This window comes from Myotis yumanensis, unplaced genomic scaffold (assembly GCF_028538775.1).
Source record: "Myotis yumanensis isolate MYYU_CA2020_CCGP unplaced genomic scaffold, mMyoYum1.0.hap1 SCAF_3, whole genome shotgun sequence".
NCBI classification, from domain to species: domain Eukaryota; kingdom Metazoa; phylum Chordata; class Mammalia; order Chiroptera; family Vespertilionidae; genus Myotis; species Myotis yumanensis.
In genome coordinates, this window is record NW_027223754.1 from 126,147,406 (window position 1) to 126,435,763 (window position 288,358).

The window sequence follows — 288,358 nt, forward strand, 5'->3', positions numbered from 1 at the left end:
CCAGGTACATGCCCCTGACTGGAATCGAACCCGGGACCCCTCAGACCGCAGGCCGACGCTCTATCCACTGAGCCAAACCGGTCTCGGCATATCCTGTTTATCTGCAATTTAAATTTAACTGTGCATCCTGTATTTTATTGGGCAATACCAGGTAGAAATATTCACACAACAGAAATCAGTAAGTTTTACAAATAATATTCTGCCTCTCAGGAGCTCCCCAGAGAGCTGGTTATTAAACATTTGCCAGCACACCACTGTACAAAGCATTAAACAAAAGAGAAAGAGTAACAGTCAAGGGGTGTAAAAAGATATACTACTTATCAAACACTAACCAAAATAAAGGTGGTAGGACTATATCCATATCAGACAAAATAGACTTTAAAAAATTACTGGAATATGCCGTGACCAGTTTGGCTCAGTGCATAGAGCATCAGCCTGTGGACTGAAGGGTCCCAGGTTCGATTCCAGTCAAGGGCATTTACCTTGATTGTGGGCACACCCCCAGTAGGGAGTGTGCAGGAGGCAGCTGATCGATGTTTCTCTCCCATTGATGTTTCTAACTCTCTATCCTTCTCCCTTCCTCTCTGTAAAAAAAATCAATAAAATATAATTTAAAAAAATTACTGGAATAAGGATAAAAACATTAATAGAAGATTAATTTCATCAAGATTTAAAAATTTGAAGTTAAATGGGCTTCATGATACAATTTTTAAACATATAAAATAAAAATTGCCAGAACTACAAAGACGATCCACAAATTCACCACCAATAATGAATTCTCAGAAAGAGAAAATAAACAAATGATCCCATTTACCATTGTAACAAAAAAATTAAAATACTTAGGAATAAACTTAACCAAGGAAGCAAATGATCTGTACTCAGAAAACTTCAGGACGTTGAAAAAAGAGATAGAAGATACAAATAAGTAGAAGAACATACCGTGTTCATGGACTGGTAGAATCAACATCATTAAAATGTCCATACTACCTAAGGCAATCTACAGATTCAATTCAATCCCTATTAAAATACCAATGGCATATTTCACAGAGCTAGAACAAATACTCCAAAAATTTATATGAAACCAAAAAATACTCCAAATAACTGCAGCAATTTTGAGAAAGAAAAACAACGTTGGAGGAATCACAATACCAGATTTCAAGTTATACTATAAAGCCACCGTAATCAAAACAGCCTGGTACTGGCACAAGGTCAATGGAACAAAACAAAGAACATAGAAATTGACCAAAGCCATTATGCTTAATTAATATTTGACAAAGGAGGCAAGAGCATACAATGGAATCAAGACAGTCTCTTCAATATACGGTGTTGGAAAAACTAGACAGATAAATGCAAAACAATGAAACTAGGCCACCAACTAACACCATATACAAGAATAAACTCAAAATGGATAAAAGACTTAAATGTAAGTCATGAAACCATAAAAATCGTAGACGAAACCTTAGGCAACAAAATCTCAGACATCTCTCATAGCAATATGTTTATAGATACATCTCCTAAAGCAAAGGAAACTAAGGAGAAAATAAACAAATGTGACTACATCAAAATAAAATGCTTCTGCACAGCAAGAGAAACCATCAACAAGATAAAGAGAGCCCACTGTATGGGAGAATATATTTTGCAATGATACATCTGATAAAGGGTTAATATCTAAAATATATAAGGAACTCATACAAGTTAACAAAAGGAAGACAAAGAATCCAATTGAAAAATGGGCAAAGAACCTAAATAGACATACAGATATCCAAGAGACATATGAAAAAATGCTCAATATCACTAATCATCCAAAAGATGCAAATCAAAATGAGTTAGTATTTTAAAATCTCATGCATACAAGGAAACTCACCAGGCCCAGACAATTTTACAGGGAGTTCTAACACATTTTCAAGGAATGGAAAATGGGGAGAATCACTCCCTGACTCATTTTCTGAAGTTGGATATAATGGTGATATCAAAACCAGACAGGTTCAGTATAAGAAATGCAATTCATAGGCTCTCTCTCTTATGGACATAGATGCCAAAATCTTAAAACAAAATATTGGCAAACAGAATACTGCCAGAAGCCGGTCCATCCTTGCTGCTTGACACAGTTGCTGCAGGGAAGAAACATCTGCACAGCATATGTTTCAAGGGACCTGGCGTATATGGCATACTGTTCTTAATATGTTTTCTCCCCTTCTTGGGGTTATGTGTTTTAACCAAGGTCACCTCTCCGAGAAAGGTTGTTTCCCCAGGTAGGGATTTTTCCCTAAAGTTAGGGAGGGAATAAAACCCCTTAACTAAGTGCCAGGTGGGTAGTTAATCACTTTAAATACAAACAATCATGCTTAAGCTACATAATCTTTACTTAGGATAATCTCCTTCAGTTACTTGCTTGTAGCCTAACAGAACAATAGAGTAGTGACTTTGGAATGGAGATAAGAAACGCCCTAACCTTTGGAATAGAATGGATAGGATTAAAATCAACTGGTATAAATACAGATGTAACAGGAGAATAAAGACAGAACCTGGCTGGAGAACCTGGCTATAGAACCTGGCTATAGAACTTCCCCATCAACTGAACGCTGTCTCCGTGTCATTCCTTCTTCGCCGACTCCATCCACACCTTTGGGAACCCCTGGACCTGCTGGGGTTGAACCCCAACATCTGACGCCCGAACAAGAAGTCAGAAGTCTGCAATTTGGAAAAGGGCCCGCACCGACCACACAGGTACCATTTAGGTCATAATGGCAGAAGAAGAAATTAATGAAGACTATCCATCAGAAATCCATGAGTATTTATCAGCATTTGAGAATTCCATAGGTGCTATAGATGACATGCTGAAGACCATGATGTCTGTTTCTAGAAATGAGTTGTTGCAGAAATTGGACCCACTTGAACAAGCAAAAGTGGATTTAGTTTCTGCTTACACATTAAATTCAATGTTTTGAGTTTATTTGGCAACTCAGGGAGTTAATCCTAAGGAACACCCAGTAAAGCAGGAATTGGAAAGAATCAGAGTGTACATGAACAGAGTCAAGGAAATAACTGACAAGAAGAATGCTGCCAAGCTGGACAAAGGTGCAGCTTCAAGATTTGTGAAAAATGCCCTCTGGGAACCAAAACCTAAAAATGCATCCAAAGTTGCCAGTAAAGGAAAAAGTAAAAAATAACCTTTTGCCTTTGATATACACATGTTCAAAAAGTACATCATTTTTATTGTTTAACACAAAATAAATGGTGATTATTTGACAATGCATGGTTTAAATATATTCCTTATTAAATTCATATATAAAATTTACATTTGAATTTGTAATGCTAAATACATTTCCCCCCAGAAAGATGAAGTTATCTTTATTAATTTTCCTATAGTGCAATGTGAGGTTTTTAACATTGTGGTATATTTTATATTTATAGTTTACCATCTCTCTTGACAGGACTCTTGTTTCCTTATATAGATCAACCTTTCAAGTACTATTTTATAAGCAACTATGAAATTTAAGTTAAATGTTCTCTGTAAACATTTGTCTTTTTTAAATGAATAATGACTTTATGAAGTCTGAAGTTATAAATACATCTGTTTTCACTATATACAAGAAAAAGTGAAATGACTTAAATGTGTGTTTTTTATGTGTAGTTACTTCATGTTTTCATGATTTTGGGAATTGCTTCTTTTGATATTTGAAGTGTGAATTTAAGACTTTAAGGTTATACTTTAACTTTTGGCACTCTGCCTATAAGTCCTATTTGAAGTAAAATATATTCTCATTAATTGTGGATGGGAAATGAAGTTGTAATTGATGGCTGAATTTGGGCACAATGGCTACATCCTATCAATAAAGGCTGTAAGTGTTGCATAGCTGACCTATTTATTTTCTTTTATGTACAGAGCATAGGACAAACCAGCAATAATACAGGTAATAAAAGAAATATGAACTGCTACCCTTGTGGCTTACCTGGGCACTTTAGCAGAGAATGTCCAAATAAAAATAATAATACTCAGGCCAGATGGCAAGCTCCTCAACAGCCTGGAAATACATCAGGGAATAATATTAATCCTCCAAAAACTGTTTGTCCCCAATGTCAGAAAGGATTCCATTGGGCAAAAGAATGTAGATCAAAATACCATAAAAATGGTCGGCCTTTAAATTCTACAAACCGCTCCCAAGGAGGTTCTATCCCAGTGATTCCCAAAGTGGGCACTACCGCGCCCCCCCCCCCCCCGCCCCGCGGGCGCTGCAGCGATCCAGGGGGGCGGTGATGGCCACAGGTGCATTTGGGGGCGATGAGTAACTGCTATAAAAATTTTTAAAAAATTAATTTCCAGGGGCTGAGTAATATTTTTTCTGGAAAGGGGGCGGTAGGCCAAATAAGTTTGGGAACCACTGTTCTATCCCATCACCTCAATTGGGAAACTTGAGAGGGGGCCAGCCCCAGGCCCCTGAAATAATAGGGGCATCAACCCTCAACCCCTCTGCAAATTTCAATCAGTCAGTGACCTCTTCAGGGCAACCCAGGCAGTGCAGGATTGGACCTCCATTCAACCACCCACGCAATACTAACCCCAGACTCGCCAGTAGCAGCCATTCCTACAGGTGTGTCTGGGCTGCTGCCTGAGGGAACTGTAGGTTTAATATTAGGATGGAGCTCCACCTTGTTACAGGGGATCTTAGTCATCCCAGGAGTTGTTGATGCAGACTACACAGGAGAAATACAGATTTTACTTTTCCCACCCACCACAACTATACAGATTCAGCCCAACCAGAGAATTGCCCAATTACTCCTGTTACCAATACATAAAATAGGGATAGCTGTTAGCCAGGAAGCCAGAGGGGCCGGAGGCTTTGGATCTAGTGATGCAGCATTTTGGATACAAGAAATCCATGTTGTGGATGGAACTGGAGAGCATTATGCTAAGTGAAACAAGCCAGTCAATGAAGGAAAAATACCACATGATCTCACTCTTTCATGGATAATTAAGACCATTACAAACTTTTGAACAATAATAGATACAGAGGCAGAGCTGCCTCAAACTGATTGTCGGACTGCAGTGGGAAGGCCAGGGAGGGCTGGGGGACAGGAGGGAGGGGTGTAAGAGATCAACCGAAGGACTTGTATGCATCCATATAACCATAACTAATGGACATAAGACACTGGGGGGTAAGGGAGGGCAGGGGCTTGTCAAGGGCCGGGGGGGGGGGGGGGGGGGGGAAGGACACTTATGTAATACCCTTTGTAATACTTTTAGCGAAAAAAAAAAAAAAGAGAATAAATCCCATTTTGCTACATCAAAAAAAAAGGAAAGAAATCCATGCTGCTAAACCTACAAAAATTTTACAAATTCAGGGAAAACCAATTGAAGGTCTATTGGATACAGGAGCAGATGTTTCCTGCATAGCAGGGAAGGATTGGCCCTCTTCGTGGCCCATGCACACCACCTCCACTTCCCTAGTAGGACTAGGCAAGGTATCTAATGTACAAAAGAGTTCTCAGATTTTAACTTGGGCTGATGAAGATCAACATTCAGGAACATTCTGTCCCTATGTAATTACTACTATCCCCTTTACATTATGGGGAAGAGATATCTTGTCTCAAATGGGAGTTCTATTATATAGCCCCAGTGATAGAGTAACATCACAGATGCTAGACACGGGATTTAATCCAGAAAAGGGATTAGGAAAAGAAAGTAATACCTCACACTCCTCGACAGGATTTATAATCAGGGCCATTGCCCTTAGGACTGCTGATCCCATAGTCTGGAAATCATCACAACCAGTATGGGTTGAGCAATGGCCCTTAACATCTGAGAAAATACCAGCAGCCTGGCAATTAATTGATCAGCAATTAGCAGAGGGACATAGAGAGCCATCAAATAGTCCCTGGAACACACCCATATTTGTAATAAAGAAATCAGGCAAGTGGAGACTTTTTCAAGACCTTAGAGCCATAAATGCCACCATGGAAGATATGGGCTCCTTACAACCTGGATTTCCCTCCCCTGTGGCAATTCCACAGGAGTATTGTGTTGTTGTTATTGACTTACAGCATTGTTTTTTCACTATACCTCTTCACCTGGCTGATTGTCAATGATTTGCATTAAGCATACCATCAGAAAACTTTAAACAGCCTTATCAGAGATATCAATGGAAGGTTCTCCCACAAGGGATGAAAAATAGTCCTTCATTATGTCAAAAGTTTGTAGATCAGGCATTGCAAGTTATTAGAAAGAAAATTTCAGATCTATATCTTATTCATTATATGGATTATATTTTACTAGCTCATAAGGATCAGGTTACTTTACAGGAAATTGTTACAAAGACCGTCCTTGCTTTAGAAGAACATGGTCTAAAAATAGCCCCAGAAAAGATTCAGACTGAACCTTCTTTTTCCTACTTAGGCAGAATATTACATACCTCTACTATCACCCATCAGCCTTTACAATTAAGAAAAGATCATTTAAACACATTAAATGATTATCAGAAACTATTAGGTGATATCAACTGGGTCAGGTCATATCTAAAAATAACCACTCTTGACTTAAAACCTCTATTTGACATTTTAAAGGGAGATTCTAACCCTAAGTCTCCCCGACAATTAACTGTTGAAGGAGAAAAGACTATAGCAAAAATAGAACAGGCCATCAATAAACAGCAACTACAGTATCTATATTATTCCAAATCTTGGACCTTAATTATTCTAGCCACTAAATATACTCCTACAGGATGCTTATGGCAGGAAGGACCATTAGAATGGATACATTTACCCGTCACTCCTAGGAAGATTGTAACATCCTATCCCTCCCTAGTGGCCACTCTCATTATCTAAGGTAGACGATGCAGTATCAAACTCTTTGGAAGAGAAGTTACTGAGATAATAATACCTTATAAAAGAGAAGAATTAGACACACTATTATAATTTGAAGAAGAGTGGCAAATAGCTATAGGTAACTTCCCAGGACAAATTTTACATCATTTGCCAAGATCACCTATATTGCAATTTCTCTCCCTACATCCGTTTATATTTCCTATTAAATGTTCAAAAGAGCCATTATCGCCCTAGCTGGCTTGGCTCAGTGGATACAGCGTCAGCCTGCGGACTGATGCGTCCCAGGTTCGATTCTAGCCAAGGGCACATGCCTGGGTTTCGGGCTCGATCCCCAGTAGGGGGTGTGCAGGAGGCAGCCGATCAATGATTCTCTCTCATCATTGATGTTTCTATCTCTCTCTCCTTCTCCCTTCCTCTCTGAAATCAGTAAAGAAATATATATATATATTTTTTAAAAAGCCATTATCACCTCCTGCCTCCTTAGTATTCACAGATGGCTCCTCTAATGGTAGGGCAGTAACAATCATTGACTCAATAACCCATGTTCAACAAACCCTAGAGACGTCAGCCCAGAGAACAGAGCTTTTCGCAGTCATTTATGCTTTTGAACAATTGCAACAGGTTCCCTTTAACTTGTACACTGACTCTCAATATAAGTTAAATTATTTCCTCATATTGAGACCGCCTCTCTCCCACAAGGAAGAACAGCCATTTTCTCTTTGTTAACTCAGCTACAAACTTACATTCACAAACGAGAAACGGCTTTCTATATTAGACATATTAGAGCTCATTCCTGCTTACCAGGACCCTTAAGCGAAGGAAATTATGAGGCGGATTTACTAACTCGCCCAGTAGTTTGACCAGCTCTAGAAGAAGCCCGGTGGTCTCATGCCATTCACCATCAAAATGCTTCTGCTCTCCATCATTATTATCGCATATTTAGAGAAGCTGCTCAAAGTATTGTGCGTGACTGCGGCCATTGTCCTACTCATTTTCCTAGCCCTGCTACTGGAGTTAATCCAAGAGGACTTAGACCCTGTGACTTATGGCAGATGGATATTACCCATGTCCCATCTTTTGGCAAACTTTGCTATGTGCATGTTTGTATTGATACCTTTTCTCATGTTATCCTTGCTTCTGCACGTACAGGAGAAGGCTTTAAAGATGTAAGTCAACATTTATTCCAATGTTTTTCCTACCTAGGAATACCAAGGGCACTTAAAACAGACAATGGGCCTGCCTATACCTCTACAGCCTTTAAAAACTTATGCTCTACATTCAGCATTGCACATACTACAGGAATGCCCTACAATCCTCAAGGCCAAGCAATAGTAGAAAGGGCTCACCAAACTTTAAAAACACAAATTAAAAAATTACAAGAAAATGAGTTTAAATATCCCTCTCCTCATCATGTTCTACAACATACTTTATTTGTAATTAATATACTAAATGTAGATTCTGAGGGAAATTCCCCGATGTACAGACATTGGAACCCTGATCTAACTAAACCTAAAGTCCTCGTCAAATGGAGAGACTTGCTTATAGGAGCCTGGAAGGGACCTGATGTACTTTTAACCTGGGGGAGAGGATATGCTTGTATATTTCCACAGGACGCAGACTCACCTGTGTGGATTCCAGACCGTCTAGTCCAACCTTATGTCTCACCACCCTCCGTCTCCACCTCACCCTCTTCCTCCCTGGTATCATCCATATTGGCCAACCCAGAGGGCACAGCTGACTCCTCCCGGGACACCGACACCACCATCAAGCTCGGCCCTGATGGACCCTTTGATCCAGCCGTTCAACATGCTGACACTTCGGGAAGCCCATTGCCAGCGACGCTGCCTGCTAGCCAGATCAACAAGGACAACCAAACCACCGACTTGGGGACAGCTGAAATCCTTGACTGAAGAGGCCAGAAACCTTCTACAAGGCTCTGTGTGCACCCATCCACTATGTTTATTGCTATGCTCACTATCATTGCTTGTCAGTCTTCTTCCGAGTCTTAAACAACCCAATCCGAGAGGTGGCCGCTGATTTACATGCGCTATCATTTAAAAAATAAAAAAGGGGGAATTTGCCGGAAGCTGGTCCATCCTTGCTGCTTGACACAGTTGCTGCAGGGAAGAAACATCTGCACAGCATATGTTTCAAGGGACCTGGCGTATATGGCATACTGTTCTTAATATGTTTGCTTCCCTTCTTAGTGCTATCTGTTTTAACCAAGGTCACCTCTCTGAGAAAGGTTGTTTTCCCAGGTGGGGAGTTTCCCCTGGAGTTAGGGATTAATAGGACTAAGGAAGAGAATAAATCAGTGAAACCCCTTAACTAAGTGCCAGGCGGGTAGTTAATCACTTTAACTGTGAACAATCACGCTTAAGCTACATAATCTTTACTTAGGATAATCTCCTTCAGTTACTTCCTTGTAGCTTGACAGAACAATATAGTAGTGACCTTAGAATGGAGATAATAAATGCCCTAACCTTTGGAATAGAATGGATAGGATTAAAATCAACTGGTATAAATACAGATGTAACAGGAGACTAAAGACAGAACCTGGCTGGAGAACCTGGCTACAGAACCTGGCTAGGCTGCTGATCAACTGAACGCTGTCTCCGTGTCATTCCTTCTTCGCCGACTTCGTCCACACCTTTGGGAACCCCAGGACCTGCTGGGGTTGGACCCCAACAGAATACCATCTATCTATCTATCTATCTATCTATCTATCTATCTATCTATCTATATATATGCCTAAGCAGCCATCTGACTGTTCAACCATTCGACCATTCAGCCAGTAGCTATGACGCACACTGTCCAGCATGGGGCAGACCCTCAATGCACAGGCATAGAAACATGGAACAGACTGACGAATCTCAGAGGGAAGGGGAGAGTGTGGGAAGAGATTCACCAAAGATGTTATATATATATATATATATATATATATATATATATATATATATATTTATTTATATGTACACTAGAGGCCCAGTGCATGGATTCATGCATCGGTGGGGTCCCTCGGCCTGGCCTGAAGGGATCAGACCAAAACTGGCAGTCCAACATCCCCTGAGGGGTCCCGGATTACAAGAGGGCACAGGCCAGGCTGAGGGACCCTAGTAATACATCGAAAAGAACATTCATCTTGGCAAAATTGAGTTGATTATAAGGATGCAGGGTTGGTTCAGCATTAGAAAATCAATAGTATGATTCACTACATCAAGATATTAGAGGCAATATAATCACCTCAACAGATACTAAAAAAATCAATAAATTCAGCAGCAATTCATGGTTTAAAAAGCAGTCTTAACCTGATAATGAGTACCTGGAAAAAATGCATAGAGAAAAACAACATATTTTAATAGTGACATATTAAAGTCATACTTTTAAAATCAAGAATAAATCAGAATGCTTGATATCACTGCTTCTATATAACATTGCAAGGGAGGTGTCCCAAAGCTAGCCATGGATAAAGAAAGAATGACAGAAAATAAAATTTAATGTTTAACACTTTGTCCTCATTCACAAAGGAAATGTCAGCATACAAAGAAAACACAAATCTATATATTGATTTATAATTGTAAATAAAATAGAGTTTAACAGGATCATTAGATTTAAGGCCAAAGTAAAAGAGTAATTAAGTTTTGACATAGCAGCTACAATCAGAAAACACAACAAAATGTATCTAGGAATAAGTTTAACCAAAGATGTGTAAGACCCTTTTGTAGTAAAGTGTAAGACTTTACTGAATGGGATTGAAGAGGCTTGAAATAAATGAAGAGAGAAATCATGTTTATGAATTGGAGGATTCAATAATTAGAAGATTTAATTCATACCAATTTCTATTAAAATCGCAACAAGATTTGTTTTTGAGGAATTTGTTAAAATATTTCTAACATTTTTATTAAGAGCAAAGGGACAAACAAAGCCAGACTAAAACAACAATCTGATATTAAGACTTACTACAAAGCTATAATGATTAAGATAATGTGTAACTATCAAGAGACAGAAAAATAGGCCAATATAACAGAATATTTCTAATATTCCACCTACTCAAATGACATATATGTTTATGTGAAAACCAGTCTGATAGAGCTGGAAATGCATAGCAATGGGAGAAAGTAGAAACTATTTAATAAATGGTATAGGTACAACTGGTTATGACTATGGAAAACAAAATTAAAATTGGATTTCTAGTTTATACCACACAGAAAATCAATTTCAGATGGATTAAAGAATAAAGTTTAAAAGACAAAGGCTTACAACTTTATGATATCTTCATGACATCAGCATTGAAAAGAATTTCTCAAACTCATAAAGGAAAATATTAATACACTTAAATGCATTAAAATTAAGACGTTTATTTAAAAATAGAGTAAAATGACAGTCACACTCTCAGAGAAGATATCTGTAAAACAGACAAAATACTAATATCCAGAATATGGAAATGAGCAAAAGACATAAATAGCAATTTCAAAGAATAAACTCAAATGTCAAATAAAATATGAAATAGTGCTCAATCTCCCTAGAAAATGCAAACTGAAACCACACTGATCCCTCTTTGACCTGGCTCTAGAGACACATCCTCCAGACCAGGAAGATTCAGACTCTCTGGGGCCCCATGAGCCATTGTCACATTGGCAAGCACTGGTAACACTGGTGTCATGTCTCAACTCAGTGAGCTTTGTAACTTACCAGTGAGCAGACAAAGATAAAATGCTACCAAAATAAGATGGGACCTGTCCCTATCATTGATTTGGTGTGGTTGGAACACTGCTAAGTTCTGGAGAAGACAAAGTAAGTAATGCAGTCAGTCACGGTGAGGACAAACCCAATTAGCAGAAGAGTTAAATAGAGAAAGGAAGCATATGTCCTGATGCTGGTGTGAGGTCACATTTAAGGTTCTTTAATTGTTGCACATATACAACAAATACAAACACACATTTAAATTCCATTTCAAAACATCTCATTGGCAAAAAATTAAAACATCTTACAGTATCAGGTGTTGGTAAGCATACAGAGCAAAGAGAATTTATTTATACTGCTGGTGGAAGTATAAATAGAAACAACCACTTTGGAAAATAATTTGATATCTAGTAAAATTATAGATGTGTATATCTTAAACCCCAGCAATCCAAGTAGAAATGAAAATTATGAAGACCATACAGTTATAGAGAGTGAAAGGTTATGAGAGTGTTTTTTTAAAAAAGCAGTGTTGAAAGATAGTCTGAGGCATATTAAAAATTGTACGCAAAAATCCATTTGAATCTGACAATGCCAAACCAAAACTCCACCCACAGAAGCTAGGAGAAAGAATTTTGCAGAGAAGGGGCAGAAGCAAAGCAAGGTAATTATTTGATTGGCTTACGCACTTGCCTTACTTGGAAAAGTGTAGTTGGTTGTTTGTGATTGGTTGCCTTAGGTTTTGATTTCTTAACCTTGAGACATTTCAGGCTTAAGTTATGGTTAGCTTAGGGAGGCTGCGAAGTCTTTAAAGTTACCTCATTGGTGGCCCCTCCTTGTTTAATTAAATTAACAATAGATAAATAAAACATTTAAATTCCTAGAATAATATTGCCTGCTTTACTGCTGTTCTATAACATTCCAGTAGGCATTCAAGTATTAGGAATCATTAACTGTACAGGCTTCAAATTTTGCCTCAACCACTTTTTGGTTTGGCACGCTATTTAATCTCTCTAAACCTCAGTGCCCTCTATCTCAGGATTATTGTGAGGAATAAATGAAATAATGTAAGAAGTTCCAAACAGTGCTAGCAAGTGCACAATACATGTTAACTACAAGGTTTCTGTTTGATTATTTTGTCCTCGCAATGAAAAGTTATAATATACAAGATAATGTAGAGCAATTTCATATCATAATGTAACTTACTTTAAAAACAATATGCAATGTTTAATAAAATATTTCTCAATATTAAAAAATTTTACTTAGGTAGTGGAGCTCCTTTCAAATCAGATGGATTCTTATCCACCAAGACAGTCCTGTATCTTATTTTAATTTTTTATTTATTTATAACCACAAGTGAATTTTGCTTTCTAACCAAACCTAGGTCTCAACAAATAGTACTTCTGCATGAAGAAGAAACTTCCTAACTATCAGATTTATCAGATTGTTTGTTTTTATAAGTAAATCCACTTTTCCCAAACTTTAGCAGTTAATAATTTCCCAAAAAAAGAGAGATAAGCCAAAACATTTGAAATACAATAAAATGAAACAAAACACAAATAGATATGGTTTTCTTTAAACTCTTGGTACAGTTATTCAAACCAACTTTCTAATCAGGGTCAGCAAATAATACACATGCTTAAAAAAAGAGAGACTTTTTAAAGTCTTTCTACATAGTGTTGAGGAGAAATAAATTTTCCGCTACTCTCCTAGGTTAGATTCTTCCTGCTGGTCAAATAATCAATTGACATGAAACAGATTAACAAGAAATAATAGCCAAGTTGAATTACATATGAATATATGGGAAGCCCACATACATGAGAGACAAAAAGTGAAAATGAGGGAAGTAGCATTCTGAACTAAGGATGAGGTAAGACACACTGGGGTTTCAGAAGAGAGAGCAGATGTTCAGTGATTAAATGTTTGCCCTACCCTATAGACAGGTCACAAAAAGTTATCTCTGATAGTAACTCCTACTATGGGCAAAGCTGAAAATCTTAATGAAGGGAGAAGTCAAAGTTTCCTGTGAGCCTGCAGGGCCTCAATTACTTTCAGCTCAAAACAATTCACATGCCAAAGTGGCACATCTCGAGGAGGCTTGTTCTGAACCCCTTCAATGGCTTGGTCTTTCCAAGTGTCTTCAACTATCCACGTCAGAACAGAAGGTATGACATATTCCTTTATTCTATTCTGCCTCACAGTATTTAAATTCACCAAGATTATAAAAATTGACAGAAATATTAATTTATCTAACAATTCTGTTAACTTATCAACTTTACTCCACTAAGTTAGTTGTCCGCTATATTAGAATTTTTTTAGTATATAAAAGGATTTAAAGGTGGTTTTTGTCATTTATTTTGTTTTTTTAATTAAATCTTTATTGTTCAGATTATTACAGTTATTCCTCTTTTTTCCCCCCATAGCTCCCCTCCACCCGGTTCCCCTCCCACACTCCGCCCTCACCCCCCCCCCCCCCCCGCCACAGTCCTCATTCATAGGTGCACGATTTTTATCCAGTCTCTTCCCGCATCCCCGACACCCCTTTCCCCCTCCAAGAATAGTCAGTCCACTCCCTTGCTATGACCCTGATTCTATTATAATCACCAGTTTATTCTGTACATCAGGTTATTTATTCACTTGATTTTTAGATTCACTTGTTGATAGATGTGTATTTGTTGTTCATAATTTGTATCTTTACCTTTTTCTTCTTCTTCCTCTTCTTAAAGGATACCTTTCAGCATTTCATATAATACTGGTTTAGTGGTGATGAACCCCTTTAGCTTTTCCTTATCTGTGAAGCTCTTTATCTGACCTTCAATTCCAAATGATAGCTTTGCTGGGTAAAGTAATCTTGGTTGTAGGTTCTTGCTATTCATCACTTTGAATATTTCTTGCCACTCCCTTCTGGCCTGCAAAGTTTCTGTTGAGAAATCAGCTGACAGTCATATGGGTACGCCCTTGTAGGTAACTGAGTTTCTTTCTCTTGCTGCTTTTAAGATTCTCTCTTTGTCTTTTGCTCTTGGCATTTTAATTATGATGTGTCTTGGTGTGGTCCTCTTTGGATTCCTTTTGTTTGGGGTTCTCTGGGCTTCCTGGACTTGGAAGTCTATTTCTTTCACCAGGTAGGGGAAGTTTTCTGTCATTATTTCTTCAAATAGGTTTTCAATATCTTGCTCTCTCTCTTCTTCTGGCACCCCTATAATTCGGATGTTGGTATGCTTGAAGCTGTCCCAGAGGCTCCTTACACTATCTTCGTATTTTTGGATTCTTTTTTCATTTTGCTTTTCCAGTTGGGTGTTTTTTGCTTCTTCATATTTCAAATCTTTGACTTGATGCTTGCGATCCTCTGGTCTGCTGCTGGGAGTCTGTATAATATTCTTTATTTCAGTCAGTGTATGCTTAATTTCTAGTTGGTCCTTTATCACAACCTCGAAGGTCTCACTAGATTTCCTGAGTGTCTCATTAAGTTTATCAGGGGTTTCTAGAAAATTCTTGAAAAACCTTAAAAGTGTGGTTTGGAACTCTATATCCAGTGGTTTGCTTTCCTCCATTTCTGTCATTTGTGTCCTGTTTCTTTGTCTCGGCATTTTTTATGCTTCGCTGTGTCGATAGCGTGGCTTTCTGTGCTAAGTGTCCTATTGTTGTGGACCAACATTTGCGAGAGTAAGACCACCAACTCCAATTAGGTCTTAAGCAGCAAGTGAGGATTTATTGAAAGCTGGCCTTCGTGCAGAGCTTGGGCGGGGCGGGGTCCCAGGGGATCAACAGTGTGGATTGAGCAATTATGGCTGCTCTCAGTCCTGCCCTCAGAGGCCCCGCTTCTCAGTGTCCCCATAATCGCTGCAAGCACCTCTTAGAGAAAGCTGCCCTCGAGTTCCAACCGATGCCAGACAGTCCAGTTTCTCCCGTATGAGTCTGGGTCCCCAGAGACTCGCCTGGAACTGGAGCTCAGAGCTTGAGACTCCCTCCCGATTGAAAAAGACTATCATGACCTCAGCCGCCAGCCCGCTCCGCATACACCACTGCACCTTTGTATTTTACTTCCACACCGCACCTCCTCTGAGTCTCGGTATGCTTTTCTCTTTCCTTCTAGTTGTAGAATTTCCACTCAGCCAGCCTTCCTGTGGTTCTGGATGATGTCCTTTCCGTCTTTTAGTTGTATTTTTGAAGTGGTTGTGCAAGGCAGCAATCTCCCGTGTTTACCTATGCCGCAATCTTGGTTTCTCCTGATTTTTGTCATTTATTTCTCATCACAAGCCTAAATTATTTATTATTAGCTTTAAATTTCATCCCACAATCATGTAACTCAATGCTAACATATGTAGAATATTTTATACTGTATTGTTTAGGGAATGAGGACAATTAAAAAGTCTGTACATGTTCAGTACATATGCACCCCACCACAGGCCTAACTACATAATACATGTCATCAACAACATAACATTTTTTTTTTTTCTGAATATTTTTTCAGTACAAATTTGTTTCTTTTTTCCTTTTCATTCATCCCCCAACCTACTCCCTTTTGGAAACCATCAGCTTGCTCTTGGTATCTATGGTTCTATTTTTGTGCATGCCTGTGGGGGGAAAAGAGGAGGATGGGAAAGGCATTGGCATGTTGCTGGGAGGGAGAGCACATGCTGGGTCCTTCATTTTGAGGGGTTTTAAAGATTGGGAATTTAGAGGTGGTCCTAGGGAAAGATCTTAATAGAATATTCATCAGATTTTCCAGGTATATCCTTTCCGGGACATGGTTTCCACTGATTGGTCAGTGCCAGGGTAGGGGGTCATTAATCATCTCAGCTGGTCCTGGCAATGCCAGACTGGTTTTGCTGCTTTCCTGGGCCTGGAGCTGAAATACAACTGAGGCCTAGATGTTATCTGTAGGAAGAAAAGATCAGTGTGTCTAAACCACATGACCAGCAATATTCCAGGGGAGGAAAGGCCACACTGTCAACTAAGTGTCAATTTTATATGTTAATCAAAATCTGTCAAATAAGATAAATTTTTAGATCCAATTTAGCCAATTAACACATAACAAACATTGTCCTTAAATATTTTTTAAAAGTATACCATGTTATTTTTTATGTAATCTTACAAATGCTGATATTAAACATATTTTAATATCATTTAGAAGTGATAACATGAGTGAGGTGATAGCGCATAGTTATCAGGTAGACTTTGCCTTTCTTAGGAAAGAAAACACTTTTCTTAAGACAATTTATATAGAGGAGGGAGTGCAGGAAGGAGGGGGAGGGGTGGGGAGAGAGAGAGAGCAAGCCTTCCTTATCTACCCAGAATATTTTTTACACAACAATAATTTAAGCATTAAAAACTATTATATCATCTCTCATTGCTCGCTCCCACTACCATCTCTGTGGTGGTAAGACATTTTCAAATTAGTATTTCACAAAGGACTATTTACTTGATCTCTGACTAAAATACTCTATATTTTCAGACTATTCTAAGCAATCTATGAACTTAAGCAATGAACTGTCTGAATTAGATCTCCTCTGGAATCTTGTACCACTAAATTTTTATCAAGTCACAAGGGGGAGATGGCAGTGTGCTGGTGTAGATTCAATACAACTCATCATTCTAACTATGGTGCCTATGGAGGCCAGGGGGCTAGCTGTCAAGACACCTCAGGAAGTTCGCTTTCATTGGTAAATCCACTGGGGTACAAGCTCTGAACCTTTGCTTTGCAGGCTCAAAACTTGAATTTTTGTCAGCACATTAAAAGTAAAGTCTTCTCTTGGCAAACTCATATAATCTAAGCTTACAGAGACTCAAATGTCATTTTATTAATTTACAATGGGCAATGAAATATTCATAGGGATTGTTATGCTTACATCAACAGAACCAGTGCATTTACTCTTTAAAGGAAAATCTACCCAGGAAGCCAATTATAATTGAAGATAGGGGTGGGTGGTGTCTGCTTTCAGAACAAGAGGAGGTAGTTGAATGATGCACCTTAGGGACAAACTTGTCATGTAGCCCAGAGTGTTTTGAGTCTGTGAAGGTCTCTTCTCTCCCGTAATAGAGTTGAGTACAAATTGAAGGACACATAGGCCATATAGCTTAGTTTGGGGGAGGGTGTAAGAGTTGAGGATGGGAAGGAATTAGACAGACAAAAGGAAGATGAATGTAGGGAATATTTCAGGCATATGAAATAGCATAGTTAATGGTCCAAAAGTAAGGGAGGGGTTGTGATGAGCCAGAAACCCGTGATTGTTCAGCATGCCTGAAGTGACAGTGTAACAAAAATAATGGAAGGAGATTACTGGTGGAGGGGTAGCTGGGGAAGAGAATGTGAAGATTTGCTAGCCACAATAAGGAATTTGGACTTCTATCCTCAAACTAATGGGGACTAGTAAAGTATTTTGTGTAAGGGGGTAATAATGTTTTAGAAAGATCACTCTGGCTGCATTGTGAAGAATTAATTGGCAACTCAGATTAGAAAAAAAATGACTTAAAAATGGGGTGACATGAGCTAGCACTTACAGGACTGGGTGATTAATTGAATATAGGCATAAATAAAAGGTGAACAAAAATGACACTCAGATTTCTAGTTTGGGCATGGGGGTGCTAGCGCTATGATACAGGAATCCAGGAGCACATAGAGAAGTGAATGAAGGATGGGCAGAATAAAAGGTAGGTTAGACATTTTGAATTAATTTGGGGGATTCCATTGGATATCAAAGTGGGTTTATTCAATAGGTTGTTAAATATTTGGGTTTTATATTTCTAAGAGAGATCCAGACTGTAAATTTGGGGGACCCCAGAAAGTAAATAATATGTAATGGAAACCTTAAGAGTGTCCGGCAAACCATTGAGAATGTATGGGAGGTAAGTAATAGTGGTCCTGTAGCTGAAAATCTAGGTGCAGTCCACTGCGTTTAACCAAATTATTAAAATCAATAAATAATAATACTAGGTCACTCTTCTGTGTACATTCTGGCACATTCCTTCCAAAGCTGAGTAGTTCTAATACTAGAAGCTTGAAGTTCAAGTTCATGATATGATTTTTTCAAACTAAGCAACTTCTTTGAAGCTATATTCAGCTAACAATTACATGAAAAAATATTCCACTGGTATCTATTAAACAGCTTTATGCTAGCCTTAGAAGTCACACAGTGACTACGCATTTGAAGCAAGTCACTGAGTCCAGCCTACTTTCAAGAGAAGGGAAATCAGATTCTACCTTTTGGTGAAAAGTGTTAGAGAATTTTCAGATCAGATTAAAATCACTACAGATTAATAAATCAACAAACAAGTGCTGGCAAGGATGTGGAGAAAAGGGAACCCTAGCACACTGTTGGTGGGAATGCAGACTAGTGCAGCTACTGTGGAAAATAGTATGGAGTTTCCTCAAAAACTTAAAAATGAGACTGCCTTTTGACCCAGCAATCCCACTTCTAGGAACATATCCTAAGAATCCTGAAACACCAATCAGAAAGAATATATCTACCCCTATGTTCATAGCAGCATTGTTTATAATAGCTGAGATCTGGAAACAGCCCAAGTGCCCATCAGTAGATGAGTGGATAGAAAAGGTGTGATACATTTACACATCGGAGTGCTATGTTGTTGTAAAAAAGAAGGAACTCTTACCTTTGACAACAGCATGAATGGGCCTGGAGAGTATTATGCTAAGCAAAATAAGCCAATCAGAGAAAGACAAATGCTATGTGATCTCACTTATGGAATCTAATGCACAAAATAAACTGATGAACAAAATAGAACCAGAAACATGGATACATGGTACAGATTGAGATACTAGAGAGGAGGTGGGTGGGGTGGATGGGATGAAAGAAAGGTAAGAGAATAGCCAAAGAATATATATGCATAGCCCATGGACACAAACAACAATGTGGTGAGGGCTCAGAGGGAGGGGAGGATGGGGTCTGGGTGGAGGTGACCAAAGTGTGTGTATATGTGTGTGGAGGGGCAATGGAGGACATCTGTAATAATGTCAATAATAAAAAAAATATATAATAAAACTCATTTACAGATAATGGCTCTCTCAATCAATAAACTCCAAATTTAATGCACATATTGCTCATTGAAAAAAAAATTTTAAATATATATTTTATTGATTTTTTTACAGAGAGGAAGGGAGAGGGATAGAGAGTTTGAAACATTGATGAGAGAGAAACATCGATCAGCTCCTCCCCCACCCCCCCCCCCACCCATGGGGATGTGCCCACAACCAAGGTACATGCCCTTGACCGGAATCGAACCCAGGACCCTTCAGTTCGCAGGCTGACGCCAAATCAGCCAGGGCAAAAAAAAATTTTTTTTTCTTTTATTTTTAAAACAAGACAAATTTATTATCTTACAGTTCTGGAGGCCAAAAGACTGAAATCAGTTTCACTAATCTGAAGTCAAGGCATCTTCAGGGACTGACCTTTCTGGATACTCAGGGGAGAATGCTTTCTTGCCTTTTCTAGCTTCTGCAGGAGGCCTGCATTCCTTGGTTCTTGGTTCCTTGCATCATTCCAACCTCTTGCTTTCATTGTCACATCTTCCACTTTCTCTTTTTGGTCAAATCTCTAGTCTTTCTTTAAAAAAAAAGTGGTAAAATATAATATCATTAAATTTACCATTTTAATCATTTTTAAGTGTACTCTTCAGTGGCATTAAGTACATTCACATGGCTGTGTAACAATCACCACCATCCATTTTCAGAACTTTTTAAATGAAAAGAATTTTAAAATGTTGATCATTATTTTTATACACTAGAGGCCTGGTGAACAAAAATTTGTGCACTGGTGGGGGTTGGGGGCGGTGTCCCTCAGCCCCACTTGTGCCCTCTCACAGTCTGGGACCCCTCGGGAGATAACGACCTGCTGGCTTAGGCCTGTTCCCGGGTGTCAGAGGGCAGGCCCAATCCCTAGGTGCAGCCCCTGTTGGGGCTCAGAGCAGGGCCGATTGGGAATTTGGGGCGTCGCCCCGTCATGCACAGAGCAGGGCGGATCAGGAGGTTGCGATGCCACCCTCAGTCACGCTCAGGTTAGGGCCAATTGGGGGGTTGGGGCACCGCCCCCTGTCACACTCAAGGCAGGGTCGATGGGGAGGTTGCGGTGCCACCCCCTGTCATGCACAGAGCAGGGCTGATCAGGGGGTTGGGGTGCTGCCCCCTGTCACACTCAGGGCAGGGCCAATGGGGAGGTTATGGCTCTACCCTGTCACACACAGAGCAAGGCCCGTGGAGGGGGGTTGGGGCACCACCCTCTATCACCCACAGAGCAGGGCCGATCAGGGGGTTGGGGCACCTTCCCCTGTCACGAACAGAGCAGGGCGGATAGGGAGGTTGTGGCCACACCCCCTGTCACACACCGAGCCTCAGGGTAATCAGGGGGTTTGGACGCTGCCCCCTGTCACACTGCTCCAGGGGCCAGGAGGCCTCGTGGCTCTGCTGATCCCAGTGCTGGGAGGCCTCGCAGCTCCACTTGACACAGGGGCAGTGAGGCCTCGCTGCTCCACTGATCCCGGTGCTGGGAGGCCTCGCTGCTCCGCTGATCCCGGGTTCAGGAGGCCTCGTGGCTCCACTGATCCCAGTGCTGGGAGGCATATTACCTTTTTACTATATAGGATAGAGGCCTGGTGCATGAGTGGGGGCCGGCTGGTTTGCCCTGAAGGGTGTCCTGGATCAGGGTGGGGGTCCCGCTTGGGTGCCTGGCCAGCCTGATTGAGGGGATGATGGCTGTTTGCAGATGGTCACACCCCCTTCAGGGTGGGGGTCCCCCCACTGGGGTGCCTGGCCAGTCTGGGTGAGGGGCTGAGGGCCGTTTTCAGGCTGGTGGGTGACTGAAGCTCCCAACATCTCCTTTTTTTCTTTTTCTTTTTTATTCTGGGATTTATTTACCTTCTATGGCTGTCACTGGAACTGAGAGCTGGCTTTAGTTCTGAGGCTCAGCTCCAGCTCTGAGACCTCAGCTGCTGAAAGCAGGTATCTGGTTTGTTTGGCTTCTATAATTGAAACACTGTTGCAACTCCAGCTCAGCCGGCTGGCTAAAAGCATGGAGTTTGTTTAGCTTCTCTAATTGCAACATTGTTTCTTAGAGTGCAAGCTCAGAGGCTGGCAGCAGCAGGCGGGGAACCTTGGCTTCCGCCGTCACTGGAGCAAGCAAGCCTCCTGTTCACTTCAGCTGCCTGGCTGCCGGCCGCCATCTTGGTTGGCAGTTAATTTGCATATCTCCCTGATTAGCCAATGGGAAGTGTGTCAGAGGTACGGTTAATTACCATGTTTGTCTATTATTAGATAGGATTTCCTTTCAGTGTGGTATAAGGAAGGAATCACAGTTTTATAGTCATGGACATGTTTCAAACTTCTGATCCTCACTGAATTCATCTATGATATTTAATGAAGAGCTGTAGACATCAAATATGACACACTCTTTGCTCTTAGCAACTTAGATGTAGTGTGTATGAACACAGAGAATCTAATTTATTTTCCAGCCTTTTTTAGAGTGAAGATAGATTGTCTCCTTTTTGACTCGAGGTCTCAACTGTTGTGTCTCTGGAGGCTGAACTTGATCTACTCACTGCATCTACAAGCTCCTTTGCTCTTTGTCTCTCCTCTTTGGGTTGGGCAGTGGAAAGTTCCAGCAAGAAATCTTGAATGTACTAGTAGGAAGGGAGTGAGGCCAGGGCATATATTTCCTTGGTACTCTCCCTTCCATGTCTAAGAATTTTCTAAATATTCCTCTAAAGATCAAAGCTCCTGTCCTTCAGCTCTTTTTCATAATTCTCTTTGGATTCTAGTTACTGCTCTCTTTTCTTGCACCTTCAGGCTCTGTCCTCAGTGGTTCTCAACTTTGTGGCCCTTTAAATACAGATCCTCATGTTGTGACCCAACCATAAAATTATTTTCATTGCTACTTCATAACTGTAATGTTGCTACTGTTATGAATCGTGATGTAAATATCTGATATGCAGGATGGTCTTAGGCGACCCCTGTGAAAGCGTCGTTTGACTGCCAAAGGGGTCGTGACCCACAGGTTGAGAACCACTGAACTAGATAGATGGTAGCTCCTGCTGTTGCTAACCTACGTGCACTTTACCATTTCTTACTGATTTTCTTAACCTTTGATCATACTTGCTTAAATAGTCCCCTCCTTTAAAATATCTTCAATTACACTTTTTCTTCTGGGCTCCTGAGCAATACTCCCCCCCCCTTTTATAAAATAAATCTTACTCTGAACCCCATTATATAAAACATAAAAATGAAGCTACATCAACTGATGCAAAGCTAAATAATGCAGGGCCTCTTCTTCCTATCCAACTTAGGGCTTGGAGGAACACATTTATAAAAACATTGGACTTAGAAAATCTAAGGAAATGCCAGCCCTGACCAATGCTCAGATGACATCTCTTTACCAGACTTGTTAAATAACTTTACCTGACCTCACAAATACACTTCAGAAGCATGTGAGGACACAGCTTCAGCTATTAGTTCAGCTTCTAGTTTTTTTTGGCTGATCTAATAATTAAATTGACATAAGACAGATTAACAGAGAAAAACAAATAAAAGTTTAATAATATGTATACCTTCCACACACACAGAAAAGACAAAAGAAGATGGTAGGGGTAGGGAGAGTCAGTTCTATGAGGTTACCAGAAAAAGCACCGTAAGCGAGGGTAAGGTTTTTCTGCAGATTTCAGTTATTGCCTTCTCTATTGATAAGAGTTTCTAGAGATTGAGTCTTTTTTCTCTTCTTGCTATAGAGAGGGGAACACCCTTATCAATAGAGATTTCCCTTTTACACGTAAATGTCTCATATGAAGGGTAACTTCTACTTGATTTTCAGAGCTTCTCCCACATACACTCCTTAAAAATAACCAGCCTAAAATTATCCTCATGCCAAAGAGGCATATTTTGGAGTGGCAAATTTTGCCCCCTCCAGTTCCATTTCTACAGTTCACACACACTGCTTTTGATCACTTGTTACATTTGGTTGGCTATTCAGCTAGCAGGTCCACAGGTTGGTCTCAGAAGACTGATAAGAATGATTTGGATTTGATTTAACATCAATTTCACTTTGATTTACTATTTTTTTATTTTTTGCCAACAGGCAATGCAAAGATAAAAAAGATGAGTTATCCTAGATCCCTATTGCCTTCCTAGTTCCAAAATGTGTGGTTTTAGAAAACCTACACAGAATGATAAGTCTACCAGGTCAGAAAGTCCTAACCATGAACTTTCTGTATATGATTAAAGGAGCCACATTGGCTCTCAAAAGTTCCATCCTATTTATCACAGACTAGAGGCCAGATGCATGAAATTTGTGCAAGAGTAGGCCTTCCTTCCCCTGGCTGCTGGCACCGGCTTCCCTCTGGCACCCGGGACCCGGGCTTCCGTCTGGCACCCAGGGCCCGGCTTTCTTCCAGCCACCAGCAGGCACCCGGGCGGGACCCAGTCTTCCCTCGAAGCCCCAGCTTCATCTGGAAGGTCATCTGGAAGAACATCTAGTCTAATTAGCATATTATGCTTTTATTATTATAGATGGAAATTTTTGTGCCATCTCTACATGATTCCATAGTCTATTTTGTACTCCACCAACTTGTGGTTTAAATGCAATAGTCTTGGCCATTGCCTATCATATATATGTTAAGAGCATTGTTTTTAATATATCTTAAGACATAACTATTATTTTGGATTTTCCCTAAATCTGACTCCAAAGAAATTCAATGGACACCTGATACTTTTCTTGAGGTTGATTAAGTCAACTAGAATATGAAAAGAACTAGTAAGGGTTTCTGGAGAATTCCTGTATCTCCCCATTTCTTTGAAGTCTTCCCCCTTTGCTTCTTCCTTTTCCTATCCTCAAGAGCTGGGGGAAAAAAATACAAACTAATACTACGGTTTGAGTAGTTGGTTAAAAGTGAATAAATAATTCAGTTAGGTTAAAAAAAAAAAAAAGATCTACTTGATGTTAAATAGCTGGTTAGTAGTCCTGTGTGAATTCCTTAGAGACCCTAAGCTATTTTTGCCTTACTTATACAGACCTATTATCTGTATTTTGCTTGTTGTGTTGTTATTTTTCATGGATTTGCTTCTAATTGCAAATGAATTATTTGGTTGCCACACAAGAAATTAACAAGAGGAAAAATGTTATGATTTATATAAGGTTGGGAATAGGTTGTTTCCTATAAATATTGAAAAAATTTGAAGAGTCAAGAAACATACATACATATCAAAAGAAAAAAGAATATCAAACCAGATGAAAAGATTGTTGGATTGCTCTCAAAATTGTTAGATTTGCACTATATCTTCACAAGTAGGAAGATATTAGTTTGAGGAACCCTGTAAAGCAACTCTTATAGAAATAATTATATATCTGTTTTAGTCAGTTTGGATGCCAATAACACAATTCCATAGAGTAGGTGGCAGGAATTTATTGCTCACAGACCTGGAGGCTGAAGCTCAGAGTGCCAGTATAGTCCAGACTTCTCGTATTCTCACATGGAGGAAGGGACTAGAGAGTGCTCTCCATTCCCTTTTACTAGTATAAAGACACTACTCCCATTCATGAAGGCCCAGCCCTCATGACCTAATCACCTCCCAAAGGTCCCACATACTAATAGTAGCACCTTTTGGAGTTAGGATTTCAATATATGAAATTTAAATGGACACAAACATTCAAACCATAGCACCTTTGTTTCGTTTTTCTTTATTCATTCCTCAACAAACATTTACTGCTAACTCTGGTTTGAGCACTGTTTTAAATATTGGGAATATAGCAGTGAACAAGAGACAAGGTCCTTGTATGCAGGCAATTACCTTCTTGTTGGGAAGACATAATTAGACAAAAAAAGTCAGAAGTCAGAGAAGTAATTTTCTCTGCTATGCAGAAAATAAAAATGGGTAATGTGATAAATTGAGGACACTTTACATTTCTTTACTTTTTACTAGAGGCCCAGTGCATGAAATTCATGCACTTGGTGGAGGGGTCCCTCATCCTGGCCTGCACCCTCTCACAGTCCAGGGAGCAGGCCTAAGCCAGCAGTCAGACATCCTTAGTGCTGCCGCAGAGACAGGAGAGGCTCCCGCCACCGCTGCTGCACTCGCCAGCAGTGAGCCCAGCTTCTGGCTGAGCGGTGCTCCGCCTGTGGGAGCACACTGACTACCAGGGGGCAGGTCCTGGGTTGAGCGTCTACCTCCTGGTGGTCAGTGTGCATCATAGTGACCAGTCATTCCGCTGTTTGGTCGATTTGCATGTTAGCCTTTTATTATATAGGATTTTTCAATTATAGCTTACATTCAATATTGTTTTGTATTAGTTTCAGGTGTACAGCATAGTGGTTAAATATTAATACTTTACAAAGTGTTCCCTCCGATATTTCAAGTATCTACCTGGCATTGTACACAGTTACTACAATATTATTGACTATATTCCCTATCGTATACTTTATACCCTCATGACTATTTTGTTATTACCAGTTTTTATTTCTATATCCCTTCATCATTTTGACCAAGTCCACAACCCCTTCCCTTCTGGTAAATATCAGACTGATCTCTGTATCTATGAGTCTGTTTCTATTTTGTTTATTTTGCGATTGGAGGCCACTTTAGAAGAGGTGATCTTTAAAGATATCTCTGAGGAGGTGACTTTTAGGTGTAGTATAAATGTCATAAAGTTAACCACAAGATCTTAAGGGAAAAACATTTCCTAAATAGGAACCAGTTGGTGCGGTGGCAGGAATAAGATTTGTGCAATTGTGGAATAAAAATTCAGGGATACCAAACCAAGGGAAGAGTGTTAAAAGTCCAAGGTAGAGAAATGGGCAGGGTCAGATAGACAGGATGCATGAGCCAGACGGGATGAGGTATTTGGATTTTATGTGCAGCTACAATCAAGGAGGATAGTGACAATATTTGTGTGTGTGTTTTAGTCCTCACCTGAGGATATTTTTCCATTGATTTTTAGAGAGAGTAGAAGAGAAAGAGAAAGACAGAGAGAAATATCAATGTGAGAGAAACACACTGATTGGTTGCCTCCTGCATGAGCTCCGACCAGGGCCCCGGGCTGGGGAGGAGCCTGCAATCGAGGTACGTGCCCTTGACTGGAATCGAACCCGGGACCCTTCGGTCCACAGGCCGACACTCTATCCACTTAGCCAAACAGGCTAGGGTGACAGTGACATTATTTGATTTGCATATTTAAAAGTTGTTCTTAGATGCTGTGTAGTGAGTGGATTATAGGGAAGCCAAAGTAAAAGCAGGGAGATCGCCCAGGAAACTATTACAGTAGTCTAGACAGGGGATGAAGGTGCCATGGACTAGGATGGTAATGAAAAGAAGTAGCAGATTTAGGGTATGATTTGGAGGTAGACCTGTCAGGATTGTCTGATGGATTGATTGGCTGGAAGGAGGGGGAGTGATGAGATAAAAAGAGAATCAAAGATAACTCTAACATTTTTTATTTGATCCAACTAAGTACCCAATAGTGGTACAAACTGAGATAGGAACACTGGCAGAGCAACAATTCTAAAGGTAAAAATGAAAGCTTTGCTTGGGCCATAAGTTTGAGATGCTCATTAGACATCCAAGAAGAAATATGAAGTAGATGGTTTGTTATGCAAGTCTGGAGATGTGGGGAGAGGTCAGCACTGAAGATAGAGATTTGGGAATCTTAGGCAAACAGATGAAATATAAAGCCAGGAATCTGGTTGAGATCACTTGTAGGCTGTTTGCAATAGATAAAATAAGGGGTCTTAGAACAGAGTGGGGGACAGTCTGACTTTAAGATACTCAGTAGACAAGATCAGGTGTGTTCAGAGTCAAAGTATATTAAAAACTCATACAACTCAACAACAAAATAATCGAATTAAAAAGTGGGCAGAGGACCTGAACAAACACTTCTCTCAAGAAGACATACAAATGTCCCTGGCAGGTGTGGCTTAGTTGGTTGAGTGTTGTCTCATGCACCAAAAGATGGCCAGTTTGATTCCCAATCAGGGCACATACCCAGGTTGTGGTTTCAATCCCCTGTTGGGGTGTTGAAAATATGCTCAACTTCACCTCCTATTAGAGAAATGAAAATAAAACTACAGTGAGATACCACCGACACTTATTAGAATAAATATTATCAATAAGACAAGTAATAACAAGTGTTGTGGAGAAAAAGGCATCCTCTTTCACTGCTGGTGGGAATGTATACTGGTACAACCACTATAGATATCAGTGAAGGTTCCTAAAAAAATTAAGAATAGAGCCCTGCTTGTGTGGCTCAGTGGCTAATCATTGACCTATAAATCAGGAGGTCACAGTTTGATTCCTGGTCAGGGCACATGCCCAGGTTGCAGGCTTGATCCCTAGTAGGCGGTGTACAGGAGGCAGCCAATCAATGATTCTCATTATTGATGTTTCTCTCCCTCTCCCTTCCTTTCTCTGAAATCAATAAAAACATATTTAAAACAATTAAGAATAGAGCTACCATATGACCCAGTAACCCCTCTTCTGGGTCTCTACCTGAAAACTTTGAAAACATTTATTTGCAAATATATATGCACCTCTGTGTTCATTGCAACATGGAAACAACTGAAGAGTCCTGCAATAAATGATTGGATAAATATGTGGTACATAAGCACAATGGAATACTACTCAGCCATAAGAAAAGCTGAAAAACTACTATTTGTGACAACCTGAGGACATGATCTTGAGAATATCATGTAAGTGTAATAAGTCAGACAGAAAAAGTCAAGAATCAGGAGAGGTATAGAGGATATACCTAAATCATAGTCACAAACCCAAACAGACAACCAAAATGAGGAAACAAAGAAACAACCCCCAAATGAAAGAACTAGCGAATTCTCCAGAAGAAGAGATAAATGAAGCAGAGATAAGAAATTTATCTGAAACAGGATTCAGAGTAATGATGTTAAAAATGCTCAACAGTATGAAAAAAGCTATAATAATTATGAAAAAAAAACAGTCTGAGATAAAGAATGATATAATACAAATAAAGAACACATTGGAAGGAATACACAGCAGATTAGGGGAAGCTGAGGATTGAATCAGTGAATTAGAAGACAGAGTAGAAAATATCACTCAATTAGAGAACCAAAAAGAAAAATCGATTTAAAAACAGGAGGATAGCTTAAGGGAGCTATGGGACAATGTGAAATGTAACAATATTAGAATAGTAGGTGTTCCAGAAAAGGCAGAAAGGGAGAAAGGAATAGAGAAGGTGTTTGAAGAAATAATAGTAGAGAACTTCCCTAACCTGGTAAAGGAAAAAGTCAGGAGGCACAGAGAATCCCAAACAAGAAGAACCCAAACAGACCCACACCCAGACACATCATAATTAAAATGCTCAAAATTAAAGACAAAGAGAGAATCTTAAAGGCAGCAAGAGAAAAGAAAACTGTTACCTACAAAAGAGTTCCCATAAGGCTGACACCAGATTTCTCATCAGAAACTCTACAGGCCAGAAGGGAATGGCATGGAGTACTCAAGGTGATGGAAAGCAAGGATCTGAGACCAAGATTACTATGTCCAGCAAGGCTATCATTCAAAATAGACGGTCAATGAAGAGCTCCCCAGACCAAAAAAAAAAAAAAAAAAAAAAAAAATGCTAAAGAAGTCCATCACCACCAAGCCAGCATTAGAAGAAATGCTAAAGGAATTGCTATAAGGGATTGCTGAGAAGAAGAAACAGAGCAAGAAACCTAGCCATACAGAATTAAAATGGCTATAAATAAGTACCTCTCAATAATAACCCTAAATATAAATGGATTAAATGCTCCAATCAAAAGGTGTAGGGTAGCTGAACGGATACAAAAACATGACTCAACTATATGCTGTCTACAAGAGACCACCTCAAAACAAAAGACAAACACAGGATGAAAGTGAAGGGATGGAAAAAAAAATTTCCATGCAAATGGAAAAGAAAAAAAAGCTAGGGTAGCAATACTCACATCCGACAAAATAGACTTTAAAAGCATCATGATAAGTGAAATAATCCAGTCAGAGAAAGAGAAACATCTTTTGATCTCACTCATTTGTGGAATATAATGAATAACATAAACTGATGAACAAAAATAGAGTCAGAGGGGAAAGAAATATACTAGAATATAATAGAAGTAATCCTGTTATTTGCAGATTTTTAATATTCCCTACAACTTTTGTGATATACTATGTTAGTATAGTTTTGGTAATATTATTATACTTAAAATCCTTTTGTTCTTGAAATATTAATGTTTATTGCATGTAATATTATATATATGTAAGATCATTTTTCTTGAATAATTGGTGTTTATTGCATGTAACATTATTATACTTAAGATCTTTTTTCTTGAAATATTGGTGTTTATTGCATGTAACATTATTATATTTAAAGTCGTTTTTCTTGAAATAAAAAAAAAAAAACTGGAAAAAAAGAAAAAGTCAAGAACCATGTGATTTCATTTACATCTTATACTAGAGGCCCAATGCATGAAATTCATGCAAGGGGCTCGGCCCTCGCAGCCCTGGCTGCCTTGGCCTCAAGGCCCCAGCTGCCTTGCCCACTGGTCGTTCCAGAAGGTTGTTCCGCCATCCGGTCTAATTAACATATTAACTCTTTATTATATAGGATAATAAAAGCCTAACATGCTAAGTGTCCAGTTGTCTGTTCAAGCAATCAAAGTGTAATATGCTAATGATATGTTAAGGGTACTCAACCACTTGCTATGATGTGCACTGACCACCGGGGGCAACAGTTGACTGATTGAACAGTCACTATGATGTGCACAGACCTCCAGGTTAGCTTGTTATTGGGGTCTGGCCGATCAGGACTGAATGAGATGGGCCAGACACACTCTGGAGCCCTTCCACAGTCCCTCCCTGGCTGGCCAACCTCCTGCATCCCTTCCTGGCCCCGAGATCATGCACCAGTGGGGGTCCCTTGGCCTGCCTCTGTCCTCTTGCAATCTGGGACCCCTTAGGGCAGTGGTTGGCAAACTGCGGCTCGTGAGCCACATGCGGCTCTTTGGCCCCTTGAGTGTGGCTCCTCCACAAAATACCACATGCGGGCGCACACGTACAGTGCGATTGAAACTTCGTGGCCTATGCGCAGAAGTCGGTATTTTGTGGAAGAGCCACACTCAAGGGGCCAAAGAGCCGCATGTGGCTCGCAAGCTGCAGTTTGCTGACCACTGCCTTAGGGGATGTTGGAGAGCCGGTTTCAGCCAGATCCCGCAGGCCAGGCCGAAGGACTCCACTGGTGCATGAATTCGTGCACTAGGCCTCTAGTGTAGGATATAAAACTGAAAGCAACAAATGAACAAACCAACAAACAAACAAAAACTCATAGACACAGACAACAATATGGTGTTTACCAGAGGGAAAGGAGAGTGTGGTGGGAGGTAGTAAAGGGTGAAGGGGTTCAAATATATGGTAATGGAAGGAGATTTGACTTTGGGTGGCAAACACACAATTCAGTATACAGAGGATATACCGTAGAATTTTACACTTGAAATCTATATAATTTTATTAACCAATGCACTCCAATAAATTTAAGAAATAAAAAGATAGACAGTAGAAAAGTTATCAAATGAGTCTGAGAAGGAATGGTCATTGAGGAGAAAAAAACAAAGTGTATTGTCAAGGAAGCCAAGAGAATAAAATAATTCAAGGAGAGGGTGGTCTACTATTTTGAGTGTAAATGAGAGTCAAAGTAAAAAACAATTAAGTTGTCACTGGATTAGGCAACATGTAGATCATTTGTGATCCTAACATGAGCAGTCTCATTGGAGTAGGTGAGAAGGTTTGACTGGAGTGGGTTAAAAAAGAAAATGTAAGGTAAAAGTGAAACAACTGTAAGTGTGAAGGCCATTTTGGTGATCTAGAGAAAGAAGACAGGAGGAGAGTGTATCAGGACTGCTGCTGGACTGTGCTGAGTTCCTCCCTGAGCTCTGTGGCTATACTGGTAATGTAAAATGAGCCCAATTGCCTCAGTTGTATATGTGCATCTCTAGTGATATTAAGCACAGAGTAGGTGGACAGTTGGGTTTGGCTTCTGCTAGATGAAAACAACAGAGGAAGAGAGAGAGGTGAAGAAGTTAAATAAACTTACAAAGGTGGGGGGATTATAAAGTTGGATCATACAAAACTAGATTTTGATGGAAATGAGGACTCTAGGGAAATGGGTGATAGTAAGAAAGTAAGAGGAGCCAATGGACTGGAGATCTTGGTGAGGTCAAAGAACTGACGGAATATTGGATAAGAGAGCTGAATGAATAGGATTTAGTGGCCAGATAGGGTAAAAGACCTGTTATATGTGGGAAGCTGCTAGATTAGTGAAGGGTATTTTTACACCTACTGCTTATTTTCTTTTGCAGTAATCAAGTTCTCTAGCCTATTATTCCAGTGATGGAGTTATCATAAATTGCAGGTGTGGACGAAAAGGAGCCGCAAGCTAACCTAACTCAGGGAAGGCCTGTGTGGTGGCCTTGCAAACTAAGAGACCTAAAGTAACCACAAAGGATGGTCTGAAATTAAAACCTTTTACTTGAAAAGCAGTTTACCAGTATAGTGGGTAGTCATGTCCTAGGCCAGTATCTTCCCTGAAAAAGATGAACTTCATCTTTACTGAACTTATTTCTTTTTGTTTAAAGCTGCTTATAATGTCACAAGCTAAGACCATCTTTACTGGAATTCTAAGATAACATACCTGTAGAATGTCAGGGTAACTTGTAACTTCTCTTTTCCCAGACTCCCAGAACACAACCAATGTGCAGGGTGCCAGGGCAGAGACCCCAAATTCCCTCATTGTTATTGTTATCTTGTTAATTGTTGACTGTTAACTATCCTATACCCACCTATGTAAAAGAAGTATGTATCTATCACTTTACTTTTTATTCAATCCTAGAGGTTTCCCCACATTGCTTTCTCCCACCTCCCTAATCTATCAGTAATGGCATTCATGTAATCTACTTACATCTCCTCTTTTGATTGTAATGTATAAAACAAGGTGAAAAACCACCATTCTCCAGAGCATTATCTCGATATGTTGAGATTCTGCTTCCTGGCAATTGTCGACAGTTTGACTCAAACTCACAAAAATTCTTTACAGATTTAGGTGTTTCTTATGTTAACACAGGGGAGCACACAGATTTTGTTTTTTTAAATATATTTTATTGGCTTTTTACAGAGAGGAAGGGAGAGGGACAGAGAGCCAGAAACATCGACAAGAGAGAAACATCGATCAGCTGCCTCCTGCACACCCCCCACTGGAGATATACCCGCAACCAAGGTACATGCCCTTGACCGGAATCGAACCTGGGACCCTTCAGTCTGCAGGCCGGCGTTCTATCCACCGAGCCAAACCGGCCAGGGCAGCACACAGATTTTTTAATAACCCAGTTGCTAAGATGAGAGTCTATTAGAAGATTCCATAGGAGAATTCCAGTAAAGATGGTCTTAGCTTGTGACATTATAAGCAGCTTTAAACAAAATTAATTTTTGAAAAACAAATAAAAAAGAGAAACAAATATCATTTTAAATGGAAAAAAGTGTTTTCTTTCTCTATTTACAATACTTTTGACACCAAATGTATGGGGTTTTATTCCACACCAAGCAATTCTCCAATTTTCTGGACACCAACTGGGTGTCCTACATTCAGTTCAATTCTGGCACTAACTACCCAGAGTTAGCACAGACTCCACGGACTAAGGTCTCAGTCCCACAAGAACACCCTCCACTTCAGACACCAGTCAAAAGTCCCAAGTTGTCACCTTTTCTCTTACCAACTGGCTATAATTTGGGGGTTCCCACAACACCATCCTCAGGTTCAATAATTTTTTATAACAGCTCAAAGAACTCAGAGAAATGCTTCACTTACTATTACCAGTTTATTATAAAGGATACAACTCAGGGACAGCTTAGAAGAGACGCATAGGGCAAGTTATGAAGCAAGGGACTCAGAGCTTCTCTTTTCTCTCCAGGCACATCATTCTCCCAGTACCTTGATGAGTTCACCAACCTGGAAGTTCTCCAAACCTCATTGTTTAGGTTTGTTGTTATTATTATTATTTTTTAATGGAAGTTCCATTACATAGGCTTAATTTATTGCCTATTGGTGATGAATTCTTCCCTCCTGTAAGTGGAGGGGGTGGGTTTGAAAATTCAAACCTTCTTTTTTAAAAATATATTTTTATTGATTTCAGAGAGGAAGGGAGATAGAAACATCAATGATGAGAGAGAATCATTGATAGGCTGCCTCCTGCATGCCCCACACTGGGGATCAAGCTGACAACCTGGGTATGGGTCCTGACCAGGAATCAAACTCTGACCTCCTGGTTCATAGGTCAATGCTCAACCACTGAGCCATGCCAGCCGGGCTGAAAATTTAAACTTTCTAATCATGCCTAGGTCTTTCTGGAGATGAACCCCAATCCTAAAGCTATCTAGGGAGCCCAGACCAGAAGTCATTCATTAGCATAAAAAAAGACACTTGTCACTCTGAGGATTTCAAGGATCTTAGAAGCTCTGGTGTCAGGAACCAGGGTCAAAGGTCAAATATTAGAATAAAAGATGCTCCTGGCACCCTAATAGTGAGGAAATTACAAAGGTTTTAGAAGCTCTGTGTCAGGAACTTGGGGCAGACACCAAATATGTATTTATTATATCACACTGTTTTATCACCTTAGTCAGTGCAAATATTTCCCATATTGTATGAAAATAATGCACCGTGTCTGAAAAGATGGAAAAGTGTGCATTTTGCTCTGTTTGCCTGGAAGTATTCAAGTGTTCTATTATCAATAGTGATTAATAATATATTAGTTGCAGGCATGACACTTTTGCTGCACTAAAGGCACACAGAAAAAATAGAACGTTTGGGATAGAAACATGTTACATCATATAATATTTTACACTTTACAAAACACTTTTACATTAACTCATTTGAGAGCAATATTTGTTTATTTGTTGCATCTTTTCGAAAGTCTATAAATACTTTCCAATAAGCAGTCTATTCATTGCTTTGTAGATTTCAGCCCCCCCCCCCCCCCTTCCCAGGTAAATTATACATTATTCCCTCCAGTTCCCTGTAAAGTCAAACCTCTTAGATTGTGAATACTAGCGGAATGGTAGGACTCTGAAGTTGTGATTTTTCACTTTAAATAATGACATCGTTCCAGTCTTAAGTCCACGTACTTGTTTTGACACGTTATCTGTGACCTTATTATTTTTTCTTAATCTATAAAGCAGACATATTAATGCCAATTCCCTTCATATATCTATTATCAGAATAGGGTTTAAACTTTCTTAGAATGGGCTAAACATGGGCTTCAGAAAGATAAAGTGCAACATGTTAGCGACATCAGTCCATTAAATAATGTTGCTATAATCCCCCTTCCCCCTCAAAAAAAAATTCCTCCAAAAAACACCCGAACTTCTCTTTGCTAACTACAATTCCCGTTTCTTCCTACCCTTTCTCCCGATTCGTTACTTTCTGAAGCAGGAAGGAAGTAGGGATAAAAAACCAGGAGTCGGTCAAGGGCACCCAAGTCGCACAGCGATTCTCTCCTTTGCTTTCACCCCGGCGCCTCCGGCAGAAATAAGAATCCAGTCCATTCTCCTCCAGGCCAGGGTCACATTGACAAGTTTACAGAACGGCCTGCGGTGCCGGAGCCTCCTCCTCCGGGCCCGGCCAGGGACCCCCACACGGGGCCCCAGGCTCCCCGCCCGCCTCCCTAGCGGGCACGTGGTGGGAGCGCGGGCGCGGCCTCGGACGGAGCCCGAGGGAGCGCTCGGCCGCCACCGTTTTTCCCGACCGCCGGAAGGAGCGGCGGCCCGGATCCTGGCACCTGTCCGTCACGCAGTCGCTCACGCCACACGGCTTCCGATTGGTGCGAGGCCTGGCCAGGCCCCTTCCAGCCCCGCCCCCCGCGGATGGACAGGCCGGGAGGGCGGGGCGTTGTCGGGCGGACCCGCCCAGCTGTCAGTTTACGGGGGCGGCCCGGCGGCGGGCGGACGCTCGCCGGCTGCCTCGTCGCTGGCTCACGCGCGCTCCCTCTCGCCGCCTGTGGGGAAATCCGGGCCGCTCCAGGGGCCGCCGCCACCGCCGCCGCCTCGTCCCGACCTCCTCCTGGGTCCCCTCCTGGCTAAGTTCCTTCCTCGCGCGCACCCTCGAGTAGGCAGTGGCCCGGCGTGGGTCCGGAGAGCCACCGCGGCGCGCCGGGCTGCTTAAACCATGTTAAGGAGGATTTTGCAGAGGGTAAGAGAGCGAAACCGTCTTCCCGGCGGCACGTGAGCGGGCGGTCCCGAGCCCGGGGCTGCGGGTGGCGCCGCCGCGCTGAGCAGCCGAGCGGGCGGCGCGGGCTCCCTCCTCCTCCTCTAGGCCCTGCCGCCCGGGAGGCGATTAGGCCGCGGTCGTCCGCCCGGGGTCAGGCCGTGGGGGCAGGGAGGGCGTCCGGGGCGGCAGCGGGCGGCAGGCCGGAGCCCGGGGCCTGGAGCCCGGTCCTCCGCGGCCCCGCTCCCCAGGCCCGGCGCCCCGCTGCGGCGCGGGGCTGTCAGTGCGAGAGGCGGCGGGCGGGAGGGTGTGGTACCGCGTTCCTCCGGATCCCAGACTGGGCGTGCGGGTGGAGTTCGTGCCTGCGGACCGCCTGCCGGGCCGGAGGTCGCCCCGCGGGAGGGCGCGGCGGCTTGCTGAGCGCGAACCCCACTCTCCGCGCCCACGGTGTCCCCCACCTTTACCCCTCGCGCACCTGCCACACAGGGCTTGGGGTTCGCATCTGGACCGTGTTGGAGGGTAGTGTGGCGAAACCCGGCCTAGCGTGGGCCCGATCCTGGTACCCACACTTACTGGCAAAGTCAGCTGAGAAAGAAGACATTACTCACTGTTGGAAACTTTTTTTTTTTTCTCCAATTAAAAATGCATTTTCTTCTCCCAGCCAGTCCCTTTTTTGTGCTCTCCAAGAATAAATCCGCAGTAAGCGTGATCCAGTGGTATACGTTTACCCCTTCACTTTCTACCAGTGCTCTCTGTATTTAAAAATCTGGAAAAAAACTTAAGATAAAAAGATTAGAGCATAGGAAAGCTGTATTGTTTAGCAATCAGTTCCTATAATGACATAAACTCTATTTCCCTAACCTATTTAGTTACTGTACTCAATTTTTGCTTGTTTTGGATGGCTTTTTGAGATTAATAGGTTGCAACAAAATGTAAATGATTCTGTAGTTGGTGCTAAACCCATGTGTTGGTTATTGTGTGAGTAGGATAACTAATTCAAAAGACAGAAGAAATTAGTGAATTTGTGATATTCACCCAATGTGCCAAAGACAGTGGAGTCAACCACTCTATACAAAGGGAGTATTCTTGTTTTGGCATAGCTTTTGTGACATCTTCAGGGCATGTGAAACTTGGTCCTATGTCAGGGGTAGAAATAGTTAACTTCTTATCTGCCACCCTTTATTGACATTTGATGATGATTTTGCATTGGTTTTGTCAGAGATTTTTTTTTTTTTAATCTTAATAAACTGGTGATTTAGGCAATAGCAAAGGTATGCCATTTGCTTTTGCCATAGGTTTTTGTGTTTAACAGTAAAGACATCTGTGCATGATTTACTTGTAGTACTTAATGATTTTCCTTTTATCAGACCCGGAGGAATGAATTACCTCATGCCTCAGATTTTTTTTGTCATGGTTCCAGAACCAAAAATTAGTTTTCCTGTGGTTTCTTTTAAAGTTTAGTTTTCAGCCCTAGCCGGTTTGGCTCAATGGATAGAGTGTCGGCCTGGGGACTGAAGGGTCTCAGGTTTGAAGAGTCCCAGGTTCGATTCCGGCCAAGGGCACATACCTGGGTTGTGGGCTCCATCCCCATGTGGAGTGTGCAGGAGACAGCCGATCAATGATTCTCTCTCATCATTGATGTTTCTCCCTCTCTTTTCCTCTCTGAAATCAATAAAAATATATTAAAAAAATAAAGTTTGGTTTTCAGAAATATGGGATGCTTTCTAGGACTCTTAATGTTGTTAAGGGTTACAGTTATATAAAGATAATTTTTAGTGTTGGTGCATATACATCAACTGTTGCATACATTTCAGATGAAACTACAAAATTGGAATTTATTCTGGTTATTGCTGAGATGTGATATGGAATTATCACATATGAATGTCAGTTGACAATTGAGTTTCTTGACCATGGCACTATTGATATTTGTGCCTGGATAATTTTTTGTTTTGGGGGGTTGTCCTTTACAGTGTAAGATGTTTAGCAGCATCCCTGGCTTCTACCCACTAAATACCAGTAGCACTCCCCAAATCCTCTTCCCCTTATGTGACAACTAAAAATACCTCCAAGACTTTACCAAATATCCCTTAGGGGCTACATTGCCCCTGGTTGAGAAACACTGTGTTAAATGTACATACTCTTTTATAGGAAAGTTTGAATTGTTTCTCACATTAATTATAAGATTAAATACTTAAATATTTTGAATTGTTTCTCACATTAATTATAAGATTAAATACTTAAATATTTTTTTAAAAATATATTTTATTGATTTTTTCACAGAGAGGAAGGGAGAGAGATAGAGAGTTAGAAACATCGATGAGAGAGAAACATCGATCAGCTGCCTCCCGCACATCTCCCACTGGGGTTGTGCCCGCAACCCAGGTACATGCCCTTGACCGGAATCGAACCTGGGACCTTTCAGTCCACAGGCCGAGGCTCTATCCACTGAGCCAAACCGGTTTCGGCCCCAGTGTACTTATATTGAGTATCAGTAAATACCAGTGATAGTCTAGGGGCTGGGAACCAGTTAAATAAGATATGGCCCCTCCATTTAGAACTCACAGCCTGCTTGTGGAAGTGGACATTTAAAAGTAGTGATTAATGTGCTACGTAATAGAAGAATGAAGAGTGCCCTGGGAGCTACTTTGTAGGAGGGTGTTGGGGCAGTCATGAAAAACTTCCGGAAGGAAGGCATATTCAAAGCTCAAAAGAGGGAAGGGCATATCTAGCAGAATGTTCAATATATGCCAAGACATGGAGTCATAAAAGGGTGGGTAATATTAGGGGGAACATGAACAATTAAGTTTAGGAAGTGAAATGATGCCCAGGGATTGGTGGGAGATGAGACTCCAGAGGTAGCTACAGACCAGGTTAGGAGAGTCCTTGAGTGCCTGTCGAAGTTCAGCTATTACCTTATAGATGGGTCAGTGTTAATGCCCAGCATTTAATAGGGGCATTTTGATAAAAGTCTTAAAGAAATCTTATGATTTTATAAATAGTTTAGAATCTAGACTATATATTTTAGTAACTCCACAGATGATATTTATTAACAAGTATAACTGAAATCTTTTTATTTATTTATTTATTTATTTATTTATTTTATTTCAGAGAGGAAAGGAGAAGGAGAGAGATAGAAATATCAATGATGAGAGAGAATCATTGATTGGCTGTCCCTTGCATGCCCCCACTGGTGATAGAGCCACAACCCAGGCATGTGCCCTGATAGGGAATCAAACAATGACCTCTTAGTACATAGGTTAATGCTCAACGGTTGAGCCATGCCAGTTGGGCTGAAATATTTAAGTTATGTAACGTAGTAACTATTTTATTTTATCCCACCCTGATAACCTTACTTCTCAGCAGAGATATTAAGATAGAAGATTTAAAAGTAAAGTTGCTGCCGAAATCAGTTTGGCTCAGTGGATAGAGTGTCGGCCTGCGGACTGAAAGGTCCCAGGTTCGATTCCCGTCAAGGGCATGTACCTGGGTTGCGGGCACATCCCCGGTGGGAGATGTGCAGGAGGCAGCTGGTCGATGTTTCTCTCTCATCGATGTTTCTAACTCTCTATCTCTCTCCCTTCCTCTCTGTGAAAAAATCAATAAAATATATTTAAAAAAAATAAAAGTAAAGTTGCTGATTTAGAGATTCTTTGAAATAGTATCAATGCTTTGACATTAGATTGCATTTCTTTAACATTGTTTTTAGATTACTTTTTTTTAACTGTTGTAATTTCCTTTTGAATAGTGCCCTTTAAATAGAATTTTTGAAAGAAGAAACAGACAATGTATAGTTATAATTCAGAGTCTTTGAACATCACCAATAAGGTCCCAGGGTACTTTATAGAAAACTTAGTGTCTGATTCCCTTCCTCCTTCTCCTCTTTCTAAAGGGTGTCTCTCTGAGGCTTGAAAAGGTTTGGAAAAAAAAAATTGAGGTCCCTCCAATATGTGTATATTGATTATTTTGCTTAATAGTCCTCTGAAGAGAAATGTGAATTTTAAGTGCTGATGGCCAGAAAGATGATCAGCATTTAGTACTTTAGGCAGTTTATAAACTTTGTTGCTTTTCTTTCTTGACTTACTGTAATTTAACATTTGTGTATTCTATGTAGTTTTACTGGTCTGTATCAATAATATTGCAAAAAGAAAAACGGTTTTAATTATTCTAGAATTGTAGAAGTAGGAAACTTTTATGGTCAACAGGTCTGTCTCTCTGATTTAAAAAATGAGAAAGTAGAAACAGAGATTCAGTGATTTATCTAAGCAACACAGTTTGATGTGAAAACAAATTTTTCCAACTCCCAATCTATTTCTCTTTTCTTGACATCTTGTCTCTCCCCCTCCCCCACTTCAAACTGGTATGGTTAGTACTATGCTAGTTACTGTGGAAGGCAGGTACTAGTATAGGAAAAAATATGAGACTTAACTTCTCACTCAATGAACTTATATGATTAAGTGCCAAAGTAAATGATATAGTGAATGAAGGCTATAGTAGTACAGAGGAGGAAAGATCAGAAATGAACCTGCATTAGTGGGAAGTCTCCTTGGAGAAAATGGGCATGAGAAAATGGGTTTTCTTTTGAAGGTGTGTGATTAGGAAAGGAAGAGAAAAGTTTCCTTCTAGGAAGGAGTTACAGTATAAGCAATGACTCAGAGATGAGAATGAGTACAGTCTTCCTGCCCACACTCCTTCTTTTGCATATTGTCTTTCAATAAACAAATATTTATGATACTTGCTATGTGCTAAATACTGGGACACAACAGTGAATAATCCACAATCCCTATCTTTAGGTAGCTTAAAACCAAGTGATTTTTAGAGAGAGAGAGATTTTTAGAGTAGAAAGAAATTGAGAGAGAAGTTTACAAAAATAGTGTTATACCTCATTTTGGAGATTTTGTTTAGCTCAGCCCTGTCCAATGTAGATGAGTCACATATATAGTTTAAAGTTGCAAGTAGCCACATTTAAAAAAAGTAAAAATAAAGAGGTGAAGTTAATTTTAAAAATATATTTCCTTTGACCTGGTATATCTAAAATATTTTAACATGTAATTAGTATATAAATTAGCAATTAGATACTTTACATTCTTTTTTGCAATAACAGCACATCTCAATTTGGACTAATCATATTTCAACTGTTCAACAGCCTCATGTAGCTGGCAGCTACTGTATTGGATAGTGCAGGTCTAGTTGACTACATATATAATTTTTAACTTTTTATTTAGAACTAATTATAAACTTATAGAGTTTCAAGAAGACAATAATACAAGGAACACTTGTATACTCTTTATCCAGATTCACCTGTTATTTAACATTTTATTCTATTTGTTTTATTATTTGCTCAGTTTTTTCTCTCTCTATCTCTGTAATTTTTTTTCTTTCTTAATCGTTTCAGGATTAGTTATGGTCCTTTACCTCTGAATACTTAAGTGAATATTAGGGTTATTTTCTTGCATAACCACAGTATAGTTATGAACTACATAAATTTACAATGATTCCATTTATTATTCATCATTTCAATTTTGTCAGTTAATCCGATAAAGTTCTTTGTAGCATTCTCCCTCTCCAGTATAGAGTCCAGTTAGGGTTAGATATTATATTTAGTTGTCATGCTTTAGCCTCTGTTAATATGGAAAATTTCCACAGCATTTCTTTGTAATTTATGACATTTGTGAAGAATACAGATTCCCCCCTTGCTTTTTTTATTTCCCCTAGAACAGTGATGGCGAACCTTGTGAGCTCGGCCTGTCAGCATTTTGAAAAACCCTAACTTAACTCTGGTGCCGTGTCACATATAGAAATTTTTTGATATTTGCAACCATAGTAAAACAAAGACTTATATTTCTGATATTTATTTTATATGTTTAAATGCCATTTAACAAAGAAAAATCAACCAAAAAAATGAGTTCGCTTGTCACCTCTGACACGCGTGTCATAGGTTCGCCATCACTGCCCTAGAATGTTCTTCATGTTGTATTTGTCTTATGTTTTCTTTCTTTCATTTTTAAAAAATATATATCTTTATTGGTTTCAGAGAGGAAAGAAGAAGGAGAGAGAGAGAAACATCAATGATGAGAGAGAATCATTGATTGGCTGCCTCCTGAACACCCTACACTGGGGATGGAGCCCAAAACCCGGGCATGTGCCCTGACTGGGAATCTAATCATGACCTTCTGGTTCATAGGTTGATGCTCAACCACTGAGCCACGCTGACCAGGCTTGTCTGATGTTTTCTTGTGATTAGATCAGAATTGTGCATTCTTGGTCAGAATGTTTCCTAGAAGATGTGTCTTTCTCAGGTTATCACATCAGAAGGCCCATGATGTCTTTCTGTCTCTCAGAGGTGATGTTAATTTTAATTACCTCGTCACAGGTCAAGCTGTAGCCCAATTTTTCAACTGGATAATAATTATTCTTTTTTCCTTTGCATCTAATAGGCAAATACATATGAGATGATACAAATATCCTGCTCCTTATCAAAATTTCCCCTAGACTTAACATCCATTATTGATTAACACCTGATTTAGTCTTCACCACAGTGATGGCAAAACGATGATTTTCCCACTTCAGCATTCCCTCTGCATTTACTAATTTGGTTCTTGGCATTCCTTCCTAGCTCTTTCCTAGTCCTAGCTTCCTTCCCTACAAGTTCTCTTCCCTCTCAGCTCCATATCTCCCACTTTCCTTTTCTATTGGTATGAACTCATAATTTTAATTTTTTTATGGTTTATATTCATCACTGTACTTAATCATTTTGATGCTCAAATTATTTCAGATTTGAACAATGGGAGCCCCTTTTTTTAAAATTAAATCTTTATTGTTCAGATTATTACAGTTGTTCCCCCTTTATCCCCCCATAGCTCCCCTCCACCCGGTTCCCACCCCACCTTCTGCCCTTACCCCCCTCACTGTCCTCATCCATAGGTGCACGATTTTTGTCCAGTCTCTTCCTGCATCCCCCACACCCTTCCCCCCACAAGAATAGTCAGTCCACTACCTTTCTATACCCCTGATTCTATTATATTCACCACTTTATTCTGTTCATCAGATTATTTATTCACTTGATTTTTAGATTCACTTGTTGATAGATGTGTATTTGTTGTTCATAATTTGTATCTTTACCTTTTTGTTCTTCTTCTTCTTCTTAAAGGATACCTTTCAGCATTTCATATAATACTGGTTTGATGGTGATGAACTCCTTTAGCTTTGTCTTATCTATGAAGCTCTTTATCTGACCTTCAATTCTGAATGATAGCTTTGCTGGGTAAAGTAATCTTGGTTGTAGGTCCTTGCTATTCATCACTTTGAATATTTCTTGCCACTCCCTTCTGGCCTGCATAGTTTCTGTTGAGAAATCAGCTGACAGTCATATGGGTATTCCCTTGTAGGTAATTGAGTTTCTTTCTCGCTGCTTTTAAGATTCTCTCTTTGTCTTTTGCTCTTGGCATTTTAATGATGATGTGTCTTGGTGTGGTCCTCTTTGGATTCCTTTTGTTTGGGGTTCTCTGCGCTTCTTGGACTTGGAAGTCTATTTCTTTCACCAGGTAGGGGAAGTTTTCTGTCATTATTTCTTCAAAGAGGTTTTCAATATCTTGCTCTCTCTCTTCTTCTGGCACCCTCATAATTCGGATGTTGGTATGCTTGAAGTTGTCCCAGAGGCTCCTTACACTATCTTCGTATTTTTGGATTCTTTTTTCATTTTGCTTTTCCGGTTGGGTGTTTTTTGCTTCTTCATATTTTAAATCTTTGACTTGATTCTTGCGATCCTCTAGTCTGCTGTTGGAACTCTGTGTAATATTCTTTATTTCAGTCAGTGTATGTTTAATTTCTAGTTGGTCCTTTTTCATAACCTCGAGGGTCTCACTAGATTTCTTGAGGGTCTCACTAAATTTATCGGCGGTTTCTAGAAAATTCTTGAAAAACCTTATAAGTGTGGTTTTGAACTCTATATCCAGTCGTTTGCTTTCCTCCATTTCTGTCATTTGTGATCTGTTTCTTTGTCTCCACATTTTGTATGCTTCCCTGTGTTGATAGAGTGGCTTACTGTGCTAGGTGTCCTATAGGGCCCAGTGGCTCAGCCTCCCCAATTACCTGAGGTGACACTCTTGGTGCACCTCTTTGTGGGCTTTGTGCACAGTCTTGTTGTAGTTAAGCCTTGATTGTTGTAGGTATCACTGGGAGGAATTGACCTCCAGGCCAATTGGCTGTGAGAATCAGTGGGAGAACTTCTGTGCTGGAGACACCCTTATGGGGCAAGACTTGCTTCAGTGGGCCTTTGGTTCTTACTGAGTCTGCCCCCTGATTGTGTCTCTTATGGATCTGAGTAGTTGTAATTTGGATGATCCCACCCTGACCACTGGGTACATTGGCTCTTGGATCTCTAAGGAGGTGCTAATTTAGCCTCTGCCTGAGGCTACCCAGCAGGAGCTATGGAGAGATCTGCAGATTCCTCTTCTTTGTTTGGGGTTTGGAGGCGCCCAGATGAGGCCCAGCTGTGAAACAATGGAAGCTGCTGTGGGGCCTTGGGCCTTCTTTTGGAAGTTCTGGATCTCTCCAACCCAGCTGCAGTTTGTTAGGTAATTTTCAGATTGCAAAGGGCCAGGCCTTTCATATGCAAAAGCCTCTGTGCACAGCTTGGGTGGGGCGGGGTCTCAGGGGATCAACAGGGCGGAGCAAGCAGCTATGGCTGCTCCTCAGTCCTACCCTAAGAGGCCCTGCATCTCAGTGTCCTGGTAATCGCTGCAAGCACCTCTGAGAGAAAGCCGCCCTCAAGTTCTGACCAATGCCAGACAGTCCGGTTTCTCCCCGTATGAGTCTGGGTCCCCAGAGACTCGCCTGGAACTCGAGTTTAGAGCAGTCGGGATCTTGAGACTCCCTCCCGATTGAAAAAGACAACCAGGTCCTCAGTTGCCAGCCCTTTCCACGTGCGCCTTTGTACCTCTGCACTTTACTTCTGCACCTCCTCTGAGTCTCAGTGTGCTTTTCTCTTTCCTTCTAGTTGTAGAATTTCCACTCAGCCAGCCTTCCTGTGGTTCTGGATGATGTCCGTTTTGTCTTTTAGTTGTATTTTTGAAGTGGTTGTGCGAGGCAGCAATTTCCGGTGTTTACCTATGCCGTTATCTTGGTTTCTCTCAGTGGGAGCACTTTTAAGATGGCTCCTGTGTCCTTTGACATGTCCTTATCATTTTTTAAAATTAAATCTTTATTATTGAAAGTATTATATACGTCCCTTTTTTCCTCCATTCACCCCTTCTAGCCCGCCCCTCCCCCTTTCACCACCCTATTGTGTGTATCCATGGGTTATGCATATAGGCAAACAAATTCTTTGGTTGATTTCTTCCCACCTACCCATCCTCCCCAGCCTTCCCTCTGAGCCTCTATAATTTTTTTTTTTTTTGAGCTGTTCCTTACTTTCTGGCATAACAAAGTATTTCAGGCTCATCCTTTATCTACCCTTTCCCAGCCCTGAAATGAACCATTTCTCTGAGGAGCCCTTTCCTTTTAGTGGGGAATGGTATTAGAGACCATTAGTGGGGTGATTTTCCTTCTTGTTTCCTTCAACACACAAATCTAACTGAAATTTTGAACTTTATTCTATAGGCATTAGGAAATCAATAAGCTTTTATTGAACAGTGAAATATATTTAGCACGGAGGGGAGGAAAAATTCTTTTCCACTTTCTTTGGGCCTTTGGGTGGGCCTAAGAATTAAACTGACATAAGACAGATTAACAGGAGAAAATCATATACATTTTTACATGTACATGAGAGCCTTCATAAGAGAATGAAGATCCAAATAAATGACCAGAACAGAAAGTGTATAGACCTTTTAGACAAAGAAATGATACATTTGTGAAGAATTGAGAAGACCAATGCTCTGGGGAAGGGGTAGTAAATGGTGAAGAAATAACTAGGAAGATAAGGATGAATTTAACAAGGTTTGTTTATATAGGTTTCTCAGCCCCAAATTCTGTCTCTGGTGATAAGGATGCCTTCTACCCTATTGGTACAGGGAGGGTACCTTTCACATGGGTGTTTTACCTTCTGCTTTCAGGAAGACAAAAGACGTTCAGAGTGTCCTTTTTGCATATGCTATTTTTTAAGTGCTTTTAGTTAAAAATAATCAATATGCCAAAGTGGCATATTTTGGGGTGATATATTCGGGTTTTCTTCAGGCACATAGTAGGTGTTAATATTTGTTGAAATGAGTATTGAAAGGAATGTTTTGGGAAGATTAATTTGCCAGTGTTACATGTGATGTATTAAAACCATAGGAGAGTATAAACAGAGATCAGATAGAAGTGATTTTAATATTTTAGGCATAATATTTTAATTATGATTTATATTAGAATGATGGCTATGTGAGCTGCAAAAAAGGTGATGAATAGGGCAGACCTTTTGAACATATTCCCCAAACATCTATTATGGGTCTACTATGTGCTGTGGACATATTGTTGAGTGAAACAGACATAAACCCCTGAGGAGCTTAGTGTCCAGAGGAGAAGAGAGGAACTGTTGAAAGAACCACATAATTATATGGTCAAATCCTTAGCTGAATGTTAGAAAGGAAAAGCACAGGGAACCCCATGAGCACACAGCAAGAAGGCCTTGATCTAAACTAAGATGCTAAGGAAGGCATCCCAGATTAGTTACACATTTAAGTTTCATTAAATTATTATTTATTTATTGAAATGAATTTTTAAAAGTAGGATTAATTTTCTCTGTATAGATTTATTTTCAGTATGTTAAGGTTAAGGAAGAGATTATCAGGGCCAGAACTAAGTTTTCTCTTCTAATCACAGGGATCTTTTGTGTGAGCTAGAGAATATAATTTAGTGGTTAAGAATGAACTTTGGAGCCATACTACCCGCGTAGTATCCACACCCCATTTACTAGCTGAGTAGCTTTTTGGCAAGTTACTTGACTTCTTTGTGTCTCATTAAAATGGTCAGAATACTAGTACCCTTCACATAGGGTTGTTGTGAGGACTAAATGAATCAATACATGTAAAGGTCTTAACAGTATCTAGCACACAGTAAGCTCTCTATAAAAGTTAGCTGCTGCTAATATTGGTATTATTGTTATTATTATACACTCTAAATTTCTTCAAGGAACACTTCTTATCACTCCCTTGTTTTAACTTTTTTTTTCCAAATCTCAATTTGTGTGTGTGTGTGTGTGTGTGTGTGTAGACATTTATTCATCACATTGAACATTTATTCTGTGCTAATTGCTATGCTGGGCTTAGGGATAAAAAAATTCTTGAGTTTTAATGGGAGAGACAGATACTTAAATAATCATTAAATAATCACAAAGATATGTGATAAATGTTAATAGAGCCACAGGAAATATTTGAGTACAAAAGAAAAAGTAATTATGTGGCAGAGGGTGAGAGAGAATTGGAGCAGAGACAGGGAATGGAGATTGTTGAAGGCCTTGCAGAAGCTGGAAGAGTGTGACAAAGGCAAGGAAGAGCAATGGAGAGAAGTTATTTTAGAGACAGGGACCAAGTAAATGCAAGAGTATTTCTGCATGGGGATAGGAATAGTTATAAGAGATGAGACTGTAAAGATATTGGATTTTATACTCTTCACAATAAGAAGCCATGGAAAGTTTTTAAGTGATCAAATTTGTAATAAGGAAAACCCTCAAAAATATTTTTCCTAGGTAATCTTTATAAAAAGTAAATCAGGTGAATGAATCACTCTTCTGTTTAAAGTCTGTTGGTGACTACTCAGTGCCCAGAGGACATGTCCAGATTCTTTACCTTGGCACACATGCACATATTGCTCTGGTCCTGTTAACTCCATTTCAGACTCATCTTCATGCATCTCTGTACATATGCTGACCTTGTTATCTTCACTAATTGCATTTCCCACAACATACCCTGTTATCTCATCAAACCTCTATAGAAGCTCTTTATTCTGCTTAGAGTGTCCTTCAGTCACTTGTCCACATTGCTCAGTTCAGTGACATTACAAGTTACTTGCTTTTTTATTTTCTTCTCTGGGCTTTTGGAATTAGACCATCATTTAGTGCTCCTCCATTACTGAGGGTGAGATCTTATGCAAAATTTCAAGCTTTCTGAGACCCAATCCATTTATTAGCAAACTGAGGATAATGTACTAGTATATCTTAGCAGTGTTGTAGAAGGATTAAATGAAATAATGTTCATGAAGTAATCACCACAGTATTCAGCATTCAATAAACATTTAGTATATAGTAGCTATTACATTGCATATGTCTAGAAATTTTATTACATTGTTTTTGTAATTTGTTTACTTGACTTCTTCCCTACTTAACTGAGCTTCTTTATGGTGGGGATTTTGTTTTTTTCTTAGTGTATAGGGCCTAACTTACTGTTTGATGCTTAATAGTTTTCAGTAATAAGTATATGTTGACTACTTGATGCCTATGTAGAGTGAATGGTTTCATTAAGGGAGAGACCAGCTAGAAAGTAATAATGTTTTAGTTCCTAAAATTGTTGCACATTAGAATCATTTGGAATCCTTTAGAAAGAAAGAAAAGATTCCCAGGTCTGTCCATTGAATCAGAATCTCTGGATCTCTGGTTGTCAGTCCCGGGGAAGATGAAGGCTAGATAGAATTCAGTCAGTGACTTTGGGGATGGAGAATAGATAGATTTTTCAAGAAAGTTAAGAAATAGAATTAATAAGAGGTAAATGCAGTACTTGCATCCTTCCACACCTGCATCAAATTATAACTAAACTACAGAATAACTGTCATTCAGAACTGCCTGAAATCTAGCTGAATTGAAGTCCTACAACTAAGGACCTACAACTAAGATTACCCAGCAAAGCTATCAGTTCGAATGGAAGGACATATAAAGAGCTTCACAGACAAGAAAAAGCTAAAAGATTTTATTACCACTAAACCAGTATTACAAGAAATGTTAGCTAAAGGGTCTTCTTTAGGAAGGAGAAGAAAATAAAATATGAACAATAAAATGATAATGAATACGTATCAACAATTAAATCTAAAAACCAAATAAATGAACAAGCAGAACAGAAACAGATTCATAGTTAACAGAACATTTTGATGGTTGCTGGATGGAAGGGGTGCTGGGGGCATGAGTGGAATGGTGATGGGATTAGGAAGTACAAATTGGTAGTTACAGAATAGTCATGGAATGTGAAGTACAGCATAAGGAATATAGTTAATATAAAAACTATGTAGGGTTTCAGAGGGTATGAGATTCATCAGGATGATCACTTAGTAAGTTACATAATGTCTAATCACTGGGGTGTACATCAGAAACTAATATAATATTGTTTGTCAAGTGTAACAAAAGTAAAACAGTGATTAAATAGTTAAAAAATAAAAGAGAATTGAAAGGACTTGTTGGTTTGTGAGTAGTTTGGGTAGCTGAGAGGATGATGGAATGGACTAAGGTAAAGAATAGAGGAGGAAGAACAGGTTTGAAGTGGAAGTGAACTAGAGATGTAGACATCCCAGGAGATGTTCACTAGGCAGGTGGAAATATAGGGCCAGCACTCAGGTGACAAATGGAGGCTGGTATGTATGAACATTGGAGAAATTTCAAGTCAGATAAGGACAGAAGTGTCCACTGAATGGAACAGTAGAGAATACAGTAGGTCCTTGGGTTACGTCGGAGATCCATTCCTAAGGCGTGATATAATGCGATTTTCGCTGTAAGTTGGAACCCACCTACATAAGCACCTACGTGACGTCACTCACATGGAGCACATACACAGCAGTAATGAAGTGAAACAGTAAAAAAAAATTTTAAAGAAAGATAACAATTCCTGACCTTTACTTGTAGTAAATAAATAATAAAAAACATAAAGCACATATGTACATACGTCGAAATGACGGAACTTTTTTTTTTTTTTATATAAATGGGAGATGGTGACATAACCACGAAACGACGTCTGAGATCTGTCTGTACCTAGTTCAATTTCAGGAGAGTCATAGGGAGGAATTATTAATTGTGAAGTAAGGAAATCAATGAAAAATATTTTAAAAATTAAAAAATATATATATGATGAACAAAAATAGATCTAGAGACAGAGAAGCATCGATCAGATGCTCAAACCTCAGAGGGAAGGTAGGGGAGGGTGGGGGTAAGGGGTAGAGATCAACCATATGCATGCATATAAACATAAGCGATGGACGCAGACAACGGGGTGAGGGTGAGGGCAGGGCTGAGAGTGTGGGGGGGGAAATGAGGGGATAAGGACACATTTGTAATACCTTAATCAATAAAATATATATATATATCTGTATTTAAATATACCATATATATTTTTATTGATTTGAGAGAGGAAGGGAGAGGGAGAGCGAGATAGGAACATCAATGATGATAGAGAATCATTGATCGGCTGCCTCCTGCACACCTCCTACTGGGGATCTAGCCCACAACTCAGGCATGTGCCCTGACCGGGAATCGAACTGTGATCTCCTGGTTCATAGGTTGATGCTCAGCCACTGAGCCACGCCGGCCGGGCAAAAATTAAAAAATATTAAAATAAGTAAAAAATAGCACAGACTACTCAAAGTAAGTAAAAAATAGCACAGGCTACTCATCTAAGAAATATGGAGGAAAGGAAACAGAAATTAAATAGTAAATGCATGAATGCAATCTGCCACCCTTGGACAATATAATAAATGCTTTTTATTTTCAAGGATCACAAATTTTACCAAATCAGTTTAAGTTGAAAGGGGAATTTATTGTGAGGTTTCAAAGTGACCAAAGAATAAGATTTGTTGTTCTCTTGGGTCTCTAGAGCAGTGGTTCTCAACCTTCCTAATGCCGCGACCCTTTAATACAATTCCTCATGTTGTGGTGACCCCCAACCATAAAATTATTTTCGTTGCTACTTCATAACTGTAATTTTGCTACTGTAAACAATATGTAATTATATATGTGTTTTCTTATGGTTTTACGCGACCCCTGTGAAAGGGTCGTTCGACCCCCAAAGGGTCGCGACCCACAGGTTGAGAACCGCTGCTCTAGAGAATGGGACCTAGAATGGTGTTAGAGGTAGCTCTTCCCTCTTTCTCACACTCAGTCATGTACCACTGGCATCTTGTGTCTGCATTTCTGCATCCATCTTCTTTGCTGCTGCTTACTCAATAAAGACCTCAAATTGGCACCCGACCACATGATCCTACTTGCTTGTCACCTACCTTTATATAACCAACTGGCCCAATGTCTCAATTCCCAAATTTTAAGAGAAGAATCTGAAATATCCTTCTCATCTTTTCTTGTTGGGTCATGCATTGGTCTCTAACTAGCCAACAGAATTGCTTCCTCAGGGTCAGGTGTTCATTGCTGGTTTAGTCATCTGAAGTTAGGAGTGGAGTGGGGGTCATATGATACAGTTGTGGCACCATGAAACTCATCTTTTACAGATCATTATAGAGATAAGCTATGTCATGGTTCTGAAACAGTAATAAGAATTATGAGTAGGTTTATTAGGTTCTAGGAATAAAGGGTTCATCAAGTTAGCTCAAAAATAGGATCATGCTGGATGCACTTAGCAATTAGAAATATGGAATTTCATGGAAATTCAAAACCAAAAATTTAATATGGAGCTAAGCCTCGGAGACATTTTTATTGAAAAGCTTTGAAAGATACAATGCAGTGCTGTTCAGGACCTCCATTACAGGGCTCTATATGTTTCTTTCTTTCTTTCTTTTTTTTGTAAAGACAGATAAATTTCTATTTTGCATTATAGAACAGTATTTTTAAACCTATTTTAAAATCTTAAACTTTTAACAAATATTGTAAACCATGTAAACAAATTATTCAAACTTTTCAGAAATCCATTGTACTATCTAATCCCAAAGACTTGACATTCTATGTAAATCCACAAAAGCAAAGTGAATTTCAAATTCCAACACAGAATAATTATTTTAAATATTTTTCTTTCACTTCTTCATTATTAGATGCAGCGTACTATACTTAGAGGGCGGGGGGGGGGGGGGAAAGGACACTTATGTAATACCCTTTGTAATACTTTAAGCGAAAAATTTTAAAAAAAAAAAAGTAGGAAAAAAAGATGTTACCAATTAAAATATTTTAAGTCAACAAAAAAAAAAAAAAAAAGAAATTTATATAGGATTTTACCATGAAATACCAATTGCATTATTGTTTTGCAGCAAAAGCAAATAAACAAAACAACATTGATGTTCTTCTAGTTTATCACACTAGTGTCCACTTGCTTTGTGTGGAAAGATTGCCTGGATTTATTTAAAAGCATTATAATTTCCCTAAGGTGGGGGAATATGCATCTTGAGCTTGGTGAAATGTTTTTGAAACATGACCAATAAAATAAAATGTATAAGTTTAAAAAAATATATTTTTTATTGATTTTTTACAGAGAGGAAGAGAAGAGGGATAGAGAGTTAGAAACATCGATGAGAGAGAAACATCGATTCAGCTGCCTCCTGCACACTCCCTACTGGGTATGTGCCCGCAACCAAGGTACATACCCTTGACTGGAATCGAACCTGGGACCCTTGAGTCCGTAGGCCGACGCTCTATCCACTGAGCCAAACTGGTCAGGGCAAATGTATAAGTTTTAAAAAGGAAGAACTATTTGTATATGCATGTTACTTAGAAATATGGAGGTAAATACTAAAACACCATAAAGTGGAAGCATCAAGGAGGAATTTGGGTCTGCTATAATAATAAAATAATATATTTCTGGTTATAAAAATAAATCATGTGCGTCATGAAAATTTGAAAGGTTCAGAAATGGAAAATTGAGAAGCATGGGGCTGTAGCATAGTGGATGGTTTAATGTTAAGAGTACAAGTTTTGAAGTCAGGTGGAATTCTAGCTCTGTGCATTATTACACTTGTGATCTTAGTTAAAAACTTGTTTAGCTTCTTTAACTTTATTTTTTTCCCTTTTGGCTAAATGGGAACAATCCTTTTGACTTTATTCAAAGGATTATTGCGAGGATTAAATGATGTAAATAGAGTGCTTGGTGTTGTGCCTGTCATAAAGGTTATATGTTAGCTATTATTATTATTATTAATAGAAAGATAAAATATTTTTTATATTTTAGATAAAAGATATTTTTGATATTTTGATATTAAAGATAAAAGTTGACTTTTCCTTAACTGAATTTTCTTATGTGCATGATTTCAAAATGGTAATGATCTAGGGAAAGTTGATATTCTGAGATTTCCAATAAGATTTATGCCTCAGGGTTATTTTGGTTTTAAGTTTTGAGTACTATAAAGATACCACAGCAAGTAAAGAAATCATTAAATATAGAATCAAAAGCCTGAGTTCAGGTTCTGCCTCTGCTCTAATATGATCTTAGGTAAACAATTGAGTTTCTCTTGGCTTGGCTTTCTTTCTGTCCAATGAGGGCATCACCTAGTGATTTCTAAAGTACTCTTCAGGGTAAAAGTGTTAGTTGAAAACCAAGGAAGTACCAGGATTTTGAGTTTGAAGATCATTTGCAACCCCTAAGTAGCATTTTAGGTGTGTTATGTAACAGATCTTTAACCCTATTTTCTAGCATCTTTGCTGAGAAAAAACAGTGTCTTCAGGAAGCAAGCATTCAGTGATAAAATTTGATAATTCATGTAAAGTGACTATCACAGCATCTGGTACCTACTAGGCTTTATAAGATAGTAGGTCTCCTTTTCTACAAAGATCTCTCTCCACCTAGTGTGTAGCCCTTTATGGGTATCTCAAATGCAAGTAAGGTATGTTCATTGTAGTGGATGCTTTGGTGTGCACCTAGATCCCCCTTCAGGGTAGAGGAACACTCTCTTAGCTGCCTGGAATCATGGCTGCCAAAGGCTCATAAGGGTATCCTTCTCTGGGACTTGCCCTTATAGAAGGAAGCTGCCTCACTCAAGATTATATCCCCTTTCGAGAAGCAGTCTGCCCTTAATCACTTGTTGATGTGGGGTATACAAAACATTACCATTCCCTTTCTTTGATTAGGGACTTCTGGGAAAGGTCATCCTAGCTTTAGGACTCAGCTGAGGCTCCTGTTAAAACTATGTTACTGATCAGTACTGTTCTGTTTCTGCCTGAGCCCAGTCATACTTCTCCTGTGTTCACACAGATGTTCTTCAGAGCATACCTCAATAAATCTTCTGCTTGCAGATTTCAGTCTTAGGGTTTGTTTTCTTGGGAACCTGAATTACAGGTCATCTGCTTTGGATAGTTTTTTTGTGTCATAAAAGATGATTATATTCAGGATGAATGTTGTGTTCTACTTCTTTGAAACTGGTATTCTACATATCTTTTATAATAGGAATCCATGGCCAGTAGATAAGAATTTCTGTTAGATTCTACAGTGCTAAGTAAAATGCCTTCAAGTGTATTTGCTAGGATTTTGAACATGGCCCATAGATGCTTTGCTTAGGAAATTTTATTATCAGCACCTTTCCCAGTTCCCTCAAGTGATTTTCAGACTTAAAAAATGAAAAGTGGCCTCTCAAAACTAGACTATGAACCCTTATTTTGGTATTTTTTTGTGTCTGTCTATTCATATTTGTTGAATCAAAATATCCAGTACTCTAAAATTGTTTAAAATATGTAAATCAATATTAATTATATGTTAGATATTTTAAAATTTTTCTTTTCTTTTACTTAATATTGAGTTAGTTGTATGATGTCTGTAAACCCAATTTAGTTACTATATCTATAATTAGTTTTACTAAATTTATCTATGATTAGTTTTAATAGTCTTGGTTGGTCTCTTACTGACTTGGTTGCTTTTTTTTTTTTTTTAAACTGGGCTGCTTTTGAGAGGTAAATTACTTTTGTGTAACTATTAATAACCAAATAAGTTTTAGAGTTTTGAAAGTATCCATAAGAAAGCTAAGCAAATACAGATTGGAAGTATATTTAGGGCCCAAATGAATCACGGAATGAGAATTTTAGAGCTTTAAGGACCATGATCTTGTCCTGTCCCTGTAATTTATCAATGAACAAGCTGAAATTAGAGAAATTGTGTCTTTATTAGTATCAGAGGGATGATTTAGAAACATTTTAGACAGTAGTATTCTCTCTAGATTATTGAGTTGGGACCTGGGAAACCTAAGTTTTAATTGCAACTCTACCATTAGATAGCAGAGTAATGTCAAGTAAGCCAGTTATACTTTCTAGGGGTTAGTTTCTTCATCTCTGAAGTTATACAGTTGTAACATTATTTCTGAGATGCTTGATTTTTTATTTGCTTTCTAGCTTTTAAATTTTGATTCTAGGTCTTTTCTTGGAGAGATTTACTTAATAGGTGTCTTCTTGAGAGTATATCTACCAAATTCCAGGCACTGATTCAAACATTTTATTCTATTTAAAAAATTTTTTTTAATTGATTTCAGAAAGGAAGGGAGAGGGAGAGAGAGAGAGAAACATCAGTGATGAAAGAGAATCATTGATTGGCTGCCTTCTGCATGCCTCCTACTGGGGATCGAGCCTGTAACCCCAGCATATGCCCTTGACCGGAACGGAACCCGGGACCCTTCAGTCTGCAGGCCGATGCTCTATCCACTGAGCCAAACCGGTTAGGGCTAATTCAAACATTTTACAAATTCTATTTTATTTCATCCTCACAACAATTCTGTGAAGCTGACATTATTAGTTCCACTTTACAAATGGGAATTTGGTAAGCTTAGAGGGGTTAAGTAAATTTACAAAGCTTCTAAGTGGGTAAACTGGAAGTTGAATTCAGGTTTTTCTTTTTTTAAAATATATTTTTGATTTCAGACAGGAAGGGAGAGGGTGAGAGCGAGATAGAAACATCAATGTTGAGAAAGAATCATTGATCGACTGCCTCCTGCATGCCCCCCACTAGGGATTGAGCCTGCAACCCAGGAATGTGCCTTGACTGGGAATTGAACCATGACCTCCTGGTTCATGTGTCGACTCTCAACCACTAAGCCATGCAGACCAGGTGAATTCAGGTCTTTGTGACTCCAATTTCTAAATTCTGAATCACTGTTCCTATATTTAGGTGGACTTTTGTTTTTGGAATACTTGACAGGCCCTGCTGAAAACAAGAGCCAGTTGCATTTAGATAGGTATATGCTTCTAAACCCCTTCTCTGGCATAGTGTGGTATGGTGTGTCAGTAAGTTAGGCAGGAAAGACTTAGGATGCAGAAGTATATTGTGTACTTGTGGTGAGAGATTTTGGACAGAGCTGGAATCAGATGCAATAGGGGGATAGCTTTTAGCAGCCATTTTGAAAGACAAATTGAATAAGGATCACACTCAATTTAGCATTAATAATTTAATAACATAGGTGACTATATTTGCTTGATCATTAAAGTTGTAGATGACTAGATTATGTGGAATTTCTCACATTTCAGAAAATAGGAATTGTTCTTAGCTGAAAGCTGATATAAATGAATTAGAGTTAAATGTATATTTGTAATGAAGCTTACTATTGTACATGGTTTTATGATGGATAGAAAAGCATCTGTGGAATTATATGGTTCTATAATTTTTCTAGGTCAAGGTCATAATATTGTAAGTCTTTAAGAAGAAAGTGGAGAAATGAGAAGGAACTCTTGAGGACAAAAATGAAGTTAGCAAAAATGAGTTATGAGACAAAATTAAAGGTGTTAGAATTATAATGGAGATTGGGATGAAGAGTATTAGTGACTGTTTTCAAGGTTGAAGATTTAGAACAAGCAGGAAAGGGCTTAAATTTTATATGAAGTTTGAGGCTGACATCTAGTTCAGATTAGAACAGAAGGCGTAAAACAAAAAGTGGAAGGTTCTTTCTCCAATAATTATTTCTAATAGTTTCTTGTGTACTTTTCCACATTTTTTGATGTATATATTCACTAACATTATCTATATATATAAAGAGGTAATATGCTAATTGGTTCTAACGGTATCCCAATCACGACCGGTCAACAAGGTGAGCGGGGGTGTGGGGCCGCAGGGCAGGACCCCGGGTCGCGTACTTTCATCCTGCCCAGGCAGACATCCCGTGGCCCCACAGCCAAATCCAGAAGCAGACCCAGGGTTTACTAAACTTTACTGGAGCTGTCCCCCACACCCCCACCCCCAGCCCCAGGACCACGCTGCCCGGAGCTGGGCGCCTCCTGACAGGCGGGAACCCCTGGAGAGCCTAGTGAGGTGGGGGTGGCAGGGAGCCATGGAAGGGCTGGGTGGCCGGAGCCAAGTTCTAAGGGGTCTGAGGAGAGCACCTGACAGGAGCCTGGACTGCAAAGAAGGAAGAAGAACCGGCCACGGGGAGCTCTTCCAGTCCCCCTGCACAGACACCCTACCCCAGACCCCGTACCCTTGGGGGGATGGGGAGGCTGACAGTACTGGGAGAAGACCCAGCCTCAGGGGTAGCTACAGCCCACACCTCCAACTCCCGATCTCTTCCCCCGCCACCCCCGCCAGAGGCACCCACAACAATAGCATGCCAGCGACTATCCATCAGCGCCCCGAGGCACCCGGGGCCCGTGGCCTGCCGCTGCCAGGCCCTCCTGCTGGGGCCGGGCATGCTGCTCCTCCCTACAACTCCAGACCAGGGTGGAGGCAGGCCTGAGTGGCCCCCCAAGGTCAGACCCGTCCCCCCCAACCTCCACCCCAGACAGCAGCAGCACTGTCTCTGCAGCAGAAGCACACTGAACCTCATCTGGGGCCGCACCTAAATCCTTCCTCCTAGCCTGCCTGGCCCTGCCTTGGCCCAGCCCACCCCACTCTAGGAGATTGGAGCCCCGCCCTGAGCAACCACCTTTAAAGAATGGTGCCAAGCGTGGAGGTTTGACAGTTACTCCCCCTTCAGCCTCGCTGTCCCCCCTAGCACCTCCTACCAACCCCCCTGCCACCTCTACAGGGCTGCTGGTCAGAGTCTGCCCCTCCAAGGCCTGCCAAACCCTCTGCAAAGCTCCCATAGCTACAGTCCCAGGAAACAATCATGCCCTCCTCCCCTAATCAGCACCTGCTACCTGTGAGGGTACCCGTGGGCAGGTGGGGGTGATCAGGCCAGCGGCGGGGGGAGCAGTTGGGGGTGACCAGGTCAGCGGGGAGGGCAGTTGGGGGCAAGCAGGCCAGCAGGGGGCAGTTGGGGGCTAGCAGGCCAGAGGGGGGGGGGGCAGTTGGAGGCAAGCAGGCTGGTGGAGGGGCAGTTGGGGGCGAGCAGGTCAGCAGTGGGGGGCAGTTGGGGGCTATCAGGCCAGCAGGTAGAGTGGTTAGTGGCAATCAGGCAGGAAGGCAGGTGAGCAGTTAGGAGCCAGTGGTCCCAGATTGCGAGAGGGATGTGGGATTGGGCCTAAACTGGCAGTCGGACATCCCCCGGGGAGTCCAGATTGGAGAGGGTGCAGGCCAGGCTGAGGGACATCCCCCCCCCCCCCCCCCCCCGTGCACAAATTTCATGCACCGGGCCACTAGTACAAATATAATCATACTCTTCATATAAATTTGAATTTTTTCACTTAATATAGTTTGGAGATCTTTTAGAATTAGCACTTTCAGACCTACCTCTTATTGTTTATTTTTAACTAGAGGCCCAGTGCATGAAATTTTGTGCACTGGGGGCGGGGGTGTCCCTTAGCCCAGCCTGCGCCCTCTTGCAGTCCAGTACCCCTTGCTCCTACTGCTCTCCTACAGCAGAGGCAGGAGAGTCTCCCACCACCACTGCTGCGCTCGCCAGCAGTGAGCCCAGCTTCTGGCTGACCCCTACTCTCCCTGTGGGAGTGCAGTGACCACCAGGGGGTAGTTCCTGTGTTTAGTGTCTGCCCCCTGGTGGTCAGTGCACTTCATAGTGACCGGTCATTCTGCCATTTGGTTGATTTGCATATTAGCCTTTTATTGTATAGGATAACAACATTATATTCAATTGTGTGTATTATAAACATTTAACTAACCTCCTATTGAAGGACATTTAGTTTGTTGCCAGTTTTGCTATTATAAACAAGACTGCAATAAACATGCTTGTACATATATCAGAGGCCCGGTGCACGAAATTCGTGCACTGGGGCGGGGGTTGTTCCTTGCCCAGCCTGTACCCTCTCCAATCTGGGACCTCTTGGGGGATGTCTGACTGCCAGTTTAGGCCTGATCCCTGAGGGTGCAGGCCAGGCTGAGGGATACCTCCCCCCCATGCACAAAATTTCATGCAGTCGGACATCCCTCTCACAATCCGGGACCGCTGGCTCCTAACCACTTGCCTGCCTGCCTGCTTGATTGCCCCTAACTGCTTCTGCCTGCCAGCCTGATCACCCCCTAACTGCTCGCTTGCCGGCCTGATTAACACCTAACTGCTCTCCTGCCCCCCAATTGCCCCCAACAGCCCTCTCCTGCCAGCCTGATGGCCCCTAACTGCCCTCCCCTGCAGGCCTGGTCCCCCCCAACTGCCCTCTCCTGCTGGTCTGATCTTGCCTCCAACTGCCCTTCCCTGCTGGCCTTATCGCCCCTAACTGCCTCTGCCTGCCTGATCACCCCTAACTGCCCTTCCCTGCTGGCCTGATTTTGCCCCCAATTCCCCACCTCTGTTGGCCAATTTGGTTCTGATTTGTTGGTTTGTATGCCAGTCAGCGTCAAAAGCTTCACCTCCTAGGCAGCCATTGGCTCCTCACAGTTCACCCGGATTTGGTTCTGATTGGTCGGTTTCTATGCCAGTCAGTGTCAAAAGCTCTGCCTCTTAGGCAGCCATTAGCTCCTCACAGTTGACCCAGATTTGGTTCTGCTTGGTCAGTTCCTATGCCAGTCAGTGTCTAAAGCTCCACATCCTAGGCAGCCATTGGCTCCTCACACTTCACCCAGATTTGGTTCTGATTGGTTGGTTTCTATGCCAGTCAGTTTCTCTGGGCCTATCAATGGGGCCTGATCAGAAAGGTGGGGCTGATCAGCAGCCCTGGTGGAGCCCTGGAGAGAAATGGAGGCGTGGCTGCTGAAGAGAAAGAGAGCGGCAAGTGCTGATCAACAGCTGCTACAGAGGCTACAGATCAGACCCTGCTTCTCTCTTCAGGCCTCACTTCAGGCTTGATTCGCAGCCCCCTCAGCAGTCAGTGGTGGGTCACTGCACCTGCAGCTGCAGCAGTAATGCTTGGTTGCCATGGCAACCCAGCGCTGACTGCAGGACTGACTTCCAGCTGGTCAAACCTCCGGTCGTTACAGATCCAGGGTTTTTACATATTAGGATAGATGGTACTTTTGTGAATTTATCCACTGGGTAATCACTTAGCAATGAGCCAGAGAGTTTGTACATATTTTGTATTTAGTTATACTCCCACTAACAATGTAAGCCTTTTTTAAAGAATGAAAGCTACTATGTGTTGGTTAAATTCAGTTGGACACTTTTATTGTGTCCTTACTAGGAATTGTGGTGAATATCTCAATAGGGTTATTATCCTCAAAAAAGGTTTGAAGATATGACATTGCATCTACTGTATGTAATTATAGCTATTGCTGTATAACAAACCACCCCTAAACTTTGGTTTGGCTTAAAACAGTGATCACCAACTGGTGGTCCGCAGACCACTGGTGGTCCGTGAGGTCTGAAAGGTTGGCGATCGCTGGTTTAAGGAAACCTTTAGAGCAGCGCTCTCCAACCAGTTGTCTGTGGACCACTGGTGGTCCGTGAGGTCTGAAAGGTTAGCGACTGCTGGCTTAAAACAACCACATTTTATTTGCTCTAGATTCTATAGATCAACAATTTGTACTAAGCTTAGCTGAGTAGTTCTTTTGCTGCTCTCTCTTGGAGTTCTCATATAGCTGGACTTACCTGTTGGTTTGATTGAGATGGGTAGTCTAAGTGGCCTCATTCAGATTGCAGATTATATTCATTGGGCCACACATGTCCAAGGCTAGCCTTGGCTTATGTTAAATGGCAGGAGAATTTCCAGCAATAAGAGGGCAAATCCCATTGTGAAAGCACTTTGTCAAGTCTCTGTTTTTATCTCATTTGCTACTCCACCATCAACCAGGGTAAGGGAGTATGGCCAGTCTAGAGTCCATGTGGGAGAAGACTAAACAAGAGCATTTATTGAGGGCTATCACTGTAACAATCTACAGTAGACACTACTTTCTTTTTCCTTGTATTATAAGTACACTAGAGGCCCGGTGCATGGAAATTCATGCACTGGAGGGGGGCGTCCCTCAGCCCAGCCTGTCCCCTCTCACAGTCCAGAAGACCTCAGGGGCGGGAGGCGACCCGGCAATCGGGAAGGCAATGCCCCATCACACCTCTGTTGCTGCCACTACTGGCAGCGCAAGCCTCAGCCGGCCCTGTTACCTGGGCCTCAGGGGGCCCTGGGTGGCTGTGCAGCCAACATCCGAGGCTTGCCTGGCCTTGGGCCGGCCCTGGGCGGTTGGGGGGCTGAGGGGTCTGGGGGACTCTGGAGGCAGGCGTGCGGAGCGGCCAGGCCCGCTGCCCTAGTGGGGCTGAGGGGACTGGGTGCCGCCATCTTTGAGGGTGGGCCAGCAATTAGCATATTCCCTCCTTATTGGCTGTGGGTGCTGCCATCTTTGAGGGCGGAGCAGTCAATTAGTATATTCCCTCCTTATTGGCTGTGGCGCCGCCATCTTTGTGATGTTGTGAGGGTCAATTAGCATAGTCCTTCTTTATTAGATATGATGTTACAAGAAAAGTATAAATAAGAGATAAAAGAATTTAAAGGACAGAAAGATTTATCTGAAGGAGGGAGATTCAGGGAAGGTTTTATGTCATTTAAGTTGGAAACTGATGTTATCAAATGTTATAAAATGGTGATTTTCTAAAGTTTTTATTCTTTCTTGTATAGATTGACATTTTTCTGTAAAGAACTTTCCAACATCAACCATGGCTGTTTGGTTACCATGAATTTCAGTGCATACTGGAAAGTCAGGATGAATGCTTAATTCTTTTCATTTAATTACTAATTTTCAGAATAAGAGTTGTTATACTACTCTAGTAGTGATCAACAGGTTTTATTTGTTTTTTGACCTTTTCCTTGAGAAAAGAGAACTTAAGGATTTTTTTAATATACTATTTTTATGAATTCATGGGTTTATAGATATTTAGTGGCTTTCAGTCATTGGAGGTCAATGTGAATTTTGATTTGCAGATTGTCCTAGCTTTAGCTAGTAGAAGTGCCTCCAAAGTGACTTGTCATTTTGACAGGACCCTATTAATTTTTGATAGCTTCTTTGCTTTTTGGCACACCATGTCCTACGTTTATCTTGTAAAAATTCTCCTCTATGCCTGGAATCAGCCATTTCTTCAAAACTTTTAAGTGACAAGAATCAAGTAAATATATTTTAAAATACATATTTAAAGATATATAAAAGCAAACAAAATGAGTTCAAATATAAGATTATAAAATGGTTTTTACTTCTTTGATTTTGTATTTTAATCTTTTTTATCTTATAGTGGATTTCTTGGTTTGTAACATTAGCATAATTAATTTTTCTAACTATATATATATAAAATAGCTTTAAAATAACAATATTAACATTACTAGTAATAAGTTACTAAATGTTTTTTTACTTTTTTTAGCCTTTTTTTTTTTTCCTTATACTATATCTCACTAAGGTTATGTAGTCAAAACGCTGTGTTCTTAAATTACTTGAGATATTTATTTTCTGTGTGGCTATACCATCAACTTGAGATTCAGTTGGCTTTTAAAATTTAAAGCCATTTTTAAATTGTGATATAAAATTTACCATTTTACCTCTTTAAAGAATACAAATCAGTGGCATTAAGCACATTTATATTGTGCCACTGTGACACTGTCTGTCTCTAGGCTGTTTTCTTCCCCTTCCCCTCCCCCTCCCCTCTTCCTCCCTTCTTTCTCCTCCTCCTCTTTCCTCACCTTAGGATATTTTGCTTTCTTTTTTTAAAATATATTTTTATTGGTTTCAGAGAAGAAGGGAGAGGGGGAGAGAGAGAGAGAGATAGAAACACCAACGATGAGAAAGGATCATTGATCCGCTGCCTCCTGCATGCCACCTACTGGGGATCCAGTGGGCAACCCGGGCATGTGCCCTTGACCGGAATCAAACCTGGGACCCTTCAGTCTACAGGCCGACGCTCTATCCACTGAGCCAAACCAGCCAGGGCATCTTTTTTGTTTTTTTTTAATCTTCACCCAAGGATATTTTTCCACTGATTTTTAGAGAGTGTAAAAAAGAGGGAAAGACAGAGAGAAACATCTATGTGAGAGGGACACATCAATTGGTTGCTTCCTGCATGAGCCCTAACAAGGGCCTGGGCTGGGGAGGTGCCTGCAACTGAAGTATGTGCCCTTGACCAAAATTGAACCCGGGACCTTTTGGTCTGCGGGCTAATGCTCTATCCACTGAGCCAAACCAGCTAAGACAGTTTTCTTCTTTTTTGAAAATATTTATTTATTGATTTGAGAGACAGAGAGGAAGAGAGAGAACCATCTATTTGTTGTTCTAGTCCAGGGGTGGGCAAACTTTTTGACTCAAGGGCCACAATGGGTTCTTAAACTGGACCGGAGGGCCGGAACAAAAGCATGGATGGAGTGTTTGTGTGAACTAATATAAATTCAAAGTAAACATCATTACATAAAAGGGTACGGTCTTTTTTTTTTTTTTAGTTTTATTCATTTCAAACGGGCCGGATCTGGCCTGCGGGCCATAGTTTGCCCACGGCTGTAGTCATTTATGCATTTATTGGTTGATTTTTGTATGTGCCCTGACCAGAGATGGAACCCACAACCTTGGTGTATCCAGAAGATGCTCTAACCAATTGAGCACCTGACCAGGGCCTCCAGAGTATTTTCATCATCCCAAACTGAAACTGTAACGTTAAACTGTAACTCACAATTCTTCCTTCCCCCTAGCTTCTGGTAACCACTATTCTATTTTTTATCTTTATGAATTTGATTATTCTAAGTACCTCATATAGGTGGAGTTTTATACATATTGGTCCTTTTGTGTCTGGCTTCTTTCATGTGGCATAATGCTTCTTGGTTCATCCATGTTGTAGCATGTGTTAGAATTTCATTTCTTTTAAAGGCTGAATAATATTCCATTATATGTATATACCACATTTTGTTTATTCGCCCATCAGCAGACATTTGGGTGGTTTTCAATTTTAGCTATGGTGAATAATGCTGCTATGAAAATTGGTGTACAAATATTTATTCCTGTTAGATTTTAACTGACATTTTTAATAAATGAGGGTTATTATTAACTAAGTTAGAGAACATAGAAAATAAAAGCTTTTCCCTTGGGACAGTAAAAGGTGATAAATGAAGGGTTTGATTTTGGATATGATTTATTTCAGGTGCTTTGGGAAACCAATTAGGAAGCAATTGGAAATGTGGGTGTAGAGGTGTAGGATGCTAAAGTAGGTTAGGTGAGAGATGATGGTACTTTGAACTAAGATAGTGGCAAAGGAGATGGAGAAAGGATAGATTCAGAATTTATGTAGGTGATTGAATTAATGTGATCTTTGGATGTGAAGGTTAAGGAAGAGAGGTGATATTTTGGATTTAGGCAAGATGGGTGTGAGGTGTTTCTATACTTTGAGATAGAGATTGCAGATGGGTGAAAGGTTTCTGAGAAATGATAATGAATTTGGTTTTGAATAAGCTAACTTTGAGGTGCTTTCAAGGCAATTCAGGTGGAGATATTTAGCAGGACAGGAAAGTAGGCATTTGAAGTTCAGCAGAGATCTGGATTAGAATTAGAGTTTCATTATTGTCAGCATTGGGGGATAATTAAAATTAAGGGAATAAATGTGATCACCTAGAAAGAGTATATGATAAGCTAAGTGGTCAAGCATGAAAACTTGCAGGGAATCCTGGGATGCTTTCCATGAAATTTAAAAAAAAAAAAAATTTCCCCCCATGAAGTAGTTCTTGTCATTTACAAATATACATTCTCACTTTATTTGTTATGTGGTAAGTTCTTAGTTTTCAGTAGTGGAAACGGGGTAGTGAGGGCCTTAAAAAGTTTTTGATTATCCATTTATAGTACAAGGTCTGCATATATAGTATATGGTTTTTCAGACTTTTTGAAAATTTGTGAAAATCTTTCTAATTGGCTTTTAGAGTGGGCTGAGGATGAAATAGAACAGCGGTTCTCAACCTGTGGGTCACAACCCGTTTGGGGGTCGAACGACCCTTTCACAGGGTTGCCTAAGACCATTGGAAAATACATATTTAATTATATATATCGTTTTTGAGATTAATCACTATGCTTTAATTATGTTTAATTTGTAACAATGAAATTGGGGGTCACCACAACATGAGGAACTGTATTAAAGGGTCGCAGCATTAGGAAAGTTGAGAACCACTGAAATAGAATAACAAAATCAGTGCTGAAAGTTACATTTTATAAGACACTAGGGGCCCAGTGCACAAATTCATGCACCTTGAAAGGAACTGTGGACCGCGAGGCTGTGGTAGGCACAGGGGTGGGTCTCAGCCCATTCTCCGCGCCCCCGCTTGGCCCCTCCCGCCGTGGCCCCCCTCCCTGGTCCCCTGTCTGCCGGCAACCCCACTTCTGCTGGCGCTGGCCCCGCTCGAATCTGCTAATGGTGCACAGCGATTGGGGCTGGCACCAGCATTGGGTGTGAGCGCCGCTGCTGCCTTGATCGCCCCTCAGGAGCAGGAAGAGGTGGAGAAGCCCTCATGGGTGATCAGGGCCGGCAGCTGCCGCTTGCACCTGCTGATGGTGCTGAGTGATTGGGACCAGTGCTGGGCACCGGTAGTGGGTGCGAGCGGCAGCTCCGGCACCAGCTGTGGTGGAAGTGGGGCTGGCGCTGGCAGTGGGTGCGAGCAGTGGCTCTGGCACCGGCAATGGGTGTGAGTGGGGCCAGCGCTGGCAGTGGGTGTGAGCAAAGAATTTTCAGTAACCATCAGAGGCTCACCCCAATGACAGTGACTGGTGCCTGCCTTGGTCTGGTGACCCCACTCACCTGCTCCACCATCCCACCTCGGCCAACGCCCGCCATGTTCCGCACACGCCCCCTGGTGGTCAGTGCACATCATAGCAACCAGTTGTTTGGTTGTTCTGCCATTCGGTCTATTTGCATATCAGCCTTTTATTATATAGCAGTGATGGTGAACCTTTTGAGCTCGGCGTGTCAGCATTTTGAAAAACCCTAACTTAACTCTGGTGCCGTGTCACATATAGAAATTTTTTGATATTTGCAACCATAGTAAAACAAAGATTTATATTTTTGATATTTATTTTATACTAGAGGCCCGGTGCACAAAAATTTGTGCACTCGGCGGGGGGGGGGGGTGGGGGGGGTCCCACAGCCTGGCCTGTGCCCTCTCACAGTCTGGGACCCCTTGGGAGATAACGACCTGCTGGCTTAGGCCCGCTCCTGGGTGGCAGAGGGCAGGCCCAATCCCTAAGTGCAGCCCCTGGTCAGGTTCAGAGCAGGGCTGATTGGGGAGTTGGGGCGCCGCTCCATCATGCACAAAGCAGGGCGGATCGGGAGGTTGCAATGCCACCCTCAGTCACGCTCAGGATAGACTGATTGGGGGGTTGGGGCACCGCCCCCTGTTACACTCAAGGCAGGGTCAATGGGGAGGTTGCGGCGCCACCCCCTGTCACGCACAGAGCAGGGCCGATCAGGGGGTTGGGGCGCTGCCCCCTGTCACTCACAGAGCAGGGCCAATCAGGGGGTTGGGGCGCTGCTCCCTGTCACTCACAGAGCAGGGCCGATAGGGGAGCTGGGGCATCGCCCCCTGTCACACACACAGAGCAGGGCGGATCAAGGGGTTGGGGCGCTGCACCCTGTCACACTCAGAGCAGGGCCAATGGGGAGGTTATGGCTCTACCCCGTTACACACAGAGCAAGGCCCGTGGAGGGGGGTTGGGGCACCACCCTCTATCACCCACAGAGCAGGGCCGATCAGGGGGTTGGGGCACCACCACTGTCACACTCGGGGCAGGGCCGATGGAGAGGTTATGGTTCTACCCTGTCACACACAGAGCAGGGCCCGTGGGGGTGGGGGGTTGGTGCACTGCACCCTGTCACACACAGAGCAGGGCCGATCAGGGAGTTGGTGTGCTGCACCCTGTCACACACAGAGCTGCAGGGCAATCGAGGGATTGGGGAGCTCCCCCCTATTAGGCACAGAGCAGGGCTGATCAGGGGGTTTGGGCGCTGCCCCGTCACGCTGATCCCAGTGCCAGGAGCCTTGCTGCTCCGCTGATCCCGGTGCCGGGAGGCATATTACCCTTTTACTATATAGGATAGAGGCCTGGTGCATGGGTAGGGGCTGGCTGGTTTGCCCTGAAGGGTGTCCTGGATCAGGGTGGGGGTCCCCACTGGGGTGCCTGGCCAGCCTAGCTGAGGAGCTGAGGGCTGTTTTCCCGCTGGCAGTTGACTAAAAGCTCCCAACAGCTCCTTGTTTTCTTTTTTTTTTTTTTTTATTCTGGGCCAGCTTTAGCTCTGAGGCCTCGCTGCTGAAAACATCGATACAATGTTGCGGTCCAGGGCTGACTGAAAGCCAGTTTTGTTTAGCTTCTTATTTGCAACATAGTAATAGTTGCTTAGAGTTGCAGTTGAGAGTCCGGCAAGTGAGGCGGGGAACGTTGGAGTCTTCAGTTCCTGGAGGAAGCAAACCTCCCTGCTCACTTCAGTGCATGGCTGCCGGCCGCCATCTTGGCTGACAGTTAATTTGCATAAGGATACGCTGATTAGCCAATGGGAAGGGTAGCGGTCGTACGCCAATTACCATGTTTCTCTTTTATTAGTGTAGATATTTAAATGCCATTTAACAAAGAAAAATCAACCAAAAAAAAATGAGTTCGCGTGTCACCTCTGACATGCGTGTCATAGGTTCGCCATCACTGTTATATAGGATCATTATAAATGTCTTATAAATCTCCAAATTTTGAGGTAGTATGTCATTTAATTTGTAATACTGGTTTCAGAAATAATTTTGCTAAGAATGAAGTGTGTACTATTCAACAACAATTTTTTTTCAAAGAATTTTGCAAAGCGAAAATTTATTTTTAGTTAACTCATATTTTCCTGGAAATTAATTCATTATTAACTCTGGCTGGTGTGCCTTGTTTGCTATCTAGTTTCAGCTGGAGTGGTATGGGTTGTACATTTGCTTATTGAGCATTTATTATGGCTCTTCTGTGTGCAAAGACTATTCTGGTTATCATTTTAGTGAGCTTTAGTGCTTTGAAGGTAGATAAAATTTAGAGATGAGGTTCTTTATCTTTAGTAGCAATTAGGTTGTGAAACTGATTTGAGTAATTTTCCCAATGAAATTTTTGCTCTTTTCTTTCTTGATCTTGTCTAGAATGAAGTCATATGTAGAGTGGGGGATGAGGAGAGATGTTGAGAATTTAGAAGCTCTCACTCAGCATATCACCAAATATTAGAAAAAACTTGATATTCCTCTCTATATTTGTTCTTTATATGCTATTAGATGTTTGTTTTAGTTTCTGTTTTTCCCCCCTCTATTATTAGATACTAGAGGCCCGGTGCATGAAATTTGTGTATGGGGGGGCGTGTCCCCCAGCCCAGCCTGCACCCTCTCCAATCTGGGACCCCTTGGGGGATGTCTGACTGCCCGTTTAGGCCCGATCCCATAGGCAGTCGGACATCCCTCTCATAATCCAGGGCTGCTGGCTCCCAACTGCTCGCCTGCCTGCCTGCCTGATTGACCCTAACAGCTTCTGCCTGCCAGCCTGATCACCCCCTAACCACTCTCCTGCCAGCCTGATGGATGCTTAACTGCTCCCCTGCTGGCCCGGTTACCCCCAACTGCCCTCCCCTTCTGGCCCAGTTTCCCCCAACTGCCTTCCTCTGCTGGCCCGGTCGCCTCCAATTGCCCTCCCCTGCTGGCCTGGTTGCCCCTAACTGCCCTCCCCTGCAGGCCTGGTCCCCCCAACTGCCCTCCCTCTGCTGCAGGCCCCGTTGTCCCTAACTGCTCTCCCCTACTGGCCTGTTCGCCCACAACTGCCCTCCCCTGCTGGCCATCTTGTGGCTGTGGGCACCGCCATCTTTGAGGGCGTGGCAGTCAATTAGCATATTTCCTCCTTATTGGCTGTGGGTGCCGCCATCTTTGCAATGGCGTGAGGGTCAATTAGCATATTCCCTCTTTATTAGATAGGATAGTGATTGAATTGCAAGACACAGCTATTGGTTGCTTTGGATTACAACAGTGCAATTGTAGATTACTTAATTGTATTCATTATACAACTAATCTGAATAAGTAAATTATGTATTTCAAAGAAACTTCATATTGTTAAAACTTCTGTGATAGGTGCGGTAAAAAATGATGTTTTTGTTTGCTTTTTTTTTTTTTTTTTTTGCCCAGTAAGGTGCTGTTCTTCCTTCAAAAGCTTGTATTTAATTTTTTTTCAAATCCTCACACAAGGATATTTTTTCCACTTTCAGAGAGAATAGAAGGAAGGAAGGGAGAGAAGATAGGGAGGGTGGGGAGAAGGGCGATAGAGAGAGAGGAGAGAGAGAGAGAGAAACGTTGATGTGAGAGAGTCACATTGATTGGTTTCCTCCCTCACATTCTCTGATCAGGGTGGGGATCGAAGCAACCCAGGTATGTGCATTTACCCTGTGTGTGGGCTTATGCTCTAATCACTGAGAAACACTGAACAGCGCAATTTGATTTTTTTAACTTTAATTTCTTTATTGGTTAAGGTATTACAAGTATGTCCTCATCCCCCCCATTTACCCCCAACCTCCCTCCCCCCCCACTCATGCTTTCATCCCCCTATTGTTCATGTTCATTGGTTTGGCTTATATGCACGCATACAAGTCCTTTGGTTGATCTCTTCCCCTTCCCCCACCCTCCCCTACTTTCCCTCTGGGGATTGATAGTCTGATCACTGTTTCTCTGTCTTTGGAACTGTCCCTGTTCATCAGTCTATGTTGTTCTCTATATTCCACAAATGAGTGAGATCATGTGGTATTTATCTTTCTCTGGCTTATTTCACTTAGCATAATGCTCTCCAGTTCCATCCATGCTGTTTCAAATGGCAAGAGTTCCTTCTTTTTTACCGCAGTGTAGTATTCCATTGTGCAGATGTACCATAGTTTTTTAATCCATTCATCTGCTGATGGGCACTTAGGCTGTTTCCAAATCTTAGCTATGGTGAATTGTGCTGCTATGAACATAGGGGTGTATAAATCTTTTCTGATTGGTGTTTCTGGTTTCTTGGGATATATTCCTAGAAGTGGGATCATTGGGTCAAATGGGAGTTCCATTTTTAGTTTTTTGAGGAAACTCCATACTGTTCTCCACAGTGGCTGCACCAGTCTGCATTCCCACCAGCAGTGCACAAGTATTCCTTTTTCTCCACATCCTCTCCAGCACTTGTCGTTTGTTAATTTGTTGATGATAGCCATTCTGACAGGTGTGAGATGGTACCTCATTGTTGTTTTGATTTGCATCTCTCGGATGATTAGTGACTTTGAGCATGTTTTCATATGTCTTTCGGCCTTTTGTATGTCTTCTTTCGAAAAGTGTCTATCTAGGTCCGTTGCCCATTTTTTGATTGGATTGTTTATCTTCCTATTGTTAAGTTGCATGAGTTCCCTGTAAATGTTGGAGATTAAACCCTTATCGGTGATATCATTGGCAAATATGTTCTCCTGTGCAGTGGGCCTTCTTGTTGTTTTGTTGATGGTTTCCTTTGTTGTGCAAAAACTTTTTATTTTGATGTAGTCCCATTTGTTTATTTTCTCTTTAGTTTCCATTGCCCAAGGAGCAGTATCAGAGAAGAAATTCCTTCGGCATATGTTTGCAGTTTCACTGCCTGTGGATTCCTCTAGTATTTTCATGGTTTCCCGTCTTACGTTTAAGTCTTTTATCCTTTTTGAGTTTATTTTTGTGTGTGGTGTGAGTTGGTGGTCTAGTTTCATCTTTTTGCATGTATCTGTCCAATTTTCCCAACACCATTTATTGAAGAGACTGTCTTGACTCCATTGTATGCTCTTGCCTCCTTTGTTGAATATTAATGGGCATAGTGGTTTGGGTTGATTTCTGGGATCTCTATTCTATTCCATTGATCTATATGTCTGTTCTTGTGCCAGTACCAAGCTGTTTTAAGAACAGTGGCTTTGTAATACAGCTTGATATCTGGTATTGAGATCCCACCTACTTTGTTCTTCTTTCTAAGGATTGCTGCAGCTATTCAGGTCTTTTTTTATAACAGATGAATTTTTGGAACATTCGTTCTAGATCTGAAATATGCCGTTGGTAATTTGATGGGGATTGCATTGAATCTATAGATTGCTTTGGGTAGTATGGATATTTTGATGATGTTGATTCTACTAATCCATGAGCACGGTATGTTCCTCCATCTGTTTATGTCTTCCTCTATCTCTTTTTTCAGTGTCCTATAGTTTTTCACATATAAGTCTTTTACCTCCTTAGTTAAGTTTATTCCTAGATATCTTAATTTTTTTGGTGCGATGGTAAATGGGATTGCTTTTTTAGTCTCACTTTCTGTAAGTTCACTATTGGTATAAAGAAATGCCATAGATTTATTGGCATTAATTTTGTATCCTGCTACATTGCCGAATTCATTTATTAAGTCTAATAATTTTTTGATGGAGTCTTTAGGGTTCTCTATGTACAGTATCATGTCATCTGCAAATAAGGACAGTTTTACTTCTTCTTTTCCAATTTGAATGCCTTTTATTTCTTCTTCTTGTCTGATCACAATGGTTAGAACTTCCAATACTATGTTGAACAGGAGTGGGGAGAGGGGGCATCCCTGTCTTGTTTCTGTTCTTAGGGGAAATGGTTTTAGTTTTTGCCCATTGATTATGATGTTGGCTATGGGTTTGCCATATATGGCTTTTATTATGTTGAGGTATGATCCTTCTATTCCTACCTTGCTGAGAGTTTTTATCAAGAGAGGGTGTTGGATTTTGTCAAATGCTTTTTCCACATTAATTGATATGACTATGTGGTTTTTAATCTTTCAATTTGTTTATGTGATGTATTACGTTTATTGATTTGCGGATATTGTACCATCCTTGCATCCCTGGGATAAATCCTACTTGGTCATGGTGTATGATCTTTCTAATGTACTGCTGGATCCGATTTGCTAGAATTTTGTTGAGGATTTTGGCATCTATGTTCATGAGGGATATTGGCCTGTAATTCTCTTTCATTGTGTTGTCTTTATCTGGTTTTGGTATTAGGGTGATGCTGGCTTCATAGAATGAGCTTGGAAGTATACCTTCCTCTTGAATTTTTTGGAATAGTCTGAGGAGGATAGGTTTTAGTTCTTCCTTGAATGTTTGGTAAAACTCCCCTGTGAAGCCATCTGGCCCCAGACTTTTGTTTGCTGGAAGTTTTTTGATGACTGCTTCAATTTCTTCCATAGTTATTGGCCTATTGAGATTTTTGGATTCTTCCTGATTAAGTTTTGGAAGATTGTATTTTTCTAGGAATATGTCCATTTCCTCCAGGTTGTCTAGTTTGTTGGAGTAGAGTTGTTCATAGTATTTTTTAACAATCCTTTGTATTTCTGTGGGGTCTGTTGTTATTTCTCCTCTTTCATTTCTGATTTTGTTTATTTGGGTCCTCTCTCTTTGTTTCTTGGTGAGCCTGGCTAGAGGTTCATCAATCTTGTTTATCCTTTCAAAGAACCAGCTCTTGGTTTTGTTGATCTTTTGTATTGTTTTTTTTTGGTCTCTATGTCGTTTATTTCCGCTCTGATCTTTATTATTTCCTTCCTTCTGCTTACACTGGGCTTTTCTTGTTGCTCTCTTTCTAGCTCGTTGAGTTGTAGAGTTAGGTAATTTATTCTCATTGTTTCTTGTTTCTTGCAGTAGGCTTGTAAAGCTATGAACTTTCCTCTCAAGACTGCTTTCGCTGTGTCCCATAGGTTTTGGATTGTTGTGTTTTCATTGTCGTTTGTTGCCATGATGTTTTTTAATTTCTTCTTTGATCTCTCTGGTAACCCAGTTATTGTTTAATAGCATGCTATATAGTCTTCATGTGTTTGATTTTTTTGGATTGTTTTTATTGTAGTTGATTTCCAGTTTTATGACATTGTGATCTGAGAAGATGCTTGATATTATTTCTATCTTCTTGAATTTAAAAAGACTTTGCCTGTGACCCAATATATGGTCTGTCTTTGAAAATGACCCATGTGCACTTGAGAAGAATGTATATTCTGTGGCTTTGGGGTGAAATGCTCTGAAGATGTCAATTAATTCCATCTGATCTAGTGAGTCATGTAGGATTGATGTTTCTTTGCTGATTTTTTGTTCAGAGGATTTGTCCAATGATGATAGTGGGGTATTAAAGTCCCCTACTATGATTGTATTGCTGTCAATCTCTCCCTTGATCTCCTCCAGAAGTTTTCTTATGTATTTGGGTGCTCCTATATTGGGTGCGTATATGTTTACCAGAGTTATTTCTTCTTGTTGGATTGCTCTCTTTAGTATTATGAAGTGGCCTTCCTTATCTCTTTTTATGTCCTTCACTTTGAGATCTAATTTGTCAGATATAAGTGTTGCTACCCCAGCTTTTTTTTCATTTTAATTCGCCTGAAAAACCCTTTTCCATCCCTTCACCATCAGTCTGTGTGCGTCTTTTTTTCTGAGGTGGGTTTCCTGTAGACAGCAGATATATGGGTCATGTTTTCTTATCCACTCAGTTACCCTATGTCTTTTGATTGGGGCATTTAATCCATTTACATTTAAAGTTATTATTGATAGATACTTGTTTGTTGCCATTTTTGTTCTTTACCCCTGTGTTCCTTCTTCACTTCCTATTTTTCTTTTTACAGCAGACCCTTTAGCATTTCTTGCATTGCTGGTTTGGTGATAATAAACTCCTGTAGTCCTTTTTTGTCTGTGAAGTTCCTGATTTCACCCTCAATTTTGATTGATAGCCTTGCTGGGTACAGTATTCTTGGATTCAGACCCTTTCTTTGCATGACTTTGTATATTTCATTCCATTCCCTTCTTTCCTGATGTGTTTCTGTTGAGAAATCAGTCGCTAGTCTGATGGGGGATCCTTTGTAGGTTACTTTCTGTCTCTCTCTGGCTGCTTTTAAGATTCTTTCTTTGATCGGAAACTGAAGATGGCGGCGTAGGTAAACACCGGAGACCGCTGCCGCAAACAACCATTTCAAAAATACAACTAAAAGACTGAACGGACATCACCCAGAACCACAGGAAGGCTGGCTGAAGAGAGACTCTACAACTAGAAGGAAAGAGAACAACAAATCGAGGCTCAGAGGCGGCGCAGTGTGGAAAATACAAAGGTACCGAGGTGCGCGCGCAAAGCGGGCTGGTGGCTGAGGGCGCGGTTGTCGTTTTCTGTCGGGAGTGAGTCTCAGACTCTGGGCTCCAGATCCGGGCGAGTCTCTAGGGACCCAGACTCAAACGGGAGAAGCGGGATTATCCGGCATCAGTTGGAACCTGAGGGCAGCTTTCTCTCCGAAGTTTGCAGCGGCTGCCGGGGTTCTGAGAAGCAGAGCCTCTGGGAATGGGACTGAGCGTGGCCATAACTGCTCCCTCCGCCCGCCCTGTTGAGCCCGCCCCGCCCAAACCCTGCGCACAGCCATTTGCCGGATCACCTCAGGCAAAGGCTGGATTAGCGCCTCCCCAGAAGGCAGACGTTTTCCATACAGCTGATTCCTATAGCCAGTCGGCCTGGTGGTCAAACCCCTCTAGTGTTAACTACAACAATTAAGGCTTGGCTAGAACAAGACTGCGCACAGAGACCACAAGGGGGTGCACCAAGAAAGCATAAAAGATGCGGAGACAAAAAAACATGACAGAAATGGAGGATATGGAGCTAAGAATCGCAATTTTGAGGGCTTGCCATAAATTTGTGCAGAACCTCACGAAAACTAATGAGACCCTCGATGCTACGATAAAGAAATTAGAAAGTAAGCATACACGGACTGAAATAAAGAATATTATACCCAATAGCAGACCAGAGGAGCACAATAATCAAACCAAAGATTCGACAAAAAACACCCAATTGGAAAAGCAAAATGAAAAAAGAATCCGAAAGTGTGAAGATAGTGTAAGGAGCCTCTGGGACAACTTTAAGCGGTCTAATATCAGAATTATTGGAGTGCCAGAAGATGAGAGACAGCAAGATATTGAAAACCTATTTCAAGAAATAATGGCAGAAAACTTCCCCCATCTGGAGAAAGAAATGGACTTACAGGTCCAAGAAGCGCAGAGAACCCCAAACAAAAGGAATCCAAAGAGGACCACACCAAGACACATCATCATTAAAATGCCAAGAGCAAAAGACAAAGAGAAAATCTTAAAAGCAGCAAGAGAAAGAGGCTCAATTACCTACAAGGGAATACCATACGACTGTCAGCTGATTTCTCAACAGAAACTTTGCAGGCCAGAAGGGAATGGCAAGAAATATTCAAAGTGCTGAATACCAAGAACCTACAACCAAGATTACTTTATCCAGCAAAGCTATCATTCAGAATTGAAGGTCAGATAAAGAGCTTCACAGATAAGGAAAAGCTAAAGGAGTTCATCACCGCCAAACCAGTATTATATGAAATGCTGAAAGGTATCCTTTAAGAAGAGGAAGAAGAAGAAAAAGGTAAAGATACAAATTATGAACAACAAACATGCATCTATCAACAAATGAATCTAAGAATCAAGTGAATAAATAACCTGATGTACAGAATGAACTGGTGATTATAATAGAATCAGGGACATAGAAAGGGAATAGACTGACTATTCTTGGGGGGAAAAGGGGTGTGGGAGATGCGGGAAGTGACTGGACAAAAATCATGCACCTATGGATGAACACAGTGAGTGGGGAGTGAGGGTGGAGGGTGGGGTGGGAGCTGGAAGGAGGGGAGTTATGGGGGAAAAAAAAGAGGAACAATTGTAATAATCTGAACAATAAAGATTTAATTAAAAAAAAAAGATTCTTTCTTTATTGTTGGTGTTTGCCAATTTAATTATAATGTGCCTTGGCGTCGGTCTTTTGGGGTTCATTTTGTTTGGGACTCTGTGAGCCTCTTGTATTTGTGTGAGTTTTTTCTTCCCTATATCAGGGAAGTTTTCTGTCATTATTTTTTCAAACAGGTTTTCTATTCCTTGCTTAGTTTCCTCTCCCTCTGGCACCCCTATTATGCATATGTTGTTTCGTTTTGTGTTTTCCCAAAGTTCTCTTAGGCTCTCCTCCTGCTTTTTAATTTTTTTTTCTAGAAGCTGCTCTGCTTGGGTATTTTTTCCTATCTTGTCTTCTAGCTCACTGATGCAGTCCTCTGCTTCTTCTTGTCTACTATTGATGCTTTCTATTGAATTCTTTATAGCAGTAATGTCATTTTTCATTTCTTCTTGGTTCTTCTTCATTTCCTCTTGGTTCTTACACATATTGTTGAATTTGTCTTCCATTCTTTTCATCCACCTTATGACCATTTCTCTGAATTCTTTCTCTGACAGGTTGCTTGCCTCCATTGCCTCCATTTCGTTTACTTCCTTTTCTGGTAATGCCTGTTTTTCTTTCATATGCCGGCTGTTTCTTTGTCTCCTCATGATCTCTCTTCTCCAGGTGTTTGGTTATGTAGTTCTTGCTCTGCTGCATTGATTTAAAGGCACAAAACACAACACAACAAGGCACAACGCACAAGGCACTGAACACAAATGTATTCACGATACTAATAACCCTAAATAAAGGTGACCACCAGAGCAAAGAGAATTAGGGGATAAGGAAGAAAGAATAAAAAAAGAAAAAAGATAAAAAGAAAGAAAAAAAAAAGGAGTGCAAAAATGAAATTGGTAAAAGGAAAAAAATTAAGAGAGAAAAGAAAGGGAAGGAAATAGAAGAGGGGAAGAAACTGTTTATATGGGGAGAAAATTCCAATAGAACAGCCACTAATCCCAACACATTCTAGCAACAGATCACTGGGGATGAATGCAATCTACAAACAACAACCAATATCAAGCGAGGTGAAGGAAAACAGAAGCAAAAAAAATAACCGGAAAAAACCACACAACTGAAAAAGCAAAAGCAAAAACAAAACAATCTCACAAACAAGCATAAAAACCCCCAATATATTCAACAATCAAGAAAACAACAACAAAACAACAGAGAGAAAAAAAATTTGAATAATGAAGAAAGATAAGAGAGAGGTGTATATGGATTTAGAGCAGGGGATTGGAAATTAGATATATAAGTAGGGTGAAATTTAAACGGGGTAAAAAGAAGGAATAGGGAAAATCTAAAAACAGGAATAGGGTAAGAGAAAGAGGACAACAAAAGGGGAAAAGTGAGGGAGAGAGTTTTGGCATAAAGGTAAAGTTGAGGTAGAGTAAAATGATGCTAAAGGAAAGATGAAACTAGAATGTAGAACACTAATCCCAAAATAAAGAGAAAATAAAATGACACTTAAAAAAAAGGTAAAATTGTAGTAGTAATAATACTGGTAAAAAATAAAAATGTAGTAATTAAAAGTAAAATCAGGTGATGAAAAAAGAAAAAAAATAGTTTCTTAATTAAAAGGTGAAAAGAAGAAAAAATAAATAAAAAAATAAAAATGTGCAGTAGTGAAGGCCCTTCACTTCTTCTACTCTTCTGTCTGGCACGCCTTAGTCCTGTCACGTATTCAGGAGAGTGTTGAAGTTCCCTGCAATACACTGTTCCTCCGTGTTGTAAACCACAGTCCTGATTTTAAAGCAGGCAGTATTTGTTTCCCAGACTGCCTTTATTTGTGTTTACAGAAGAGACAGTTTGTGGCTCAGTCCCTGGGTGGTAGTGTTTCTGGATTGACCTCCGAGGCTATAAGTCCTCTCTAGCCATTAGTTAGGTTTTGTTTACCCTATTGCATTAATACTGGTTTGGGGGAGTCAACTGCCCAGAGCTGGTTCTTTGATCTTTACTCCCTGCTCTGTTTCCCAGGTTCCACAAAAACAGCTTTCCCCTGCAGTGTCTGTGAGTGACTCCAGTTGGGCAATCCTATGTATTGGGTTTAATAATCAAATGCAACGGTTTAAGGGGGAGAGAGAGGGAAAAAAAAAAGTGCCTGAGAAAGTGTGTGAATTCGCAACCCTCTACCGTCTAGCTCTGTGCGCAGTCTCTTCCGCACATCCTCTCTCTCCTGGCACTAAGCAGCCAGCACACTGGCAAAATCCGAGGCTGCCTTTTTGCATCCAGTCCAGCTATGGGCTTATTTTTAGAGTTCCCTTCTGCCAGCAGCCCTGTGAGGACCCTTCCACACTCGCGGATCACGCTGGCCCCAACAGCCGCGGACTTTGTGGGGCACAAACTACCCCCGAGCGCGTTCCTCTCTCCAACCTGAATTGCAAACCGCACCTTTAGGCGAAATCTGACCTTTCCGTGAGGAGAAGCAGGGCTCCTCTGAGTCCACGTATTCACGCTGGTTGAGATCCGGTGTTTCTGGGATAGTAGCTAATCCCTGCATGCTGTGGTTGCAGGATTTCTGGATGTATACACTTCCAATAACAGCCACTCAAGGTGGCTCGGTCTCCGTGGCTGCGCCGGCGTTCTGGGAGAGATTTCAGCAGCACTGGAGGCTGCCCGGTTAGGGGAGCCGGATCCGGTTAGGGGAGCCCGATCCGGCAGTCTCCAACAGTCCCCTTTCTCCGGGAGTCCTCTGCCTTTCCTGGCTGGAAACTGTCTCCCAGCTGAATCTATTCTGCCTATTCGTGCTGGATGTTACTCGTTTCAGCTGCTTACCCTATCTGCTCCGGGAGAAGGCACGGGACACATCCATCTATACCGCCGCCATTTTCCCTTCTTCACAATTTGATTTTTTGATAGCAGTGTTTACAGAGATTAATGCTGCTTTATATCAATCATATAGTTGTTGATAGTATGAATCTTTATATATTACCAGCAATCTAGGGTAGCTTATCTGTTGCAGATATTTCCTTATTTGGTTGAAGTAAATACCTGAAATAATTCTTGGGCTTATTTAGGTCTGTTTAATAGGATTATTTTAGGCAAATTGCAAAAGGGTCTTGTTTTGGTGGTGATAATAGTATAATTACAGAATGTGTGTTGAGGCAAATGTGTAGTGAATTGATCTAGATCTTGGGTGCTTGAAGTACATCTCAGTGAAGATGTCCAGTAGAGAAGCACTATAAGTTAGTAATTAAAAGCCAGACAGCCTGAGCTAAACGTTTTTCTCCATTTATTAGCCATGTGAATTTGGGCAAGTTTCTTAGACTCTACCTTGGTTCTCTCTTGTGTAAACTGGGAATGATAGTATATACTATAATTTTTTTTTTTATAAGGATTATTGAGTCAGTCCTTGTGCTCTGAATCTGTCTTTTTTTGCTCAGTGTTTTAATAGATCTACAGTTCCTTTAAGGTAACTCCTAGGTATTAATGAATGATAAAGTTAGATGATAAAGGTTGAAGGGGAGAAAAAAACTCTAGCCTTACAAACTATATCTTTGATGATGGAATATCAAGTATTGGAGACAGATTGGTAATGGTTGATATGGATGGTAGGTTGCTGGGTGACTAGATAATATAAACTGTGTTGGTCTTTTTAGCACCCCCTCAAGTCATTGTAGGTTAGTTGGTGCATTTGAGAGAGCAATGCAGAAGGAATCAGATCAGTATTTTAGTTCTGCTTCTTTCTGATTTTTGTTCAGTACAATCTTAAGAAATTTTTTAGCTCAAGCATGGCAAACTTAAAGGCTAACACAGGGCCAAATAAACAAGGTTTAAGTTTATATGGGCCGCAAAAAAACAAAAAATTCAATTTTCACAGAAACATAGGTTTATTTCGATAGAGACATGCTGAATACAAAGGGCTAAAATAAATGAGTAATAGTTAACATAAAGTAATAGAACATTTTAATAAAAATTAATATTTTTTCTTGAACATTAACTTACCAGACACTGAATAACTACACAAATTAATAAGCATAACACACGTAAACCTATTTTTTTTTGTCCTCCAAATGCGAGATATTTCCTGTTGTGCACACCAAACAAGTCTGTACAAGACCAATGACGTGGCAATCGGCTGCTAGAATATTCACTGCTAGTATTAGTGGAGAGAAATGGTGCGCTTGCATGTAAGGCACGTAAGAGAAATGAATGCAACACGATTATAGTAATCAGTTATTAGTGAACGTTGTAGTTTGTTATTAATTATGTATAACAGGATATTGTAAAAATTAAGTTATGAAATTTTTATTAAAACGTTCTTACATACCGTTATATTGGTTGGGCCACAAAACTATTTGTTGTGGGCTGCGAGTTTGACATGCTTGCTTTAGCTGCTTTGAATCTGTTTTCTTATTGATAGAGATGACATTTCTCCTACCTCTCATAGAGATGTCATTGTAATTAATAAGATGTTCTGAAAGTGAGTTGAAACTATAGACCACTGTAGCCAAAAGTAAAATTTTTATTTAAAAAGACTAAAAATGAGATAATACATAAAGAGATCTTAATACAGTATTAGGTGCAGTCAGTTTTCAATAAAGAATAGCTGCTAGTACTGTTCATTATTATTGAGGACACATCTATTTATGTGTTAGCCTAGACCTGATTACTATTTAGGTTATTAAATAGTTTATGAATATATTGTTAATATCTGCTTTGATCCCACCCACTTCTGTTTATGTTTCAGACTCCTGGGAGAGTTGGCTCTCAAGGCTCTGATTTAGATTCATCAGCAACTCCTATTAACACAGTGGATGTCAATAATGAAAGCTCTTCAGAGGTATGAAAAATAATAATTTGGCAATAAAAGTCAATATTATTTAAGGGAAAATAGCAAATATTTGGAGTAATGAGTAGTAATTAAAGGTTTCTTGGGAAAAGTTATTATAGGTTTTTCTTACAAAGGAATGCAACCTTTGAATCATACTTATAGACATATACTGCTACTTAGTTGTGAGAATGAAAAATAATATTGTGAATATCTCTTCAATGCTAATGTCATCTCAACTTAAAGACATAAAATTAGTTTATAAAGAATTCTTGGTTAATAAGTATCTATGTGTTTGTACTGTCATGAACTGCTGAGCTAATGAAAAATTAAGTTATCTTTAAAATTTATAGATTATTTTCTGTCTTCGTAAGAACTTTTATTTTATCTTTGATAGCTTATTAAAATTAACAGAAAAAATGTCTAAAAAAGAAATAACTTACATTTTTGAGAAACCAACCTTAGTAGCTGCTTTATTACAATTATCTTTTAAAACAAACAATATTTGCACGTTATAGAGAATGAAGAAAGGAAAGAGAAGAACATAAACCCATAATGCTGTTCCTAAGAGATCTATACACATTCTGCTCTGATAGGTTTTGTTAGTTGACCCTTTCTGGATGCAATGGTACCACCCACCTAGTCCCCTTTTCTTCGTTCTCCCCTTCTCCTCTTGGTTAATGAGTCTCTCTCATGTGTTTTTGGATATATTTCTCTCTCTAACCATGTCTCTGTTTTTTTCTCTCTCTCTGACCATCTGTCTCTTTATCCATTTGTCTTCATGTACCGTATATGTATCTGTAATAATAAAAGTGTAATATGCTAATTAGACCAGATACCTGAACGACCTTCCGGACGAAGCTGGGGCTGCAAGGGCTGAGCCTCTTGCACGAATTTTGTGCATCGGGCCTATAGTATTTACTATAATATGTTACAAGATTGCGAGAGCAAGAAGAAAAATATCAGATAAACTTTATTAAGAACAAGTTTAAGGAAACGTCTTAAAAAAAACCCTCCAAACTGTGTTCATGATATGGTGAGCTTAAAGTGCCCAGCTATAATCCTGGAAAGAAATCTATTTATAATTGATGCCCATCCAGTGTGACTCAGTGGTTGAGCTTCATTCTATGACATGGTGGTAGGGAACTGAAATCCACTACTCAGGTATAACAAGCAAGCCCTGCCCTGTTTCTTATGGAAAAGAGGGTTGTTTGGCTAGAGGACATTATCTGCAAGAGCAGAGTGGGGAGGGGAACTTGCAGTTAGGCCATTTGAAACCCCTCCTTTTCATCACTTGTCAAAGCAGCACATAATATTGGGCCTTAATTTTAGGCCTTATACCTCAGTCAGATATATGTGATGTGGATATTTTTTCTGAGTCCATGGCTTGCTTTTCATTTTGTTAATGGTGTTTTCAAGGAGAAGTTTTTAATTTACAGGAAGTCCAATTTGTCAGCCTTTTCTTTTATGGTTAATGCTTTCTGGGTCCTCCTATAATTTTTTTTTTTTTTTTTTAACACCACAAGATTGCAAAGACTCTCCTATGCTTTCCTCTGACTTAAAAATAAATCATTTTAGGGTGTACATGTAAATCTGATTTATTTAAAATTCTTGTGTATGATGTGAGATAGTGGTTGATGTTTATTTTTTCCACATGGATATGTAAACCACGTTTTTCCATATCGTTATTTCAGTATTATTTGTTGAAAATGTTACCTTTTCCCATTAAATTACTTTTACTTTTTGAGAAATCAATTGACCTTATATATGTGGCTGTATTCTTATGTTCTTAATTCTGTTTCATTGATATTTATGTATATACTAGAGGCCTGGTGCACAAAAATTTGTGCACTTGGGGTGGGTGTCCCTCAGCCCTGCCTATGTCCTCTCGAAGTCTGGGACCCCTTGGGGGATGACCACCTGCTGGCTTAGGCCCGCTCCCTGGGGGATCCGGCCCAAGCTGGCAGTCAGACATCCCTATGGCAGCCCGGGAGCCCTCGGGGGATGTACACTTGCCAGCAGGGAGCAGGCCTAAGCTGCAGTCTGACATCCTTAGTGCTGCTGAGGAGGCGGGAGAGGCTCCCACCACCACTGCTGTACTGGCAGCCGTCAGCCTGGCTTGTGGCTGAGCAGAGCTCCCCCTGTGGGAGTGCACTGACCACCAAGGGGCAGCTCCTGCATTGCGTGTCTGCCCCCTGGTGGTCAGTGTGTGTCATAGTGAGCAGTCATTCCCAGTTGTTCTGCTGCTAGGGTCAGTTTGCATATTACCCTTTTATTATATAGGATAGAGGCCTGGTGCATGGGTGGGGGCTGGCTGGTTTGCCCTGAAGGGTGTCCCAGATCAGGGTGGGGGTCCCGCTGGGTTGCCTGGCCAGCCTGGGTGAGGGGCTGATGGGTGTTTGCAGGCTGGTCACACCCCTTCAGGGTGGGGGTCCTCACTGGTCTCCCTGGCCAGCCTGGGTGAGGGGCTGATGGCTGTTTGCAGATGGCCACACCCCCTTCAGGGTGGGGGTCCCCACTGGGGTGCCTGGCCAGCCTGGGTGAGGGACTGAGGGCCGTTTTCAGGCTGGTCAAACCCCCCCGGGGACGAAAGCTCCCAGCCTCTCTTTTTTTTCTTTTTTTATTCTGGGATTTATTTACCTTCTATAATTGAAACTTTGTTGCTTTGAGTGGATCTCAGAGCCTGCTGCGGCAGGCGGGAAGCCTGGTTTCCTCCATCATTGGGGCAACCAAGTCTCCTGCTTGCTTCAGCTCCGTGGCTTCTGGCTGCCATCTTGGTTGGGTTAATTTGCATATAGTCACTCTGATTGGCTGGTGGGCGTGGCTTAAGGCATAGCAAAGGTATAGTCAATTTGCATATTTGTATTTTATTTGTTTAGTTGTATATTTAAGTCAATATTGTCTTGATTACTGTAGTTTCATAGTTAGTCTTCAAATTAGATAGTTTAAGTTTCCCAATTTTGTCCTTTTCTAGTTTGTTTTCACTCTTATGTAATAGGTTCTTTGTATTTCTTTATAAATTTGAGAAAACTTCTACTAGGATTTTGATTAGGATTATATATAACCTACAGTTAATTTGGGAAAGAGAAGCCATCTTAATATTGAATATTCTAATTCTTGCACATGATATAATTCAATTTCTTTAATTTCATTCAGCCATATTTTGTAGTTTTCAATGTAAAAGTGTTATATATTTTATTAAATTTATTAATTGGTAATTTTCATTTTTTTATGTTAGTGTAAATAGTATTGCTTCTAATTTTATTTTCCACTCGTGTGTTTCTATAATGTAGAAATACAATTGACTTTTGTATGCCTATCTTTTATTTTACAATCTCACTAAATTAATTTATTCATTCCAACAGGTTTTTTTGGTAGTTATATTAGGGTTTTCTAAAGAGAAGCAGAACCAGTAGGTTCATATATGTGTTCTCAGCACCTTAGCGTAATGGATGGAGCACAGTAATCATTCTCAGTAAATATTTTTTTTAAAGGAATTTTGACTTCAACTGCATTCTTTTCTTTTTTTAAATATATTTTTATTGATTTCAGAGAGGAAGGGAGAGGAAGAAAGAGAGAAAAACATCAGTGATGAGAGGGAATCATTGATTGGCTGCCTCCTGCATGTCTGACTGAGCCCACAACCAAGGCATATGCTCTTGACCAGAATCAAACCCAGGACCCTTCAGTCTGCGGGCTGATGCTCTATCCACTGAGCCAAACTGGCTAAGGCAGTAAATATTTTTTGAATGAACAGTTGAGTAATTTTATGTGAAAATTTACAGTGAAGAAACTAGAAAGGCATAAAGCTGTGATAGCAAAAAAAAAAAAAAAAATGCTTTGATGCCTTCTTTTAAAGAACTATTACTTTGTAGTTCTAGCACTTGGGACTGTGGTTGCCTGAAAGACATCCCTTTCATTATTTAAAACAGCAACAACAACAACAACAAAACCCCCCAAAACCCCCCAAAATTGAATTCATGTTCCTCACTTTCATCTCCTAGCTAATCTCCTTTAAGGGTTGTTAACAAGAGGAACAATGACATTAATGATAGCCAACATTTATTAATGTTTTCTTTGTTACAGGTGCTATGATAAGCATTTTATATGTATTATGTCATTTAATTTTCAGGAAACACATATGAAATGGTTTATTATTATCTCATTTAACAGATGAGGAAATTGAAGGCCCTAAAATCTACTAAGAGTAGTGTGAATCCATGATTCAAACCCAAGCTTAGCTGTTAACTGCTACCCTGTCTTTCCTTCCAACTTTGGAATCTTGTTTGCAGTCTTCCTTTACTTTTGTCCTAAGTGGCATTAGTGGTTTAAGGAACATTCTCATCTCTCAGTTCTTAATGTTATCAATTCCAATGCTCTTTATTATCTTTTTTCTAGCTACTCAAGCCGCCGCAGTACCTTCTCTAGCTTATTATCAAGCAGAATAATTTTACCTGAAATGTTAAAATCTTATCCATCATTTCTTTTTTTAAAAAAATACTTTTATTGATTTCAGAGAGGAAAGGAGAGGGAGACAAAGATGGAAATATCAATGATGAAAGAGAATCATTGATTGGCTGCCTCCTGTACGCCCCCAACTGGGGATGGAGCCCACAACCCAGGCATGTGCCCTTGACCCTAATCAAACTCAGGACCCTTCAGTCTGCAAGCCAACCCACTATCCACTGAGCCAAATTGGCTAGGGCTTATTCTTCATTTCTTACCATAAGTACCTGTCTTCTCAAAATCTTCATCATATTTTCACTACTTAACTTTGGCCTTGCTGAATATTTCAGATTTTAATTTCCTCTCTTTTCTTCTAGTCTTTAACCTTTCCAGGCTTTATTTTCTTTCCTTTCTAACCATACATTTAATGACAATTGGTATTAGGGAACACTTACAATGTCTCAGGCACTGTACTAAGCATTTTATGTACTACTCAATAATTGTAGAGAATAGTTACTAGTATTCGCCCCCTTTTATAGATGAGAAAACTGGCAGCAAGTAAAGAAAACTGAGCTCATATAGTCAGCATAGGTTGAGATTCAAATCCACATCTATTTTTGACGCCCAAACTCATGACATTATAACTTTTATAACCTTTTGTCCTTCACCACTGTCTTCATTTTGTTTACTTTTCCCAATACTATTAATTCCTCCATTTTCTTGTCCTTCTTCTGTTCCTATCAGACAAAAATCCTAAACCATAGCTCAGTGTATCAGTACACATTTTAAAATACAGATGTTGTGAGGTATAAGAAATTTGGAAGATTGTTTTAAAATGATATTATTTGCCTCAGAAAAGTAGAATGAAGGGTCACCTACTGGGAATTATGGATGTGGGCAAGAAAGGGATTTCAGGCTAGAGGAATATGATGAAGACTAAAAATTGCTTTCATTATAAGACATTTTGTTTAATATATTGTATCACATAAAGGTATTTATTATAACTACTCAATATCTCTTGATCTAAAATAAAAGGTAACTTGCTAATACTAGCTCTCAGATAAATAAGGATTAAGTGTCATAAACAAAAAAACATTAATTCAACTAATAATAAGTAACTTTATTTATGTATTTATTTTTAAGCAACTTTATTATAATAAAAAATAAATAAATGAAAATTTAGAGCATAAAATGGGAACTAATTTTAGAAGTCCTACTTTTAAAGAAGTGTAGATCTTCCACCTTTTGTGCCATTAGTACCTGTAAATTTTCTTTACATATTCTAAAAGAGATAATACTAATTATTTTCCTGTTATGTCTATCTTTTATTGTTTGTATTTTGTTTTATAAAACTTTTTATGTATATCCTCCTAAAAGTTGTTATTTCACAGGGTTTCATCTGTCCGTTATGTATGAAAAGATGTATAACTGCTATTGATTTGTCGGAGCATTACCAGAAAGTGCACGCTGAAAATGAAACAAGAGGACAGGAACTTCTTAATGACTCCAGTGTTACTGTGGGTCCTGCATATTTTGTTTTAGCAGCTTGGTTATGGGTTGCTCAGAATAGCTTTGTTTTTCCTTGCCTTGGTGTCGCTTAACTTTTTATGCTACATGGGAATATGGATTGCTTTAATTATGCATGCCCTAAAGAAAGTTCAATAATAAAAAGAGGCTCCTGGGAAGTTGGCTTGGTTTCTCTTACTGGGTGCAGCTGTCTTTTTGTGAGTCTAAACAAATATACAAGTTAAGTTATTATCTTTGTATAAATTTTGTCATAAAATTTGAAATATGATGTGGATAATATTTTATTTCAACATTGCAAGCTATATCTTTATTACATAGTTAATGTTCTAATGAATGTATTAAAATTTTTTAGCTTAAAACACTTTAGTCTTAATAGAAAAAGGAATTTACATGTGAGCTGTTACTGTCTTTTTTTCAAAATAAATTTATTGGATTTTTTTTAGAGTGGGGAAGGGGGCCAGAGGAAGGGATGGGAGGGAGAAACATCCACGTGAGAGAAAAACATCCATCAGTTGCTTCTGGCATGTGCCCTGACCAGACTGGGGTTTGAACCCCCAACCTGGGTATGTGCCCTGATTGGGAATCAAACCCACTACCTTTGGGTGTAGAGGAGGATGCTTCAACCGAGCCACACTGGCCAGGGTGAGCTGTGACTCTCTTTATTTGGAAAATATATAGCAGAGCCTGAATCTACCCTGACCTGAGGGAGATGCCAGATTTCACACTCATTAACAGTGGATCACTGAAATGTTTTTCAGTAGTGTGTGGGGTGGTGCATATCTAAAGCTGGGAATAGGATCCAGTGAGGGGAAGGAAATGTCCTTGAAAAAGTTTCTCAGATGATCCTGATATCCAATACAATAAAAGCCTAATGTGCTAAGTGTCCGGTCAGCTGTTCAACCAATCAAAGTATAATATGCTAATGATATGCTAAGGCCGCTCAACTGCTTGCTATGATGTGCACTGACCACCAGAGGAAGATCCTCCGACCAGAAGTTTAGCTTGCTGCTGGGGCCCGGCTGATTGAGAATGGGCTGGACGTGTCCTGGAGCCCTCCCGTAATCTCTCCCTGGCTGACCAACCTTCTGTGTCTCTCCCTGGCCCTGATTGTGCCCTGGTGGGGTCCCTTGGCCTGGCCTGGCCTGTGCTCTCTTGCAATTGGGACCCCTCAGGGGATGTCAGAGAGCAGGTTTCAGCCTGATCCCGCAGGCCAGGCCGAGGGACCCCACTGGTGCACAAATTTGTGCATTGGGCCTCTAGTATATTATATATTTCTTTTGAAAATTACTGTGTCCTAAAAAAAGAGAAACATAACTTTTTTTACTTGCTTTGTTTATAAATCTCACAAAAGAATGAATTTTTTATACTATGAAAGACAAAAAATCAGACTTTTTTTGTGAGGCAATTTTATATATATGGAAATGATCTTGCCAAACATTCACTTATTTAACATATTAATAGAGTACCTCTTAGTTGCCAGGTATTTTGGTAGGTAAAGGAGACAAAAAGGTAAGATATGATTTCCACCCCAGGAAGTTTCTATGATAGATTTTATTTCCAAAAAGAGTGCAATGGTTATTTCAACTTGAGAGGACCTAGAAAAACTTCCACCTGGGAACAATTAAACCAGACATTCTCTAGGGTGATGGGAAAAATAGTACATATAGAAGGACATCAGTTAAATTAGTTGAAGCATTGTGAATAAAGATAGAGGCCTAACACATTCTTGGAACTCTGCTTGGCATTTTACCAGTTGTCTTCCTTCCAGAATGATTGGGTTAACTATTCTTCTTTATGTCGAAATCATAAGGGACAATCTCACCTACCTGTCACTTAGATAAGAACTTTCCTTTTAATTCAAAGAACATTTGGTATATCAGGGGTACCATAAGTATCAAGTTAAGTTCTTAGCTATAATGAATCTGAAAAAGGATTACAGATAAGTGAAATATGAGAGTAAGAAATTTATTAAGGAATTTATTGTTTTTAATCTTGAGTAAACTTTGTAGAGATTGGTTAGTATTTTTGTGTTTTTTGTTTTTTTTTTAAGTTGGTGAGAATTTGGAATGCTTAACGGAAATAATTGTAGCTGGCTATTTTATTGTTTTATTGTTTGGTAAAGTACTTTTGGGGAAGTACCACAATCCCCTTAAAAATAGTTTAGAAAAAATAAAGGTAGAGTCTCTTAATGTCCAGAATTAGTATCACAAAGTCCTTGAACTAAAGATCATGCACACTGTTCATGGGGTATCACTTAGACACTCATTCTGTGCTTATTTTACTTTTATTTTAAATGAGTGATGTGGTTTTAATAAACTTTTCCTTAATCTTAACCCTTCCTAACCATGGCAGACTCGCATATCAGGTTAGAAATAGCATGCAAACGATTTTCATAAATGATGGTTGAAAGACAAGACCGGGTGTAGGAAAAACTGTAAAATGTAGGTATAGAAATTTAAATAGTCTTGCCATAATTAAGGTGTATAACACCCAAATCAGTGATTTATAAGTTATGCCTTTGAGGCACCAAGCAAAGATATAATATTATCTATTTAAGAAGGTGAGGAAGTATATGCATTTTAGAAAGATGTATTTCTATCGGTAATGTTTCAAAATTGGAATTTTATTTAGTTATTTTAAAAAATATATTTTTATTGATTTCAGAGAGGAAGAGAGAGAGAGAGAGAGAGAGAAAGAGAAGAGAAAGAGAGAAACATCAATGTTGAGAGAGAATTATTGATTGGCTACTGCCTGCATGCCCTCTACTAGGGATTGAGGCCACATCCTGGGCATGTGCCCTAACCAGGAATTGAACCATTACCTCTTGGTTCTTAAGTTGACGCTCAACCACTGAGCCATGCTGGCTAGGCTGGAGTTTTGTTTAAACATGCAAGCTCTAATCACATGGAAAATTCACATAGTTGGAATATTTTTAAAAGTAAATATATATTACTGAATTTCTAAAATTTCTCTACAGGGATGAATTAGTTCTTTCTGAACTATTAACCTGGTAATATTTAGAAAATTTAAGAATGTATGGCATACTTTAATGTAATCTTCTCTTTACCTGCTTTCTGGCATACTAGGTTCCTAGAGCCAAAAGTTGGAAGTAGAGACAATAGTCAAAAAGCCAAAATTTTGAAAACTAAAGTTGGGATGTGAGTTCTCTGAGGAACACTCTAATTCTATATATTAGCAGAAGTTGAGACAAAAAAGAGATAAGACAGCTGAGTATTATAGGGGTTCATGTGCTGTTACACTAATGGCATGCCAACTAGTAGGTATAACAATTATTAGAAGTTATAAGAATGCCAAATTAAGCACAATGCAGAGCCATTATGAAACATGGTGGTAGATAAGAGATGGTTTTGAAGAAAGAGCATAACACTAGCTAGATTAACACACAAACAGAATGTTCATTCATTAAAAAGATAGTGCTGAGTACCAAATATCTCTGGGCCTAATGGCATTATTCTGATGTCCAAAGGCACATCCTCAGTACTACTGTCTTTGCTAATTTCAGGAGTTTTATAGGGGGTCACTGCATGCATTCACCTGTTGTGCCCATCATTCACTCTGGCTCTGTGACCAGAACATCTGTTTCCCAAACACAGCATGACTCTATTTTATACCTCTTTCTGCATCTTTGTTCATGCTCCTCCACTTCCTTAGGATGCCTTTCTTTTACTTCTCACAAGTAAATATTACTCATTTTTTAGTACCTAATTTCAATGTCAAAAATCTATCTATCTATCTTTATTTTTTATAAAGCAAGAACTGCTGCCATGGGCAGAGTTGGATATTTCTTTCCCTGTGTTTATGTAGTACTTCATATATACTTGTGTTATAGCATTTTCTGGTAATGTATGTCTATGTTTCATATAGATCTTCCCAATACTCAGTGAGCCTTGATTCTGTCACGTAATGCACATAAATGATGTGAAAATATGGTATTTTTGCATAATATCCAACAAAGGAGCAGCATTTTTATTTATTTATTTTTAGTTTTTACATGTTCAGAGTACTTATTGCTTAGCTCAGTTTTTCCCTTAGAAGGTTTGATAATCTATAAGGTGTTAATTGTGTCCATTGTTTTTTTTTTTAACCAAATTTTGTTCAAAATTCTACATTAGCCATTAGGGAAACATAGATGTGTTTGTGTATTAAGTGAATGTAGAAACTTGACAAGCTAATGAGGATAGTGCTGGAGGAAAAAGTAGTATATGTGAAGGCACAAAAATGTAAAGTACTATGGTGTGTTGAGGGAAACATAGGTACTTTAGTATTTTTGAAGCATGTTGTATATAGAGTTAGAGATGTCAAAAGAGCATTGGGAGACTAGTCATGCAGGATTACATATGCCATAACCATGTAATAATTTGGGGGTTATGTATAAATTTTTTATATTCTATGGGACTGTATATTAATTTTAGGCTTTTGCAGTATTAATCTTAGGTTAGCAAGGAGACTTACTTCTCAACCATTGTAGATACTCTGGTAATTATGAGTTATCTAATAAAAGAGAAACATGCAAATTAACTGTACCTCTGCTACACTCACAAGCCATGCCCACTAGCCAATCAGGACCGACTATGCAAATAAACCCAACCAAGATGGCTGCAGCCATGGAGCTGGAGCAAACAGGAGGCTTGGGTTGCCCCTGGCGATGGAGGAATCCAAGCTTCCCACTTGCCCTGGCCGGCCTTGAGCTCTGCTCAAGGCTACAGAGTTTCAATTATAAAAGCTAAATAAATCCCAGATACCTGCTTCCAGCAGTTGTGGCCTCTGCTCAAGGAGGGTCTGGGAGCCTGGGTTGCCAGGGACCATGGCCAGCCTGCAAACAGCCATCAGCCCCTCACCCAGGCTGGCCAGGTACCCCAGCGGGGAGCCCCACCTTGAAGGGTGTGTGGCCAGCCTGAAAATGGCCCTCAGCCCCTCACCCAGGCTGGCCACACCCCCATGGGGTGAGGGTCCCTGCTGGGGGGCTTGGCCAGCCTGCAAGCAGCCATCAACCCCTCACCCAGGCTGGCCAGGCACCCTAGTGGGGAACTCCACCCTTAAGGGGGTATGGCCAGCCTGCAAACAGCCCTCATCCCCTCACCTAGGTTGGCCACACCCTCATGGGGTGAGGGTCCCCACTGGGGGGCTTGGCCAGCCTGGGAACAGCCATCAGCCCCTCACCCAGGCTGGCCACACCCTCATGGGGTGAGGGTCCCTGCTGGGGGGCTTGGCCAGCTTGTAAACACCCATCAGTCCCTCACCAAGGCTGGCCAGGCACCCCAGCGGGACCCCCCATCCTGAAGGGGGTATGGCCAGGCACCCCAGCGGGACCTCCCATCCTGAATGGGATGTGGCCAGCCTAAACACAGCCCAAAGCCCCTCACCAAGGCTGGCCAGGCACCCCAGCAGGCCCCTCCATCCTGAAGGGGGTGTGGCCAGCCTAAACACAACCCTCAGCCCCTCACCCAGGCTGGCCAGGCACCCCAGCAGGGAACCCCACCCTGAAGGGGGTGTGTCCAGCCTGAAAACAGTCCTCAGCCTCTCACCCAGGCTGGCCACGCCCCCCCCCCCCACGAGGACCCTCACCCCATGGGGGTGTGGCCAGCCTGCAAACAACCACAGGCCCCTTTCCCAGGCTGCCTCACGCCCCAAGGGAACTGCCACCCTGATCCGGGACACCCTTCAGGGCAAACCAGCTAGCCCCCACATGTGCACCAGGCCTCTATCTATACTAATAAAAGGGTAATATGCTAATTAGACTGGGAGACCTTCCAGGAGACCTTCCGGGCGTTCTTCTGGACAAAGCCATGGTGGCAGGGCTGAGGTAGAAGCAGTTAGAGGCCAAGAGGGGAGGGCAGTTGTGGGTGACCAGGCTGGTGGGGGGTGGAGCTGTTGGGGGTAAGCAGACTAGCAGGGGGGGCAGTTGGGGGCAAGCAGGCCATCAGTGGGGGTCAGTTGGAGGTGATCAGGACAGCGGTGGGGGGCAGTTTGGAGTGAGCAGGCCAGCAGGGGGGCAGTTGGGGGTGATCAGGCTGGCGGGGGCGGGCATTTGGGGGCAAGCAGGCTGGCAGGCAGAGTGGTTAGGGGCAATCAGGCAGGCAGGTGAGCAGTTAGGAGCCAGCAGTCCTGGATTGCGAGAGGGATGTCCGACTGCTGGTTTAGGCCCGATCCCTGTAAACCGCAGTAGGGCATCCTTCGAGGGGTATCAGATTGGAGAGGGTGCAGGCCGGGCTGAGGAACACCCCCTCCTCTGTGCACAAATTTTGTGCACTGGGCCACTAGTATATTATATTACCCTTTTCCTCATTCAGTGATAAGAATGCTTCATGTTCTTAATTTTATTGTTTTCATTCCTATGAAGTACATTGGAGCAGAGATTTTACTAATGGGGATATCTAGAGAGAGGGAGAATATAATAATATAACTTTCTCAACTAGTCTTCTAGATTAGAATTAATTTTTTCAGATTAGAATTGTATACTCTAGCCATTAATTTATTCAACCTAAAAGATGGTTGTAAGGACTTTCTTTATATTTTGCAAACTTCAACCAGAATAGATAGTGATATACCTTTGTATAAAACCAGAATTTGGGATTAATATCATAAATTATAATTTATTTAATGGCACCATTATGTGAATAAGACACTGGACTATATTTTGTTATATACATATATATATACATATATATATATATGTATACACACACACACACACACACACATTTATTTTGCAATATTAAATACTATTTTGAAATCTTTTTCTTACTTTTTCTATAGGGTTTCATATGTCCCCAGTGTATGAAATCTCTTGGATCTGCTGATGAACTTTTCAAACACTATCAGGCAGTTCATGATGCTGGTAATGATTCCGGTCATGGGGGAGAGGCTAATCTTGCTCTGAAGAGGTAGGTATAGTATCATAGTTTTGAAATGCAATATCATTGTATAATCTTAAACAATTAGTTTGTGAAAATAGTATTTTTATATTATTTAATTTAAATCTGTCTTCCTTTATTATGGCCTCCCTCCTTTACTGTTATAATCTATTCTGTCCTTGACTAGCAATTATCTATACCAGCATCTACAGCATGGTACAGAAGTTATGTTTTTAATGAAGGTTATGTTACCAAAAGAAGGTTAAATTATATTTAGCATATTCTATTTAATAAAGAATGATATGCTTTGTTTAGAAGATTTTATAGCACGTTGTTAAAATAATAAATTTAGTCAAGAATTATTTAAAAAAAATTTTTTTTATAATTATCAATACAGCAGTAAGCACACACATACATATACATTCTGCTTCTTGGCAATTTTGCCTGCCCATTTTAAGAATTAAATTAAACTAAAATAGAATTACTTAAAACAGTATTCAACAATATAACTGCTTTTCTTTTGCTGTTGGTAAGAACTCTTGTCTTATACCCCCATAAAGAAAATAGCTTGATTTCATTCTATTTGTAAAATAATTTTTCTTCATGCTTTTCTTAAAAAAAAAAAAAGATGCCTCTTGCTTAATCTGCTATAACACAAAGGATACCACATAAAGGAAAAACATTATGATCACGTAACTGTGGTTGATAATGTAGAACTATAAAATATGACTGTTTTAACTTATTAAAATGTCTGGGAAAACCACTGCTTTTGGGAAGTATGAATCTTACCTTTACCTGCTGGTAATGCTGTTCAGTATTTTTATGTGTGAGCTAATAATTTTGGGTACATTTCTTTGGTCATTTGTTAAGAAATAGATATAAAATATGTACTTAAAGCACATTATAAATTTTTAAAGCCTTTTATTGATTTTTGGAGAGAGAGGAAGGGAGCGGAGAGAGAGAGAGAGAGAGCAAAGCATTGATGTGACAGAGAAACATTGATCTGTTGCCTCCCGCCTCGACCGGTGATTGAATATACAACCTAGGTATGTGCCCTGACTGGGAATCAAACTCACAACCTTTTGATGTATGGGAAGAAGCTCTAACCAACTGAGCCACCCAGGTAGGGCCACATTATAAATATTTTTATATTTGATATCAATTTAACAGAGTTGCTTTTTTAGCTATGACTTAGTGCTCAGTATATGAACTTTCAACATAAAAGTATCCACAGTTTATCCTCATTTTTGCTTCTTAACTTTCATTCAACTTTTAACTCATCAAGCCCTGGATTTTGCCCTACCATTCTCCTGAAACTGCTCCTTCAAAGACCAAGAGTATCCTGGATTATTTTCAGTTCTTATTGTGCAAGCGGAATACATTTTTCTTTACCTTCCTAGGTTCTTTTGCCTGGTCTAATAATTATTAAATTGACTTGAGACAGATTAACAAGAGAAAATAACCAAATTTAATTACCTATATACACAAGAGAGTTAGATATTCCACATATGTAAGAGATTCATAGATAGAAAGTAAAATGAGGTATGTATGACATTCTGAGCTACAAATGAGATAAGGTGCCTTACGGTTTCAGAGCGGGGGGAAGGTCATTCCCAGGATGAAAAGAGCAGATGTTGAATAATTAGAAGTTGCCCTGCCCTAGGTTCTAAAACGTTATTTTTGGTGATAACTCTTACTCTTATTGTGGCAAGGCCTCAATTTAAATTTTTTAAAGGAAAGCTAAAGTTTCTCTTGAGCCCGTAGGACCTCCATTGCCTTCAGCTCAAAGTAATCCCCATGCAAAAGTAGCACTTCTTGGGGAGGTCTGTTCTGAACCCCTCCAGAATGTTGACTTCTGTTTTGGTTCTCTATAACCTTGTAAAATTCACCCAAAATTTAGTGATTTAAAATTATAAAGTTTATTACTATGATTCTGTACGTTGACTGGATGGTTCTTCTGCTTTAAGTGATGTAGATTGGGGTGCTGGGAAGCCCAAAAGATCCAAAATGGCCATGAATTCATTGCTGGAAGTTGATGTGGGCTGCTGGTTAAAAGCTGAGCTGGAGCTATATGTCAGGGGCCTTAGTTCTTCTTATGGGCTTCTTCATGTGGCTGCTTGGATTTATAGACCAGCAGTTGTGTTCTGAGAAAGAGCATTCCAAGAGGCAATAACCAGAAGCTGCCAATTTTCTTCAGGCCTGGATTCAGAAGTGTCAGGGCCTCACTTATCCCACATTCTATTGGTCAGAGTAGCCACAGGATTACTCTGGAATCTGAAGGCCAGCTCAGGTTTAAGAGGCTAAGAAGTAAACTCTGTGAATGGAGAAACAGCTTCTGCAAATATGAAGGGAAGAATTTGATGGCAGCCATCTTTGTAACTATCTACCATAATCTCTGCAAAATTTGGCTTTGCTGACATCCCAATGTGATTATTTTCCTTGCTCTGTTTTGTGAGCTCTTCTTGCTCTATATCCACATTGTGACTTCCTCCTAAACTACCGAATTTTTCCGTGGATAAGATGCCCTTATGTATAAGATGCCCCCTCACTTTTCCAACCCAAAATTAAGAAATCAGTATTTTAAACATAAAGCAGAAAACTTTTTTATTTAGTAATTACCACAGGAAATGTTTACATACCAGTATGTAAACATTATGCAGCATATCACTTTATTTAGCATATCACTTTATTCAGCCTCTGTTGCATCACTGCTCTCTTCTTCATTGCTATTAGTTCCAGACATATCAATTTCTTCAACTTCTATTGTATCACTGCTGTCTTCTGAGTCACTGTCTATATATGTGAGATCATCCTCATAAATTGGTGGCATTTCATCAGCTAACTTTGTTCGCATTCTCATGGCCAACCCTTCTCTCCTCATGAAATTGAAGCACAATTTTGCCTTTCCTATAAAATCAACAATGTTCATTTTGCTTGCAAGTATTTTTGCCTGACTTTGAATAAGCTTGATTGATACACATAAGCCACCCTGGCACTGCTCCATAATCCACGTCTTAAGCCTCTGCTCCAATTTTGTCTATTTTGCTGGTTATTCTCTTAAGGCCTTCTTTTTTTGGTATCTTAAGGAATTGTTCTTCCTATTTTCTCCACTGTCTGATTATACACTCAGTGGGAGGAGGTCCAAATTGTCTCTGCAGCTCTATTTCCATGCTCTTTTGTATAGCTGATTACATTCAGTTAGAATTTTGCAGAGTAAGACAATCACTTACCGGTATTTAGTATCTTGTTATTTTTTGACATCTTTATGGACTCAGAATGCTCTGGTCCCTGTTTGCATCTGTGCATTCTCCACCTCCACCTCCAATTATAGCATCAGCTGACGTCAGTAACAATAAGGCTTGTGATTGGAGGAAGCCGTTTGACAAGGTGTGGGCAGCTACGCACCTGCGGGACTCCCTCCTGGGCTGACTTCTGTGTATAAGATGCCCTTGATTTTCAGTATTAATGGTTTTAGAAAAAAGTAGCGTCTTATACACAGAAAAATACAGGACATCTCCAACCTAGAGTTATTTCTCAAAATGCCTACTAAGTATCTTCTCTTAGACCAGCAGTTTTCAACTTGTGGGTCGAGACCCCTTTGGCGGTCGAATGACCCTTTCACAGGGGTCGCCTAAGACCATCCTGCATATCAGATATTTACATTATGATTCATAACAGTAGCAACATTGCAGTTATGAAGTAGCAACGAAAATAATTTTATGGTTGGGTCACACCATGAGGAACTATATTTAAAGGGCCAGAAGGTTGAGAACCACTGTAACATCTCCTATTTACATTTTTTAAACAGGGTTCATTAGTATTTCCTTTTATACGTACTCATTATTTACTTTTTCTGGTAAATGGCAACATTATCTTTCCACCCAGTTAGTTTCTAAAACCAGAAAGTTGGATTTGCTTATTTTTACACACCTGCCTCGGCTTCCCTATCTGATCTGTCATAAAGTCTATTTAATTCTGTCTCCATTAGGGGTATTAGACTTATTGGGGTGATCACTTTATAAGATATATAAATGTCTAATCACTATACTATAAATCTGAAACTAATATAATATTGTATGTCAACTGTAATTGAAAAATTGAAAAAACAATCTGTTTCCTTAACAGCTTTCATAACCTTTTCCATCTTCAGTGCTACAGTTTTAGGCTTCATCATCTCTCACTCAAAAATATGTTTTTCAGTATTTATAGTTAACTTTCTGCCTTTACTCTTGTACCGCTCCAATGAACTCTATATTACTTCCAGGGTAATAATCTTAAAATGCTAATTTGATTGCTGTTTATCTAAGTAGTAACTTTCACTAGTTTCTCATTGCTTCTGGAATAGTTAGTACATCCTTTCCCAGGTTTATCTCTTACTATATCTACTCTTCTCATTTTTATACATCTTTCCAGTTTCTAATATCTACATCCTGCCCCTCACTAACACAGTGGATTACATGTGACCATGGACATTTGTCTTTTAGATCAAAAGCCCATATGATTTGGGTGGGTCATGAAAACTTTTGCTTCAAAGCTCTCAATCAGTTTACATGTGAATTCTATTAACACTAGTCACATATTTGAAACCTGATGCATTAGTACTTTTTTGGGGACCAGATTTTTAAAATGTATGTACAGATAGCATATACCGAGTGCAAAATTCAAATGATTCAAAAAGTGATTTGGTAAAAATGGAATCCTTGTCACATCTTCCTCTAGCCTCTTACTGTTTATTAGTTTTTGCATATACCTTCAGAATAGTCTATACATATATATGCATATGCTTACATCTGTGTACATATAAAATATGTAAATATCTGTAATTACATAAAAGAGCAGTTTGACAATGTCCTGCACTTTTTATTTCTCTGTGTATGTTATGAATTGTTTTATATCAGTGCAGGTAAAGCTGTTTCATTCTTCTTAATGATAGCTAGGAATTTTATCATTCTCCTATTGATGAGCAGTTAGGGTATTTCCAGTGTTTTGCAATTACAAACAATGTGATATATGTCCTTGTGAATGTATCGTTTGTATATGTTTGAGTATATTTGTAAAGCAGCAATTTTCAACCTTTTTTATCTCATAGCATGCATGAAGTAATTACTAAAATTCTGCGGCACACACACAAATATATTTTTTTGCCAATCTGACAAAAATAGGTATAATTTTGATTAATTCACATCAGATGGCTATTATTGTGTTGGCTGTTGTCTTTTTTTTTTTACAATCTAGGGGAAAAAAAGGTCAGTTATTAAATGTAAAAATTCTTGTAGCATACTGGTTGAAAATCACACCTGTAAGGGAAATTTCTAGAAGTGGAATTTTTGGACAATGTTTCCCATTAAAATTTTAATAGATGTTGCCAATTGTCTTTTGTAAATATCTTAAGTTATGCATTTCAGAATATTTTTTATTGTAGGCAAATTACTTTCACAAAATTATTAAAGTGGCCTTTTAAAAAAGATTAATTGAAGTGAACCAACCAAGCTAGAGGTTCAATTGGAATTATTTTCCTTAGAATTTCATTAATTTTTAAAAATATTTTTATTGATTTCAGAGGGAAAGGGAGAGGGAGAGAGAGATAGAAACATCAATGATGAGAGAGAATCATTGATCGGCTGCCTCCTGCACATCCCCTATGGGGGATCGAGCCCACAATGTGGGCATGTGCCCTAACTGGGAATAGAAACGGCAACCTCCTGGTGCATGGATCCATGCTCAACCACTGAGCCACACAAACCGGGCTTCATTAATTTTTTTTAATCTTTATTGTTGAAAGTATTTAGATGTCCCCCCCTTTTATCCCATTGACCCCTTCTAGCCCACTCATGCCCCTTCCCCAAGCCTTCACTACACTATTGTCTGTGTCCATGGGTTATGCATATACACATACAAGTTCTTTGGTTAATCTCTTCCCATCCATTCACCCATCCCGACCTTCCCTCCGAGATTTGACATTTAAGTATGGTTTTATTATTTCCTTTCTTCTTCCTTCTAGTTTATACATAGAGTTGGAAGATACTAAATAGATTACTAAATAGTTTTTATTTTTATCATAGAGCTAGTGATAGTCTATTACTCTTCTTTACATGTTCATTTTCCCCATTAGACTGAACAACTTGAGAGTTTGGAAAAGGCAACAAATATCTGTTGAGTAATGAATTCCTTACATATGAATGTCTATGAAAGGTAGAGGACTTATTTCTCCATCTTTTACATTTCTCTTAGTTGGCAATTTCCTTCCCCCGCCCCCTACTATTAACCCTATTTCACAGATCAAGCTGATTCTTTTTATTCCCTATCTCTGCCCTCATTCTAGATCAGAATTCTCCCACCAATATGTTTCATCATCTTTTACCTTGCTAACAGTGCTTGTGCTGTGTGGACTTGATCTTCTCATTAGAAATGATCCTGTTCTCCTATTCCCTTTATACTAAAATCAATTCATTTGAGGATTCCTAATGAACTCATTTCAATTCTTGTGTCTTCTACCATGGCAACCATTAATAGTGGCAAGGAACAAGGAGAGTTCCTTTTTTGCTATTTACAATCCAACAATGGATGATACGTCCAAACATCCAGAAGGGTGATACCAAAAGTATTTTATCATGGAATCTCTCCTGCATTAGGGACAAGAATGGTCTTTGGCTTACCATTCTTTGTCATACTGACTCTTAGGTGAGGATAACAATGTGAGAAGGTTCCAGAGCAAAGAGCATATCAGTCAGTGTTGCTAGAGTAAGTGAATGAGGGGGAGAGAGATAAAGCAAGGACTAGATGGTGCAGATTTTATAGTCCTTGTTAATGAGTTTAGATTTTATACTAACTGCAATAGGAAAACATTGATTCTTATTGTTGGTAAATTAATGGGAGATATCTTGTTTCTGGCTTAGCCACTTGGATTTCAGTTATATCATTCTTTCCATGATAAAGTATTTTTCCATGTACAAACAATGAACTTTAGGAATAAAATTATTTTCCTTAGGGTTTTATATATATGCCACTATACATAAAATTTATGAGTTTTTATTTTTTTAAATTGAGAGAACTAGAATATTAATATACAGACACTAGCCATGATTTGTTAAGAGAGTAGTTTGTTCATGGAAGAACATTATTAATTCTCCCTCCCTCCCTAATATGTTTAGAGATGATGTAACACTACTTAGACAAGAGGTCCAAGACCTACAGGCTTCACTTAAGGTAAGAATATAAATTATTATATTAGTTTATTTTCAGTGTTTCAGATAGTAAATCTTTTAAAATTTGCTAATTAAAAATCTTTTTTTTTTCCCTTTTAGGAAGAAAAATGGTACTCAGAAGAATTAAAGAAAGAATTAGAAAAATTTCAAGGGCTGCAGCAGCAAGTAATTGTTTTTAAATGCTTGAAGTGTGTTTATTAGTTGATTATTGTCATTGTTGAAAATTAAGCATAGCACTTTTTTTATAAGCAAGTGGTTTGATATAAACAATTTACTAATTTGTTTCCTGTGTTTAATAACCTACAGTGTATACCTTTTGTAATTCTAATGAATGCAAACAAGTATATGGGAATCTAAGAGGTAACTTCTTAAAGTTGCGCCATTAAAAATCAGTTACCTGTGGATTTTTTTTAATATTAGGCTACATTATTGTATTCTAACAATGTACCAAAATGGTTAAAAAATGTAGGTTCAAACAGTAGTGAAACTCTTCAAAGCATTTGTGATTGTGACAAGTTGGAAATGACTAAAATGTCTTTTGGTAGGGAAAGAACTGTTATTAACTGTTATAGTGAAAGTTGTTTGAAAACGTGGGAGAACTTGTATTACTGTTAGGTTTCAAAAAACAGAATAAAATATTTATATATATGTGTGCATATACATAAACACATGTAAATATTATATGACTTTACATAAAAATAATATATAGAAAAACATATAGCCTTTTATTATATAGGATTGGTGATCCCTTTGAACATTATCTTAGCATATTGTGACTCTCAGTCTTTTTGCCTTTTAATTTTTTTCACCAAAAATTGTCATTTGGACTAGAAAAGACAAAAACAAATAAGTGGACAACACAATATCAGTCTTTTTACTATTCAGCCTCTATAACTGAGATTGTATTAAAGAAGTATTTTTATAATCTAAAATATTTATAGATTACTCATCTGTTACATGGATGCTAAAAAGAACTAATCAAACATGGGCTGAATTATCTTAGAGAGGAAGTTGTTAATTACATTTTAGATGACTATTTTACATTTAATAAATTAATTCTCTACAGTGCAAGGTGTAAATTGACCTGTTAGGGGATTTACTTTTGTGGGGAAATGTATTTGAAATATTGATGATTCTTAGCAATCATAATGTCCAAATCAATGGATGGAAAAAGAATCAGATATACTATGAGATGCTTTATTAAACAAACTCTATCGTATGTGTATAATTCTTTAGACTATGACAATAATGACAAGGAAATATATTATTTTGTTCCTAATGCATGTGATAAATTAAACCTTATAGAATATGTTCTTTATTTCTGCTTTTAAAAATGATTTATGATCCTGAATTAAAAATTTATGCTTTTAAAGCCAAATTTTTTAGTAATGATAGTTCCATGGCATATTTATCTAACGTAAATTTTCAAATATTATAGTACTGAATCTTGCCTGCTGAATTACTTGATTTACAATTGTATTATATTTATTTATTAATTGGAATAATTTATATTTATTACTGAATTTATGGAATTTAAGATGCAATCTATTGCAAGACACATACTACGGTAATTTCTTACAGGTCAACATAAAAACATTCTTAGAACCAGTGAGTGACAGTTAATTATTATGCCACTGTGCCTAGTATTATTACCTTAGAGATCTGGAAGAATGTGAGCAGGTCAAAATTTAATTTTCATCAGTATGTTCTTACTTTCCTGACTGAATGTGGCTTTCAGAGATTTTTTTTTAAGCATTGGCAATTGTAACAGTATTATTTTCTTTTTAAATTAATTTGTTTATGTCTTTTGTTTTCATTGAGGTGTCTAAACCTGATGGATTGGTGGCTGATTCATCAGCAGGTAACTTTACTTAAAGCAGATATTTCGTTTCTCTTTTTTCTCATCCTTTTTTATTTTTTCTTATGTCTGCTATATGAATTTTGTTTTGTGGTTATATTTTAATTGCTCGAAAATAGTGAAGATAATAGTAATAGACCTGTGAACTTTATAATTAAACAATTTAGTAAAAAATCTTAGTATTTTCTTAGTTCATTATATTCTGAAGTTAAAAACTTCTGGAATATTACATCAATCAATATGGTTATTTAATAAAAAGTTAAATCTATTAATCAAAGAGTGATGTACTCTTTTTCTCTTAAAAGAAAATGATGAAACTAGCATCTTTGTAACTGACTATAACTGGAGGAGTGCTCAGTGAATAATCAAAATTATTTTTGAGGTTTTCTTCTGTATTTAATTTCCCTTTGAAATCTCTTTTCTTTATGAGAATGAAATATTAGCAATTGCCTGCATATTTTTAATTGATTATTTTACTGAAGATCTTGATTTTTTTCCTTAAACCATTTCTCATTTCATTTCACATTATTACAAATTTTATCAGAGAAGCAGAATATATTCCTTTTTAGTCAGTTGACAGATATAGAAAAATAACTATGAAATATGAAATCAAAATAATTTTTAAGCAAGTATTTGTAGATTATTTGGGTGTGATGCTAAATAGTTCTTTCATTTATTTTACATATTTATAAACTATGACTTGTGTCTTAAATGAGACAGATATGCTTAATTCTTAAAATATGAAGATACTGGTAATTGGTAATAGACATGTTAATTGTCTTTACTGCAATGATTATGGTATAAGTAATTAAAATTTAGCAACTGTAATTAACATTATATGTGAGTAAATACTATACTTTTCTGTAGAACTTCACTCTTTGGAGCAACAATTAGAAGAAGCTCAAACAGAAAATTTTAATATTAAACAAATGAAAGACTTATTTGAACAGAAAGCAGCACAACTTGCCACTGAAATTGCAGGTAAATTGATTAAGAATTTTTTAACTAACACATCAGTTTCATTTCCTTTTGTCATAATACATCCTAGAAATAAACATTGTATTTTAGTGATAAAGTATTTATTATGACTATGGTGGTGATTATTGGAATTTAATAACAGAATTACTATATAAATTATTTTGTTTGTCGTCCCACCTACTTCCTTCAGAGGACTTATTTTCTCTATAAAATTCTTCTTGAATTTTAGAGAAGATTAATTTTCTTTTGGGGTATCTTAAAGGTTAACAAATAACATTTTGAAAATGTTAAATAACATAGTATAAATTTAACCTTTGGTTATACTATCAGTTACATATATTATTATTTTTTTAACTACATGCTTTAAGGTTAACTATTATATGTGATTAAATATACACTAAAATTCTATTTAGTAGAATACTTATATATGCAAAAACTTTTTATTATTTTAAGTTTGTTATTTAATGTAATCAGCAGTATACTTTTATTACATATTTATGGTTATCTAAGGACAGTGGATTTAAATTAAGTAATATATAGATATTACAGGAATTTATAAAACTGTTCTTCCTTAGAATTAATGTCATGAAACTAATATATATATATATTTAACTGTCTTTAATTAGATATAAAGTCAAAATATGATGAAGAAAGGAGTCTTCGAGAAGCTGCTGAACAAAAAGCGTCACATCTGACAGAAGAATTAAACAAAGAGGGAACTATAATTCAAGACCTAAAGACTGAACTGGTAATTTACAAACCATTTATTAGCGTATACCTTTATAATCTTCTAAATTCAAAATGAAATACCTGTTCTGATGAAAAATATTTAAAAGTAGCTTGAGTACGGTAAAATGGAAGAAATAAAAAAATTCCCGATAGTTCTTCTACCTCTTTCCTATATTCTAGATATGATTTTTTAAATCAAAATGGAATTTTATGATACATAATTTATTACCTTTAACATTTTTGTTGTTTCTATCATAATATCATCTTTTTTGTATTTTCCATATCTGCATATCTCTGATCCTGACCTTCCCTTGCTCTTTAGTTTTATAAATCCACCTACTTTTAGGATATTTCTAGTTGCATTTCTAGCTTTCATTTCAAATTCAATAAGTATGTATAGCCCATGGACACAGATAGTAGTGTGGTGAAGGCCTGGAGTGGGGCAGGAACGGGGTGGCGGGGGCCAATGGGAGAAAATTGAGAACATCTGTAATACTCTCAACAATAAAGATAAATAAAAAAAATTCAATAAGTATAACATCAAGTCCTCATATTCCTCCTAACTATATTTCTGTCTTTGGTATTGTACATCTTCACCATTCTTCCTTAGGCTTAACAACCTTGGATCTGTTCTTGACTCCTTTCTGTTCTTTATTTAGCACTCAGTAACTATGTGAATGAATGAATCAACTATATTCAGTCTGTAACAAATCCTAATTATGCTTAAATCTGCTCCTTCATTTTTATAAGATAGAAAATGAAGGAATGTAAACATTTGTCAAGTGATTGTTATCAACGAGTGTAGTTTGTAAAGGCAAAGAAAGCAAATAAAGAAATGCAGATAATTGTGAATTTGGTATTTTGCACCTTGAGTGGTAATGCTATTAAAGAAGAGAAGAGTCTTGCTGTGGGGAAGAAATCAGTGTTTGATGTTTGGAGTTCAGTAATTGATATTGAAGATTGTTTTCATTTTGATTTCTTTGTAGTAGAATCATTGAAAATGTTTATAATTTTAGTTTTTCACTGTAATTTCTAATTAACATGTGTTGTTGCTTCGCAGCTTCAAAGACCTGGTGTAGAAGATGTTGCTGTGCTAAAGAAAGAACTGGTCCAAGTTCAGACACTAATGGATAACATGACCTTGGAACGTGAGAGAGAATCTGAAAAACTCAAAGATGAGTGCAAAAAATTACAAGCAGATTATGCTAACTCAGAGGTAATGAAGTTCAGTGTACTTAAATGTGATTGACATTAACTTGTTTATACTGTTAAAAGAAGCCAGGATTTGAGATTTTTCTGAGTGACCTATCAAAACAGTATTTCATTTCTTTAATTTTCTCTGAGTAATATTGGTATATAGTCAATATGGTCCAAGAGTCACTATTTTGTCTCTGCTTTTTGTAGCTAGGCATTTGGAGAAGAATGTTTGCATAAAAGTGTAATGTGCAATTTAATAAATGATGTATATTGTGTAGAGATGATATTTAAAGTTAAATTTGCTCCTGGCTAGTCAGTAAGTGGTAATTGAGTTTATTTCAATTAGGTAGGGGTAAAGAAGCATTTCTGAGAAGTAATATACAACTCTTACTAGATGGTGTAGAGGTTCATATTTCTTCATAAGTCAGCCATTCCATTGAGTTGACATTCATTTCCATGTAATTTATATGCACTGGATCCAGTTCTCCTCAGGAATTAATCCTCTTTTCCTCATGAGATATTCGAAGGCTGTACATATTTACTCTGAGTTTTTTCTCTTCCAGGATAAACATTCTCAGTTCCTTCTATCATTTCTCAAACATGACATGACCTTGGCCTGTAAATCCCTTACATAGTTATGTCAGCATGTGATAAGCTCTAGGATATATAACAAATGTATTTGTGTAAAAATACCAGCCTTTATCCTATAAGAGATATTGTTATGAATACTATTATTTGTAGTTCTTAAGCTCTCTTTTGTGATGTGGACCTCAGTTTTTTATATTTTCAGTTTAAAAGTAAAGTTATAGTGACCTTTCAATTTGTATCTCTGTCTTAGAGTTTTTAAGCTGGTGATCTGAAAGCTATTCTATTCATATTTAGTAATATATTGAGCTATGGATTTTAAATATTGATAATCCATGCCATTTTTTACTTCTTCCTATATCTTATCAATGGGGGATGGGGAAAGTCTACAACACGCATAGGCATATGAGGCTTTCTATGAGCCTTAACACTTCAGAGTTTAAAGTTTAAGAATTTTAGGGCCAGAATTCCCAAAAGTGATCTTTGTAGTCCAATAACACATAATCTCACAGTTTTTCCAGCAGTTTCAGGGATTTCATGAACTTATTGAAGACAGTTAAAAGCTCCTAATGTGTAATCAAGGAGAGGCTGAATCAAAGACATCTCATGAGGAAAATCCCATTTAGATAATGCTGGAGTAGAAATACTTGAACCTGAGTGAATCTAGTCATTTACTTCTGTGCTTCAAGAAGAATTACTTTTCATTAAATCTGCCTGTCTACTAGTATTTCTCAAATTAAAAAAAAAATTTACTCTGTTTTAATGAAAAGTTCCCTTAATGTTATTTGAAATTTCAAAAACAAAAGCAATGGAGTGACTAAAATTGAATCACAGTAATGGCAGTTTCAGAATATGTCTATTTAAAGTGCAATCCTCCTTGACCTTTTCCAGCTGAGAATTATGGTGTTATAGTTTTTATATCAGTAGAATTTGAACAAAGAGAAGAAATATCTATATACTTACTTGCATTTTGGGAAAAATACACATGGGAAAATACTTTTGAGTAATATTTTATTTAAGAATTACTCTAAGTTTAGCCCTGACTGTTGTGGCTCAGTTAGTTGAGTGTCAGCCCATGTACCAAAGGCCTTCTGGTCAAGACAAATGCCCAGGTTATGGATTCAATTGCCTGTCAGAGCACGTGCAGGAGGCAACTGAAAGATGTTTCTCTCTCACATTGGTGTTTCTTTATCTCTAAAGTAAAAACATTAAAAAGAAGAAGAAAAAAGAATTACTCTAAGTTTAATATGAAGATTTTTTTAAAATTTATATTTTTATTCATGTAGATTAAAGTATCTTTATATGTAATGAGAAGAGGTTCTTTCAAGTTTTCATAAAAAAAAGCTTGTGTTTTGAAGTAAATTTTAAAATAAAGGGATTTATTCCTGCTGAATAATTGGTGATTTAATATTTTATTATATTATTACTAAAACATAGATAATATTTACTCCCTTCTTACTTAATTAATACATATATAGTGATTGAGACCTCATTATTTTTGAAATATTTTGAACAACTTTAGTAAAAGGTAGCATAAGAAAATAATATTATTAGAAACTGACTCTTACTTTTTGAGTACCACTAGTTTTGGATACTATGCTAGGCATTTTAAATATGTAGTCCCATTTGTTTCTTTTAACCCTGTGAATTAAGTACTATTTTAAATTTGTTTTATATATGTGAGGAATCTGAGACTCAATGAGATTATATGACCTTTTCAAGGCCATGCACCTAATATTAAGAAGCCAGCATTAGAACTCAAGTCTTACCCAAAGCCTGTGTTCTTTCTGTGTCATGCTATCTTCTATTTTAGGTGATCTGATGATTTGCCTTAAAAGTAAATTTGTGCTGTTAAACTTGACCCTAATACTTATTGTTATGACTTTTTGTATTTTGCCATATTGTATGTTGTAATATTTATATTAAGTATAGCTTAACATTTATTTTGAGTTGTGTCTCATACATTTATATGAAAAAAAATACTGTCTAAATATTCCATCTCATCTATTTGTTTATAACTGCATTTGTTTTTAGCTTCTGCCTGCTCTTTAAATATATGGCATTTATTTTATTAATTTATTAACATTTAATTCTATTTATTCTTAGTTAAGTGTGTTGGTAAATTATAGCACTTAAGGAACTTAATCGAAAAAAATTTCATTTTATATATTAACTATTTTACTGAACCTAAAAATTAGCATGAAAAACAAAACACATTAAAAGGAAATAAAGAAGCTAAAAAATGCAATGATTTATTCCTAGTTGAGGCTGAAGATATATAACTTGGTGTGCATTGTTAATAGGTCCTTATGTTTCATTACTTTCATTAAATATATACATTACGCATTTATTGACAGTTTTAGGTCTAGATATTTTAAATGGCATATAAATTACTCATTCTAGAAAATTTGAAAGTACTTTATAAATACTAATTAACTATTTTATAGATCAGAAATTGAGGATTTAAAGCTTTAAAAGTGTTATTTCTAAGGACCTACATTATTGAAGATATTAAAGTTGTAATTAACTTATATTTAATGTGGTCTTTAATGGAAACTATTTTTTAAGAATTTTATTTCTATTCCAAATTAACTCATTTGAATTTCAGTTTTAAAAGCTAACATGCCGAAACCGGTTTGGCTCAGTGGATAGAGCGTTGGCCTGCGGACTGAAAGGTCCCAGGTTAGATTCCGGTCAAGGGCATGTACTTGGGTTACGGCCACATCCCCAGTGGGAGATGTGCAGGAGACAGCTGGTCGATGTTTCTCTCTCATCGATGTTTCTAACTCTCTATCTCTCTCCCTTCCTCTCTGTAAAAAAATCAATAAAATATATTTAAAAAATAAAATAAAATAAAAGCTAACATGTTGCTAAAGATATGGAATAAGTATGATTATTTTCAGTATAGTTATTAAAAAAGTATTTATTTTTTAAAAGTATGCTAATATAAGAGATCAGATTTAGCAGTATGTTTTGACATTTTTATTGTGTGTTAAATGTGTACTTTTGTCAGTCCTGTTTTCCACCTTTCATCCATCATTTTATTATTATTTTTTCTGCTTTCTAATGGAGATGCTTAAACTTGAGGTAATGTGTTTTTGGAAGACTTTTAATATTAGTAATACTTTTAATATAGCATCTTTATCATCATATGGCATTTTTGTGTTTTAAGGCAATCTCAGAACTTCAAAGATATGCTCATTTTTGTTTTTTTAATCATACACGTTTTTAGCCATCTTTAAGTGATTATTTTACTAAGTAAGAGTAGTAGACTATTAGGACAATAATTATAATTCTAAACTACCAGCAGGATGTTTGCTTGAAATATCTTTTCTTAATTATTTTGAATGAAAGTTCAAAGTTGAATTCAATGACATGGCTTCAAGGAATATGAATTATTTATAGATCTAATATATGGTTTCCATGGAACAAATATCTGACAACTCCTTGGAGATAGAATCACTCATTCTTTTAGAGAGAATTTTTTAAATGCCTAAGTAGCAGCATTTAGGAGTGGGAATATAACGGTGAGTAAGACAGTGCTGCCTCTCATAAAGCTTATTGTATTCCTTCGTAGAAGCTGAACAATATATAAGTAAACAAATTATGGTAGAAAGTCAGTTAATGCTAAGCACTGTAAAGACAAATAAAGAAGTGTGGAGCTGACAATAATGTGGGACAATTTTAGATAGAATGATCAGGAAGGTTTCCTCAAGGAGCATATGTGTGAGAAGAATGAAGTAAGCAGGAATCAGGAAACAGGAAGAGTCAGTGCAAGTGCTAAAGCCTTCAAGGCACAGGTGAGCTTGGCCTGTTAAATAGAGAGGAAAGGGCCCTAGTTGAGTGGCTTGGTTGGAGTATTGTCTGTATACCAAAAAGTTTTGGGTTCGATTCCCAGTTGCAGCTACTGATCCAGGTTTCTCTTCCTTTCTCTTCCTTTCTCTCTAAAATCAATAAATATATTCTCATCAGGGGAGAATAAAAAATGAAATAGGGAAGAAAGGTAGTGTGGCTAGAACAAAGAGCCTTTTTTGTTTGAATTTCATCATAGTGATACCACACATTCTGGAGGGGTTTCCAAAGGAGTAGTATAAAAGATCTTTCGGCATTTTTATCACAATAAATTAGTAGCCTAACTTTTCTTCCTTGAAGTTGAAAGTACTTATTTATAATCTATGATGTAGGTAACTGCTGATGTGTTTAGTAAGAAAAAATTTTAAAGTTTGTCTTATTCATATTATAAAGTTTACATATGAATAAAGAGTAAAAATTATAATTTTAGGAATGTGAAAAATAAAGTAAATCCAATAAGTAATATTAGAAACACAAAGTTCTTTTGTTAATGTCATAGAAAACCATACTTAAAAAGCAGTTCTTAGTCTTTCTAAAGAGAAAGCTTTAATGCTTAAAACTTTCATGTATAGGAAGTTTATATTATTTTTTAATGATCCATTGCTTTAAAAATAAAAATGACTTTTCATTAAAAAAGTTAAAATGTATTAAAGCAAAACCATGTTCAGCTCTTATACCTGATCATAGAGTGATCCAGCTTAATGAAACTATATATAACTTCCATTGGATAACTTCTTTGGACAAATACTTACCATTACAGTAAATAAGATGATCCACCATATTTCAAGGTGACTCTGCGTTTTATATCTGCATTCAACATGCTTTTAAAATAAAAAGAAAAGGCTGTTACAGAAATTGGGAGAAAATGGAGACATGACTTGCATATGTTCTTCAAATTCAGGAGGGTTAATGTACAGTTTCAAAGCCAGTAAATTCAAGTTTGCAGTTTCATGCATGCTTCAAATGCATAAAGTAGGATGGAATTTTTTATTTCATGTATTATTAAATAAATGTACATTTTGGATAAATTTTAAAAATTATTTTTAGGCAAATTAAATGTGGGCTGGCAATAGGATGGTAGGATAAAGAACCAAGTTGAAACTTCTAAGGATTATTTCAATTTTACAACAACAGTGACAAAAATCTATATAATCTTAAAGCCTTTGGATGCTTCCATTTATTTTTTAATTACCTGTTTGCTCTATTTTTTTTTAGGCCACAATAAGCCAGCTAAGGAGTGAACTTGCCAAAGGGCCCCAGGAAGTTGCTGTGTATGTGCAAGAATTACAAAAACTTCAAAGTTCTGTTAATGAATTAACACAAAAAAATCAGGTGAGAATTTTAAAACTACATATAGTAGGGAATTGATTTTATGTATCTTAAATTTTAATCCTTTATATTTTATTATATATGGGCACAGTACAATGTGATATATTCTGTATATTATTTTAGTGTTTTGCAGTCAATTTCCAGAACTCATCATCTTTTTATTTTATTTTAAATCTTTATTGTTGAGAGTATTACAGATATCTCCCTTTTATTCTCCCATTGCCCCCCTCCACCCGGTTGCCACCCAACCCCAGGACTTCACCACCCTACTGTCTGTGTCCATAGGTAAGATCTTTGGTTAATCTCTTCCTGCCTCCCCACCTCCCTTCCCTCTGAGATTTGTCAGTCTGTTCCATGCTTTCTTGCCTCTGGTTCGATTTTATTCACCAGTTTATTTTGTTCATTAGATTTTTTGATTTTTAGATTCAATTATTGATGGATATATATTTGTTGCTATTTTACTGTTAATATTTTTGGTATCTTCTTCCTCTTCTTAAAGAATACCCTTCAACATTTCATGTACTACTGGTTTGGTGTTGATGAGCTACTTTAGCTTTTTCTTGTTTGTGAAGCTCTTTATCTGACCATCAGTTATAACTGAGAGCTTTGCTGGGTAGAATAATCTTGGTTGTAGGTCCTTGCTATTCATCACTTTGACTATTTCTTGCCACTCCCTTCTGGCCTGCAAAGTTTCTCTTGAGAAATCAGCTGACATTCATATGGGTGCTCCCTTGTAGGTAACTACCTGCTTTTCTCGTGCTGCTTTTAAGGTTCTCTCTTTGTCTTTAACCCTTGGCATTTTAATTATGATGTGTCTTGATGTGGGCCTCTTTGGGTTCCTTTTTTGTGTGACTTTCTGTGCTTCCTGGACTTGTAAGTCTATTTCTTTTACCAGGTAGGGGAAGTTTTCTATTATTATTTCTTCAAGTAGGTTTTCAATATTTTACTCTCTTTCTTCTCCTTCTGGTATCCCCAAGATGCTAATGTTGGTATGCTTGAAGTTGTCCCAGAAACTCCTTATACTATCTTCATATTTTTGGGTTCTTATTTCTGTTTGCTCTTCTGATTGGGTGTTTTTGCTTCCTCATATTCCAAATTGCTGATTTGAGTCTCAGAATCCTCCACTCTACTGTTGAATCCCTGTAAATTATTCTTTATTTCAGTTAGTGTATGCTTAGTTTCTAAGTGGTCCTTTTTTATGTCTTTAACATTCTCACTAAGATCCTTGAAAATCTCATGAAGATCCCCGAGTAACCTTATAACCGTGGTTTTGAACTCTGTATCCAGTAGTTTGCTTGCTTCCATTTCTTTCATGTGTGACATGTTTCTTTGTCTATGCATTTTGGCTGCCTCCCCGAGTTTGTTTCTGTGTATTAGGTAGAACTGCTATGTGTCCTGGAATTGGTAGAGTGGCCTTGTGTAGTATTGGGGGCCCAGTAGGGCCCAGTGGCTTAGCCTCCCCAGTCACCTGAGCTGGGCACTCTAGGGGCCCTCCTATGTGGGCTGTGTGCACAGTCTTGTAGTTGAGCCTTGACTGCCTTTGGCATCACTGGTAGGAATTAAACTCTAGGCCGATTGTCTGTGAGGACCAGCTGAGTCTACAGTGGGAGAGCTACTATGCAGGAAACACCCCTATGGAGCAGGACTTGCTTCAGTGGGGCTTTGGTTCTCATTGAGTCTTCCCCTTGAGTGTGTCACTTGTTAATGTTAGAGTTGTAATCTGCTGTAGTCTGAAGCTGTCCACCAGGAGTATTGGCTCTAGGGCCTCCAGGGAGGTACAAAGTCAGCCATTGCCTGGGACCACTTGGCAGGAACTACAGAGGGATCTGCAGATGGCTGCTATTTGTATTGGGCTTGGAGGTGCCCATGTGAAGCCCAGCTATGAAGCAAGGCAGGCTGTGCTAGTGCCAGGTCTTGGGCCTTTTATTGATAGGTTTGGGGCATGCTGTCATCATCTGCAGCTTGTTTGAGAGATTTTAGCAAAATCTGAAGCCTGAGCGAGGATAGACCATTCATATAGAAAAGCTGCTGTAAACAGCTTGGGTGGGGCTGAAAATTGGATGGGACAGGGTCTCAGGGAATCCCCAGGGCAGAGCCAAAAGTGTACTTCAGACTAATGGTGACTCAGATATGTCTGCCAGTCAGCCCTGTGACAGGAAAGGTCCCAGCATAGGATTAATGACCCATCTGAGTACCCCCATTTGGGAGAAAGCCACCCCTGAGTTTCTGCCCTGATGCTAGACAATCCAGTTCCTCCCCATATGTGTCTTGGTCTCCCAAAGCTGCTGGGTGCTGGGAGTCTAAGTAAGTTCCTTTGCCAGCCCTTTAAATGGAACACCTGAGTCTCCAGCAGCCTCCGTGTCAGCCATAATCCCCACTGGTTTTTACAGCCTGTGTTATAGGAACTTCTCTTCCCAGCTCTGGAACCCTGGGCTGGGGGTCTAGTGTGGGGCTGGGACTCCTAGCTCTTCAAGGGTAGCCTCCACAGAGATGATCTCCCTCCCAATTAAAAAAATGGCACACGTGGGTCTCAGACCAACCTGTTCTGGGCCTCTGCCCCTCCTACCAGTCTCACTGTGATTTCTTCTTTGCTTCTCTAGTTGTAGGACTTGCATTCAGCCAGCTTTCAGGTGGTTCTGAATGATGGTTGTTCTGTATTTTAGTTATACATTTGATGTCATTGTGGGTACTGTGAGTACAGGCCTTTACCTGCGCCATCATTTTGTACTCTCTCCAGAATTCACCATATTGCAAAGCTGAAACTCTATACTAATTAAACAACTCCCCATTCACTGCCACTCCTTGCATCACCATTCTTTCTATATCTATGAATTTACTATTTTAAGTAACTGTTAAGTCTAGTCATATAGTATTTGTCCTTTTGTGCCTGGCTTATTTCACATAAGCATAATGACCTCAAGGTTTTTCTATGTTGTAACGTGTCAGAATTTCCTTGTTTTTCAATGCTGAATAATATTCCATTATATGTATATATCATATCTCTTCATCTGTTGATGGATATTTAGATTGCTATAGTCTTTTGGTATTGTGAATAGTATCAAAAGAACATGGGTATATAAATATCTCTGTAAGACTCAGTTTTTAATTATTTTGGGTATATAAACAAAAGCAGAATTTCTGGATCATATAATAATTCTGTTTTCAATATTTTGAGGCAATCACCATCAACAGTACATAACAATTCTCATAAGTGCGCAAGGATGCTCCACATTTTTGTCAACATTTCTCTCTCTCTCTCTCTCTCTTTCTCTCTCTCTCTCTCTCTCTCTCTCTCTCTCTCGTTTATAGTCACCATCCTAATGGGTATAAGGTGGTATTTCATCATGGTTGATTTGCATTTCTTTGATGGTTAGGATGTTGAGCATCTTTTCATGTGCTTTTTGGCCATATAATGTTAATTGGGTTGTTTGTTTTGTTGAGTTGTATGAGTTTTTTATATGTTTTTGGTATTAACCTGTTTTCAGATCTATGATTTGCAAATATTTTCTCATATATATTTTTAAAATACATTTTTATTTATTTCAGAGAGAGGAAAGGAGAGAGAGATAGAAACATTAATGATGAGAGAGAATCATTGATCAGCTGCCTTCTGCACACCCCCTATTGGGGATTGAGCCTGCAACTTGGCACATGCCCTTCCTGGGAATCGAACTGTGTCCTGGTCTCTCTAATTTCTTAGGTTGCCTTTTCATTCTGTTGTATCTTTTTGTTAAAGAAAAAACACTTCTCCTGTATATTTTCTTTACTGTTAATACTCTGACATCATATGTGTGGACGTTCCACACATTAGCAGTTCTATGGCACAAGTGGGTGTCCTACAATTTACCTTAGTTCTGAAACTCCTTATGTGGAGATATCATCAGATGGTATACATTAAGACCATGACACTCCCCTTCACACGTCAGTTGGAAGTTTATCTTGTTACCTATAATTATGATCAATTGGCTATAAATGGGAGTTTCCACAGCCCTCTTCTGGGATTCAATGAATTTTCTAGAGTGACTCACAGAAGTCAGGAAAACATTTTACTTACTAGATTTCTGATTTATCATAAAGGAATATAACTCAAGAACAGTCAGATGGAAGAGATCCGCAGGGCAAGTTTTGTGGGAAAGGGTGCAGAGCTCTCATGTCTCCCTGTTTTTTCTCAGATTCTTGTTCACCAACCAGAATCTCTCCAAACCCTGTCCTTTGGGTTTTTAGGAAGGCTTCATTATCTAGGCGTGATTGATTAAATCATTGGCCTTTGATGATTAATTTAGCCTCCAGCCCCTCTCCTTGAGGTGGGGAATGTCCAGACCCAGGGTCACATTAGACCCTTGAAATCATTTGGTCTGGCCCTGCCATGGCATTAGGGATAAAGTAATTAAATGTTTGACCATATATAGCCAGCTAATTTTTAAGTTGACAGTTTTGTATGGCCTGCAAATGATGTTATAAATACCAAGTGGCTCTTGACAGAAAAAAGGTTGCCCAGCCCTGCCTTAGGGGCTTTCTAAATAAATTGCCTCATTAACATAAACTCATAGGTGGTTGAAAGGGGTTTATTATGAATAAAAAAATACATCTTTATTGTTTTATTGTTCTTATCTTAACATAGAAGATTCCAAGGGTTTTAGGAGTCTGTTCCAGAAATGGGGATGAAGACCAAATGTGTATTTCTTATTATAAATCACAATATCACACCTTTGATGCAAAAAAACCTTTTAATTTGATGTAATTCATCTATTTTTACTTTTTTTATCTGTGCTTTTGGTTTTATATCCAAGTAATCATTGCCAAATCTAGTGTTACCAAGCTTTGTTGTAACTACTACAGCTTTTAATGAGTTTTGAAATCAGGAAGTGTGAGACCTTCAGTTTTGTTTTTTATTTTGTATTTTGTACTTTCCTCCCATTACTTTTTTGGTGGTGGTGGAATAACGGGTTATTAAACCCTTATATTCAAAGTTAAGATGAATTTGTTGACTTTACTATTAGCTTAGACTTAATATTTTTGTGAAATATAACAAGGGAAAAATCAAGATAGAAAAGAACGTGATAGAAGGGAAAAAATAATTGGCTTCCTTAGAGAAGCCAGAGGCCTGAGTCTACAGGACCCAAGCAGGGCTGTTGAGGACAGTACACTGTGGACATAACTCATTTATAGTGTCTCTAGGAATAGGAGCTGGCGCAGTTGCATGTAACACACATAATCGGCTATAAATATTAACTCTCTTGCCAACAGCTAGGTGAATTAACTTGGGAGCAGGTCCTCCAACTGAAACAGGACAACAAATGGGTTGGGGCTGCCTATCACTACTTGTGTTATGCCCAGATTTCAGATCCCCAAGAAACCACTCCAGAGAGCCAGCCAGGTCCGATGCAAAAGCATAAGAGTCTTTATTCGAGCTAGCTCGTGCTCCCTGTCCACCACACTCACTGACACAGCGGCAGGAGGCAGAGTGAGAGAGCTTTGTGGGGAGAGGAGTTTTATAGGGGGAGGAGAGAGGACTATGGGCCCTGCCGATTGGCCAGGCGCAAGTTGGTGTCTTGTTACACAGGATGTGGTCATATCTATGGCGTGCACTTCCCTTGATTATCATTGGTTAGTTTAAAGAAATCCTAGGTGTGGCTAGCAGAGGCTTGGGCTTCCGGGAAGAAGCTCCTTGCTGAGCACATGGCTGCTGCCCAAAAATGGAGGATTTGGGGCAAGATGGAGGGCGTAGCCCTCGCCCTGTCACTTGAACCAATTAAGCAGAGACAGGGTCGAATCATGTATGAGGGATGAAGTAATTAAATGTTTGACCAAATATAGCAAGCTAATTTTTAAGTTGACATTTTTGTATGGCCTGCAAATGATGTTATAAATACCAAATGGCTCTTGACAGAAAAAAGGTTGCCCAGCCCTGCCTTAAGGGCTTTCTAAAAAAAATTGGAGTATTTATTCTAATAATGCGGGCAATATGGGAGAGCAGATCATCCATGAAAGTCTGCTCTGCACCCCCTCATAAGCCAGCTGTTTATATGGGGTAGAAGGACAAAGATTACATGGGGAAGTAGGCAAAAGGGATAAGAATGGGTATAATGGTTACAGATTACAGGCAATGTGGGCTGGGGGTTGGGGCTGGGGATTACAAAGGGCCCAGCGAGGTTGTTAATCTTTCCAAGAAAATGAAACCATAATGTGGTGGTAGGTTGAATTGCAAAATCAAAGAATGGAGTCAAGAACAAAAATGGTTGCTGGAAACAAAGTTTATTGAGGGATAGACAGACTTCCTGCCATATGAGGGCAGCAGGAAAGGGGCCCAAAGTGGGTTACAGCTTAAGCTCTTTGTCTAGGGATATTCATAAACCCTGCTAGTTTCTGGTTGGTCCCTTCAAAAAATTCTGGCAATATCCAATTATTTCGAAGCTCTAGTTCCAGTCTATAGGGGGATGGGGGAACCTGATTGAGGACTGCCACTTCAGGTCCAAGGTGACATCACTGTCCCTGCCTACTTTTCCTCACCCAGCCAGGTTCCACCTGACTGGGTCTAGTTCTAGGTCAGTGGTCGGCAAACCACAGCTCACGAGTCACATGCGGCTCTTTGGCCCCTTGAGTGTGGCTCTTCCACAAAATACCACGTGCAGGCGCGCACATACAGTGCGATTGAAACTTCGTGGCCCATGCGCAGAAGTCAGTTTTCGGCCTGGGCGAGTCTATTTTGAAGAAGTGGCATTAGAAGAAGTAGGGGGACATTCGCTAAGGTCGACCCTTCAGATTTAGGACGTTTTTAGCAAAGGCCAGCTTAGGAGTACCCTAATTAAGTTAATAACAATGTACCTACCTATATAGTTTAAGTTTAAAAAATTTGGCTCTCAAAAGAAATTTCAGTCATTGTACTGTTGATATTTGGCTCTGTTGACTAATGAGTTTGCCGACCACTGTTCTAGGTCCTTTGTTTGTTTCCATACTCCATGTCTGCAAAGCTCTACTTCCCTTCCCCTTCCTCCCCTCTACCCACCATGGTCCAATCCCTGACTGACAGCGTAGCCCTCTTTTTCTATCTCCTCAATAATAGGCTGTTCTCAATAAGGAGGATGGAGCCCATTTTCAGGTTAACTCTTAGGTTTCTGGGCGTAAACTCCCAACCAGGTTAGAATGTGCTTTCTTTAATCAGAACAAAAAAAAAATCAGGGTTATCAGCATGATTAATATTTTTTTATAACTATAGCTACTCTCCACTATTCTATTTCTCCCTTCTGCCCCTAACAACAACTTTTGTCTAGCTGTCAGAGACTGCAGTTTAGACCCACAGTTTATTACAACCTCATGAGAGACCCTGAAGTGGAATCATCTCACCTAAGCTTCTGCTGGATTTCTGACTCCCAGAAGCGGTGCAAAATAATAGATATAATTTTAAGTTGCTAAATTTTGTGGTAATTTGTTACTTGTGCCTTGGCCAGCAGTTCTCAGACATTTTTATTTCAATAGACTTTAAAAATTTTTAAATTTATCTTTATTGTTGGAAGTATTACAGGTGACCCCTTTGTCAGTAGACTTCTTGATATCAGTGTTATTAGTGGAAGTGGAGTTCTTGGGGTGCCTCAAGGAAAAGAACTTCCTAAGCTCCCCCCCCACCCTGCCCCAGGTGGATGGCGTTTTGTGGAAAGCTTTATTGATGATGTAAAATTAAGGGGGTTCCCCTCCAAGATTCCATCTGTGTCTGTCTTGCCATGGAAGAAGTCCAATTGTCTTCCACGGGGCCAGAATTAAGGCCATTGCCCAGAATTTCTGTTCCATGTTAAAGTCTAGCATCCTGCATGTGTAGTCTGCATGGCCACATGGCTATGGAGAGAGAATAGGTGAGCACACTGGCGAGTCGGGGTCACAGAGCAAGGGAACAAGTGCAAGAGCAAGAGTGTGGGAACTCTGTCTGGGGACTTTAACCAGGAGCTTCTTTAAACTAACCAATCAACCTTTCAGGATTTTACCTGCTTCTGATGGGCATCCCCCAGCCAATCCATTGTACCACACACTAGATTGACAGGCAAGAACCTTTCCTGCATCACCTGGACTTCACCATGCGCCTATCTCCCCTTTTGTTTGATCCCTTCTCCCAGTGATCTGCAAGAATAACTCTGGGGTTCCCTGGGGAGCATGAAGCTGTAGCTTCCTGGTGAAACTGCCCAGATGACCATCCTTATAATGTCTGGCCTGCCCTTTGCTCTCTTCCTATTATAAGTATTAATAAACTAGCTAGTTATGATGATAATATTAGGACTGCTTTACATTCTCAAAGTTATGAACCCCAAAGAGCTTTTACTGGTATTTTTCTGAGTTATATCTATGGATACTTACAACATTAGAAATTAAAATATAAATTTTAAAATGCTTATTAATTTATTTTAAAAACTATTAGCAATTAAATATGAACATTTATGAAAAATTACTGTTTTTTCAAAAACAAAGAATAGTGGTGATGGTTTATATTTTTGCAAACCTCTTAAATATTTAACTTACTACAGGAGAGATGGATTCTCATTCGGCTATAAATTTAATCTGTTATGATATGGTTGAAGTATATGAAGAAAATTCAGTCTCATACAGATATGTAGTTGGAAAAGATAGGGATATCTTAATAGCCCTTTTTTAGATACTTGTAGCTATTTTAATTTGATACTAGATAAGGTATAGTTTCTCAAAAGGTAGTTACACTGTAGACTCTGAAACCATATCAATGCAATTTTTGTACTTTGTAACATTAAAATTCATTCCTCTATCTTGCCTTTTGAGTCTATCTTTCCTGTGCATGACTTTATAACATTGTGTTACAAATGTGGAAAATATTGGTTCACTGACTTATGAAAACCTCCCAAATACTGACACATTTCATTGTACAATATAAAAATAATCACATTTGTCACTATCACTATCACTATCAATTTCAAAATAGGCTTTAAGTATGAGTGTCATGCTCATGGTGGTGGATACAAGTTTTCCAAAATTCTTTTTTTTATATATATTTTTATTGATCTCAAGAGAGGAAGGGAGAGGGAGAGAGAGAAATATCAATAATGAGGGAGAATCATTGATTGGCTGCATGCCCCCTTTTGGCGATTGAGCCTGCAACCTGGGCATGTTCCTTTTCCTGGAATCAAACCCAGGACCCTTCAAACCACAGGCCGATGCTCTCTATCCACTGAGCCAAACCAGCTAGGGTAGTTTTCCAAAATTCTAAGCTTCAGTTGAAAGCTTTAATTTTACAATTGACAGCAAATACCATCAGTTCTATTCTTTGAAGTGACAGGGTATCTGCCTTCTGAGCTCTATACCCTGAGTCCCCAGTCCTGGCTTCTGCTCTCTCAGCTCCAGTCCACTTCACCCGCTGCTGGAGCACAAGGTGGGTGGCTCCACAGGGAATTTTGTGCGTTGGCCCTTTAAGAGGGTGCCTGAATTTTCAGCTGTTACTCCCTGGCAGACAGTACCCTGCTGCTTTTCACAGCTAGCTGTTAGGTGGGCACCTTTCTCAGTTTTGGTGCTCTTTGCTGGGAGTCCCAGCTTGGGGATTAGATCCCAGAGTTCTCAGTGGCAACCCACCACAGCTGAGATATCTCTCGGGGACTTCAGTTGCTGTCTTTGGGCACCTGGGCAGCCTTTTCACACCTCTGCTCCTCCTACCAGTCTCTAAGTGGTCTCCACTTTCGGTCTTCAGGTGTCAGGGTTCTCTCCTGTGTTTTCCTTTGATTATTCAGGAAGTTTTTCGGTATTTTAGTTGTAATACCAGTTTATTCCTGGGAGCATGTCCGTGCAGCACGCACTTACTCTGCTGCCATTTTTAATCCTCCTCTCATCCCTTTTTCATCCTTCATGGGTCTCCTCTTTCCATCAGTCCCAGTATTAAGGTGCTCATAGACCAAGCGGGGGCCAGATGTGGCAAGTAGTTATATTACTTGTATTACCACTGTGTTGCAAGGTGGTATATTGATATGAACAGTGTAGTACAATGACCAAAGGCATGTTTAAATCTCAGCTTTGCCACCAACTGGCTGTGACACTCAACTTCTCAAAGTCTTTCCTCTTCTGTTAAGAAATAATGTATATCCATTTGCCTCTTAAAATTGATATGAGTATTAAAAAATTAATAGTGCTTAGACCAGTTTCTGGTGTTTAGTAAGCACCTCAGTGAATGTTCATTTTTGTTTTTTATTTGGTAAGTGTTGTGATACAGGATTGGGTCAGAACCAAGGTAGGAGTTTTCCTAACTTACTGCCCAGTAACTCAGGAAATGATTTTATAGAAGACATAACATTTTAGATTAGTCTTTAAGGATTCTAAAGAGCATTTTACACAGCAGAGAGGTTAATGACATTTTATTGTGAGAGCTAGATAAATATATACAGGAGGCATGGGAACATGCAAGATCACAAAATACGAGATGTTGGAGAGCTACAAATAGGTCAGTTTGTTCTTTCTCATCAAGCTGTTTTGAGGAACAAATAAGATGAGATGTCTGAAACCACTTTTTAAGTGATCAAGCATTTAAAAAAAAGTGCTTTTTTTGCATTCATTCTCATTACCTGGGCAAATAACAATTGAACAATGGAGCCTGAGATAGGGAGATTAATTCTGTAAAAAATATGTTGAGAGAACAATTAATGAAAAAAATCAAAAGAGGACTAGACATTTGGAAGGAAAGAAGAATTTTGCTTACCCAAATGATAATTATGTTATGAGTTAGGCTTAACATTCATTCTATAATTTAAACTTGAATAGGATATATTTTGGGGGAGCACAGTTTGACTCATTGAGTGTCTAAATTGTATTATGAAAAATTTATTGGACTTAGAATCATAATATGTGACTCTGCTACTGGCCAAGTCATATTGGGTTCTTTCAATTGTAGCTTCCTTGTCTGTAGAATGGGGATGATAATGTCTATGTTATATTTTGTTGTAAGGACTTATATTGATAAGTACAAGTACAATTATTATTTTCTTTAATGGATTCTGCTGTACTTTAAAAAAGCAATATTCAAAAACCATGTAATCACTATACTCTTATTTCTGATTCTACGGGAAGACCATAATAAAAATGAAATGCTTGTAGTGTTAAATATAGTTAGACTTTTGTATGTAAAAATTATAGTGTGAGTGGATTAGGTTCTTACAAAACAAAGTGGTTTAGGTTCTTTTAAAGAAGATTTAATTATCTCCCACCTCTGCAATAAAGCAGATAGATTTTGATTAATTTTTTAGGACAAGTCAATTTTAAACAGTCAATGGTTGTTATGTATTTTTGCTTTTTAAAGATTGAAGCTGTCTGAGGGGTCATTTATTTATAGAATTGTTGGGATTACTTGGTCACTTTATAAGTAAACCTGTGGGGAAGAAGACTAACTTATTACCAACCTTAATTTTTGTAGCATGTTTTAAAATTATATCTTGTTCAGGTTCTCAGTATTTGTGACCATGGTTATATTCATGAAATTCAATAACTTAGAATTTTCTTTAAAAAGATCCAATACATTTATAGATCACCAAATAGATTTGACTTAGCCTGCAAATTCTAAAATAAATGTTATTTTCTTAAAAGAGAAAATGTAAAATCATGTCAAGAAAGATTTGCAGTTACTAACTAGTAACACAAAAATGTTTATAAAAAGATAATTTTTCTAACATAGTTTGACTTAAAAGTATTAGTTTTTTCTCTAGTATTTTCTCTAGTATTTTTCTCTAGTATTCTACTTCTTATTTCTATTCTGTTGGTTGGTCAAGGCACACATCTCTTGGCTAATTTTGCTACGAACTTCTTGTTGCTCTTCTTATCTCTAAGGTTTCTCCCATCTTGTCTCTCTTATATATGCTTCTGTCATCTTTCTGCTTTTTTTAATATTATATTCCTACTTGGTAATTTACATTAATGTACTTTTTCTCAGATAAGTTACTGCTACCTTTCTCTCTTTGGTGCCTAGATTTATTACTGCCCTGAGGTAATAGTGTTTACTGTTTCCCCACATGCAACTTGTCTGTTCCATTCTGTCTTTTTGTATAGAGCAGATGGCATGAGTCATGTATACCTATTACTTAACTCCTCTGACCACTTTACCAAACTCAAACTTTATTTCTAGATGATTGGAATTTACTAGTTAGCTTCACCTGACTTTGCTCATTTTATTTTGTAAAAAATTAGGCACTTAAATTTGACACAGTTTTTGTATTAATCCACTTTTGCTTGTACATCATGCTTTAACTTACTTAGAAAAGTATTTTTTAATGTGGGTGTTTCATTTATTTCATTTTTTTTGTGTGTGTTTCATTTAGATTGTAATCTGTTTAAAGACCAGAGGCTTTGATTGTCCCCTACCATTTTTATATTATTTCTTTCTATACTTTGAATATAAAAACTGAGTAAAATAAATATCCATGGATCGACTCTTCTGGTGCTTATAGTGGCTTCTTATCCCAGCTTTCTTACACAATTAAGTCAAAATTCTGATTTATATTGCATGTGTAAATATGTTGATTTAAAGTGTTCAATATTAATTGTAACAACCCCACTGAGACCAGACTTTGACATCTGATTAGTCTTGTTGATTCATATATTTGATTGGTAGTATCATTTTTACATTTTGTACTTGATAGTATTAAGTAAACTAACAAAATATAAAGCAGGTAAGTGATATTTTTAAATCACTATTTATATACTTAGAGAAATATTTGAATTAGTCTTAAATTTTTAACTCTTAAAATGGTCCTTATTAAGAACAAAAATAAGGAATGAGTAGGATCAGGCATACTAGAGCAGTGAATGGTACTGTTATGCTAAAACACTTATCAGCAAAGCCAGAAATGATAGTTGCCACAACATATTGTTATCCAAGATAATTTTTGATGCTAGAAGGGTAGTTTTAATTTATAACTCAAATGGGAGAATATAAATATTCTTATCCTAAAGAATCTAGTAGATTTTAGGGTTTTTATTTATGTCAAAATTGCATTAGTAATTCTTAAATTATATTAAGTTAGTATGTAATAATTTAATTCTTCTTGGTTAGAATATTTTCACGGTTTTTATATTGTAATATTGACTAAAACATTTAGTAGGAGATGGTATTGCTGTATAAATTCTTTGAATAATTAGAATAATTAAAATATTAGAAAAGGAAAAATTGTTAAATTGATATTTCAGAACTTGACTGAAAAGTTGCTGAAGAAAGAACTGGACTATACTCAATTAGAAGAGAAGCATAGTGACGAATGTGTGAGTAAAAAGAATATACAAGCAAGCCTTCATCAAAAAGACCTAGATTGTCAACAACTTCAGTCAAGATTATCTGCTTCTGAAACCACACTGCAGAGAATACAGGCAGAATTAGGTGAAAAGGGAGAAGCTACTCAAAAACTCAAAGAAGAATTATTAGAAGTAGAGACCAAGTACCAGCATCTTAAGGCAGAGTTTAAGCAGCTACAGCAACAGAGAGAAGAAAAGGAGCAGCATGGATTACAACTCCAAAGTGAAATTAATCAGGTAAGGGATGTTACTTTTATGTATTTAATTTCTCCTATGGTTTCTTCTTAGTGTGCCTGATGGTTATTTGATCATAATGTAGTTCATTAAAAAATTCTCATTAAAAAAATTAACTTTTAATTTTCACAACTGTAGTATTGAGTCAAACCTCATTTTCTTTCATTTCAGTTTCCCTTAATAGGAGAAAATAATGATATTATCTGTCATTTAATAATGTTGTGAAGTGTTTATGACTTAATACATATAATTGCTTAGGACAGTACCTGGCTCATGGTAGGTACTCTCAGCACATATTAGCTTTTGTAACTGATTCAAATTGTTGACCATTCTTTAATTTAATTTTTTCTTACTAAAAATTTAAAATATAATTATTTTTAAACCAATAATATAAAAATTAGATATATTAAAAGAAAACCTATTAGTCCTAACAGCTATTTCTTATAGATAAATGTCTATCAGATGAAGTTTAATGCAAGTATTGACTTTGCTATTAACTTAATTTTAAAATTATGTATTCTAGTTATTTCTTATAGATAACATTAAAAGTTGATTGAAAAAATGGAAATTTGGGGAAGAACAAAGTCCTCAGCCAGTTTTTTGGTAATGTTCAATTATTTTCACTTAAGTGATACTTGCTTTTATGGCATCAATTTTTCTGTCTTCTTGGCCTGAGATATTCTTCCTATTCCTCTTCTACTTGATAAATAGTGCTTATTTTATTTGCTACTTTTCTAGAAATCTGCTTCTGAACAATGCCACTTCTAACCTTCCCCAAAGATGGCTTACGCATGTACATATCTTGATTGTTTTACTTACTACAGCATAGTTACATTACCCTATGTCTTTCTTCACTAGACTCTGAACTCTTTGGGTACAAAAACCATGTCTTACTACTTTTTTATCCTCACTACCCGGCACATTGCTTACTTATCAGAAAATGTTTTAGTGAGTAAGTGAAAAAATAAATTCAGGCATTCATAATGAAAGGAAACAGAGGCTTGGAGATATCAGTGAATAACTTAAAAATAACTTAGATATTTGACTTTCAATCCAGATAAACAAAATGGGCATTTATGGTTTCTAAAAGACACCATGCCTTAGTTTTAGGAGATACAGAAATGAAAAAGGACACACTACCTTAAATGATTATGTAAATGTCATTGAGGATAAGAACAGTGCTATCCTCTACCAAAGAATGTGAGAATTATAATAAAATGATCCCATATACTATGAGAATTTGGGAGAGTTCCTCTCCTTATTTTCCCCCCATAGTACTTCACCATATGTAATTATTTTGTTCAGTTATGTGATCAGATAAAGCTTTCTGTAAGAGAGAAGTGGTGCTTGAAATTGTGAACATTAGATGGGTTTAGGCAAGTAGCATTTTGAAGGCAGGAGGAGCTTTCAGGCAGAAGGATTGCGAGAGTAAACTAGTGGCAGGAAAGTATTACAAAAACCAGGAAGGGCAGTGATTTGCTCTTAGAATAAGACATGTGTAATAGGGGTGGACTATTATGGACGAGCATTTGGGACTTTTATGTAGGATCTTGAATATAGGCTGAGAAATACAGGCTTTATTTGGTTATGAGTGGATGGAGGGGCATTGGGAATTTTTGAGAACCTATTCAAACATATTTGTGTGTGTGTGTGTGTATGAATCCTTACCTGAGGATATTTTTCCATTGATTCAGAGAGAGTGGAAGGGAGGGGCAGGGGAGATAGAGAGAGAAAGAAACATCAATGTGAGAGAAACATATCAATTGGTTGTCTCCCACATGCACCCCGATTGGGGATGGAAATTGAACTTGCAACCCAGGTACATGCCCTTGACCGGGAATCAAACCTGTGACCCTTCGGTCTGTGGGCTGACACTCTAACAACTGAGCCACACTGGCCAGGACTCAAACATATTTTTATACAAAGATTTAAATATATGATTATTGGGCTTAGTCACAGTTCTGAACAAAATAAAAAGGTCATACTGAAGACCTTGAAGTGATACCATTTATCTTCTTTCTTTCAGCATGCTGTCTGGATTCTACCATCAAAGTATGTTTCAGATCTGTCCACTTCTTTTCATCTACACTGCTACTAGCCTTAACCTAAGCCTCCATCATTGCTGACCTGGGCTACTGTATTAGCCTTCTTACAAGTTTCCCTTCTTCTAGTGACCTCCTTAATCTATTCTCCATACAGAAGTCAGAGACATCTTTTTAAAACATGAAGTAATATCACTTTATTCCTCTGCTTAACACTGCTTAAAGTGGCTTTGCATTACATTTTGAATTGAAACCAAATGTTTTAATTTGGTAAGCCTCTATGTAATATTGCCCAAACTATGTCTTCAAATGCATCTCCTGTCACTGTGAAGCCATGTTGTTCTTCTTTTAGTTCCTCAAACACACCAACATGTCAAATGCTTTCCTGCCTTAGGTCCTCTGCCTGTGTTTTCTTCTTAGTGTATTCTTGACTGCAGTTCTTCAAGGCTGGCTCAAGTGTCATTTTTGCAATAAAGCTTTTTGGGACCAACCTATTTAAATAGCTTGTTTTCCATATAGTCTGACCGACCCCCTTCTTTATTTCAGCAAGTTTCTTCTTTCTTGTTCTCTATAACACTTTATATTGTATATTAATTTTTTGTTTACTTCCATATTGTCTATAATTCCCATTGGACTGTGAGCTTTCTAATGTGAGGAATTTGTTTTATTTTGTACTCTATCTGCCTCTATACTTAAGGCTTTCAGTAAATATTTGTTGGAAGAATGGAAGTAAACCTCACCTTAAACATTTTTTTCAATATCCTTTAAGTGTATAGGCATGAACTGGATCAGTGTTCATTTCAGTGCTGTCAAAATTAGATAGTTGGCAATTGTCAACAAAGTAACAAACAAAGTAATATATATCCCTTATATTTGTGTTTATGTGTACTTCTAAAATAGCCACAGATGTGCAGATAATGAATTGTTACTTAATGAAAAGATTCGATGTCATCAGTTTTACTTTAAAAAATTATCTAATATGCCATCTTGAAAAGCACAGTGGTTTATCTGTGGATTTAGGAAGCAACTGCCTAAATTCTAGTTCTGTGGCCTATAAACTGTGTGATCTCAGGTAAGTTATTTAATTTGTGCCTCGGTTTGCTCGTCTATAATATGAGGATAATAATGGAACTGTCTTTATAGGGCTATAAAGATTTAAACTAGTTACTGTTTGTGAAGCATGTAGAATAGGGCCTGGCACATATTAAGCATTATAAGGAATATAATGAATAAAGAATTATATATATATATGTGTGTATATATATATATATGTTTATAAAACTGAATTTACTAAAGAACATATACATATATGTGTATATCTTAAAAATGTGACTTTAAAGTGGGCCATTCTATTAATAATTCCAGTGTGTATTTCTTTTTACTTTTTTCTTTTAAAAAAAATATTTTTGTTTTTCAATTACAGTTGATGTTCTATATTATATTAGTTTCAAGTGTACAACCAAGTGATTAAGCATTTATATAACTTACGATCTGACACCATATAAATCTACTTTCTAATTCCTAAACAATTATGGGAAATGCTTTAACAAAAATCTAAGAATATGGACATACATGGCTAATAGGTGACAAACTGAGATCCCACAGGGGCCTGGCATGTAATGAGTCGGTGAAGGAAGCCCACTTTGAGCAATGGAGAATGACATCTAGAGGAGATGGCTGCCGCTCAAATCCAAACAACTGTGCATGTGAGAGTGAAGGCTCAGGCTGCCAGACGTCCTGATGCTTCAAAAGATGAAGTGACAGATTTTTATGTGGAATTTCTCAAGTTTTACATGTTGATATCTTTTTTGAAAAAACAAAAAACAACCAAAAAAAAAACCACACAACAAATCCCAACTTGGGTCAAAAATATTGAGTCTATGGGCAGGCCCTGCTCCCCATTGAGACTGGTGGGAGATGTCTGTCTTTACAGGCACACCTCATTTTATTGCACTTTACAGACATCAACATTGAGGCAAGGCCCTCCATCAGTAAAAACATTACAACTCTATGGAGCCTCAGATGATGGTTGGCATTTTTTAGCAATGAAGTATTTTTTAATTAAAGTATATACTTCTTTTTTAGACATAATGCTATTGCACACTTAATAGACTTAAACCTAACTTTTTTATGTGCTGGGAAATAAAAGAAATCCTGTGACCCACTTTATTGCAGCAGTCTAGAACCAAACCAGAAGTAACTCTGAGGTATCTGTACATGGATGATGCAGAGCATTGCTTAAGAGCAATGACTGTATAGTTATTTGGACCTAAGTTTTAATAGCTTACACACTGTAACATTAGGTTAAATTCCTAACTTCTCTAAGCCTCACTTCAGCTATAAAGTAGGGTCCACTTTATACTGACCAATGCCATGCTTTTCCAAGAGGGCAATAAGGGCTGCTTCAGTGAGCAGCTGAGGTGGACTCCTCTTCCTGGCCATCGTCTCCACAGTGCTGGCCTGAAAGCAAGAGCCTCTTTCATAGACAGGGAGGGTTTACAGAGAGCAGCGGAAGGATCAAACAAATCATTCTGCTATGGCATTCCAGGCCAAAGACAATTTCCAGTTTGAAGAACATGCCCTGGTCCATGCAATCGCCCTAGGGTTGGGAACATGGCTATCTTCCTCTTCTCCTTGAAGCCTATGGGTTGAGATACTAGATTCTGACTTATCCATATTTATCACCTTGTCACTCCAGCGATTATATGGGTACAGAGCCAGAATCACAAGACCATAGACCACAAATCATTCCTGAGAGATGTCAGTCTTTATGGTAGTCTACTGCCCCTGAACATCCTAGGAACAGCAAGCTAGGAAATGGCAAACAATAAACTCATACAGTTGTACTGGCAGCCATCAGCCTGGCTTGTGGCTGAGCAGAGCTCCCCCATGTGGGAGCGCACTGACCACCAGAGGGCAGCTCCTGCATTGAGCGACTGCCCCTGGTGGTCAGTGTGTGTCATAGTGACCAGTCATTCCCAGTCTTTCTGCTGTTAGGGTCAGTTTGCATATTACCCTTTTACTATATAGGATAGTGGCCTGGTACATGGGTGGGGACAGGCTGGTTTGCCCTGAAGGGTGTCCTGGATCAGGGTGGGGGTCCCTCTTGGGTGCCTGGCCAGCCTGGGTGAGGGTATGATGGCTGTTTGCAGCTGGTCACACCCCCTTTAGGGTGGGGGTCCCCACTGGGGTGCCTGGCCAGTCTGGGTGAGGGGGTGGCAGCTGTTTTCAGGCTGGCCAGCAACTGAAGCTCCCAGCCTCTCCTTTCTTTCTTTCTTTTTTTATTCTGGAATTTATTTACCTTCTATAATTGAAACATTGTTGCCGTCACTGGCGCTCCCAGCTCTGAGGCCGCAGCCGGCTGAAAGCAGTTATCTGGGGTTTGTTTAGCTTCTATAATTGAAACATTGTTGCTTCCGGAGCTCAGAGTTGGGCCGCGGCAGGTGGGGAACCTTGGCTTCCTCCATCACTGGAGCAAGCAAGCCTCATGTTCGCTTCAGCTGCGTGGCTGCCGGCTGCCATCTATGTTGGCAGTTAATTTGCATGTCGCCCTGATTAGCCAATGGGAAGCATAGCGGAAGTATGGTTAATTACCCTTTTTGTCTTTTATTAGATAGGATATGTGTATATGTGTGTGTGTATATATATTATATATAATTTTTTTTATTTTTTAAAGTTACATAGCAAACTTCTGGAGACAGAACGCCAACTAGGGGAAGCTCATGGAAGGCTGAAGGAACAGAGACAGCTTTCAAGTGAGAAGTTGATGGATAAAGAACAGCAAGTAGCTGATTTACAACTCAAACTTTCTCGTTTAGAAGAAGAGGTAAGCTAGTATTTCAGATAAGTTTATGTTAGCAAATTTGTTGATAGAGTTGAGGTATCTTGAATATTGTTATGATTCATTCTTTTCAATAAGTGATAATTATGGTTGTAGAAAAATAAAACAAATATTGATACCATGGTTTAGATTATTGTTAGAAGAAATTTTTATGTAATTCCTTGATCACATTAGTATACAAGACACAATAATAAAATAAATGGGATCCTGGAGAAAGAATTGAATTCTTCTCAGGATGACATTCTGTTCCTAGGGAATAGTTTCTTAATCATGATATTATATTCTATAAGCAATGAGATACTGCATATAAGGTTGATTTTATTATATATTATCTGAATTTAGTTTTTTCTTCAGACTAGGGAATTGTGAGATGTGAAGTAATACCTGATATTTATGATTGATAACATTATGCCTCTAAGTTGTCATCTGACAGTCTACATTTTTTAAGTTAAAGGAAAATGTAACAAATTCCACAGAACTGCAGCATCAATTAGAGAAAACAAAGCAACAGCATCAAGAACAACAAGCTCTTCAGCAAAGCACTACAGCAAAACTTCGAGAAGCTCAGGTAAATATTATTTGAATTATTAGCCTTTTAAATAAAAATAGCCAAAACTTTGTTTTGCTAAAACTAGATAATGCAAAATACTTGATTATGAAGGATTTTTATAATTTTTAGTATCTGGATAATCAGAAAATCTTTTTATTGCTATGTTGGAATTTTCTCTAAAATATTTTAAAATTATTTATTATAAGTAAATTTATTTCTTTAAAAATCTTTAGTTATTTAATTTCTTTATTAACTGAATGTATATTAAACTTACTTATTTAAATAAAGTGTATATTACTTATTTAAATTATTTTTATACCTAATGTATTATTATTTAGTATTGCTATTATTATTTATTTATTTTTCAATTATTTTTGACATGCAATATTAGTTTCAGGTGTATTATTTAAATAACTTATTTGAAAAATAAAAAAAATACGAATAACATTTCTTGGTTTAGTTAGCCCAGTAAAAAGTAACATTTTGTGTTTTCTACAGGAGAACATAGTGTTTGTTGGTCATGTCTTTTCCTGCTTCAGAACTACCATATGAACATTGTCATTTTTGATATAGAAAATATAAGTGGTTAAATTTATACAGATTCTACAGAATAGCTTAGAAAATTAAAAGAACTTAAATTTTTGTTTTGTTATGGTGAAGGGAAGAGGGTGCCCAGATATTTGAAATGAATTCAACTTTAACACTCACTTCCTTCACTCTTTCATTAATTCAGTGAATATTATTGAGCCCTGTATGTTAGGTCCTGTGGTAGTCACTGAGAATAAAGAGATGAGTAAGACACAATGCTGCCTCCTGGGAAATGGCAATCTAATGCTATGTACACATAATATATTTTTTAAAAATATATTTTTATTGATTTCAGAGGGAGAGAAAAAGATAGAAACATCAACGAAGAGAGAGTATCATTGATTGGCTGCCTCCTGCATGTTCCTTACTGGGGATCGAGCCCACAACCTGAGCATGTGCCCTGACCAGAAATTGAACAGTGACCTCTTGGTTCATAGGTCGGTGCTCAACCATTTAGCCACACTGGCCGGGCACAAAATATTTTTTAAAATAATATTAGGGGACCCTCATTCACTAACTCTAAAATTGCCACTCAGTTTAAAGAAGGCAGTAAGTAATGTGCCTGTCTTTCCTTTCTGAATTTGGAGAGTGGCTTGGGAGTCACAGGGACAGGAATCAAAATACTGTATTCATTTATTTGTTCTTTCATTCACTCAGTCAACAAATACATGTTAATGCCTTCTCTTAGCCAAGGAATTGATTTTGTAGATATGACAGTGAAGAAAACAGATAAAACTGTCGGCTCTCATGGACCTTAGTGAGGGACAAATAATAGCCAAAGTAAACAGGCAAAATATACAGTGTATTAAATGTTGATAAGTGCTAGAGATGAAAAAAGGATGGAGAGCTGGAAGTCAATGACTGCAATGTTTAGACAGCATGCCAAGGAAGGCCCATCTGAGATGAGAATCCTGAAGGAAGGAGGTTGTGTGCCATGTGGATATTAGAGAGAAGAACATCAGTATATTAAAAAGCCCTGAGGCAGGAGCATATCTAAGGAACTTTAGCAAGCCAGTGGTTGGAGTGGTGTGAATGATAAGACGTATTAAAATGGACACAGAGAAATCATAGAGGGTCAGAACATGTCGAGCCCTTTAGGTAATTTTAAGAATTTTACTCTTGAGTGAGATGAGAAATCATTGGAGGGTTCTGAGCAAAGGAGTAACATGATCTGACGTATAATTTCACAGGATTACTCTGGCTGCTGTTTTGAGAGTAGATAGTAGGGGCTCACTAGTAGAAGCAAAGAAATTAGCTAAGCAACTACTACAGTGATCCAGATAAGAAATGATATAGGTTGTACATAATGTTATTAACGAGGGTCATCCCAATAAATTAAATAAAAATTCAAAAAATAAATGAGTAGAGGAAGAACAGCCCAAAGAGAGAATGATCAGAGAGCCTATAGAATGGAAGCTAAAGGACTTCAAAGCTGGGTGTGTGGTAGGGATGCCCAGTATGATGAATGAAAAGTGTCCACTGGATTAAGTAATTAAGAAGTAAATTTGTGACCTTGTCAAATGTAATTTAAACAAAGTGAAGTAGTTGAAAGTCTGATTTTTGATTGATGAGAAATGAGGGAGTTAGGAAAGTAAATATGTATTACGTTTGAAATTTAAATATGAATTGTATGAAGACTGAGCCAGAGCCTGGAGGGAGGGCTTGGTTTAGGAAGTGTTTGGGAGAATGAGAGATATCTGAACATGTTTATAATTTAGGACAAACAAACTGATGGAAAGGGAGAAATTGAGGATGTTGGAGGAGAGGTGACTGAAAAAATAAGGTATTGAGAAAAAGCTATAATGTCACTGATACAGTAAATTTGAATTTATCCTTACCTTTTATGGTAAGGATATTCCTGAATATCCCCGCCCCCCACCCTTCAGATAAAGTTGGGATAATAGCTGAGTGTCAAGCAGGCAGCAACTAAGAATTTGAGAGAATATTGAAGCTTTTACATAGTTATTGAGGGAAATGTTTGAAGGTGAGAACCTCATTAAGTGAAATGACAGGATGATTCTCAGTATGTGATGGAGATTGAAGTCTAGAAATTTGTAGTGGCACCAGTCTGTGGAATTTTGTGATTTTGCTCTAACAGTGTTTAGAAAGGTAAGGATGAAGGAAGTAGATTACAATATTAATCTGGGATTGGGCTTTCTTAGGGGTGGCTGTATTGGAAATTTGAGGGTAAAGAAATGGAGAATGTGGTTGAAAGAAGAGTTAAGGTTAGTCTATATCCACATGGGAGGTGCAGGAAGAGAAGTTAAACTTATGCTAAAAAGGCTAAAAAATAGAGATGAATGTCTTTTTGACACTGAAGAGCAGAAATGAGGTCATGAAATTGGAAGACGGTCAGGAAGTTGTGGTCACAGAGTAGGATAGATGAAATTTTTCATCTGGAACAATTTCAGGTGATTACAAGATTCTACATGTGAGTGGTTGAATAGAATGAGTAAAGATATAGTAATTAAGGTGACATGAATGTTGAAGCTGTGCTTTTAATTCTCTATGTATTTTGTATTTCCCAGGAAATTGGCAGAAATTGGGATTGAGAGAAAGACTAAATCAGGTCTCAAGTCTTCAGTGAATGAGGTAGGGATTTATAGATGATAGCAACACAGAATAGAGGGCAGAATAAATGAATTACTCTCCAAAGCAGCATGAAACTTTTACATAAAGGAGAGAGCAGTGGTGGTGAAAAACCAGAAAAGGGTCAACTTCCTTGCTTTCCTAGAGGAATGGGCCTTAGTATAAGAAAGGACTGAGCGGGAATCAGAATCTGTAAAGAGAAAACCACATATCAATTACTCCTTGGCAATAGAGTGACTGGAAAAAAGCTTAGGCCTGTGGTTCTAGATTAGGGGAATGTGGAAAGAGGGGTCATTAGTGGCAGAAAAGAGGATGAGAGCAGAGAGGTCAGGTTGCCTTTCCTCATTAAGTGATTGAAGTTTAGAGGGATGAGAAGCATGTTTAAAAGTGACTAATCTCAAATATTTTAATATTGGTATAAATTGTTGATACCAGGTGGTTGCTGGCTCTATCTCACACAGTGGTGGGGGCTATGACAGGACTGGCAGAGGAACATGTTAGGGCCTTGTTCTGAGGCTGTGGGTCAGACAGCTTGAAAACGTTAATGGTCATTGTTCTAGATATGGGCTCTTGCACTGTGCTCTGTGTAACATTACTTTGGTAAAGTGGAAGAGTGATCCCTTCTTGTATTGATAGAAGAGTCCTTTTGAGATATTGAAGTGAGTCTTGAGTGTCTGCATGTTAGAATGCAGTCATTTATTTTTCTGTTTGATCAGCAAGTATCTTAGAGCATATGTGTCTTAGATAATCAATGAATAAAACAGACCAAAATCCTCATTTTTGTGGAGCATATAGTTTAGTGAGGAGGTGGAGGGAGGCAGGTAAGCATGAAAAATAAATAAATTATTTAGTGTTAGGAGATAAGTGCTTTGGGAAGAAAATAAAATATTTAGGAGAGAGGATATTGGGAAAGGCTGCGATTTTAAGTGTATTGGTCATGGTAGGCCTACTGAGAAGGTGACATTTGAATAAACATTTGAAGAAGAGAAAATGAGCCAGGACTGTGAGCACTGTATATTCCAGGTAGAAGAAAAAATTAATGCAAAGGCTCTGAGATGGGAGTGTGCCTGGTGTGATTAAGGAATAATGAGGAATCCCATGTGTCTCAAATGATTGAACAAGAGTAGTAAGTGGTGAGGTCCGAGTGTTACAGTAAGAATGTGGTTCATTGAAGGTTTGTTTTTTTGTTGTTAAATTCTAGTTTATTATCAATATATATTTATATGAAATATATAGTATTAATTATTTAATTACATTTGCCAGGTTAAAATGATTAGTAAGAAAATTAAGACTAAGTGTTTGAATTATTAAATATATTATCAATTATTTTATGTTTAAGGAATAACTTTTTAAGTTTTCTGTCCTTAAGGTTAGTTTTCAATTCTTTACAGAATGATTTGGAACAAGTTCTACGTCAAATTGGTGATAAGGACCAAAAGATCCAGAACCTTGAAGCCTTATTACAGAAGAGTAAAGAAAATACTACCTTACTAGAAAAGGAAAGAGAAGATCTTTATGCAAAAATTCAGGCTGGTGAAGGGGAGACGGCTGTTCTTAACCAATTACAAGAAAAAAACCATACATTGCAGGAACAAGTAAGCTTGTCAGACCTATTCTTTTTCTAAAATTCACTGTTATCTCTCTGAATCTTATGAAATTCTTTACTTAAATGATTCTTCATTATGGTTATTTTTAGTACTTTTTATATTATATATTTTGACAAATGCCATCTAATTTATCTTAGAGGTAGGTTACCATTTTAGTGAAATTAAGTTAACATAATTTGAGAAAGGAAACCTCAGTTCATGTCCCAGGATATAACTTATTACCTATATGAACATAAGCAAATCATTTCACCTTGTAAGCTCATTTGAAAATTAGAGATGTTATTAATAATTATACTTGCCTTATGGAATTTTATGCTTTGAAAAAACAATGACTAACAAAATCCTATCTAATAATAGACAAACATGGTAATTGACCATACCTTCGCTACGCCTACCATTAGCTAATCAGCATGATATGCAAATTAACCGCCAACAAAGATGGCAGCTAATTTGCATACTGCAGGCAAGGCGGGCCAGGTGAGCCGCCATCCAGGCCCCTGTGTGCTGCCTAAGCCCCGCCCCCATCTGGGACCCCCATGTGCGGCTCTGGACAGCAGGACCCTGTGGCTGTGATTGTGATCGTGATCAGAAACCAGGCCGCAGGCAAGGCGGCACCCCAGGACCCAGGAACTGCCTTGTCTGCGGCCCGTGATCCTGATGGTGATTGGAAAGCCTGGCCGCAGGCAAGGCGGCACCCTGGGACTCAGGAGCCACCTTGCCTGCGGCCTGTGATCGTGATCGGAAAGCCGAGCTGCAGGCAAGGCGGACCCCTGGAACCAAGGAGCCCGTCGGCGAGGTCTGCAGGTGAAGCAGCAATCAAGCTATGAGGGGGACGGTGGGGGCGGAAGGAGCTACAGGAGCAGCTATGGCCAGAGACTGAAGACTCCCGCTGGAGCGAGGAGCAAAGACTGAAGGCTCCAGCCGCAGCGAAGACTGTGTCCAGAGTGAAGATGGAAGGTGGTGGCCAAAGTGAAGGTCTGGGTACCGGGTGCCAGAGGAAAACTGGTGCTGGCAGCCAGGGGAAAGAAGTCCTATTGCATGAATCTCTTCGTGCAACGGGCCTCTAGTCTATATAATAAAAGCCTAAGCGACCGTTAAGGCGGAACAACCAGAATGACCGGTTGCTATGATGCATACTGACTATCAGGGGGGCAGGTGTTGCCTCCAGGTGGTCAATGCACTCCCACAGGGGGTGCACTGCTCAGCCAGAAGCCAGGCTTATGCTGGTGAGCGCAGTGGCGGTGGCTGGAGCCTCTCCCGCGATATCTCCTATATAATAAAATGCCAATATGCAAATCAACCAAATGATGGAACAACTGGTCACTATGACGCACTGACCAGGGGGCAGACGCTCAATGCAGGTACTGCCCCCTGGTGGTCAGTGCGCTCCCACAGGGGGAGCGCTGCTCAGCCAGAAGCCGGGCTCACAGCTGGCGAGAACAGCAGCAGTGGTGGGAGCCTCTCCCACCTCTGTGGCAGCTCTACAGATGTCCGATTGCCGGCTTAGGCCTGCTCCCCACAGGGTGCGGGCCTAAGCCGTCAGTTGTACATCCCCTAATCGCTCCCAGACTACAAGAGGGTGCAGGCTGGGCTGAGGGACCCCCCGACTGCACGAATTTAGTACACCGGGCCTCTAGTATATATATATATATGTATATGTGTGCATGTGTGTGTGTGTATGTGTGTATATATATATATATATATATATATATATATACTTAAGTGACCATTATGGCAGAATGACCGGTCACTGTGATGTGCACTGACCACCAGGGGGTAGACGCTCAATGCAGGAGCTGCCCCCTGTTGGTCAGTTGGTCAGTGTGCTCCCACAGGGGGAGGACCGCTCAGCCAGAAGCTGGGCTCATGGCTGGCAAACGCAGTGGTGGTGGCAGGAGCCTCTCCCGCCTCTGTAGCAGCGCTAAGGAGCAGCCAGCTGAGCAGTAAGGAGCAGCGAGCAGGCAGGCAGTAAGGAGAGAGGGGTCCCGGACTGCAAGAGGGCGCAGGCCGGGCTGAGGAACCCCTCGCCCACCTCTAGTATTTTGATAATATCTTTGGAATATATAACTAATAATTTGATGTTACCTTAGTTTAATATTTGTATATAGTTTAAGAGAAACTTATAAAATTCAGGTTAATACATTTTTCAAGCTAAAAATAATTATATTTGCTTTTTGGTGGAAGAATTGTCCAATGAGAGAATTATAATTATCTAAATGAGAAAGTATTAAAGTATTAGTAGGTCATATCACTTTTCTAATTTGGGTGTTAGAATATAACAGAATTTCTTTCTCAAATTTCTCAAAGTTATTAGCCTTGGTTACCATTTTTTTTAATTAATATATTTTTATTGATTTCAGAGAGGAAAGGAGAGGGAGAGAGATAGAAATGAGAAAGAATCATTGATCAGCTGCCTCCTGCACGTCCTCTACTGGGGATTGAGCCTGCAAACCAGGATCATAGGTCAATGCTCAACCACTGAGCAACACTGGCTTTGCTTGGTTACCAATTTTTATGAAAATTCTTAAGACTACTTTTTAGTTGTAAATTAGCATGCAACTTGACATTGCTTATTGTATAACTATGACCAGAAAAGCCTATACATGTTGAGGAACTGGTGCTTCTTTAGTGCTACCACCACAAACAACTAGAAAATTAGAAAATAAAGCTAAAATCACTGTTTTCAGACATTTTACAACAAGCAGTACAGGGTTTTGATCCATGAGAGAAGAGAAATGAATGAAGTCAATCTTTCAGCTACTCCAGCTTTGGACATGCAAACATTTTCCAATCTGTGGTGTAGATTGGGGAAATCTACGGAAAACACAGTGGTCCTACTGAATTGAGGAATGAGAGATTGAAGTTCAGGGAGGTTGAGGAAGCTCAGATTTTTAGGGCAAAATATCAGAGGAGAGAGCATGGGAAGAAATCTGCGTAGGGATCCACTTGAGTGTTTGGCTGAATATTAAGCTTTGTGCCTACAAGGTGGGATTCCATGAGACCAGGCAGTGAATAATTATTAGGAGCTAAAGGCTGGAAATTTATCAAATTCACAGGGCTGGGAGATGTTCAAGTTCTAGCCAGTCAGAGAAGAAAGATGTGGGTGAATGCTCAGTTGGAGTGGTAGATGCAGGAGTCAGACAGATGAAGATAAAAATATCATTTAAAAAATGTTTTTATTGATTTCAGAGAGGGGAAGGGAGAGGGAGAGAAACATCCAAAGATGTCACATCTCTAATGTTACTAGAGTAAAAAGCTAGTGTGTGTCCAACCTAACAGAGCATAAAAACAAACCTAGAAAGGATCCAGCTGAACCACAAGTACATTAAATGCTGGAACAAAAGTCAACATTTTTTTTTGAAAGAATTCAGCAAAATCCAGAGCTGTCACAATAAATATAAAAAAATTGTCAAATAAAAAAGTGACAACAGCCAACATAACAATGGCTGTCCAGTGTAAATGAATCAAAATTATACCTAATTTTTGGTCAGATCAGCAAAAACTATACAGGGTGTCCCCAAAAATATATGTACACTTTAACAGCTGATTTTATTACACCTTGAAATGTATTTTAATAAATACTGCTTTTATAATTATTCAAAGTGTATACATCTTTTGGGGACACCCTATATTCTTTTTTGGTGTGTTGTAGGATTTTAGTAATTAGTATATGTGTGCTATGAGATGAAAAAGGTTGAAAATTGCTGTTCTAGAGATTTAAAAAAGATCTGAAATGAAAATTTCATTGGATGGGCTCCATAGATTAAGCAAGTAGAAAACAGTATCAGTGAACATAAAGAGAAGGTAATAAAACTGTTCAAAATAAATCACACAGAGAGAAAAGGCTAGAAAAAAATGAGTAATGCCTTATTAATGACTTGTGGTGCAGTATCACATATAATTAGTGTCACAGAAGGATGGGAAGGAGGAAAATATTAGTAGAAATAATGGCTGAAAAAACTTTTGATTAAAAATATAAATCCATATTTATGAAACTCAATGAATCCCCCCACCCCCAAATCAGATGAATTAGATTTAATCTAAATAAAAAATGTATACTCTTCAAAAGATACCATAATGAAAATAAAAGCCAAGATGTAGACGAGGAGAAAGTATTTATAATACATATGTCTAACAATTTAGAACTATCCAGAATAGATGGGGCACTTTTATTATTCAGATCAATGATTGGAAATAGAGAAGAGTGGAGGGTACTGACTTCACAGGGGCATGAAGAAACTTTTTGGGGTAATGAAATGTTCTCTATCTTGATTGTGGTGATGATTAAATGAGTGCATATATTTATCAAATCTCAAACTATAAAATTCAATTCGGTTAGTTTTATTTCATGTAAATTTAAGCTTAATAGTGATGGATTTAAAATAGTAGGAATCTCTGAATTTCATGTTATTTCTTATGCTTTTGAGATATTATGTTTACTTATTTTTTGAAAGATGTGAACAATTCTTCTTGAAAAAAATTTAGGATAACCTATCATAGAGCACTTTAGTCTCATGTTACTTGAATTTGTGTTTCTTAGCTCTTGTTATACATTTGTGCCCTTCATAATTAGTTTTGCTAATGTGGTAGGTAACTCAACTAACAGAGAAGCTGAAGAATCAGTCAGAAAGCCATAAACAAGCCCAGGAGGATTTGCATGACCAGGTGCAAGAGCAGAAGGCACATCTTAGAGCTGCACAAGATCGGGTCCTTTCCCTAGAAACCAGTGTCAATGAATTAAATAGTCAGTTAAATGAAAGCAAGGAGAAGGTCTCTCAGCTTGACATACAGGTAAGTAATATTGAATTATGCAAATGAATTTATATGAATAAAACACTAATTTTAGGCCATCAAATGTTTTAAGTATTGTTTCCCTCTCTCTTTCTATCCCTTGAACCTCCATCCCTATCCCACCCTTCCTGGCCTGATCTCCCTCTCTCATTAATGGAAAAAAATTGAGAATAAGAATTATATAAAGGCTGTATTTAGACAATTTGTTGTGCTTTCTTGTTTGCCTTTTTTTTCCTCTTTCTTCTGGCAAACTGTACTTACTGAAACTACCGATCTTTTTGCCTTGCTTTCATGAAGTTCTTATTCTTGTTTTTCAAGTTTAAAATAGTTTGATATTATACCTTTAGATTTCTAGGTTAAATATATTTTTGACTTTGTTTTTTCTTTTTATTTTACTTTAAATGTATGATTTAAAAAAATACCTGTATATGGTACCATTATGTTTAAAAATATATATTCTTTCATAGGCCAATATAGTTTTGTTCAATGGGTCAGTTGTGGGGTCGGAAGTAAGCCATACTTCTTTCTCCATTCTCATAATTGGTTTCTTAATGTATACTGTAGTAGAGAAAGTTATAGAAACATTTCTTTATTTTAGGAGATTAATTACACTGAAAATAAGAAAAAAAAATAAAACCTTGGAATATAAGGATATACATTTCTTTCTTTTTGAAATACAATTATTTATCAGATGAGTTATATGATAATCCAATTAGTGGATGTCCAACTTAAGAGGAAGAGAAGTGTTTCCATGACATATAGGAACATCTTTTTATCATTTATCCAAACATTATTAGGAATCTTCTCTCCTACTTTTTTCCTGTTTCGGAGATATCACATACTAATTTTTTAGTATTTAAATCTTTGGTTTTTTTGCCAAATGACTTAAAATTTTAAATTATTTAGTGACAAAAGCAATGTATATTCATGCAAGAAGAAATCAATAACTAAATATGGATTAAATGACTTGTAAATTTTGTTACAGGTTAAAGCCAAAACTGAATTATTGCTGTCAGCAGAAGCAGCAAAAACTGCTCAAAGAGCAGATCTTCAAAATCATTTGGACACAGCCCAAAATGCATTACAAGATAAACAACAGGTAGGGGGCCTGATGCAGTTCACACCATAGCCTAATGTTCTGATAGATAATTAATTGTAAACATATATAATGATAATACTCAGTCTTATGTTGTTGTGATTGACTTGCTTATTACCCTTAATTTCTTCCTGAGTTCAGAACCAGTTGAAGTGGTAGATGCAGGAGTCAGACAGATGAAGATAAAAATATCACTTAAAAAATCTTTTTATCGATTTCAGAGAGGGGAAGGGAGAGGGAGAAAGATAGAAACATCAGTGATCGATCAGCTGCCTCCTGCATACTCCCTATTGGGGATCAAGCCCGCAACCTGGGCATGTGCCTTGACCGGTACTCGAACCTCAACCTCCTCGTTCATAGGTTGACGCTCAACCACTGAGCAACCCTGGCTGGGCTCATTTTCAGTTTTTGATAAGCTCACCTATAGTGCATCTATGATTGGGCCTTCTTAATAATGTATTTCTCCCCTAGTCTAGAACTTCGTGTGGAGCTGAAATATTCAGTCTTAATTGTTGAATTGTTGCTCTGTCCCATGAAGTGCCACTCACTGGGAAAGAGAGACAGACTTGCCCACATGTTTTTAGTAGACATTCTGGGCTGTAAACCAGATTTACTTATCACTTGAAAGCAGAAAAGAGCAACATGCATTCCATCTCAATAATAAAAGTTGCTCTCTTTTCTTGGGAGTAGGAGTCATTGGAGCTGGAGAGAATCTAGAAGTTACCTTTTTAAAGCTTCCTTCTTAGGGAAAAGGACAAAATGCTGGTAGGTTATTCTTACTTTTCACCAGATAGGCAGTTTTAAAATTTATATTTTATTTGAGAAGTAATACTAGTTGTTGGTCCAAATTTTAAAAACAATATACTAAGTATATCTAGCTAACAAAACAAAATTGATTTCTATATTTACCCTAAACTCCAATCCTTAGATGAAATATTTGCTATTAAATTTGGTGTGTATCCTTCTGACTTCTATAAGCACTGAGTAAACCACACACACACATACAGTGATATTTTTATTTTATAAGCAGAATCACTATATAGGTTATTTTACAACCTGCTTTTTACTTACACATCTAGAATGTATTTTCTAAACACAAGATCAGTGCCAGAAACTATAATGGAAAAAGTATTTATAAGAATAACCACATAAAAGCTTAAAATTTATCTGCCAAAAATATTAGTAACAAAATTCTAAAGCTAATAGGAAAAGAATAAAATATTTTCTGAAGTATGTCTGATGAAAGGTTAACAGCTTTTATATTTAAAACACTTTTACATAAGAAATAAGTGAACCTACAAAAAAGTGATCAAAACTATATTAGCAAATGTTCAAGTTTATTAAGAACCAGTTGCAAATTAAGACAACAATGGAATATACCCTTAAAGAAGTAAAATGTGTGTATATGTTTAATTAACACTTAAAGGATTGGAGATAGTTTAGAAAAACAAGACACTTTCACACATTGCTAGTGGGTTGTATATATTAGTTCAATCTTTTGATGGTGGTAGGGGAAGCTGTTTGGGAATTTATTTCAAGAATTTTAGGATTTTTCATATATGCTAGTTCACTTTCAGTCCTTTATTTTAAGGGAATAATCATAGCTTTAAGGATGTTGTTTGTATCTCTGTTAATAAATGCAGAAAGTTTAGTAGCAATTTAAGAATCTAAAATAGGATATTTGGGGCCACATATGACAAACCTACAGTCAGCATCATACTCAATGGGCAAAAACTAAAGGCATTTCCCTTAAGAACAGAAACATGACAGGGATGTCTGCTTTCACCACTCTCAATCAACATAGTTCAAGAGTCTTAGCCACAGCCATTAGACAAGAAGAAAAAATAAAAGGCATCCAAATTGGAAAGGCAGAAATAAAATTGTCATTATTTGCAGATGAAATGATATTGTATATAGAAAACCCTAAAGACTCCACCAAAAAACTACTTGATTTAACAAATGAACTTGGCAAAGTAGCAGAATATAAAAATAACATCCAGATATTGATAGTATTTTTATACACCAATAATGAATTCTCAGAAATAGAAACTAGAAAATGGAACAATCCCATTTACCATTGCAATAATAAAAAATAAGATACCTTGGTATAAACTTAACCAAGGAGGTAAAATATCTATATTCAGAAAACTGAATTTCTTGAAAAAAGGAATAGAGGAAGATACAAACAAATGGAAGAATATACCATGTTCATGGATAGGAAGAATTAACATAATCAAAATGTCCATACTGTCCAAAGCAATTTATTGTTTCAATGCAATCCTTATTAAAATACCGATGGCATGCGCTGACCAGTTTGGCTCAGTGGATAGAGTGTCGGCCTGTGACTCAAGGGTCCCAGGTTCGATTCCAGTCAAGGGCATGTACCTTGGTTGTGGGCACATCCCCAGTGCGGGGTATGCAGGAGGCAGCTGATCGATGTTTCTCTCTCATCGATGTTTCTAACTATCCCTCTCCCTTCCTCTCTGTAAAAAAAATCAATAAAATATATTTTTAAAAATATTCCGATGGCATATTTCACAGATCTAGAACAAATAGTCCAAAAATTTATATGGAACCAAAAAAGTCCCCATGTAGCAGCAGCAATTTTGAGAAAGAAGAATAAAGTAGGAGGATCAGAATACCAGATATCAAATTATATTACAAAGCCATTGTAATCAAAACAGCCTGGTTCTGGCACAAGAACAGACATATAGATCAATGGAACAGAACAAAGAACCCAGAAATCGACCCAAGCCATTATGCTCAATTAATATTTGACAGAGGAGGCAAGAGCATAAATGGAGTTAAGACAGTCTCTTCTATAAATGGTTTTGGGAAAACTGGACAAGTACATGCACAAAAATGAAACTAGACTACCAACTTATACCATACACAAGAATAAACTCAAAATGGATAAAAGACTTAACTGTAAGTCATGAAACTATAAAGATCCTAGAAAAAACCATAGACAGCAAAATCTCAGACATCCCTTGTAGCAATATGTTTGCTGATACATCTGCTAGGGGAACAAAGGAGAAAATAAACAAATGGGACTATATCAAACTAAAAAGCTTCTGTACAGCCAAAGAAAGCATCAACAAAATGAAAAGGGAGCCCACTGTATGGGAGAACATATTTGCCAATGATACATCTGATAAGGGGTTAATTTCTAAAATATATAAAGAACTCCTACAATTTAACAAAAGGAAGACAAACAATCCAGTTAAGACATGGGCAAAGGACCTAAATAGACACTTCTCCAAAGTGGACATACTGATGGCCAAGAGACATATGAAAAAATGCTCAACGTCACTAATCATCAGAGATGCAAGTTAAAATGACGAGGTATTACTTCACACCTATCAGAATGGCTACCATCAATAAATCAATAAATGATAAGTACTGATGAGAATGTGGAGAAAAGGGAACCCTAATACACTACTGTTGGGAATACAGACTGGTGCAGCCACTATGGAAAACAGTATGGAGTTTCCTCAAAAAATTAAACATGGAACAGACTGTCCAACCTAAGAGGGAAAGTGGGTGTGGGTGTGGGGCGGGGGAGGGCGGTAAGAGATCAACCAAAGGATTTGTATGCATGCATATGAGCATAACCAATGTACACAGACAGTAGGGGGGTGAGGGCATGTGCTGGAGGGTGTGAGTGGCTGGGGAGAGGTCAATGGAGTAAAAGGAGACTTATGTAGTACTTTAAACAATAAAGAATTTAAATTAAAAAAAATTAAACATGGAACTACCATTTGACCCAATGATCCCACTTCTAGGAATATATCCTAAGAATCCCGAAACACCAATCGGAAAGAATATGCACCCCTCCTCATGTACATAGCAGCACAATTTATGATAGTTAAGATCTGGAAACAGACCAATTGCCGTTCCCATCACAGATGAGTGGATAAAAAAGCTGTGGTACATTTACACCATGGAATACTATGCAGCAGTAAAAAGAAGGATATTTTACCATTTGAGACAGCATGGAGGGACCTGCAGAGTATTATGCTAAGTGAAATAAGCCAGTCAGAGAAAGACAAGTTTCACACTCATAGTGGAACCTAATGAATAGAATAAACTGATGAACAAAATATATCCAGAGACATAGAAACATGGAACAGACTGATGAATCTTAGAGGGAAGAACTGTGGGGTGGGGAGAGATTAACCAGGGAACTTATATGCATACTAGGGGCCCAGTGCACCTTGAAAAGAACTGTGGGCCAAGAGGCTGTGGTGGGCACAGGGGCGGGTCTTGGTCCATCCTCTGTGCCTCCGCCTGGCCCCTCCCGCCACAGTCCCCAGTCCCCTATCTGCTGGCAGCCCTGCTTCCACCGCTGCTGCTCCTATGCTCTGACAGCGCCGGCCCTGCTTGCACCCGCTGATGGCGTGGAGTGATTGGAGCCATTGTCAGCAAAAGGTGTGAGCAGGGCCAGCACTGTCAGTGGATGTGAGCAGATCTGCCAGCCCTGATCGCCCCTCAGGAGCAGGGGGCAGTGAAGAAGCCCTGAGGGGCAATCAGGGCAGACAGCCGCTGCTCACACCCGCTGATGGCGCCGAGCTGTCAGGGCCGGCACCAGGCACTGGCAGTGGGTGTGAGTGGGGCTGATGCTGGCAGCAGATGTGGGTGCTGGCAACAAGTGTGATCACCCATTGAGACCATGGTGCGCAGGAGCAAAGAATTTTCAGTAACCACCAGAGGCTCGCCCCTATGACAGCGAATGGTGCCCCGTCTTGGTCTGGCGCCCCCGCTCACCTGCTCCACCATCCCGCTGTGGTTGATGCCTTCCATGTTCTGTGCTCTGCTGCCTGTTGCCAATGCCTGCCATGTTTCACATTCCTGCCCCCTAGTGGTCAGCGCACGTCATAGCAATCGGTTGTTTGGTTGTTCAGTTGTTCTGCTGTTCGGTCTATTTGCATATTAGGGTTTTATATATATAGATATGCATAACTCATGGACACAGACAATGGTGAGTTGAAGGCCTGGGGAAGAGGGTGTGGCTGCAGGGAATAGGAGGTAAATGGGGGGCAAAAGGGGGACATCTGTAATACTTTCAATAAAGATAAATTTAAAAATAAAATGAAATAGGATATTTGGATAAAAATGGACTGTATCAATAAAATGGAAATTTATGCAGTTAAGTATCATCATATTTTAGAAAATGTCATAGTTTCGAGATGCGTTGTTATGTAACAACTAGAGGCCTGGTGCACGAAACTCATGCACTCCTGGGGGGGGGGTCCCTTAGCTCAGCCTGTGTCCTTTCGCAGTCCAGGAGCCCTGGGGAATGAGCCTAATCTGTCAGTCGGATATCCTTAGTGCTGCTGCGGAGGCAGGAGAGGCTCCCGCCACTGCTGCTGCGCTTGCCAGCCATGAGTCCAGCTTCTGGTGCACTGACCACCATGGGGCAGCTCCTACATTGAGCGTCTGCCCCCTGGTGATCAGTGCGCATCACAACGACTGGTCATTCTGCTGTTTAGTTGATTTGCATATTAGCCTTTTATTATCTACTAGAGGCCCGGTGCACAAAAATTTGTGCACTGGGCGGGGGGGGGGGGGGGTCCCTCAGCCCGGCCTGTGCCCTTTCACAGTAAGGGACCCCCCAGGGGATGTCCACCTGCTGGCTTAGGCCTGCTCCCTGGGGGGATCGGGCCTAAGCTGGCAGCCAGACATCCCTCTGGAAGCCTGGGAGCCCTTGGGGGATGTCCGCTTGCCAGCAGGGAGCAGGCCAAAGTTGCAGTCGGACATCCTTAGCACTGCTGAGGAGGCGGGAGAGGCTCCCGCCACCACTGCTGTGCTGGCAGCCATCAGCCTGGCTTGTGGCTAAGCAGAGCTCCCACTGTGGAAGCACACTGACCACCAGGGAGTAGCTCTTGCATTGAGTGTCTGCCCCCTGGTGGTCAGTGTGTGTCATAGTGACCAGTCATTTCCAGTCTTTCTCCTGTGAGGGTCAATTTGCATATTACCCATTATTATATAGGATTAGAGGCCTGGTGCATGAAATTTGTGCGGGGGGGGGGGGGGGGGCGTTCCTTCAGCCCAGCCTGCACCCTCTCCAATTTTGGACCCCTTGGGGGATGTCTGACTGCCCGTTTAGGCCCGATCCCATAGGCAGTTGGACATCCCTCTCATAATCCGGGACTGCTGGCTCCCAACTGCTCGCCCACCTGCCTGCCTGATTGCCCCTAACTGCTTCTGCCTGCCAGCCTGATCACCCCCTAACCATTCCCCTGCCAGCCTGATTGATGCCTAACTGCTCCCCTGCCAGCCTGATCGCCCCAACTGCCCTCCCCTGCCTGCCCGGTCACCCCCAACTGCTCTCCCCTGCCAACCTGGTTGCCCCAACTGCCCTCCCCTGTTGGCCTGATCGCCCACAACTGCCTTCCCCTGCCAGCCATCTTGTGGCCGTGGGCACCGCCATCTTTGAGGGCGTGGCAGTCAATTAGCATATTCCCTCCTTCTTGGCTGTGGGCACCTCCATCTTTGAGGGCAGGGCAGTCAATTAGCATATTTTCTCCTTATTGGCTGTGGGTGTCGCCATCTTTGAAGGCAGGGCAGTCAGTTAGCATATTCCCTCTTTATTAGATAGGATACTAATAAAGAGCTAATATGCTAATTGTTGGGATGCCATAATGTGTAACGACCAGACCATTAGCATATTAGCTCTTTATTAGCTCCTATCAGCAGGAGGCTGCCTGTGTGCACCGTGGGGCGTTGCTCCGAAGACAGGGCGGAAGCAGGGAGGCGCCCAGAGGAGGTGGGACTATCCTGTGCTGGGGAGGATGGGGGTGAGAGCCCATAGCGCCCCCCTCACCAGTCCTTCGCCACCCACCACTTGCACTCAGAGTGCCCTGCCAGGGGAAGAAGGACAGCGCAGCAGGTGGGAGGCTTCCATGTCTCCGCTGGCACCATGACAGGGCAGAGCTGCTGTGTTGCTCTGGAGATGGGGCGGAAGCAGGGAGGCACCTGGAGAAGGCGGGACCAGTCCAACGACTCGAGAGACTGAGGGTGGGGCTTGAAGTGGCCAGAGAAGGCCAGAGGGGTTGGGGGCTGGGCCAGCTCTGCGTGGACAGGTTCGGGTGTCAAGGCAGGGCGGCGGGTGGGTGGGCGGCGCCACGCGATTTCGTCTGCTGGGCTCCCAGTATAAAGGTGGTTACAGTGAAACAGTATGTAAAGTCAGTTCCTGTTTTTATTTGAAAAGTTGGAATAAAAAATACAGAAACTAATACACAGAACAGTCTAGAAGAAAAGTTATCAAATATGAATTGTGTTTATCTGTGGGTGGTGGATTTATTAGTAATTTTTATTTTGTTCTTTCTGCGTAACTAGATATTCCTACTGAATTGAACAAGTATCATAGATGTAATCATTTTTTTTAAATGTTATTTTTGAAAATGGTGTCTTGAACATTGAAAACATTTAATTATAAAATAATTATTTCAGCTTGTTTATTATTCTTTTGTATTTTTTGGCTTCCTAGAAAAAGTTATTGAACTGTTTATGCATATAAACTTAGTATCTAAGACTATGCACAAGTTCAGTTCAGGTCCTTTAGATTGGTGGGTAAATTTAATCACTGAATTATCATTAGACTTACCTGTGATCTTACTCCACATAGTTTCATAAATAAAATTAGAGTTTTAATTTTAGTTTGACCAAACATTTAGACACTACAGTAAAGTAAGCCTTACCAAAGTTTTCTTCACTTGTATTTCTCTGTAGGAGTTAAATAAGATCACTACGCAGTTGGATCAGGTCACTACAAAATTGCAGGAGAAGCAAGAACATTGCAGTCAATTAGAAGGTCATCTTAAAGAATATAAAGAGAAACACCTGTCTTTAGAACAGAAAACTGAAGAATTAGAAGGTCATATTAAGGTTTGTACAAAAGAAATTGAATTTAGCAATATTTTTCACTGCTGTAGCAATGGAAACTGATGACTTGGATGGAATCAAATATTTTACATTTGCGAACAAAGGGGAAGTTGTGATATAAAAATTTTTTAAATTATAATTTTTTTATGTGTTAATTTTGAATTCTACATTTACTTTTGATTTCTTCATTAGCTGATGGCTTTTACAATTAGACAGTTAACATTTATACTGGTTCCATTGTAGTGTGTAACTAGTATTTCAAAGAGACAGTCAATCATCTACTCTATAATTACAAGGAACTTAATTGTTTTTTTGTGTGAAGTCTCTTTTGTTCTATCATTTCCATTCCTTACTTCCTTATTCCAATATAATATTGAAGATATAGTAGACTTTTCCTTTTTTTATACTTTACATTCATACCCTTTGGATTTTGTTTCTAATTTAATAATAAATTTATTCTGTGATATCCTGCTTCTTATTTTAACACAACTCTAAGGGAAAGTGCTGTTTACTAAAGAGATTAAATTAAAAGACATATCCTAGAAGGCATTGACCTAAGTCCTTTGTCCTTTAAATTGGAACTTTCAGTTAAACAAAAATTTCTCAAGTTTATATATATATATATATCTAAATAAATAATACCTTCATAGTCAGATGACACACTTCTATATAATTATGCAATCATGGGATATGCATATGTATATGTGTGTACATATACAGTATATATACACAGCCACACCAATATAACATGGAAAAAGAATTGCATTTACAATTCTTATTGTGGGTTCCTTTTTCTTTTCTTTATGGCCAGTGGTAATGGTAATGAAAAATGTATGTAATAGTTGAACAGAAAAGACGATTTTATTGAAAAGTGGCTAATGAGAATTCTATTTGGGTGTCTTTTAAAAATAGTTTTTTAGAAACAATAGTGTCTATTGTATTTATCAGATTTTTTAACATTTTGTAATTATTATTTTATAGAGTATTCCATATGTTTTATATCAATGTATTGTTATAGAATTAATCTTAGTTATATCAGCTATCCAATAAAAGTGTCAAGTAAGAGCCACAGATACCTAGATTAGTTTATAAAAGAGTGTGAAATTATTACACCTATATAAGAAAATACATTGCATATAGATATTTAACCTATATACTTAACAGCTTGATCTTTTAAATTTGTAAAAATATACAGTTATATGTATATGCATGGACAGAAACTACACTATGAAGAACAGTCTCTAGACCAGCAGTTCTCAACCTGTGGGTCACGACCCCTTTGGGGGTCGAACGATCCTTTCATAGGGGTCGCCTAAGATCATCGTAAAACACATATATAATTACATATTGTTTTTGTGATTAATCACTATGCTTTAATTATGTTCAATTTGTAACAATGAAATTGGGGGTCACCACAACATGAGGAACTGTATTAAAGGGTCGCGGCATTAGGAAGGTTGAGAACCACTGCTCTAGACCAATAGATTAAAGAAACAAAATCAGGAATTTAACTGGCTTTATATTTAGGGTCAATAGGTGTTAATGAGAAGGATGATATGACAGCTTTATTTTAGTTGTGAATACCTATAATTACATCAGTGTTAACGGTAAACACAGAAGATTTTATATATACTTATATTAAATATATTTATTTATATATCTATTAAATATAAATACATATATTTAAATGTTTTTATTGATTGTAGAGAGAGAGGAAGGGGGGGAGAGAGAAAGAGAGAGAGAGTCATCAATGTGAGAAACACCCATTGGATGCCTCCAGCACACCCCCTACTGGGGATCATGCCTGCCACCCAGGCATGTGCCCTGACTGAGAATTGAACCAGTGACATTTTGGTGTATGGGATGACGCTCACCCAGCTGAGCCACATTGACCAGGGCAAGGATAATACATATATTTTAAGTGGGCCCATATGTGAACTTTTTACTTATTTTTCCATACTTGAATTAATAATTTATACTCATTATAGGTATAATTATTTTAAGTTTATTCTTTTCAGATAATTTTAAAAAGTAAAAACTTAGTGACTATCATGTATAAAGCCTGCTGCTAGCTCTTCTGGAGGATTTCAAGATAAATGGCTCCTTTTCTCAGTAATGGCTTCAGAATGTATTTTTTAAGTATTTTATGGCTATTTTTGTGTGTTATGTAAATACCAATTTGAGTATAAAACAAAAGCGTTATAGTATTTAAAATAATTTTTGACATTAAAATGGTTACTATGTTATATTTTTTCCACAGAAACTAGAAGCTGATACTCTTGAAGTCAAAGTAAGCAAGGAGCAAGCTTTGCAGGATCTACAACAGCAAAGACAGCTGAACACAGATTTAGAGTTTAGAGTCACAGAATTGACTAAACAACTAGAAGTGGAGAAAGACATGTAAGCTTAACTACTTAAGGGGGAAGATTATAATCTAAGTATTATAATTTATAATCTAAATTTAATTTTAAATTCTTAAAATTTAATTTTGCTATCACGGTGCTTAAAGATTTAGTAAATGTTTCTCTGTGTTGAGTCTATAAACAACTAATAATAATGTAAATGAAAAAATTAGGCCATCACATACTCTCACTCATTTGTGGATTATAATGAACAACATAAACCAATGAACAAAAACAGATGTAGAGACAGAGAAGCATCGATCAGATGCTCAAAACTCAGAGGGAAGGTAGGGGAGGGTGGGGGTGAGGGGGAGAGATCAACCAAAGGACTTGTATGCATGCATATAAGCATAAGCGATGGATGTGGGCAACAGGGGTGAGGGTGAGGGCAGGATTGGGGGGATGAGAGGACATTGAGGGGATAAGGACACATTTGTAATATCTTAATAAAGGGAAAATAAATTAAAAAAATAAGGCCATTATAATATGGTTAAATTTACCTTCAATAGTAAGGATTGAAAAGTTGCGTTATCTAGTCTTTTTTCAGCAGTAATGTGGTACTCATTTCTCTGGATTAAAGCAGTTATTTTGAGTTGTTCATCAATTTGCAAAAATTAATGTAAAATAACAAATAGAGGGGTTTTTAGATATAACCAAGAGCAGTCAGGCTTTTGCTTTGAGGCCCTGTGCCAAATAGGGAATATATACTTTATTGTAAGCTTTAAGATGCATTTTCACAAATTGTCTCTCTCTCTCTCTCTCTCTCTCTCTCTCTATATATATATATATATATGAGCACAGTTTAAAAAAAATTTTTTTATTGATTAAGTTATTACATATGTGTATAAGCACATTTTAAACCCTTTTTTTTCCCCCTAGCAGCTTTGCTTTACATTTTTTGGTTTTATCTTTCAATGAATAGAAATTCTAATTTTTGTTTAAATTCAATTTGTAATTTTTTTTTTTATGTTTAGTGTTTTGTGTTTTTTCTAAGAAATCTTTGCTATTCCCAGGGTTTATGAAGAAATGTCTTATGTTTTCTTCTAGAAGTATTTATAGTTTTGTTTTTTACATTTAGGTCTAGGATTTACCTTGAACTTAATTTTGTGTGAGGTCTCAGGTAGGGGTCCAGGATCAACTTTTCCTCCTTACATTAAATTGTTATAGTAACATTTGTTGAGAAAAAATTTCCTCTCCCCTTGAGTGGCCTTTGTCAAAAGTGAGTTACCGAAAAATGTAGGTCTATTTGTGGACTCCATTCTGTGCCATTGGTCTGTAGTCTATATGGTATCCTGACACCAGTACCATCCTATGTTGTGTTTTTTGTTGTTGTTGTTGTGGTTTTCTTTTGCAGCTTTGTGGTAGATCTTAATATTAGGTGTATCAGTCCTCCAACTTAATTTTTTTCAAGATTGTCTTGACTCTTCTAAATTCATACAGTAATATATAAAAAGAATGACAGCTCTTCTATATAAATTTTAGTATTAACTTGTCCATTTCTACAAATAAAATTATTGGGTTTTGATTAGAATTGTAGTGAATCTGTAGATCAGTTTGCAAGAATTTAACATCTGAACTTTATTGAGTCTTCTAATCCATGAACATGGTATATCTCTATCTATTTAGGTCTTCCTTAATTTCTCTGAGCAACATTTTATCATTTTTAAAATAAGGATTTTGCATATCTTGTTAAATTTATTTCTAAATATTTTACATTTTCAGTGCTATTTTAAATGGAATTACTTTTTTAAATTTAATTATCTGATTGATTGTGAATAGTACAAAATACAATTGAATTTTATAGATTGACTTTCTATCCTTTAACTTTGTTAAATCCAGTTTCATGTTTTAATAATTATTTGGATAGAATTTTCTAAGTAGACAATCATGTTATCTGAATAGCAATAGTTTTACTTTTATTTTTTCTCCAATCTTCAGGCCTTTTGTGTCTTTTACTTGACTTATTGCTGGCTGACACCTTCAGTAAAATTATGAATATAAATAGTAATAGTGGATATATTTGCAGTATTTCCAATCTTTGGTGGGAAAATTAAATAAACTATCTTCAATTTAGAGGATAGCTATGGGTTTTTCCTACATCCTTTATCAAATTGAGATAATTTTCTTCTATAAAGAAGGATTTTTAAACATTTTTTATCAACTTCTTTATCAGCGTTTTTGATATGATCATATATTTTTTCTTCTTTATTCTGTTATATAGTGAATAACATTAATTAATCTTAAAATTTTAAACCAACCTTGCTTTCCTGGGATAAATCCAACTTGACCATCTTGTTATTTTTTTATATATTGCTGTATTTAACTAGATAGTATTTTATTTAGAATCTCACATGCATTCATGTAATGTTCTTTTAATGTCATTGTCAAAGTTTTGAAATAATGGTTATATTGGTCTTAAAAAAGGTAATTCTTCCTCTGCTTTCTGAAAGAGTTTGTATGGGATAGATATTATTTATTTCTTAATAGATATAAGAATATTTTTATTTTCTAATGTATTTCTTGGATCTGTTTTGGTAATTCTTTCGAGAAATTTGTGCATTTCATCTAAATTTCAAATTTATTGATATACTGCTATTTATAATGCAGGGTGGGGCAAAAGTAGGTGTACAGTTATGAGTATGTGAAACGTAAGTTTATTCTTTTATTATTTATTAATTATTATAGTATTTTCCATCCAAACAAATGTAAACTTACTTTTGCCCCACCCTGTATTATTATTTAAAGGTCTTGTAGGATCTGTAGTGATGTCTCATTATTCTTAATGTAATTTCTGTTCTCTTTTTTTCATGATCAACCTAATTAGAGATTTAGAAATTTTATTTAAAAAACTTTTAATTTGGTTTTCTTTGTCAGTTTGCTATTTCATTTATTTTTCCTCCTATCTTTAGTGTTTTCTTCACATGCCATATAGCCATAAAAGTAATGAACTGAGACGTCTTTCTTTGGTCCCATGGTAGAGTTAGCTTCTGCCTAGTTTGTTTTTGATGTTGATTGTTGGGTTGGATTTTCCTATGAGATCTTCAGTGGACACATAACTCACCAGACTTTTGATGGATAGAAACAGTTTCACCCCATTCATTTGAAAGTCTTCTTAGGAGGGCTGTGAGCAGTCACACTTCAGTAGTCTTTGTCTCTAAATGCCAAGTAGGCCACTCTGACTGAGTTGACAGACTTCATCTGTGTCAAAGGGATTAGGTTCCTTGACTCAGTAGTAAAGTTGGAGGCTGAGAGCCTGGGAAAATGACCTTCTGGGAAATTAAATAAAACACATCAGAGTTAATATGTTGTTTCCTGAGTTCATGGTTTCATTTTTGTTTTGGAAGTGATGATGAAAATTTCTTGTTCTCACATCTAGTAAATTGGGTCCTGATAATTTGAATTTGAGGATATAGAGCTACATTTTGTGCCTCAAATGACATTTTTTCTCACTGTTAGCATCATAGTTTCCAGTGCCTATGTATTTGGGGAGCACATCTGATCCTTTATATCACCAACTGAATGGTTGGTTTATTACTTTTGGAACTCAGTTATCGATTCATGAAGATCACTTCTGTGTCGGTCTTGTTCTCTTTCCCAAGGTCCCTATTGACCTGTGGTTCTTTTCATTTCTAGTGGGCTTAATGGAAATGGTCCCATTTCCACTCTGTGTTCTATTCTCATGGTTAAGAACTCACTCAGAGGTTTCCATATCATATTGGGGTAGGAAAACCTTTTAGTACTAAGGTTTTCCTACCCCAATAAGAAATGCAAACATTTCTTATATCTAGACTGCTAGAAATGGAGGGCTGCATAAACATGTTTGGGATTTGACTAAACCTCACCCCTGATCGAGGGAGTACAGGGCTCCCCTTTCTCAAGGCCCATCAGTATCAAGGCATTCAACTCTTTCTCTTCAACTCACATTGTACAATGTATTTTCATTATTGTAGAGTTTAATGTATTTTCTAATATCATTTGTGATTTCTCCTTTGATGCATGGGTGATTTAGAAATATATATGTTGTTTATTTTCCAGCTGTTTGGGGCTTTTATAGATATGTTATTGATTTCTGATATTTGGTAAAATTGAGACTTTTCACACTGTCTTACTTATGGCCCAGGTTATGGTTTATCTTGTTTAATTTTTTATGTGTTTTTGGGTAAAGTGTTCTATAAATATCAATTAGGTCAAGGTGGTTAATAATGTTCTAATTTTCTATAATATTACCAGTTTTTTCCTCTGGTTATTCTATCACTTTCTGAGAAATATGTGGCTAGTACATCTTTTAACACATTGCGTACCGCATAGAAATCTCTAAGACATACGCCAGGGACCGCACATTTTTGGGCAAACTGCACATTATTTAAATCATCATAATGCACTTTAGGTGTTGTTTTTCAATAATTATAACATTTTTATTTACAAAAACAATTAAACAATTAAAGTTCCTAGTACTTTTTAAACTTATGGTACTGCGTAAAACATTTTCCTCTATGAAGAGGGACCAAACAAAATTTACATAAGTATCTAGAGTCGCTCCTTTTCCCATGGGCGTGAAAAACGAGAACACTCGTGAGCGGTCCTTAATAGATGGCGCGCGAAACACGAGAAAACTCCTGAGCGGTACGAAATGTGTTAACAACCTCTCTTCACTATATTATTGAATTTATGTTTATAAAGTACATTGGCAATAGTATGCATTCAAGAAATATTAGTACTTTGCATCTGGTTTTATTTTCACTTTAAAAAAATGCTTGATATTTAATATGTTTTTATATATATAATTTTGTTTCTTTTATGAAAGTAATAAAAGTCTTTAGTTTAATTTTCCTAAAGCTATATATACATTTCCTAATATTGTACTTTATTCATTCAGGGATAGAAAACTTAAGTTAAGGAACAAATGATAACAAATCTCTTGTATAATCTGCTAAACTCTAGGATTTAAGTAAATCATTTGTCTTTCCTCTTTGTTTGAAATGAAATATTTCTTTTTTTGATTTATTTTTTCTGGGTTAATGTATTTTATGTTTTCAAGAAAAGAGGCAAAGTTCTCTATGTGCTTGGGGGATAACACAATAAATAGGAAAGTTTCTGGCTATTATAGACTAGAGGGTCTGTTATATGCAGAGTTTTAATTTTATTTTTGATCCATTGTTGTGGATAAGACTGAATTAAGTCAGGAAGCTTAGATGGTATTGAGTTATTTGACTTGAGAAAAATTATCATCTGGTAAATGATCACAATATGTGTTTTAAAGCATTTTTTAGTTGTGTGATTTTATGACATTTAATTTTTTTTTTTTACTTCTTAACTACGCAAGAAAGTTTTAGAACTCAATACTAATTTATTAATTTTAATGCTATATTAGGGATGGTAAATTATGCATCATTTAAAGAAATTGTTTCTTGTCTATTTAGAGTATCCAGTACAAAGTTGGACCTACAGAAAAAATCTGAAGCCCTTGAAAATATTAAGCAAATGCTTACCAAGCAAGAGGAAGAAAAAACAATTCTTAAAAAAGAAATAGAAAATTTAAGTCAAGATGCAAAGATGCAGCACAAGGAGTTGAACAACAAAATTCAAACAGCAGTAGCAGAACTACAAAAAGTGAAGATGGAGAAAGAAACTCTAATGGCAGAACTTTCTGCAGCAAAAGAGAAATTATCAAAAGTTTCTGATTCTTTGAAGAACTCCAAAAGTGAATTTGAAAAGGAAAATCAGAAAGGAAAGGCTGCTATATTAGATTTGGTTAGTTGTTTACATTTGATTTCTTAGGTAGAAGTGATTTTTTTAAACTAAAATGTACTGATTTCTCTACTTAATTCACTGTTGACATTTTGTCCTACATTTAAATGATTTAAATAATTCTTATGAGGAAAGGAATTGGGATTGCTTAACCTGAGGAAAAGATATTGGCATGTGCACGTGTAATTTTTCAAAGACCCAGGGTTTCAGTTGAATGTACAATCTTATTTTATTGCTAGTATGATGTGAGATTTGGGAGAGACTGAAGCAGGTTTGTCCTCAGAGACATTTCCACAGAGAATATAGCTACTAGTTGAAACATTATTCACGTATCTGTGAAAGATAAAAGACAAAAGACAAGAAAGAGCTTGACTCTTAATTCTGGTACTATAAACTTTCTAGTATTTATTAAATACTAGAGGCCTGGTGCACAGATTCATGCACCAGTAGGGTTCCTCGACCTGGCCTGTGCCCTCTCGAAATCCGGGACCCCTCAGGGGATGTCAGATAGCCTGTTTCGGCCCGATCCCTGCAGGCCTGATCCAGATAGGAGGGAGCCCAATCCCCGCAGGCCCGATCCAGACAGGACGGAGCCCTATCCTGTGTGTTGAGCATCTGTCCCCTGGTGATCAGTGCATATCATAGCAACCGGTCGTTCAGTCGGTCGCTTAGGCTTTTATATATGTAGATTCTAAAACTCTGGATAATACCATGTCTTAGAGATACCATAAAACCTACTTAAAATACAGAGAAAAAAAAGTCTCACAGTCTTAGGAAATGCATAAAGGGGAATGTATTCTCAGAAATATTTTAACCCAAAATAACACAGAATAACAGTGTAAATAATATCCTTTTGTTCTTAAGAGAGTGTTTAGTGGTATAAAAAACATATGATACTAGTATGTTACTTTTATGTTTCTTTCTGTTTGGTAAAATCTTTTATTTGTACTTCTTCCCTCTTAAATTGTGATTATTTTTTATTTATTGTTTTAATAATTACTGTTAAAAAATTTTTTTTTGCTTTCACTTCTTGAAGCCCATTATTCTACTTTAAAAATTATGTGACAAGTTAATTATAATTAATTTTGTGTTATAAAAACATTCTAAAATATTGTCTATATGTTATTTAAAACATTTATTAGAACTGTTGATTGATGATAGAAATGTTTAGCCTTTTCCTGTCTTTCTGCTTTTATTGCTATATTTGCTTGTTTTTATAATTGAAATGGAAAATTCTATCCCATTTTAAACCACCAATGATTCTAGTTTATTTCCTTGTGTGGATCTTAACTAAGCTTATAAACCAAACTTCTTATACTTACTACAAATATTTTCTGCATAATATAGTTTTTATTTTTTTAGGAAAAAACTTGCAAAGAATTGAAGCATCAATTTCAAGTACAGATGGAAAGCACACTTAAGGATCAGAATGAACTGAAAAAGTCACTTGAAAAAGAGAAGGAGGTAAGATTTTCTTTTTATATATCATAAAATATATAAAGTATAAAAGGCCTTTATATTTAAAAAATATTTTCACACTGATGCTTAAACCAAAGGAAGGTTTATTTCCCTGAAATATAATGAATCATATATACATAGTTTAAAACTATAATTTATGTTCTACCTCTTACTAAAAAGATTTAAGCTACTTTATAATAAAAAGCCCAGAATTGAGAATTATAATTAAAGATGAAAAATTGAGTCAACTAACTATTGAGTTATTAGCTAATGTAAATTAGGAATTAGTGTTGGAAAAAATCTTAATGGGCTTTCCATAGAAATGACTTTTTAAGTGCTCTTTATTTCATGGATATTTTTTTTTTAATTAAATCTTTATTGTTCAGATTACATTTGTTCCCCCCCCCCCCATAACTCCCCTCCTCCCAGTTTCCGCCCCACCCTCCGCCCTTACTCCCCACCCACTGTCCTCATCCATAGGTGCACGATTTTTGTCCAGTCTCTTCCCACATCTCCCACTCCCCTTTCCCCCCCAAGAATAGTCAGTCCCTTCCCTTTCTATGTCCCTGATTCATTATAATCACCAGTTCATTCTGTACATCAAATTATTTATTCACTTGATTCTTAGATTCACTTGTTGATAGATGCATGTTTGTTGTTCGTAATTTGTATCTTTACCTTTTTCTTCTTCTTCCTCTTCTTAAAGAATACCTTTCAGCATTTCATATAATGCTGGCTTGGTGGTGATGAACTCCTTTAGCTTTTCCTTATCTGTGAAGCTCTTTATCTGACCTTCAATTCTGAATGATAGCTTTGCTGGATAAAGTACTCTTGGTTGTAGGTTCTTGGCATTCATCACTTTGAATATTTCTTGCCATTCCCTTCTGGCCTGCAAAGTTTCTGTTGAGAAATCAGCTGACAGTCGTATGGGTACTCCCTGTAGGTAACTGATTTTCTTTCTCTTGCTGCTTTTAAGAGTCTCTTTTTGTCTTTTGCTCTTGGCATTTTAATTATGATGTGTCTTGGTGTGGTCCTCTTTGGATTCCTTTTGTTTGGGGTTCTCTGCGCTTCTTGGACCTGTAAGTCCATTTCTTTCACCAGGTGGGGGAAGTTTTCTGTCATTATTTCTTCAAATAGGTTTTCAATATCTTGCTGTCTCTCATCTTCTGGCACTCCTATAATTCTGATATTAGTGCTCTTGAGGCTGTCCCAGAGGCTCCTTACACTATCTTCGTATTTTCGGATTCTTTTTTCATTTTGCTTTTCCGGTTGGGTGTTTTTTGCTTCTTCGAATTTCAAATCTTTGACTTGATTCTTGTGCTCCTCTGTTCTGCTGTTGGGTGTCTGTATAATATTCTTTATTTCAGTCAATGAATGCTTAATTTCTAGTTGGTTCTTTATCACAACATCGAGGGTCTCATTAGTTTTTGTGAGGCTCTCATCAAGTTTATTGGCAGCTTCTAGCACATTATTGTAAGCCCTCAAAATTGCATTTTTTAGCTCTATATCCTCCATTTCTGTCATGTTTTTTTGTCTCCGCATTTTTTATGCTTTCTTGGTGCACCCCCTAGTGGTCTTTGTGCGCAGTCTTGTTCTAGTTAAGCCTTGATTGTTGTAGTTAATACTAGAGGGATTTGACCACCAGGCCGACTGGCTGTGAGAATCAGCTGTGGGAAAACTTCTGTCCTCTAGGGAGGTGCTAATCTAGCCTTTGCCTGAGGCGATCCAGCAAATGGCTCTGCGCAGGGCTTGGGCGGTTCGGGATCAACAGGGCGGGCGGAGGGAGCAGTTATGGCTGCTCTCAGTCTCGTTCCCAGAGGCTCTGCTTCTCAGAACCCCAGCCACCGCTGCAAACCTCGGAGAGAAAGCTGCCCTCACGTTCCAACTGGTGCCAGACAATCCCGCTTCTCCCGTTTGAGTCTTGAGTCCCTAGAGACTCGCCCGGATCTGGAGCTCAGAGTCTGAGAGTCCCTCCTGATTGAAAACGACAACCGCGCCCTCAGCCACCAGCCCACTCTGCGCGCGCACCTCCACACCTTTTTATTTTCCACACTGCGCCTCCTCTGAGCCTCAGTATGCTGTTCTCTCTCCTTCTAGTTGAAGAGTCTCTCCTCATCCAGCTTTCCTGTGGTTCTGGGTGATGTCCGTTCCGCTTTTAGTTGTATTTTTGAAGTGGTTATTTGCGGCAGCAATCTCCGGTGTTTACCTATGCCGCCATCTTGGTTCCTCATCTCAAGCTTATTTCTCATGGACATTTGTATTGGTACATATGATATTGGTTGAATAACAATCGAGATTTTTTCTATTGCTCTCTATCAAAAACAAACAAGCAAATGAATAAATAAGTGGTTATAATATATAATTGTAATTCTCTGAAGACATACCTCTAACAACTAGAGTTCAGGCATGTAGCTTTCTAGAGATCTGAGTTGATAAAGCAACAAAACCTACTCCTGACAAGTCTTTAATATGAAATTATGGTGGCTTAGTGCTCAAGGTCGGAATACAGATTATCCAGAAATATTTACTGGCTATGCCACTTATTAGTTATTCTGTCTTACCTTGTTTTAGGCAGATGATTTAATTTCTCTGTGCTCCAGTTTCCTCAGCAGTACAACGGGGCTAATAATAAGAATCTATGACATAGGAATATTGTGAGAAATATATGGGTTAATATATTTTAAAGTGCTTAGAACACTGATTAGAATAAAATAAATGCTCACTCTTAGCTTTATTTTTATTACTGGTTATCACAACATAATCATCATTATTGTTACATTATCTGACCCCTATTTTACACAAAAATATTCCCTTTGTATTGGAAATAGCTGAAGCACCCATATGTAGTACTGAAACTTTAAAAAGTAACTTTGAATATGGTCAAATGCTCAAGTTAGGTTCCTAATGAAATATACATATAACATTAAAACATGACTTTGGCTGAAAGGGTAGAAGATAGTTCTCTTTGGCCACAGAGGAACCTCAATGTAACTTCTATATATGGTATCTAATTTTGAACAGAAATATATGCTAGTAGATTGTAAAAAAAAAAAAAAGTAGTAGCAAAATATGTCTCATTTCTCTAAATGAGGAAACTATTGTGTGGTGTGGTTTAGTGTCATCAGACAGATACTAAATGTATTTCCCAAAGCGATTTTAGTTTTTGTCATAGTTAATATGAAGTTATTCTTTCTGATTAACCCTGGGCAGCAGGCTCAGTTAGCATTTTGAGAATAAAGTAACCCTTAATTTTGCAGACCTCCATTTAACAGACTTAAGATTTAATGAACAAAATTTCCGGTCCATATGTCATAAGTGAAAATTAACACCCTATTAATTTTAAAATTCTTTTAACCAAAATTTGCTTATAATTAAATGAACAGGTTATCTTTTGTTATGAATTCACTGTTATTTTTAACAAATTTTTGTGAATGGGTCATATGTTGGAAAAAACACTGTAGTAATTTCACTGCCATAAATAAATATTACATATCTACAATTATAGTCTACATATTTAAATCTAAGAGTCACCGTCCGTAAACACTGTTCAGCGAATGATTAGCACATGATCACATTGCATCGTGCATGGTAATTGGTTCTGTTGTCACCTGGTGTGAATTTTTGCAGCAGTTTTAATGTATGCCAGCCAGTGTTTCAAGGTGCTCTAAGCCACATCTCAGCCACTTGTGGTGACTAGTGAATGCACACATTTATTAGACCTATTCAGTAATACATATAGAAAACTTTGTGAAATTAAATTTCATACATACTTAATTTTAATTACACAAATGTGTCTAAATAAGTAAAAACAGGTTAACTAATTTGTCAATTTTTTAACATATGCATTAGGAAAGACTACTTTATTATGTAATATATTTTTCAGCTTTAATGGACACCCCTTCCCCCGAATTAGCCCGTTATATCAAGGTTTTTTTGTGTTCTAGAAAGACAATAGACATTCTAGCAATCTAAAGATTGATGTTGATATTCTTATTTTCTATGACACAAGGGAATACTTGTCTAGTTCATTTACAAGCTCTATCCAAATACAAAAATCATAAATTTAAAAGGAAGTTAGGATTAAACAAATATTAAAGATTAATCCAGTGTGTCATCTAATAGTGAATAGTGTCAGTTATGAAAGCTCCATGAATACAAGGATTTTTGTTTTGTTTTTGGTTCACTATTGATTATCTGTGGCCAATAGGCTCAGTAGTTTCTACCTAGAATAGGGGTTGGCAAGTAGTAGATAGTCAGTAAATGTGTGCTTGATGAATAAATGAATGCTAAAAGGATTTTCTTTTCTTATAGACTTCTCATCAGTTGAAGTTGGAACTCAGTTCAATGCAGGGACAAGTCATACAGGCCCAGGATAATTTAAAACAAAAGGAAAAAGAAGAACAGCAACTTCAGGGGAACATAAATGAGCTAAAGCAATTGACTGAACAGAGGAAAAAGCAAATTGAAGCACTCCAAGGAGAAGTTAAAATTGCTGTCTCACAGAAGGTAATGATATGTTTGTTTACTTTTTCGGGGAAGAAAAACTATAATTAAGATAATATGATAACTAACACATGAATTGCAACGAGGAATATTTATATGCTCAAAATATTTCTAAGTTAAATGTGTAAAAGTACTTAATTATATGATTAAATATCTAAGTCTAGATTCTGATTTACTTATAACCATTGTCAAGTAATTCTTATTTAAAATTCTAGAATAAATCATTTTTCTGATATACATAAAAGGATCTTTTTGTAAAATAATATATAACACTTATTAAAGGGATGATTAATACAGCATTTCTAGTGTGTTTAAAAGTAAATTATTCTTATTAAGAGAAAATAATCAAGAATAAAAATTACAAAATTGGATATAAAAAAATCAGTAGTGTAGATGTTATGTAGTTATGATTATTTGATATTTTAAGTTATCATAATGGTTTCTATTTCCAAACCTACTTTAATTTGTTGTTTAGCATCTATTTTCATTCTTAAATATGTTTTAATACTGTCTAGATCAAGAGTTCATAAAAATGAACCATACTTGATATTTTAACAAAATGAATTTTCCCCCACTTTTGGTATATGCATATTAAGTGTCCCATGGAGAAGAGAGAATTAAAATCACTACTATGTAGAAAAAAATAAAACATGTTATATATTACGTGGTAACTGTCATATTACTAGAGGAAAAATATTAATTCTACAAATATATATTTTACATTGACCACTGTTTTTATAATTATGATTATGCTATTTTATAAAAAGAATAACTTTTATTTATTTATTTTTAAGTCTATTTTTATTGATTTCAGAGAGGGAGGGAGAGAAAAATCAATGATGAGAGAGAATCACTGATTGGCTGCCTCCTGACATCCCACAATGGAGATCGAGCCCACAACCTAGGCATATAGCCTGACCAGGGAATTGAACCATGACCTCTTGGCTCATAGGTCGACACTCAACCACTGAGCCATACTGGCCAGGCTAAAAAGAATAATTTTTAATAATACAAATAAGAGTAGACAAATTTTTTTATTCATTTTTGTGTGTTGTTATATGTAATCATAGGTCAGGATATAATTATCATAATACATATTTTGTTATATGCTTTGATATCTTCTTCTTTTTGGAAAAATGTCACTATCCATTTTATTTTATTATGCTTTGATAGCTTGATGTCATTTCCCCCCCAAATCTATTAGTCTCATATCCGAGTATTCCCTAGATCTTTGTTTTTATAGCATCATAACTTAGTTAATTAAAAAAAAACTCTTTCCAGCACACTTTTGTTTTCATTAAATTATTGGTTACAATAAAATTTCTTTCAGATTTATGATTAATATTGCCTATATTTTGCATGGCTTTACTACATGACACCTTAGGATTATGAGATTTTTAAGAAATGTTCTTATTAGTAGTTGCCTTAGTTCCAACTGCTATACCAAAAATACCATAGACTGGGTGGTTGAAAAATAAACATTTATTTCTCATAGTTCTGGAGGCTGGGGAGTCCAAGATAAAGGCATCTGACATATCCAGTGTCTCATGAGGGCCCATATCCTGTTTGTAACAGCAGCTTTCTCACTGTAACCTCATATGGCAGAGAGAGAGATTATCACTTTTATATTTTGTCTTATAAGGGCACTAATTCCATTCATGAGGGCTCCACCCTCATGACCTAATGATTTCCCAAAGGCACCACCTCCAAATACAATCAGATTGTGGGTTAGGATTTCTATATATGAATTTCAGGGGAGACACGAACGTTCAGCCATAGTAGTAGTTTACTAATGTTAGTGTATGGATGCTAAAATAAAGAATGTATTTTTTTGTTGTTGTTGTTTTAAATCCTCATCTGAGGATATTTTTCCATTGATTTTTAGAGAGAGTGAAGAGAGAGGGAAAGACAGAAGAAACATCAATGTGAAAGAAACACATCGATCGGTTGCCTCCTGCACGAGCCCTGACCAGGGCCCAGGTCGGGGAAGAGCTTGCAACCAAATTACATACTCTTGACTGGAATTGAACCCGGGACCCTTCAGTCCGCAGGCCAGTGCTCTATATACTGAGCCAAACCAGCGAGGGCTAAGGAATATATTTTTTAACCTTGGGGAAGACAGCATTTTGGGGAGTATTGGGTGGATAACTAGTCTCTGTAGATTAGACTTGAAATTTAAAGTAACTGGAGAATCATTGAAAGGCAAGAATAGTTAGGTTTTGTTGAGGAGCAGTGTAGCATCATGGACAAAAGATAAATTTTAGAGCCAATCAAATCTGAATTTAAATTTTATGTAACATACATTAGGTTTATGTTCACAGGGAAGTGATTCATCTTTCTGAGCTAAATAAAATGGGGTCATAGAGTTGTTTGTATGCATTATCACTAGTTATAATAATTGAGATAATGTATTTATTTAAAGCACCTATTACTGTGCCCAGTGCAGTATGTTGGATATTATATGAACGTATAGCAAACTATGATCTAACAGTATCAGTGTGCATGGTAAGCCGAGCAGTGATGGTCTGTGACAAAGTTATCAGTGGTCCACATTGAAATAGGAAAACCGAAGGGCGGGGGGTAAGAGATCAACGGAAGGACTTGTATGCATGCATATAAGCATAACCAATGGACATAAGACACTGGGGGGTAGGGAAGGCCAGGGGATTGTCAAGGGTGGGGGAAAAAAGGAGACATATGTAATACCCTTTGTAATACTTTAAGCAATAAAAAAAGAAATTAAAAAAAGAGAAATAGGAAAACCAAGCATAATGTTTAAATGTATGTAGATGTATATTATATATGTGTACACTCATATATATATAAAACATACATATTTTCTATGTATATATTTGCATGTAATCATATTTTGATTTACATATATTTACATATAATTATTACATATGTAAAATCATATATATGATGGTTTAGGAGCCATTGATCAAGAATCACAGGATGAATAGGATATGGTCCCCTACTCTTAAGTAACTTATAGTTTAATGAGGGAGCAGGTATGTAAAGAAAAAACTGTAATAAAGGAGAATGGAATAAGAACTTAAATAGAAATATAAGAAAAATTAAAATTTAGTGGAAATTGTGACTGCCTTTCTAATGGAGCTAGCATTTGTTGAACTGGGCCTTTGAAGATGATTATAACTTTACAAGGTTAAGAAAAGATGGAAATCAGGCATTTCAGAGACAGAAAATAATATTAGCAAAGTTTGAACATTTAGAACAGGGGTCCTCAAACTACGGCCCGCGGGCCACATGCAAATACAAATATTGTATTTGTTCCCGTTTTGTTTTTTTATTTCAAAATAAGATATGTGCAGTGTGCATAGGAATTTGTTCATAGTTTTTTTTTAAACTATGGTCTGGCCCTCCAATGGTCTGAGGGACAGTGAACTGGCCCCCTGTTTAAAAAGTTTGAGGACCCCTGATTTAGAACATTAGCGATTGGAGTGCATGGTAAGTAGAGAAGTGAGGGGAGTTGAGGCCACAAAATTAGATTAATCCAAATCACAGTAGATGTATAGTTATTTCCACTTAAAAATTTTAATATTGGAGGGTTTTTTTTGTTTGTTTGTTTTTTAAGAGGAAAAAAACGTACGTTTGTAAAGGATAAATTGAAAAAGATTGACTTTTCTGTATTCTTCTTTGGGGCTTTAGTTTTACTGCTATTAAAGCAATTATCAAACTGTTGCCTTGATCTTTTTAAAAAAATGTTTTTATTGACTTCAGAGAGGAAGGGAGAGGGAGAGAGAGATAGAAACATCAGTGATGAGAGAGAATCATTGATTGGCTGCCATCTGCACACCCCCTACTGGGGATGGAGCCCACAACCTGGGCATGTGCCCTTGACTGGAATTGAACCTGGGACCCTTTAGTCTGCAGGTTGACGCTCTATCCACTGAGCCAAACCAGCTAGGGCTGTTCTTTTTTTTTTGAATTTCACTTCCCCACTACTAGATTTGAGTTCCTTAAAGTCAGAGAACTGTGTCTTTTCACAAATGAACTATCACTATTTTTTTTAAACGAATGAGTGAATCAATCTGTCAGAGTAAAGATAGTGAAGGCCCAAATATAAGCCTGAAGGGCCATTATGGTCATTGTTAAAACTTCTCAGAGGGCTTAGATGAAAGCCGTAAAAGTTACTAAAGAACAGAGGACATGTGAAAAATGTTAAAGAAAAGAAGCAATGTTCTACAAAAGAAAATGTGTAAATACAGTATAGTCTTCAACAAGGAAAAGATATCCAGGAATTCTTCATCATGAAAAATCTAAAATATAGGAAATGAAAGGGAGGTGACATGGGATGTTACCAGATAATGTGTGGGGAAACCAACCCCATTTTTCTCTATAGGTAGTGAGCACCACCCTCTGTCAGTCTGCCTCCTTGGTCTCTACCCATCCCCTCTTTTCATTTCCCACTGCCACAGTCTTGGTCTAGGTTGTCTTTTTCTCTTATCTGGACCAATAATCCCTTAGACATTCAGGCTTTTCTACTTCAAATCTATTTGTCACTCATTTATTCAAGAAATATTACTAGGCACCTATTTTATGCCATGGCACAATTCTGGGTGTTAGAGATATAGCCATGAACAGACAAGGAACCTGTTCTCATAGAACTTACACTTTCTTGGGAGAAGAAACTAAACAAGGTGATGTGGAAGATAGTGATGGGACAGAGCCCTATTGAAGGTTGGGTGATCAAAGAAGCCTTTCTGTAACAGACTGTGATACAACCATTTCTGATAACTCACTACACTCGGACCAGTGCAAAGAAGCCTTTCTGAAGAGATTTGAGATAATATATAAAATATAAAGGTCAGGGGAGACAACTAGTGCAAAGACTTCAAGGCTAGAACAAGCTTGGTATTTCTAAAAAGAGAAGACTAATATAGGTTAAGTATAGTGGGAGAGAAGAGTGATATGGGGTGAGCTCAAGAGAAGTAGACAGGGACCAAAGCATATACATGCAAACATGTTGATTATAAGATAACAGAGAATGATATATTTTATTCTAAGGACAGTTAGACTCAGTTGGAGAATTTTGTGCAGAGAATAGTACAGCCTGACTAAAGGGAGATAAAAAAGCAAGCAAGGAAGGCATTGCAAAACTATTGCAATAGTTCAGAAAGTACATGATAATGGCATGAACTAAAGTGTTAGAAGTGGATGATTTGGGAATATGCTTTGGAAGTTGAGTCATCATGATTTGCTGATAGATTAGAAGGTAAGAGATGATGAAAGAGGAATCAAGAATAACTCTAGGTTTGGGACTTATGCAAGTAGATGGATGACCATATTTACTGGGGGAAGTAGTAGCTTTTTGATGAGCAGGGTTGCTGTCATTAACAAAAAATTCTGCTTGAGATAGATTATCTGTCAATCACTCATGTAGAGATGCCAGGGAAGTACTTGGATAATGAACCCAGGGTTTAGGCGGAGAGGTTAAAGCTAAAATAAATGATTTTTAAAAAATATATTTTTTATTGATTTAAGAGAGGAAGGGAGGAGGAGAGAGATAGAAATATCAATGATGAGAGAGAATCATTGATCAGCTGCCTCCTGCATGCCCCACACTTGGAATCGAGCCTATAACTCGGGCATATGACCTGACTGGGAATCAAACCATGACCTTCTGGTTCATAGGTCGATGCTCAACCACTGAGCCACACCAGTCGGGCAATAAATTATATTTAAAGCCTTGAGTCTAGTTGAGATCTTATAGATAGAGACTATATAGAACAGAAGAGGGCCATGGACAGAAACTTGGACTCTATAATGTTGAGAAGTCAAACAGAAGAAGAGGAACTAGTAAAAGATTTTAAGGAGGAATGACCAGTGAGGTAAGAGAACCTAAAACATAGGTGCCTGGAAACCAGGTTGAAGAATGTTTCTAGGAGGGGACACTATCAAGTATTTCAAGTACTGCGGGGAGGTCAAGTAAGATGTGGACAAAAGCATAACTATCGGATTTTGGAACGAGATGGTTGCTGGTGATCTCATAGCAATTTATTTGAAGGGGTATAGTTAAAAGCCAAGTTCTTATTTTAATACTGTGCACACATGCATTTTAATTATGCCATAATTTGTGCATAGCTACTGAGTCTTCTTAAAAACTAAAGACAACTTTAGAGTTTAGAGGAGTTGGACCTTGGAAGATTTTCTTTTCTGCCTTGATGATAATAAAGATGACCTGGAGAAATTTCCTAACTTATTTTTTAATTTCAAGGAGAAAAACCAATAACTTCAACACAGTAATGGCTTTTTAATTTGTTTCATGGAGAAATTTCCTTTAGTTTAACTTTGAGCTATATCATCTTCTACTAGTACATACAGCCTTTAGCACTACGTCTTCCATCAGAATGTGGTCGTTACCCTCAGTTTCCTGAGACCTTGATACTTAGGACTTCCCAATGACATGCTTTTTTTTCTTTATTTAATTGGTTTTTAATTTTTTGGATTTGAAATTGGGACTTGTTGGATTTTGTAACTCTAACTTTGTAACTATAAGGTAAGTATGTTACTCTTTACTAAAGTAGAATAATTACAGGGTATGGATCCAGTTTAGTCTGTCCTTGGAATCTTCTTAATTGTGTGGATTTCATTTTATATTTGTAACTGATTTTTGGCATGCATACCATTTTAAATAGCTATTATATGTTTCAGACAGAGCTTGAGAATAAACTACAGCAGCAGTTAACCCAAGCATCGCAGGAACTTGCAACAGAGAAGGAGAAAATGTCAATGTTACAAAACACATATGAAAAAAGTCAGGAAAACCTAAAACAGCTTCAGTCTGATTTCTATGGGAAGGAATCTGAACTTCTTGCAACAAGGCAAGACCTTAAGGTATAGTAAACTATATTTTTTCATAAAAATCAGTAAGTTGTTTATAGACATTCATTAAATGATTGATTTCAACCCAAATGGGCAAGGGAATGTTAATATTTGTGGAATTTTGCACTTGTTTTCTATTAAATTATTATTTTTGGAGAAGCATGCATTTTAAAAATGAAATTGTCTTATAACAAAATATATGTATAAGTATATGCATTTAAAAATAACACCTGTAATAGTAAAAATTTGGGAACTTATTAATTGCTAACATATTAGCTTATCTAGGGACTTAGCTATCTTTATGTAAAATAAAAACTTTAAAATGTCTTACAGTTAAAAAATCTAAGGAGTTTTAAATGTAAACTACTTGTGAAAATGAAAGCAGTTTATTGTTTCTTGTCAGGTAATATGACTTTAGTTTTATATATTTGTTACCTTCTTAAGACTACTGGAATGCCTGATGATTAAAATTAGGCGGTTATAGCTCAAAGTAAATTTAGCATTAATAATCTAAGCACGAGAGGCCCAGTTCACGAAATTCATGCACGGGGGGAGGGGGGTCCCCCTCAGCCCATCCTGCACCCTCTCCAATCTGGGACATCCCTCTCACAATCCAGGACCACTGGCTCCTAACTGATCACCTGCCTGCCTGCCTAATTGCCCCTAACTGCCCCCCCAGCTGGCCTGGTTGCCCCCAACTGCTCCCTCTGCTGGCCTGGTCACCCCTCACTGCCCCCCCCTGCCAGCCTGGTTGCCACCAACTGCCCCCCACTCCTGGCCTGGTTGCCACCAACTGCCCCTCCCCCTGCCGGCCTGGTCACCCCTTACTGCCCCCCTCTGCTGGCCTGGTTGCCCCACACAGCCTGCAGTTCGGTTGTTTGGTTGTCCTTCACTGCCCCTGCCCCAATCTTCCCCCTGCCAGCCTGGTCGCCCCATGCAGCTTGCTGTTCAGTCATTACTGTGAGGGTGTCCCGACCAATTTGCATATTACCCTTTTATTAGTATATATATGGAATACTATTTGATTAGATAAAGTATCATGTTTATTAAAATGAAGGATATGGAAAAAGAGTAAATAATTTTTATGTAACATTAGGTATCAGTTTTCTAAGGGAAATGGAACATTTATATTCTCTCATAGAAGAATAAGCCAATTCTGTCTTTCTATTTTTTTCTTTTTTCTGAAATATAATATTTGTGTTTTGTGTTTGAATTTTTGTTTGTAATTTAAAGTGAATTATTAAAAATTCTGAAAATCATAGAGTATTTATATATGTAATGTATGTAAATATACTAGGTCTATATTTTATTCATAGTCTGTTGCTCTAGGGGAGGCTTTATGAAGGAGGTAGGACTGGACCAGGTCCTGAAGGATACATGGAATTTGAATACAGAGACTGTCTTGAGAAAGATCATTTCACTCAGGGCACGTTTGAGAAAAGGTGCTGCAGTGGGAATGAACAAAGCCAGGAGACAATTAACATAATTGTCTTGCTAGAGTGCTGGTTTGTGTTTAGAAGCTAAGGTTAAAAAGGTTGGAATCAAACTGTGAAGTATCTTAGATGCCTAGCAAGGATGATTGGACTTTACATTTGGGGGGAAAAAGAAGAGGAGTAAAACGAAGAAAATAGTTATTTAAGCAACTTGACCTGGAAGTGGTTTATAAATAGCTGGGATTGGACCTGGGGTAAACTGGTGTTAGAGAGATTAGTTAATAGGCTATCTTCCCTTCCTTCTGCCACACATTCCAGTAATCAAGGTAGGAGTTGATTAGAACTAGGATTGAGGTTAAAGAGGATGGAACAGAAAGGGTTTCTGAGATAGACAAGATGAAACAGAAGGGCTCAATACATACAGTCTGTAAGGAATCAGTGGTGACTAATGATTTGACACAAAAATAGCCCTAACCAGTTTGGCTCAGTGGATAGAGTGTCGGCCTGCAGACTGAAGGGTCCCAGGTTCGATTCTGTTCAAGGGCATGTACCTTGGTTGCGGGCACATCCCCAGTAGGGGGCATGAAGGAGGCAGCTGATCAATGTTTCTCTCTCATCGATGTTTCTAACTCTCTATCCCTCTCCCCTCCTCTCTGTAAAAAATCAATAAAATATATTTTTTAAAAAAGGAAATTGAGTAAAATAATTTTGTAGTGCCAACAGTTAGATTATATATATTAGAGGCCCAGTGCATGAAATTTGTGCATGGGTAGGGTCCCTAGGCCTGGCTGATGATCAGGGCCAATCTGTGGGGCGACCAGCGGGGTGATCTGGGTCCCCGCTCTCACCTATCTTGGCTGGGCACTGCCCGCTCACTGGCCCTGCCCCCGCCCCTACCGCCACAGCTGGTCAGGGCCTATGGGCTGGGGGCAGCTCCTGCTTTGAGCGCCTGCTTCCTGGTAGTCAGTGCACGTCATAGCTACTGGTCATTCCGCTGGTAGTTATGCCGTTCAGTCAGTTTGCATATTGGGGTTTTATATAGATAGATTAGTTAAGTTCAAAGTTAGTAAGAGTTATTATAAGAAAAAGAAAATCTGAAACATATCCTCTCTACATAGCTTTAAATTATTATTATTATTATTTAAAATATAGTTTTATTGATTTCAGAGAGGAAGGGAGAGGGAGAGATGGAAACATCAGTGATGAGAGAGAATCATTGATTGGCTGTTTCCTGCACTCCCTCACTGGCAACCTGGGCATGTGCCCTTGACTGGAATCAAACCTAGTCTACAGGCCAACATTCTATCCACTGAACCAAACTGGCTAGGGCTAAATTATTATTTTTTTACTTTATTGATTGATTTTAGAGAGAAAGGAAGGGAGAAGGAGAGAGGAAGAGACAGATTTGTTGGTCTACCTATATATGCATTTACTGGCTGCTTCTTGTATGTGTCCTTACTGGAGATCATTCTTGACTATTGGGATGATGCTCTAACCAACTGAGCAACCCAGCCAAGGCATATTTATGTTTTCTTTATAACACTGTTGAAAATCAGGGAAGGTTTGGGGAAGAGTTTGGACTTTATTTTAAAGGTAGGAGGGAACCACTGAAAGGATTTGTTCAGTTTTGTATTTTAGGCCAATGACTGGCTATAGGATAAGGGATGTATTAATTGTAGGGGAATATGGTGGAATGTAGAGACTAAAGAAGAGACTTTGCAGTCCAGTTGCAGATGATGGTGACTTGGGCTGGTAATAGTAAGGATGGAGAATGTGGATGAATTTAAAGGGTATTTAGTTGATAGAGGAGATGAAACTTGACTGCTCATAGAAGTCCTATAGAAATCACACCCTTTTTAAAATATATGAATGTATTTTACCCACGAATATAACATAGTAACAGGACTTAGATCTCTTAAACCAATATCCTTTCATTAAGCCAACAACTATTTTTATGATGCCTGAAAGCTACATCATGTACTAATATATATATCTATATACACATACACACACATATATATTTAAATATATTTTTATTGATTTCGGACAGGAAGAGAGAGGGAGAGAAAGGTAGAAACATCAATGATAGAGAATCATTGATTGGCTGCCTCCTGTATGCCCCCTACTGGGGATTGAGCCTGCAACCCCTGGCATATGCCCTGACCAGAATCAAACTGTGACCTCCTTGCCCTAGCCGGTTTGGCTCAGTGGATAGAGCATTGGTCTACGAACTAAAGGGTCCCAGGTTCAATTCCGGCCAAGGGCAAATTCCTGGGTTGCGGGCTTGATCCCCCCCAGTAGGGGATGTGCAGGAGGCAGCCAATCATTGATTCTCTCTCATCATTGATGTTTCTGTCTATCTGTCTCCCTTTCTCTCTGGAATCAATAAAAATATATATATTAAAAAAAAACACACACACACAAAACTGTGACCTTCTGGTTCATAGGTCGATGCTCAACCACTGACCCATGCTGGCCGGGCAGTACTAATATTTTTATACATAAAAGAGTCATTCAAATGTAAATATGGGCAAAAAGTGAAAGGCAGAGGGCTAAGTCTGCTGTAGAGTTTTACAACTATTAAGAGACCATGGATAGATGCACTATTCTAAAGCTTCCTTGTATAGATTAAGGCCTTCCTTGTGTAGACTGAGGCCCGGCTTGGTTTGTGACAAGCCTAGTGTTGCACAATTACAGAACCATGATTAGATCTCAGTTATTCTGATTCATAGCCTTTTATTTTTTTATCATAATTTCACTAGAATTTTTTTTTAAAATAGAGTAGTGATGAATTCTGTATTAATGCTTCCAAAATGACAATTATCTGAATTACTTAAGATGTTAATTTTTAAAAAAAGAAGTAAATTCCTATGGAAATTCAAATGATATTATAAGCCAGAATAAGAGATAGTCATCAGCCATTATTTTTCTATTGCTTCAGTGGTTTTATATGATCTTGTTGTGTATAAGAAAGAAGAGGAGAGGTTCAGAACCTTGTAACATGACACCTGTCTAAGGCAAGGCTGCCATCTGTGGGCTGAGGGTGTACACCAAGACACCAGTAGAATAGAAGATGGTGGGTTGGCCTAATCTATGCTTTTAGCCCCATCTGCTGGATTATTTATGAAATACGTAAATTTGTCTGGATTTCAGATTGGTTGTGCTGTGTGCTATTTGTTGTTGAGGAAAGGTTGAAGTGGAATTTAACTGTAAATCTCTCACCCTGAGTGAAGTGAAATTCTAGTTCAGAATTAATATAAATCTTAGCCTAGTACTCTTCCTTGTCATTTCACCAGTCATCAAGAAAAAATAAAAAATTTTTAAAGAAAGGAGAAAATTGTTGAATGGACAAAATAGAAATAGCTCTTAAAGAACACTGCAGAAATTATTCATTAGCTATCCTATATAATAAAGAGATAATATGCTAATTAGACTGAACAGCAGAATGACCGTCCGGAGGGCCGAGGCAGCCGGGGCAGCTGCAAGGGCCAAGCCCCTGGCACAAATTTTGTGCATCAGGCCTCTAGTAGCACTACAGTGTGATTGGGGTCTTCATTCAGGGTCAAGGTTGGTAGTTGATGTATTCAGGGATTTGCCTATTCCAGTGGGAGTGGATGGGTTAAAGAAAGCCCCAACTAAACCATTGAATGTGAGAAGGGAGTTCCCTAAGGGAAGAGATTCTAGCAGGTGAAAATAACATGGTCTGCAATATGAACGAAAGGAATATTTAAAATATATGGTGACATGCCACTGGATGACATAGATGAATATTCAGAGGCAAGGTAGAGCAATATGTCTTGGCATCTTCAGAAAAAGTGTAGTCCAGATTTTGAACTTGACTTTAAAGATTTATTTGTGAGTTTAAAATTTTAGAGGCTTATATAAGTCATGAGCATTTTGGAATTCTTGTGGTCAAAGATTGGGGGTACTGTTACTTTCAGGCTCTAGCAAGCCTTGGTATTCTTTAGCTTCTGTCACCTAATTACAATTGGTTTGGACTAGGCATTGTCAAATTTTGTTCCTTTTATCTGAAATCACTCTCAATTCTTGTGATACTTAGGTTAGTTTTCACATACACCATGGAGCCTTCTGTAATCATATTCTACAGAAAGCTCTCACACCATTTTTCTGTGTGTTTGGCATATAGCAAATGCTTTACTAACATTGTTCAACTTCTGTTTTACATTCTGGTTCTGTTTTTCAGGCTACATAGTCATCTCCTTTAGTCAAGGACTATCTTATACCCTCCAGTATACTGTAGTAGTGTACTTAATTAATGGTTAGCTGCTTGATTAATAAAGGACAAGGTGACTTTAGGTGTTTCCTGAAAAAGAAGCCTTAGGGTTAGTTTTATGTGTTCTCCTGGAAGCCATTGAAAATGGAAATTTAACTTACATCAGAAAGACTTCTGAACTGAATTAAGGAGTAAACTTTCTCTTTCAGGAAGCTTAAGTCTCTTAAATAATGCCTTTATTTTCATATATTTTTTTTTGAATGCTTACTATAGCCATGTCTAATCAGCAGGGATGCTACCCGAATTATATCTTCTGCTTCCTTTTCAAGGGCACTATATCTCTAGAATAAGAAAGATAAACTTCTAGATGGTGGAAAAGATCTTCGAGTTAGTTCCCTTCCCTGTGGATTCTTTTCTTAGCAATAGCAAACGAGAGTGACAAGGTTCCTGCCATTTCTGTTACCCACCTATTACCATATCTACCCCCAAATGAAACATAATAGGTCAAAAAGCTTTCCCTTTCCCCTATCGGCTTCTCAGAATATTTGGGTCTTAGAACAGCCAGTAGCTATGGGCTGTGTAAGCTGACAACACTATTGCTGCTACACAAGTGGAAAGTTAAAAGGAGGGGTGATGGCCTTCTCAGAAATGAAGCCTCAGGTGTCTGGTTGACTTTCCTCTTAGTTCACTTGATCAGGTTGGCAGATGTGAAATAACAGTTTTGTTTTTACTTACAAAAGGTTTTAGTATGTCAGACATCACAGATCCTACAAAACATATACAGAGTGGGGCAAAAGTAGGTTTGCAATTGTTTGTATGGAAAATATACAATAATTAATAATCCTATCTAATAAAAGAGTAATATGCAAATTGACCATCACTCCAACACACAAGATGGCCACCCCCCGTGTGGTCAAAGATGGCCAGCAGGGGAGGATAGTTGTGGGCGATCAGGCCAGCAGGGGAGGGAAGTTGGGGGCAACCAGGCCAGCAGGGGAGGGCAGTTGGGGGCGACCAGGCCTGCAGGGGAGGGCAGTTGGGGGGGGCGACCAGGCCAGCAGGGGAGGGCAGTTGGGGGCGACCAGGCCTGCAGGGGAGGGCAGTTGGGGGGTGACCAGGCCAGCAGGGGAGGGCAGTTGGGGGCGACCAGGCCAGCAGGGGAGGGCAGTTGGAGGGGACCAGGCCAGCAGGGGAGGGCAGTTGGGGGTGACCGGGCCGGCAGGGGAGGGCAGTTGGGGGTGACCGGGCTGGCAGGGGAGGACAGTTGAGGGCAATTGGGCCGGCAGGGGAGTAATTAGGCATCAATCAGGCTGGCAGGGGAGTGGTTAGGGGGTGATCAGGCTGGCAGGCAGAAGCAGTTAGAGGCAATCAGGCAGGCAGGCAGGCAAGCATTTGGGAGCCAGCAGTCCCGGATTGTGAGAGGGATGTCTGACTGCCCATTTAGGCCCAATCCTGATGTGGGATCTGGCCCATGTGGGCAGTCGGACATCCCTCGAGGGGTCCCAGATTGGAGAGGGTGCAGGCTGGGCTGAGGGACATACCCTCCCCACCCTCCCCGTGCACAAATTGTGTGCACTGGGCCTCTAGTTAATAATACAAGAATAAACTGTTTTGCCTACTCACAACTGTACACCTACTTTTGCTCCACCTTGTATGTATATATAACTTAGCATTTAACTATACAATCTCTTTTTTCTTTTTTTTCATGTCCTCCATGTCTTCTTTCTAACCACATATGTATTCTCTGACTATGTTTGATATGGTCCATACTTACTTGATATTCCTTTGTACACTTAGCCAGTAACAACTTATAGATTACTAGAGGCCCAGCATGCACCTTCTCCAATCCAGGACCCCTTGGGGGATGTCTCTCTGCCGGTTTAGGTTCGATCCCAGGATTGGGCCTAAACCGGCAGTCGGATATCGCTCTCACAATCCTGGATCACTGGCTCCTAATCGCTCACCTGTCTGCCTGCTGATCGCCCCTAACTGCCCCCCCCCCCCCCCCCCCCCCGCTGGCCTGGTCGCCCCCTACTGCCCTCTCCCTGCCGGCCTGGTCGCTCCCAACTGCTCCCCTTCCCCGCCAGGCTGGTCGCCCCACACAGCCTGCTTGTTCAGTCGTTTGGTCGTCCTTCACTAACCCCCTTGCTGGCCTGGTCGTAGGCAGCCATCTTATGAGGGCGTGAGGGTTAATTTGCATATTATCTCTTTATTATATAGGATTTCTAGAGGTTTTGGAATTCTTCAGTATTTTATGCTGTAAATGTTTTCCATTGGCAAGATAATTAATTAAATGACATTTTTTTTTCTTTTATGTGATCTTACTGAACGGTATAACATAATATCTTTTTATAGTTTATTGCTTATGTTAATTATTATGTTTCTGTTGAAATTTGAAAAAATAGTCATATAATTGGGGAAATTTTTTTTTTATAAGTCTGTAGAAGAGAAGCTTTCTTTAGCACAGGAGGACTTAATTTCAAACAGAAATCAAATTGGAAACCAAAATAAATTGATTCAAGAACTAAAGACTGCCAAGGCTACTTTGGAGCAGGATGCAACAAAGAAAGAACAGCAATTAAAGGAGCAGAGTGCAGCACTACAAAATATTCAGAAAGAAAAGGTATTTCATTTTCTGACTAAATCCAGACTCTTAGCGTTTTCATGGCCATTGAGGCCCTTCAGTCAAACCTCTTACTCTCAATAAGGCATCATCTCTATTTTCAACAGCTCTCTCAGATGGACTTGTAGCTTCTGATAAAATAGTTTTGGTCATTGGAATTTTAATTCTAGGATATACTTCTTTCATTTTTATCCATTTTTATTACTGCTGTTTTTAGTTTTACAAACTAAACTATTTTTCTAACCATAGACCCTTGGTTATTCAAAAACATGTATTACAGCCCCTCAATGATTTCTGTCTTCTGGATGTAGGAGTGAGATAATAAAAGGTCTGAAAATAATTCTCAAGCTTAAGAATTCCTAAAATTAAGAACTAGATTTTTGTAAGGGGAAGTATGAGTAGTTTTTATATAAATGATGCTATATTGTAAAGTTTAAAATATTATATTAAATGAACAGTGTGTTTAAAAATCAGTTAAAATTCTTTATGAAAGAGAAATTCAGATTCTAGGGAACATTTTTTATGTTTTTTCATAATTGAAATCATATTTCCGTCAGCTGATAGGATATCATTCTGAAGTGTTCAATTCCTGAAGTGCTTGTTGTGTGTAAATTGTACAATTCTTGAAATTCTCTATAATTTAAAAAATTAAGGTAGTTTTTTTTGTGGGGATGAGGCTGGTAAAGCTGGAATGAATTCATGATTTGTGCTTCAAGTTTAGAAAATTCTGACAGAACTATAGTGTATAGGCCTTTAATTGCAAGGGCTGTACATTAGTCAGACCTTGTTTTAGTTTACCTTTAACTCTAATAGATGATTTAACTTCTCTAAACCTTTGTTTATTTGCCTATAAAATGATAATTAAAAAGAGCTACCTCGTATAGAGATTAAATTAGGTAATATATAATACTCCTAGGTGTGCCTTATATAAAGATAGTAATAGTAATAATAATAAGAAGAAGATTATTAAAAAGAATAATAATGGTAGTTTTGGCTACATTTTATACTTAGTTGGCCAGTCACTATTCACTTTATAGTATTAACTCTAACTACGTAATCCTTAATAATAATCTTATTGTTCACATTGTATAAATAAGGACCCAGAGGCAAAAGAAGGTAATTTACTCATGTTAACTTAGGTAGAAAGGGGCAGAGACAGTGTTATAAATGGTAGCAGTCATTTTGATTATATTACTTATCAGTTAAATATTTACTTTAAAATTGTTTTTTAATCCTTTTTCTACAGTCGCTGAAAGAAAAAGAACTAGCAAGTGAAAAATCTAAATTAGTAGAGATAGAAGAAATTAAGTGTAGACATGAAAAAGAAATTGCTAAACTGAGTGAAGAACTCAAATCCCACAAGCAAGAAAGCATAAAGGTATGTTAAGATAATCATTGTTCTTTCTTTAACACTGTATTATTGGCATTTAAATTTAAACACACAAACACACACACACACACACACACACACACACACACACACACACACCAGAGACCTGGTGCATGAATTCATGCACCAGTGGGGTCCCTTGGCCTGGCCTGTGGGATTGGGCCAAAAATGGCTCTCCGCCATCCCCTGAGGGGTCCCGGATTGCGAGAGGGTGCAGGCCAGGCCAAGGGACTCCACCGGTACACGATCGGGGCCGGGGAGGGATGCGAAAGGTTGGCCAGCCGGGGAGGGTCTGTGGGAGGGCTCCAGGGCATGTCCAGCCCATCTCTCTCAGTCCCCATGGGCCAGACCCCAGCAGCAAGCTAACCTAGCGGTTGGAGCATCTGCCCCCGGTGGTCAGTGCACGTCATAGCGAGTGGTTGAGCGGCCTTAGCATATTGTTAGCATATTATGCTTTGATTGGTTGAACGGATGACCGGACACTTAGCATATTAGGTTTTTATCATATACTAGAGGCCCGGTGCACAAAAATTTGTGCACTCGGGGGGGGGGGGGCGGGGAGAGGGGTCCCTCAGCCCGGCCTGTGCCCTCTTGCAGTCTGGGACCCCTCAGGAGATAACAACCTGCTGGCTTAGGCCTGCTCCTGGGTGGCAGAGGGCAGGCCCAATCCCTAGGTGCAGCCCCTGGTCGGGCTCAGAGCAGGGCTGATTGGGGAGTTGGGGCACTGCCCCCTGTCATGCACAGAGCAGGGCGGATTGGGAGGTTGCGATGCCATCCTCAGTCATGCTCAGGGTGGGGCCGATTGGGGGGTTGGGGCACCACCCCCTGTCACACTCAAGGCAGGGTCGATGGGGAGGTTGCGGCACCACCCCCTGTCACGCACAGAGCAGGGCCCATCAGGGGGTTGGGGAGCTCCCCCCTGTCACGCACAGAGTAGGGCCGATAGGGGAGTTAGGGCACTGCCCCCTGTCACACACAGAGCAGGGCGGATCAGGGGGTTGGGGCGCCGCCACTGTCACACTCAGGGCAGGCCCAATGGGGAGGTTGTGGCTCTACCCCGTCACACACAGAGCAGGGCCAGTGGGTGGAGGGGGGTTGGGGCGCCGCACCCTGTCACACACAGAGCAGGGCCCATCAGGGTGTTGGGGCGCCTTCCCCTGTCACGAACAGAGCAGGGCAGATAGGGAGGTTGTGGCCCCGCCCCCTGTCACACACAGAGCTGCAGGGCGATCAGGGGGTTTGGGTGCTGCCCACTGTCACGCTGATCCGGTGCCAGGAGGCCTCGCGGCTCTGCTGATCCCGGTGCTGGGAGGCATATTACCCTTTTACTATATAGGATAGAGGCCTGGGGGCCGGCTGGTTTGCCCTGAAGGGTGTCCTGGATCAGAGTGGGGGTCCCCACTGGGGTGCCTGGCCAGCCTGGATGAGGGGATGATGGCTGTTTGCAGCTGGTCACACACCCTTCAGGGTGGGGGTCCCCACTGGGGTGCCTGGCCAGTCTGGGTGAGGGGCTGAGGGCTGCTTTCAGGCTGGCGGTTGTTGACTGAAGCTCCCAACTGCTCCTTTTTTTTTCTTTTTTTATTTTATTCTGGGCCAGCTTTAGCTCTGGCTCTGGCTCTGAGGCTTCGTATCTGGTTTGTTTGCCGTTCTATAATCGAAACAATGTATAACTTCAGCTCTGAGATCCCGGCAGGCTGAAAGCTCGTTTCTGGGGTTTTGTTTAGCTTCTTATTTGCAACATAGTACATAGTTGCTTAGAGTTGCAACTCAGAGTCCTGCAAGTCAGGCGGGGAACGTTGGAGTCTGCAGTCACTGGAGCAAGCAAGCCCCATGTTCGCTTCCAGCTGCCTGGCTGCTGGCTGCCATCTTGGCTGACAGTTAATTTGCATAAGGATATGCTGATTAGCCAATGGGAAGGGTAGCGGTCGTACGCTAATTACCATGTTTCTCTTTTATTAGTGTAGATATACATATATACATATATATATATATATATACACACACACACACACACACATACACACACACACACATATACATATACTAGAGACCTGGTGCATGAAATTCATGCACAGGAGAGATTGGTCCCTCAGCGAAGCCTGCATCCTCTCTAATCCAGGACCCCTTGGGGGATGTCCCTCTTGCAATCCAGAACCACTGGCTCCTAACTAACTGCTCACCTGCCTGCCTGCTTGATTGCCCCTAACCCCTCTGCCTCGGCCTCTGCACCTGGGACTGGGGCTTCCCTCCCTCTGGCCGACTGCAGGCACCCGGGACCCAAGCCACCTTCGCCCAGCTTTGTGAGGAAGGCCCGGCTTTGTCAGGAAGGATGTCCGGAAGACATCAGCCTAATTAGCATATTACCCTTTTATTAGTGTGTGTGTGTGTGTGTGTGTGTGTGTGTGTATACACACACACATATATATATACACACACACACACACATATATATATATATAGAGAGAGAGAGAGAGAGAGACACCTACTATGTACCAGGCACAGTGTTTTGTTGTTTTTGACAAATTCTCCTGCTCTCAAGGGTACTCTTGTGTTGCATAATATCTGTATACATATTGAACCCATGTTACTTTTGTTCCGGGTTAATGAATAAAGCAAAGCAACCCTAAAAGTTTAGATTTTGTTGAGATGATAATCAAGAGATCTATGGATTTAGAAAATTATACTTGTAGATCGTAAACTTAAAAATATGTAAGGGTTTAGAATTAATATTTTAAGGAATTCTGTTTCTTTAATCGTTTTCTTCCTAAAATTCTTTAACAATCTCTTGAATATTTTTCCTGGCATAAGCAAAGCTAGGATGCTATTTAAAGAAACTAATTGTTTGTAATTTGCTCTGGAAAATGTTAGTCATTCGATTTTCTTTTACATGTTCTCATAATACCTGTTATGTCTATCAGTATACTTACAATTTTGCTTTATAATTATCTCTATTATGTCATTAGGTTCTTCCAGACTGTGACTTCCTTAAAGCAGTGAATGTATATAGTTAATCTTTGTGTAGATCCCAACACAGTGTGTGATGCCTAAATGGTGATCAATAAACACGTGCTAAGTGAATAAAGGGAAATAGAGGGTAGAAATTTTTCACATAATTCTATTAAAATATATGTATGCAAAGTATCACTTACATTTAAATGATTGTTCAGCAGGAAGTAAATAATTTTACATCTTTTTAAACAATTGTTCAAAATATTGAACTTTAAGAATATTAGAGAAAAGACTAAAACTCACATTTGTATATATTATTATAATACATTGCATAAATTTCAGCTATATTTTGAAATACTTTCTATATAGAATAATTTATTTTTGGCCTTTTAAATAGGAGTTAACAAATCTCAAGGATGCCAAACAGCTTTTGATTCAGCAGAAACTAGAGCTTCAAGGGACAATAGATTCCCTGAAGGCAATCCTTGAACAGGAGAAGAAGAATCAGCAAATGCTAAAAGAGCAGGTGAAAAAGGAAGAAGATGAGTTGAAGAAAGAATTTATTGAGAAGGAAGCTAAACTGGTCAGTAAGTTAATGGTGGGAAGTGTATTTTACAATTCATTTATAAATTAATCCAGTAAGAGAGGAGTTTACTACCTAGAAGTTATAATTGAAATGTTCACCTAACACTTTAATTTTTGTTTAGGAAAAGAGATCAGATTTGTTTAAATGGCTGAAGTATGATTGGAAATATTTTGTAATTGTATTTTGGTTTATATAGGTGAAAAGCCAATAAAACATGATTTAAAAACAAACAAAACACTTTAGTGCCAGAAAAACCCTAAAGCTATGTAAATTGAGGTAAATGACATGAATGCTAATCATGTTCAACTCATTTGGTCAAAGAGAATGTTGATAAAGGGGAATGTAAACTTCCGTTTAAAATGATGATGACCAAAGCCTACTTTTCCTTCCCTAAGTTGTGCATGCCAAATGGGAAGCATCTGGCTTTCCTTTGTTGAATTAAGTCCAAATATCCTCAGATAACTTGACCACTGAATGTTTTAGTTGAAGAATTGCAGTTTCAAATTCACAGTGAATCAAAAGGTTGGTATTGGTTCTTGGCAGATTGATAGAGGTAAAGCAATTTATGTGGAATTTGATACATAATAAAATGCTAGCTTTGTTTCCAAGGCACTTTTAACTATTTGTTCTTCCCCTGCTCTAGTGGAAAAAAAGGAAACTCAAATTGTTCTACTTTAACTTGATCTTATAAGATGCTTGCTAACCATCATTTCAGCATTATGGCTTTTGAGCCAATTCAAAATAAACAGATGTTTGTGGAATCAGTTTTATTAGTGTATACTGAAATATATTCTCTCTGCTTTCCTGAAGAAGTAATATTATTTATGTTCCCAATAATTTAAATTCAAATAACTAACTTAAATTTATTTTGCACTATTTTTATAATAGGCTTTTTCCTCATTGTTTTTCCTTTTGTCAGCATTCTGAAATAAAAGAAAAAGAAGTAGGAATGAAGAAGCATGAAGAAAATGAAGCAAAACTTACCATGCAGATTACAGCATTAAATGAAAATTTAGGCACTGTGAAGAAGGAGTGGCAGTCCAGCCAACGGAGAGTTAGTGAGCTCGAGAAGCAGACTGATGACTTACGGGGTGAAATTGCAGTATTAGAAGCAACAGTTCAGAATAATCAAGATGAAAGGAGAGCACTACTAGAAAGGTACATACTTGATGTCTAGTAAAAATTTCTTTTTAATCCTCACTCGAGGTTATATTTTTCATTGATTTTAGAGGGAAACATCCATGTGAGAGAGAAACATCAATCGGTTGTCTCCCATATATGCCCTGACAGGGAATTGAACCTGAAACTTTTCAGTGTATGGTGTGATGCTCCAACCAACTGAACCACACCGGCCAGACTGCAGTCCACATTTTTCAAAATAGAAGAAGAGTCTTGAGAAATGTGCATAGCTTGTACAGGAATTTAAGTAGTCATTTAAAACTAATTCTTAAAACAATCAGATTGTTGAAATTAATGTATTCTATTGAAAACTACTAAAGTAATTCATTATCTGTGTTCTAAAAGGGACTTCAGTGACTTAAAAAAAATAATTACCTCTTTGCAATCTATTCTAGATGTCTTAAAGGAGAGGGTGAAATAGAAAAGCTTCAAAACAAAGTACTAGAAGTGCAAAGAAAGCTGGATAATACAACTGCAGCCGTGCAGGAGCTGGGCAGAGAGAATCAGTCCCTTCAAGTAAGTCACATGGCAGTGGGAGGCAGTTTTTAGTCTAGCTTTTACCTCTTAGTGCAAAGCATATTTTCAACCTTTTAAAAACAATCTCATATATTTAATAAATACTTTTGAGTGGCTACTGTCTATGTAGCAGTGTTATAGAATGTGTTATGGGTAATTAAATATGAGAGAAAGAACTTGTCTGAGAGACCCCTGGGATAAAGGGCCATGTCATTCATGAATTGTCACTAGTGGGAAAATTCAAGAGCACCAAGTAATAGATGAGTTGCTGTGTGTTAAAGAAGTGACCTGAATGTGTCTTCAAAATCCCAAAGAAGAATTGATCATTAGGGTTAGAATGGATGGGAAATCAGCAAAGGATAGAGAATAAAATGTTATTTACTCTATCTATCAATCTATCTACCTACCTACCTACCTACCTATCTACCTATCAATCATCTATCTTCAGACTTAAGAATGTGGCAACTATTGACAATGGAAGTTGACCAACGTATTTCTGGTTTTTAAAATTTTATCCCATGGTTGCATATAGTCAAAATTTTATAAAACTCAGGCACCAAATTAGAAAGTATTCATCATTCTTCAAGAAGTAGAATATTATAAAGTGTTGAAACTTTGTTTTTAATAGATCAAGCATACGCAAGCATTGAATAGGAAGTGGGCTGAAGATAATGAAGTACAAAACTGTATGGCCTGTGGGAAAAGCTTTTCAGTAACAGTGAGACGGGTAAATGATTTTGTTCATATTGCTATGGTTCTGGATTTTATTCCTAACTGACAATTAATGTTTTAATCATTAAAATGAATTTTGACAGATAAAAACAAATTTCCATTTTGACAGATAAAAACAAATTTCCATTTTTAATTTTCAACTACATGGAGTAATTAAATGTCATGCAATTTAGTTTCTGGTTAGCATATGTGTTTCAGTTTTAGTTTTAAATTCAGTTGTTGCCTTTTTACTGAGTTACTCTCTTGAGTAATCATTTTCTGAATCAGTGCACCAATATTAATCTCATATGTTTTAGTCATCATTGTGTTCTTCTAAAGGAAGAAAAAGCAAAGATAAAAAATATTATTCTGAATAACATCATGGGATGTTGCAAGTTTATATTCCTGTTAAAGAAATACCTGAAACTTTTGGCAAATACATTAGTAATAGTTTTTCACCTGTTGGAGGTGATTTATTAACACTTTGAAAGGCTTCCTGTTGCTTTTGAGAATTCCACAATCAAGTCCATAAAAAGTGTTTAGCATACTATCTGATAAATAGGAGCCATTCAATTTAACTATGGGATTAAATTGACATATTAAAATATTATATTTTTAAATATACTAATTACTCAACAGTTAATACCTTCATAGTGCAGTGTGCAGTGTTCTTGTAGTCTCACAATGCTTTTGGTGTCATTTGTATGCTTAATATTGTTTAATTTTTATCATCTACAGCATCACTGCAGACACTGTGGAAATATCTTCTGTGCCGAGTGTTCAGCCAAAAATGCCTTAACTCCTTCTTCCAAGAAGCCTGTTCGTGTCTGTGATGCATGTTTCAATGACTTGCAAGGATAATGGGTTATCGCAACTTCAGAATAATATTACGCTAACATTAGATTTTTAATCAATGTCCTTAATAGAGGTCCTGGACTACTATTTGATTTGGACAATGGTTGCAATACTAAACCAAATTAGAATTCGTATATTTTGGAATGCTGTCAATATCAAGTAAAACTCTTCTATTTTTGTGAGACTTGGGCTCATCTTTCATTACTGTTTTCATTTAACTCCTGGAACAGCTTTCATGCCAAGTTTAGAATTAGGCAATGAAATGTAAATAAACTTTGGACAGAAAATAGCAATGTATTTTTTTAAATATAATTTCATTGTTCACAAATGACATGAATATACTTCTGTAACTTCTTTCTCCCAAATTGAGTGTACAGAAATGTACATGGATGTTATCACATTATATATGTTGCACAGTAACACATTAAATATATTAAATATTCTCTTTCTAAAGTCAGGCACAGAATTGTAAAACTTTATGACTCTGTTTCTTTTTATATATAGGTCCAAACCTTAATTACATTGTTATGTTATAAATTTATGCTCAAGAGATCAAAACACATTTTAGGTTGAAATATATATTAACCATGAATTCAAAATTGGTTTTGCTTTAACAATACTGATTAGATTATCTTGGGTAGATTTTAGGAAAACCTCAGTAAAATCAATTTGCTTACTTTCTGATTATCCTAGGGTTGTATTTTAAAGATTAGGGTTAACTTTTCTTTTTCATTCTCAAATTTAAACTCCAAATTATTCTCCGTTAAGGATCCTACAAAGTTTCCCACCCTCACCCTAGGTTGGAAGACGAATAATAGAAATTGTCTAATGGTCCAGTTCTCAGTTTCTTGTAAATGGGAGGTCTTCTGAGATTAGCCTTCATATTGTTTCCTCATTTTGTCTCTCTAGCATCTTCAGAAATGAGTTTGCTTTTTCAGTGGATCTGCTCTTTAATTTGGTTTAACCTTCCCCAGTATAGCTTAGATCCATGGTAATTGTTTTATAATTTTTGTGTCTTAAAGCCAGTAACTGACGTTGTTATATTCTTATCTGTGAAAACCAAATGCAAAATGGTAAGGAGACATTAAATATTTTACTTTATACTTTCTTTTTACCTAATAATAGGGGAGAATTTTAAAAGTTGTGAACTTAAATTTAAAATGGTTCTGAATTTGGGTTCCATATCAACTGGTAAATCTTTTTACTTTGCAAAAATAATGCTGTGAAATTACCCTGAAGTGATAGCTGGAGAGTAGAGTTTCACTAGAAACAAATGTATTTAGGAATCCCAAAGTTGCCATCAGAATTAAAACAGAATGGCTAATTAAGGATAATTAAAAATCAGCTTATTTGTATGCTGAACAATGTAATTGAACTTTAAATCATCATATTCTTATTAATTTGGAAAATTAGAAAACATCTGAAGAGGGAAATCAATAATGGTTTATTACTCTTTCTAGAGAAGAAATGTAAAGTTATACATTTTTTCAGTGCAATTATTTGGTAGTAATAGGAAAGATGGGAGTTAATATTTTATTTACAATAAGTAGTTTATATATATACTTGCTTTCAAATATCATACTGAAATGAAATGAACTTATGTTTATGCTATACCAACAATATATATAAACTAAAAGTGATTGCCACATATTCAATCATTAAAAAACCCATTTAAGTAAACCATGTTGTAAGTAGCTATTAAAGATCCTGACTGAAGCTCTGAACTTGGATATACATATAACCTTTAACATATATAATGAAGAAATATGATGGCTCATTATTAAAAATAATACCTGGATAATATAAATTGAGCTAAAATTATTTATGTATTTTCACATACTTATAAATCCTTTCAAATAGTATTAATTCTATACTTTTACATATAAGGGACTTAATAAATGTGTTGGAAAAATAGATGTTCACAGCACCACTGTTTATTCTTTTAAGATAATAAAACTTCATGAGAATTCTTCTAGATTAGAATATTTGTTCACTTCATCTCCTAATTAGGTGCATTGAAGGCCTTTTCCCTTATTGCCCTACCCACATATTTACACAAAAATAAATTTAAAAAGTTGTAGGAGGCAACAAATAAAATTGTATGTGTTTGAATGATTTTCTAGTTTTCATCTAGCTAATCTCATTTCATAGGTCCTGAATAATTTACCATTGGCTATTGTACTAATAATACTAGAAATGAAACTTAATATTTTTGTTGTTAACTGTCACCAATTTAAGATTTTTGAAAACAACAATTAAAGGGTTTTCTTTTTCTTTTAATTAAAAAAGTCATATAAGTCCTTATTGGCTCTACATTTTTGATGTCTGCTGGTACTATTCATCAGTGAGTTAGAGTATGTGTGGAGGCCCAGCTCTCAGCTCTAATGCAAAGCATATTAGCATCAAGTGTTAGTAAATTTCAAACCGCAGCACAGAAAAGTGAGCTAAAATCAAGACTTGATGGGTTAGTGTATAGTAAACTATACCTATGGAATTTTTTTTTAATAGAAGACAAAGCTGCTCATATGGGATTTGTTCATTTTGAGAAAACAAAGGGAAACAAACACAAAAACCTCAAAGCAGTGTACAAATAACATTTTGTTCAACTACCTCTTAATGTGGAATTAGCTAGTTTAATAGTTTCCTCACAGTAATGTTAAATAGTAACTGCCAAATTTGTTTCCCATCTCTCTTTAAAAGGCTTTATGGTTATTTTATAGTTTTGAGAACTTTAAATTCACTTTTTTTTAAACCTTGCATTTGCATAAAAATGTTTAGCTTTTAAGTGGAGAGCAAATTATGATCATATATTTTGATATTCATGATCTATTGACTATAGAATTTTTTTAATGCATTTTGGCTATAAAACCATGAATGACTTGTTCTATAAGATTTAAATGTGCCGTCAATTTAGTATTCCTAGACATGAGTGTGATGAATGGTATTCTGTAATTATAATATGCCACACATTAGCGTGTCTTAATTTCCCTTTGCCTGAATTTTAACAATCAATTTGTTAATGTTGCAGATGTGAATATTGTGCATAAACTTACTAAATTTATGTAAAATTGTGTAAAATAGAATCGGAAATAGTGAAGTTCTTCCAGTGTAGGAGTAATGAATTTATTGTAACATGATGCAGTTATGTATATGACATTCTGTATTTCTTTGAACTGGATCATATATTCATATCCTCTGTAGATACTTTTGCATGAGCATTTTCTTGTTTAGTTTTTGGATTCATTATTTGTATTGTGTTTACTACTTGTGATCATGTTGTTGTGCCTTATTTGTGAGAGAGTTTAGCTAAAAAATACTGTAATTTCTAAACTCAGTGATTGAAGGTTATTGATTATAAATGTAACTAATAAATTACATGACAGCATTTAAATCTGTATAAAGATCAATGGAAGGATCCTTATTGTTGCTTTTGTTTTTTTAATATGTTAAAGATGATATTAAAAACATTTCTTTCTAGTAGATGTATTCTGTGGCTACAAATTATTTTGTCTATTTAAAAAAAAGAACAAGATATTAACCGTTTTGCATTAATTAATTTACAGAATGTTAGAACTTTGCACTTGGATATAGACAGTGAGTATGCTTTAATGTTCAACTTAGAATAATAATTAAGTTTACAATTTCAAGAAAAATTACTGATGTCATTTTGCTTGAGGCATTCATTCCCTTTTCATTCCATTTATCATTGTGAAATTTAGCAAAACTAAAAAAAATACTAAAGAATATTAAATTAATTTTTTTGTTGTATATCTAATTTAATACCCAGGTGACCTTTTAAAGATACTCTTGTGAAGGCTCAAAATAGCATTGTTTTTTACTGCACCTCCTTCCCCCCACCCCGAACCAAAGTTCTAGAGATATTTTTTCATTTTATTCTAATATGCTTCCTTCTGAAGAGTACACTGTGTATATCCTTAAGCACTAAATATATTACATATGTAGCATTTTCTTTTTTTTAATTTTAACATGAGATTTACTCTTATGACCTCTTTTTAAGTGTACAGTAGATCTCTAGAGCTTACTCATCTTGCTTAACTGAAACTTCAAGGCTGTCGATTAGTAACTGCCCATTTCCCTCTCTATTTCACTGGCAACCACTATTTCATACTTTGATTATAGGAAGTTCACTATTAGATACCTCATACAAGTAGAATCATACAGTATTTGTCTTTCTGTGACTGGCTTATCTCACTTAACATGATGTCTTCAAGATTCATCCATGTTGTTGCATATTGCAGAATTTCCTTCTTTTTGAAATCTGAATAGTATTCCATTCTATACATACATACCACATTTTCTTTATCCATTCATCTGTCAGTGGACATTAAAGTTTTTTCCACATATTGGCTATTGTATATAGTATATTCTTAAGCTATTTTACATTCTTGATGTTAATTTAGTCAGTCTCCTTTAATGATATTTTAGGAAGAAACTAGTCCTTTATACATATAAATACATGGTTACTGGACTCATGGGACTACAGGAATCTTGAGAGATTGCCTATTTCTAGTCCATTGTCCTTCTCCAAAGTCAGCTTATATCTAAAAATCTCTGTAAGATGATTCTTAATTTCTTTTTCATATATATAATATATATATATATATATATATATATATATATATATATGTGTGTGTGTGTGTGTGCATATACATATATATATATATATCTATATATATATATATATTTCCCCCCCTAAGTCTTTTCTTGCATAAGTCAGTATTGTCTTGTCCTGAATGTAAATTGCTTTCAATGTCATCTAGGTCTCATCTCTAGGAATTCACTTGAAGTCTATTCTCCCTCTCATTTATTTTTAGCCTTTAACAGTAGTTACTGCTTTCCAGATTTTCCTTTTATTTTCACTTACTCCTCCAAATTTCTGACATTATTACACAAAGATGATGACCCTCCATTGCAATAGTGCTAGGTCTGTGCACAAGAGCCTTTGTGCTACACTTGTCTATACTGCCTGTTTGTGTGGTGAAATTAGCCTTTTCTTCAAAGCATTAACTGTACACATGACTTCCCTAAACATCATCCTCTTTGTCCCATTCTCCAACTTGAAGAGGTCAGTTAAGGTATCATGTCTTGCATCCCAGGTTGATAAATTTACTACTTCCATTTTGGAAATTGCTCAAGACACCATGGTTGAAATTGAAATTTGTGGATTTCCATTTGATATAATCTAACCATATGATAATAAAATAATTCAAGATGCCTTTTTAAATAAAAATTTAATGAAATTTCAAGTTCTGCTAAGTAAAATTAGGTGGCTGTACTATGATAAAACACACAACCCCATCCTCCTCAAAACCAGAAAATAATTTTATGACAAACCATTCTTTAAAAAATGAGGTTTAGAGAATGATATTTTACTATTTCTAAGACAATTTCCCATGTAAAAGTGTTAACATGTAAAACTGAAACATTTTATTTTTTAATAATGGAGTTTAGTCTGGGATTTTCTATTTCCAAGTTAGAGTATTATGAAATACTAGAGGCCCATTGCATGAAGAGATTCATGCAATAGGCCTTCCTTCCCCTGGCTGCTGGCACCGGTTTTAGTCCAGCACCCAGGACCCAGGCCTTTGGTCCGGGCGCAGCAGAGAAGCCAAGCCACTTCAGTCTTCAGTCGTCTTCAGTCTTCACTCCACGCTGTGTATGCAAATTAACCACCATCTTTGTTGGTTAATTTGCATAGTCGCTCTGATTGGCTGGTGGGCATAGTGGAGTGACACCAATTTGCATGTTTCTCTTTTATTAGTGTAGATACCTGAGATAAGTGAACTGAGAATTGGAATTTAAAAACTGCTTTTAAAATGAGGACCTTATTTATCACTTAATATATTAAAAGAGCAATCAAACTTTGTGACAAAAGAATGATCTATTTGTGAGGCAGGACTATAAAGCAGTATGTGATTTATAAGCCATGTAGGAAGGTTGGTTTCATTACAGGTATACACAAAGTAAGATGCTAGAATTCATATTGGACACAAACATTTTCCTCCTGCCACTCTGAACAGTGAACAGCTGATCACTCACCCTTTACAAATTATAACAGCATCACACTTCACTCACACCTCTTATAAGTCTGACTGAAGCATTTTAAGGTAGTCTGGATATCAGTATATACTTGACAAGAAATTCCCCAGAATTCAAATTTGTTGCAGTCATCATTTCTCTGTACTGAGGATTTTCTTCACTCAAATTCTGGAACTCCTTTAAAAGTCACGTTTTCTTCTAGCTCATCACTAAGTGTTACAAAAGTTTAAAAGAATACCTTTATCCTTCATTTCTAAAAAATTAGTTTTAGGTCCCTAAATTTCAGAAGATTCTGTGGATGATCTGAATAAAGATATTTTCTTGGTTTCCTGACTCTTAGTGAAGCAAGAGATTGCTGCTGTTATTTGTGCCATCCATGTTTTCTGTAAAACAAAAACAACAAATACACACACACACACACATGGGTGAGGGGAGAGAGAAGAATATTAACCTGACAATTTTTTCACACTTGGATTAATCTTTCCCTTTGTATTTATTGACTTGCTCTTTAAAACTGAGGACTAATGAAACACTTGCATGTTTCCCATTTTCTTTCTTACATCTAATATATCATCAATATCTAATTATGTATGAAAATGCAATTGGGTTAAATGAGTATGTTAGCAAGTGGGGTAGTCATGAGTAATCAAAGAACCATAATAATCAATTATGACTAATTAGAATATAAATAGTTTGAACATTAAATGTGTTTTGTCTGGAATTAGAAGTTCTTTAGCTAATGGTATACTTTGAAAAAGAGTTTGAGGGAGATGACTCAGGAAACTGAGTCCTTAAGGAGAATGCAATATTGCATTCATTGTCTGGCCATACACTTTTACTGTGATGAAAGCCTACCAAAAGAAAGATAAAAAATGGAAACTTCTAAGATTGAGGAACCATAGGCAGCCTATCTTCAACTCCATTGCTGTAAAAACTGGCATTATTTTCAAAGGTCAAAGAGTAGACTTCTTGTCATGGTTCATTGCTGCAGCAGCCCTTCACTTAAGTTGACATCATATTATTTGCAGGACTTCAGAAACTGGTTGGAGCATCTTAAAAGCCAAGCATACAATCCAAAGCAGCCCTCCCCCCATTTCATACGGAAAGTAGAATCAGAAGTCGTTCTGGAGCTTTCTGCCGCAGGAGAAATGGGGGGCTGTGGCAACTCTGCGAGTGGGCGGGGATTGTCACCTTGAGATTTCTGAGCATGATGTGGACTAGATGTCCCTATTCCTCCCCACCTCCCAGCATCTGTCCTTTCCAAAGCAGGTGAGGGAAATACACAAAACTTTCCATTCACCTTTACTTAGACTTGGGGTTGAGATTTTTCCTTCCATCAAGTTTAAAGAATCAAAACCTACAAAATTAAAATACATACTTTGATGTTTTCTGTTTGGGCTTGTAATAAGAATGCTGCTATGCACTGTCGATATCGGCTTTCATGTTGAATAAGGAAGGCATTTCTCAGTCCAAAGACTAGAAAAAGATCCAAAGACAAAAAGCCAAATCATTTAATATGAAATCCAAACAGTGACTTAGTTCCCTAAGAACTTACCAGTAGAGGTGTTTGTTTGTTGTTGTTTTTTAAAGAAGGTGGGAGATATTTGTAAATTACAGAACAAGGTCTGATTTCAAAACCAAGACTTCACCACTATGTCCAAATGGAGCCACTTAAACAAGGAAACCCTTTCTTCCTTAACTAACAACTTCCAGGGCTTGATGAAATGCAATAATGGCATGTGATGGAAAGTGGGCTCCTACTCAAGGAAGAAGCTTAGCATGTTAGCATGTTGGATTTTGTGTGTGTAAAATATAGATAATAAAAATATGGAAAACAATGAGATTATTGTTTCTTTTTAGACCCCTTACTAAAAATTTTTATTTATTTTTGTATTTAAAAGGAAGCCACATCAAAACAAGGGTTATAAACAAATTGAGAAGTAGCAGAAATATAAAACCACCTAAATGCTTCACAGCAGGGAAAGAAAAGACAAAAATAAAAAAAGACTCAAAATCCAACATCCACTAAAGTATGTGAAATGTAAAACAAAACAAAAAGAAACACACATTGCCATGGTTTCTGTGTTTGCAAAAGAAGAAGTCTGTTCTGTAATTTCCTCCCTGGTCTCTTAAAGAAATGACAGAAAATGGTGGGAGAGCAGACACCTTAAAAAAACATTTTTTTTTCATCTTCACCTGAGGCTATATATATGTATATATTTTTTAAATATATTTTGATTTTTTACAGAGAGGATGGGAGAGGGAGAGAGAGTTAGAAACATCCATGAGAGAGAAACATCGATCAGCTGCCTCCTGCACACCCCCTACTGGGGATGTGCCCGCAACCAAGGTACATGCTCTTGACCGGAATCGAACCTGGGACTCTTCAGTCCACAGGCCGACGCTCTAGCCACTGTGCCAAACTGGTTAGGGCCTGAGGATGTATTTTTAAATTGATTTGAGAGAGAGAGAGAGAGAGAGAGAGAGAGAGAAAGAGAGAAACATCAGTTGTTTGCTTCCTGTACATGCCCCAATGGGATCAAACCCACAACCTGTGTATGTTCCCCGGGAATCAAACCTGTGACCCTTCGGTGCCTGGGATGATGTTCCAACCAACTGAGCCACACCAGCCAGGGCAGACACTTTTTAAATATCTATATTAGAGGCCTGGTGCATGAATTCATGCATGGGTGGGTCTGGCTGGCCTGCCCCAATGGGAGCCCATTGGGCTGGGCTGGTGGGGGGGGAGGGGCCAAGGGTGGTTAGCTGGCCAGGGGGAAGGACCATGGGCAATTGGCCAGCCAGCCATGCCCCAGATCGGGGTGTTGGGGGCTGATCGGGGGCTGGGCTGGGGGGGCGGGCAGCGATTGGGGCCAGATCAGGCTGGTTGGCTGCCACAGTGCACGTCATAGCCACTGGTCATTCCAGTCATTCTGATCGTTCTGCTGTTCAGGTTGCTGGGCTTTTATATATATAGATATAGCAGGAGTTCTTAAAATAAAAGCTTCTTCATTGAATTATTAATACAACACAATAAAATTCTGGACTTATACATCCTTTCTACAGTTGATTAATGCTTAGAAACAAATCAAAGCAGGGTGTTTCCTGGTTGTTTCAAGTATATAGAAAGGTTCTAGAAGAGCGCTTTATTCCTGGCTCATCATTAAGCTGCTGCTTGTCCACCATCATTTCTATTGGAGGCTGTGGGTTTAACTCAGACTCACTGAAGCAGATTGGGCCTTACTTCAGAATCCAAGCAAATGCAAGATTTTTATTTTCTTACCTGCAAGAACTATTCCAGTATCACAAATTATACTCATAACTGTCTAAACCTCATAATTCCAAAATCCTACCACAATATGTTAAGGTCATGGAAGTCTGTCCAGCTTATTTGAGAGGAGAGGGCTTAAATCTATTAAAATGACTTCCGGGGGGTGGGGGGGGGGCGGGGGAGGGCAGGTTGCCTGTGCTTGTTTTACTCAATTATAAATTCCCTGTAGCAAGTGAGGCTTTGAAGAGTAGGTGGTTTTTCTTAGCTAGCTCCTGGAATCTGTTTTCCTCAAAACTTGTAACTGTAGTTCTCAGTTACTGAAGGGGTCCCTCATTTGTTTGGTTTGCAACCTGGGCACAAGGGACTTTAGAAACAAAAGGACCTAGTATGGTGGTCTTGTAAAAGAAAATGAGGAGATAGTATGTGGTCAGGAGTAACTCTCCTTTTTCTTGACATGCTAACATAATCTCTATTATAAAAACCTGTGGCCATCACGCCATAATGACCAAACACCAAAAGGCACCTGCTGAATGTCATATGATTTCTTCATGGGAACAAGTAAGTGTTGCTCTGTTCAATTCTCATCTTCCAATGAAGGTCAATTTAAGTGCTCCTGAGAAGGAAAGGTTGGGACAGAAAACTATTCTTATCTCCATCCACAACTGTCTTCAAGGCGGGCGGGGCTGCGTGCATGGTGAGGCATGCATGAGTGGGCGGGGACTTGACGCTAGGTCCCGTGGAGCACCAGGTCTGGGTCTCACGTGATTTTGTGTGGTGGGCCTCTAGTTCTATATAATAAAAAGCTAATATGCTAATAGATCGAACAGCGGTACAACCGAACAACCGGTCGCTATGACGTGCACTAACCACCAAGGGGTGTGTATGGAACATGGCGGGCATTGGCCGCAGTGGGATGGTGGAGCAGGTGAGTGGGGGCACCAGACCAATGCAGGGCACCAGTCGCTGTCATCAGGGCGAGCCTCTGATGGTTACTGAAAATTCTTTGCTCCAGCATGCTGTGGTCCACCTGGCACTCACATCTGCTGCCAGCGCTGGCCCCGCTTGCACCTGTTGTTGGCGCCGGAGCCACTGCTCACACCCACTGCCAGTGCCGGCCCTGCTCGTACCTGCAGCCGGCGCTGGAGCCGCCGCTTGCACCAGTTGCTGGCACCCAGCGCTGACCCCAATCACTCAGCCCTGTCAGTGGGTGTAAGTGGCAGCTGCTGGCCCCTATTATCCCTCAGGGCTTCTCCACTGCCCCCTGCTCCTGAGGGGTGATCAGGGCAGCAGCCCCGCTTGCACCTGCTGCTGGCACTGGCCCCAGTCACTCCATGCTGTGAGCGGGTGTGAGCGGGATGGGCACCGTCAGCGCATCGGAGCAGCGGAGGCGGGAGCGGGGCTACTGGCAGACAGGGAACCAGGGGCCGCAGCAGGAGGGGCCAGGTGGGGGCATAAAGGTGGGCCGAGACCCACCCCTGTGCCCACTGCAGCCTCACGGAGCACAGTTCCTTTCAAGGTGCACGAATTTGTGCACTAGGCCCCTAGTAATAAATAATGAATATAATGATTTATACCATTTATAAGCACTTACTTTGCACTGGGCACTGTGCTGTTTCTCTCTCTCTCTCTCTCTCTCTCTCTCTCTTTCTCTCTCTCGGTACTGTTTTATTTATTTTTTCCTTTTTTGTGTCATTTAAACCACACAGCAACAGTGTAATATAGGTCAGCTAACTCCCACTTACAAATGAGGAAAGAAACTTAGATGAATTCTTCCAAGCTCACACAGTACATGGCATAGCCAGAGTTTGAAACCAGGTCTCTGTCACTTCAAAGTTCAATCTCTTCTCTTTTCACCCTTTACTTTTTCTCAGTTGGCAGCTATTCTGCCTCATGCACTGGATCTGAACAGTGAAAACAATAGACCAGAGGAATGAGGAAAAAATAAAAAAACAGAAATAAGAGATGGTAGTGACAAATCAGAAAGTAACAAAAAATGCTGGATGTAGTTTTTTAAAGGTATTGTTCTTATTTAAAAAAAAAAAGAATAAGAAAAATGAATAGAGCAGAAGAAACATACCTCCCAACGTAATCCAGTGACATCACATTTCCCATAAAGCCCAGTTCTTAAAGCCAGCAGGGCTATGGCTAAACCGAGCCCCAGCTGCTTCCACTTATCCACTTGGGGCTTTGACAGCTTCCTCCCCTCAAGCCATTTATCGTGTTACAGGGAGGGAATACATTCAAGGCCTAGGATGCCCTCTGACATGACGTTTTTCCCCATGAAAAAGTTACTAAACAAATAGAAGGAAGTGATTTCTGGGCCTCACATACTGAATCTCTGCCATTTACATTGCTCTGACCAGGGAGGAGGCTCAAATTGGGTGGGGGCTGGGGATGCACTCATGGGCAAAGGTTTTGCTCCCCTCAGATGCCCCTTTGTAGGCGTGCTTTCTGGCTTATGCAGACTTTGGCCTACACACACACATACACCCTCTGTGATTGGCCCTAGGGGAATCAGATATAAGAGGCCTTAGGGGCCTGCCAGGTCACAGTTCAGCAAATCTTAGGGGAAAGAAGAATAGACAAAGGAGATAGAGGTTCTGGCCTAGATGCAGGAGTCCCCTTAGGGAGGAAAGAGTTTGCTCCATTCACACTTTAACACATGTAAAACATTTACATACATAACTTAGTTATATACCATAACGATGTCAATGTTGCTATTATTATTATCAGTTTGTGTGTTCAGTCATTTCTTCACTATGTAATGTTGCTAGGTATGTATAGGTCCTCCTATGCTCATCATTGATGCTTTGGGCTTGGCTGCTGGGGTGGGAATTGAGGGGAATGGGTAGTGCTCCCTCTTTTCCTGCTCCTCCCTTGGAACAGAAAGGCAGTCCCCTTCTGCCTGGCTTTGCTGGTCTCCTAGGAGCCTATACCCAAGGCAGAATGACCCCCTGCATCCTCCTGAACACCCAGCACTGAAGAGACTGAAATGTTCTGTGAGTCCCTTGAGCATCAGGGCCTTCCTGATGGGGTTTACTGATCTCTCATTGTTCTGAGAGCGGCCCCAAGAATGGGCTGTTTATAACTCTAGGGTACTCACTCAGTGCCTGGTTCTCAGGAGACACTCAGAAATTGCTTGAAAAATGAAAATTATATACCTATACACATGACATGTATATATATATATGTGTACCTGCATATGTATACATATTATTTCTGGCATATTTCTTTCTATATGGTTATTGTAGTAGAATATCTTAGGCTTGCACAGTGTATTGTGGTGTGCCAGTGAGTACTACTAATCCTAATATATAAAAAGCCAGGGGCCGTCATGACTGAAACAACCGGATGGACGACCAAACAGCAGGCTGCATAGGGTGACCAGGCCGGCAGTGGAGTTAGTAAGGGACGACCAAATGACTGAACAGCAGGCTGTGTGGGGTGACTAGGCTGGCAGGAAGGGCAGTTGGGGGAGAGAGTGCAGGCTGGGCTGAGGGGACCCCCCCCACACATGAATTTCATGCACCGGGCCTCTAGTAATAATATAACAATACTAAAAATAGCCATCATTCATTGAGTGCTTTATATGCATTATTTCATTAAATTCTCATGACAACCCACTGACATAGATATTATTATCCCAGTTTTACCAAGATGAATCTGTGGCATAGAAAATTTAAATTCCTTGCCTATGATCACACAGCTAGCAGTGGCAGAGCTGGGACATGCAAGCATTGGAGACCAAATCCAATACTCTTTCCATAAGTAATTTGTAGAGTGAGTGATACATAGCCACATAGGAAGTCAGTATTTTCTTTTATGAAGACTTAAATTGGATTTATGTGCTGTTACCAATAAAAGCCAATATAGAACTCTGTGATGGTAAGCAGATTAACGATGAAAATTGGCACATACCTGATACATGGAGTGGATCAATACTTTTGACTACCAATCTATCCAGTGGAATGGGCTGATCGAGTACCTTACACGAACCACCTTCTTTTATTACTGTTTGCAGCTCAGGAGTAAGTGAAGGACACATTACACCTGTGTCCAAGCCTCCAACTTTCTGAAATTAAAAGGGAAAATAATGCAGTGAAGAGGAAATGAGTATTGGTGCACATCCCTAAACTGATTTTGAGAAACAACTGCTTGAAATCCAGCTTACTACTCTTCCTGGATCTTGAAAAGCATTTCCCCAAAGTACACAGTGATTTACAGAATAGTGTTTCTGATACCCAAATTTAACTTTCTGAGTAGGTTATGTGTGACATCTACAATTGGGAAACACTTTCATCACCATCACATCAATGGGAAAGCACTTCATTTCCAGTGTCTCTCTCTAGTATTGAGTGAGGGGGATGAGAAAGGGGAGCCTCATTTTGGCCAACTCTGTCCATGGGATCTAATACTAACTCTAAGTGGAGTCCACGCTCTATAATTTGTAGATAATTGAAATTATTTTGAATATATAAGGTGTTGAATTTTTTAAAGGGTGTCAAAGATTGTGATTTGCATGACATATGTTGTTCATTTAATTGCAAAGAGGGATTTAAAACACAACATTTCTTTCCTTTTTTTTTTTTCTAAGTGAAACCCAGTGTCTTCTCTGGTTGATAATCTTTGCACCTATGAAGTCAATAAAACTCTCCAGATTTATTAAACAGAGGAATTTAAGGCACATAACATTCCTTATTTGGGGATCAAGTTATGAAGCATGAAATCAGAATATTACCTTATAGTAAATCAATATAGGCTGCCATGAGTTCATGTACTCAGATTTGAGTCGTTATTTGATATGAAGATAGGCTGTGCTTAGTGTCAAGGTGTTTGAAGGCCATAGAGATTTTTCAGAGCTTGACTTGTTCAGACATGGCCGTCTGGGGAGCTTACAAGAGAAGGCCACCTAAGTTTCAAAACTGTGATTCTTAATATTCTCAAATATCCATTCCATCCTCAATGACCATTCAACTATTTATAGTTTGATCAATGGGTGTCTATTTTAGCGCTTAAAAGATCCTTAAATTATTGAGCTTAACTAACCAACATATCATCTAGAAGCTTAGGTTCTTAAGAGATTTGAGATATCTAGTCTCATGATCTTATATGTGTGTAAGGCTAGTCCTCAGGTAAAAAAGTGGGTGAGCCCAGCCCGTGTTGCTCAGTGGTTGAGTGTAGACCCATGAACCAAGAGGTTATGGTTTGAAGTGGGTGAATTAGGTATCTCTGATGGTTGACAACTAAGGGCCAGTGTCTGAGTGCCTCAGAGGAAGTCCCCTTCATAATATCACTCATGCCATTCAGGGGACAGACTGGGAAATGGAAGATTAGATAGAAAGCCTTTTAGACCATAATACTCATGGCTTAATTAGTAACAACAATAATAGGGGCCATAATACTTAAGTAATGGGGGAAATCCCTGTTCTTGGAAGAGATTTAATGGCTTTAACCCCAAGTTGGCTCATTTTGTCTGTGACGCCAGCTATACATTTGTCTGGCTTCTGCAGATGTCTGTTTTATATACAGGTAGATACTGAGAGAGCAGGACTCCCTCCCACTCGCAGCCCCCAAATCACTATTTTCCAGGAAGGATGTGAGCTTTCGAATCAGAAGGGGTGATGGATACCACCTTGGCACATGGCAGCAGACAGTTTAGAGAGCACCCGCCCCCTCTTCCCCGGCATTGTTCACTGGGGACAATTTGGGTGAGGATAGGGCCAGTACGGACAAAAGCTTTTGGGTTGCATTGGATCAGGCAGGCCAGGAATAGTCCTGTGGCCTCTGGGACTTACCCTAAAACTATATAGACTAAGTTATACTAAAAATGTACACATCCTTAAGAAGTGTAACTTGCTTTTGTCATTGGTATGTTTAGTTCAGAACTATCTGTCTGAAAATGCCAATATTGTGTAATGTTTCCATTTTTAGAGGGTGAATCCCAATTTGATGTATGAAAATATTATGATTTTTAACACAACTTATTTGGAAGTATTTCTGAACATATTTAGCAGACTTATTAAGAAATAGCAGAATTTACCTTTTTGTTGCGCTTAGTTTTCGTAACTAAGAGGAAATCATCAAAGAGAAACAGATAAACATCTAGGAATCTGGTACTTTCTGGGGAGAGAAAGAAAGTGAAACTGGGGTTGGAAATTGTAAGTAAAAGGATTTCTGTTATTTAAATCAAAGAATTCCCCAGGAAACAAATCGAGCAGGGCTTCCTGGCACAGCAGGCCAGCAGTTCAGGGCATCAGATCTTGTGGGTCAGAAACCAGCAAGGGTTCTGAATCGATTGCTTCCTTAAAGCAGAGACGTGGCGTGAGCTCAAGCTCACAGCTTTAAAGACATTGTCTTTGTGATGCATTTCACATGGATCTTAGAAAACTTGGATGATGATTATAATTGTTTCAACGAAGCCTAAGACACATCTATCAGTTCATTAAACTTACAGCATTTTTGCCTCTTGACTCATCCGGTTGGTCATTGGCAAAGGTATGCATTACCCCCAGAAAGGGCATTTTGTCATTGCTGTGGACTAAATTGTGCCCCCTCCCCCAATTCATATGTTGAAGTCCTAACTCCCCAGTGTGGCTGTTTGGGGAATAAGGAAGTAATTAAGAATAAATGAGGGCTTGAGGGTGGAGCCCTAATCCAGATGGATTAGTGTCATAAGAGGAGAGACTAGAGAGAGAGCCATGTGTGGACCCTGAGCAGGAGGCTGGCAGAGCTTCACCAGAGAGCGAATGAGGCTGGCAACTCGCCCTTGGACTTTCAGCCTCTAGAACTGTGAGCAATAAATTTCTGTTGCTTAAACCACCCAGGATATGGTATTTTGTTATGGTGGCCAAAGCTGACTAAGGCAATCATCTTACTTTTTTGCAAGATTTACATGTTCAAATATTCTTCACATAGTTTTATATTTACAAACGTTTTTGGTATAACTTTTGATAATAACTTAAGGCAAGTAGGCTTTCCTACTTTTCTCTAGGAAGGGGCCAGTGGTAGAAGAGAAATCAAATATTAGAATAGGGTATCCCCTTCTCTAACTTTACCACATAGAAGTTAGCAGAAGAAATAGTTAACTTTAAGTGATTTCAGAGGAAAACACAGTCTGTCCAGAGGGGAATGTGACAGATACTTAAAGTAAATATTTTTAAAATCAGTAAATATTTTTCATTATTCTATTTATTTTGTTCATTTATATTATTTAGAAGTTTTTTTTTTCATATACTTTTATCCCTGAAAACTAGGGGGCTAAGATTAAATTAGTAGATAAAATACTTAGGTTTCATTTCTATTTCCTCCACTTCTTTAAGTTTGAAGGAAAGAAAAATTCTTTCCATATTTGCACAGAAAAGGAATTAGATTTTTTATTCAATCTTGAATTGTCCTTGAATATTTTTAAAACATTGTATTCCATCACTACTAGAGACTTTTTTTTTCAAATCAGCCTATAGCAAAAACTGCTGATTGTCCCTCAAAAAAAACATTTCCCTTCTTTTGTAGTAATGAAATTTCTGAGTTTAATGGGTACATATTCCCTGCAAATAAATACTACATCTCCCAGCTTCCCTTGAAGCTAAATATGACCAAGTGAGTAAATTCCGACCAATGGAATATGAGCAAAACTGTGCAACTTGTGAGTCATTCCCGTAAACAGCAGGGCTTTGCTCTCCTGCCCTTTCCCTCTTCCCACCGGCTAGCCACCCTGTGACTCCTCTGGGACCACATGGAAGAAAGCAGCACCCCGGGATGGCAGAGCAAAAAGGCAGAAGAAGCCTGGGTCCCAGTCACACCATGGAGGAGAGCTGTCACACGGCTCCGAGTTTTACACGTGAGAGAAGTAAACTTGTCTTTTTAAGTGATCGTTATCGCTCTCTGTCTCCAATGGCTGAACCAACATCCTAACCAATACAGATATGGCACCAGGACTGAGGCATTGGACAACATTAGACCTGAGGACCTGTTAAATGCTGTTTTCCCCATTCTGTGCCATTCATATATAGATTAGGTTGATGATTATTGTCAAAATGAAATACTTTCTTTTTCTTGCTAATTTTAAGTATTTTATTTTAACAAACTAGCCGCGAGCATCTGCTGTGTCCTGCAATATATTCTAGGAACTGATGATTATTTTAGCTATTTATTGAATCCCTCGGGTCCCACCGAGTAGTCAACTGATGCTGACGCCCTACCCTGCATCAATGACTAAGAAGACTCTGCCTCCAAGGAGCTTTAATCCTACGGAAAGCAGACACATAACAAACAGTAAACAAGATTTAAAATAAGATAAATTCAGAAACTGATAGTGCTAACAAGTATACATGGTCAGGCAAAAGAGGATGGTTAAGGAGGAAGATTGTAAGCATAAAATCAGGCTGTTCACATTTATCACCAAGCAGTTTGAAGCTAGTACAGACAGTGAAACACCTTGACCAAGCGATTTCATGAGACGTAACTAATGAGCACTGTGAGTCTGAAATTCTGTTTAGCCAAGTGCTGCACAACCAGATCTGAACCGTCTTTATTTTTTCCCATAGAGTCTGGGCGGGGGTTCTCATCACGCTGTTCCAGAACAGAGCTGCGTTACTGCCTTATTCCGAGCTGCAGCAGCTTGAACAGCACGTGTTCTCTGAGTGTCACAGCTGTCAGGCCAGCCTATGTGTCTGCACCTCACTCACTTTTCTATTTAGAAATGCCAGTCTGTGCGGAGCAACACATTTGCCAAGGGTATTCTGGCATGACTTCCCATGGGAAGTTGGTTATGCTTTAAGTTATAAAAACTTGTACTTTCTGGGAATGAGAAAATATACTTATTTGGTTAGACTAGAACAGTTTTTAAAGCTGAAATAAATTTGGAAACAAAATTTATGTGTTAGGTATCGTCATTCTTGGTCTAATGCTTTATCCATTCAAAGTGATGTCCCATTTCTTCAAACGTTAGCACCCCCACCCCCACCACATCGCCACGCCAACTCTGGGTCAAAGTTCCCGTGACTTTAAACTTGGTGCTGCCTCCTCTCTGATGCCATCTGAGCCACACAGCATATGGCTTTAAGCAAGTGTCTGGAGTTAGTGATGTTGATGAGGTTCATCTTCTTTTACCACATTTGACTCTACAAGAAACTTTTTTTCTGAAAAGTTGGGTCTTTTTGTAAAGACTCCTTCTTAGGTCAGTCTCCCACCTGCACTTCCTTGACAAGCACCCCAAAGCTACGTGCGGATGCGCATCTAACATAGCTTTTCACCAGAGTTGGTCATTGTCATGTTCATCTAACTTCCATGTGGCTTCTCATCCTGCCCACACCTGAACCCTAACACTGCCTCCCTGACCCACTCCCTCTGCCTCCCTCAGTGTGGTCAACCTAACTTTCAGGCACGACACTTGAAAGCATTGGCTCATTTCCTCTTCAGCCATTTTGCCAATTATAAAGTCCTCCTATTTTGCCTTTGAAATATCTCTCACATTTATCCTTTTCTATCCAGGCCCATTTCTAACATTTTAGAACGTGCCAGCACATCTCACAGTGTTGGGAAGTTGGTAGATAGAGGGAAGGGGTGAATTAAAACTTCTGATAATTCCAGGTGGAGGCCAATTTTGGAGGGAGAGGCATACATTTGGACACAAAGCTGTGTTTTGCTTCATTATTTTGATTTGATTTTGTCACAATATATAAATTTTAAAATTATAAATAACATCAAAGAAAATGTAAAATTGTTATCTCTCCAAATGAAAGTGGGAGGGTGATGGTCTAGCAGGGTTGGGGAATCTTATTTTCTGCAAAGGACCATTTGCATATTTATAATTATTTGTGGCCATACAAAATTATCAACTTAAAAATTAGCCTGCTATATTTGGTCAAACATTTAATTAACTCACCCCCCCTAATGCCTGGGCAGGGCCAGATCAAATGATTCGCAGGCCTTATGTGGCCCGAAGGCCAGACGCCCCCCACCCCTGGTAGAGGTTAAGAATGGTTGAGAAACACAGGCTCCGGGTCGTCTCGCCTCACCCTGCTTCACAGCAGAGCTTCCGGGCTGGTCTCCCTGCTTTGGTCCCCTTCTCTGCACCATTTTGTGCATTGCTTCTGATGACTCTTTCTTCAGCACCTTTGTAAGCCTGTCACTTGTCAGTGGCAATTTCCTTCTGTTCGGCTCCCAAGCCAGGTGCTGCGATTCTGGAAGCCCACTGGGCTGAGGCAGCCTGGACTCTGCTGTTAACCTCCAGGTGACTTTGAACATGACACAGAACCTCCCTGAGCCTCATACTTCTCACCTATAATTTGGGATTAAGTGTCACTTCTCTGCATAACCACTGGAAGGAGAAAATGAGTGCAAAAGTCCTTTGATGTAAAATGCCGGGCATGTCTACCATCCCTAGCTGGCAGTTGCTAGGTAGGGGTTCTGTTCCAACCTGACATGTAGAGCTAAAATAGAGCAGATTCTCAACAAATGTGTATCGAATACAGAGTTATGGCCTGGCACTCCCCACCAGATCTCATGCTACCATAAATAGGCAACCTCACATCTCACACAGGGCTTCTCACACAGTAGGTGCTCAATCAAGATTTTGTGCAGAAACAAATAGATGAATGCATACAAACCCTACATTGGTCAGGCAGCCCTTTCTGATGAGAATATTTATTGAGCACTGACTCTGTGTCTACCATTTTGAGTGGTTGTGCATCCATTAGCTCATTTACAGCAAAGGGGGGAGATTGCTGTATTCGAGCCAAGGTTACACAGGCAGAAAAGGCTGCGCTGGAAAGTGACCTGGCAGTTAGCCTGCAGGGCTCCCTCTCCTAACCACTCCACCAGCGCCTATTCTCCCAGGTGGCCTCGCCTCCAAGCCCTTTCTGCTGCCATGCTCTTCATCTGGGAGGTCCTCCCTCCTGTCCTCCCACTGACCTCCATTTTTCCGTCCCCCACAAGCCCACCTCTACTCCCAGGGAGCACATAAAGCCCCTCCCGGGTACCCCAGCCCCACAGCCTCTCTTCTTTTCTGAACTTATCCTGCAGGTCTGCTCGTTACAGCAGAGCTTCCCAACTAGAGGAAAAGGATTAAACGGAATAATGACCTTATATCCTCCAGTGATGCCTACCCGGCACAACACGTGTTACATAACAGGTTCTCCATCAACACGGATGGGATGATTGCCCAGCTCATTGGAGGAGTATAAGGATGATAACAGCTGATGTGGAGTGTTTATGATGTTCCCAACGTTGAGTTAAGCTCTTCATGTGTTTCAGTTTAACAACAACCTTATGAAAGAGTTATCCCATTTTAGAGATAGAAAATGCAGGGCGCATAGCTAGTTATGCTGTGAAGTCTTTGATCAAGCTGACACGTGTGTGAGTCCATAGCATATTCTCTGACTCGCATCTTCCATGGCCTTGGCCATAGGCAAACACAACTCTTTACACTCTTCAATGAGCAACAACTGGACACATTACATGGTAGCAAAGATGTTGGGTTTTTAAAGGAAAAAGCTATTTACCTGCAAGAGTTAATTTTCCCTCATAGAGAAGGTGTCTGTTGGTTGGTGACAGGATGTTTTCTGCCATGTGCTCTTTAAAAATGTGTTTCAGGCACTTGCAAAACAAGAGAGACAATGAAAGAGAGGTTGTTAGTGGTTGGAAGAGAACAGGTTCCCGGAGCTGGGGCAGTGCACTCTGTCTATAAAGTTCAAGACATTTAGAAACGTCAGGAGATGGACACGGGAATGGGAAAGAATGAGCACATCCCTGAGGAGGACCACCCTGGGAACGGCGTGATGAGGCCAGCCTCCCCCATACAATGCCACGTGGTAAAAAGCTGTAGTTCTTGCTCATAAAACTAGATTCAATATCCAAGTGGACAGCTGGGGACTTTGTAAAGACTAGCGTATTTCCAACGGAATGCCAAACATAAGTCTTAGTGGATCCTCTTTGTACCTCTGGAATGAAAAACCTTTTATCTCTATCCCAAAGTGGAGGCCACACTATAATCTCCTGAAGATGTCTACATTTTTGAAAATTGTCAAGCCACTTCACTTTTCCTTCAAGATCCCCTGAAAGACAAGGCACATTCAATATATTTTTACACTCATGTAACATGACAGCATAAATTTTAACCAAGATGTATAGTAATAATTTAGAGACACTGCCCCCAGAACCAAACCATATCTTAATTTTATTTAACATAGTGCTTGCAGTTTAAATGTCTTAGAAAAACTCACTAATTTGAAATCAGCCTCTTGCAAAGAGAAATAAAATTTAAATAATTTAATAAAGTAAGTTGAAATGCATTTGTGCATCTTTATTTAAATAATACAAGTAAAGTCCCTGGTAGCTTTCTCTTATTCCCTACACCTGTAATTAGATGAAGAAAAAAAAGAGCCAACATATATTTTTGTCCTAATTATAAAACATACATTTGCTTCATGATAAAGATAATTATTTTGTTTTGGCAAAAGCTTACTTTTTTGAAGGTTTGTATTAATTTCCCAACACTGTATAATAACATTGTTATTGAGGTTTTGAAATTATTTGGGGGAACATGGAGGGAAAATCATAGACCCATAGTAGAATCACACTGTTAGGGGAATCTTTCAGAATTCACCCTCTTTAAGCTCATAGACTTAAAGGAAGGTCACAGCAATCTCTTTCCCAAATAATAAAAATCCATATATTATTGAGAAATCTGCAGAAAAGATGCTATTATCTTCTTCACAAAGCTATTAAAATGAGTAATAATCTTCAAATTACTTTAAAAGTTTTAAAGTCTATTTTTAATTCAATTTTTGTTTTATCCAGTTGATAAGCTTAATCCTAGTTCCTTGAGTCATTTTAGAATTTGAGCAAAAAAATTAAAAAACTCCCATTGCATGGTCATTTTTACATTTAAACTTGCAGAAGAAAAAAATGTCATTTCTGTACAGCTGATAATCATAAACTTGAATTGCTCCCTTTTGACACTCCCAAGAAATCTTGGTTTGTGGGCATATATCATGAACTTCTTTATTTGAATTTAATTATACAGAGCTACCCAAATAAACTTAAGTCATCAAAGGGTTGTTCTGTTCCCATTCCCAAATTTCAGTTCTAAAGATTGCAGTTGGCATTATTTTTAGATTGGCCCTGGATTTCAGTGACCTACAAATAATGAATGGCAATTTATCCTCCGGAAAGGCCCCCCATGGTGTTTATTCCTATTTGCTTTGTGTTTGGGTTCAGCATAGATATGAAAAACAAAGCCTTCAACCATCTGGGAAGTGGAACTTTTCCTGCCTGAACTCACACGTGAAAGCCTTGGAGACAGCCACGTCCTGGGTAAACTTCTGGTGGAGTTCTCGTAGGGATGGCCAGGATGTGACCGGAACCATTGTTGTGTGTGTGTTTGATTTCCCAGAGCCATAACCTCAAGTCAACGGAACTACCTTCTAGGACAGTGATGGCGAACCTTCTGAGCTCGGCGTGTCAGCATTTTGAAAAACCCTAACTTTGGTGCCGTGTCACATATAGAAAGTTTTTGATATTTGCAACCATAGTAAAACAAAGATTTATATTTTTGATATTTATCTTATATATTTAAATGCCATTTAACAAAGAAAAATCAACCAAAAAAATGAGTTCGCGTGTCACCTCTGACACGCGTGTCATAGGTTCGCCATCACTGTTCTAGGGTGAAACTCAGATCATTCCCAAGAGCCAGAGGGCCTCCAGCCCTTCCATGCAGCTTCCACTGAGCTGGGTCACTTATCTCAGGGACTTACGGATTGACTTTTCCACCTTTTCCTTGATGGAGTAGATCATGATTTTCTCAGTGGAGTCTGTACTCCTTTTCCAGATATTCTTCAGCAGCAAGGGGTACCGGGTCAGCCTGTGCAGTGGGGCCACCAGCAGCTCAGCCAGGTGAAGCCGTCTGCACTGTTCGTTTTGCTCACACCACTGGGGAAGGAAACGCAGACAGAATCAGAGCATCACTTCTCCTACCAAAGCCCCGGGAAGCCTGGGCATGAAACACACTCAGCTATTTCACTGGGTGACAACGTGACGCAACTGTGAGCTTGCCGGGGACGCTTATAAGCCACAGACCAGATGTTGCTTTTGAAAATCCTTATTAAAGTGTCTTTAGCAAATTCAGGGTCTGAAATGAGGTTCTTAGATGCGGTTGAGAGGTGCTATTGAACATTACTGACTAACATTGTTACTTTCCAATCAAAGAAGAGAGAGTCCTTCTCCGGCTGTCTTGCCTTCCCAGTGATGGTGAAGAAGGCAGCGCTCAGCCTCAATGTAACATCACCTCTCTCTCCTCCTAAGTGGGGAACTTGTCAAGATGGAGAGGCACGAGAAAAGTGTAACATTTCGCAAGTTCCCTAGAGAACACATGTTCCCTCTGTGGCAGGGATAAGAGGTATTAACTATACGTGTTCCAGTCTCATTTGCCCTTCTCACCCAAGAGTTCGGCTGTCCCACTGGCTTCTCCTTCTCTCTGGCCCTCGCAGGAGATTTCTGTTTTTTCCAGTTCTATGCCTCACTGTGAGGCACAATTAGGAGAACTGAGAATCAACAGATGGAGGGAAAAGGAAGGATGTTTGCTTGTTGGATCAGTTCCCTGACTCTCCTTTCTTGGAGGGAATGAGGGTGATATGAGAAAATGAATAGAAGTTGAAGAGGCTAAATTGAGCTACATGCTACAGAGGAGAGAGGGAGAGGGAAGGGATAAAGACACAAACCATTTTCAGTAGCGAAAGAGTCTGACTAAGAGGCAGCTGCAGGGTGTGCAAAGCACCGGGAAACAGGGAAAGGAACTCTGGTAAGTACTGCTGTGGTCTACACATTCGATTTCTATAAATGCAGCGGTTCTCAACCTGTGGGTCGCGACCCCTTTGGCGGTTGAACGACCCTTCCACAGGGGTCGCCTAAGACCATCCTGCATATCAGATATTTACATTACAATTCATAACAGTAGCAACATTACAGTTATGAAGTAGCAACGAAAATAATTTTATGGTTGGGGGTCACAACATGAGGAACTGTATTTAAAGGGCCAGAAGGTTGAGAACCACTGTATACATGACATTTGACAAACGCAAGTAATCATGAGAATGGCTCACAGATTTGTTTCATCTGCTGGGCTGTTTATTTGAATGTGCTGCTGTCTTGAACCTGAGCAGCCTGGCTTTTGTGCAGATGACACATGACTCATAGAGTCTGGTCTCTGGCTACTGTGCACATAGGTCCACCAAAAGGTATTACTAGGTGATGCTTGTTCTTCCTCTTCTATTGTCTCCCTTACACACTCACACCTGAGTTCAGCTCTGAGGGAGCCCTGCCCTGGCACGAGGCTCTCAGCTTTCTCTGCAGGTCGGGCTCCGGCCAGGCCCAGGTTACCTCCTTTGTCTTGTGACTCAGATCCTGAAGGCCAGCTTTAGGCATACACTGTGGAAGGCTCCCTCTGCTTCCCCAAACATAGCTTCCTACATCTTTGTGCCCAGGTGTCTGCCCTTGCGTTTTAGAGATCTAGGTGCAATTGGCTCAACCCCCCACCAAGTCCAAAACTCTCTCTAGATATTTACAAATTTATGGAATGATTGCGATTAGAATGGCTTCCTCTGGCCCCTGCTGGCACACACACTCTCTTCCCTGAACAGCATGTGCCCACTGATGCCAAACATAGCCTCCTGGTTGGTGTCCTATGCTGGTTTCCACTGTAACGCCACTCATGCCAAACGTTTTATGAGTGAACATATGTACTGAAGAGTTTGGGTTGTGGGGAGGGGTCAAATACACAGCCCAGGACATCACCCCCACTGCATTTTGATGGTGCCGTTTTCTTCTTTGGAAGGAGAGAGCTGCTCTTCTTCTGTCTTCCCCTCTCCAACTACCCTCTCCCCCTACCCTCATGCTTAGCAATTTGCCCTTGTCTTTCATAGCTTGAACATGTCCTTGGGGGTTTCACCCTCTCCCACCAGGAACTTCATCAAAGTATTTCTTTTGAGAACATCCAGGATTCCTCCTCACGGGAATTCTGCTGGACATGATCTTCTCCATCCCCTACGTGCAGAAGGCAGGCCAGGAAAGTGAGCACAGGCTGGAGGCTGGAGGGTGGGTGGAGCTCATGAAGCCAGGCCTCAAGGCTTCCTGAGGGACCACCTCCCCTTCTCTGTACGTCAGCTTCCTCTTGGCGGAAGGAACTAGGTTACCTCCACGTTCTCACCTGGCTCACAATGGCTGGGATTCTTTCTCCCTGATGTTGGGAGAGATGGAGACGGAAGCAGGAACTGCAGATGTGGAAAGGCCCGCGGCAGTAATGGGTGGAAAGAAGGGGTGTGGAGAGGCCTTAGCCTGTGGTCTCAGTGGCTGGTTTCCATCCTGTCTCACTGGCAGCAGCATTCTAGCTCTGGTGTCTGGGAGCTCCAGTAACTGATTTCTCAGAAGCAGTTAGGTATTTCCTCAAACATAGCCCAGGGCCACTGCCCCAAATTTCCACGCCGTTGAAAACAGCTCTGGCTGCCAGCATCCTGAGTACATGTGAAAACACCCAATTTACCCCAGACACCAACCCGGCAAGAAGCACCAGTGGTAAATAATTGAGACGAAGATCCAGGCAGGAATTTTAGAAGCTTTTAGTGTTTCAGAAGCCTCAGAAGAGAGAAAAATATATTTGATAGTTCTAAAAGTAGGTATAAATTTTTCTTTCATCTATTGGCTTTAATTTTCAGACCCATTAGGGGAAAAAAAAGAACATCTCTGTCAAGAGAGATTGGACATAAAAGGCTTTTTATGGATAGGCCTAGATCAATGAAGGATACTTTTGCTTTATAATAAATATCCAATATGTTTAAGGTAACAGTGAAAGGAATTCAGGGGCCTGTTGAGTTGGACCATATTACCTCTCTGAGTCTCAGGGACACATGGGGACACTTATAAATTCATTCTCCTCATAAATCTGTCCTGGTGAAATGCAATATTGTGCTGGGGCAGCCATTCTTAGAATTTTGGGTAATTTACTTAAACTCTATAAATCTCATCTGTGAATGTGGGTAACAAGGATAACTACCTCAGCAGGTGGTGAGAGGTTTTATTGAGAATCCATACAAAGTGGCCCAAACAGTGGCTGGCACATTCCGAACACTCAGTCCAAGGAGTTCTTAGCGGTTGTTAACAGAACTCCATGAAGAGCCCTGGTACAAAGTTCCAATCTCTTTCTCTGCATCATTTTAATTATTTCTGACAGAGAAGGGAGAATTCTACTCCCATCAATGTGCACCAACATACTGTACAGGCTTTCATAAAGCCAGCCCCACATGGCAGGGAGGCTGAATTCATCCCAGTGCATGTCCCCATTCCAGGCAGCCCATGACACAACACAGGCTTAGGTTTTCCATGGACATTGTTTACATCAGTGCATAGTAGGGAATGAAGGTCAGCTTCAGACACGTCTGAATCAAATCCTGTCTCTGCCCCGAACAACCATATGTTTCAGGGAGTTGCCTAATTTGTCTAAGCCCTTGAGTAATGGGGTTACTATCACATTCCACAGGGTTATTGTGTACACTGGGGTGGGGATCGTCCGGACCACGGGCTGTATCATTTGCTCTGGCCCTGCCGAGGCAACCACAGGCAGGACTCAAAGTTCAATAAATCTAGGAGCTTTTTCATCGCAACATAATTTTTAGTTGATAATTGTGGATGGCCCACAAATGATGTTATAAATATCTAAATGGCCCTTGGCAGAGAAAAGGTTCCCCGCTCCTGGTATAGACAAAGAGATCATGATGACCAGCAGTGGCTGGTCCAAGCAAGGGCTTGAGAACCAGCCCCCTTTATTATTATTTACTGTATATTGCAATTATTATATTATAAGCATTATATTTACTAGGCTATAGTCAAGTTATTACTGACTCTCTGTGATGATGCTTTTGTTCTGTGCTATGTGGCTGTGGAAGGCAGGTTCACCTTCAATTCCTTACAGCCTCTTCCTGATCCTTCACCTGTTCCATGATGCTCACAGTTGCCAGGTGATGAGAAATAGCCCTGAGGAGCTATAAGTAATTTTGGTGGAAGGAGCATTTTTTTTTTTTTTTTGCCTAAAAACCTTTATTTTTGCCACCTATCAGCCACATGACCTTGCAAAAACCATACAACCTCTCTGAGCCTCAGGGACACCTGGGGACAATGTAATCAACTTCCAAGTTTTGTGCCAAGGATTAAAAGAGATGTTTGAGAAGCTAAAGATGCCGGTAAAGCGTTATGCGTTATAATTGTATGTTATCTTTGGATGCCGTGCATATTTCATATAAAGATGTAAACCACCTTTCTATGTCACAATTGGTATGGTATTTTCCACAGTTACTGGGAAATGGTGGCTGCGCCTCCTTAAAGTAACCTCTGGCCTGGCTTGGAAGAGAGAGACATGGGACTGGCTTCTCCCCAGTTTGGGGGCCAGGCTGGGAGTCTAATCATCCGCTTCCGGGGAAAACTTCTGTAACAGGATTATTCATACATCTGGAAAGCTAATGAGCTCTCCGTTCTTATTGAGTAGCCAAGAAAACACCGAATGAATGGTTGAAGCTACAAAAAAATAAGGCTGAGTCTCTCCCCCAAGACTATCCTCCTTTCTCAGCCTCGCTGCACCCAGGCCTCCTGGCATAGTCGGGCGACAGGTAAGTCCTGGAACCCGGGCAGCCCTTCCTCCCCGGCCTCTGAGGGGGTGCTCTGCCGGGGGCTTTTGCAACTGCCAGGAGAGCTAGTTTTCCGAAAAGGCTTGGACTATTTTCTCTGGATCATAAAAAGGGCTCTGGCGTAATACTGGAAAGGTGCAGTTCATACTAAAGAAATGTCAAAAGAGGGGTCAAAGGAACTGGTGAAGTCAAGGACCATTCTTTCCGTGTCGACTTATTAGCAAATGCTGACTGTCCTTAGCAGAAACTCTTTGCTCTGATGCTTTGGAGCCCATAGCCACCATGCTGTACAATTTCAGGGGCAACATCTACATTGTGCCCTATGAAGTACTCCAGGGGGCGCCCTTCGCACAGAATACGATGTAAATGCTTCTCCAAGCTTGTGTGCAACAGCATCTCGCTGGGACCAAATCCTACAAGAGCCCAACTTCTAGTCACAAAGCCTCTTCTCATTGTAGCTTTCTCCTTACAGTGTACCGACTTCGTTCACAAACACGCCAATGAATAAATAAAACATTGGTAAGTAAGCCCCTGCCAAAAATTTAGGAGGGACGTGAGATGATACAATGTTTCCAGATGTGCACCACTTAGAATTCCTCAGTGTGCAGTGGAAGGTGTGTGTTGATGAGGAAAGCATATTTGTAGTTCAAGTGTTTTGTTGATCATTTATTGTTCTTTCTCACTTATTTTGGGTATAACTCCTAGTACCTATTGTACCACAAAGAGTCTCAGGAAAATTATAAAAGAAAAGAAGATGGTACTTTACTTTTAAGTAAATTCCAAAGTCCTCTCTCTGCTTCAGGCTCTCGAGGTAAAAGACAGCGGCGGAGTAGTTCAGGCAGTAGGTCTGGTGGCTCTGACAGAGACTCCCTCGGAAATGCTGCAAGAGAAGAGCAGGGAGGGCACAGGCAGGAGGCCTCTTTCTCTTCATGGTCATCACTGACCGGCAGGGGGAAAGGGGGAGGAGTCAGCATTGTCAAGCAGGAGTGTGACCGTGTGACTAGGAACAGGTTATCTTCACAATAAACATTCTTTAAAAATAGTATTCCCATAAGACACAGGTAACTCCTCAATAAATCACCCCCGCCCCTTCCTACTTAAAATTCTAGTTCGGGTGTCTTGATTTAATTTACCTTTTGCTTCTGTTTATGCTTTGTTGAGGTCTACACTCCCTGCATGGCACCTGGTAACAAATACTGCCTTTGACTTCAGGGCTTATTTTGGTTGATGTTAGGCTTGTGTTGGTAGTAAGTAACAACATTTAATTTTCACCAACTTTTCCTCAAAAATGTCCATTCATGTAATTCTCCCACTGGCTTCTAAAACTGTAGAGTCAAATCCGAGGGCCTCTCCTAAGTGTATGGATAGATTTATGTAATGGTCAAACAGAGCACCCCACACAAGGTGCCCCATCTCAGTTACGTGTCTTTCTCGGGAGTGAGTTACTCTTTTCTCTTCACCAAAGCTTAACTGGCACACACTCTCCTCGGAGTCCCAGTGTCTACCATGTTGCTAAGCCCGCATACTCCTTGATTTATTGATTGATGTAATGAGTAATGGGTCCCACTGAGAAATGTCTAATAGTGTCACATGTGGTAGAACAAGACAAGGAAGACACACTTGTTGGCAATGTTATCACTACATTTAGTCGAGAAAACAGACCCAGCCTAAAAAGTCACTAAAGGAAGTGGCAGCAATAAAGGCAGAGATAACGAAAACCGAGAAAAATATTTTGTTGTGAGACAGAGGAGAAGACACTGTGGGGAAAAAATGTCATGTTTTGGCTCCAGCAGGAAGTTATTTGAAGGATGATGTAAATTTATTTTTGGAGGTGGAGGGGGTTGGTAGCTTGGAGAGAAAGGGCACTGAGATGCTTGAGAAATTTTATTACTAGGAGGCAATGGTTAAGATCCTATGTGGTCAGGCTTAGAGGCCCGGTTCTACAATTTATCAGCTATGTGACCGTGGCCAAATGATCTAACCGCTCAAGCCTCGGTTTCCTTTTCAGGGACTTGCTCACATGAGTCATGTGTGAATAACAAAATGCTCCAATCTCCCACCTGGTGAGCCTCTTACTGGTCATCTGCTTTCCCTTCCTGGGGAGGACGCTGGGTACGCCCTCTGCTGAAGGTGAGCGCGGCCATGTGACTGAACTTGGCTGACAAAGTGTGAACAGACCTGCCATGTGTTGCTTCTGGCAGAACTTGAAGAGTCTGAGTGCTCTGCCCCAGTCTCCCCAGACCGGTAACGTTCCAGTGCTGCTCCCTCAGCATGGGTCCCAGGGAGAGGACAGTGACAAGGTACAAGTAGGCACAGGGAGAGAGGAACCAAGCTATTGAGATTTGGGGATGGTTACTCTGATACAACCACATCCAACCTGACTGGTAAAGCACCTTTTCAATTAAGGAAACACTTGTGTAACCCATCTTTGCACACCTGGAACAGGAAGCATTCATATGTGGGCTGAGTAATGGACATTTAATAAAGCGTATATTAACATCCCATGCTTAGGAGGCTAGAAGAGCACATACACTATGGTGGGATGTTTGTGTCCCTGTCTAATTAATATGTTAATCCTAACCCCCAAAGTGATGGTATTAGGAATGGGGCCTTCAGGAGATGATTAATTCACAAAGGGTAGCCTTCATGAGTCAGATTAATGTCCTTATAGAGTCTCCTGAAGCCTCCCTAGCCCCTTCCGCCGCCATGTAGGATGCAATGAGAAGTCTGTGACTGGAAGGGAATCCTCATCTAACCTCAGACTGCCCCCCTCCAAATAGTGTAAAATAAATGTGTTGTTTATAAACCACCCAGTCTGTAATATTTTGTTTTTGCCTGAGCAGACTAAGACAGCTTACATGTTTTAATGAGAAGTTGGCATTTCTCCAGACTATTTACTTAACATTAAATTTAAAAATTTTCCGAATCTAAACAAATTGAGGGAACCTAAGACTTTAGCTACTTCCCAACACTTTACATTCTTCCTCTTGTTTTCCAAAGTTTTTCTTATTCAAATCTCTTTTCAAAGTTCACATGAGGATCTCCTTACTTTATACCTAGTTTTCTATGTGTTTTTGCCTTGTTAACATACTCCTCCTCCCGAATGTCTCACCTCAAACATCTCTGCCCCAGAAAGAATTTCCTGTCTGTAACCTCCCCACCCACTGCCATAGCCAGGAAGCTTTCCTTGGTAATATCTATGCTCCTGTTTGCCTCAGCATTGACCTCCATTTGATTATATAATTATTACTGTACTGCTTGAATTAAGCTCTCCCCCACTAGATTGAAAATGAGCAAGAGTGTGCCTGGTTTTGCACATTTTTTGCACAAGGTCTTGGCCCCACACATAGCCTTTAGTAAATGCTCAATAAATCTCAATCCAGCTTTTTAGAGTGGATTGTATGAAGTCAAATCTTGCTAAATGTGAATAGATAGAAACTGGACTAAAAAGCTCAAAGTAAAAAAAAAAGTAGGGAGGAGGCTCAAATATCTACTCAAGAAATAAATAGCATTTAACAAACCAGGGCTACAGGTTTTCCTCTTCTTTCAAACCAGAGGTACTATTAAGGGTGCTGTTAGGTTTGAAGGGCTATTTATTTATTTATTTATTTTTGTCTGAAAGGCTGACACTTTTGTTAGAAGAACAACTGAACCATGTAATTGGCCTACACAAACCATTGCCATGAATATTGCTTTAAATTGAAGTCATTTAAAAGACAGACTTGGAAATGGCTTTTCCATGTGTGCGCATTTCTGTGTTAATAAAACCCACCCCGCAGAGGTGACAATGGGAAAACAGAGTTTGCAAGTTATTTTTGAAAATGTCTGTTGGCAGAGAGAAAAGGATGGTTCCTTTGTAGGAACAACAAAAACAAAAAGTCAAGTAGATATGAACAGCTATCCTGAGAGAGGGTGAATTTATTGCATGAGTCTGAGGTCTCCCGAAAGGATTTTACCTTTGCGAGCACGGAAATGAAATCCATGGGTGGTGAAGTCTCAGAGGCATCGAAGTAGTCCTTGATGATGGCAAAAAGACTGCTCACAAAACCATAGCTTGTCTAGAGCCAGAGAGAAAGGAAACAAGAGTAGGCACACACCCAAAGGAAGGAATAAATATTTGATGAACTTCAAATATCATTCTACAGCTGTTTCTCATTACAATTTACCTCCTGGCAAAATTCAGATTTATTTTCCTTTTCAATATATATTTTCTTATAAGTTTTTTTTATGTAAATAAATTCTTTTTGGAATCTCTCTTCCTTTTGGAGGAAAGATGTTATTGACTTATAATATATGAGAAAAGGACATTTATTTGAGAACAAACATTTATGAAGGTTAAGGAGATCTTGAGAATATGTTTACTTTCTTAAACAGCCAAGTTAAAATGAAAAATGCTACTGAAGGCTGATATATGTGATCTATTGGCAAGATATCAATGAATGTTTAGATTTCCTTCTTATTAACCTGACCTCCTGACCATGATATTATATGGGGGAATGAACCACATTCTGTATTGCAGCGTGGAATACAAGCCACAAGAATAGAACAAACATGCATTTTCATGACCCCTCTGGTGAATTTCAAAACATGTCTCCCAGTGTCGTTCTACTTTGGCTCACCTGACTTAACTCCTCCAGGTTTGCAAAAAGGCGCCATGAATCCACATCCAGGAGATATTCATGTGTTTGTAGATATTTTAGTGTATTCATGAAGATCTTTAAAAAAAGAAGAAATGCAGATTACTTTCTGTTTTTCAGTTTTGAAACTTGCCCTTTCCAAGAGCATTGAACATAAACCTCCTGACTACAACTTTACAAAACAGTTTAGAAATCAGTATTTTTGAGGTTTCAGAATTTTCCTAAATACCAATGGTGACATTTAAGCTCCATGGAACATGTGGGAACTGTGCTCTTCTGCATGACGGTGTTGTTGCTGATATGTGCCGTGACAACATTCCTGTGGAACATCATCTGTTCTAATGGGCTTTCTCTGCCTCCCGGAGTCAAGAAATCTCACCGGTTCTCTTCTTATCAAGAGCACTAATGTGAGCCCCAAACAACTTCCATGCTGGATTCTTATTTATACCTTCCTCTGCAAGAGATCCAAATGCCTTTTACTTGCAGGAAATGAAAAAAAGAGAACCAATGAGTCAATATCTGTAGCTGGTAGGATGCTTGCATTTGGATAAAGGCATTAACTATGACTGAAAGCATTCAGGGAGCCTCTGTGCTATTGTTTCTTGACTTGATGCTTTCATCCAGCAGGAGGCTACTCTACAGCAAGTCAAGGAAGAACTACAATCCTCACAGATAATCTTCCCTGCGTCTATAAACTAAACAAAGATCAACTTATTGACAGAAGAATGCTTCGCAGAAAATAATGACTGACATTTGTATGTCACTTGGTAGATTTCAAAGAAAACTAATCTGATGATCACAATGCTGAGATGCCATGAGACAGCCAGAGATGGTATTGCCATTCTTCTTTTAGAGCTTAGGAAAGGGATTGTCAAATGACAGCCTGCGGGGTAGATCAGGCCTGCTACCTGCTTCCATAAATAATGTTGATTACAGCACAGCTATCACATTCCTTTATAAATTACCCGTAGCTTCCTCGGAACTGCAAAGGAAGAGCTGAGGAGTTGTAATAAAGACCTCAGAGTCTGCAAAGCCCAACATACAGGGTGAGGCAACAGCAGGTTTACAGTTGTGAGTATGCGAAACACAGGGTTTGTTCTTGTATTATTATTATTAACTATTGTATTATTTTCCATACGAACAACTGTAAACTACGTTTGCTCCACCTCATATTTACTATCGGGACCTTCACTGGGAGTGTTTGCCAACCTCTGGGTTAGGAAATGGAGGACTGGACTTTTCTAGCATCACATGACAAGTCAGAAACAGATCCAGGACTTGCACTTAGTTCTCCCTAAGTGCTCTTCACACAGTGCTTTTTCCTGTGCAAGATAGTAGGCAGGATTCATCAGTATTTATGGGCGGAGTCAAGCTGGGAGCACTATGGCTCTTCCTCCCCGTGATCTTGGAAGGCAATGGCTCCCTTGTCATCCTTGCCCTGTGGTTCTTCTATGAGGATTCTTTGCTCAGAACCTCACCAGATCTGGCTGCAGCACGGCACTCCCTCGGGGACACCATTTACCTGGTAGACATTACGAATATAACATGTCATGCAGCCCCACTGCGTTACATGTTGGTGGCTGCCTGGGAATCTGTGATGGTGGCCCTGCAACTGATAAAACTGATAAAACAATGCTCCCAGCACTGCTTACGGGGAGCAAGCTCTCGGAAAGTGGAAGCTGACCAGCGGTGCCAGGTGGGAGGGGAGTGAGGGGGTGAGCATGCCTGCAGGTGGATCTGCGCTCCCTGACTGGAGAGGCGTGTAAGCAAGTGTAAGCACATGGTGAAAATAGGTAGAGGCGATTCAGACATCAGATGGGGAGCTGGACTAGTTTACTCAGAAGACCTCCTCCAATCCTGGCAGACTATGTTCAAGAAAAGAATGAAGAGACAACCAAGTAGTAGATAAACAGTAGACACATTTTTTTTTAAGATCTCCTAAAAGAGGGGATCTCCACCACCAACTTCCTGTTTTCCAGGTAGAAGAGGAAAACAAATTCCCCCCAAATCAAAATAATATTTTCCATCTATTACAAAAAGCGAGCCCAGCATTACCATCCTAAGAACTAATAAATGGTCCAAGAAATAAGTGCATTCGCTCGCGAAAAGTTCCCACACGGCCTCTTGCTGCTTTCTCAAGTCTACTTGATCAGTAGGAAGTTTCCGATGTGTTGCCATGACTTCATTCCAGGTCTTACCCTGCGCATGGGAGGAAAGAAGGAACAAAACATTTCCACCTTGACCTGTTCTCCATTAGCTCTGAGCTGCGCTAAGTACGGCAAGAACACGCACGCATGCCCGAAACCCTGGTTTCCTGCGCAGGCCCCGGCATGCCTGTCGGCAGTGGCTCCTCCAGCTGCCCAAACCACAGTTGTCGCTGTGTGGCTTTGGGATGCATGACATATGTTATTTTTAGCTTCAATAAGAAGGAATTCACACTGATGTTGTTTTGCATTATGCTTGAGAATTTCATGAGCCCTTTTCAGTTTATTGCAAAAGAACACCTCAAAGAGCCCCAAACTCATAACTGGGAGGTCTGGTCCAGGCTTCCCTGCTAAAGCTTATTGAAATTAACTACATGAAATGAGAATTTTAAAGTTTATAACGACCTTTAGAAATGGTCAGCTCAACAGCAAGCTATTTTTTAAACGAGGAAATTGAGGCCCTGAGGCGAATGAGTAACCACTGTGAACATGTGGACAGGCCTCTGGCATCCACGGTTTTTGTTAAGATGAAATGACCTTCCTGAGGTTTCCGTGGGCATTAGAGAGAGCAGACCCAATTCAGCCCAGCCCTGGGCTCCTCTCCTGCACTTCATTGTTATAGGAACAAAGACAACAAAATAGTGACTAAACCAAGGGAAAAAGCCATGTCGCTCAGGAAGCAGCTTGTGAGATACCTTAAGGCTGTCGAATTCGTAGCCCCCGAAGTCTGTAATCTTCACAGAGGAGAGGCGCTGTTCCAGATCAGATATGTGCTTGTGCTTGTCTTTGCCCTGCTTAAGGATGGTTAGAAACAGGATTTTCAAACAGGAATTCTTCAACGACATGACTTCGGTAGCATCTTCCATACGTTCATTCTCTAACATGCACGAGAAGAGACTGTACCTTTTGTCTATAAGCCACTATCAGTTGCAAAGCCATTTCCCAGCCATAGTCTGACTCACAGGACTACGGAATGTCCCATCTGGAGGACAGAGGCTGGTGAGGATGTCTGATCCAAACCTTTCATTTTACTAATAAAAAAATAATCCAATGCTTGGAATAGTTATATAGTAAATAGATGAACTCCGGGTCTCACACCCACCCTGTGGGGTGATGTAATGTTTTCCACAGTTCTAACTTTTCCAAACCCAGGATTATGGGACTTTAGCATCAGAAGGTTACTCGGAGGCTTTAGTTCACCCCTCAGTTAGCAGATGACTGGGCAAAGCCCAGAGTGTTGAAGGAACTGCCCAACACGATAATTCTCTGCTAAAGAATATTAGGATATGCTAGAAACTAGTCTCTTTAGGATGAAACAACCCACTTATTTGTTATTGTTTTTATTTTTTAAAAATATTAGTTTTAAAAAATCTGATTACAAAGGTAATAATTTGAGAAATAAAGAAAAACACAAAGAAAATCTAAGTTACCTATAATCTTCACCCCCAGATAACCACTGAAAACCTTTTTCTGATTGTAATTATGATTAATTTTTAATGGTATCATATTTGGACATCCTTTCATAACTTGCTTTGTAAACTTAATAGATTGTGACTTTTTTTTTGACTTGTTCACTACTCTGTTGCAAGATCATAAGTTATCCACTTAAAAAAATTCATTTTAAGGCCCATAACAGGGAGAAGCTTTCAAAAGAAGTGCAAGGCTTCCTAAAGGAAAGTTGGCTGCATTTGAAATGAATGTTTATCACAAATAATTTTTAAACTTGTTCTATTGTCTCCAGGTCATGATGCTTTATGTTAATGAGCAGGAGAACACAGGGGTTATCTGTTAGGCAGCTCCCTGTGTGTCTGAAAGGAGACCCTGTAGTTTCAGAACGTGCTGACCGGCTGTGGCTGGTTTCTCTGGTAGGGTTATGGTGCTGAAAGAGAAAATCTATTAGGTTTTTTTTTCCACATTAGTTTCAACAGTAGCAAAGAAATCTTGGAGCGGGTTGGGGACCGCCTACAGCAACTGGGACATATGCCTTTTGGTGATGTCTGAAACCATAGCGACTGCATGTTGTGGAAATAAAAAAGCAGCTGCCTGTTGGGAAAGAAAGAGGCTGAGACAATGGGAGCAGCATCAGAGCTGTGGGAAGGTGGGCACCAGCCTCTCGTGAGGGCACTCGCTGTGGCTTTCCATGGATCCGACCAGCCTCCTGACCAAATGCTTGGTGGATACCAGTGAGAAGGGAGGGGACAGTCCTCCCAGAGGCCACATTAGCTCTGTAGAGTAGCAGACATCTGGTGGCGTTGGCAAGGAGAGGTCATGAGAAGAGTCTGAAGGGCATTTGAGAGGATACAGAATATGAAGAGAAAGAACCAAGGGTCCCAAATTCTAGAGTCCCAAAGTTAATAACTAAGAGCTGGCTAGAATGAAAATTTGCAGTAGGAGCCAAGGATGTGGACCTGGAGCAAAATAAATATATGTGATATTTGAGCGTGAATATACACATTTCAGTGGTTGACAAAGAGATGGCATTGAATCTGTGAGAACAGGCAAGATCCATGAGAGCTCTGATGAGAGAGAGGAGGCAGGAGTGTCCAGGTCTGGTTATGGAGCCACACATTTGCAGACAATTCAATGTTGGGGCTGAAACAGACTCAGAGCCGGAGGGCCTGGGACTCCTGGGGACCAATCCCCACTGTGCTGCTTGTAAGCTGTGTGACCCCAGGCAAGCTCTTCAACCTCTCTGAACCTCGGTTTCTCCATTTGCAAAATGGGGATAATAATGTCACCTGCCTTGTTGGGCTGTTGTGAGAATTAATGAGTTGACATATATAAACTATGACATACATAAATAGGAACACACATAAACGGTAATGGTGCCTGATAACGTAAACATATCTGTGTTTGCTTTTATTACTAATATTCATTTGAAAAGAAGGAGAGAAGAAAGGAAGGTAAGAAAAGAGAAAATGTGTAATATATTAAGAAAATACATTATAATGTAGCAGTGTGTTTATTATATTTATGTGGATTAGCATTTATATAGCTATGAATACATGATAAATAAGACTAAAAGAATGAAGGAGCAAGTAGAAATATTAATTTAAAGGAGACCAGATATAGGTCCTTATGAAAGTGAGCCTTTGAGATATGAATTTCCCTTCATTAGTGAGAACATTTGCTGAAACATTTTATCATCCCCCTAATTATTCTGTGTATCTCCACCACTGCCTACCTACCTCCAACATTGTGCACGCCATTATCACACTTTCCCCCTCAATGTACACGGCAGTCTGACTTTCCTAATGAGGAGCTGATAATGGGCCCCTCAACATCCTAGAAATCTAGCCCAGTGCTTGACACATACAGCCACCCAACAAATCACTTCTTTATGGAGAAAAAGACATTGGTTACAACTTGTAAGAGCATCCCTTCCTCAGGTACGCCCTCCCTTCTGGGAGCACATCCTACCTCCCAGGCAGCCCTTAGAGCACTCTCTCCATGGAGGAAGGTGGGCACCTTCCTTCCTGGCTTCAGGAGAGCTTGTGGGAGATTCCCTTCTCCCGAGACCCCAGACCTGACCGGTAGCTGGCCCTGCCTCCATTTAAATGAGAAGGAGGCCAGAAAAGCTTGTACCATAGGCCCTGCCTCATACCTGCCAGGAAAACAGTCAAATCAGGTCCCTAAAGAGGTGCACAATGGGAATGAACAGGAGAAGCAGCTCTAGTGACAATGGGGTAAAACTTTACTAGCTCATAATGTTGAGACTGTCCCTATGGCTGGTTGTTTCTGTCCCTCCCCTCAAGTCATCTGTGAAAGCCCTAATCCCCCAATGTGATGGTATTTGGAGATAGGACCTTTGGGAAGTAACTCGGTGTGGACGAGGTCATGAGGGCTTGTAACGACACTAACCCCATTCATGAAGTTAGTGAGGAGGCACTGGAGCTCTATCTCCATTATGTGAGGACACAGTGAGAGGACAACTGCCTATAAGCTACGAAGAGAGTTCTCCCCCAAACCTCTGACCATGCTGGCCCCTTGATCTTGGGCTTCCCAGTCTCCAGAACTGTGATAAATAATCATGGTTGCTTAAGCCACCCAGCCTGTGGTATTTTGTTACAGCTCCAGAGTTGACTGAGACATTCATACAGATGTTTGATGCTTGGAAAAATAATGTGAAAGTCAGTCATATTCTTGCTTATGAGAACAAGTAGTTTTCTAAACCCCCAATTACAAATGAAACTACCAATATTATGGCCAATATTGATTGAGTGTTTAAGACCTGCCCAGCTCTGGGATAAGCCCACATGCATTATTTGATTTACTCATCACAACCCTGGAGGCTGGCGTGATCACCATCCAGCTTTCATAGGGAGGCACCTGAAGCTGAAGGAGATTGATTCACTTGGCCAAGGTCACAGAATAGTAAGTGGAGCAGCTGGGATTGGAACCTCAGAGAGCTTTGAATTTAGCTACGGTACTTCAAGATGGTATTGCAATGGGTACTGTTGTTAGAACAGAATCAGTCCTTCCCTGCCCTACAAAAACAGGAGTGAGGAGCGAGGTTGTAGTCAGGAATGCCCCTTCCCTCTACCTCGAACATGCCTGGAGGAAAGTCTGCACTCTGGCCAGCCCTCGACGTAGGCAGTGAAGATTCAGGGACCACTGATGTAGATTTATGACTCTTTCATAATTGATGGTACCAAGAATGAATTAAAAAACACATACACCAGGACTAATCCAACTGGCTTTCCCAGAAATAGAAGTGTACCTGTGGAGTCTGTTTCTGTAATAGCTCATTCATTTTTCAATGTTCCCAATAAGCACAGCACTGACTGCAAACTGGGGCATACATACCCTGTGCAAATTGACTTTATTGAGTGAGCTGCTTCCGAAGCCACATTGAGTTATATATTTAGAGTTGGAAAGCATCTCAGTATTAGGATTGCTTTGTGTTTTTGCAGAGCTCGTTAACCACTGGCGATTAGCACTGTTGTGCTGCGCAAAATGGCCTGATTTGGCATGTTCCGTAGCCACTACTACAGATGTGATGATATAATTTAAACTTCATGTGCCGTGTGCAAAGATAGAGGGGCTCTTCAGCCCCTTCTTACTTTCTTAGCTACAGGAGGCTTAATTAAAACGACAACACATAGCACTCACCGCTCCTCTCCTGGAGAAAGGCCACCGTGGCTTTTTGGATTCTGGTGGGTGAAATGAAAGAAAACATATTAGAACTTTGAGTAGCTAGTGACAGAGCATTGCAGTGCTTGACAAGACCTGCTTTTCCAAAGAGTCTGATGGAATTCATCCTGCTCTAATCCTCCTTCCCTTGAGAATGCCCGGAATGAATATAAATATTTATGCAGACAGTGAAGGAAGTGGTATTGCAACCTAAAAGTTGGTATTCCATTGCTACCTGAAGGTAATATTGTCCTATTTCTTTAGTAGACTATTTTTCAGCCTCCTTTTCTTGATCACTCAGGGGGAAAATCTATGAAATGTCATAAAGATGTTAAATAATATATTTAAGATGGAGAGTCATAGAACGTTGGGGCTGAAAGGACATTTTTTACACTGTTCTACCAGAAACTCTCCCAGACCTAACTTGAGTCTTGATGACTACATCACCTGACAATCCCAGGTGTGGTTGAACTCAGACTCCTGAAATAGGGGAACACCAGCACATCACCGGTCTCTATGTTGGGGTTTATTGTTGCTATTAGCCACCATCCAAGTAGTCCTGAGGAGCTGCTTTGAGTTGAGAAGGACATCATTGTTCAATAACACACTTTTTTTTATGATCATCAGGAAGTAAAGTGATGAGATTTGGACTCCTGATTTTCATGTTATTTGCATCAATTTGTAATGTTACCAAGAAAAAGCTGGGCATCGTCTCTTAGGATTAGGTGAGGTGTTCTGATGACTCAGTACAACAAACTAGATGTCTTATAGGTCTGTCTCTCTCTCTGTTCCATTTGTCAGGGAGCTCTGCATAGTACTTCAATCAGATGGAGGCAATTACGGAACGGCATTTACTACAAAGGGTGTGCTCAAGGGGCTTTTCCTATTGGAACCCTGGAAGACACCTGTCCAACCAATTATCTTGCTCACTCTGACCACCTTATTAATATTTTAAAAGGAGAGCTTGGGTGGAATCTCCTTTAGGGACAAATCGGCTTTACCACTCTTATCTCTCAAATGCCTGGTGGTAAATTATGTCCAATTTGAACTGCAATTGGGGTATCTGTTTTTAACAAATGTCTCTCTGTTTTTTCTAGCTTTGAGGGTAATTTCAGGGCCTTGGAAAAGGATCACAAATATTCAGAAGATGTAAATGGGTCTTTTCTGCATCCTCAATCATTTATTATCTGTATTAAACGCTAAGGTTTGCTGACTCAGCTATTTCACCAGTGACTCACATGTACCTCGAAGCTTGAGCAGCACTGCATTAGACCATGATTTGGGGACACAAGAGCTCTATTCTAAACTCCTTGGGAAGAGGACGTGGAGGCAGAAGGTGGAGAACGTTGCATAACTTTTACTATGTGGTTTCTGCTGTGATGCTAGGCACACAACAAAGAACAACTAGTTCCTTTAGAAACATCATGTGCTAGTTACGTCTTGTTTCTTAGCATGGCAGTTTTCAAACTTTAGGTGGCATCAGAATCATCTGGAGGGCTTGTTAAAAAATAAATATGTAGTGTTTGTTAAGAGAAATTATGGCTGTCTATCCCCCACCCAACTCCCCTGCACTACATATGAGTTTCAAATTTTATTATTGCAATAAAAGTGCTTTATGCTGGAAAAAAAAATAATGTCCAGCTAGCGTGGCTCAGTGTTTGAGCATCGACCTGTGAACCAGGAGGTCACGGTTTGATTCCTGGTCAGGGCACATGCCCAGGTTTCGGACTCAACCCCTAGTAAGGGGAGTGCAGGAGGCAGCTCATCAATGATTCTCTCTCATCATTGATGTTTCTCTCTCTCCCTCTCCCTTTCTCTCTGAAATCAATTAAAAAATATATCAAACAAACAAACCCACAAATAACTATTTGACTTTGGGTAGTGAGCACATGGTGCAATATACAGACCCTGTAACATAGAACCCACACCTGAAACCTATATGTTCATGTTGACCAATGTCACCCCAATAAATTTAATAAAAAATAAAACAACAACAGATACCTGGGCTGGCTCTGCCCCCAGAATTTCTAATTCAGAAGGTCTGGAGCAGGGTCCCTGCCCACGTGTCTGACAATTTCCCAGGTGATGGTGAAGCTTCTGGTCTGGGGCCCGCCTTCGGGAAACACTGCTTTCGTTGCTCACCAGCTTAGGGCATGTGCAAAGTCTCATGGACCAAGTACTAACCTCTGTTAAGGTTACGCTGTGTTTAGCGCTAGCTCTAGTTTCTAGGGGCCTGTCCGTGAGTGGGTCACTTAATCCCTCTCGGTTTGCGCACTCGGGTGGTTGTATCACAGGAGACAGCAGGCGTTTATTTGGATGGCTGTGTCTTACAAGACGGTAGATGTGAGAGGGAGCTATAAAGTGTGAAGATGTATACAAATGTCAGGCATGATTTATTTACTGGTGGCTTCTGGGTTCCATCTAATAGGTGGCTGATGCAGGCTGGCAGGGAGCACGCAGGACTAGCAGCCAGGAGCCTGGACTCCATTCCTCTACACCAGTGGTTCTCAACCTTCCTAATGCCGCGGCCCTTTAATACAGTTCCTCATGTTGTGGTGCCCCCCAACCATAAAATTATTTTCGTTGCTACTTCATAACTGTAATTTTGCTACTGTTATGAATCATAATGTAAATATCTGATATGCAGGATGTATTTTCATTGTTACAAATTGAACATAATTAAAGCATAATGACTAATCACAAAAACAATACGTAATTATATATGTGTTTTCCTATGGCCTTAGGCGACCCCTGTGAAAGGGTCGTTCGACCCCCAAAGGGGTCGCGACCCACAGGTTGAGAACCGCTGCTCTACACAAACCAGCTGGCACCTCAGCTGGGTCAGGTCAGGGCTCCTTTCTGGGTCTCACTTGGCACATATGTGAATGCGGATGAGCTCAGTTTCCGAGTTGCAGGATGCCCTGGGCTCCTGGGGGTGCCTTGGAGGTGAGGCTTTGGGACCCACCCCATTTTCAAACATTGCAACTCTGGATCTGTTTTATAGGCTTTATTTCCAAGTGAGGGTTCTTATGTAAAAAGGGTTCTGTTAAGAACAAAACCAGCTTAACAGCCACCAAGATGGGTAATCCCTAAGACTCCTTTCAGCTCTCAAAGGAGCTATTCTTTTCTTTCCCAATTGAGTTCAAAATGCAGAAGATTTACCCTTAAGGCTGCCTACTCTAATCTCCTCTAACAGTAATTCGCTGTTACCAGGACCTCTGCCTCCTCAGGGTACCACCCTGGTTGGAAGGGTGTGGGTGTGGTATTAGTTGTGTGCCTAGCATCACAGGATGATATGGAAGCTGCCCACCAGCCCGGAGAGAGCATTCAGCTCCAAGGTGGTGACCGTCCCTGGACCTGGGCAAATTACTTGACAAGAGGACCTCATACATCTCTGTAAGTGGAGTGGCCAGTAGCAGAGTGGTGTTCAGCTGGTTCCAGTAATTCATGGCTGATGCCTAAGTCAGTGAGAGATCTGTTGAACTTGTCAGTGCACCTGTGGTACTGGTCATTAAGTATTTTGAACCCCTCCCTCCCGCTCATTAGAGTATCCTCCATAGCAGGCATGTGGTATAAGTATGCTGAATGACGAGACCTGAATTCAGTAGCAGGAGTGGGTGGCACAGGTAATCGGCAGCTCCATCTGACACCAGAAGGTCCCCAGGGAACACCTCAAGTCCCGGCAAGTTGAGCACCACTGAGCTCCGTCTGCGCTCGTGGAACCTGCGCTCAAGAGACAGAAGGAGAGAGCTTACAGCTGCGCGCAGGCCGGTCATCACCGGGCCCGCTCCGGGCATTCGGGAGTGACTGCTCCGAGCCTGAGCAATGCCTGCTTTCTCTAAGGAAGGCGTTGGAGGCTACCCCAGGCTCCAGGCACAGGACGGCTATGATGACACACACCCTCCACACCTTTTTGAGTTTTATTGACCATTTATGATTCTGATTAATCCAAAGCAGAACAGCTCTCTCAAAGTTGTCAGCACAGCCCTGGGGGGTGTGGTTCAGGTGGTTGGAGTGACATCCTGTGCACCAAAAGGGGGCAGTTTGATTGCCAATCAGGGCACATACATAGGTTGTGGGCTGATCCCCTGTTGGGACACATGCAGGAGGCAACTGATGGATGTTTCTGTTCTCTCTCTCTCTCTCCCTCTCTCTCTTTCTCTCTCCCCCTTCCCCTGTCTCTAAAATCAGTAAAGCATATCCTTGGGTGAGAATTAAAGAAAAATATCGGCACAAACATACAGCATGTTCTGAATCAGAAGAACACTAGGGAAAGCCCTCACACACAAGTCTTTGCAAATTATTCACAGGGCCTCAGAGGGAGCAGGATGGCACCAGCATCCTAGAGATCGAGGCTGGTTATGTCAAGCCAGTACTTTTATTTTTCCCGGAGAAAATGAGAACTATGATTGGTAAAGCTTCGTAAAAGAGAGGCCTATTCACCTTCTCCTTTTCTCGACCCCATTGCATGAAACCTCCTGTCTGTTAGACATTCACAAAATAAATGGTTGCCATATCAGACACAGTGCAGGGAAGCTCCAAAGCCATATGCTCAGTGGTCTCTACGTAGCAAAAGGGGTTAAGGATCTGCCTCTATGGGAACCTGCCTGATAGCATTGGATTATAGGGGTTGTCATAGCTTCCTCATCAGAGCTGTTCAGATAATCCTTTGCTATATTTTGAGGGATGAGAGATACAATTCTTTCTACCTATTGACCAATGTAATCCTTAAATTCTCTTTTTTAAATCAACAAATAGCTTAATATGGATTACTTTAGTTACAGAGGAAATTTGTCTCAATTTACCAGCAAAAGCATAGGTATGGATTTGCCTTGGAAGTTGAGAATCTGATTCTGTTATACTTTGGATATTATGATTTGGTCCATTACCCATCCCCATGCTTGGAGCCCCATTAATCTCCCCAGCCCAGCCCCTCCTCTGCTGCTTCCACTTTCCCACCTGCCTGCTGCTCGAGTTCTCCAAGCCTTGTAGCCAAGCTCCATGCTTCTGACCTTCCACATGAGTGATGGCCTTTCTTCCTGTGCTTCCATCTTTTGCCTCATAATTGTACATTCTTGGATTTCATGCCTCCTTTCTGGTCAATATGTCTGATGTTGGGGTACTGGTTATGCCCTGTCAGGCCTATTATGCTATTGACCAAAGTCTGGTGGATATTAGAATACTTTGTGGAATTTATTATAAAACCCATCCACAGTCCCATCCTCAGGATTCTGACCCAGCAGGCCTGACGGTGGGCCTCTGAATCTGAAGTTTTCCCAGATCCCTAGATACCAGAGTTGGAGAACAACTGATTTTGAGGATACAAGTAACTTGATGTAGACTTTTCCTAACTTTAGATTTTAAGAATTATTTCAAATTTTCAGCCTTTTGCCAAAAGCATTTCCAGAGATCATTTTACTTATAAATAGCAGGACAAGTTGTTTATGAATTTGTATTAATGAATAGCATATGTCCCATAAACTCCTAAAAATTATTTGAAGTAGGGCTGCCTCAGACTCTGCAGATTAATGCTGTAGGCATAAAAGTTCATTTTTAGCCATAAAAGGCTGCTTCCTCCAAGAAGTCTCTCCTGATGCCCAAAGAAGTAATTTTTCAAATTTGTACACTGCTCTGCATCCTCACTAGATCAGGGCTCTGCATCTTCCATCTGTATTTTTTTTTAAAAAATATTTTTATTGATTTCAGAGGAAGAGAGAGGGAGAGAGATAGAAACATCAATGATGAGAGAGGATCATTGATCAGCTGCCTCCTGCATGACCTACACTGGGGATTGAGTCCTCAGCCCAGCCATGTGCCCTATCAGGAATTGAAGTGTGACCTTCTGGTTCATAGGTCGATGGTCAACCACTGAGCCATGCTGGTTGGGCATCCATCTATATTAATACAGTTGCCTCTTAACTTAATTCTTCACCTTTAGGTTTATCTTCTTGATTCCATCCTAATCCCAGTCACTAACAAGAGTTATCCAAAATGCAAATCTGACTTAGTCCCTCCTGACCTCAGACACTTCAGTAGCTCTTCATTTTATACCAGATAAATACCTTCTTAAAGCATATACACAAGCCTTCTATAATATGGCCCCTGATATTCATTACTTTGCAACTTATTCTCTGGAAACAGGGAATGGATTGTAATACCCACACAAAATGTTTCACACTTCAGTGCCTTAGCTGGGAATGCATTGCCCTCTCCAAATCTTCCCAACCCCTATTTTTTCCATAAGATTTAGAGCCACGACTATCTAAGTAACTAAAAAGGGAAATACTTAAATAAAATTGGCTTGGCTTTATTTAATCGGCTGTATTCCCTAGGGTTTTAAAATCTCTTTCAACTGCCCTTTCTTTGCTTGTCTCTCTCCTCCTCTCTTTTATTAATTGGAAAACTTTAGGTTAATTTTGCAGACATTGCTAGCTGCCAAACCAATGTGTGTGCTCTTCATTTTTCTTACTATCAAAACCCTGCTTTGCTTGGAGTGGCATGTGCTGAGGTAATACAGTGATTTGCTCTGACTCCCTTGCAGCTAGCAGAGGTCATGTGACCCAAATCTGGCCAATGAGATTTATTTATTTATTTATTTATTTATCCTCTCCCAAGGATATTTTTCCATTGATTTTAGAGAGAGTGGAAGAGAGAGGGAAATACAGACAGAAACATTGATGTGAGGGAAACACATCGATTGGATGCCTCCTGCATGTGCCCTGACCAAGGCCCACATTGGGGAGAAGCCTGCAACCAAGGTACATGCCCTTGACTGGAGTCAAACCCAGGACTCTTCCATCCACAGGCCAACTCTCTATCCACTGAGCCAAACTGGCTAGGGCTGGTCAATGAGATTTAAACAGAAGTTGCAGGGTATAGATTCTGGGAAACTTTTTCAAAGTGGTCAGAGCTCTCTAACTTCTTTTTACCTTCTACCCTTTGTCCTTCTTATTGTTTTTAATATTGTTTGATATTTGAAAGTATACCAGTAATCTTGCAAAGATAAGAGCAGAACAGAAAAACAGAAAGATCTTGAAAGGTTGCTGACATCTGCCCTGGCCTGGGATTTGGTTATATTACAAGAGAAATGCCTTTCATTTGCAGACAAAGACTATCTTAACTGATACAAAGCTCCCCATCCTGGACTTCCTTCTCCAAGAATAGGGTCACCTTTTGACATTCTGCACTTCTGAGGCTTTTTTGCTACCTACTTATGATGATGTTTCATAAGAACATTAAAGTTCCAACTCAACTTTTTACAACTCTCTCTTTTTTGTTATTTGCCAACCCAATGTCCATGGTGGTTATGAAGATGGAGAAGGCTGAATTTGGTGGGAGTAGGAAAACTTACAGTAATTTAGGTGAGAAATATCATTCTAGTTTCATCATCCTGGATAAAGGACATTGGAACTCATACATTATGAATTAGAAGTATATAAATATAGCCAGGAATTTTCACAGTGCTAGTCAAAAGGTATTATATAATATAAAATGCTGGGAACCCATGATAAAAATCCCCTGAAAAGAACTATTAGAAGCTTTCCTGTAAACTTCATACTTTCCTTGATAAAGACCCTAGAAAATACAATGAGATTTAGTATTTATGGGGATAGAGAGGATTGGAAAAATTATAGTAATCTGAATGAGAAATGTAACCTAGGTGAATATTGGGGAGAAAAGTTTACTCTTTTGATATTTAACTCTAGAAGTTACACAATCTGGTAAGTATAATGAGTTTGGTAGCTTTCTATGACTCTATAAGTGATCTCTACATTTCCTAGAGACCGCAGGGAGAACGTAACTACCAGTGGAGTGGAAGGATTAGTCTTCCCCCACTGCCTCTAGGCTGGCTTATGTGTTTCTCTTTCATGCTTCTATAGTTCTCTGGAGTGATGGTTAAGAATGAAAAGTCAGCCCTAGCCAGCTTGGCTCAGTGGATAAAGAATCGCCTTGTGAACTGAAGGATCCCGAGTTTGATTCCAGTCAAGGGTACATGCCTGGGTTGCAGACTCCATCCCCAGTGTGGGGCATGCAGGAGGTAGCCAATCAATGATTCTCTCTCAACAATGATGTTTCTGTCTCTCTTTCCCTTTCTTTTCCTATCTAAAATCAATGGAAATATATTAAAAAATACAAAAAGAATGAGGAATCAATTGCCTGGATTTTAACGTAAACCGAGTAACCTGATTGAGCAAGTTAATAACCTCTCTGGCCCTGACTTTGCCATTTGTGAAATGTAGCTAATAATTATACCTACTTATTGTGTGAGGATGGATAAAGATAATTAATATAAACCACTTAGATCAGTGTTAATAAATGCTATGTTGAACACTGAATATATTATGATGTAATGTTCTATTTACATGTCTACTCCACTAGACTGCCAGTTCCTTCAGTGCAACAAAAACATCTTGTTATCATTGCTGTTAGCAGGTGCTCATTTAATACTCAACCCATTGTTGTTTTTTATTTTATTTTTTATAAATACCAACGAATGAAATACTCCTCTACTGTCATCTTCCCTCATGGAAAGTATCTTACTTTATAAGGTAGTTTTGCAGAATCATATCTTATCTCCTCTCTTATCCTAAGCTCCTAGCTTTTGAGCTAAATCTCTGTTTACTAAGAGCTCAATAAACATTTTTTGTGTAAATTGAGCCATAACAAACCTGCATACACCCATCATCATCACTGTCATTTTCTGACACAAATGTATACTCCAGTCATAGCTAACTGCTCACTGTTCTTTAAACTTACCCTGTACTTCACGCCTCCATGCCTTGGCTCAGGTAGTTCCCATCTGCCTGCCTATCTCTGCCTTGTCTGCCTGGCAAACTCTTACTCATCTCTAAATTTCAGCTTAGACTCTCTTCCTTCAGGAGTTTTTCTGATCCGCTCAGAGAGAGCCAACTCCTTTTCCCTCAGTCCCCTCCCCCAAATTTATGTTTTTATGATTTCATTGCAGGCTCATGCTGTGTCTTAAAGATCATAGAATCCAAGCACTAACATAGAGCTTGACATGGAGCAGATATTTTAATAAGCTTGTTGAATAAATAGGTATATTGACCTACAGAATGATGCACAGTCCTCAAATGAATTTGCTTTTCCATTTTGGAATATGAATGATTATGCATATAGAATAGAAAAATGCAGTTTGAGTTTCCTCTCCCCCATTAAAGGTGGTTAAATTACCCCTATCCATTTCTCCTTGTCTAGCGTGCCTTCTGACATGAGGCGTCCATTTGGGAGCACATAGGCCAGGTTTTGGAGTTCAATTTGCACGTAAGGAGCAGAACTAAGACAACTGCCTCACACTGGGCTGGGCTGGGACCTCGGCTTTGTTGTGCTAATTATGGAAAGGTGGGCATGACCCTGGAAGGGAGTAACAAATTCTCTGTGGACATGACATTTTCATGTTCATCAAAAGAGGGTGTGGGTTAATAAAATTATCAAAATTACAGTTGCAACCATATGAAGACCTAGGTAAACAGTAAGAGAACATCTACATAGGAACATACACAGACATGAACTCGTGCAGAAACCTGCCCCCGCCTCCCCCAGGCCTGGCAGTGGCCTAGATTTCTGGGACTCTGAAAAGGGTCCGCATGTCAGCTGGGGTTGCTCAGATGGTTGGATTAGTGCTATTAATGCAAATAGTTGCAGTGAATTCAGAATGACTTTGAATTTAGGTTTCATGGAGAGAGAGGTGTTGGTGATTCCAAACTGGTATCTTATTTTTGTGACTCCAAATATTAAAATTGCTTCTTATAAAAAATGGCATGCAGGCAGAATCATCGTGTCTAGTTCTAGACTGAATAGCCACTGGAAGCAATCATTGCAATAAATTCAGAATTTTTATCTATCTCTCCCAAGCCAAACGGTGTGTGCATGGAGTAGGGCAGGAAAGGAATTTTTTGATGCCTAATTTCCTCCGAGAGATATTAAGCTAGGAAGCAAACTAATAATAAATGCAAAATGTTTGGGGTGTGGTTGGCAAGCCATTGTGCCTGTGGAAGTGCAGTATAACCTCACTGTCCTTTGTTTGGGGAAGCACAACTAAACAAACATTCTTGAGAAATGCTTTTTTGGGGCTTGATGCTGCTTGGCTATTCTGGTTCTTTGCTTCAGTAGAAAACTCTTGGCACAGGAGGTTGTATAACTGGCTGCCTGACCCAGACCTCATAGCCCTTCGCCTTGCCTGCCGCCTCCCCCAAGCCCCGCATTCAGAAACCCCGACAGGGCCACACTTTCACTAACCCTGAGTTGCGTTGTCCCAGGCCGGTCAGATCCGAAGGGACTAGTCCCATGGTTGCTGGAATAATCTTGTCTCCTTTCTGGCACAGCTCCTCATCCTGTCCCCTGCTGAAGATCTGAAGGTCCATGATGTGGGCTGGGATGGCAGCAATTTAGAGAATCCAGAGAATTCTCTCCCACTCCTGAGCAGGCTGCACACCCATGAGTCAACACTGAACAATGAGCCTGTGCTCGCGTGTCGGTGCCAGAAAAGTTTCTGGCTGGTGGAAATGTGTCCCCGGTGGACCTCCAACGCATACACGTTGAATAGATTGGTGTTGGTGAATATTATTCTAATTTAAAATCAACTGGTACTTACTGAACACCACTTTTACTAGAGAGACACCCTGGTAGGTGCTTTACATGCATTATAATGTTCATAAGCACCCTGCGAAGGGAAATTCCGTCCTTATTGTAGAGGGGAGGAAACCAAGGCTTAAAGAGATAGTTAAAAAATCTACCTAAGGTCACATTGTTAATGAAAGAGCCAGAATTCAAAATTCAAATACACAAGTCTGACTCCTAAAAGACTTAGAAATAGAAAAAGATACTATAAACCATTTTAAAGCACAAAGTGTTTTTCAAAAATTGATATAATACTGATTACTACTTTAGGTAAAAGAGGAGTATAGTGGATTGGATAGGGGTCCCCCAAAAGATATGTTTACATCCTGACCAATGGAATTTATGAATGTGATCTTCTTTGTAAAAAGGGTTTTTGTAGGTGGAATTAAATGAAAGGTCTCAAGATGAGATTATTCTGGATCATTTGGGCGGGCTCTAAGTCCAATGCCATGTGTGTCCTTAGCATGTTGCTTCCCTGGGCCTCGGTTTCCTCATGTGAAAAACAGCTGTGAGTGAGACCTTTTTCATTCCTCGCAATCTATGAATCAGGGATTTAAGAGCATTGCTTTCATTAAAAATATATATATATTTTTTTTTATTGATTTCAGAGAGGAAGGAAGAGGAAGAGAAAGATAGAAACATCAATGAGAAAGAATCACTGATCAGCTGCCTCCTGCATGCCCTCCACTGGAGATCAAGCCCGCAACCCGGTCATGTGCCCTGACTGGGATTCGAACGGTGATCTCCTGGTTCAAAGGTTGTTGTTCAACCACTGAGCCACACCAGCCTGGCAGCATTGTTCTCATTTTCCCACCAGTGGCCAGTGAGTGAGGATAATAATTATGTGCTGACCTTTATCTTGGCAGAAATGTTCAGAAACAAATAATCAAAGCTTCTATTTTAGAAACATGACCGATGCATTAATTGCATTTTTAAAAATGATTCCTTCTGTACAGTGGGCTTTAACCAAGGACTACTGACCTTTAATTCCCAAGTGCAAATTTTAAGGCAAAAAAAAAAAAAAAAAGGCCAGAGAATATGGGGGTTAGCAACTGCCCTATAGTGATAAGTGTATATTACTGGAATAAAAATCTTATTGAAGATGCTACAATTTGGATATGGCTTTTTATTCTTTCCTCTGCTATGAATGTTGCCCAATGTTTTTATTCTTTTTTACCTTTTTTTTTTTTCCTTTCTGTCAGGAGGACTTGTCAGGTCTCATTCTTCAGATGCTATCGTCCCTGTCTGATAGTAAAATTAATGGTAAGTATACCTTTTCAGCAGGTGGCATTCCAGCAATTGTGTGGCTAGAAAAGATAGGTGTTCTATTTTAAGAATCATAGTGTTTTGCCGTATGCAAGAAATACAGCGCAACTTGAAATGCTTACTTTTAACTATGGGTTGATTACACAGGAAGAACACATTAAGAATCAGTGACAATCTTTTAAAAAGGTCTCTTTGAAAATAATCAACAGAGAAATGACAACTAGACTGCCAATTATGAAACTAGGTCTCATAGTTAAATCTGGGATATATTTTTTCCATTATGAGACTCAGAAGATTGTTAGAAACTTTCCTTTGCATCTTTGACCATAATTTCCAGTTCAACTTTCTACCAAAATATTCCATTTTCTGGAAAGGATGGGGAGCTCACTGCCCAGGGCCTGGCATATAGTGGCTACTTCATGGATGTGGAGTGAACAAATGGATGGCGCTCCCTAGCATATTGATTTTGGTTATCAGACCATATAAAAAGCCTTATTAGATGAGTATTTATTAAGTGGGAAAACTCATGAGTTTGAACACAGAACAGAGACAGTCTTTGGAATCTCCACAGTGTAGAAAACACCCAAGTTGTGACTTCTTGGGCTCAATAAGTAATACTTATCAAACACACATGTTCAGAGCAAGGTAGTTGCTAGTACTTCCTTAGAACTCTCAGTGTCTTTCTAGGCTAACTGTCTTTTCTGGACAATAGTCAAAATACTGCCTAGGGAGATCAAACAATACTTGTACAAATACCTACCAGTCCAAGGTACATTTGAGAGATAAACACAAGACAGATTAGGAAGGTGGGGGAGGTAGAAAGAAGCTGGATGGAGACAAAAAAGTAGTTGGAAGAGAGAGTATGCAAAACAAAAATGAACATAAAATTTTCTACTAGGCTTGTTCTACCCTAACTAACCAGTTGACTTCCTTTCTTCTTCCTTAAACATTTATTGAACACCTACTATGTGCCAGGCACTGTTCTAGGCCCTTGGGTTACAATGATAAACAAAACAGACATGACCCTGACTTCATGGAGCTTGCATCTAGAGAAGCTGATGCCAATGGAAGAATAGCAAGTGGCTCCTGATGTGAAAGGAAGCTGCCAGTCCACCCTCTACTCTCCAGCCATGCCCAGATCAGGAGGGTTCCCTGGCTCCTTCAGGCTGCAGTCTCTCCTCCTGAGTAATTGACAATCTTCCATTTATCTGATCACAAGGGGAAAAAGGTGCAACTATGTGAGGTGATGATGTTAACTAAACTTATTGTGGTGACCATTTTTATATCCTATAGAATAAAAGCCTAATATGCAAAACAACTGAACTGCAGAATGACCAGTGGGACAACCAGTTGCTATGATGCGCACTGACCACCAGGGGGCAGACGCTGCCCCCAGCCCACAGGCCCCAGGCCAGCCAAGGAGGGTGCCAGTGAGGGCCCCCTGATCGCCCCTCCAGTCACGCTGTAGATTGGCCCTGATAGCCGGCCAGGCCTACGGAACCTACCTATGCATGAATTTCGTGCATCAGGCCTCTAGTATGTGTATAAAATCATTATGTTGTATACTTGAACTTATACAATGTTAGATGTCAATGATATCTCAATAAAAGTGTGTGAGGGAAGAAGGTAATACAACAAAGTATAATTTTACAGGGTACTGCAGTTAACTAAATGAAATGACAGTATAGCATCTATTATTCTCTAGTTAACAACACCTTTCTAACAGGTTCCATGAGAGCTGGAATACAGTCTTCTCTCTCTGATATTTCCCAGAGTTTACAGACAGGTTTTAAATAAAAATCTGCAGAAGATAATATTGTATTGTAGTGAAACTAAAGTTCAGGCACATTGAATTAGTTTCCTGTGATCAATCTGCAGTCAGAATATTTTAGAAAGAATAAATCAATAACTTACTAGGGGGAGTGCTTAATGAATAAATGAATGAATAAATAAGTGAATGGTTTTAAAAAATAACAACACCTAATATTTAATAATGTTATTTAATAGTATCAAAAGCCATATTAGATGGATACTATTTGTATCTCCACCCCATGGATGAAGACTTTGAGGTTTCAAGTTGTTAAAGAACTTGATCAAGGTCACATTGCCAGAGCAATGTTAAGACAGGATTCAAACCCAGAGTTTGTTCCAGTAGCTCTTAACACCGGTTACGCTGCCCACTTAGGGTAACTCCAGATGGCTCTGGGGATGCACTACTCGTATTCAATGTTTTTGTCTGGTTTCTTCCCGGTGACAGGCTTCCAAATACCTTGTCATTTGGTTTTCATGCTAATGTTGCCCCACTTGCTAATTTGAATACAGTTAGCATTTTTTCTTGTTTCCTTTTGAACACTGGAAGGTTAGTCTTTGTTCTCATGAACATAATATGTAGGTTTCCCTTCTCAGCTTCAGGGCTGACCAGAAAATTAGGTGTGACACACAACTTTCTGTGAATATAGATTTAAAGGGGTGTCAACTCATGTGCTCTCAAAACGCAAATACATCTGGGAGAGACAAGTAACACTGTAAGCCAAGAAGTCTGTGGCTGGCCTGTCTTCCTTCCTTCATCTGTCCCCTCCCTCAATAAATATTTATAGAGATAGATTCTAATTAGGTCCTCGAGTTTTAAGAATAAAAAAGTGTTCTCTGCTCTCAGGAAGGTCTTGATTCTGGAAGCAGATGAATATAAAAGAAATGCAGTACAGCATATTAGATACTATGATGAGGCATTTATAGGGAAATCCAAAAGAAAGAAATACACTGCTCTACCTGGAAAGGTTAAGTGTAATATTTCTTAAACTTGAAGTTCTTCACATTTTAGGATAAATTGTAAAGTAAGGATGAATTGTAAAGATTATTTTTCAGGAGGTATATTTTGGTGATAGGAGAAGGTTTAGAATAAATGTGAGTTCACTGAAATATTATGGAGGAAGAGAGGGGATGACAGTGAGGAAAAAATTCACAATAAAAACCTAGAATTAAAGCAATAATACTGAACAGATTTCAGAACTGAGCATAGATTGGGCCCTTCTCATATACATGAGTCTGCCCAATTGTCAGGCCACATGTTAAAACACTATAGCAAATAAATAAATAAATAAATAAAATAAAGCTGTATTTCTGTAAAAAGGATTTTATATCTGAAATTCAACAAGGCAAAATAATTGTTTTGATTAACTGACAGTCACAGAGGCAACTATTTCTTAAAATGCCAGGAGTCAGCAAACTTTTTCTATGAAGGACAAAACAGTAAATATTTTAGTCTTTCTGGGACATACAGTCTGTTTCATTGCATGGCCAGAAAAACAGCCATAGATGGATTGAAATGATGGGTGTGGCTGTATTCCATTAAAACTTGATTTGTAAAAGCAGGTGGTGGGCAGTATTTGGGCCATAGGCCATAGTTTGCTGGTCCTAGGTTTATACCATTTAATAGGCATATTCAAGCCCTAAGTTAGCTAAATTTAGATGAGGGTTTTGAAGCGAGGCCCCTGGCTCCTGGATGGCCAGCAGGGCCTCAGGCGGAGCTCTTTTCCTGACAATATGACTGAGCCTGGTAAGCTATCTGAAGGAAGCAGCCCTTTGACCAATGGCAGCTGTGGAAAAGATTAGAGACATGACTAAGAAGAGGGGGAGGGAGCAAAACACAGTCAGACAGAGGATCTTTGTGCTACAGATGGTTAGCTCTTTACCAAAGATTCATGCTTAAGGTGAACTTTTTTGATTAAAAATATATAGATTGAGTGGTCTATGGCTGATGAAAAAATTACTGCTTTATTAATATATGAATATTTAACATATTAACTCATAGATTATAGTTATTTAGTCTTTTACTTATTCATTCAACAAACCTTGCCTTCTACATGCCAAGTATTGTACTAAGTCCTAAAGAAACAATATTTAGTAATTCAAGGTCATCACTAGATATCAAGATGTCCAAGTTACCTGCCTTCTAATTTCCTGTTTTTATTTTCTGTGAACTTCCACTATTTCATATTATGTGATTGTGGTGTATTGAACTCCACAGGGCTTTTAAAGTCCTCAAGTTCTTTGACCAAGTTGTTCCTTTGAATTTACTAAGACTGTTTCTCTTATTGCCTCACAAAGATTCTGCATGTCAATAAATACTGCCTGCACATAATCTTTTGCAAGTGGCTTAATGTGTCCTATCACTTAACCTTTATGTCTGCTAACTCCATCTTATAATCAAAGCTGGACACAGACTTCACCTGCTCTGGGAAGCATTCCTTGATTAAAGACCTTCAGATATAAATCTCCATCCATGATGCCTTCTCTAATCAAGCATGTACTCAAAATCTTTACTCAGATGCTTCATGGGTCTTCAAACCTAACATGCTCAGATTTATAGTCAAGACCTACATCCCATCTACCCTTGTCCTCCTCCTCTGCTCCCCTCAATGTTACTTAGATCAGCAAATGGAACCATTTGCCACCCAGTGGTACAAGCCAGAAGCTTGGAGGTCATTCTTGACAACTTCTTTCCCCTCACCCCTCATAGTCTACAATTTGCAAAGTTTAGGTGATTGTAGTTCTTAAATAGCTCAGTATGACCTCTTTCTAACTCCACTGCCGCTATCGAAGCCTAACCTACCAACTTCTCATACCTGAACCTTCTAATTGTTCTGCTGGAGTTCACTCTCATCTAAATCTCATGTCTAGTCTGTATCCATCTGATCACATCAATCCATGCAATGATTTCACACTGCTCTTTGGGAAAGGAACAAATCCCTAACCATTCTACTAGACTCTGTATGATTGTTTTCCAGTTCAACTTTCTACCAAAATATCCCATTTTCTGGAAAGGATGGGGAGCTCACTGAAAGAATAGCACGTGGCTCCTGATGTGAAAGGAAGCTGCCAGTCCACCCTCTACTCTCACATTTATTCTAAACCTCCTCCTATCATAATGACTCTAATCAACATCTTCATCTTTCTCTCAGACTACTCTCTGTTTCTCTTTCTATGACACATCTAAATTAGGTGTCATTTTAGAGTTTTATTTTTGTTTGAACCTGTGGAAGATTTGCATGAATGGTCCCATTCTTCCCCAACTCTTGTTTCCATGCTATTTGCCATGTAACATTTCAATGCTCTCCCACTGTTGTTGACACATAATTTCCTTCCCCTGAGCTCAGCCATGTGATTTGTTTGGGCCAATAAATTAGGCAAGATAAAGAGCTCAGGCTCCAAGAGGCCTTGCACGTTTCTGCCTGTTCTCTTGAACCTCTCCCTTTACCATAAGAAAAACAAACATGTCTGGGGTGGACCTTTGGTCCCATGAAAAGGATGAGGGACATGTGGAGGGGAACTATCCAGCTGAGTATGGCCTAGATCAGTGGCCAGCAAACTCATTAGTCAACAGAGTGGAATATCAATAGTACAATGATTGAAATTTCTTTTGAGAGCCAAATTTTTTAAACTTAAACTATATAGGTAGGTACATTGTTATTAACTTAATTTAGGGTACTCCTAAGGCTTAGGAAGAGCCACACTCAAGGGGCCAAAGAGCCGCATGTGGCTCGTGAGCCGCAGTTTGCCGACCATGGGCCCCGATCAATTAACCCTCAGAAGACACATAGATTTTGAAGAAACAATAACTGGTTGTTGTTTTAAGCCACTGAGATTTAGGATGGTTTGTTAGGTAGCAATAGCTAACTCTTACACTAACACAATTTTATGCATTTTCCTGTGGCTTGGTAAATATTCCCTACATTTGTTCATATATTTATATCATCTGGGGTTAAAATCAGCAAAGATTGCAGAAATGGAGCTCGTCTTTCCTATTTTGAACACAGATTCTTGCCTCGGCCAGTAACAATACAATGGCTAATTCCTTGAAGATTCCTTCGTGACTTTCCAAATGAAATGAGGGCTTTTCCCCCAACCCCACAAATTGGGTGGATGAAATTAGCCATGGAGCTTTCCCTTGCAGCCAGAGAAGCTCTTCCTCCCTGGGAGGGATGGCAAATCCACCGCCACAACCTGAGGGCCATGCTGCAAGTGCAGAGCTGGTTTCCGTGGTGACGCAATCCACCTGTGTTCTTGATAAAGGAACAGTTGTCACAGACATTTTAAAGGCTGTCCTAGATTTAAACAGCACATCTTGTTCTTTTATCTTTGTCCTCTGAATTTCTCTTTGAAAAGCTGTTGAATGTTTCATGTCCTTCCCACTTTCTCTACCTGACAAAACCTATTATTAAGTGTATGCTAATTAAGCCACAGGGCCAATTCATTGACAATTCAAAATGAAAACCATGACCACATGTGGCTGTCACACCCTGCCCCCCAAAGCCACAGCAAAATGCTGTGCTCTAAAGGAGTCTCTTAAAATTAAGATTCTTTATTTGTAAGTGTGAAGAGTGACATGGGAGCTACCGTATAAAACCAAGTGCCCTGATTAATAAGCCATCGGCTTTGCTTTGTCAGAACAGAAAAGTAGATGCAAAGTGAACAGTCAACAGGTTTCACAGCGCCAGAGAAAAAATATACATACACACCTGGACTGATGCAATTCTTCTCCCTGAAATAGAAGTTAAAAAATATACATTTTAGTTTTGCTTAAATCGACCCAAAATTCCAAAGCAGACACCTTGAAAAGAGACAGTTAACTTTTCTAGCTAGCATGTTTTAGATTTCTCTCTCTCTCTCTTGTTTTTTTTTTTTTGGAGGGAGGGAGAGAAGATTAGAAATTTGAATAATCTGTTCTTTCTTTCCTTTGAAACTAGTCATACAATGCCGTCTTTGAATTATGTGTACCTGCAAGAAGGCCACCTTTACCAGCCGATGCCGATGCCGGACAGACATCTGTCCTAGCCTGACCTCGGAGGGCCCTTTCTTAAAGTGCCCTCAGGATATAGAAGATGAAAGTGAGCTAGACTTCCACCTCCTTCTTCCCCAAACTGCTGCATCCCTTTTACTTGAGAGGCAGCTCGTCCAAAAGAGTGTGTGTCCCCTCAGCGGTGACTCCTGTACTGTCTCCCATCCCAGGGCCTTTGGGGAAATGTGGAAACACGGAGACCTATGTTGCTCTGCGGCCCAGGGGCTGAGAGGCAGGGGGCTTAGAGCTGTTACCTGAGGCCCTGGGGGCCGTGCAGCCGGGCTGGGCGAGCGGCTTCCTCTCCCTGGAAGAGAGGAGGGGGGAAGGGACCCCTGGTGGACAGGCTGAAGCACTGGAAAGGCAGCCTCATCTGTGGGCCTTGTTTGGGGCTCAGATGAGTCAGCTGTGGTGAGGATCCTTTTGGGGTCTGGAGGCAATCTTGAGCCAAGTCTCAAGGTTGATAAAGAGTGGGAAGAATTTGGGGGGCTTGCAGGTAGACTCTGGGAAAGGTAACATGGGGAGCCTGCAGGCTCCTTCCGGCCGCCCCAGGTGGGCTCTTCCAAGGTCTCCTGCTGAGGCAGGGAGTGCCTCGTCCCACAGCCATTGCCCCTTAATCTCCTCAAGGTGGGCGAGGTGGAAATCCGGCCTGGGGCCTGCCGGTCGAAGTGGAGAAGGCTCCCCTGGTTCTCACAGGGCTTCCTCGACAGGCCTCCCTGGGGGTGCAGAGGACAGGCCTCCAGGCTTTGGGGCTGCTCTGGGTGCGACTGCTCTGTCTTCCCCATGCAGCTACGAGGCCGTGTGGCTGGAAGCTGCCAGGGGACACTGTCAGAGCTGCTCTTCTCTGGACCACATGGGGGTTGTTCAGTTTCCGCATCCAAGTGCCACTCTCCCTCTAGGATGTCTTTGTCCTTTTCCAGAAGATCATCGCAGGCAGGTTGCTGCATCTTTAGTGAGGAAGAGCGGAGTGTGGAATCTGTCGCGAATGAAGGACACTCGGGTGAGAAAAAAGGTGTCTGACATTTCACATGAAAATTCTAATTCATCGTAGGAGACAGGGATAGCCCAGTTTACATGATCAGCCTTTACGGTTGGGAGATAATTAACGTGCGTGAGTCCATTCTTCTCATCTGAATAGCCTGCATGTAAAAATTGGTTTGCTATTTACTTGATATCCCTTCCAGGTTCAAACAACAAAAAAAAAAACCTTAAAAAACTTTAGTGAGCTAAGAGACTTCTTGGAAGCCAGATAGCTTGGAAGCCAGATAACATCAGTATTGACCACATATTCTGAGCTCTTCAATAATAAAATTTTAGCAAGTCTATAATTCACAGTGAAACTCGGCAAGCTGGAGCCCTTTAAGAATGAACACATTTGGACCATCCAGTTTGCAGCTCCGTGGAACCATAAAAGACACACTCAGGGGGCAGACTCAGTGAGCACCAAAGCCCCATCGAAGCAAGTCTAGCCCCAGAGGGGTGTCTCCAGCACAGAAGTTCTCCCACTGCAGACACAGCTGATTCTCACAGCCAATTGGCCTGGAGATCAATTTCTCACAGTGATAACTACAACAATCAAGGCTTAACTACAACAAGACTGTGCACAAAGCCCACAAGGGGGTGCACCAAGACTGTCTACCTCAGGTAATTGGGACACTTAGCACAGAAAGGTACTCTATCGACACAGAGAAGCATAAAAAATGCAGAGACAAAGAATCAGGACACAAATGACAGAATTGGAGGAAAGCAAAACTGTTGGATATAGAGTTCAAAATCACACTTTTAAGGTCTTTAAAGAACTGTCTAGAAGCCGTCGATAAATTTAATAAGGCCCTCAAAAAGACTGGTGAGACTGTCGATAAATGTAGTGAGATCTTCAAGAAGACTGGTGAGACCACCGATAAATGTAGTGAGATCCTCAAGAAATCTAATGAAAAAAAAAAAAAAGAAATCTAATGAGACCCTCGATGTTGTGATAAAGAACCAACTAGAAATTAAGCATACACTGACTGAAATAAAGAATATTATACAGACACCCAACAGCAGACCAGAGGGTCGCAAGAATCAAGTCAAAGATTTGAAATATGAAGAAGCAAAAAACACCCAACTGGAAAAGCAAAATGAAATAAGAATCCAAAAATACGAAGATAGTGTAAGGAGCCTCTGGGACAGCTTCAAGCGTACCAACATCCAAATTATAGGGGTGCCAGAAGATGAGAGACAGCAAGATATTGAAAACCTATTTGAAGAAATAACGATAGAAAACTTCCCCTACCTGGTGAAAAGAATAGGCTTCCAAGTCCAGGAAGCGCAGAGAACCCCAAACAAAAGGAACCCAAAGAGGACCACACCAAGACACATCATAATTAAAATGCCAAGAGCAAAAGGCAAAGAGAGAATCTTAAAAGCAGCAAGAGAAAGAAAATCAGTTACCTACAAGGGAGTACCCATACGACTGTCAGCTGATTTCTCAACAGAAACTTTGCAGGTCAGAAGGGAGTGGCAATAAATATTCAAAGTGATGAATACCAAGAACCTACAACCAAGACTACTTTATCCAGCAAAGCTATCATTCAGAAGTGAAGGCCAGATAAAGAGCTTCACAGATAAGAAAAAGCTAAAGGAGTTCATCACCACCAAACCAGTATTATACGAAATGCTGAAAGGTATCCTTTAAGAGGAAGAAGAAGAAAAAGGTAAAGATACAAATTATGAACAACAAATACACATCTATCAACAAGGGAATCTAAAAACCAAGTGAATAAATAATCTGATGAACAGTAAAAAAAAAAAAAAAAAAAAAAAAAAAGAATGAACACATTTGGATAGCCAAATTTTAAGGAGAACTAATAATTTCCTTTTTTAGTGCTAAAAATTTTTAATTGCACCAACAACATTTTTTTAAAACTTTTTCTATGGTGTATTATTTACCTCCTCAACCTTATCCCTCACAGTACTATCTGAAATACAATGATTATATCCACATTTAATGTAGTTCTATGAGGAATGCAATACTTGTCACAGGTTTTTATAGCATGTGAGTACTTACTCCAAACAAAATGACCTCATACTGATATACTCCCTAATTTTTATTCATTGCTTCTCATTATATTTTGTGTGCTTGACTATGGCAGCTGCTCTCCCCTTTAATTTGTTTCTTCTAATTGGTTCTAAGCATAGAAGTTAAAAAAAAAAAAGCTGTGTTGAGAGAATTAATAGGCTTTTACTTAGATTTACTCTTATCAGCAAAGAGGAGGAACCCAGTGTTATGCATTGTCATGACATTGACCCTGCAGACTTTGTGCTTTCTTATACTTACTCCCTGGTTCTCATCTGGGTTAAGGCCAAATGAATTTTAGGTTGAGAGTTGTTTGAGGAACTACCTAGATACCAACTAAAGTCAATTCAGTTCTTATCTGCAAAAGAAATCTGGTGTGCTTTAATATTTTGAATGGAGGACTCAAGTGTACAGAACTTTCCATGTAGAATAAAAATGCACGAGGTCCCTTATCTGGGACACCTGGGAGAGGGGAATACTAGTTAGGAAACTCACATATTCGTGAACTGGTTTTGTTTTCAGATTGATAATCTTGGCTGCTGCTTTAAAAGCTAATCCCAGCTTCGCTGGAGAAGAATGAAAAAGCCCATCTTGACCACTAATAAAAACAGATACATTAGGTCTCTTTCCAGGCCCTAACTGGAGAGGCCAGTTTCTCATCCTCCCAACAAACAGATGGCTGAGCTGAAGACTGGAGTTACAGGTACTTTCACACATGTACACACCCAGGGGATTTTTAAATGTTCCTCTTTATAGCACTGTCCACATCCTAGGCAGCCACACCCTAACAGGAATTCACTGCATTCACAAAGGCACTTGCAGAATAGCTCCATCAGAATTCTTAGTCCCTGGGGTTCCCCTCCGGCCTTTGAGGGGTTAGGGCACTGCTTCAGATTTCCTTCCCAGGGTCCCAACACAAGGGTATGGTGGGCAGTAGGAGGTTATTTTGTCCCCTAGAATTTAAGGGTCATCAAGTATTGTTTAGTGGCCAGTGTCTCAAATATTGGAACCAAGGCACTAGTAACTGCTGACACAACTCACTGCAAAACCAGAGAATCTTTAAATAACAGGGCTTTGGGAGGCAGTTTGCAGAGAGAAGAGCCCTTGGGCTCCGGACCATCTGCTGGCTCTCCCACCTCACCTCACTACCAGCTAGCCTGGGACCCAGGACAAGCCACACCCCCTTTGTTAGCCTCTGGGCCCCTTTTATGAAGAGGCATCAGAGTACCTCCCTCACAGGCTTGAGGCAGAGGTTCAGAGATCATGGCTGAGGGTCCTGGGGGGCTCTCCCTAAATGATGACCTCCATGAATATGATAAGGAGTCAAAAGTTACCAGAAGAATTCAGGTTCATGCTTCTCCTTTCTATCCTCTAAAGGACTAAATCAATAAATAATATTATAAAGAAAATTCACCAGCCTTTTACCTGCCAAGCCTTCAGAACCCAGAAAACGCCACCCACACTGTTGGGAGGCAATCTCAGTGTACGGGAAATTAAAGATGCAGATGAATGACTCACCTGTTCTTTTAGAGAAGCCAGCAAGACAGGACCAAGAGAAGCTGGTAGCAACCGGCTCTGAACAAATGAAAGCGCAAGAGAGAAACCCAGACAGAGTGAAGGTTGCCTCCAATACCTGTGGGTAGTCTGTCTCTGAAGCTGACATTGTCCAGGTGAGTCCTGACAAGGGAGTCAGCAGAACCACAAAGCCAGCTGCCAGGCGAGGGCTGGGAAGAGCAGGTTCCACACCTGTAACAATGGACCCTTCTCAGCCGAGTGTGGGCAACAAACTTGTTACACGTTGAAATGAGGAACTGGTCTCTCCCCTCCTTAGAGACCTTTCTAGTTATTTGTTTATGAAAAAGCCTACAGGGAAGCAAGTTCAGAATCTAAAATCACCTCGGAAAGAGTCGGGTGATTTGTTTCTGCTGAACAATAACTGATCCAGCACAAAAATGATGCAAATGAGGCTTCTTTGCTTCCCCTTCAGGTGCTCACTGATGGGTGTTGATAGTTCAATAAAGCATTTCCAGGTTCCTATTCTGTTTGTTTTCTTTTTTATTGATTTCAGAGAGAGGAATGGAGAAGGAGAGAGAAATAGAAACAGCGGCGAGAGAAACATCGGCTGCCTCCTGCATGCCCCCTACTGGAGAGCGAGCCTGCAACCCAGCCAGGTCTCCTGACCCGAAATCGAACTGGTGACCTCAGTGGACTTTTGCTCAACCAACTGAGCCACTCTGGCTGGGCTCTCTTTGTTTTCTTAAAGGTTGTGAGAATCATTCCTTTTGACCGACCTTACTTAGCTCACATCTTAAAACATTTTGTGTGGATTTAATTAGTGGACTGTTTGATCAGCATTGACTGATAGAGGACTAATCATTGTTCTTGGGAACAAATTTGTGCGTTCATTTTCATAAAGTTAAAATGAAATACATTGTATTTTCCGGCAGTCTCGTGAGAGCAGGACCCTGAAGAACCTTTATTTGGTGTCTAGATGGAGACATTGCTTTCATTCCAAAGAATGCACGCAGTGTTAAAAGAATATTTCTACAGACTCTTCATAAAAAAAAAAACAAATTCAAATGAATTCTAATTAAACCTAATTCACAGAAGTTTCCATTGCTTAGAATCATTACATGCTTGTTGTGAAGATTTCTTTGGGTCAGTGGTTCTCAAAGTGGGGTCCTGGATCAGCATCAGCATCACTTGGGTACTTATTTGAAGGCCAATTCTGGCCCCTCCCACCTCCCAAATCTGAAACTCTGGGGGTAGGGCCAGAAGTTGGTGTTTTAACAAGCTCTCCAGTGATGTTTACACATGTTACACATGTTAAACATTTGTGAACTGCAGCTTTAGGTGGAAAAAAAGGTTTAATTCGTAGATCTTGGTCTTGTGATAACTTTTGTATTAGTCTTTACTTTTCTCATATTAGCTTTATTAGAACATTATTTATTTACAATATTGAATAATGATTTTACCCACTCCCTTCACCATAGTGGCCAGCATCACTGCCACCAAGACAAACACAGTATCAAGGGCATTTCTCTACTTGCCAGCATGGAGCCAGCATAAAAATAGTTTAAGCTCTTGCCAAGGCTGTCTAGAAATGAAATGTTTCACTTTAGAAGGAAATAAAAATAAAGTATTTTAGCTTTTGGCTTGTGGAACGAAGGTCGTACTTTATCTCCTAGTCCCCTCACGCACTCAGGATTGTAAAACTGTCTCTCCCAGGGGATAATGATAACGAGATATTTGATCTTCATCCAAAAATGTCCAACCTCTGGTTGTAACTTAAATAAGAAAATCAAGAGTCTACAAAGGGGTCACAAAGGACTGTCAGGGGAAAAAATAGTGCAACATGTAAGGAGAAAGGGGACAGAAAGGCATTTTGTACGGGGAAGGGAAACCCTGGAGAAAAGCAGCTTCTCCTTCAAGATCCTGGGGTGAGAAGAGATAAACCAAAGAACTTATATACTTATATGCATAGCCCATGGACACAGGGAATAGGATGGTGAAGACCTGGGTGGGGCAGGGGGATGTGGATAGGGGCTGGAGGAGGGGGCTAAAGGCGGAGGGGAATAGGGGATATCTGTAATACTATCAACAATAAAAATATATATTAAAAGAAAACATTCCCCTTTGGACATTTATGTAAGGGTACAGGGGGAGAAATTTTGTTTTAGTAAAAGTTGTATTTGCATCTCATCCTTTATTTTGAAGATTATGGGAATTATTGCATGTACTGACTATATGAGTAAAATGTAAACTTAGTAGAATTGCAAAAAAAAAAAAAAGATTCTGGGGCAAATTCATTGAAAGTCACGGCAGTCCCTTCTCTCTCAGTGTGACACACAGTTCCTCTCCGGTCCTGCAGAGGGGCAGCTCGCTCATGCTTCCCGCTTCCTGCCTAGGTTACTTGAGCTGGAGAAGCTTTGGTTGGGGAGAAAGCCATCTGAGAGGTGCCCCATGCAAAGTTGAAAGCCTGCATCATGAATGTCCAGATCTCTGGCTGCAAACTGTGGAGTTCCGATTGGCCTTCCAGCTTAAGAAAAAGTAATCTAATATTAAAAATTAGGAGATTTTAGAGGAAGATTTAGATTGTAAGCTTTAAAAAAAAAAAGTTAACCAAACTGGCAACACTACGTTCCCATTCCCACACTTCCATATCTATACAGAACGACTAGATCTGAGGACAGGCTCCCTGCTTTAGACGGGTCAAGCTGTGTCCAGTTCACCACACTCTCTGCCACTCCCTCAAGTGTCCTGATGCAGGCTAATGGATGCTATTGATCACTGTGCTTGTAGAGTTTTATTCTTCTAGGTTCTTGAATCATGTGGAAATATAACTTATTTAGTGTGTTATGAACTGAAATATATGATAAACTCCACTGTACACTTGTGGTCTAAAACTTAAAGTCAAAGATTCATGAATCAGATAATTTTAAAGTTTTTGACTTCTTGAAATAACTATTTCAAAGAAAGATAGTTCTACTGAGCCATCTTAAATTTTGTACTTTATTCTTACAACCTGTATTTGCAGTTTGCAGCTGGAGATCTGGACATTCATAATACTACTAGAGGCCTGGTGCCCAAAAATTTGTGCACTCAGGGGGGTCCCTCAGCCTGGCCTGTGCCTTCTTGCAGTCTGGGACCCCTCGGGGGATGTCCACCTGCTGGCTTAGGCCTGCTCCCCAGGTGATCGGGCCTAAGCTGGCAGTCAGACATCCCTCTGGCAGCCCAGGAGCCCTCGGGGACTTCCACTTGCCAGCGGGGAGCAGGCCTAAGCTGCAGTCAGACATCCTTAGCGCTGCTGAGAAGGTGGGAGAGGCTCCTGCCACCACCGCTGTGCTGGCAGCCATAAGCCTGGCTTGTGGCAAAGCAGAGCTCCCCCTGTGGGAGCACACTGACCACCAGGGGGCAGCTCCTGCATTGAGTGTCTGCCTCCTGGTGGTCAGTGTGTGTCATAGTGACCAGTCATTCCCAGTCTTTCTGCTGTTAGGGTCAGTTTGCATATTACCCTTTTATTATATAGGATAGAGGCCTGGTGCATGGGTGGGGGCAGGCTGGTTTGCCCTGAAGGGTGTCCGGATCAGGGTGGGGGTCCTGCTGGGGTGTCTGGCCAACCTGGGTGAGGGGCTGATGGGTTTTTGCAGGCTGGTCACACCTCATTCAGGGTAGGGGTCCCCACTGGGGTGCCTGGCCAGCCTGGGTGAGGCACTGATGGCTGTATGCAGGCTGGCCAAGCCCCCTAGTGGGAACCCTCACCCCATGGGGGTGTGGCCATCCTGGGTGAGGGGTTGAGGGCTGTTTTCAGGCTGCCCACAGTCCCTTCAGGGTGGAGGAGTCCCTCTGGGGTGTCTGGCCAGCCTGGGTGAGGGGCTGATGGCCATTTTCAGGCTGGCCACATCCCCCAGTGACCCAAGTTCCCGGTCTCTCCTTTCTTTATTTTTTTCTGGGATTTATTTGTCTTCTATAATTGAAACTTTGTAGCCTTGAGTGGAGCCCAGGTTGCCTCTCCCCCAGGTTCCCAGCCCCTCCTTGAGTGAAGACCATGGCTGGCTGGAAGCAGGTATCTGGGATTTATTTGTCTTCTATAATTGAAACTTCATAGCCTGGAGCAGAGCCCAAGGCCAGCCAGGGCAGGCGGGAAGCTTGGCTTCCTCCATCGCCGGGGACAACCCAAACCTCCTGCTCGCTCCAGCTCTGTGGCCGCCACCATCTTAGTTGAGTTAATTTGCATACTCACTCCTGATTGGCTGGTGGGTGTGGCTTGAGCATAGCAGAGGGATGGTTAATTTGCATGTTTCTCTGTTATTATATAGGATTTTACTGGGTTCTGTAGTTATTCTATTTGCTATTCCTACAGAGGGATATACTTACGTGCTTAGTGTTGATTTACAGCCAGGAAAGTGTTGGACTGAGTTCTGACAGGGTGTGGGTTTATAACAAAATATCTCAAATAGGACGTGTTTTGAAAGAAGAAATGAGAACAATCCAATTAAATTATCAGATTGCCTGCTCAGTGATTTGGAAGACTATGGGGCATGAAGGAGGATGTGGAGCCTCAACTGCAGTCACAAGGAATCCTTGATCTCTGTGCCATTGAACACATGCAGGATGGAACAGCTCCCATCAGGCCCAATCCTCTGCTTGCCGAGACTCTTATCAGGAACAAGGTCTGAGACCTTCCCATGCAGCTACTGCTGACCCCTAGTGCTATTTTTTGGCTAAAAAGAGAAGGTCCTATGGGTTGGGATTCCCAATGAGTTTCCAATGTCCTCATCCCTTCTAAGTCACAGGACAGAGCTAACTTTGCCTCTTTGAATCAGGGTTTTAGTAGACATTTGTTAGCAGCCTCCCTGGATCCATGACTCAACCCACTTCCAAAGAGTTGTGATTTTCATTTAGGTTTTATGTGTTTCCATCATGCCCAGCTTGTTGGATGGAACACATGACCTTGGCTAAGCCAAATATGCATTCTAATGCCCAGGCTCCTAGATGCACATGTGAGCTGAGCCAGTCCAGTCGATGTGACTCTCAGGAATTTTGCTGAGAATACTGGGACAAAGATCTCTTTCCTGATGGATGTGAGAGAGGGGGCATGCAGCACTGGGAACTGCTGACAGGCATCTTGAGACCACAAGGGTGGAGGAGCCATGGCAGGGAGAGTGGAGTTACAAACAAAACAAAACAGAGCTGTAGTGACATCATTGAGTAGCTGAATCAGTCCTCGTCAAATTCCAGAAAGACTTTTCTCTACATTTATGTTTTCTCAGCATTAAATTTTCTTTATTATTAAGCCACTTTGAGTCATGCTTTCTTTGCTTGCAACCAAATGAATCCTCGATGATATAGAACAGTTAGAGGGGGAGTCTACTGGTTCCTCTTCCTACCTTCTAGAAACATTGCTCTCAGGAGGCAGGCAGCTCTCACTGTCTTCCGTTGATCTAAACCACTTGGCCTATATCGGGAGAATACATTCCTGTAGATTTTCTGGTCTGTAGGTGGCACCAGTCCTTGATTTCTGGTGGCCACACAGCTGTTTTTTAATATGAACACACCATTGGTCACTATAATAGTTTTCTATTACTGCATTTAAAAAGTATCATAAATTTAGAAGTTCAAAACACAGACTTTTTATCTCCAACTTACTTTGGGTTGGGTGTCTGGGCACAATTTATCTGAGTCTTCTGCTCACGGTCCTACAAGGGTACAATCGTGGTGTTGGCTGGGCCGCATTCCTTTCTGGAGTTCAGGGTTTTCTTCTGATCTTTTGTGGTTGTTGGAAGAATTCAGTTCCTTGTGGTAGTAGATCTGAGGCTCTCAGGTCCTATAGGTCCTGGCCACCTGCAGATCCCGGCCACCTGCAGATCCCAGCCACCTGCAGATCCCAGCCACATGTTCCTCTCCATGGGTGGTTCACACAATGCTTGCTTCTTCAAGGCCAGCAGGACAGCTTCTCCCTGGTAAAATGGAATCTAATAGATATATTGTAGCTTAATCCCAGGAAGGGCATACAGGGCCCACCCCACTTGAATGGAAGGGGTTACACAAGAGTGTGACTTGGGGGTCACATTAGGCTGTGTTCACCACATTCATTTCAATAGTAATTTAGTTTTCTTAAAATTGGTATGTGACTAGGCTAAGATATGTCCCCAACCTCTCGCATCATATGTTTCTTTTAACATCAGATTGGCCTGAAGAATTGTTTTAGTGTTTCTGAGGAATAGAAGCCAGTGTGGAAAAGTGGAAGTAAACCAAGCAACCTCATACCATGGAAACCCAAGAAGGAGGCACCACTAAGGTTTCACAACTCCTTAGGCTGCCCCTGGCTCTGTACCAGCCCATCTGTGTTTGCCAACACCCAACAGAGACATTGTGGGATTCATTTCTTCTGTTTAATATGAGTGTGGACTGCTTTGAACTTGATGTTCAACAGGGACTCACAGTAACGCTTAGACTTATGTGAATGAATGTGTTGTGATGTTGACTGAACCATCAATAAATCGCCTACCTTGGAAAGTGTGGAGATGAGATTTACCATTTAGGTGTGAAATTTATTTCTGAATTGGGCTGAAGTCCTAAGTTGCTGCTGATCTGCCAGCACGTTTCATCCAGCTCGACTCAACCAATTTTTAGTGATGACATTTCTGTGTGTGAGTGTGTGTGTGTATGTATGTGTGTTTGTGTGTGTGTGTGTGTGTGTGTGTGTGTGTGTGTGTGTGTGTTTAAAATCCTCATCTGAGGACATTTTTCCATTGATTTTTAGAGAGAGCAGAAGGGAGAGGGAGAGGCACAGAGAGAAATATTGACATAAGAGAGACACATAGATTGGCTGCCCCCTGCATACACCCCAACCAGGCCCAGGGATGGAGCCTGCAACTGAGATACATGCACTTAACTGGAATCGAATCCAGGACCCTTCAGTGCGTGGGTGGACGCTCTATCCACCGAGACAAATGGTTAGGGCTAGTGATGACGTTTTTGAAGGGACTGAGTTTGCCTCCTTGTCAGAATTCTCACTGTGAAGAAGTTAATGACTGCAATAAGAACCCAGGAAATGAGTTTTTAAAGCCCGACAGGAGGTAGAACAAGCCTGTGAATTTTAATTTAAATGTAGCAAAGCTAGAACAGATAATTTAGTTGAAAATTATCCTGTTTCTGGTTCTTCTTTGTAATTTAGGACCCATTGTTAGTTTCGTTCACTTCCCTCTGATCTCTGTCCTCAAGTAATAATTCTAGCATGATTATGGCAAAATTATCTCCACAGTAGCCAATTGTGGTGTAACAAACAGAGAATTAAGACTTCAGGTGGTGAATAAGCAGAAGCAGCAGGAGCCCTAGAAACAGAGAGGCATAGACCTGCTCTTCTGAAAATGTTCCTGAGGACAGCAAAGGAAGCGGGGAGGAAGAGAGGACACGGTTTGTTACATAAGCCAGAATAATTTCTAAATGGAAGAAAGGTAGATCCAATTTTCTCCAGTGACACTCATAAATCTTTCTCAAGCAAAAGGACTCTGTGAGAAGGGTCAGATTACTGTTGCATTATATATGGATGTAAAGTTTTTTCAAAATGCAATAAACATTATTTCCTATATAACCTACAGTCATTAAATAAAGATAGAGTCATCTTTAAACTTTTATAAGCAAAAAGCACTTTACCTGATGTAATTTTCTTTGCATGCAGGAATATTTCCTGGGTCATTGTTTAAGGGATTATATAATCAGAAAAAGGATTTGAGCCTGGAATAGCCTCATGAGCACATTTACCTGGGCGATGAGGAGTGTGCAAGGCTGATTATAGTACATTAGAAAGTTAAATCATCACTTGCAATGAATTGGTTTCATTTTTATTTTTGGCAGAGGTTGCCATAGTCGATGACTATACCTTTTGTTTAACCCAGGAGTGCCCTATGTCCATGTTAAAGACTCAATGTCTTGCAGGGTCAATCAAATTAACTCAGAAGGGAGTCGGTGGGTCCACATGACCCTGTCTGAAAAAGAATGCTTTATATTCTTATTTTCTGCTTTTCATAGATAAGGTGAAGTTTTTACATGTAGGATACATTAATTTTAACACTGTATCTAACAAAGATTCACCTGCTATCTTTCTGGCCAAGATGGAGAAGTGTGGGCTAAATTAGAGCTCAGGTAGGTTAATGGGGAACAACTGTAGCCCCAAAGGCTCATCGTGGTATGTGTGGAGAGCAGGCCATAGAGAAAAAACACAAGTTTCTGCTCATTTTAATCAATGTGTGTAGGATGGAATAGAAGTCCTGGTTATCAGACTTCCATGTGATAGAGCACATGGCCAATGACAATCAAAATTACACAAGACAACCCCTGTCATTGATTGGAATAATGAGAGAAATCCAGGAAGGTAGTATATGACTGGTATATATACTGAAAGAGATTTAAGTTTTTATTTATTTTACTAAAATTTTAAATAGTAAAAACATTTAAAAACCACACAAAAAAGAAAATATGAATGTCTCATGTACTTACTTTCTAACTGCTAACATTGTGCCATGTTTTCTTAAAGATTTTTAAAAAATCGTGTGTGTGTATGCTCATACAAATATTTATATTTGTATATTTTGGATGCATTTAAGTAATATAAACTATATTGCCCTGAGAAAAAATATTACAGCTATTATTAAATCCTGCTGTGATCTGGATATACCCCCGCCCCCCAATTCACATGTTGAATTCTAACTCCCAAAGGTGATGCTATTAAGAGGTGGGCACTTGGGAGGTAAGTGGGTCATGACCTTCATGGATGGGATTAGTGCTCCTATAAAGGAGTCTCCAGAGAGATTCCTTGTCCCTTTGCCATGTGAGGGCACACTGAGAAGGCGCCAGCTGTGAACTAGGAAGTGGGCCTTCGCCAGACACCAGATCTGCCACTGTCTTGACCTTGGATTTCTCAGCCTCCGGAGCTGTGAGAAATAAAGTCCTATTGTTTATGAGCCACCTAGTCTATGGTTTCCTGTTACTGCAGCCCACGGATTAAGAGAAATCCTCCTTGACTTCCCTCCTGATTCTTCATTTCCCACCCAGTTCCCAGAGTTTACTTTGTACTTTAAGATCTTTTAAAACAATAAGTGGTGGCCTGGCCAGAGTGGCTCAGTGGGTTGAGCATCATCCCTGGCCCTGAAAGGTTGCTGGTTCGATTCCCAGTCAGGGCACATGCCTGCGTTGTGGGTTTGATCCCCAGTCTGGGAGCTCACTCATTTCCTCTCTCTCTCTCTTTCCCTTCCTCTCTCTAAGCATGTCTTCAGGTGAGGATTTTTTTTTAAAAAAAGAGTGGTATGTTTAAAAATTTATAGGAATGGCATCATACTGTACAACAATTATTTTGCAACTTGTGCTTTTCACTCAACAGTATTTTTTTTTTGAAAAAAAATATTTTTATTGATTTCAGAGGGGAAGGAGGAAGGAGAGAGAGATGGAAACATCAATGATGAGAGAGAATCATCGATTGATTGCCTCCAGCATGCCCCACACTGGGGATCGAGCCCACAACCCTGGCATGTGCCCTGACCGGGAATCGAACCATGACCTCCTGGTTCATAGGTTGTTGCTCAACCACTGAGCCACATTGGCCAGGCACTCAACTGTATTTTTGAGATGTAGGCATGTTGATAAATTCCTTCAAACTGAGAGTAAGGGCCCAAGTTCTGACATAGCCTATGAGTTCCTCTGTTACTTCTAGGTCCTCATCTTCTGCTACCTTGTCCCTCCTGCCACTCTGGCCTTCTTGCTGCTCCTTGAACACATTAAATGTGTTTTAACCTCAGGGCCTTTGTACTTGCTGTTTTCCTGTTTGGGCTGTTCTTCTATTAATGTGCCAAACCCACACTTTTCCAGCCTTTGCTCCCATGCCACTTCTCAATAAAGCCTCCACTATACTCAGACTATACTGTTTAACATCACAATCCTCTTCTGCTCTACTGTTTTCCCCATATAGTTATCATTTTTCTAACATATTAAACAGCATTAATTATACTTGTTGTCTTTCTTTTTGTCTCAATTTATTAGGATATAGGCTGTTATAAGGGTAGGAATCTATGTGCATACAAGGTTGTTTTAACATTAAAAATTAATTTATTTTACATAATTAACAACATTAACAAAAAATATGAATCATATGATATTGTGCAATTGTTTGTTGCCAGTATTGTTCCTGTTCCATTATGTCTCTCTCTGATTCTTCTCCTACTCCAGTTATATGTTTTGACTTTGTTCCACATATCTGTTATATTTTATTCTGTTATTTCCATCTTTCGTCTATCGTTTTTATCATTACTTTTATTATTTTTTTAAATCCTCACCTGAAAATATGTTTAGAGAGAAGAAGGGTAAGAGAGAGGGAGAAAGAGAGAGAGAGAAACATTGATCAGTTGCCTTTCATACATGCCCGACGAGGATCGAACCAAAATCTAGGTATGTGCCCTGATGAGGAATTCAATCTATAACCTTTCATTTTATGGGACAACACTCCAACCAACTGAGTGAGCCACTGGTCAGAACCCCCCCACCCCCCCCTTTTTTTTTAGCTTCAGGTCTTAAGTTGGAAGTTTTCATTGACCTATTTTTGATTTCATTAATTCTCTCTTCAACTTCTGGTCTACTGTCAAACTCACCCATCAGTTCTTAATTTCAGATATTTTATTTGTTCAGTTCTAGGCCTTCTATTTTAATTTTTTATAGATTATAATTCTGTGTTATCTTCTGTTTTATTTTTCCCTATCTTTCTCCAATTTTCATGGTAGAAATAATAAGTATAGTAATACAAATTTATTAAATTTATCATAATTAATTGAAAGTTTTTGCCTGCTAACTCTCATATATTGATTATATGTAGTGGGCCTAATTATTTTGTCTCTTTTTTCTCTTGATTATGAGCCACTTTTTCATGTCTTGTCTTGAAATATGTTGTAGTGTTTGATTGGGTGTCACATACATATTACATATAAAAGAAGCAATATTATTGCCAGGGAGTTCTTTTTTTTTTCTTTCTATGGAACAGTTTATTTAAAACTGATGGTACTTCTTTTTTTAAAAATATATTTTATTGATTTTTTACAGAGAGGAAGAGAGAGGTATAGAGAGTTAGAAACATCGATGAGAGAGAAACATCGATCAGCTGCCTCCTGCACACTCCCTACTGGGTATGTGCCCGAAACCAAGGTACATGCCCTTGACCAGAATCAAACCCGGGACCCTTCAGTCCGAAGGCCGACCCTCTATCCACTGAGTCAAACCGGTTAGGGTGGTACTTCTTTTTTAAAAATATTTTCTTTATTGATTAAGGTATTACATATGTGTCCTTATCCCCCCATTGCCCCCCACCTCCCCACTCAGGCCCTCACCCCGCTGCCCCCCCCGCCCCCCCCCCCCCCCGGTGTTTATGTCCATTGATTAGGCTTATATGCATGCATACAAGTCCTTTAGTTGATCTCTCATTCCCCCCACCCTCCCCTACCTTCCCTCTGAGGTTTGATGGTCTGATAGATGCTTCTCTGTCTCTGGATCTGTTTTTGTTCATCAGTTTATGATGAACAAATGAGTGAGAACATGTGATATTTATCTTTCTCTGACTGGCTTATTTTGCTTAGCATAATGTTCTCCAGTTCCATCCACGCTGTTGCAAATGGTAAGAATTCCTTCTTTTTTACCACAGCGTAGTATTCCATTGTGTAGATGTACCACAGGTTTTTAATCCACTCATCTGCTGATGGGCCCTTAGGCTGTTTCCAAATCTTAGCTATGGTGAATTGTGCTGCTATGAACAGAGGGATACATATATCCTTTCTGATTGGTGTTTCTAGTTTCTTGGGATATATACCTAGAAGAAGTGGGATCACTGGGTCAAATGGGAGTTCCATTTTTAGGGTTTTGAGAAAACTCCCTACTATTCTCCACAGTGGCTGCACCAGTCTGCATTCCCACCAGCAGTGCACGAGGGTTCCTTTTTCTCCACATCCTCGCCAACACTTGTTGTTTGTTGATTTGTTGATGATAGCCATTCTGACAGGTGTGAGATGATAATGCATTGTTGTTTTGATTTGCATCTCTCGTATAATTAGTGACTTTGAGCATGTTTTCATATGTCTTTCGGCCTTCTGTATGTCCTCTTTCGAAAAGTGTCTATCTAGGTCCGTTGCCGATTTTTTGATTGGGTTGCTTATCTTCCTTTTGTTAAGTTGTATGAGTTTGCCAGGGAGTTCTTGCCCTTTCCTTTGTTTGACAGCTGGATTGAAGTGTTACTCACCTCTATCTAATCAGATTAGGTTGTAAGGGCTGGTTTAAATTCAGTTCACTTCTAGTGGATATCTCAAGATCTATGGTATGCTTGTTACAGAAAACTCCCTCTAGTGGAATTTTGCTGCCTAAGCATTGTGAGGCTGGGAGATTTTACTGTCTTTCCTGCCCACCCAACCTCCTGCTGCCTCAGCACTTAGTAAGTGCCTAATGGGGAAAATGTCATGCATTTGGGGGTCCTCTGCATTTCATCTGTCTTGGCAATGCATGTGTAACTATGAAAAGATTCTTGGCTTTTCTTGCCCCCTGTCTATGTGTTCCTCTATGTGAAGCCAGTCCTCAGCCCATAAAAGATTTACATATGTCCCCAGGGAAGAAAATAGCTAACAATCTCAGTTTACATGGGAAGGTGTTTTTAAAAAAATCTTTATTGAAAGTATTACATTGTTCCCTCTTTTCCCCCATTAACCTCTTCCATCCCACTCCCCTCCCCTCCACCCCCCAGGCCCCCACCACTCCCATTGTCTGTGTCTAAGGGTTATGCATATATGCATACAAGTTCATTGGTTGATCTCTTCCCACCCACCCTCCCCTGCTGGAGAGGTATTTTTATTTTTTCTTCTATTGCAGCTGAAATGATGGCTTGCTGATATTCCCATTTCCTACTTGGAAGAAAGTGATGTCTTGGCTCCAGTAATTAATAACAGCTTTGCCCATATGTTTAAACTTTTCTAAGTTACTTAGAACTCACAGTTCCAAGTGGATATTCAAACAACTTTTTGACATGTATTTTTTAAATATCCCAGGATCATGTACATATAGGTTATAAAAACAATAACCATCACCACAACAAGATAAAAGTAATTTATTGAGCATGTATTATATTTTTAGTGCTGTTTTCTCAAAAACTCCACCAGGAGGACATTACTATAGCCTGTTTAACAAATACAGAATTTGAAGTTCCAAGAGTAAAAGTCCATTGTCCAACGTCACTCAGCTATTAGTTCTCAGCTAATAAGTGGCAGAGCTATAACTCAAACCAGTTTGTCTGACTTCTGTTACTCTCAGTTAGTATATTAGCAACATTTGTCAAAAGAAGAATACTAGGAGGTATAAGACAGATGACTTAGTCATAACGCCTTTGTTATACATAACAAATCTGTTCATATCAAAAAGTAGATGTACTACAGTGATCATTTACTACCCTCTATAACTCTTATTTAGAACCATACTGTGAAGAAAATATGAATAATGTCTTGATATTTATCAGGATAGATCTTCATATAACTTATTTACAGTATTATTTTAAAAGGACTCTTGCTATTCCCCTCCATGATAACATTTCAAAATGTTTAAGGGCCAATATTTAAGTACCAATTTAATTTGTATTACAATTTATCATCTGTAGAACCAAGTATTTTGGAATTTGTTGAAAGACATAATAGCAATTTAATTCACAGTATCCATGGAGTAAAACTAGTTTTGCTAAGCTTTATTTCTAACTATTCTTTCCTGATACTGGCATCATCCAGAGATGAGGGAAATAGATTCATCCTCCACTCATTGTTCCTACATGGTTTCCTCAATTCTAAATGCAGTTTTACTCCATTGTTTTTCACACACAATTATCTCATTAGAAGATCCTGGGCTGTGTTATCCTGGGCTCATAATACGTATACGTATTCATATACATATACATATACATATACATATACATATACATAGACATAGACATAGACATAGACATATACATATACATTTGTTTTGTTTCTCACCTTTATATTTTGAAGATTTAGATGTCCTTGTTTAAAACTCCCATGAGTGCTTCCTTTCTTTCTCATGGTTCCTGCGGTAGCAAAATCAATCTCAGAAATTTTCCAAGTAGCAAGAACAAAGAGAAAGTCACAGAAAGTTTGGATGCTTACAATATCTGCTCCTCCTGGCACAGGCTTCTCAGGGGAACTATCTTCCTACGCTTCACAGACTGGAGAGAACAAAAAACTGGGAGGAAGGTACAGAGTCTCCAACCCAAATCCCTTCATTTTTCAGTCACAGAAACAAAGCCCAGAGAGATGAAACAATTTGCCCAAGGTAATTTAGTGCGATGCCGGAGCCCTGACTTCTGGCTCAGTGGTCTCTCTGCAGTCCTTCGTGGGCCAAGCCCTTGCTATGAGGCCACTCAAAGTGATGCTCAGGAGGATGGTGCCACCATCTGTGCTTTGTGACTTATTTCTTCAGAGACGAACATTTTAGGAATTCTCATCTTTACCTGTTTCAGGTCAAGGCAAGACACTCAAGAACCTTTTCACCATTTGTTCTGGAAGCTTGGTCTTTGACCATTCTTAAAGAATTTTATATCTTGTGGAGCTCTGAGCAGCAAAGATGGATCATTCTAAACAGAACTAAAGAATCCTCGAAGTGACCAGGCTTAAATAGAGGTTTTTGGTGTGTGAGAAGCAAAATGAATGTTTATAAATATCTGTACTTTATGGATGTATTTATTCAGTGTTTATTTTACTATTTATTATTTATTTATTTTATGGATCTATTTGACAACTTTTAATTTTATCTTGCTCCCGCATTTCTTCCATTACCTCTGAGATTTGACTCCAATAAACTTACTAGAGTTTGTTTTGACTGTAACATTTGGCTCATTATATCATGCCTTTAACATATACCAGGAAAAGCCTATTTAAAAGCATATTTACTTTGACCGGTGTGACTCAGTGGTTGAGCGACCCATGAACCAGGAAGTTAGGGTTTAATTCCTAGTCAGAGCACATTCCCAGGTTTCGAGCTTGATAACTAGTAGGAAGCATACAGGAGGCAGCCGATCAATGATTCTCTCTCATTATTGATGTTTCTTTCCCTCTTCCTTCCTTTCTCTGAAATCAATGAAATAAATGTATTTTTATAAAAGCACATTTACTTTTCACTTTATCTATCTGCCTTACCCTTTTCATTATGCTCCAGTGTTACACAAGACTTCTGCATTGGAAGTAAAGTTGTACTAAAGTTAACATATTAATTAACTAGTTAGGTTCAACAAACATTGAAATAATGATGTAAACAATAACAACAACAATCATAGAGTTCTTACTTTGTGCCAGGCAAAAATATGAATGGCACTGTCATTGCTAATTTGCAGACCCCCCCTTAGGGCAGCTAGGTCCCAGTTATCTTCCTCTTTCTCTAAGCAGCTGGCCCAGTTCCTCTTTACAGAATTGGGATTTGGCTAAGGAAAAGAGGTAGAAAGGCTTTACAATGAAACTAGGAGTTGACAATGGACCAAGGGTGTTGGGGAAGGAGGTGAGCATGAGGGGGTGACTGGACAAGAGGGGTTATGCTGTCAGGAAAAGTCTTAACGGAAGAGGTGGGGTTAAGCATCTCTCTTCATGGACCCAGCCAGGAAGAGGCGGCACCCTGAAGTGATTAATGTAGGGATCCTGATGCCCAGAAAGCACAATAATGGAGACAGACATGGCATTTCACCACAACCGCAGTATCTTGGAGTAAGAATAACATGATGAAGATGGTGATGATGACGATAATGACAGTTTTTATTTATCGAGCATTTACTATATGCCAGACACTTTTCATATGTCATCTTTTAGAACCTCTCTGACAGAGGTGCACATATTTAATCTCTTCTGCAATTGTATTTTGTTGGTTCTCACAAAGAGGTTAATTGATTTGTTCAAGGTCACATGGCTAGAAAACTATAGAGGTAGATTTAACCCCAAATCTGTCCAACTCCAAAGCCTATGCAGAAATAGTCTGTACAAGTAGCCAAACTATACTCCCTCTCTATGTATTCTCCCTTGAGAAGTAGCTCAAACCAACCTCGTAATTGCAGGAGATACTTATTTTTGCACCTGTATTATTTTATTTCCTAAATGACAGACTCCTGAAAGATAAAGCTCATACATATTGTTTTCACAGTTAGGAGGAGAACTCCTTCTCTATTCCAAATTGGAAGAAAACTATCAATGACAAAATCTCATTTAATAAATAATCAGAATTATTGGCTCTGGTATATCCCCTGGCTGTGCTCAGGGTTAAGGGTATCTGACCTGTTTGTCAGTTCTCTTTTTTTCTAGCAACAGCCATGAAAGAATGCTCTTCCTTCCCTCTGCTTTCTATCTTCTGGTCATATCACAGTAAAGGAGCTTCCTAAAGAGTCAAGGAAATGGACAGGAGAAACCTTGAACCCGAACTCTATGGTCTTTCTTCATTCTGCATGCACATCTTTTTGCTATTGAGGAAAGTTGCTTTTGTATTAATAATTGATCTTTGATATGTCTCATCTCTACACCAAGACTGCTCAGAAGTAGCTTCCAACTTCTGCAGAATGAAATAGAGATCTTGTCAAACCCTTTTACACTCTGGCATCCGCGTGCTTTCCCGATCTTTTTCCCCGTTTCTATCCCTCTCATCCTGGATCCCAGAGCAAGCATATTTCCCAGACACACTTGTAGCTCTTCTTTGCTCATGTCCCCTTTGCCTGGAATGCCCTTCTTAAATCTAACCTCCTTTCTTAAGATTTTATCTATGCCCATAACTGGAAGTAATTCTTTTTTTTTCTATCTAAAATTTTTATGGTATCTTCTTGGGATTAACAGATTAACCTTCTAATAATACAGTTGTAGCCAGGCATTTAGTGGGTTATTTTAAGAGCTGGCACTGGAATAACTCTTATGACACTGAAACGGTGATAAGGTACTTGTAGGAAAAGATGGCCCTGGCTTCAGCAGGAGCCGAGAGAACAGTGATCATGATGGCTATGCTCCTCTGACAGAGACAATGAGATGAGCAACTTTGTGCTTTTGAGAAGAACAATTAAAGGAGAGGAGAGGAGTATGTATGTGTGCAGGGGAAAGAGGCCAGCCGATGTACACTATGTCTGCGTGACTGGGGGTGAAATGGCTATTCAAAGTGCCTGGTTGCTTGATAGGCTAAAAAATGTCTTAAGAACAGAGAAATCTAATGTCTAACCTGGACCTACAGTTTAATTTGAAGTGGGATGCACCATTAGCTGTTAACCTCTTCTTTGTAAACCTTCAGTAAGTTCTACTATAACAGGGTCAATCTGGCAACATTTTTGAACACAGAAATATATATATATATTTTGTGTGTGTGTGTGTGTGTGTGTGTGTGTGTGTGTTTGTGTGAAGATATAAGAAGGGGCTGAGTTTCATGTTCCTGCTGCAGTGGTACCAAACTGAGTCAGCATAGGCAGCAGCAAAGCAGCAAAGACAGACCACACCAAAGACCCAATGGAATTGGCAGACATCTTGGGAGAGGCATTGAAACTTGGAAGGTGGCTCAAGCCAACCTCATTTAGATTGCAGGAGAAAATTAATTTGTGTAATTGTCTTCTCTTACTTGCTAAATGACATGCTCCTAGAAGGCAGAGCTCATACATATTTTGTTCATCCAAAAGATTTTGTAATGTAATTTTAGTAATAATAACAAAATCATGAAAATAATACCATGCGTTATCATAGATACATTATAGATTCCATCTACTTACAAATTATAGAGCATGAACTCAAAAGTAAAAAAAAAAAAAATCTAGAATGATTTTCAAAATTTCTATATTATAATTATGTAACATTAGGTGTTTTTCTCTATGAACCTCTGCTTTCACATATGCAACATGGAAAAATACCAACCCTAACTAATAGGCTTGCTATGAAAATAAAATTTAGTTGTCCACTCAACAAGTATTTATTGAGTGCCTCTGTGTGCGGAGTCTCCCGCTGCCGTTTTTCCTGCCTCGCCCACTACAGCCACTCTGGTGTTTTTTCCTAACCTGGGCTCATGCCTTCGTCCTTCTCCACCTCACCTTGAGTGACTTGGTTGTCTGAGCTTGGTCCTGCCTTCTCTCTGTTCCACTGGTTGTCTCACATTGGCAATAGTAATAGTTGTCACTTAAAAAGTAGTGAAATGTTTTTCTTAAGTTTTCAAACCTGGTCAGCACACTCTTACTTTCTTGCTGTGCTTTTAAAATTATGATCTTTGTATTTTATCAACTATTAATACACAGTCTGGATACAAAGTCTGGCTAAGCTGGGTGGAGAGAGAATTTCAGTGACACGTGGTGTCCAATTCAAAGCTGCGACCACCATCTGGTGTCCCTGGAACTGCTTTGGTGCCCATTTCTCACCAGGAGAGTGCCTTCCTGACCTAGTACATGGCCCCAGAGGTTCCAGGTCCAGGTACGTTCCCTTCCTTGTTTGGGAGTCAATCTTGCAGGCTCAATGCTCACTATAACCTGCCATTGTTTTTGCACCTATGACAGCCTTTGGCATGCCTGACTCTGGAATGGACACCGAGAATAGGCTTCTTTTTAGGATCCTTGTTACACCTGGGTATTTGTTTTTCCTTCAAAGTGATCTCTATTGTCAGAATGCAGACATAATTACCAGGCGGGTCTCTGCTTTCCTTAGCAAACACCTGTTGAACACTTGTTTTGTTCTAGACACTTTGCTAAGCATTGAACAATATTATCTCTGTTAATCCTATAAAAACTCTGTGAAATATGTACGATTATCGTCCCCATTTTACTGGGTGTAAATGAAACCTAGAGAAGTCAAGCTGTTTGCCCAAGGTCACACAGCAAAGAGTGGATTTAGGATTTGAATCCAGGTCTTCTGACTCCAGAGCCCCTAAATCATTTTGCTGTTCTGTATGTGGCCCTGGGCTCTGGACCGCCATCCACAGCTTTCCAGTGGGGGCTGGACGTAGAGTGACAGGACTCAAGCGCAACACTGCGGCGACGGTCTTACCCTAGGTTGTCGGGAACTCTATTATGTTTAAAGGAGTGTTTGAGGAGCAGGATGAAATCAGGAACTTCTATGGGAACAATCAGGGTAGGCCCTTATCACATGGTCCCCTCACTGTTGCCTAGCATGGATCTTTTTTATGACAGTCTCTCCTCTTGGGTTTGTTGACCCCCCAGTTCATGTGCCGTGAATGTTGGGGCTGGGTCCAAGGTTTGGGGAGGTCCTTTGTGCCCGTAGTGCGTCCAGGCTCACAGTGAGGGGCTCTGGTTCTGTGGGTTACAAAGTCCTCTAGGAGATGCCAGGCTTTGCCACTTTGTTGTGCTTGGCGAGCAGTAGAAGAATTGCAGTGCTGATGAAACTGTGATCACCTGCTCCCAGCGCTCATTTAGCAGCTGTGCATTAGCAAGCAGGGCAGGTCTGCACTGATCGACTCCTTGCTAATGGTCACCTGGCGGGCTGTTTGCTATCTCATTTGCATAGATGGTTCCAATTAAACTGAAATTGTACCAAGTGGAAGAATTGTGAGGAAATGGTCAATCTGGCAACATTTTTGTACACAATGCCTGTTTCTGAAATGTGCAAATGTGATCTGTAAAGCATGAAAGCAGTGAAAGATTCATTTGCCCATGAATCTGGGTATTATACCTGCTTTCTCCTCTGGGGAAGTTAATGTTGTGCTGCCCTGGGCATTACAGACTGTCCAGCTTCGGAAAATCATTTGTATTTCAAGATGTCTTAAGTATCACCGTAGTAATCAGTTTTACCCTGAGATCCAAATCCCTTACTGTTTAAATATTAATTGGGAAACATATAGCTATTTGGGGGGAAGGGATTGTGTACGTCGTGTGTGTGTGTGAACAGGTACATACTATTCTTTATTCATAGTGGTGGTCATCACTCTGGCCCACCATAGAAGATTGGTTAATTGCCTATTTACAGTAGGATTAAGTTAGAGAAGATCCTTATCTTTCCTTTTCCAGTGCTAAATGTGGTCATGAGCTTTTCCGAGTTTGAGTTCAATTTGAACAAATGGGAGAGAGGGCGTATTTGTCTGCAAAAAATAGTTCTTTATATGAAGAGAATAAATCCAGGGAGAAGCAATTATAATGGGGAAGTGACAGATGCTGAAAATAACTTTTAATGAGTAAGTAATAATGGAATAACTCAGTGATTTCTGTTTTCACATTCTGATGGTGAGGAATTGTTATAAGTGCTGCAAACCTGCCCCACCGATGTTTAGTAGATCAAAGCCAGTTTCATTCCTTTTCTGCTATAGCATTGAACACAATGACTCCGAAGTCTGTCTGAATAAAGACAGGTCTTTGTTGAGTACATTTTGCTGCAATCCTTTTCATTCATTCATATCACTGAGCAGAACTGTGTGTCAACATGTCTTGGTGGCTGTAGGCCCCCTGCTGTTGAAATCTTTTGTACTTTTCATTTCAGTTACCAGAAAACTACAAAAGAAGGAAGAGGGCTAGTATAACAAAAACTGACCAGAGCTGGCCTGAACCAAGAAGGGGCTGAATCTGACCTCCAGGAGACCCTGATTATAATACATTATCATGCTAATCGACCCATCTGCCTGGGCCAGGACAGATCCAACTGATACGACATAAGGGAAGAGAAGGGCAGGTGCCCCAATTCTGGGAAAAGATGGGCCCATTCCCCGAAAACGAATGCATATGCCTCCCTTTCATTATGTTGCCCCCATATTAACCTCCCCCAGTCTTCTCTGGACAAGAATCTGATCTGTGAGTTTGATTCCCACTCTCCATTCTCTGGCCATTGAATAAAACTTGTGCTGCTCAATGCTCAGCTTCGGTTTAGTTTTGGCTCAGAGACACGGAGTGGAGAAAGAACCCTTGAAAAGACAGAGGGTTCTTCCCGGGGACCAGGTCCCCACAGCTGGGGCCTAGATGATCAAAATTGGTGACACATATTTCAGGAAAATATATATGTTGATATGCAGATATACAGGTTTAAAGAAACACACACAAAAAGATACTTCATAACTTAGTAGAGGTCCTCTGATATGAAGATGATGGTACAAGCCATTGATTTGCTTTCTAGAAGAGGCAGGTGTTGAGCTAGACACAGAGCATGCAAGGGCAGTGAAAGCAGAACTCTTATCCTTATAAATCTCCAGTGCTCAGCCTACCAAGCCCTGCTCATCATCATGTCAGGGACCCACAAGTTCTATAATTCCTCGGCAAGGAGAGGAGAATAAAAGGTGAATCTGCTGGAAGAATCTGAGGGCACTACATATCTGGTGCTCTACCATGGATTTGTCTCATATTGCTTTAGTTATCTGTTGCTGTAGAACAAATTATCCCACAACTTAGTGACGCAAAGCAACAGATGTTTATTTCACAGTTTATGTGGGTCAGAAACCCAGGTGCAGGCTGCCTGGGAGGCTCTGACTCAGGCCTCTCATGAGGCTACAGTCAAGGTTGCCTGCGGTCGCCCTACCACTCTGTTGGGAGAGGGTCTGCTCCCACGCTGACTCTTGTGGCTGTTGGTGGCCTCAACTCCTACTGGCTGTTGTCTAGAAACATCAATCAGTTCCTTGTTAAGTGGCCTTTCCATAGGGCTGCTCATAACACAGCAGCTGGCTGGCTTCACTTAGAGTAAGTGAACCCGGAGAGGGTGAGCATCCAGAAGAGAAGTCACAGACTTCCTGTTACCTACTCTTGGATGTGGCATCCCATCTGCGTGGCTATGGACTCTGCTGAGGACAGCTTCACTCCAGGGCCTCTGCTGGGCAGGTGGCCAGAGGGAGTTTAGTACTCAATCGTTAAATCTTCCAGCTGCTGGTTTCAGGCAGCCATGCAGGGACCTGTGTTCCTTCAGGGACATGTTTCACATGCATAAACACCCATGTAGCACAGATCCTAGTTTAAGCCTAAGCAGTGTTTCCCAAACTAGTGTCCCAGGAAACAGTATTTTAGGAGATGATAGTAGATGGCTTCAAGAAAAATCCAGATGTGGTATTTAATGGAATGTTACTTAGCCATTACTTCAAAAGGATGTAACCTTGCCATTCGTGGCATCATGGAGCTAGAGGTTATTATGTGAAGTGAAGTAAGTCAGATAGAACAAGGCAAATATCATGTAATTTTATAACTAAAAATTATAACAAATGAATTAATAACAGAAAGCAGAAACAGACCCATAAATACAGAGAAAAAGCTGATGGTTGCCAAAAATGGGGAGATGGGAGTATAGGTGAAAACACACACACACACACACACACACACACACAAACAGGACTAAGAGGTGATTGATAGGAGTGGGGTAAAGAGCTTCCATTTAAGAGCCTGGCATCCTTTGTTTTCATTATTAGATAAACCACCCTACATTGGTGGGAAAAGGAGCAGCACATATATACAGAGAGTTAAGGCAGGGGGCAAAGGGGTAATGACTACCACAACGAGAAGGTATGTCCAGACAGAAAAATGATGCAGGGAACTCCTTCGAATATAACATACTTTATTATAGGGTAATTTACTTACAGGATGTACCTGCAGTTTTGTGCAAATTATTTTCTGTTAAGAGACCCATGTTACAGTACTTTTTAAATAGTATAACTCAGGTACTAATGATTGACAAGACAAAAGAGCAACAAATGTAGTATGTGCAAGGGGGCCATACCTACTGGTGGTCTTGCAGTGAATGATTGTTTATAATCTACTAGAGGCCTGGTGCATAAAAATTTGTGCACTCGGGGGGGCGGGGGGGAGGTCCCTCAGCCTGGCCTGTGCCCTCTCGCCGTCTGGGACCCCTCGGGGGATGACTACCTGCTGGCTTAGGCCCGCTCCCCGGGGGATCGGGCCCAAGCTGGCAGTCAGACATCCCTCTGGCAGCTCGGGAGCCCTCAGGGATGTCCACTTGCCAGCAGGGAGCAGACCTAAGCTGCAGTTGGACATCCTTAGCGCTGCTGAGGAGGCGGGAGAGGCTCCCACCACCACCTCTGTACTGGCAGCCATCAGCCTGGCTTGTGGCTGAGCAGAGCTCCCCCTGTGGGAGCACACTGACCACCAGGGGGCAGCTCCTGCATTGAGTGTCTGCCTTCTTGGGGTCAGTGTGTGTCATAGTGACCAGTCATTCTCAGTCTTTCTGCTGTTAGGGTCAATTTGCATATTACCCTTTTATTATATAGGATAGAGGCCTGGTGCACGGGTGGGGGCCTGCTGGTTTGCCCTGAAGGGTGTCCCAGATCAGGGTGCGGGTCCCGCTGGGGTGCCTGGCCAACCTGGGTGAGGGGCTGAGGGCCATTTTTAGGCTGGACACACCCCATTCAGGGTGGGGGTCCCCACTGGGGTGCCTGGCCAGCCTGGGTGAGGGGCTGATGGCTGTTTGCAGGCTGGTCAAGCCCCCCCAATTGGGGACCCTCACCCCATGGAGGTTTGGCCAGCCTGGGTGAGGGGCTGATGGCTGTTTTTAGGCTGGCCACACCCCCTTTAGGGTGGGGGGACCCCACTGGGGTACCTGGTCAGTCTGGGTGAGGGGCTGAGGGCCATTTTCAGGCTTGCCAAGCCTGCCCCCCCCCCCCCCCCCCCCCAGCGACGGAAGCTCCCAGCTTCTCCTTTTTTTCTTTCTTTCTTTTTTTTTTATTCTGGGATTTATTTACCTTCTATAATTGAAACTTTGTTGCTTTGAGTGGAGCTCAGAGCCGCCGCGGCAGGCGGGAAGTTGGCTTCCTCCATCAATGGGGCAACCAAGTCTCCTGCTTGCTTCAGCTCCGTGGCTGCCGGCTGCCATCTTGGTCCGGTTAATTTGCATATAGTCACTCTGATTGGCTGGTGGGCGTGGCTTAAGGCATAGCGAAGGTACGATCAATTTGCATGTTTGTCTTTTATTATTGTAGATACTCTCATCAGCTTGATATTTATCTTGATAGTCATGCCATTCCACATTACTAATAAACATATTTATGGATACATTTTATGGAACACAAGTAATCATTAACTAGAGGCTCTGATATGTTTTCTAGGGACAGTGAGGTTGATCAATGCATGAAGGAAATCCAGAATACAGAGATGAGATTAGCTTTGTTCACTTCTACATCTATACAACCACAGAACAGGCCAGTGAACCGGGCTGTGGCACAAAAGCCTCAGGACCAACGACTCAGTTTGAAGTTCTTTTCACGGAGATAGTTAAAACAGAAAGGTTCGGAGTGGGCCGGGGTTGCGTACCTATGACATGAGGCCATAATGTATCAAAAGAGATTTTTATTGCAGGCACCTGAGTGCAGGTGGGCTGAGACCGAGAAAGGCATCAGTGAAGAGAGTGGGGAGAGATAGGTTTGTATTAAGTTTTGCTGGTTGTAAGCCGTTCTGCTGCCGTAAGGGTCCAGTCCATCCTTGGTTTCTCCCATGCCAGGTGTCTTCTGGTTATCTGAGCTATGCCGTGCTCAAGGCTTCAAGCTTTCTGCAAGATATCTGCTAAGCACAATAAGTTTTTCTCGGCCCCATTTTATTCTCTTTAACCCTTTCAAAAACCAGGAGAGTGGCCTCATTTATTTACTTATGTGTGTATTTATTTATTTACTCCTACTACTTAGAAAAATGGACTTAGGATGGCTAAAAACAATGAACAGCAAAACTTCAGCCATTCAAACCAGAAAGAAGAGATAAATTATAAAAGAAAAGGGGAAAAGAGAGTTTGTTGAGGTTGCTGAAAGTATACTAGGAAAAAAAGGGGCCAAGAATAGAATATGGAGAAGCTCTTAAAGCGGGTCCCGGGTGGAGTGGAGGGTGGAGGAGGAGCTAAACTTCTTGAATGCTCTTGTTTACCACTTCTCACACTGCCATTTTCCTCTCCAACTTGGGCACTGCTCCCCATTTCTCTCTTACATTCCCGAACTCTCTGTGGAATCTCAGCTCCAGGATATGTATGTTTGCTGAAGGCACACTTTCCTACCTAGGACTCCTCTCCCATCTGTGGTTCTGACTGCAGTGATGAGGAAGAGCTACCCGGAGTGGGACAATGACTCCCCAGTTCCAAATAGGGGTCTAAGCACTTGGAGCAGCAGGTGAAGGGCATCGTTTTCCACCTTTTAATGCTTATCTTGTGCCTGCCTTACAGCGCTGCTTCCTCCTTCAATGACTGGCAGTCACCCCAGTACTCTACCAAGAAGCCATGCCACTGAACGCAAGATGATTTCTTAGTGTAGCAATAGGTGACTCTGTTGACCTGAAAACTTTTCCTGCTTTTCTGCTCCCCTGCTGCCTCCCTCCTCATCTCCTCTTCCTCTCCCCATCTCTCCCTCTGCCCCCCTAACACTGTGGAGAAAACATGCTTTGACGAATTAGACCTTATATGTCTGCCCACCTTCACTACTTCCACAGTTTTCAGAGAGTCTCCCCAGAGAAGACAAGTGTGGCCTACTGAGAAGGCCATCATCATCTTCATGATTACATTATGGTGAGGTTTGCTGGCTGTCTGCGGGCTGTGTTTGTGCACTGGTCGGTGCTGACAGCATCACAGTTCCTCTGCGAGACTGATGTTGCAAGTTCGGAAGTCCCCCTGGAGATTTTGGCGTTGCAGAAGAGGTTAGATCCAGCGGGATCTGCCAACGCACGTGGCAATGGAGTGCCAGCCAAATGCCATGCACTGGAGACTAGAGGGCCTGATTTCTCTCCAAAGACTCTGGGGCTCAGAATCACCCCAGAGCGGTAGAGGTCCCATTTAAAAGAACCCTCAGAGGGAACATGCCACTCAAGCCAAAGGTCAAAGCTAATTTTGATACAAAAAGTCTCCCATTCTTCCAGGAATTGTTTGTCTTCTTGACTTAAAAAAAATCCTTCTGTGTTAAGGGACATTTTTTCCTGACATATTTTCCCCTTCCAAATTTTATTTTATTAGTTGGACTACTATGTTTCTAACCTACATTCAGATCATGTTGACAAAATCAGAAGACAGCAGAGCCTTCTGAAACTCCAAGTGACCATAAAAATATCTTCCCAGGTCAAAGGATTGATTTTCACTTAACACAGCAATCCACAAATCAGCATCTTCCAGCTCATTGGTGATAAAGAAAATAAAAAATAATAATAATAAATAAATAAAAGAGGGCTTTACTTCCCGCTACCACTGGAGTCCAAAGTGATAGTGGGAAAAACACAGATGCTAATCTGAGCCAAGTTAAGTTGATTTGGGAGATTCAGGGAGCAGGGACTTGTGATTTCCTTCATAATCACCTCTTTTCTGAACTCACACTCATTCATCAGCTGCTGTCAGCTCCATGTACTCGCTGGGAGTTAATTCCAGCTTTGCTGTTACTTTCTAAAAGCCATCAATTCTTCTGACACTTAATAATTGCATAATGGAGTGGCATCCAAGGTCAAGACTCATCAATACCCTAAAATATACCACTAGGGGATCATTAATAATAATGAAAATAATAATAGAAAAGTACTAAAATATTCACTTGTCTATAGTCTGGTTTCTTTTAGACTCTTCTAATATCTTTCATAATGTAAGACCTATTAACTTATGTTAATCCCAACAAAAGTTGGGATCCAATTTATTGTATTTGCATGAGAAATCCAGGGATTGGATTCTAATGACGGTGTGACTTTAGAAAAGTTCATTCACCACCATGTTCCTCAGTTTCCTCATAATATAAGGGGATATATTATCTCCCAGACCTACGCAGCATAGGGTATTGAAGATAAAAAGGACTTTAGCAGGTATAAAAAACACATATATATGCATTGCATTATTGTTCTCTTTTCTTGTCTGATGTTGAGAATTTAAAAAATTTATTCCAATGTAAAATACAAGACTAGTCACGTTCTTATAGCAGGAAAGGAGGCACACAGAAAATACAGGTCTCTGGGGCTTAAGGGTGGGGCCATGAGAGGAGATGATGGATCTGTGGGAGGGGCCTCTGCTGACTATTGATGATTGACAGAAAAGCAAGCACCAAAAGAGGCCCCCTTTTAGATGGAAGATTAACTGCCATCTACCTGCGGCTCACCTTTTTCATTCTTTGCTGTAATAATATTTAGTACATCCTAAAAATAATGTCCATATATTCGGTTTAAAATTTTTGAAAAGGCATCAAATTTGAAGAATGTGCTCAAGTTGAGGCAACTTTTTTTGTTCCAAACCAACCCTTCTCTCTGGCTTTGTCACTACAGTCACATCCTTGCCTCTGGATCATATGTAAACAGAGGGTCAACCTGGGAATGGATAGCAATGAAGAGACAATGACCTTTCTCCAACTAGGAGGGCCCATGACACAAGTCACATACATGTAGCCAAGGATAGCAAAGTTCACTAGTCTAGGAGCTTCTGGCAAGCAAATGGTTACATGGTTCAAGCTACTGTCGGGGAGGAAAATAGAGAACTAGAGATGGAAGGTGGATGGCAGGGGTTTGTAGTCATGGCTTTGACAGCAAGAAAAGAGGTGGAAAGAAATAAACACAGCTTAGATCTGCATGTGGACTCACTCTCTGCGAGAAGGGAGGGACTAAAAAGTGGAGAAATAGGAAGGCAATGATCTGAGAGCCTCATAGGCCAGGGGGAATGGAAAGCTATGTTTTTTTAAAAAAGTAATTATCATCCCTTAATTGTCATTTTGGCCAGGTTTGATGAGTTGTTACAGGACAATAAAGGTCTTCAGAATTGCTGATTTGACCTTTGCAATCACAAGCAAGCAACATATTCAAGACCCACTAATCCAGGTGCTCTGCTGGTACATGCTGTGATCTGTTAGCACCTTTTCAGGGGCCTCATTCAACAGAAACTAAAGAGATATTGCAAATGCTTATATTGTCCCAACAGTTTTATTTGTCTCCTAGCCAGAACTGAGACAAAGCTTATTGTTCGGTATAACAATCTATGTTGAATCCATTTCCCATTTTTCCTTTAGATGTTCTTTAAAGAAAAGCAAATGAACATGCATTTGTTTTTTGCAACTGTTAAGGTAACAACTTAAAAATAATTAAAATCCCTTAATTTATGTAAGGTTATAATAAATGCAAATTTAGATGGAAATGGAAGTAATTGAATGTTATGCTATATATATTATGCTTTTATTAATAAAAATATAGTGATTACTGGTGTTCTGGGGGTAGGCAAAAGTAGGTTTACAATTGTTCCTCTGGGAAAAGACATGTAGGTTATGATTATTACAGTAGTTTTAGGAACTCTGTTTTTCATGCTCATAAGTATGTTATCTCCTAGACCAGTGGTCGGCAAACTCATTAGTCAACAGAGCCAAATATCAACAGTACAACGATTGAAATTTCTTTTGAGAGCCAAATTTTTTAAACTTAAACTATATAGGTAGGTACATTGTTATTAACTTAATTAGGGTACTCCTAAGGCTTAGGAAGAGCCACACTCAAGGGGCCAAAGAGCCGCATGTGGCTCTCGACCCTCAGTTTGCCGACCACAGTCCTAGATCATTCTCTTGATGCCTTTTCAAATTTTTTAAACTGAATATATCAACATTATTTTTAAGATGTAGTAAATGTCATCACAGTACATGCCCCGACTAGGGCCAGGTTTTTTGTTGTTGATTTTTTACTTCATCAGAGCTAGATGATCAATACTTACACAGTGTGCTAATTTCCAGGACTCAGTCTATATATTTTGTTTATTCTCATTTCATTCTTATGCATCATATGAATAAAATGTATAAAATGTAGTCAATAAATGAGAAAACCATTATGAATTTCCCACCTTGGAAGGGGAAGCAGACAGTATGGCTCCAACTAGAAATCTCCGTAGACTCAGGAGCAATGTGGCTGCCACTGGGTGATGTGAGCAGCCCTTGTTACTGTTCAAGGAGCACGTGTCTGCTGGCCAAGCCCCTGCTAGGCACACTGTGCACCTTGCCCGGCGTACTCATAACAGTTTTGTGAGGCAGGTATTATTCCTCTCTACTCCCATTTTGCAGGTGGGGAAATGAGGCCCAAAGAGGGTCTAAAGTCACCTCTGCAAAGGCACAAAGCAAGTGGCCATTTGTGAACTTAAACCAGGTCTGAATCCAAACACCTTGTTCTTTTCTTTTTAAATTTATCTTTATTGTTGAAAGTATTACAGATATTCCCCCCAGTCCCCCCACCATTGACTCTCTCCACCCCACTCCAGCCCCCTCCCCAGACCTCCTGCACACTATTGTCTATCTATGGGCTATGCATATATGCACATAAGTGCATTGGTTAATTTCTTCCTGTCTACCCCTCCCTCTTCCCTCTGAAATTCATCAGTCTGTTGCATGCTTCAATGTCTCTGGATCTATTTTGTTCATCAGTTTATTTTGTTCGTTAGATTCCACATATAAGTGAGATCACATGATACTTGTCTTTCTCTGACTGGCTTATTTCCCTTAGCATAATACTCTCCAGGTCCCTCCATGTTGTCTCAAAAGATAAGAAATCTTTCCTTTTTTTATAGCTGCATAATATACCATTGTGTAAATGTACCATAGTTTTATTTTTTAAATCCTCACCTAAGGATATTTTTCCATTGATTTTTACAGAGAGTGGGAGGGAGAGGGAGAGACATAGAGAGAGAAACATTGATGTGAGAGAGACACATCTATTGGTTGTCTCCTGCACACATCCCAACCAGGGCCAGGGATTGAGCCAACAACCTAGGTATGTGTCCTTGACTGAAATCAAACCTGGTACTTTTTAGTCCACAGGCCAATGCTCTATCCACTGATCCAAACCAGCTAGAGCATACCACAAGTTTTTATTCTATTCATCTACTGATGGGCACTTGGGCTGTTTCCATATTTTAGCTATTGTCAATAATACTGCTATGGACATAGGAATGCATATATTCTTCCCGATTGGTGTTTCTGGTTTCTTAGCATATATTCCTAGAAGTGGGAACACTAGATCAAATGACAGTTACATTTTTTATTTTTTGAGGAAACTCCACACTGTTTTCCATAGTGTTTGCACCAGTCTGCATTCCCACCAGCAGCGTACTAAGATACCTTTTGCTCCACATCCTTGCGAGCACTTGTTTGTTGATTTATTGATGGTAGCCATGCTGGCAGGTGTGAGGTGGTACCTCATTGTGGTTTCAATTTGAATACCTGTTATAATTAATGAAGTTGAGCATTTTTTCATACGTCTCTTAGCCACATGGATGTCCTTTTTGGAGAAGTGTCTATTCAGGCCCTTTGCCCATTTCTAAATTTCTTTGTCTTCCTTTGCTGAGTTGTATGATTTCCTTATATATTTTAGAAATTAACCCCTTATCAGATGTGTCATTGGCAAATATGTTCTCCCATACAGTGGGCTCTCTTTTCATTTCTTTTGCTGTGCAGAAGCTTTTTATTTTGATGTGGTTCCATTTGTTTATTTTTTCGTTTGTTTCTCTTGCTCTAGGCATTGTATCAGTGAAAATTCTGCTATGTGAGATGTCTGATATTTTGATGCCTACATTTTTTCTTCCATTTTGAGTTTATTCTTGTGTATGGCATAAGTTGGTGGTCTTGTTTCATTTTTTTTTGCATATACCTGTCCAATTATCCCAGCACCATTTATTAAAGAGACTGTCTTTAAGTAAAGGCCATATATGACAAACCTACAGCCAACCTCATACTCAGTGGGCATAAACTGAAACCATTTCTCCTAAGAACAGGAACAAGACAGAGTTGTCTGTTTTTACCACTTTTATTCAACATAGTACTGGAAGTGCTAGCTACAGCAATCAGATAAGAAGAAAAAATAAAAGGCATCCAAATTGGATATGAAACTGTCATTATTTGCAGATGACATGATATTGTGCATAGAAAACCCTAAAGACTCCACCAAAAATCTACTAAATGTAATAAGTAGATTTGGCAATGTAGCAGAATACAAACTTAGCACCCAGAAATTAATGGCATTTTTATACACCAATAATGAACTCTAAGAAAGAGAAACTGAAAAAAAATATCCCATTTACCATTGTAACAAAAAATTAAGATACTTAGGAATAAACAACTGGAGGTAAGACCTGTACTCAGTAAAACTACAGAACTTTAAAAAAAGAGATAGAAGAAGATATAAAAAGTGGAAGAATATATCATGTTCATGGATTGGTAGAATCACTATTATTAAAATGTCCATACTACCCAAAGAAATCTATAGATTCAGTGCATTCTCTATTAAAATACCAATGGCATATTTCACAGATCTAGAACAAATACTTTAAAAATTTATATGGAACCAAAAACGACCCTGAATAGCTGCAGCAGTCTTGAGAAAGAAGAACAAAGTTGGAGCAATCACATTACTGGATATCAAGTTATACTACAAAGCCACTGTAATCAAAACAGCCTAGTACTGGCACAAGAACAGGCATATAGGTCAATGGAATGAAACGAGGAACCCAAAAATCGACCCAGGCTATTATGCTCAATTAGTATTTGACAAAGGAGGCAAGAGCAAACACCTTGCTCTTTTCACCATGTGTCATTGCCTCTCTAGAGAGGGGGTACTGAGAACACTGACTGTTTTCACAATCTCCTTCATACCATAGGTTATAGCCACGGGCCTGAACATTTGGTATGAGAGAGATCATGAGCCAGTATTACTTAAAAGAAAAGCCAAACATTTTTGAAAAAAAAAAAAGAAACCCTAAAATAAACTTCTGGTGATATTTGCCTTGTAAATTGAATCAGCACACCACATGGAAAGGTATAATCTGTGTAATTCTGGGACTTACAAAAGATTTAGGTGGTTGACATTAAGTTGCTTTGACATCATCATCCTCTCAACTTCTCCCCAAGCTTTGCAATATTATGATTAGTACTAGAACAACATCAACAGAATTCCCATTTTACAAAACAACTTTTCCATCAACTATCTCATTTCATCCTCATACATGTACACAAACCAAAGCTCTACTAAAGACAAGCTTTCATGATTCTCCATTTTAGAAGGTTCCAGTGACTCACTATGAATCCTGTAGACAGTAGGTGGTGGAGGCAAGACTGTGCACTCACGACTTGGGAGGGAAGATCCATGGCTTTCTTGGGACCTCTGTGCCTCCCACCACTGCCCTGCAGCTCCCAGGGCCACCCTGTCATTGGGCTTTACCTGTGGGGCAAGGTCATTCTTCAAAGCTGGCAGGAGAAGTGTTTGCCTCTCCCCTCTCCCCCATCATCTTCTGTGCAGGACGCAGAACTGGCTGCAACCTGGGAATGTGAAGCTCCTCATGATGTGAATTCTGTTATTACATTTTACATTTTCAACATTTAATGTTTGGAGTTAAGTGAAATTGGTTAATGGTGCTAAGTATCCTATTCTTATTAAAAGTATATAAAACCCTATCTATTCAGAACAAATGAAAACACAATTACTTTTGTTGAATAATTTTAAAGAAGTATTCTAATTTCTCTTGGTTCAATTCTGCCACATTAAGTTGACTCTGGGGGGACATCAGGCATTTTATACCCTTTTTTCAAAAGGACTTTAAGAATGAAGATGTCTTTGGACACTTTTTTCAATTCTAGTTCCCAATATTTGTGGTAGATATTCAATCTCTGCCCTTATTTTTCTAAAATCTTTGCTATGAGTCCTTTAAAACCTGTGTGTTGTTCCAGGTAAGGTCATTTAGAAATTCTCCATTGAAATGTTTAGTCTTGTGATTTGTTTCCTGTTAAACATTTACAAACTAAAACTACTGTGAATAGTAGATAGCATAATTTTATGGACTCCCCTAATTTTTATTAGGATTTTAAATGCAAAAAGGAAATAAACTTTTTTTTAAAAAAAAGTACATTTGTGTGTTTATATATGCGTTCAGTTCTCTAAACTGAGGAGATTTAGCAAGATCAAAGTTGTTGACTGGTTTCTAACCTTGGTTTTCACTTGGAAACATCATATGTACTATTTCGCAATCACACTTTATATGGTGTAACTTCTGCTTTGTTCTATAATTGCTTTAAAAACCTCTGATACCCAAATCTCTTCCCAGTGAACTTTTCTTTGATAACTTTCTTCCTATAGCTTAAACATGTGGAAATAAGATTCAAATGAATTATATTTCTCCTTTGAAGCAACAAATCAATGGGGTGTTCCGTCCCTAACCCCATCTGGAAACTTCAGATGCTTTTTCAGCTCTTCTGTGTCTCTCATGGCCTCCTGCAGTCAGCAGCCAAATCTTGCAAATTCTACTTCAGAAATTTCTCTCATTTTCTTTCTCAGTGACTAAGGCTGAGGCTCAGGTCTCACCTTCTCTTGCCCACACTACTTCCATCAGCTTCCTCTCCAGACTCCAGGCGTGTGGCATCACCTGGCTCCCCATCATCTCTGCACCCATCACATCACCTTACCACAGACATAAACCAACAACAACCCAAACAGACAGACGATTTGCACGTGGTTACTTTCTGACTCAAAGCCTCCATTATGGAAACTGTCAAAGAAAAAGCTGGAGGCTAGTTAACAAGGAAGGGAAGATTTTAATCAGTAATATGCTATTGCCATAGGGAAAAGGGTCCATTGTGAACTAAATTCAATATTTTTTTCTTCACCTGAGGATATATTTATTGATTTTAGAGAGAGAGGGAGGGCGAGAGAGAAACATCGGTCGGTTGCCTCCTGTATGTGCCGGGACCAGAGATCAAGCCTGTAACCTAGATATGTGCCCTGACCAGGAATCAAACCCACAATCTTTTGGTGTACAGGATGACATTCCAACGAACTGAGCCGCCCGGCCAGTGTGAATTGAACTCAGCTTTGGTTTGTATAGAGGTGTCTGGGAGTTTTACTGGAAGAATGAGGGGGTAGGGGGGCAGTGAGTGGGGGCTTAGCAGAGTCAGGGAAGTGAAAAATCACAAAAAGTGGGAAGGGGATTGGTCTATATGAAACCTGTCTGGTTTTGCTAACTGGCACCCATCAGAGTGAGGGTTCTATCCTCCCACTGAGGCTGAGAGATGAGCTCTATCTTGAGGTATTGGCTGAAACAAACAGTAAATTCTCTTGGAAGCCTTGAGTGTCCTAAGGCAGCCACTTTAACAGGGACTAGGCAGGGGTGGGCAAACTTTTTGACTCCAGGGCCACATGGGTTCTTAAACTGGACCGGAGGGCCGGAACAAAAGCATGGATGGAGTGTTTGTGTGAACTAATATAAATTCAAAGTAAACATCATTACATTAAAGGGTACGGTCTTTTTTTTTTTAGTTTTATTCATTTCAAACGGGCTGGATCCGGCCCACGGGCCGTAGTTTGCCCACGGCTGGACTAGAGTCATCCCAGGGATGTGGCCTTGAGCTGTCAGAAATTACACTAGTGTTTGCTCAGGTTTTCATGGGCCAAAGTTGAGGCCTAGTTGAAAAGAGGCCTCAGAGGAGTCTGGCTATGGTCAAGGAGAGAATCTTTGTGAAAACAAATTCAAAGTCTTGAGCTTGGTAGTTAAGACTTGTGTATTTAGACTTCCTTATGTCTTGTTGTTGCCCATCTACCCCATGGCCTTTTTGCTCCAACCACATGGATTTTATCCTCTTCCTAAATATCCCTCCTTCCGGAGAGGAAAGTGCAATCACCTTCCTGAGAAGCTTCTCCAACCCTGGGGCCACGCATCCACTCTCCTCTGGATTCTCAGAGCACTTTGCACTATAATTCTAGCATAGAATGCTCTACCTTGTCCCATTTTCCTATATGTTATTCCTGTACATAAAACTGAGCATATTATTTTAACTTTTCCTAAACGTTAGTACTCAGCATACCAGCTTTACAATTTCTGCCATATGTTACTCCACTAGAAACCATGTTGGTTCAATGAATGGCTAAACTTAATATTGTGAGATGCAGAAGTTGGTATCTATGTCCTGCACACTAGTTACATTTCTAAGCAGTACGATGCCTGAACATCCCACAGTAGACAAACAAGAAACCAGAAGACAGAATAAGGCAGAGCTGAGATGGAATATAATAGGGCCAAGAAAGGAAGAAGAAGTGTAGAATCCTGGACCCTATTGTGCCTGATATACCACTGTCTCCCCAGGCATAAAATCTAGTGGAGAGATTGAAACCTATTTCATTTTCCTCCTGTGCACAAAGCTAGGCTACAGTTCCTAGCCTTCTTTGAAGGTGGGTATGGCCTTGAGTTCTCACCAACTGTGGCTGAACACATTTAACCTATTTCCAGGTTTAGCTCATAAACATGTCCCAAGAGGGATCTTTCATTTCCTTTCCTTTTCCATTGGGTAGGAGGCTGAAGATTTGAAGGAGGGTGGATCCTGAAGTCATCTGACCAGAATGCCATCATTGAAAAGTGGCATGAACAAAAAATAAGTATTCACTGTGTTAAGCCAATGAGATTTGGGGGCTTAACTTTTTAAGCAACTAGTGATTACTACCTTAACTAATCTGTCTAGTAGTTAACCTTTCATTGCTAAAGTTAATTTAGTTTGCATTTCTGTCACTTGCAACCAGAAGAGCCCTGCTTACACGATTTGGCCATTTGAATAAAATTAAAGGGAAGGTGTAGTAGGGTTACTGCAAAAAAACAACAACACTGGACTTAAAGTCAGAATATCCAAGTTCCCTGTCCTTGCCCTATTAACTTTGTAATTTTCATTAAGTGCAATTTGGGTTTACTTTCTTGACTTTTACCACGGATTTTTAGCTAATCTAATATTCACTTCCATTACTTGATTCCTTCTGCTGCCACAGTGGCAGTGTGAAATTTATTGGTTATTTGAGCAGACAGCCCAGTGATTGTATTACATGGTATTTCTATTTAATGTTTGTTTTCTTTCCAGGTACTTGGAAAAGTCCCAGAAATAACTTTAAGAAACTTTTCCAGGTAAAATATTTTTAAAAATTATTTTGGAAATTTCCAAATACCCACAAAAGTAGAAAGAATAGCATAACAAACTGCCATGTACCTATTATCAATCTTTGAACATCCTATATAATAAAAGGGTAATATGACCCTAACGGCGGAACAACTGCTCGGCCCGTCACTATGAGACACACTGACCATCTCTCAGTCCCTTTCCCTGGCTGGCAGGCTCTGATCGCCCAATGGCTAATGGGGAACCGGGGGTGGGTGGTGGGGGATGCAGGTGGCACCAGGTCAAGGTCCCCGCCCTGCCAGGTGCCCCACACACAGGGGGCAACCCATGGTGGGAGCGGAGTCGGCGAGCGAGTGGAATGGCTGACCTCTTGGTCGTCCCCCGCCCCCCCCCGCCCCCCCCCCCCCCCCCCCACTGGCAGGCTCCGATCACCCAATGGTGAGTGGAGAACTGAGGGTGGGTGATGGCTGGGGGTGGGGCCGGCTGTGGGTAGCTGGAGAAGATGGCCCTGATCATAGGCCAGGCCTAGGGAGCATATCCACACACAAATTCATGCGCCAGGCCTCTAGTTATTACATAACATTTTGCCTATTTTACCTCTTCTTTTTATGCACTCTTCCTTTTTTCATTGCTGGTGTATGTTAGAGCAAATTTCAAGCATAATTTTTTTTTTTCTTACCCCTAATGATTTTTATGCATATGTGTGTGTATGTGTAGATATTTATTTTATATATTATGTAAATTTGTATTTTATATATATGTGTGTGTGCATATATATATATATATATATATATATAAAAGCCAAGTGACCAGAACGACAGAACGACTGGAATGACTGGTTGCTATGATGTGCACTGCAGCAGCCAACCAGCCTGATCAGGTCCACCATCGGCCCCGCCCATTGGCCCCTCCACCCTGATAGGGAGCAGGCCTGGCAGGCCAACTGCCTGCCCCACCCCTGATCGCCCCCTCACCCCAATCAGGGTGGGTCAGCCAGCCAAACTCCTGCATCCCCTCCCCCCTTACCAGCCCAGCCAGATGGGCCCCGTTGGGGTAGGCCGTCTGGACCCCACCCATGCATGAATTTGTGCATTGGGCCTCTAGTGTATATATCAGATAAGGACTATTTAAAACCTAAGCACAATGCCATTATCGCATCTCACAAAATTGTCAATAATTCTTTAATAACATCTAATATTCATTTTATTTTAGAATTTGCCAACTGCTTTAGTAATGCCCTTTTACAGTTGGTTTGATTTCAATCAGCATTCCTCCACAAAGAAAGATCCACATATTGCATTGGGTTGGTGTGCCTTTGAGTTTTCTCTGTAAGTAACTGGAATAGTTAGTTTTAGCTATGAAAACACCGAAAAACTTAGTGACTTAACCATACACTATTTATTTAGCACAAGATTCTGTGATTGACAATTGGGCTGGGCTCAGGTGTGATAGCTGCTGGGTCAGTGCAAGTCTGGTTGGGTGTGGGTAGGGAGCTCCCCTGATGGCTCCTCTCTACTCTATGTGGCCTCTCATCCCCAGGCTAACCTGGATTTCTTCACATGGCACCAAGTTTCCCTAAGCCTCAGGTGGTAGCTCCTGTAAGGCTCCCTGAAGCCTAGGCTCCCACTGCACATGCTGCTTTGAACTCTAGTTGGCCAAAAAGTCATGGGGCAGCTCACATTCAAGAGGTAGGGAAGTAAACCTTACCTTTTTGGGGGGGGGAAAGCTGCAAAGTCACATTGCAAAAGATATGGCTATACAAGAAGGGGAATAATATGTGATCATTTAGCAAACCACTTATAGTCACCTTCCATTTATTCCCAGGTAAAAAAGTTTGAACTTCTATAACCCTTAAAAGTTGTCAAAGAATATAAAATTCCTAAAGTTTATAATTTAAGTTCAACCTCATTATTCTTAAACTAGTAGAAACTGATCACTTACAAAGTTTTAAGAAACACTAGATCAGAAGGCATAAGATCTTTTTGTTCCTATATAAAAATTTTATCTCCTTTCCTTCAAATAGCAAGCTCAATTCATGAGTAAATATTTTTTAAACACCTTTACAATGTTTGAAAAAAATTTTCTTAAGATACGTAACTGGAGTATAACAAAAAAAAATGCTGTTAATAATTTTAATTTAAGCATGAGTAGCAGATTTTTTTTTTCTCTTCCAGCAGGTTATAGAATGTATGGGAATCAGCAGGAAGGGAATTCAATTTCTCTGGTCCAAGGTAATAAGTCAGTAGTAGACAAAGAAACCTATTATCAAAGCTACTGTAGACCAAGGGCCTACTTTATGTGATGAGAACATTTCTGCTGAATACTTTCTAATTAAAAAAACAATATTAACTCCTAAAGACCTTGCCAACTCATCTTAATTTTGTAGTAAACGGAGGTGATAAGAAGGTTTATAAAACAATTGCATATCTTTACTGAATAT

The 288,358-nt window shown here is 39.6% G+C and overlaps 2 protein-coding genes and 1 pseudogene across 4 annotated transcripts; 2 read left to right on the plus strand and 1 right to left on the minus strand.

Moving 5' to 3' along the window:
* The first annotated feature begins 2,744 nt into the window (after nucleotides 1–2,744).
* On the plus strand, nucleotides 2,745–3,170 carry LOC139005295 (nuclear nucleic acid-binding protein C1D pseudogene; annotated as a pseudogene).
* A 32,318-nt stretch (nucleotides 3,171–35,488) lies between these two features.
* EEA1 (early endosome antigen 1) lies at nucleotides 35,489–190,302 on the plus strand. 2 transcript variants are annotated; one of them, XM_070409588.1, is made up of 30 exons: nucleotides 35,489–35,708; nucleotides 80,228–80,320; nucleotides 86,146–86,271; nucleotides 93,059–93,186; nucleotides 100,308–100,362; nucleotides 100,461–100,526; nucleotides 102,183–102,222; nucleotides 103,087–103,200; nucleotides 103,824–103,945; nucleotides 104,987–105,142; nucleotides 110,776–110,892; nucleotides 124,063–124,401; nucleotides 130,117–130,266; nucleotides 130,730–130,849; nucleotides 135,400–135,603; nucleotides 140,206–140,406; nucleotides 141,392–141,505; nucleotides 149,237–149,392; nucleotides 151,650–151,789; nucleotides 157,212–157,542; nucleotides 158,902–159,003; nucleotides 163,309–163,503; nucleotides 170,176–170,358; nucleotides 178,451–178,636; nucleotides 179,883–180,014; nucleotides 183,373–183,558; nucleotides 184,481–184,719; nucleotides 185,136–185,256; nucleotides 185,885–185,983; nucleotides 186,706–190,302. In XM_070409588.1, the coding sequence occupies exons 1-30, from the start codon at nucleotides 35,685–35,687 to the stop codon at nucleotides 186,826–186,828; spliced, it is 4,362 nt and encodes a 1,453-aa protein (XP_070265689.1). In that variant the 5' UTR covers nucleotides 35,489–35,684; the 3' UTR covers nucleotides 186,829–190,302. The 2 variants fall into 2 exon arrangements, with proteins under 2 accessions (XP_070265689.1, XP_070265690.1); XM_070409589.1 differs by lacking the exon at nucleotides 86,146–86,271 and having other exon boundaries at nucleotides 35,490–35,708.
* A 1,772-nt stretch (nucleotides 190,303–192,074) lies between these two features.
* Nucleotides 192,075–237,298, minus strand: PLEKHG7 (pleckstrin homology and RhoGEF domain containing G7). 2 transcript variants are annotated; one of them, XM_070407590.1, is made up of 15 exons: nucleotides 237,056–237,298; nucleotides 230,394–230,521; nucleotides 226,778–226,818; nucleotides 222,361–222,456; nucleotides 221,517–221,660; nucleotides 219,444–219,539; nucleotides 218,781–218,882; nucleotides 215,591–215,704; nucleotides 209,911–210,085; nucleotides 208,091–208,206; nucleotides 207,655–207,748; nucleotides 202,194–202,273; nucleotides 200,072–200,225; nucleotides 194,261–194,358; nucleotides 192,075–193,265 (listed from the first exon to the last, which is right to left on the minus strand). In XM_070407590.1, the coding sequence occupies exons 1-15, from the start codon at nucleotides 237,178–237,180 to the stop codon at nucleotides 193,158–193,160; spliced, it is 1,671 nt and encodes a 556-aa protein (XP_070263691.1). In that variant the 5' UTR covers nucleotides 237,181–237,298; the 3' UTR covers nucleotides 192,075–193,157. The 2 variants fall into 2 exon arrangements, with proteins under 2 accessions (XP_070263691.1, XP_070263690.1); XM_070407589.1 differs by having other exon boundaries at nucleotides 222,361–222,459.
* Between the last annotated feature and the right edge of the window lie 51,060 nt (nucleotides 237,299–288,358).

Coding starts and splice junctions, on each gene's coding strand:
- EEA1 (XM_070409588.1), top strand. CDS start 35,685: ATGTTAAGGAGGATTTTGCAGAGG. Junction 103,201..103,823: donor ACTTGCCACTGAAATTGCAG/GTAAATTGATTA, acceptor GTCTTTAATTAG/ATATAAAGTCAAAATATGAT. Junction 140,407..141,391: donor TCTCTCAGCTTGACATACAG/GTAAGTAATATT, acceptor ATTTTGTTACAG/GTTAAAGCCAAAACTGAATT.
- PLEKHG7 (XM_070407589.1), bottom strand. CDS start 237,180: ATGGACCTTCAGATCTTCAGCAGGGGACAGGATGAGGAGCTGTGCCAG. Junction 219,540..221,516: donor ATTTATTAGTTCTTAGGATG/GTAATGCTGGGC, acceptor CTTTTTTTAAAG/ATCTTCATGAATACACTAAA. Junction 210,086..215,590: donor ACTTTGGAATTTACTTAAAA/GTAAAGTACCAT, acceptor TTCCTTCCCCAG/TGGTGTGAGCAAAACGAACA.